Source organism: Lacerta agilis, chromosome 6, assembly GCF_009819535.1.
Source record: "Lacerta agilis isolate rLacAgi1 chromosome 6, rLacAgi1.pri, whole genome shotgun sequence".
NCBI classification, from domain to species: domain Eukaryota; kingdom Metazoa; phylum Chordata; class Lepidosauria; order Squamata; family Lacertidae; genus Lacerta; species Lacerta agilis.
Window position 1 is genome coordinate 87,573,390 of NC_046317.1, and position 272,494 is coordinate 87,845,883.

Below are 272,494 nucleotides of genomic sequence, written 5' to 3' on the forward strand. Positions count from 1 at the left end.
TTGAATGAGAAACTACCCATACGGGAACCAAAACTGGATTATCCATTGAAATCTGCAGGTCTCCCAACTTTGCAGGGCAGTTCTCGAACCAAGCAATATGTACAACAATGCATACTTTAGGGGAAAGTGTGCAGAGAAAATGCCTGATTGGTGAAATCAACATGGAACAATGCATGCTATTAGAGGAAATTGCTTGCAAAAATAAATGTGTGTACTTGTCAAAACTGGATACATAGATGTGTATATTAGGATAAATTTGTACTAAAATGCTGATGAATTTTCCTGAGTCCCCCCCCCCTTTAAAAATGCAAATTGCTGCAGAAATGTGGGAAACTGAAAACAGGGCTGAAAAACTGACACATTTAAATTGACAGATCCACCCATCCCTCTTTGGGGGAGGGGAGATTGAACCCTTTGTCTCCACTGTGGTTCCGATCCAAGGACGGACCATCTGTCAACACTTAGCCTATTTTTTTTTCCTCCTTCAAGAAGAAAAAGTCAAGCCTCTGCTTTGGGTCCACCTCTAGCGGGCATGTGCAGAGTGCATTTCACTTTCTCAACTACCAATACCAGATAATGTAGGATAGATTCATGGGAATTGGTCGAATCACAGAACTGGGAGGGGTCCCCAGTGGTCATCTAGCCCAACCCCCTGCAATGCGGGGAAACTCAACACACACCTGAAACCGCATCGGATGCTTGGCTTAGCTTTGCAAAAAGTGCCGGCAGTTTTATCGCTGCACCGCTAAGGAGGGGATGAAGGATGCAAGGCTTATCCGGGTTTAAGGTGGAGATGGACTTCCAGTCAGGCATCCCGTTTGCCAACTTCTGAATTGGGCTCTTCAGCTATGTCTTTTCCAGCTGCGTGATCTGGAGCAGCACCGACAAGGAATTCTGATTTAGCCGAAAAGTGAAAAGTTCCACTCGCTGATTTCCGCAAACAACCGCCCTTTGCACCGCCTGTCTTGCACGGGAGGGGCCGACACCTGAAAGCGGCGGGGACCTCATTTACATTTCCTGCGACCATGATGCATTGCGGGGAGATAGGGCGCGATTTCTCCGTGTTTAACGTGGGAGTCCGGTTCCGTAATCGCGGGGCAGAGTTAGGGACCCTCCTTCACCTTATTTTTTTGCTCGCCGCAGAGCGCTTTCGGGGAAATCCTAGGTGGCACCATAACCTCTTGGTCAGGCTCTGATCCTGTGCCCTGGATTACTGCATCCCACAAAATTATACTCTGGCTTCTCCTCAGATCGTATAAATCTTTCGCCTTTTACTAAAGATTTCCGTGGGGAGGAGCATTTATGAGTTCATAAATAATTTTTTGAGGTCCTGCTTCGGCAGGGCTGCTATGCTATGGTTTAAAAATAGAAAAAAATAACTACTATATTGTATTTTGTCCTTTTACGGTGCTGCTTTGCTCAATGTAAAAGGCATGCGTGTGAATCCATTACTCGACCATTTCGGCTTTATACGACGACTTTCCATTCAGGTTTCTCATACCTGCTTTTAAAGCAACACACGGGGTTGTTTTCCCCTGAGCAATTTCCTTGTTTGCTTTCAGCAAAAGCGGCTCCTAGGGTTCCCCCCCCCCTGATGCTCAGCCTAACAGCCTGTGGCAACACCTGAGCGTCTGGGCATGTGAAGAGTGCCTGCGCTACATTGGTTGAGGATCCCTATCCCATCCATTTCTAGTCTTTTTTATCCCCTTCCCAACCCCATCTATGTTGCCATTTTTGTTCCACCCTCCCTGTGAAACGCCCCCCTCCTTTCAGATGTCAAGGAGATACTTAAAAGATTTGCACAACCTTTAGAAGACATCTGAAGGCTGCCCTCTATCGGGAGGGTTTTTTTTAACACTTGGTGTTTTATGTTTTTAGATAGAGTGAAAGCATAAAGGTTAAAAGAAATAAGGTGTGTTTTATGATTGTGAAACTTGTAAAACCAATAAAGATCATTAAAAATAATAATAATAACGTGGTGACGGCCAAGACCCCTGGCCCTGGAACAGTCGGTGCCCTTTGTGTGCTGGATTCGGCCGTATCATAGACAGCAGCAGAAACAGCTGAGTTTTCATGTGCTTCAGGCCTTCCTTCCTTCCTGCGGGAGAACAGTACCACACCTGGGCTCACTCGGTCACGCTTGATTTTAAATTACTGCCTCTCAGCTATCAGGAGGCAATAAGCACAACACAGCTTGCTTATAATGCATGCATATCTGGTGTTTCAAGCGCCTAAGTAGTCAACCTGTTGCTGTCATCTAGTGATTTAAAACATGTGTCTTGGGTCTCTCCTTCAGTCAGTTCTTAATGCAGAGCCGGCCCTTTCATTAGGCAGAGTGAGGTGGAAGATAAGGGGTGGGCGCAGGGCCGGATTTAGGTCCAATTAGGTCCATAAATCACAGCATAAATTCAACACACAAAAAACAGCGACAATTTGTTGTTGACAAAGGACAGCTGAACATATGAACCGTCAACAACAAATTGTCGCTGTTTTTTGTGTGTTGAATTTATGCTGTGATTTATGGACCTAATAGGTATCTAAAGCTATTTGCACATAACAAAATATGTATTTTATCAAAGTAATTGTTGAACTGAAATACAATTAAGAAGAAGCATGTTAATAGTGAAATACAATTAAGAAGTAGTATATTAATAGTGAAATAATTATTAAGCTCTAACTTAAAATGATTTTTTTATTCACAACAAACTTAATAATGCAAACACATTGGCATTTGGCAATAACGAAACTTCCTTTAGAAGCACAATTTACAAAGACTCTCTAGAAACTTGCTATAACATGAAATAATAATAGGTGTAAATATGTGGTGCAAACTACTAATAATTATAATATTTTTTATTTTAATAAAAATAAAAAAATAATTAAAGCTATTGCTTTACTAATTTGAAATTAAGTGTTATAACCTGTACAAGGTTAGCAGGCAGGGCACATGACTTACATCATTGGAACCTACACAACACAAACCACTGTTGCTGTATGTAGGTTTTATTTTATTTTATTTATCTTATATTTTACATCCAGGTTGTTGTTGTTTTTGTTTAATTTTTGGGGCCTCCAAGAGAGTTGGGCCCTAAGCTGTAGCTTGTTTAGCTTATATGTAAATCCATCACTAGGTGGACGGGGAGTAAAGACAGCAGCAAGATCAGGGGTCAGCAAACTTTTTCAGCTGTGGGCCAGTCCACTGTCCCTCAGACCTTGTGGGGGGGGGGGCGGACTATATTTTGAAAAAAATATATGAATGAATTCCTATGCCCCACAAATAACCCAGGGAGATGCATTTTAAATAAAAGCACACATTCTACTCGTGTCAAAACACCAGGCAGGCCCCACAAATAACCCAGAGATGCATTTTAAATAAAAGGACAAATTCTACTCATGTAAAAACATGCTGATTCCCGGACCGTCCGCAGGCCGGATTTAGAAGGTGTTAAGTTGTGGGTGGACACAGCAGACGACACAGTGATTTCCAAGCAGCTCTTGTTTATTCTCAGGCTGGAACAGAAGTGAGCTGAAGGGCTCAGCAGCCTGCTTATATAGAACTCAGCTACAATGCAACAGTAACAACTTTCTGTAGTTTGTTGTTGTTGTTCAGTCGTTCAGTCGTGTCCGACTCTTCGTGACCCCATGGACCAGAGTACGCCAGGCACGCCTATCCTTCACTGCCTCTCGCAGTTTGGCCAAACTCATGTTTGTAGCTTCGAGAACACTGTCCAACCATCTCATCCTCTGTCGTCCCCTTCTCCTTGTGCCCTCCATCTTTCCCAACATCAGGGTCTTTTCTAGGGATTCTTCTCTTCTCATGAGGTGGCCAAAGTACTGGAGCCTCAACTTCAGGATCTGTCCTTCTAGTGAGTACTCAGGGCTGATTTCTTTGAGAATGGATAGGTTTGATCTTCTTGCAGTCCACGGGACTCTCAAGAGTCTCCTCCAGCACCATAATTCAAAAGCATCAATTCTACGGCGATCAGCCTTCTTTATGGTCCAGCTCTCACTTCCGTACATTACTACTGGGAAAACCATAGCTTTAACTATACGGACTTTGGTCGGCAAGGTGATGTCTTTGCTTTTTAAGATGCTGTCTAGGTTTGTCATTGCTTTTCTCCCAAGAAGCAGGCGTCTTCTGATTTCGTGACTGCTGTCACCATCTGCAGTGATCATGGAACCCAAGAAAGTGAAATCTCTCACTGCCTCCATTTCTTCCCCTTCTATTTGCCAGGAGGTGATGGGACCAGTGGCCATGATCTTAGTTTTTTTGATGTTGAGCTTCAGACCATATTTTGCGCTCTCTTCTTTCACCCTCATTAAAAGGTTCTTCAATTCTTCCTCACTTTCTGCCATCAAGGTAGTATCATCAGCATATCTGAGGTTGTTGATATTTTTTCCGGCAATCTTAATTCCGGTTGGGGATTCATCCAGTCCAGCCTTTCGCATGATGTATTCTGCATATAAGTTAAATAAGCAGGGAGACAATATACAGCCTTGTCGTACTCCTTTCCCAATTTTGAACCAATCAGTTGTTCCATATCCAGTTCTAACTGTAGCTTCTTGTCCCACATAGAGATTTCTCAGGAGGCAAATGAGGTGATCCGGCACTCCCATTTCTTTAAGAACTTGCCATAGTTTGCTGTGGTCGACACAGTCAAATGCTTTTGCATAATCAATGAAGCAGAAGTAGATGTTTTTCTGGAACTCTCTGGCTTTCTCCATAATCCAGCGCATGTTTGCAATTTGGTCTCTGGTTCCTCTACCCCTTCGAAATCCAGCTTGCACTTCTGGGAGTTCTCGGTCCACATACTGCTTAAGCCTGCCTTGTAGAATTTTAAGCATAACCTTGCTAGCGTGTGAAATGAGTGCAATTTCTGTAGTTACCCAATCCCTGAACGTCACTTTGCAATCCTTCATTTGCATGTGCGGACCTGAGTGAAAACTGCAGCAGAATGAACTATATACACACACCTCTAGTGGCCTAGGGTGAGAACCTCAATACATAACAGAAGGCGATTGGGCCACATCCAGCCCCCGGGCCTTAGTTTGGGGACCGCTGAGCAAGATACTGGGGGACAGAGCTGTGAGCGATACATGGCTTCCCCTGGAACTCCTAAGCCCACCTGCTGCCTTTGGGTGTTGTGGAAGGCACAGGATCCCACCATCAATGCTGAAGGAAGGTTCAGTAGCTAGACCAGGCTTCCTCAAACTCAGCCCTCCAGATGTTTTTGGCCTACAACTCCCATGATCCCTAGCTAGCAGGACCAGTGGTCAGGGATGATGGGAATTGTAGTCTCAAAAGAGCTAGACCGATTTCCCCCCCCTACACTGAAGGTGGGCATCTGCAGGGATTTTCCCGGGGGGTGGTAGTAAACTCAAACACTGAAAGCTGGCTATCCCCCCCCCCCCCAAAAAAAACTACAAGAAGAAATGTGCCAGGACATTTTGCTTCATAAAGTCTACAAATACTAGACACATTCTTTAAGAAAAAAAGAAAGCTGGAAATCAGGGGATTATTTATTTCTACAAATTAGACACTGCTTGATTGTAAAAAAACAAAACAAAAAACAACAACCCAAAAAACCCTCAAGTTGGTTTTTTAAAAAAGAATTTACAACAATAAAACATTAAAAAAAATCAGCAATAAACTTAAAACAGATTAAAACGTGCATCAGTATTCTAAATATCTGGATAGGCTTGTCGAAACAGAAATGTTTTTAGTAGGCAATGAAGAGAGTACAGTGAAGGCAGCTGTCTGATATCAATAGGCAGGGAGTTCTGGAGTGCTGGTGCTGCCATGCTGAAAATTTGAGTTCTTGCAAATGTGGAATGGTTTATGTTGTGATTAATCCAGAGAGGCAACTGTGGTCAGAGCCACACATCGCATCTCTTTAACGGTCAGGGAGAATCGTGGCAAGTTGTTTGTTAATGTCGATGGCAAATAGAACTCTGTAAAACCAGCACCCTTAAACTATAGTTTAGAGAGGGTAATCTATGACTGTTAGGGAGGGATGAATGGATGGTTTGGATGTGACCTGCCTTTTTTGCAAACCCACCCCCATGGTGGGTACATGGAAAGGGAGGGGGCCACCATATTGTCCTTGCGTTACTGGTTTGTTTTTGTATGTTTTCTATGTATTTTGTGTTCTCATTTTGTATATTGTAAGATCCGTAGGTAGTTGCTCATGAGTAAACAGGCAGGACTCCAACCTTTCCTTTGGTTCTTTTATTGTGCATACTATGTACAGTGCAGAGCTTAAAAGTTCATGTCTGTATCAACCGACGGCAGAATCCGGGAGTGGCCCCTTCCGGTTCTGACCCCAAGATAAGAAGAAGTGTCTGAAGAAGTGTGCATGCACACGAAAGCTCATACCAAGGAAAAACTTAGTTGGTCTCTAAGGTGCTACTGGAAAGAATTTTTTATTTTGTCCCAACATAAGAGTTTCGGTATACGAAATCTCCGCCCCCCCTTTTTGTTTCACCCTTCTGCATACTTGGGGCGACGGAAATAGCGTGTCACCCGCTGAGCAAGAGGAGTGCAGGGTCTCTCCAACATCCCCAGAGCCTCAACTCTCCAGCTCCTGAGCTGCCTGCCCCTCCCCACTGGAGACCTTGCTGCTCCCTCCGCTGGACGAGGAGGGGCTACTGGTCAGGTGGCGCTGAGTCTCTCTGTAGCATCCCGAGAGGCCTTCCACCACCCTGCGCTGAGCCGGGGACAGTTCCCTACCTGACATATATTTATGCTGCGAACCACCCTCTGATCTTTGAACGGATACAATTTTTAACAACAACGATTGTTACTATTTCTGGGGCTGGTTCTGCTTAATGCTGGACCTTGGTATTGATTAGCCACATCCATCACTTGATGTCCAGGTTCACCCCAGAGATGCACTTTATGTTATGATATTATTACAAGCCGAGCTGCAAAAGCCTCAGCAGCGAGGCTCACATGACTGTGTCTGTTTCTATCCTGTGGGAAGGCCACTAGTCCTTACAGCTTTCCCACACACGTGATATTTTGTACTTTACTATTGTACTTTACTTTTGTTTCTGGCTCAGAGATGCCGGACACGCTAAAGGACAGCTCTGACTTCATGAGCTGGCAAGCAGAGGTATACTCTGCATTTTATCTGCAATAAAGTAGTTTTAGCCTTAATGGCTTGTGTGAGTTGTTCTTCACGCTGGAGAGCAATCGCATATTATCTGCGTGCCCCTGGACTCGAGTAGCTAGGAGGGCACGCAGGCTTCGTCCCTACCTGGGGGTCAGTCTCACAACTTGCCCCCGCGGGACGCATCATAACACTTTATCCCGTTAAACACTTGGGCTGAGGGTCTTCGTCTAGGCAACAGGTATTTTGCCTTCATGATGCTCTCCTTTGTACAGGTCGTCGTCATGCTCGCCCCTGACTATTACTGGATTTCCTGCATAATGCTGGCAACTCACATCACCTTGCAGGCGTGTGGTCAAGGTAAGGAGAGAACCTGGACTTTTCTTCTTCTTCAAATCATGTGCTGGAAGTGACCAAAAACGGGGTAAGAAAAAATAATCTCTCTCTTGAATTGCATGGTTCAAGGGTGTCTTAAAGGCGACAAGTGATCCTGTGCATAGCTGTCAACTTTTCCCTTTTCTTGCGAGGAATCCTATCCGGAATAAGGGAATTTCCCTTAAAAAAAGGGGAAAGTTGACAGCTATGATCCTGTGAGCAAGGGCTGGATTTGCTTCATGACCTAGGCCTACTTCCCACCTGTTCCATGGAGATGGACCATTGATCAGCATTGGAAGATCTCAGGTTCTATCATGGCATCTACCATGGTAGCACAGAGATGGGGAACCTGCGGTCCTTCAGAAGTTGGTGGGCTTCCACGGCACAACCTAAAAGAAGATTTACAGGATCTCAAAGGGCTGCCGCCCATTTACAAGCTGGTCACCAGGAAACACTGGAAAAATATCTTCGTTTTCATAATCGGCATCCAACATTCCTGCCTCTTCGTTTTGGGGATCCCAGAGTGACAGCTTGGAGGCTGGTCAGAGCAAGCTGAGCAAAAATAGCCTCTCCTTTGATCAGGAAATGAATCCCCTCTTTGTCTGGCTTCCTGTCCCTGTTTTTGCTCCAGTGTGGTGATGCCAAATGGGCCCCTCTGAAGTCGCCCCCCATTCTTTAAGGGGGAGGGGGGAGAATGGAATGCCCTTCATTTCTGCTTTGGCCCAGGCGGCCTGTGAATCTCAGCTTTGTCCCCCCCCCAAATAATTTCCTTGCATGAAGCTGGCAGTGTGTCTCAAAAAGCACACAGATGCGAGGCTGAGTTGTTATGTCCCGTTGGACCACTGATGGTCTATTCAGGTGGCACCAAGATGGTAACTTTTCTGAATCCTGGGGGCTTCATTGCAGAACTGCAATACACCTGGCCATTTCTTGCATGGAGAGATTTTTCAAATGAGGTGTGGCTGCAGCACACATGGGGAGAATGTGCTTGCATGCCAAATGCCCCATGTTGCCTAGTCTTTGGCATCTCCAGTAAAATAATTTTCAGTAGCAGAGTTGGAGAAGACCCAAATGCTCTTTTTTCATAGATATTTTCATTAATTTTTTGCATATATTTTCCAAACACCACATAACATCTCTTCTTGTCTTATTCCAGGGGTGGCCAACTCCCAAGAGACTGCGATCTACTCACAGAGTTAAAAACTGGCAGTGATCTACCCCCTTTTTGGGGGTTCAGGTCAAAGTTATTGAGCTTCTTTTAGGAAGGAGGAAGGCCCATTTTGGGGGGTTCGGGTCAAAGTTGTCGAGTTTTTTCAGGGAGGAGGTAAAATGTTTTTTAGGGGAGTCACAGTTGTTCAGCTTCTTTGGGGGCACCCAATGATCTACCGGTGATCTACCGCAGATGTCCAATGATCTACTGGTAGACCATGATCTACCTGTTGGACATGCCTGTCTTATACAATATTTTGGATATAAGCCTAGGACTTCCATCAACTCCGTCTAATGATTTTCAGTCTCATCACTTACTCTTGCATTTCATTATTTTCACTATTACTTTTAATAGTCCATAACTAATAGTCCTTTTCATAACTTTTCTTGGCAATATTTCATACAGCCCTCCTTACAAAACTTCTTGCAATCCTACAAGCGTCCTCAATTGTTTACAGTTGATTTTCAAATACTCCACATGTTTTCTCCAATATTCTAAGAACTTCTGGTCCCACCGGTTTTGAATTCTCCCTGTCATTTTATCCAGTTCTGCATAGTCCATTAATTTCATCTGCCGCTCCTCTTTCGTCGGTAATTCTTCTTGCTTCCATTTCTGTGCCGATAATATTCTTTCAGCCGTTATCGCATATAAAAACTATTTATTATCTTGTCCACTAATATCCTCACCTACAATACCAAGTAAAAATGCTTCTGTTTTTTTAATAAATGTATATTTCAACATCTTTTTCATCTCATATATCATTTCCCAGAAGCTTTTTACTTTCTTACATTCCCACCACAAATGATAAAAAGTTCCTTCTTTTTCCTTACATTTCCAAGAGACCCGAATGCTCTTAAACATATGTAGGTGTGCATTTCAGTGTTCCTGTGTGTGCTTGCGTGTCTTCAAGCACATGATTCCTGCACCCTCCCACCTCTTGCACTCTCAAGAGGTACAGTATGGTGTAGTGGTTAAGAGTGGCAGACTCGTAATCTGGTGAACCAGGTTTGCTTCCCCACTCCTCCATATGCAGCTGCTGGGTGACCTTGGGCTAGTCACACTTCTTTGAAGTCTCTCAGCCCCACTCACCTCACAGAGTGTTTGTTGTAGGGGAGGAAGGGAAAGGAGAATGTTAGCCGCTTTGAGACTCCTTAGGGTAGTGATAAAGGAAGGATATCAAACTCCTCCTCCTCCTCCTCCTCCTCCTCCTCTTCTTCTTCTTCTTCTTCTTCTTCTTCTTCTACCTTTCATCAGCTGGCAATGTGTGACATCCTGTCTGCTTCCTACCACAACCATGTGCTACAGTTGACTATAAAGAAATCCTAGTGGATCAGATCCTACTCATGAACTTTTTTTAGGAAGGAAAGCCATCCATGTTTTTTGGGGTTTGGGTCAAAGTTGAGCTTTTTTTTTTAAGGAGGGAAAGCCCTGTTTTGGGGGCTTCAGAGCAAAGATGTAGAGCTTTTTTTTTAGGGGAGCCAAAGCTGCTGAGCTTCTTTGGGGGGAGCCAGTCTGGTGTAGGCTAGTGGTTAAGAGCCGTAGACTTGTAATCTGGTGAACCGGGTTCGCTTCCCCGCTCCTCCACATGCAGCTGCTGGGTGACCTTGGGCTAGTCACACTTCTCTGAAGTCTCTCAGCCCCACTCACCTCACTGAGTGTTTGTTGTGGGGGAGGAAGGGAAAGGAGAATGTGAGCCACTTTGGGACTCCTTCGGGTAGTGATAAAGCGGGATATCAAATCCAAACTACTACTACTACTACTACTACTACTACTACTACTACTACTCTTCTTCTTCTTCTTCTTCTTCTTCTTCTTCTTCTTCTTCTTCTTCTTCTTCTTCTACGGAATATGTGACAAATACATTAATTTTAAGAAAGGAGTGTTCAAGAGAACTCAATAAAATCCTGCAGTGTAATTTAGAGTGAAATATTGAAGCAGATACCCCCCTCTTCCTCCCCTCCCCCTGGTTCCCCCCTCTCCAACCCCATTCCTATTGCCTTGTAAGACCTTGCAGGAACAGGTGAAAAGGCCCAACCCATTGCACCTGTGATGGTGCTGGACCCCAGTGAGGCTCTCTCATTTGATTAGGACCCCCCCCCCCCAAGCTGCTAGCATGGATGTGAGGAAAGGGGAACCCTTATTCACATGTGGTGGAGATGCACCAGAGTTAACCAATTGTGGGTTTGGGTGCTTGAATTAGTCTCTGGTATAAGCAGCAGGCTTTTGGTCCCAGACGCCACGTTGGCATTGCTCTTTGACTGAAGATGAGCAGAACTTGTTGGTGCACAATGAAGAACTAGTGTTGCTATTGTCAGAGGCGTAGGAAGCGTCTCGATTTTGAGATGTTTTTAGGAGGCAATTTAATTATACATAAACCAATGTTATGTATCTGATGTTAGCCACCCTGAGCCTGACTTCGGCTGGGGAGGGCGGGATATAAATAAAAGTTTTTTATTATTATTACTTATTATTCCTTTGTAAGAAAATATGAAATAACGTAAAACCATTTTTTCGCGGTGGGGGGGGGGAGATCAATGGGGGGTTGACAAGAAATTTTCCACACCGGGTACCACCTGACCTTCCTACGCCTCGGGGGTGTTTGTGTGTGACAATTTTTTTTTGCCCCTTGGTACCAGTTGACCTTGCTACGACCCTGGTGGCACCTGCCCTATGGAATGCCCTCTCACCAGATGTCAAAGAGAACAACAACTACCAGAGTTTTAGTAGACATCTGAAGGCAGCCCTGTTTAGGGAAGCTTTTAATGTTTGATGGATTATTGTATTTTAATATTTTCTTGGAAGCCGCCCAGAGTGGCTGGGGAGGCCCGACCAGATACGCGGGCTATAAATAATAGTAATAATAATAATAATAATAATAATAATAATAATATTCTTTCTCTTTTCGTAATCCTGCATTTCTGGATTCAGCAGCTTTCCTCCCTGCAACGAAGTTTAAGGGAGTTTGTGCACAGTCACGCACCCTGCTGCTCTTCCTGAGCCTGTCGAGTGCTGTTACTTACACTTTCTCTAGTTTCGCATTTTTCCAAACAGGTGGCCTCAAAGCTGCCAGCTAAAGTTGCATGCTCAGCAGGATAACTGGAAGTGCTGCATCTCTCCAAAATGTTTAATTTAACAGGAGATTTTGGAATTCCTAGCATGATGCTGGTTCACCTCTTTTTCCAGGCACGTGATGCCTCTGGCCTTTTTCCTCACTCAGGTGGCAAACCTGCTGTGTCTGGGGGCTCTTGGAGCTGCAGGTGGAGGCTTCTGCGATGGAATACTCCCCCCTTGCATAAATATTTCCTCCCTATCAAACCAGGAAGTCTGGGAGCCTGAGGACGATGCTCTAACAATTCTTATACAAGCTTTCCCCAGGTTTTTCAAATTTTGAATTATTGCAGTTCCACACACCTGCCTCAATATTTTGATATATTTTTGTATAGAGTGCTCTACTCACACATGTCTTGCTGGATATTTCAGCTGCTTCATGTTTTTGAAAAGCAATCTTGATGTGAGCCTCGGCCCAGTATATCTAAAGGAGCATCTCCACCCCCATCGTTCAGCCCGGACACTGAGGTCCAGCTCCGAGGACCTTCTGGCAGTTTCCTCACTGCAGGAAGTGAGGCTACAGGGAACCAGGCAGAGGGCCTACTTGGTGGTGGTGCCCGCCCTGTGGAACACCGTCCCACCAGATGTCAAGGAAATAAACAACTATCTGACTTTCGGATATATCTGAAGGCAGCCCTGTTTAGGGAAGTTTTTAATGTTTGATGTTTTATTCTGTTTTTAGTGTTTTGTTGGGAGCTGCTCAGAGTTACTGAGGAAACACAGCCAGATGGGTGGGGTATAAATAATAATTATTATTATTATTGGTGTTACATGCTGATGGGGTCTCACTCCTGCCAGCAACCGTGCTGCAGCACTTTCAGATGAAGTGCAAGGGAAGCCCAGCATAGAATGCATTGCGTAAATCCAAATGGCTTGGTGTCTGTTAGAGCTGGCTGCAGAGAATGCCATATGCCCCCAAACTGGATTGAGCATATTGCAGATATTAATATTGCACAGCATGAAACAACTGGATATATAAAAACCGACTCCTTTTTTGGAATAAAAATTATCTAGAACAGGGGTCGGCAACCTGGGGCCCATGGGCCACAAGCGGCCCTTGGGGTCGTTTAAATGACCCACGAGCCGCCCATGAACTTAGCCACCTGCTCGATGACTCCCTGCATGCTGTGCTAAACCGACGCAGCGTGGAGTGGGGACTCGCTTTCGCAGTGCCAGAAGCAATCTCCATGGGAGTGAACCGGCCCAGGCAAGGTAAACCTTCCTGACCCCTGGTCTAGACCCATTATTGTTGTTGTTGTTTAGTCGTTTAGTCATGTCCGACTCTTCGTGAGCCCATGGACCAGAGCACGCCAGGCACTCCTGTCTTCCACTGCCTCCCGCAGTTTGGTCAGACTCATGTTGGTCACTTCGAGAATACTGTCCAACCATCTCATCCTCTGTCGTCCCCTTCTCCTTGTGCCCTCCATCTTTCCCAACATCAGGTTCTTTTCCAGGGAGTCTTATTAGATTGATTTAAAAGTTTACTTGCAGAACTTCCTTCGAAACAGAACAAAAAAACAGTTGTTCAATATCTTGCGCATGTCAAGCAGAGGCTCAGCATCTTATAAGAAGTAAAATAACTTCTAATCAGAGCTGACAAACATACCGTAGCTCTGTCTCTCTCGGGCTCCATTAGCCTGCATTCCAACCCCTAAGGCTGTTGAGGTCTTGAATAATCATTTCCCTCTCACAGAGCCTGAACAAAGGCTAAAGGCAATTCCCTTCAAAATGGCAAATTGAAATTCAATACATTTGTATCCTGATCTAAGGTTAAACACTCACATGTTAGCTAGCAGAGAACAACAACTGTTAATTATCAACCCACGAGGGAGCTGAGAGAGCACTTGGTATACTCCAGTGGCGTTTCCCCAATTAAACGACAAAACACCTCAAGGACTAAAAGAGCACATGGAATGGGACCCGATTCCATGCATGTGCACGCTCACTTGCACGAGCTTCACCTTTAAAGGCAAGCAGCCAGCCAGCAAACTCACCCCAGACCAAGCACACACATACAAGCCTGCCTGATCTGTACCTTTGGCTCCCGGGCCGAGTTCAAGGCGTTACTTTCAATATATAACCTTGAGACCAGTTTACCTGCAGGATCGCCTTACCCCATGCTTCTCCAGCGTATGAAAGAAAGCACCTTGCTGTCTCCAGTTTAAAAGGCGTTGATGCTTTCCTCCCCAGGCTCAAACCGGTTGAAACTGACTGTCCTCTCAGAAGACAGGTTGCAGATGAAATGGAAAGAAACGGAAGGAAACGCCAACGGATACAAAGTTCGCGTGAAGCCCATGGCAGGTACATGGTGAGGAGGTCAGGGTGCGTTTCGTCCCAGAAAGATACAGGTCGTGAACAGGGCTCTTTCACAACAAAGATGGTTGAGATTTCCAAACGAACAAAAAAACCCTTTCTTGAACTTCCTGCAGCCAATCTGAAGCCATGCCAGCCTCGCCACCTGCCCAGAGCCATCCATGGCTTCGGATTGGCTGCAGGAGCTTTCTGCAGGCAATCAAACGCCATGCCAGTGTCACCGCCAACCCAGAAGTGTCTGCACACCGAGCAGATGGCAGTGTCCTGGGGGCCCCCAGGCTATAGTTTGCTGACCCCTGGTATAGTGCATACACAGTTGTAGTCAATGGTAGAACGGCCCTGTGTTTTCAAAGTTTTCCCCTACCCACTTGGATCGTTACCCCTCCTGTTTTTAATTCCGACAAGTCTGGAAAATATGCAGGCTTGTCACTCCAGCCCCTTGAGCTAATAATAATAGGTTTGCAATATCAGATACAAACTTCCTTTGGGTGCATTCCAAGACTTTCGTGGGTGCTACCGCATTCCTGATCCGTTGAGCACATTATCTGTGATGTAATTAACTCAGTTGCTTAACTGTGCTTGCCTATAGGGAAAAAAAAGATACTCACAAGACAGTGAGAAGTGTTCATAGTTTATATCCGTCATGTTTGCTGTGAAATGAGAAAGCTAATGTGCTTAAGAACATAAGCATTGCAGCCTTAGGAGTGGTATGCCTCTGAGTAACATCTGCTCCGAACCACACGTGGTTCTATGTCAGGCTTCCTCAACCTCGGCCCCCCAGATGTTTTTGGCCTACAACTCCCATGATCCCTAGCTAGCAGGACCAGTGGTCAGGGATGATGGGAATTGTAGTCTCAAAACATCTGGAGGGCCGAGGTTGAGGAAGCCTGTTCTAAGTCCTCCTTGTGGGCTTCTCGTAGGCACCTGGTTAGACGCTGCAAGATTTCCTCTTCTGTTCGTACATGCATAATCTAAGGAGGTAGGGTCTGTATTTGTGGGATAACTCTTCTCCTTCTGATGCTTTGGAATATAGGAAGGGATGACCCAAAGAAGAGTTAATTATACTGACCAGGCTTGCAAAGGTTGGTTTATTCTCTTTGCCTGGGGTTTCTCCCAAAGCCAACTTCCAGAGTTCCAGGATCTTTATGAAAAAGCATGTAGACTTGCAGACAGAAGCTTCAGGTTCTGTGTACGTACTGCAGCCTTCAAAGCTCTGCTGTTTGGGTTTTTTTTTAAAGCGCTTTTGTAGACATACCTGCAAGCTCTGCAGCAGGTTGAGCAGCTGTTAAATCATTGCCTTCTTGACACAAGGGGTAAGTGTCCTCTGCAGGTTTCACTGTTCCCTCCCCTTTCAGTACCCACTGCACTCTTGTTTTACATTTCCCCCGTCCTCCGAGAGTTTATTGATATACCTGAAATCTGGTAACTCAGGCTCCTCAGATTACCTTGCACTCAGCATATGCCCAGAGGCTCCCTTCCCTTGTACCATGACTACATTCCTCCTTTGTTTTTGTGTTTTTTTGCAAGGCTCTCTGTGTATGCTCCTTCCCCTTTCAACACCCATCACATTTTAAAAATAAAAAATACTCCATGTTGACTGATCCATCCGAAGTCCAATAGAACATACCGCGCAGCTTCATGATTGAACATCTCTTTTCTTTTGGCAAGGCACTCTGAGTATGCTCATAGGCTGCCTGGTCAGGCTTTTGCTCCAGGGCCGGCGCGTCCATTTAGGTGAACTAGGCAGTTGCCTAGGGTGCCAAAATGGAGGGGGCGCTGACCAGCCTGCCCCCGCCCCCCGCTGCTGCCCGGTGCTGCTCCACCAGCGGCAGAGTGGCGGGTAGGGGGGAGCAGCCCGAAATCGGGCTTCTCCGCAGGGCCAGTGCTAGGGATTGGCGGGGGGTGGGTGGGGGTGGGGGCCAGAATCTGATCTCACCTAGGGCGCAAAAAACCCTAGCACCAGCCCTGGTTATACCAATTAATTTTATGGGAATTGTTGTCGTTTATTAAAGGGCAACATTCACCTTTCTTTCGCTAAAGTGCAACACGCAAAGTGGATGTGCCTCAAATCTCCCACCATAAAGAGTCAGACAGTATGTTATAAAGAATTGTAATATGTTCCTTGTTGAAAAAAAGTTCCCGGTCCTCTCTTCCGGCTGCTCCAGGTGACTCTGAGCAGGAAGTCATGCTGAAAACCAAGACCGCCAAAGCGACGGTGGGAGGGTTGAGTCCCACGAAAGAGTATACCTTGCAGATCTACATCCTCAACGGTTCTCAGGAGGCCCTCTTTGTCAAGAGGAAATTTGTGAGTAAGTGTGGCTTCCGCTCTCTTGATCTCTCGGTGCTGCGGACTGCGATGCTCAAGTCTCAGCTAGGGGGAATTTCAGGTCCAGAGCAGAAGGAAGGCTGACCTAGCAGCACAGGGACAGAGTGGGGATCCTTGGAGCAAACATACAGAGTCACTGCTTGAGAACTGGCCAGTGGAGGCAAAGCTCAGAGAGGAAAATTGGAAACTGTAGTTTCTGGCACCCACTGGGACTGGTAGGGTGGAAGCAGGGAGATAAGCCGTAGATGGGACCACAAGAAATGGCGGGTGGAGCCAATTAATTCTAGTTCGCCCCCATCCACCTCCCTGCTGGATTCTACAAGGGCAGCACTGGGACTGAGGAAGCTGTTAGGCAGCACTGCCTCCTTGTTGTTATGTTAGCCGCTTTGAGACTCCTTCGGGTAATGATAAAGCAGGATATCAAATCCAAACTCTTCTTCTTCTTCTTCTTCTTCTTCTTCTTCTTCTTCTTCTTCTTCTTCTTCTTCTTCTTCTTCTTCTTCTTCCCTGCCCATCTGGCTGGGTTTCCCCTGGCACACTGGGGAATATTAGAAACATGATAAAACACCAAACATTAAAAACTTCCCTAAACAGGGGTGCCTTCAGATGTCTTCTAAAACTCAGATACTTGTTTATTTCCTTGACATCTGATGGGAGGGAGTTCAACAGGGAGGGCGCCACAACCGAAAAGGCCCTTTCCCTACTTCCCTAAACTCATTTTTTCACAGGGAGGGAAATGCCAGAAGGCCCCTAGAGATGGACCTCAGTGTCTCAGCTGAACGATGGGGCTGGAGGTGCTCCTTCGGGTATAAACAAGGAGGCAGGCAGGTTGGGGCTGGCTGAGGTTTGCAAGGCAGTGTCCCATTCTGTGAACTGTCCTGAGCGCCCCCCCCCCGGATATAGGGCAGTATATAAATTCAATTAATAATAATAATAATTGCCCATAATGCACCAGGCTCCACTAGGTGGAAGCAGAATCCAGGTGTGAGGAATGGTCTGGAACCCCACCACCATCTCAAGCAAAGAATGTGTGAGGAGCACCTTCAAAATAGGGTGCTGGTCAGACCATGCCTGAGAGCTGCTTTTTGGGGAGTATGATGGCTGGGCTTCAGCAGAAGTGGGGCCAGTGGAGGGGAAACACTGGGGACCGCAGCTCTGGCCCTTTTGTCAGAGTGAGCCACCCCCCAAAAAATGAGCCAGCAAGTTTTTGTTTTCCAATGCCGCTGCCACTGCTTTTGCCATTGCAGTTGAGGAGCTGAAGAACCTTTCTCAAGCCAGAAGTAACAGAAGGCACCCAACAGGCGGCCCAGAAAAGGCGGAGGCGCCTTTAGAGACCCCAGCAGCTGAATACACCCTGGAGACTGAAGCCACTTCACCGCCCGCCCGCAGTGACACGCCAACCGTGATAAGTATGTGGAGAGGTCAAAGAGGAAAGCAGGTTTGAACTACATCTGGCCTGAAGGTTCAAGAATTGGACATTCGGCTGACATTTGGGGGAGAGGGTGAAAGGGAGGGGAGTCACATTCTCCTTGCTTTCTTGCATTTTGGGGAGGCAGGCAGCATAGCTGTCAACTTTCCCTTTTTTGGCGGGAAATTCCCTTATTCCCATTGCAGCAAAAGGGAAAGTTGACAGCTATGGCCGTTTCCCAATGCAAAAAAATGGAAGGTTGACAGCTCTGGCAGGCAGGCGTATCTTAGAGGGATGAGGCAAAACTCACCATTACCCTTTTTGCCGCATGGATGCTGGTGGCCATTTTGTTTCCCCCTTGGATTTTTGTTTTGTTTTGTTATTATTATTGTTATTATTATTCATTACTTTATGTCATGGCACAGCATTGTTGAGAGGTATCCCAGGACATGGGTGGCGCTGTGGGTTAAACCACAGAGCCTAGGGCTTGCCGATCAGAAGGTCGGCGGTTCGAATCCCCGCGACGGGGTGAACTCCCATTGCTCGGTCCCAGCTCCTGCCAGCCTAGCAGTTCGAAAGCACATCAAAGTGCAAGTAGATAAATAGGTACCGCTCCGGCAGGAAGGTAAACGGCATTTTCGTGTGCTGCTCTGGTTCGCCAGAAGCGGCTTAGTCATGCTGGCTACGTGACCTGGAAGCTGTACGCTGGCTCCCTCGGCCAGTAAAGCGAGATGAGCGCCGCAACCCCAGAGTCGTCCGTGACTGGACCTAATGGTCAGGGGTTCCCTTTACCCCTTTACTTTTATTCCAGGAAAACAAAATGCCAGCGGCCAAGAGGCGTTTTACTTCCATAATGTGCCCCAACTCTCCCTGAAAATCACTTCAGAACTGGCACTGTTATAGGCATGCCGTCCAAAGATTGCCTGTTCCTGTGTGGGATAACTCTTCTTCTTTTGATGCTTTGGGAAACAGGAAGGGAAGAGCCAGAGAAGAGGCGGCAAAAGGCCATTTCCAAAGGGGCGAGTGAATATTTGCCAAATGCCGAGCCGACTGTGATGTCAACAGCACCAACAACCATGAAGACGACTCTGTCAAGCCTAGTAGAATTTGAAATGGACTATCTGGCCCAAGAGAAAACATCCAGAGAAAGCTCACGGAGAGGTGAGGTTTGATTCTTAGGCTCCTTGACAATGGCTGTTTTTTCAAGTGTAACTCTTTCGTGTCTAGAGAGCATCCAGCTCTAAAGGTCCCCATATGAGCTTTTGACATAAAATTGATGAGTAGTATGGGAGCTCAGGGGTCACTTAGTCAACCTTCTGGCAATGCCAGAAATCTACTCCTACAGAATCCCTCCAAAGTGGTATCATCCTGCATTGATGTTCTCCTATCGTCCCCCTTACTGCATCCTGGGTAGCTGCAGTTTTAGTGAGCCCTGGGGTAGCTCAGCCAGTAGAGCACAAGGCTTTTAATCTCAGGGTCATGGGTTTGAGCCCCACGTTGGGCAAAGATTCCTGAATTGCAGGGGGTTGGATATTTCACCCAAAGGCAGTTTGAAGTCCATATTGTGATACCAGGGACCCTGTGGTCCCTTGCAGTTCTAGGATCTATACTTTCAGCTCTTTTAGTAAGTGCACCTGGTTTCCAGGGATATGCGTTAATCCCTTATCACCTGCCATACCTGGAAGAAAAAGCAAACCTGCCAACGTGCAGGCTAGAGGGTGGGTTAACACACGTGATTGGGAAGGCGCAATCTGGAAAGAGACAGGATCTGATAAAGAGAAATCACCGGAATAATTTCAGCCCAAGGGGCTAAATGGTAGTTAACACTGGGCTAGGCAATCACGCAAGCCTTGCTGGGATAAAGAAACAAAGAGCTGGATTAGAGCCGTGACGGAATTGACCTGACAGCAAAAATCACATCACGGCAGATTCCCTAAGAGGTCTTTGTTTCAGGAGGTTGCCACATTGCCCCCGGCGCGCTGGTGGTCTACGCGCAATGCGAGCTGGTGCTTGACTAAGAGCAATCTGTCATCATCATTTGATTCTAAATTTCTGCTCTCCATTTGGGGGGGGGAGTTGCATTTCCACCTGCGACAAGCCGTTTCACGATTGTCCCAGTCAAAGCCCCATGCCTAATCCCTAACTCCTCTTCCACATACCTGAAAGGCCGTACAGGGGGATGGCCAACTAGATGTTGGTGGACTTCAGCTGGGCAATACCTGGGCGTACCTGTGGCCATCTAGATGTTGGTGGGCTTCAGCTGGGCAATACCTGGGCGTACCTGTGGCCAACTAGATGTTGGTTGACTTCAGCTGGGCGATACCTGGGCGTACCTGTGGCCATCTAGATGTTGGTGGGCTTCAGCTGGGCGATACCTGGTTTTCAACATCATGATGTATCGCCAGCTAAACTTCTGAACGTCTGAAATAAGGATGGAGCTATGTAGAAGCATTGAGTGCCTTCACGGTTTCCCCCACATTGTGATTTTTTGCATAGCACCCCCCCCCCATGATGCACGATATATTGCCAGGTTATGAAACTGATATAACAATATGGACTTCAAACTGCCTTTGGATGATATATCGAGATATCACCCAGGTCTAATTCAGATCCTAACATGGATCTTGGTCACACTGGGGTGGAGCCAGGGCTGGATTTAGGTTCGATCAGGCCCTAAGGTATTGAAGGTAATGGGGCCCTTTATATGTCCAGCTGTCCTTTGTCAACGACAAATTGTTGCTGGTTTTTTGTTGTTGAATATATGCTATATGGTAATTTATGGACCTAATAGGTATCTAAAGCCATTTGCACGTAACAAAATATGTATTTTATCAAAGTAATTGTTGAACTGAAATACAATTAAGAAGAAATATATTAATAGTGAAATACAATTAAGAAGTATATTAATAGTGAAATACAATTAAGAAGTAGTGAAATAATTATTAAGCTCTAACTTAAAATGTTAGAATCTAGAATCTTGCTATAACATGAAATAAGAATAGGTGTAAATATATGATGCAAACTACTAATAATTATAAATAGCAGAATGTAGGCACCCTATATATAGAAATGAGCAAACCAGTGATACTTTAGGGAGAAGGCTAGCAGGTGGGGCCCATTACTTACATCATAGGAGCCTACACAACTGTATGTTGCTGTATGTAGGTTTTATTTTATTTGTTTTTTTTATCTTATATTTTGGAAATGTACAACCTAATATTTTTATCTTATATTTTGGAAATGTACAACCTGTTTTCCCCTTTACATTTTTGGGGGCCCCCAAGAATGTGTGGCCCTAAGCTATAGCTTGTTTAGCTTATACGTAAATCCGGCACTAGGTGGAACTAATGGGAGTTGAAGTCCAACAACATATAATGGGAGTTGAAGTCCAACAACATCTAGAAACCTACATGTTCCCTATTCATGCTCTAAGCAAAGGTTGGTGTGTCAGAGATCACAGCACCTCTGTAAGCTTTTCCAGAGAAGGCGAGTGCCCGTCTTATCCGGTGGATAGGTTTTGGGTTGCTACTCTTCCTGCGAAGGTTAACTACACATGGAGTTGCAGTTACAACTAATCCAGAATGCGGCAGCTAGACTGGCGACTGGGAGCGGCCACTGAGACCACATAACACCAATCTCGAAAGACCTACATTGGCTCCCAGTATGTTTCTGAGCACAATTCGAAGTGTTGGTGCTGACCTTTAAAGCCATAAACAGCCTTGGTCCTGTATACTTGAAGGAGCGTCTCCACCCCCATTGTTCTGCCTGGACACTGAGGTCCAGCTCCGAGGGCCTTCTGGCAGGTCCCTCGCTGCGAGAAGCCAAGTTACAGGGAACCAGGCAGAGGGCCTTCTGGGTAGTGGCACCCGCCCTGTGGAACGCCCTCCCACCAGATGTCAAAGAGAAAAACAACTACAGTGGTGCCCCGCTAGACGAATGCCTCGCTAGACGAATGCCTCGCTAGACGAAGGCATTCGTCTAGCGGAAGGCAGCCCCGCAAGATGAAAAAGTCTATGGGGCTGCCTCGCAAGCCGAAAATTTTTCGTCTTTTTTTTTCGTCTAGCGAAAGCGCGGCTTGCATTGCCGCTTCGCTAGACGAAAAACCCGCTAGACGAAAATTTTCGCAGGACGAATTATTTTCGTCTAGTGGGGCACCACTGTACCAGACTTTTAGAAGACATCTGAAGGCAGCCCTGTTTAGGGAAGCTTTTAATGTTTAACAGACCATTGTATTTTAATATTTTGTTGGAAGCCGCCCAGAGTAGCTGGGGAAACCCAGCCAGATGGGTGGCGAATGAATAAATGAATAAATAAATTATTATTTTCGTTCTCGTATTTAAATGAGGAGCACACCTATGCACCCCCTTTCTCAACCCGCCCTGTCGCCACAGTTTCTCACTTTCATTGTGACACCACTGCAATGACCGACATCGTCCTGCTCGTTGACGGATCCTGGAGCATCGGGAGAAACAACTTTGGGCTCATCAGAGGATTCCTGGCTGGTTTGGTTGCACCTTTCAACATCGCTCAGGACAAGATAAGAGTAGGTGAGGAGCAGCCGTGTGCGGGAAAAGTTTTTATAGCAGAACAGTTAGGGCCAGAGGTGCCATCTTGCGAGGGCGATGGGAGGGGCGACATGCAAGTGAGCATCTCACCTCCCTCCCTATGCTGGGCAGAAGCTTCCTGGGCCTTGGGAAGGAGGCATCAAGGAAACATTTAGGGTTCTCACCTAGTTTCCCTAGTCAACTCATCACACGCCACTGGTGAGGAGCTTTTACTCTGCCAAGTACAGTCAGACCTCGGTTTGCACTCGCTGCGGGTTGCGCTCGCTGTGGGATACGAATGTGCCAAACCCGAAGTACCGGAACGGGTTACTTCCGGGTTTCAGTGCTCGCACATGTGCAGAAGTGCTAAATCCTGCTTTGCGCATGTGCAGAACCCCCAAATTGCATCATGCGCGTGCGCAGACGCAGCGGCGCGGGTTGCGAATGCGCCTCCCGCACGGATCGCATTCACACCCTGAGCATCCACTGTATCCCAGTTCAGAGACAATGCAATACATTGCATCCTTTTTCTATGGGAATCAGGGCTACCTAATGGTTAGCTGACCCAAAGTCTTCTTCCACTTTTTCATTTCCCAAAAAATGTTATTGCAGAAAATATGGTCATAATCAAATATAGACCATAGCCGCAAAATTAAAAGTTAGATAAAATATTGCTAATAAAAGCCATAGTAGGGAAACCTGTCCATTTCAATGTCTCGTTTTTCAAGCTTTAGATTCACTTCCTACATTTTTGCATCTGTTTGGTTTTTAAAGTTTTAATTCTCAGCATTTCAGTGCATATTGCTCCTGGCAAGCAACTCTACCAATATAATGTATTTTTGTATGCTGTTTTCACTAATAAATGTATTTTTGTACACATTTTTTTGTGGGGGAGGCTTGGAAAACTCCATCACAAAATTTTGAGAGGTGCAAATTTTGAAGGATGGAATTTTGGTTTACTGAAGTTCAAATTAAATAGGTTCACATTGAAATGCAAAACTGAACCGAACTCCTTCCTCGTTCCCAAGTCACAGCGTGTTAAAAATACATAGAAATATCAAAGGGAAGGGGAAAGGACAAAAAATGAAGGCCTACAGACTTAATTTGTAGTGCGATCTGATGCATGTCAACTTAAAATAAGACCCATTGAGCTCAACAGGGCTATTGAGAATACATTTGAGGATAAACTGATACGAAACATCTGGCATCTGAAATATAAAATTGAACAGCAACTTCTAGATACAGATAGCTTGTTATAATGTCTTATTGGAAACGAACTTGCAAACAGCTACTCTAGCTGATTTTAATTTTTTAAAAATGTTTTAAATATCTGATTCTATCTGTTTTTACCAATAATTTTATCGTTTTATTATTTTTGTAAACCACGTTGAGGGGTTTGTTTTTTTTAACAATTAGGGAGTATATAAATTTTTTATGAAATAATAAATGAATAAAATAATAGTGTTCTGTGCAAAAAAAATAAAAAACTGAGAACTCAGCCTGCTCATCAAACTACAATTACAAGAATTCTATGAATGCAGACATGGCATTTGTTCATATAATAGAGATGGAGACACTTCAGTCTATACTAGGCTTTAAACCTGAGAAACTTCACATACTTTTTGCTTGTTCCTCTCTGTAATACCTCTATGAGATAGGTCCATGTTGCTCCTGTCTTGCAAATGATGAGCTAGAAGTCACAGACGGTGGCCTCCCAAGGCCACCTGGAGAAACCCCAACAATTTCCCAACTTTTACAACCCAAGCCAGAATCCTGTCTCCACTGCGCCCCCTGCAGGCTTGTCCTCTGACCACTTCCTGTTGGCTTCCTTGTCCCCTTCCAGCCTTATCCCAGTACAGCAGTGACCCGCGTACAGAATGGGACCTGAATACATACTCCACCCGGGACGAGGTTTTAGAGGCCCTGAGGAGCTTGCAGTATAAAGGAGGCAACACATTCACAGGTAAACCCCGCTGCCTCTCTGGGTTAGGTGGAGCGGCCGGTTAGGCATCGCCAGAAAAAGAAAAGAGGATTTGCATCACACCCTCCCCACCCTAAAAAAGGATTTGCATAATATTTGCATATGCAATTTATGTGTATTGACACAGATTTGGAAATGATTATTGTAGCATAAACAGATATTGCTCCATAGGGGGCAAGATGCCACCCACAGCTCCATGATAAGATGGAGAACAAATGAAGTGAGAAATGGAGTGTTGCGCTGTGGGTTAAACCACAGAGCCTAGGGCTTGCCTATCGGAATGTCGGCGGTTCAAATCCCCGCGACGGAGTGAGCTCCTGTGGCTCGGTCCCTGCTCCTGCCAACCTAGCACATCAAAGTGCAAGTAGATAAATAGGTACTGCTCCAGCAGGAAGGTAAACGCCGTTTCTGTGCGCTGCTCTTTTCGCCAGAAGTGGCTTAGTCATGCTGGCCACATGGCCTGGAAGCTGTACGCCAGCTCCCTCAGCCAGTAAAGCAAGAGGAGCGCTGCAACCCCAGAGTCGTCTGCCACTGGACCTAACGGTCAGGGGTCCCTTTACCTTTTTACCATACATCGCTTCCAGTTCTTGCTTGCCTCCCCCAAGCTTTTGTTTAACCATGTCAGCCCCCCAACCCAACCCTTCTGCCTTTCATCTTTTCTCTTTCCAAGGACTGGCGCTGACGCATGTCCTGGAACAGAACCTGAAGCCCGAAGCTGGTGCGCGGCCAGAAGCCCCCAAGCTGATCATTCTCTTGACTGATGGCAAATCTCAGGATGATGCCAGTCCGTCTGCCCAGACCTTGAAGGATATGGGAATAGAGATATTTGCTGTTGGTGAGTTCATGTCTCCGTGGACTTCTGATTTGTTTTATTCAAAGTGTTGGTGCTGACCTTTGAAGCCCTAAACGGCCTCAGCCCAGTAAACTTGAAGGAGCGTACACTGGTGACTGGGAGTGACCACCAAGACAACATAACACCGGTCCTGGAAGACCTACATTGGCTCCCAGTACATTTCTGAGCTCAATTCAAAGTCTTGGTGCTGACCTTTAAAGCCCTAAATGGCCTCAGCCCAGTATACCTGAAAGAGCATCTCCACCCCCATCGTTCAGCCCGGACACCAAGGTGCAGCTCTGAGGGCCTTCTGGCAGTCCCTCACTACGAGAAGTGAAGTTATAGGGAACCAGGCAGAGGGTCTTCTCAGTAGTGGTGCCCGCCCTGTGGAACACCCTCCTATCAGATGTCAAGGAAATAAACAACTCTCTGACTTTTAGAAGACACCTGAAGAAGGCAGCCCTCTTTAGGGATGTTTTTGCATGTTTGATGTTATATTGTGTTTTTAACATTCTGTTGGGAGCTGCCCAGAGTGGCTGGGGAAACCCAGCCAGATGGGTGGGGTATAAATAAATTATTATTACAGTGGTACCTCGTATTACGAACGCTGCGTGTTGCGTTTGTCATGGGTTACGAACCCACCGGACCCGGAAGTACCGGAACGGGTTACTTCCGGGTTCGGCAGTTCGTGTATGCACAGAAATGCCGAATCGTGCTTTGCGCATGCGCAGAAGTGCCGAATCATGTTGCACACATGCGCAGACATGGCGATTCAGGTTGCGTGCTGCTCATGTTGCGAACAGGGCTCCCGTTCGCAACCAGAGGTATAACTGTATTATTATTATTAGTAGTAGTATTTGTTGCTATTTGCAATAAAAAAAGAACGAGTGTTTTGCTGGCATGGGAAATGTCAAGAACCGGAGACTTTTAATTATTTCTGAATGCTTTAGAATTCTAGTACCAAAATGACCCTTCGCCAGACCCTCTGTTGCCATCTGATACTGACAGCCCCTTAGTTTCAACCCGAAGTCCAGAAGGCCTGGTCATGATTTGCTATGCCTGCTCACCATTAGCCATTGCATTACAGGGCCCTGTGCATGTAAGGGAAACACACACACAAGGAGGGAGCCCGCTGCAATACAGCTTCCTGCCCAACAGCTGTTGAGCGGGGTAGCGCAGCAGCAGTGAGAGCTCCCAGTTTGGAGGGTACCATTTGGAGCCCTTAGAGCAGGCACCCCCAAACTCAGCCCTCTAGTTTTGGGACTACAATTCTCATCATCCCTGACCACTGGTCCTGTTAGCTAGGGATGATGGGAGTTGTAGTCCCAAAACATCTGGAGGGCCGAGTTTGGGGATGCCTTCCTTAGAGTATTCTTTTCTAGACTTTTCTCACCCTCTTTGGGCTCTGGAGAGGGTCTCCTCACGAACCATGAGGACTTTCGAGCTCTCTTCCACCATTTCAGGTTAGAAAAAATTGAATTATTTATTTCCTAGCACTGCAGATATACACAGTCATGTGCAAGTCAGTTGTGCGTAAGTGGGGGGAATGCCTGTATACATTTTTGGGTGTTCCAGGCACTTTCATACAGTGTATTCTTATACTCACAATGGCCCTGTGAGTATTATCAGTCGCATATTGTAGATCAGGGTTTCCTGATCACTGGTCCTGCTATCGAAACAAAATAGAAAATTCTTTCCAGTAGCACCTTAGAGACCAACTGAGTTTGTTCTTGGTATGAGCTTTCGTGTGCATGCACACTTCTTCAGATACACTGAAACAGAAGTCACCAGATCCTTAAATATATATATCTGAAGAAGTGTGCATGCACACGAAAGCTCATACCAAGAACAAACTCAGTTGGTCTCTAAGGTGCTACTGGAAAGAATTTTCTATTTTGTTTCGACTATGGCAGACCAGCAAGGCTACCCACCTGTAACTGGTCCTGCTAGCTAGGGATGATGGAAGTTGTAGACCAGCAACAGCTGGAAACCCAAGTTTAGGAAACCCTGTTGTAAATGGAGGGGAGGCTCAGAGAGAGTGTTGTGCCCAAGGTCGTCTAGGTGACTTTGTGGCAGAGAAACCATTCGATCCAGGATGTCCCAGTTCACAACTCTTACTGCTCAGCTGTCAAGTCATTTGTCCACCTGGTACCTACTTAATTTGCACATGGGACTCAGTGGTTTACTTCGATTTTCTAGGGGTGAAAAATGCAGACGAGGCAGAGTTGCGCCATGTGGCCTCCGAACCTTTGGAACTGACGGTGTACAATGTGCTGGATTTCCCTCTGCTCAGCTCTCTGGCCGGCCGGCTCACCCGGGTCTTGTGTTCCCGGATCAAAGAGATGAATAAGGAAGAGAACACAGGTGATGTGAATGCCACTTCCTTGTTGGGTTTCACGTCTTCTAAGGGAGACTCCACACTGTCAGTGTTTTGTGGAACGGATTCAAGCACATATCCGAAAATCTAGTTTTGTGCAATTAAAACAGATTCATGGGCTCTGTAGCCTTAGCACAGAAACTCCGCTTTAAAAAGGGAGCAGTCTTTTCAAAGGAAATTTAAATCAGACAGGGATATGCATTGAAAAGTGTGGGGGTGGACACATGGCTAATAGAAAGACATGTAAACGCCTTGCAAGCAAACAAGGGTGAATGCAGGATGAATGTTCATTCACTCTTCAAACAAAACAGAACAAATGCTCAGTATTGACTGGTTGGTTGATTGAGTGCTTAGATTTCTGACTTGCCCTTTGCCATAAGGTCCTAGGGTGGGTTGCAACAGTAAAATATGCCATTATAAAACAAATGAAGACCAGTTATAATTTAATTTGGTGGGAACAAATTGGGATGAATGCTTAATTGTCTGGAGGAACCCTTAGACAATTCTCTCTTCAAAACATTCTCTGTTTGAAGTTCCTGTATGAGAGTCTACCACCCTTCTAGGCCATTGCCTCCATTGTCAAACTGCTTTCACTGTCTGGAAGTTCCTTCTAGTTTTCAACCAGAACCTACCCTCTAGTAACTTCAAATCAAGTCCTCTGCTCTGGGACAGCAAATAATCCTTGACCTTGTCTATGTGGTGACTCCTTCAGGTATCTGAAGAGTGTTGCTATGTCTTCTGTCCTCCAGGTGAAACATGAATCTATCTTACACCTCCAATCTGCTTATGACACTGCACAACCATGATGGAAACCTATAGCTTTCCAGATGTTGCTGGACTCCATCTCCCATCAGCCCCATCCAGCAAGGGCCATGGTCAAGGATGATGTGATTTGTAGTCCAGCAACATCTGGAGGGCCAAAGGTTCTCCTCCTTTGCAATTATAAGGTCCCCTCTCCCTTTTTAATCTTGAGTTACATTAGGTTGAGAGGTATTTACTGGCCCACAGTTTTGGACAACAACCTTCATGTCCACGTGAGGACTTCAGATCAGATCTCTCTACTCCAAATCCAGAGCTCTTTCTGCTACATCACACAATAAGAAATGGTTGCCAAATTTGCAGGTGATGACCCTCTCAAAGCCATTCTGGTGAATACTGGAGCCCACCTGAGCCCAACCAATCTTGCTATAAAGGAGGTAACATCCAGAAGTATACGCCTCATCTGGAACCCCCCTGTGATACCACCTAAAAAATATAGGGTGGTCTACTACCCCTCTAGAGGTGGGATTCCCAAAGAGGTAAGTGGTCCTGTCTTTGATATCTTAAACTTAGTTGGATCAACCAGGTGGGCACTAGCCAGGCCCGTCTTAGAGGGATCAGCCGCCCTGGCGCAGCGATCCCTCGGCGCCCCCAGCCTGCCGCCTCTCCGCCCGCCTCCCTCCCGCGCTGGCCGCCCCTCGGGAGGGGGGTGGTGGGCGAGCGGGGGATGAGGGGCGTGGCGTTGGAGCAGGCGCTCGCGCGCCGGCAGGCGGAGAGGCGCTCGCGCACCGGCGGACGGGCGGGCGGCAAGCCGGCCGCCCTCGCCTCCCAGAGCCCCAGCTGGAGTGCTGGAAGGTCGCGCAAAGCCCCGCGCCGCTCCAGCGCTCCAGCTGGGGCTCTGGGAGGCGAGGGCGGGCGGCTTACAGCCCGCCCGCCGGCGCGCGAGTGCCCGCCTACCCATGGGGGCGGGGGCGGGTTGGGGAGGGGGAGCCCGGTATGCCGGCGGGCTCGCGGGGGCGCCCCTGGGGCGCCCAGCGCCCTGGCGCGCCGCGCCACCGGCTTCTATGGATGAGACGGCTCTGGCACTAGCAATGGCACATTCCTAACAGCCCAAATCAGAGAAGAACTCCTGGGACTGTACTGCTTGCCTCTGATTGAAGGCAAGCAGTATGAGTTGCTAAGAATCGGCAAATATGCCAGTTTGGTTTGCTTTCAGTTTCTCATCTTTCTGATCTTATGTTGACTTCCACATTTCCACATAATAAAAAAATTCCTTCCAGTAGCACCTTAGAGACCAACTAAGTTTGTTATTGGTATGAGCTTTCGTGTGCATGCACACTTCTTCAGATGAGAAGAAGAGGTATCTGAAGAAGTGTGCATGCACTTGAAAGCTCATACCAATAACAAACTTAGTTGGTCTCTAAGGTGCTACTGGAAGGAATTTTTTTTCTTTTGTTTCGACTACGGCAGACAAACACGGCTACCTACCTGCATCTATTTCCACATCAGTTAGTGATTTCAGGGGGTGTGGAATCCTGGTGAAAGTTTGTGTGCGTGAATTTCATTTTTGTGTGAATTTCTTCTGCTGTGCACATTTTTATAGGGAATTTTTTTGCCAGATATGCACATTTCCCCAATGCAATTTCCGCAAATATAATTCATTTTTGGTACGTGATTTTCACTAATATTTGTATTCTTAACTTAGCATACGCATTTTTGTACATGTTACTTGACTGGAGAATTGTACTACAAATTCAGAGTCACACAGATTTCTGAGGATTGCTGTGTTTTTGTGCTCATATTGCTCTGTTAAGTGTGAACTAGATAAGCTGGTCTTTAAATGTGAATGGAATTGAGTTTTGGGTATAGGGAGGTATAGAAATAATAATAATAATAATAATAATAATAATAATAATAATAATAATAATAATAATAATAATAATAATAATTCTCCTCCTCCATCCTTATGAGCTGCTGAGGTTTGTATGCCAAACCAGGCTCTGGCAATATCAGTAGTGGAGACCACCCTATGATCCATTTGTGTATGCTATTTTCACTTATGTGCATATTTGGGGACATTCTCCTCTAACATATGCATTTTTGTAAACACTGCTTAGAGAACTGCATCACAAAATTAAGAGGCATGTGATTTTCAAAGGACAGTTGCATTTTGGTTCATGTATTGATTTGAAATGTACAAATTACCATACTTTTTGCTCCATAAGATGCACTTTTCCCCTCCTAAAAAGGAAGGGGAAATATTGGTGCGTCTTATGGGGTGAAGGCTTCGCTCCCCGCTGCCACCCCCGCCTCCTGCCGAATGCCAAAACAGGCTTGTTTTGTGAACAGAGGCTGTGGGGTGGATCCAGAAGTTCCTTCTCTGTACTGCCCGCCGATCCCAAAAGCAGGCTTTTGGGATTGGTGGCGGGGCGCGGAGTGGTGGAGAAAGCAGGGATGCTGCTTTCTCCACCGCCCAGATCCCAATAGCCTGCTCTTTGCTCCTCCCTGCCGCCACCCCCGCTCCCAAAATCAGGCTTTTGCGAGCGGGAAGTGGCGGGGAGGAAGGAGCAGCATCCCCTCCGCTGACCCCCGCTGATTGCGGTGAGAGGCGGCGGCGGCGGAGATGCTGTGTGTGGCACTAGCGGCTCATCCCCACTTGCTTTAAAGGGAGCTGGGGACGAGGGGAGAACCGGAGCATTCTTCCCTCGTCCCCAGCTCCCTTTAAAGCAAGCGGGGATGAGCTGCTCCGAAGGGGCGTGTGGCGCTACCGGGCTTCCCCTTTCTCCACCCCCCTTTCACTGGTGTCGGCAGGACCTGGGGAGGCAGGGGAAGCCTGGTAGCCTGCCTCCTCCGCTCCCACTCCAGCGCCCCCTCCCAGACTTTTAGAAAAGGAAAACCAGAATTTTTTTTCTGGTTTTCCCCCTTTAAAAATAGGTGTGTCTTATGGTCCGGTGCGTCTTATGGTCCAAAATACGGTGGGTGCTTTCTCATTGAAATGCAAACAAAATCAGATTTAAAAAATAAATAAATTTATTTATTTGGTTTTTAGATTAAAAATTTACACATATCCAACATACAACATAGAAACAAGATTCCAAAGAATCTCCTGGACTTCCCTCCTCCCCTTTGTGGGTCCTATTGTTAATCATTTCATCCTGCATCTTTTATAATAATCCATATCTTATGCCTCTCCGTTGTGTCCAAAATTCACCATTAAGCTACAAGTGGTGTTACAATCCTACTAACGATTTTGACTGTTTACAATGGTTTTTAAGATAAATTCCCCCCATTCCTTATTAAAAATTTTGCCTTCCTGATTTCCGATTCTTCCGGTCATTTTAGCCATTTCAGCATAATCCATCAATTTGATCTGCCATTCTTCTCTGGTAGGGACTTCATCTTCTTTCCAACAAAATCGGGTTCCTTCCTCATCCCTAGACCATCCTCAGTGCAACTTCTGCGTATATTTTCAGGTTGTTTTAGATGGGGAAGCCTCGGCTGTGCAGCTCCTCAACTTGACACCCCACACAGAATATCTGGTTTCAGTGTTTCCTATTTATGAGAACGCGGTTGGAGATGGACTCAGAGGCATCACCTCAACGTGTAAGACAGGAATTGATTGACTGGTCTTCGGTTTAATTGTGTCCCAGGTGCTAGTTTCATAGCCATGACCCTTATACGAGCCAGAAGGTCTTTCTCTGAGATCATGGCTCAGATTATCTCTCTCCTATCTTTGAAGCAGACATTCATGGCTAATAAAAGACCTCTATCTAATAAAGACAAGGTTTAATTAAAAAAAAAATTGCTTAATATTCTTAAGCCTTGAAATATTTTAAGCCTGTTATTTGCTTAATGGTTAATAGATATTTAATCTGTATAATTTGTACACTGTGCAGATAAGTGTATCTATTTTCAGAGCAAAGTAACATGTCGTTTTGCCTGGCAAACATTCGCATTGGGCAGCTGGTTTGGGTGAGGAAATGTACTTCCCTTTGATAATTTCTCTTTTTAATGTTTTGGCCCCATAGTGCCTCTCTCTGCCCCTGGGTCCCTCAGAGTTTCTGAAATCAGCCACAACAGCATACGACTGAGCTGGGAGCCAGCAGATGGAGCTAGCCAGTATCTGGTTCTTTGCTCCTCAGCACCCAATGGAGCAGAAGATGATACTAAAGAGGTAGAGGATATTGGTTTCGACAGTAATCACAATGGTTGGGGTTTTTTGTGGGGGAGGTATTTAAATGCTTGGAGGAAAGATTGCATCCCCTATACCAGGCACGTCCAACTCCCAAGAGACTGCGATCTACTCCCAGTATATAAAAAAACTGGCAGTGATCTGCCCATTGTCATTGGAGGGAGGAGGAGTGTGCATTTTTTAGGGGGGAGTGCCAAGAGTTGTTGAGCTTCTTTGGGGGGGGGGAATGGCAAAAACCGCTCACCCGAAAATCCAGAGCTGACAATCGCATTCAGCACTAAAGCCAACATTACTTCTGCTTGCCACATTCCCCACCTTTCACTGTTGCTATGGCGCCAGCGGATGGTCCTAGCGATGGGGGGGGGCACAATCGACCACGATCCTGCAATCTACCAGGAACACCAAGGCGGTCTACCTGTCGATCGCGGTCGACTGCTTGGACACGTCTGCCCTATTGAATGAATGAATTAATTCTGGGCTGCATCAATAGGAGTATAGCATCTAGATCAAGGGAAGTAATAGTACCACTGTATTCCGCTCTGGTCAGACCTCACCTGGAATACTGTGTCCAGTTCTGGGCACCACAGTTCAAGAAGGATACTGACAAGCTGGAACATGTCCAGAGGAGGGCAACCAAAATGGTCCAAGGCCTGGAAATGATGCCTTATGAGGAACGGCTTAGGGAGCTGGGTATGTTTAGCCTGGAGAAGAGAAGGTTAAGGGGTGATATGATAGCCATGTTCAAATATATCAAAGGATGTCATATAGAGGAGGGTGAAAGGTTGTTTTCTGCTGCTCCAGAGAAGCGGACATGGGGCAATGGATTCAAACTACAAGAAAGAAGATTCCACCTAGACATTAGGAAGAACTTCCTGACAGTAAGAGCTGTTTGACAGTGGAATTTGCTGCCAAAGAGTGTGGTGGAGTCTCCTTCTTTGGAGGTCTTTAAGCGGAGGCTTGACAGCCATCTGTCAGGAATGCTTTGATGGTGATGGTGTTTCCTGCTTGGCAGGGGGTTGGACTGGATGGCCCTTGTGGTCTCTTCCAACTCTATGATTCTATGATTCTATGAAAGCAAAATGAGATTTTGATGTTCGGATCAACCCTGAGTGGACAGGTGAGTTTTACTCAGGCGCCTGGATGCGAGTGCTGTTAGTGCCTGCCTGATGTTCACTGGGAGCACATTCCAGAGGGGAGATGCCATCACACTAAAAGCCCTGGCCTTAGTGGGCATAAGACAAACCGTGGGAGCATGCAGAACTCCTAGGAGTGTCTCTCCCAAGGATCAAAGTGACCAGGCAGGGTGTGTGCGATGCAATAGGGAAAGGTAGAATCTGATCCTCAAACTCCAGTTAGCAAAAACAAAACAAAACAAAACAAAAACCAACAAGAAGAGCAAAGAGTCACAGAACTGTAGAGCTGGATGGGACCAATTGGCTGGAGTGTGGTGCTCATAATGCCAAGGTTACATAAGAAGGTAAAGGACGACTCTGGGGTTGTGGCGCTCATCTTGCTTTTCTGGCCGAGGGAGCTGCCGTTTGTCCGCAGACAGTTTTTCCAGGTCATGTGGCCAGCATGACTAAGCCGCTTCTGGCGAACCAGAGCAGCACACGGAAACGCCATTTACCTTCCCGCCGGAGCGGTATCTATTTATCTACTTGCACTTTGACATGCTTTCGAACTGCTAGGTTGGCAGGAGCAGGGACCGAGCCACGGGAGCTCACCCCGTCACGGGGATTTGAACCGCTGACCTTCCGATCGGCAAGCCCTAGGCTCTGTGGTTTAACCCACAGCGCAACACTCAATTTCTCACTTCATTTGCTCTCCATCTTATCATGGAGCTGTGGGTGACATCTTGCCCACTATGCTTTCGAACTGCTAGGTTGGCAGGAGCTGGGCCCGAGGTTACATAGAATCATAGAATGGTAGAGTTGGAAAGGACCTTAAGGGTCATCTAGTCCAACCCCCTGCAAATGCAGGAATCTTTTGCCCAAGGTAGGGCTCCTTCCCACGACCCTGAGATTAAGAGTCTCATGCTCTACTTGCTGAGCTATCCCAGGTTATGGGTTTGATCTCCATACGGGACAGCTGCGTATTCCTGCATTGCAGGGGGCTGGACTCAATGATCCTCAGGGTCCCTTCCAAATGTACAATTCTATGATTGTATCATAGAATTGCGGGGCTAGAACCCATGACCTTGAGATTCAGAATCTCATGCTGCAGCGACTGAGCTACTTCACCAGCTGCGTGAGACTCTTAATCACAGGGCTGCATGTTCGAGCCACGTTGGGCGAAAGATCCCTGCCTTGCAGCGGGCTGCACTAGATGACCCTCGTGGTCCTTTCCAACCCTACAATTATATGATTCTAACCCCCCCAAAAGTTTGGGAATCCACTGGCAGAAATCATGTGCGGTGCTCATGTAGTTCTGCCAGATGGGCGGAAGGTGGCAGCAGACACGCTGTAATGAACATTTGGGAGAGTTAAAATGCAGAAAGGAAAGAAAGGTTTTCATCCATACTCCAGTTTGCAGACAGATGTGCCCAGGTGAGCAGGGACCCTCCTGCATCCCTTGTTTAAGGGCTCTCCTTTGTTAACACTCTCAAACCCTCCTCTCCTCCTGTTTGTTCCTCACAGTGTGAAATGTTTTGCATCGCAAAGGCAGGGAGCGCTCTCTCTGGCCAGCTGTTCCCCTTTCCTGTGACTCTTTGTTCTTCTGTTGGGGCCTTGTTCGCTTGAGGCTGAGAACTGCTCTGGTGAATGCTCCTGGGAGAGCTCTTCCGTATGTTTCGCACTCGGCTCGGGAGCTTTGAAAAGCTTTCCCCTGCCCATTGCAAGGGTCAAATGCCCGCAAATATGTTTCCGGTGCTTGTTAACGACCCACAACCATTGCGATTGTCAGCGGGAGGCATTGTGAAGCTCATTGCAAAGTACAAGGAATGCTGTCAATGGCTGGAAATATCCTGGCACCAAGGATCAGTTGAATTTAGGTGTGGGGATGGCATGAGTAAACTGCTCTCCCATTTAGAAGCTAAGGAGGTCGGGTTAGATTTTTTTGTTGGTTTGTTTTTGCTTTCACTTTTCTCCCCACATGTGACTCCCAGCATCTGGAAATCAGGCAAACTGCCTTGACAACGTAGGTAAAAGAAAAAAAAAGCCCTTGTGGCTAATAGCTACCAGTAGTAATGTACGGAATAATAGCTACCAGTAGTAATGTATGGAAGTGAGAGCTGGACCATAAAGAAGGCTGATCGCCAAAGAATTGATGCTTTTGAATTATGGTGCTGTTGGAGACTCTTGAGAGTCCCATGGACTGCAAGAAGATCAAACCTATCCATTCTCAAAGAAATCAGCCCTGAGTGCTCACTAGAAGGACAGATCCTGAAGTTGAGGCTCCAGTACTTTGGCCACCTCATGAGAAGAGAAGACTCCCTAGAAAAGACCCTGATGTTGGGAAAGATGGAGGGCACAAGGAGAAGGGGACGACAGAGGATGAGATGGTTGGACAGTGTTCTCGAAGCGACTAACATGAGTTTGGCCAAACTGCGAGAGGCAGTGAAGGATAGGGGTGCCTGGCGTGCTCTGGTCCATGGGGTCACAAAGAGTTGGACACAACTGAACGACTGAACAACAACAACAAAAGTCTTATACTCTGTAAATTTGCCTGGTTCAAAGCCATCTAAGTGTGGTGTAGTGGTTAAGAGCGGTAGTTTCGTAATCTGGTGAACCGGGTTCGATTCCCCGCTCCTCCCCATGCAGCTGCTGGGCGACCTTGGGCTACTCACACTACATTGAAGTCTCTCAGCCCTACTCACCTCACAGAGTGTTTGTTATGGGGGAGGAAGGGAAAGGAGATTGTTAGCTGCTTTGAGACTCCTTTGGGTAGTGAAAAGCGGGATAGCAAATCCAAACTCTTCTTCTTCTTCTTGTTGGTGAATATCATCATCTCCCGCACAAGCCAATTCCGTAGTTTAACTGTGTACAGCTGAAGAGGCATTTTATTTTGCCTGTCCTGAATATTTTAACATTCAGCTCCTTTGCCTTTTTAAATGTGTCTGACAGTGGTGCTCAGTGCGGCAAATAGCTACTAATGGTAAGCAATGTTGTCCCGTCCTGTGGTTGTCATGACAAAATGGCAATCAAAATGGACATCGGAGACTGTCAGGAGAAAATAGTCTTGTGCAAGGGGCATCCCCCCCCGACTGCTTTAATTTCCAAATTTTATCAGCAAACACTTGGAATATATGTGGGCTAAGCTTTTCTGTCATGCCTTGGTTGATTTACGCTTCCTTAGCTTTTATTTCCCCCTGATCTGCTGTTGGTCTTTTTCTGTGTGCCCTGAAATTAAAACATAGGAAAGGGAGCTACCAACAGTTGTCTAAGAATATTTCAGTCCTTGTACTTACCTGAATGAATCCCTAGTTGAGGAAGCCCAGAGTCAATATTGTTTGATTTTATTAGTATTATCATTGCGTCGTTTTAACTATTACCTGTAATCAGGGGCGTAGCAAGCCTCTGTGCTGCCCGGGGCGGCAGCGGCGGCGCAGAGGCACCCCCCGGGGGAGGGGCGCGACGTATGCGCCGTGACATCGTCGTGACGTCACGACGCACGTGGATGCCGCTGAAAGGGGGGAAAGGGGAAGCTTTCCCTTTTCCGCGGCTTTTTTTTGGCGCAAGGGACAGGCTAGCGAGGAGGGGAAGTCACGCTTGTCCCTGGCATGATGCCCCCTCCTCGCTGACCCACCCCCCGCCGAAAAAAACCGCTGGGAGGGGAGGAAAGGGAAGCAGAGCAGGCGTGTTCAAGCGCCTGCTTTGCCTCCCCCTTTCCTCCTTCCAGCGGCTTTTTTTCTGTGCGATGGGCGGGCCAGCGAGGAGGGGGTGTCATGCCAGCGACAAGCATGGCGCCCCCTCCTCGCTGGCCTGCCCCTCACGCCGAAAAATAGCCACTGGAAGGAGCAAAAGGCGACATGCCCCCATTCAGGGCCCGGCCGGCAGGGCGGGGTGGTGTGGTGGCCAAAGTGTCACCCCCTCTCCCCTGGAACACGGGGCGGGCCGACCCCGCCCCCTTGTTACGCCCCTGCCTGTAATACATAAATTGTGCTGTGTTTTTTGTACAGAAAACCCAATACAATTCATTAAAAAAAACAACGGAAGGAAGGAAGTGGGTAGACAACAGTGAGGTCAATGTGGTAAGCAAACACCAGCAGGAGTGCCAGATTGACTCTGCCAGAGAGTTAGCACCACACTGACCTAGTGAGAAACAGCGACCCACCACCTCACCTGGTCAGCTGCTTCAGTCTTATTTGTTGGGGTTTAAAATCACCCACGTCTCTCTCTCTCTCTCTCCAGGTTAAAGTAGAACAGCCTGACGTTCTTCTCGAGGGCTTGTCCCCCAACACTGAATACTCGCTGGCCGTTTACGCAATGTACGGAGAAGATGCTAGCGACCCGGCGAGTGTGCAGGAAACCACTTGTAAGTCCCAGCTGTGTGATTTAACGTCGGCATGGCTTGGATAGGGTTCTCTGGAGGCTGGGGAGAAGTTCTGACTAAGACCCCCCCCCCAATTCAAACAATATGTTTAAAGCACTGTGATGCCACTTCAAACAGCTGTGGTTTCCCCCAAAGAATTCTGGGAAGTGGCTTCACAATAAATCCTTCTTCACAAGGGGACTCTGGAAATTGTAGCACTGTGAGGGAAATAGGGGTCTTCTCACTACAGCTCCCAGAATTCTTTGGGTGAAGCCATGTCTGTTCAAAGTGGCATAATAAACTAAATCTAGCAGTCCAACAGAGTAGAAACTGATCATCGTTTGGTAGTCCATATCTGGATCTGTAGGAAGAAGGAGCAAACTTTGCGGCACTTTAAGGAAAACACCCTTACGAAAAACAGGAAAGCTGTTAATCTTGAAAGTGGATTAACAGCCATGGAGGAATTATGGGAAATGGGAATATTTTTTCCAGGCTTCTGAGAATGGTCTAAGTCAGTGTTTTTCAACCACTGTTCCGCGGCACACTAGTGTGCCGCGAGATGTTGCCTGGTGTGCCGTGGGAAAAATTACTTTAGATATAGTCAATATAGGCACAGAGTTAAATTTTTTAACATTTTCTAATGGTGGTGTGCCTCGTGATTTTTTTCATGAAACAAGTGTGCCTTTGACCAAAAAAGGTTGAAAAACACTGGTCTAAGTCCTAGGAGATGTCCCTAGCCTCTCTAGTGAACAGGAATTTCCTGGTCTTTTGGGGAGAGATGCCTTGAAATTAAACTGGCCTTCTGTCTCTAGTGTGGACACCCCATAAGTCCCCATGGTTATGTCTTGCAGTGGCCCTGAGCCCTCCACAGTTCTTGCATTTCTCCAACATCAGCCACGCCTCGGTCAGGGTCAACTGGGAAGCGGCTTCACATGCCGTGAAAAAGCACCGCGTAACGTACATCTCCAGCAGGGGGAGCAACACAGGAGAGGTGAGTAAGCCTGTAAGAGCCGCTTGGCAGTATCCGAACGAGGTCCGTTGTTCCGCATCAACAACAGCTAGCTAGACATGTTGAAGGAGACAAAAAGAGACAATTATTCAGCGGTGCAGGCAATGCCTAAGACTTTCCTTACAGAGCAGTTATTATATCATCTTCCAGTTATTATATCATCTTCAAGTTATTATATCATCTTCCAGACAGCGAGGGCAATTAATGGCCTCTGCAGCTAGCGTCACACAGCAAGGGAAGAAGCCCAGGATAAAATTTAAGTAGTTAACTGATAGAAGAGAAAGAGGCAGAGTCTCCCTACCTGACCTCAAACTCTATTATGAAGCTGCTTGTATAACATGGTTGAGGGAATGGATGGAACTTGATAACACCAATGTTCTAGACCTGGAAGGGTTCGCAAACAGGTTTGGGTGGCACGCATACCTATGGTATCGGGATTTCTTAAATCATATTATAAAAAGACCATTATATGAAGTATGATAATAATAATAATAATAATTTATTATTTATACCCCGCCCATATGGATGAGATATAAAGCAAAACCCTACTAGAAGACACTCTGCAACCCTAACACTTTCTACATTTCAGGTGGACGTTCCTGGCAATGCATCCTTTGCTGCGCTGAAGCCTCTCTCGTCGTTGACGCAGTATTTTGTCAGCGTGATTTCTGTATATGACGAAGGCGATTCCTTCCCTGTAACAGCCAACGTCACCACATGTAAGCAAGGGTTGGTCAGCTTGGGGAAAATGCAGCCGTTGAGGTGGTCCACCAAGCTGCGGTTGGATACTGAAGTTCTATATAATGTTGAACCACGTATTACTGAAAATTGGGCAGCTGGAACACCATCAGAGGTGTTGCGTTCTTTCAGGTTGCTGGTAGGATGAAAATTGACCATATTAACCACAGTCGATACCCCAGTGTTAACCACGGCCTCAAACCAAAGTGACCCAAAGATTCTCCAGCTGAAAATGTCTACCTTGCCACAGACTTTTCTAAGCCTTTAAGGCAGAGATGTGAAACCTCTTGGTTCTTCTGGTGTTGCTAGACGAAAACTCCCATTAGCTTCACCCTCAAGCTCTGGGGCAGCAGTTCAGGCAGCGAGAGAGGCAGAGTCCTCAAGCCCTGAGAGGAAATATTTCCACTTTGTGGAGCAAGGCTTTCGTTTGCGTAGTCGCTGAAGTACTAAGGATGCTGAGCGTCTTGCGAGAGGAAGGGCTGTAGCTCAGTGGTAGAACACATACTTTGCAGGTCCAAGGTTCCGGGTTCAACCCCCAGGGATTGCTGGAAGAGATCCCCACCTGGCACCCTGGGGAGGCACTGCCAGCCAGTGTTGACAGCACTGAGCTGGTTAGCCAAATGGTAGATGTGATTTCAAACGTTCCTAATTGGAAGCTGAGGTCAAACCTCCGCCTTGGAAGACATTTAGAAGGCGAGTCTGGAAACCCATTGCAGCACAGAAGGAAATCAAGAATAACAGTTAGGTTACTATCAGGCCCTGCTGATAAGTTTTAACTTGTACAACCAGAGACCAAAACAGTAGTTTATATAGGTATATGCACTTCATTAGCATAATGTCATTTTGTACAAAAATTACTTGTCAAATACAAAGGTTTTTTTTTATATAAAAAAAACCAAAAACAAAATATTGCAAGGTAAGTTTATACAATTCCATATAAACGCCACTAAACTAAATGCTGACATGTATTAGTACGTGCATACAAAGCCTAATAGAGATATGTAAATATTTTCATTTAAATATTAACTTCAGAGCAAGAGCGAGTACGTCTTCTGCTTGCCTTTCTTTCTGTTTTAATTATACAGACAATCTATTCCTTGTCCTGATTTTCTAAATTTAAAAAAATCCTCTGCGATTCCATTTGGAAATTGGGAACAAGGCTTCTCTGGAACTCTGAGCACAGTTCAGCTTGTAAAATTCCTGAGTCTCCAGCACATCCATGAGAAACAATCTCTCTCTCTCTCCCCCTCCCCCCCCCTTTCCTTTTTTAATAATATATAATTATTTTCTCCTTGAATGCCCTTCCTGACTGAGTTTTCTTTGCCGTTGCAAATGCCAAGTGGAACCTCTCTTCTTGCTCAAATGAAATAACAAGGCTTTAATTAATGGCTGCAGAAATGTGACTTACCAGCCCTTCAGGATGGGCCTTTGTCATTTGGGGTCTGGAGAAGCGAAATACGTGGTGCTAAAAGGCAGCTGCCCGGTTGCCGCTCCGCTCCCTTGCCATCTGCTCTGCTAGCTTGGTGGCAAGATGGCTTTGGCTCCTTGTGGCTGGGACAGAGCGGACAGAAGCTGAACTTCAGTTTGTTCCTTCCCCTCAGTGAAGGTGCCCCCACCAAGCCACCTGAAGGTCACCGAGCTCTTGCAAGGGGAGGTCCAGCTCGAATGGGAAGCGTCTGCAGCGTCCGACGTGGTTGTCTACCAGATCAAATGGAACGTGGTTGGGGAAAAGAGGGCGCAGGAGGTATGTCGCCACTCTGGGGAAGCCGGAGTTAAGGTTGAATCGGGTGAAGTCAGTTCGGTAGAGCACGAGACTCTTAATCCCAGGGTTGTGGGTTCGAGCCCCACGTTGGGCAAAAGATTCCACCTGGTTGGAATAGATGACCCGGCTAAACACCAGGAAGAACTTCCTGACAGTAAGAGCTGTTGGACGGTGGAACGGACTCCCTCGGGAGGTGGTGGACTCTCCTTCCTTGGAGATTGGATGGCCCTCTGTCATGAATGCTTTAGCTGACATTCCTGCATTGCAGGGGGTTGGACTAGATGATCCTTGGGGGTCCCTTCCAATGCTACAATTCTATGATTCTAAGTATCTTTGCATGCTACCATTTGGTAACAATGCCAAATTGCCCAATATGGCGGCCTTTGCCACTGTGTTGAATCTTTGTATATGTCACATGGGGAGGTCTGATTTTGATTGGCAAAGTAGACCTGGGAGAATAGGTGTATAGATCTCCCCTTTCTAAATGGACCCACTATTAGGAAAAAGGAAATAAAAGCACTATACAGGTACTATATTCTATCCCTTCCCACTGTGGGGCCAACAGGGGGCAATTTAGATCTTGATGATGCCATGGCGGAAAGGGTTAAGCACTGGCAGTCTCACCCAACTTGGAAGCTTCTTGCGGAAGATTTTTAAGTGGCCAGAAGAACCCATCAGGAAATGGATCTTTTGCACCACTTGTGGTGGTTCGACTCCCAGAAGGCATTATGCACCCACAGCCTCCTCTTCATAAAAACATCGGCCAACTATGCAGATGCCTACAATTCGTGTTGCCTTTGTTCCTCTCTCCCATAGCTGTCTGTTGCTGGAAATTTGGCGTCTTCTATTCTTCCTGGCCTGAAAAGGAACACCGAGTACCAGATCTCAATATGGGCGTATTACAGAGATGGGGCTCGGAGCGATACCATCTCTGTCCGGCACAAGATCAGTAAGTGAGCGGGAACAAGCAGTCTCTGTAATCACGGGAGCCGGGACCTGATAGTGCTGGATAGCATACAACTAAGCCATGAATGTGCCATTGAAATGGAAAGCCATGATAATCGGGAGTCAGGTGCTGCAGCAGAAAGCCTGGGGGGCTGAGGGGGACTGGCTCTCTCGCAGCCTGTGTCTCTGGCAATTTGAAGCAGTGGCAGAAAAATGTCTTTGAGTCGCCATGACTGTAACCATGGAGGGAAATGCTGTCGTGCTGGGCATGGAAACAGAACCGTCACCCGCTAACTCACATACGCACACATTTTGAGGGGGCTTCCAGCCGACCTGTTTATTGAGGTGTTCATCCCGATTGGTTCGCAGGCAGTGTCGTTGGCTATTTAACAGGCAATCATTCTGATCTGTTTTGTGGGGAGCTGTTGCATCAAAGCAAGGGTTATCTCACTATTTCTCTGCGAAGCGGTTGCCCCAGATCTTATTTATGCTGTTGGAACAGCCAGGGCTGATTGCTGCAAAGTGTTGATATGTGGGGCTACCCTTGAAGACGGTGTGAAAGTTGCAATTAGTTCGAAATGTACTCAGTGGGAGCAGGTGTTGGGATTTTGCTACACCAGGGCTTAAAGAGCATTGCTATACCTGAAGGAGCGTCTCCACCCCCATTGTTCTGCCTGGAGACTGAGGTCCAGTGCCGAGGGCCTTCTGGCGGTTCCCTCGCTACGAGAAGCCAAGTTACAGGGAACCAGGCAGAGGGCCTTCTCGGTAGTGGCACCCGCCCTGTGGAACACCCTCCCACCAGATGTCAAAGAGAAAACCAACTACCAAACTTTTAGGAGACATCTGAAAGCAGCAGCACTGTTTAGGGAGCTTTTAGTGTTTAATAGATTATTGTATTTTAACATTCTGTTGGAAGCCGCCAGATGGGCGGGGTATAATTTTATTATTATTATTATTATTATTATTATTATTATTATTATTATTATTATTATTATTATTTGCTTGTCCATTTCTGATCATAATGAAAAGTTTCAGTGGAGATTTCTTTTTCTTAAACCCCTGCACTAGCTTTCCCCCACCTAGATCGCAACCTGGAGTATATAGGGCTACCAGTATGTTTTCCGCTGTTGACTGAAGTGGTCAGGCATGTCTGTGCAAGGGAACTTGGTCTTTCAGATAATCTGTTCCTGGGTCATTCAGGACTTTATTTTCCAGGAACAAGACCTTGAACACGGCCTGGTAGCTATTTGGCAGCTGGTGAGCAATTGGCAGAATTAGTAAATACGAGAATGGAATAGGAGAAGGGGCTGGGGTGAGGGCCTGTGCCACTTATTTCAGATTAATGAAATGATAGCACAAGTGTAGAATCATTTGCTGGCAGTTCAAGGGCAAAAGAAAAAAAGAGGGATACAATTTAATACATTTTCTTTGAGCTGCTAAAGTCAAATAATACAGAGGGATAATCGTGTTACAGTAACCCCCAAAAGGAGTCTTTTAAAAATAAATTATTTCATTATTGTTATGCAGAATATACAAAACATACAAAATGCATTGCATACAGTTCATGCACATTTCTCGATCCAATGAAAGCACGATAACAGAGAGAGAGAAATGCAGATGGTTGTACATTTGTTGTTCCAAAATGCCGCAGGACAAAATCCACTTTCTCCTGAAACAACCAGCGTTTGCCTCCCCTTGATTTCTCAGACATAGCAGCAGTGTGCCAAATCTGCAGAAAATCGCTGGTTCAGTCCTGGCATCCCAGTGTTGGACTGGAAATGTACCAAGTGTACTGAGCTAGGTGGACCAATGGCCTGACTTGGCATCAGGCAGCTTCCTACATCTGCCTATTCATACTTGTAAACCATTTAGTAGCCATTCTGGTATCTAACGTGGTGCCTTCCAGAGTTGGACTCCAGCTCCCATCATCCCTGACCACTGACCATGTTGACTTGGGGCTGATGGGAGTTGGAGTCCCAAAACCTTTGGAGGGCCAAGTTTGGCCATGCCTGCTCTAGGGGATCCACCCTCCTCCACTCCTCTCTCCCAATTAACCTCCGTCTCCAGGGGTTGCCCCTAAGTCTCAGGTTTGGGCCTCGAAATCTCAGCATCTGGGATACCCTTGGCCTGGCATCTCTACTTCTCTCTCCTCTCTTCTAGGCAGCCCTTTGCTCCCAGAAACTATTTGCCTGCCTCATCTCACTCAGGGCACCTCCAGAAAGTCTGTTCGTTGTTCATTCACAATTATTTGTGCTCATGATGGTATTGGCGTGGTTATACGTGATCCCACTTTCAATACCATTTGCACCTCCAAAAGTTGCAAGCTGGATTGAATTGCTTCACTTGCGGTTGGTGTTATGTAATCCCATTTTCAATATTGTTTGCCCCTGCAAAAGTTTTTTTTTTGGGGGGGGGGTGGTGGTCACACTGCTTCGCTTCCAATCAGTGCATATCCCAAAACTTCCTGTAACTTTTTATACCGCAATTATTCCGCTATATATATATTTGTCCCGCTTTTGTTGCTCTGTAGTGCAAGACTGCCCCTGCAGGTGGCAATAGCCTGATAATGTTGTTGTAGCATCACAGAACAACTTAAAGTGGAAGGAAGGACGGGTGGCCCAGTATAATTCCTCCACCAATGCACTATAATTGCATCAGCGGCATGTTGCAGAATACTAGGGTTGCCAGATCTCCAGGTTTGCTGGCCAGGTGGCAGGTGAGGGGATTGAAGCTCCAGGTGGGCAAGAGTACCTTTAATTTAAAATAAATAAATAAATGAATGAATGAATGAATGAATGAATGAATGAATGAAGACTGGGTACATGTAGCTTGCAAGCTTCAGCCTGGCAGGAGCTAGCTGCAAAATATACCCTGGCTACAACTGCACTCCTCTGTTCCCCTCTCCCAATTAACCTCCATCACCAGGAACCTCCTCTCATGAAATCACCAGCTGCTACCCCTAACTCTCAGCTTTGGGCCCTGAAATCTCAGGATGTACCCTGGCTACATCTGCACTCCTCTGTTCCCCTCTCCCAATTAACCTCCATCACCAGGAACCTCCTCTCATGAAATCACCAGCTGCCACCCCTAACTCTCAGCTTTGGGCCCTGAAATCTCAGGATGTACCCTGGCTACATCTGCACTCCTCTGTTCCCCTCTCCCAATTAACCTCCATCACCAGGAACCTCCTCTCATGAAATCACCAGCTGCCACCCCTAACTCTCAGCTTTGGGCCCTGAAATCTCAGGATGTACCCTGGCTACATCTGCACTCCTCTGTTCCCCTCTCCCAATTAACCTCCATCACCAGGAACCTCCTCTCATGAAATCACCAGCTGCCACCCCTAACTCTCAGCTTTGGGCCCTGAAATCTCAGGATGTACCCTGGCTACATCTGCACTCCTCTGTTCCCCTCTCCCAATTAACCTCCATCACCAGGAACCTCCTCTCATGAAATCACCAGCTGCCACCCCTAACTCTCCGCTTTGGGCCCTGAAATCTCAGGCTCTGGGATACTCCTGACCTAGCAACCTATTCACTACCCCTACCTTAGATCATGCAGCCATAAACTCCGCTTGCTCGCCACTTGCTGCAAGGCTCAATGTTGCATTTGCACCGACAGATTAGTCTTTGGACAGAGGGGACATCTTGTTTGCAATGATGCAGCAGTCTTTCAAGGCAGGGGAGTACACACACACACACACACACACACACACACACACATGAGCGCCTATCCGGAGTGCTGAATCACCCTTCACAAGCAGCACTCTGAGAAATGAAAGAGAAGTTGCCAGCCAGACTGTGTGTCAAGGCGGAGGCTGCTCCTTGCTTGGTACAAAAGGATGAGAGGTTAGAAAGGGTCCTCCCTTAATTAATACTTCCTGACTAATGGCTTTGCTGGCAGTGAGCAGAACACAATTAACTTAATAGCCACCCTCTATTTCTCTCATTTAGCCAGGTTTTTACGTTTTGGGGAGTTAGCTGAGACTCAGATTACCAGCTATCCTGGCAACAGCAAGGGACGTGGGTGGTGCTGTGGGTTAAACCACAGAGCCTAGGGCTTGCCGATCAGAAGGTCAGCGGTTCGAATCCCCGTGACGGGATGAGCTCCCGTTGCTCGGTCCCTGCTCCTGCCAACCTAGCAGTTCGAAAGCACGTCAAAGTACAAGTAGATAAATAGGCACCACTCTGGCGGGAAGGTAAATGGTGTTTCCGTGTGCTGCTCTGGTTCACCAGAAGCGGCTTAGTCATGCTGGCCACATGACCCAGAAGCTGTACGCCGGCTCCCTCGGCCAGTAAAGCGAGCTGAGCGCCGCAACCCCAGAGTCGTCCGCGACTGGACCTAATGGTCAGGGGTCCCTTTACCTTTTACCTGGCAACAGCAAACTTTGCTTTGAGTCATATTTACTTATCTAGATTCTGCTCTTTTGACTCCAGTTCTCAAAATGGATCACGACTGCTGAAAGTGTCTTTTTAATACATATTAAAGAAGAATGAACTTTGCACCAGATCTTCAGAATAGCATAATGTAGGAGGAAACACTCAAGTGAAACACCTTTGCCAATCGCTAGCAATGCCGAAGGGTTTTCTGTAGAACAAAGTGTTCAGAGCACTCGCCAAGTATATCAGATGGGAGGGAAATCTCAGCAAGCTCTTTTACCGGTAGGTTATTTCTGATTAGGACGGCTGCTTGCGCACTGCCAGAACAAGAGGAAATGCACCATTGAAGAAGCGGACAAAAGGAGACACCGATTTGCATGAAATTTGCACATTTTAATTAGGTGTGCCACAGAATTCTGTCAGAAGTGGGGGTGGGAATTGCTGGTTATCTGCCCCATGTCTAGGAAATCAGCCCAGTGAATATGATCGAGAGCAGAGCAGATTTTGGGGAGGTGTAGTGTGGTTAGATGGGGATAAAATTTCACCGTGCAAGGATAAATCCTTGCACTAACTAAACAAGCACCCGGAATGCTTCCCTCAAGTTCCTACAAGAAGTTTTCTGTGCTTCTAACTCACTTACCAACTGCTATAAAAAATATTCCTAAAGAGTCTTTTACTCTTAGTTGTGCAGCTTGCTTCTGTTAAATGAGAACTTTCGACAAAAGATTCTTTGCTTCTCTGAACTAATTACAGGTAGGTAGCCGTGTTGGTCTGCCATAGTCAAAACAAAATAAAAAATAAAAAATAAATTCCTTCCAGTAGCACCTTAGAGACGAACTAAGTTTGTTCTTGGTATGAGCTTTCGTGTGCTTCTGAAGAAGTGTGCATGCACACGAAAGCTCATACGAAGAACAAACTTAGCTGGTCTCTAAGGTGCTACTGGAATGAATTTTATTTATTTATTATTTTGTTTTGTCTCTGAACTAAGTTTCTCATTCTTCCCCCACCCCCCTGCCAGGCGCTAAAAGAGGTTTTTTTTTTCTTTTTCTTTCCAAAAGCTCCAAGCATCTTGCATTATTCTATATGTTTCTGTTTTGCACCCATTGTTCAATTTACTCTTCCTTGACCTTATAATTTCGGGCTCTCCGTAAGGTTCTGGGTTGTGTCCTTCTGAAAAGGATAATAAAAAAAAAGAATAGAAAAGGAAAAGAAAATGTCATAGAATCCTAGAGTTGGAAGAGACCCCAAGGGCCATCCAGTCCAACCCCCTGCCAAGCAGGAAACACCATCAAAGCATTCCTGACAGATGGCTGTCAAGCCTCCGCTTAAAGACCTCCAAAGAAGGAGACTCCACCACACTCCTTGGCAGCAAATTCCACTGTCGAACAGCTCTTACTGTCAGGAAGTTCTTCCTAATGTTTAGGTGGAATCTTCTTTCTTGTAGTTTGAATCCATTGCCCCGTGTCCGCTTCTCTGGAGCAGCAGAAAACAACCTTTCTCCCTCCTCTATATGACATCCTTTGATATATTTGAACATGGCTATCATATCACCCCTTAACCTTCTCTTCTCCAGGCTAAACATACCCAGCTCCCTAAGCCGTTCCTCATAAGGCATAGTTTCCAGGCCTTTGACCATTTTGGTTGCCCTCCTCTGGACACGTTCCAGCTTGTCAGTATCCTTCTTGAACTGTGGTGCCCAGAACTGGACACAGTATTCCAGTATATCAACTTCAGTTTGAGAGGCACTTGAAAGCAGGCAAAGAGATTCTCTCAAGAATTGGTGAACTTCAAAGGTCATTGTTGAAGTGTTCCAGAAGTTGTAAGCTCAGCAGGAGGCAAGACAGTGGCAGGCTTTCCCTCCTTGGTTGTCCCAGGAGAAAACATGTCTCACTGAAGTTTCTGAATAAAAGTGAGGCTTGTCCAAAGCCTGGCTTTCTGATGTGGAACAGAATAGCTGCTCTTCGAATCTGAAGCTAAATTCTTTGCAGGGGGCTGTGGAAGAGAAAGGATGAATCCTTGGCAACGGATAAGGCATTTTATTTATGTAACAATATTAACATGACGCTTACTTGACTGAAGATCACTTAATGGTTTACAAAGGGCAATCTGAAACATGCATTAAAAATAAAAATCCCACATGCTTTGCGGGGCGGGGCGGGAGAGTCAGGACTGTTTAAAGTGGTAAGATAATAATTTTAATGTATGTGCAGTTGGGGGTCTTTTGTTGTTGTTCAGTCGTTCAGTCGTGTCCGACTCTTCGTGACCCCATGGACCAGAGCACGCCAGGCACGCCTATCCTTCACTGCCTCCCGCAGTTTGGCCAAACTCATGTTAGTAGCTTCGAGAATACTGTCCAACCATCTCATCCTCTGTCGTCCCCTTCTCCTTGTGCCCTCCATCTTTCCCAACATCAGGGTCTTTTCTAGGGAGTCTTCTCTTCTCATGAGGTGGCCAAAGTACTGGAGCCTCAACTTCAGGATCTGTCCTTCTAGTGAGCACTCAGGGCCGATTTCCTTGAGAATGGATAGGTTTGATCTTCTTGCAGTCCATGGGACTCTCAAGAGTCTCCTCCAGCACCATAATTCAAAAGCATCAATTCTTCGGCGATCAGCCTTCTTGATGGTCCAGCTCTCACTTCCGTACATTACTACTGGGAAAACCATAGCTTTAACTATACGGACCTTTGTTGGCAAGGTGATGTCTTTGCTTTTTAAGATGCTGTCTAGGTTTGTCATTGCTTAGCATCACTTTTAAAGTTTTTTTATGATAATTAAGCAGAAATGTTGCCCTTTTGAGTAGAAAGATGGGATATGAATGCATTAAAACTAGCAAGCAAATAAATTATCAAGGTATGGGAGGCTATATCCTGGGTGCATTTCTTGGTATTGTCAATTATTCATTGACTAGCAAAAATAATGCCCAGCATATATGTGCCCGTGTGTTTTGTGTGTGCAAAAAGGGCCTAAATACTGCAGAGGCTTTGCTCCGTGCATGTGTGTTGTAAAGTATTTCTGTGTAAGGCACATTAACCTCCATAGGGTTTCTATCAGAGGTGGAGAAACATGCTTTGTCCCCCCCCCCCACTGCTGCCCCGGATCTTCAGGTAGGGTGGGAAAAGATCTCTTTGGAAACCAAGGAGGGCTGCTGCCAACCAGTGTTTTCTTCATCCTTGAGTCCCCTGATCTTGTTGGACTACAACTCCCATCATCCTTACCCAGTGGTTACCAACGATGGGAGTGGTAGTCTAACTAACTCTGGGAACACAAGGGTGGAGAAGGCTGGTGCAGACCATTCCATCTAGAGAAAGGTAGATGGATTCAATGGTCTGCCTTGGTATAAGGCAGCTTCCTGTGTTTCTAGGTTGTGAGTGAATGGCAGGAATGAATGGCAGTCTTCTGTTATATGGGAGAAACTAAAGGGATATATTTGGGGGTGAACTGGGTGGACCTGAACTAAGGATGGATGGATCTGTCAATTTCGGCCTCTCTATTTCTTCTAGACATAAGTTCAGTTCTCCATATTTCTTCATTGCTTAGCTTTTTTAAAAAAACAACAACAACACACAACTCATGAGAATTTTACTGCAAATCTCTCCCAATATACCCACTTTTGTATGCAATCTTTCCTAATACGTATTTTCTTTTGCAAGCAATTCCCTGTAATGCAATGCATTTCAGCGCATGCTTTCTTGTAAGAGGTGCATTTTACACACATAGCTCAATTTGAGAACCGCACTGCAAAAATTCTGGGCAGTGTGAATTTCAAGGGAATTGTTCCCGCTTGCATGAAAAGTTCAAATTCAGTAGTTTTGCTTTAAAATCTGAACCCGAATCTGTGCTTCAGATTGCCTCTTGTTTGCTTTGTCCCATAATATTCAGAAAGAGCCATTGAACTAGCCTTCCATCTGCCTAGGTAAAGGGACCCCTGACCATTAGGTCCAGTCGTGTCCAACTCTGGGGTTGTGGCGCTCATCTTGCTTTACTGGCCGAGGGAGCCAGCATACAGCTTCCCGGTCATGTGGCCAGCATGACAAAGCCGCTTCTGGCGAACCAGAGCAGCGCACGGAAACACCGTTTACCTTCCCACCGGAGTGGTATCTATTGATCTACTTGCACTTCGACGTGCTTTCAAACTGCTAGGTGGGCAGGAGCTGGGACCGAGCAACGGGGGCTCACCCCATCGCGGGGATTTGAACTGCCAACCTTATGATCAGTAAGCCCTAGGCTCTGTGGTTTAACCCACAGCGCCACCTGCGTCCCTTTCATCTGCCTAGTTCTGGCCTTATTCTGTATCTCATAACAATGAATTAAAAAAAAAAAACACCCTACAGTACTAGATAGAACAATAAAATCTCCCCAGTCAAGAACCTATCAGTGCATTCTGAAAAACCTTAATAATATTGAAAGACCCAGTGACCTGGCTACAAAGTACCTGTAAGGTGGATGGAAGATTGAAGAGCGAGAAGGATGATAATCACCCAGAAACATTCTCCAACCATATCTTCTCCCTTTTATTGCTCACCGTACTGTCTACTCCACTTGAGGACTTGTGATTCTTCTGTTTGGCTCGTGAATTTGGATGCTGTGTTCTGCCAGTGAATCCAAGGGAGAAAGTTGCTTAGTCCTCCTGAAAAGAGAAGGAGGGAGAGGGAGGGTTTGTTTGCTTTTTTAATCAAGGCAGATTCAATACGGCTGGCACAGATGGCACCCCTTGTGCTGAGGAACATTTGTTCCCTTCTGGGCAGCCTCAAACCCCTGACCTTTCTTTCCACCTGTCAAAATCATGTTGTCAAGATTCTGTAGGGCCTGCGGGACCTTTCAGAGCAAATCCCTTCTCCAAGAGCTCCGCTTACTTTCCCTCAGCTTGTTAGGATTTCCTGGGATGTGTCTCGAGGGCTGCTGCAGATTGGGCCAGATGTCAGTTGCTGCCAAATGATCGATTTGTTCATCTCCTCCTTGACGCATTCACAGGAGATGAGTGTCTCCACAAAAGTGGAAGCCACATTGTCTTGCAATCTGTATGTCAAGCTATCGTTTTTAAATCTTTAGGATTAATGCATCTACCATTTTGAAGACTAGGATTTCCAGATATTTGATACCTACCCATGATGCTGGAGGCTGGCACAGAGGTAGGATGGCGAAACTCAACAGAAATCATAACCTCTGAACAGTATGCCTTTGAATGCCAGTTTCTGGGAATCACAAGAAGAAGAAGAAGAAGAAGAAGAAGAAGAAGAAGAAGAAGAAGAAGAGTTTGGATTTGATATCCCGCTTTATCACTACCCAAAGGAGTCTCAAAGCGGCTAACAATCTCCTTTCCCTTCCTCCCCCACAACAAACACTCTGTGAGGTGAGTAGGGCTGAGAGACTTCAGAGAAGTGTGACTAGCCCAAGGTCGCCCAGCAGCTGCATGTGGAAGAGCGGAGACGCGAACCCGGTTCACCAGATTATGAGTCTACCACTCTTAACCACTACACCACGCTGGCTCACACAAGAGGGGAGATTGTCCTTAGTTCCTGCTTTCAGGCTTCCCATAGGCATCTGGTTGCCCAGTGCGATGTTGGGATACATGGTTCTTTGGTCTGATTCATCAAGGCTTGTCTTATGTCCTCATGTGAGGGTTGAGGACTATGGCATCATATATTCAGGCTGTCTGTAAAACTGGTCGGGGACAATAGAGCTCTTCAGCTGAAGACTCCATAGATCACCCTTACCCAGCCAGATGTTTTGAGCTACAATTCCTATCAGCCCAAGCCAGTATGACCAATGGTCAAGAATGCCAGGAATTGTAGGCCAAGACACCTGGAAGGCACCAGGTGGGGGGAGTCCAAAACATCTGGTGGACACCAGGCTGGAGAAGACCTGCTCTAAGCTACTGGTTTGGGGATAGAAAATAACCTCAGCCCCTCTCACCATTCCTTTTCCTGAATGGGAGAAGGTTAGCCACAAAGGAGCTTGGTGATCTTACCATATTCCTCTGTGCAGATGGTGCTGTGGTCTAAAACACTGAGCCTCTTGGGATGGTTGATCAGAAGGTTAGCAGTTTGAATCCCCACGATGGGGTGAGATCCTGTTGCTCTGTCCCAGCTCCTGCCAGCTTAGCCATTTGAAAGCACGCCAGTGCAAGTAGATAAATAGGTACCACTGTGGCTGGAAGGTAAACAGTTTTCCCGTGCGCTCTGGCTTCCATCACAGTGTCCCATTGTGCCAGAAGCGGTTTAGTCCTGCTGGCCACATGACCCGGAAAGTGGTCTGTGGACAAACGGCGGCTCCCTCGGCCTGAAAGCGAGATGAGCGTTGCAACCCACCCCATAGTCGCCTTTGACTGGACATAACCATCTAGGGGTCGAAACAAAATAGAAAATTCTTTCCAGTAGCACCTTAGAGACCAACTGAGTTTGTTCTTTGTATGAGCTTTCATGTGCATGCACACTTCTTCAGATACACTGAAACAGAAGTCACCAGATCCTTAAATATAGTGAGGGAGTGGGGAGGGGTATTACTCAGAAGGGTGGTGGGAATGGGTGATCAGCTGATTGGTGTGGAAAACCTGTTGACGACTTGAATTAGTCTTGCAGGGAAAGGCAAGGGGTAAGATGGCTAAAGATAGCTTTGTTATGTATAATGAGATAAGAATCCAATGTCTTTGTTCAGACCAGTTTTCTCCATGGTTTTAAGTTTGGTGATTAGTTGCAATTCAGCCACTTCTCTTTCCAGTCTATTTCTGAAATTTCTTTGTATTAAGACAGCTACTTTGAGATCTTGTATAGAATGTCCTGGGAGATTGAAGTCTTCTCCTACTGGTTTCTCTGTCTTGTGATTCCTGATATCAGATTTATGTCCATTTATCCTTTGGCGTAGGGTTTGGCCTGTTTGTCCAAACCCTTCTGTTTCAGTGTATCTGAAGAAGTGTGCATGCACACGAAAGCTCATACCAAGAACAAACTCAGTTGGTCTCTAAGGTGCTACTGGAAAGAATTTTCTATTTTGTTTCGACTATGGGAGACCAACACGTCTACCCACCTGCATCTAGGGGTCCTTTACCTTTTATTTTTTAAACTTATTCCTCTGTAGGAAAGGTTGCAATTTGGGGCTGGTAGCATGCATCCCATAAGATTGCTTCTGTTCAGAAGAACCGGAAGCTTAGGCACCTATCTTTTCCTTTGAATGAAATATTTTTGCTTGGATTCCACATTTTTATGACTACTCATTTTTTTTTTAAAAAAACCCGCTCTCCGTTATTTTTTTGTGCCCCCTAACTTGAAACAAACAGAAGAAAGGGGATGCCCCAGTTTTTAATACCTAGCAAAGAGGATGATCTTCTACCTCCCCAGAAAAGGGATAAGATTATGAGAAGTTCTCCTGGAAAAGTGGGGCACTTGCAGAATACCTTTCCAGAGGATTGTGGCATACATCTTGTGAGTTTATGTATATATTAGAATTTTGGGGAATTCAGGAGTTTGAACTATCTACTCCAGGGCTGAGCTTATCCCATTTGGTCTGCTTCACATCACAGAGAGAGAGAGAGAGAGAGAGAGAGAGAGAGAGAGAGAGAGAGGTCAACTTCTCCAGTCATAAAGCTCTTCTGCCTCTCCTTGGCTGCTTGGAGAGCAGCCATAGCCCAGAGCAAAATATAGTCGATAATCCTTTGGTTTGGCTTCAGTGAAACAGAGAACTAGCAAACAAAAGGAGGGGAATCAATGAGGTTCCACGTGAGGTATAGAAAGCTTCAGTATAACATTCAAAGATGACCCCAGGCTCCGCTGGAAGCGGGAAAGGAACACTTATATTTTCTATTTCCATTATAGGCAAAGGTTTAGCAAGGAAAATGCTGCACCCTGGTCAGAAACAAGGATGACCTTGTTTGTCTCTGCATTATGGAGAAGGACGAGTGGATCTATTAACTCAAAACTTCTCTCTTTCTCTCTCTCTTTCTCTCTCTCTCTCTCTCAAAAAAAACCCCTCATAAGTTCAACATATTTCTTTACCAGTTTGCAATTTAAAAAATACACACCAAAGTCCCTGTGAAGATTTGTTAGCATTTTTCAAGCTATTTCATCTAATATAATGCATTTGTTTGTAAGTGTGCATAAAAGCACACATTTTCACTGAAATGTGTGCTTTTATGCACACTTCCCCCTGATATACACACTTTTATGCACGTTTCTCAACTGGGGTGCTAGAACAACAACAACAGCAGCAGCAGCAGCAGCAGCAGCAGCAGCAGCAGCAGCAGCCTTTGCCATAGAGAGCTTGAAGATACAACTGGTTATGGAGCCAACTTTGATGCAGCCTCTAGGATTACTGGGATTACTATATCTATTTCTCATAGCTCAAGAAAAAGGGTGGTATTCACGAATATTTTTGCATTACTGCAAGGAATAGCACTAGAGCAAAGGGATTTCTCACCATGCAAACCCCGTACCATCACCAAATCTGCTCTGAAGGAAACCCAGAACAGATTTGGAGTATGTGCAGGGGTAAGAGAAGTGTGCACAGTTCCATTTCATAAGGAGAAAACCCACCACTGATGGAGAAATCTGCTTAGTGCTGTGTTGAATGCAACCCAGTGCTGCTGCTGCTGCTGTTGTTTAGTCATTCAGTCGTGTCCGACTCTTCGTGACCCCATGGACCAGAGCACGCCAGGCACACCTATCTTTCACTGCCTCCTGCAGTTTGGCCAAACTCATGCTAGTCGCTTCGAGAACACTGTCCAACCATCTCATCCTCTGTCGTCCCCTTCTCCTTGTGTCCTCCATCTTTCCCAACATCAGGGTCTTTTCCAGGGAGTCTTCTCTTCTCATGAGGTGGCCAAAGTATTGGAGCCTCAGCTTTGGGATCTGTCCTTCCAGTAAGCACTCAGGGCTGATGTCCTTCAGAATTGATAGGTTTGATCTTTGTTGCAGTCCATGGGACTCTCAAGAGTCTCCTCCAGCACCAGTGCTGTTAGGGAGAAACAAATTTTCCCAGTTTTGTTCCTTTCTTGTTCCTCTGGTTTCCACTGTCCCATATTCTAATCATCCAAAGTCCTGGTTTAATCAAGATAACTTCCAAATTTAACTCCAGATTTGGAACACTCAAAATTCTTATTCAGCCTGAAAGCACGAGGAGCCAAGCCAAAGTCAGCACCTTGGAGAGAGATCAAAGTATGGTTTCATGACCACAAATGATGCTCCTGCAGCTAAGGCCAAGCATCCAAGATGCCCCAGCAAGGTGCTAGACGGCTGCAACTATTTGAGGGCTAGGTAGTGATTGACAGGAGGCTCCACCCTCTGAAGGCTGTGTCCTGGCCTGTTAAAAGGGCCATTGCAGCTGTTGGCTCCTTTGAGGTAATGGGACTTCCACCTGTGGAGATCTCTCCTTGGGGACTCTCTTGGTTCCCCAAGGAGACTATGGATCAAACCTCAGATTGCAGTAGCAGGAGGTGTCTCCTCAGGGTTCAGGAGAAGAGAGACATGCTCTGGTACCTGTGGACCCCTACAGGATGGACCAGGATATGGTTCCATCTTCTCCAAGTAGTTGAAATTGATGGAGGACTATTATTATTATTATTATTATTATTATTATTATTATTATTATTATTATTTTGAATATTTTTATTAAAGATTTCTTGATTTAAGAGGACTCTTATTTTGAGGAATTCTGGTCTAGGGTCAGGACATATGTGCTCTGGGTGCTTTTACCCCATTTGAACTCCAGCGCTCCTTTTCTAGAAAGTAAACACCGGAATGTAAAACAAGATAAGAAGGCTGGCTCTTCCCCCTTTGCTCAAGAGGCTGGCGCTGCTGCACAGAACCCCGTGTTGTTTACTAAGCTCCTCTCCTTTGTCTTTGATCAAATATACATGCCGCCTTAGGACACACTCTGTACAGTTTTGCACTCGTCTTTTGGGACTCCCGCCTCATCTTTGCAGTTCCTTTTCAGAGAGACTGTGCTGAAGCTTTCCTTCATTCACCTAAACAATCAAGCTCCTCAAAGATCTTGTTCTCTCCTGTACTCCCAGCCTCAGAGGTAACTTTTGCCTTCCCCCCCCCAACCCCCTGTCTCAATTTGCTATGTTCTCTCTTCTTTCTGGCAGCTGAAAAGCAACAGCTCTCTAATGAGCTACACAGCAAGCAACTTTTTGGCATATTGAGGCACTACAGAAGCCTTTCCCGATAGCTTCATTCAGTTAGGCCAGAAGTGTCCAGATTTGCCCCCCCCAAAAGCCCCCACAGATCATGAGACTGGATGACAACACTACAATCGTCTGCAGAATCCAAAGACCAGTCAATAACATTTTTTTAAAAAAAGCAATAATTTCTCAGACAAGGCTATGCAGCAAAGCGGAACCGATTCTAACTGATCATCCTTTGTTCACATTCAGAAATGATTGGTGAAGAAGTTCTCTTGCAGTTTATCATAATCATGGTAATGTGCCTTGATGGCTGGAGAATCTCACTCCCTGCCTTTGGAAAGTGACACCCTTTAGGCACCAGAGGAAAAATTTGAAAGAAGTTTGCAATTTGAACTGATAATTGAGTGTTAAAGAGTGATTTTCTTCAGGGCTCTAGCCGGCTAGCCATGCTTTTAGCAAAATTTATATGCCGCTTGATTGTAATAAAATGTTGGCAGTCCGAATCCACGTGATGGGGTGAGCTCCTGTTGCTCTGTCCCAGCTCCTGCCAAACTAGCAGTTTGAAAGCACACCAGTGCAAGTAGATAAATAGGTACCGCTGTGGCGGGAAGGTAAACGGCGTTTCCGTGCACTGTGGCACTCGTCGCGGTGTCCTGTTGCACCAGAAGCGGTTTAGTCATGCTGGCCACATGACCCAGAAAGCTGTCTGCAGACAAACACTGGCTCCCTCGTCCTGAAAGCAAGATGAGCACTGCAACCCCATAGTCACCTTTGACTGGACTTAACTGTGCAGGTGTCCTTTATCTCTAACCTTAATAAAACGGCAAAGTGGTTTACGAGAAACATTAAAACCACCAACAAAAAACGGTTAAAAACAAGTAATTAAAAACATTCAGAAGGCAATTGAAATCGACAGTGGACGAAAAAGAAATTAAACATGGCAACAACTTTTCTTTTTCGCACAGCTGCCAAGAATCCACCCAGCAACCTATTTGTGGACTCAGAAACACCCAGCAGCTTCCAGGTCCACTGGGATCCTCCCGAGGGCTCTGTGCAGCACTACAGACTCAGCTATGCTCCAGAGAGTGATAGCAAGCACCAGGAAATGGTAAGTTTTTTTTTGCAGGGGGTGGAGCTTGGGGGGATGGGGTGTGGCTTCCTTGTTGGACACTTCCGTACTTGATTGATGTGACCCTCAACCACACACGACTCAGAGTTGCCTCTGCTAAAACGCACAAGCAGTTCAGCAGTGAATAGCATGCAAAGATAACACAAATTAAAAAATGTTAACAATTTTTATTGTTTCGGAAAATAATTTTTTTTTTATTGAAAACAAAAAAACCCCAAATATGTGAAGTTTCAGAGCCAAAAGCCTAAGATGAGTCATGGAAAGATTTTGCTTCCTTTCACTTTAATTCATCTTATAGGGTTGCTGTGAGGAAAAAAACAGGTGAGGGGAAACTCATTTTCTCCTCTCAACCCAATCAGGTAGCGGCTGATCCAAAGTCACCCAGAAAGTTTCATGGCTGAGAGGACATTTGGACCTGGGTCCCCTCATTCCTAGTCTGGCTTCCTAAGTGCTAAGCTATGCTAGCTCACCTTGGATAGAGTAGCTAATTATGCTAAATTATTACACCCGCTGGGTGACTTTGTGTCGGCCACTTGAACTACCTCTCAGGATTGTTGTGTGACAAGGTTATGCATCGTCCTGAGCTCTTCTGAAAACTGGTGAGGGAAATAACAGCAGTTAGGGTGTGTGTGTGTGTGTGTGTGTGTGTGTGTGTGTGCGTGTGTGCATGTGTGTGTGTGTAGGGACCCCTGACCATCCCCCCCCCCGCACTCCTCTTCCTCCGCCAGTGAGTATAAATGTCCCGTTGCAATGATACAAATATTTTGTAATCCTTGAGTCCAATCACTGAATAATTTGCTGGATGCAAAAATAAAAATTGCACAAAGGATGTTTCCTTGCATTGACTTTTGAATCACCCAAAATGGAGTATTTTGTTAGGGTTGCAAAAATCACAGCTTCTGCTTTCCACAGATAACTGTTTCTGGGAGGAGCAGGTCAATCACTCTTCACTCACTGCTTCCTAATCGATTGTACATGGTGACGGTTTCTGCAGTCTATCTCACAGGAGAAAGTGACCCTGTATCGACCATAGGCCAGACAGGTAGGCAAAACAGTGGGCTCAGCCCTAGGTTTGGGAGGGCCTTGCAGCGCTGTTGTCATGGGGGCCCCAGCTGCAGTGTGGACATCTGGGATTACAGGTACTTCACGCTCTTTTCCCTAAAGGGAATCCTTTCCCCAGCTGACGAAATCACCCCTCCCCTGTGCTCCTCCGGTGCGTAGCTGAACTATGGGAGCGGAGAAGTTTTCGGCCCCCTCCTCTACGTTTGCTGGCAGGGGCCGATGCTGAGTGGATGGAGGAAGCCAAGTGTGGTGCCGTTCGATGGCTTGCTCCTCCAGAGTGCGAGGGAGTAAACCGCAATGTGCTGTGCTAGTAATGGGTGCAAAAGCGGGCAGACCAACAAATGCAAATTTGTCCTTTGACTTTTATCCCCCTATAGTAGGACTGCTGAGGGGTGTGGCCTGGAGAGAGGGGGTGCGGCCTGTGGAGATTTCTGAGGGCTAGACAGAAATAATAATAATAATAATAATAATAATAATAATAATGTGTTTCTCCTAAAATAAGACACCGTCTTATATTTTTTTCCCCTCAACGAAACACAGTATGGCTTATTTTCAGGGGATGTCTTATTTTAACCACGTCGCATCGGTACGCTGCATAGCCACGCCTCTCCAGGCTGTTTTAATGAGAGGTGCCGCATCACTATGTCTTATTTTCGGGGAACGGCTTATATTTCGCAAATGCATAGAAATCCTGCTATGGCTTATTTTATGGCTATGTCTTATTTTAGGAGAAACATGGTAATAATAGTAATTTATTATATATACCCCGCCCATCTGGCTGGGTTTCCCCAACCACTCTGGGCAGCTCCCAACAGAATATTAAAAACACTATAAAACTTCAAACATTAAAAACTTTCCTAAACAGGGCTTCCTTCATATGTCTTCTAAAAGTCAGTTGTTTATTTCCTTGACATACGACGGAAGGGCGTTCCGCAGGGCAGGTGCCATCACTGAGAAGGCCCTGTAACCTTACTTCTCGCAGTGAGGGAACTGCCAGAAGGCCCTCGGCACTGGACCTCAGTGTCCGGGCTGAATGATGGGAGTGGAGATGCTCCTTCAGGTATACTGGGCTAAGGCCGTTTAGGGCTTTAAAGGTCAGCACCAACACTTTGAACTGTGCTCGGAAACGTACTGGGCGCCAAAGTAGGTCTTTCAGGACCGGTGTTATATGGTCTCAGCGGCCGCTCCCAATCACCAGTGTAGCTGCCGCATTCTGGATTAGTTGTAGTTTCTGAGTCACCTTCAAAGGCAGCCCCACATAGAGCGCATTGCACAGAGAGCCACATTTACCTAGGCTTGACCTTCCCCATCCTTGAGCTACTTAAGCACCTATTCTTATCTTTCCCGTAGCTTCTATTTTGGCCAGACAGCCCACAATAAGAGGATCTTTCCCTTTCAAAGCTGAGGGTAAGACAATTTATTTTTGCTACTTTACCAGTTTTACCTGTATTGTGGTGATTTCCCCTCTTTCTTGTGCCTTTCGAGTTTTATTTTTGCTTGGTATAGACATCAAGCAACTTTTACAGGAGATTGAAGGGTACCTTCCAAATCCAGTATCAATGTTTTGACGATTGCTGGATTTTCATATTCTTTCTAGCCCCCCCACCCCTTTCCTGGCATCATTCGCACAATTTTCCTGGAGCTCTTTAAGTCACAAATGGGTCCCTCCCTCCTTCTCCCCCAACGCATATCCAAGGTGAAACAAATGCAAATTCACAAGGTGTAGAGTTATTTTCAACAAATGTCTGGCATTATTCAGCGAGAGGATATTTATTTCTGTGCCCTTGGCAGAATAGGAAAGCTATGAATGTGCTTCAGAAACGCTTTCAATTAATTCAGCTCCTCTGTAAATTGTGTTATTAATGTACGTGAGTTTCTCACGGGTGTCTCCTCAAATGACTGGCTATAAAACACGATAGCAAGAGGATTTGTAGCAAGTGTTGAGAAAACAGGGCTATTTTTTTATATAAAAAAACACCCCACCAACAATAATCTGCCAAGGAGTAAATTGTAAAATACAAATGTTGTGGAAATGGGTTTTTGCAACTCTTTTGGAGACTGCAAAGGTTTCGGTTGGGTGTTTATCAGGGAACTGCAGCAAAGAATGGAAATGGAATACAGCAGCAAATTGGGGCCAAGCAATGTCATAGAAAGGGTGGGTTTTTGCTTTGCCGCTCCTCAGAATTAGATTCCTTGGGTGGCAGGCAGGTGCATGCTGAACACATCTTCACAGACTTCTCCAGCATCTCCCCACTTCCCCAGATTGGCTTGGGAGAATCCCCAGAACCCATAGATGGCACGGGGAGTAGGAGGGAAATTGTTCTGCCCAGAAAGCTGAAATGCTTGCATGGATGAAATGATGCAATGCAGTGCCCAGCACCTCCATGTAGACCAGGGAAAAGATCCCTGCCTGAAACTGTGAGCAGCTGCTTGCCAGTCAGTGTAGACCAGACAGAGCCAGTGTGGTGTAGTGGTTAAGAGTGGTAGACACATAATCTGGGGAACCGGGTTCGTGTCTCCGCTCCTCCACGTGCAGCTGCTGGGTGACCTTGGGCTAGTCACACTTCTCTGAAGTCTCTCAGCCCCACTCACCTCACAGAGTGTTTGTTGCGGGGGAGGAAGGGAAAGGAGAATGTTAGCCGCTTTGAGACTCCTTTGGGTAGTGATAAAGTGGGATATCAAATCCAAACTCTTCTTCTTCTTCTGAATTCTGGTCAATCACCATCCACCCTCCTCTGGAGACGTGCCTGAGCAGCCACCACCTTGTCCTGAGCTCTTCTCGCGGGAGGGACTGTATTGACTCTGCATGCGTGTGCGCCCCTGCCCTGTAGGTGTGTGCCCGCCCACCCTGCACCCACCCCTGCCATGTTGGGGGAAGCAGCCAGCGCCTGCCCCCTGGGGGGAAGCCCCCATCCCTGCCTCCCACCTTGGACCCATCCCTGCCCCTTCGGGGGAAGCAGCCAGCGACCACCCGACCGCCTGCCCTGCACCCATCTCTGCCACCCACCCTGGACCCACCCCTGGGTAGTAGATCACTGCCAGTTTTTATATTGGGTCATAGATCACAGCCAACTTGAAGTTGGACATGCCTGGTGTAGACAATACTGAACTTGATGCACCAATGCTCTGACCAGAATAATAGAATCATAAAGGTAAAGGGACCCCTGATCATTAAGTCCAGTCGCGGATTACTCTGGGGTTGTGGTGCTCATCTCGCTTTACAGGCAGAGGGAACCGGCCTACAGCTTCCAGGTCATGTGGCCAGCATGACTAAGCCACTTCTGGAGAACCAGAGCAGCGCACAGAAATGCCGCTTACCTTCCCGCCGGAGTGGTACCTATTTATCTACTTGCACTTTGATGTGCTTTCGAGCTGCTAGGTTGGCAGGAGCAGGGACTTAGCAACGGGAGCTCACCCCATCGTGGGGATTCGATCCACCGACCTTCTGATCGGCAAGCCCTAGGCTCTATGATTCAGGCAGCTTCCCATAATCCATTGCTCCTGTTATATAAAGCTCTGGATACATTGATTGATGGTGCTATGTAAGTAAGAAAGACTTTTCATAATAATGATCATATGCCCTAAGCAGATGCTCAGAAAGACAACCACGGAATGCGACACCCTCTCGAGTGTCCTTGCTTTTCAGGGGGCACCTCTCATTTTACCATCAAATGCTCCATTTTCTCGGCTTCCAGCTTGCCCCCTTTGTCTGGGGCTGTTACAGAAGCAAATAACTGCAGCGCTTGGTTCTTTCTGAAGGCCTCTCCCCCCGCCCCACTCAACCCATTTAGATGGAGAGCACTTTCTAACTCTTCACCAAAGAGCCTTTGATTCTTCCTCTCTTATCTCTGATTTGTATGAGCTGCGGTTCCCAGTTTTTGATTCCTTGGCTCAAAGGATGAGAGGGGATTTAGCAGGGGATTTCCTGTAAAAGGTGAACTGCAGACGTATGCCAAAGTGTTTGTATTATTTTCTGCAAAACAACTCACTTTGCCTCCTGAAACGCAGCTGGCTGAACGGGCATCAAAAGGAGAAAAGTGCTCACTCCTTTTCACCACGTACAATTAATATACTGTAATGCAATGGCCCACTTGCTCCCGAATTCATTGTTATGGCAGCGGTTTTTAGTCTGTATGGGTAAACAACTGCAAGGTGAAAGCTGCACTTTACAGAATACGGTCTGGAAAAACAACAACAGAAAACGGTAAATAAGAAATGAAATGAAAACCCCCCAACTTGCATGGCTGGAATTGAGTGCAACATTTTACTGTGATTGCAGTAATTCACCTTTCATGAAAATGAAAAGGTTTTCACAAGCAAGGGGGAGGGGAAAGAAAAGGACCCTCATGGCGGGGAGAACAGCAGGCATGGGATAATAAGGATTAGAAATCCCCGTTCTCCAAGGCAGCTGGAAGTCAAGACAATTTTGCAGCCAGCCCTAGCAAAGTGATGAGTGGACTTGAATGATTCAGGCATTTCCAAACCTGTTTGTCCCATTCAAGTGTTCTATTTAACAACGGGGGGTTATGTTTTTTTTTTTAAAAAAAATTAATGTGCAGTGGATTGGCTCCCAGTTTGAAGACTAGGATGTTGGACATTGAGGCCACAGAGCAACATAATCAACAACAAAATGCTGTCTCACACTTTACAGCAGGGTTGGGGCCTTGCTTTCTGTCCGAAGGCCACACTCCTTTCTGAACAAACCTTCTGAGGTTCACATGCCTGTTGGCAGAACATCATATGCAAATTTTACCTTATATTTTCTGGGCTCCACACCAGCTGGAGAGCCTCTGCCAGTCAGGCGAACCTTGGCACTCCAGATGTTTTGGGACTACAACCCCCATCATCCCTGACTGCTGGTCCTGTTAGCTAGGGATGATGGGAGTTGTAGTTCAAAACATCAGGAGTGCCACCACTGGAGTAGACCATAACAACAACAACAACAACAAAATCCTTCAAGTTATGGGCACCACAGTTCAAGAAGGATACTGACAACCTGGAACGTGTCCAGAAGAGGGCAACCAAAATGGTCAAAGGCCTGGAAACAATGCCTCATGAGGAACGGCTTAGGGAGCTGGGTATGTTTAGCCTGGAGAAGAGAAGGTTGAGGGGTGATATGATAGCCATGTTCAAATATATCAAAGGATGTCATATAGAGGAGGGTGAAAGGTTGTTTTCTGCTGCTCCAGAGAAGCAGACACGGGGCAATGGATTCAAACTACAAGAAAGAAGATTCCACCTAAACATTAGGAAGAACTTCCTGACAGTGAGAGCTGTTCGGCAGTGGAATTTGCTACCAAGGAGTGTGGTGGAGTCTCCTTCTTTGGAGGTCTTTAAGCAGAGGCTTGACAGCCATCTGTCAGGAATGCTTTGATGGTGTTTCCTGCTTGGCAGGGGGTTGGACTGGATGGCCCTTGTGGTCTCTTCCAACTCTATGATTCTATGATTCAAGTACCACCTTAGAGACCAACTAAGTTTGTTATTGGTATGAACTTTTGTGTGCATGCACACTTCTTCAGAACTTCTTTGGAAGAGAACTTCTCCAGAAGAATAGACCGTATTAGGCTGCATCAGCCTTCCGCAGAGTGGTTCCTTCCAGCTGTTGTTGAACTCCATCAGACACAGCCAGCATCGTCAATTGGGGGGGGGGGGCAGAGATGGCAGATCATCAACATCCGGAAGACAGGAAGTTGGGGAAGGCTGGGCTGTAGAAGCCAATGACCTGGATCACCGTAAGGCAAGTTTGAATGTACAGTGGTACCTCAGGTTACATACGCCTCAGGTTACATACGCTTCAGGTTACATACTCCACTAACCCAGAAATAACGCTTCAGGTTAAGAACTTTGCTTCAGGATGAGAACAGAAATCGTGCTCTGGCAGCGCAGCAGCAGCAGGAGGTCCCATTAGCTAAAGTGGTGCTTCAGGTTAAGAACAGTTTCAGGTTAAGAATGGACCTCCGGAACGAATTAAGTTCTTAACCCGAGGTACCCCTGTATGCACATTCAAAGCCAGGTTGGTCCTTTGAAATGTGTGAAATTATTCATCCAGTGCAGAAGGATGCTGGAAGTTTTGGGGCAGTGAAAGGAAATGACTTCTCCATGCAACATATAATGAAACCGCAGAACTCACTCCCACAAGAGACAGGGGTAGCAATCAACTTGGATGGCCTTAAAAAGGAGATTGGGCAAATGGGTGAAGGAGAAGATTATCAAGGACTGCTGGCCATGATAGTGGCTATACTCCACCTCCACAATTCAGGGCATTAATGCCTCCAGTTGCTGGAAACCACAAAAGGAGAGGGTGCTCTTCTGCTCAGGTCTTGCTTGCAGGCTTTTGATAATCATCTGGTTGGCTATTGTGAGAATAGCATGCTGGAACAAATGGGCCACTGGCCTGATCTCCTTCAGGTAACTAATATATCCATGCTTCCTTTCATGTCCCTTCCTTTCCACCTGCTCCATGTCATTCTGAAGACTGCCCTGTCCTGGACTCCATGGAAGGTTCTCTGCAAGGTAGGCTGCCAGCTTCTTCCTTGTTTTTGCAAAAAGAGAGAGAGCCCTCCTCTCTTGGTTATGCAGTGTCTCAAAGATCTAGGTGCTGTATAACAGATACAAGGGGGTGCTGGAAACATAATCCAACCCCCTACAATGCCTGGATCCTACCCACAGCCATTCCTGGGTGGGCTCAAACCACCAACCTTCTGGTTAATAGCCACTGAGGGACATTAGGCCCTGCCCACAAGCTTACAACCTGATTGGATTTCTCTATAATAGACAATGAGGTCCTAATTAATGGCCTTTGCTTAAGCCTTAGAATTGGGGTTCAGTACTGTTGGCCAGTGGCCTGAGTTCTGCCCCACTTCTCAGAGAAGTGGTGGGTTTGCTCCCGCCACCAAGGGCAGGACTTTGCAGGTGGCCCATTCAGGGTGGCATCAACCCTACTTTTGATAGCTGGAGGTTACACCCAAGCCCTAGCAGCATGAGTGGAAAAGCAGGGCCTTGCCTGCTATCTGCCAGGAGCCCAGGCTGCCGTCTTGATAACACTGCACGCAAGTCGTAATTAGCTGGGAGATTTATTTCAATACAAACAATGAGTCTCAGACACCTAACCGCACATCCGATGCTTATGAATCAGTTGACCCTTCTGAGGAGTGCTTCCGGTTATGGCAGAATATCCTGAACCCATGACCCTTCCATTTCTGGCTTTGTTTTCTATCTAAGACCTTTCCCATACGTCTGCTTTTTGGTCTAACTAACTCCCCTTCCGGTGAGGAACTGCTCTCCCTCCCGCCTTCCAAAACTGCCTGTGCTTCCAGAGACAGTTGGTTTCTCTCTGGCACACTCTCTGCATCCCTGTCATTTTCAAAGTGAGGGAGAGTTGAGATATGACTGTTTGCAGCTGCCTGGGAAGAATGTGAGTCTCTCTCTTGTTGGCTGCTTCTTAACTCATATCGTGCTCTTATACCTTGGGCAGAAGTGTTCATGACACTATCCTTGCCTAGTCACCATGTTCCATGCTGACCTCACCCTCTTTTGCCCATGCAGTGGAGAGATCTAAACACATGCAATTGGCTCCCTGCTTCATACTGGGGCGGCATGCAACACATACTTTCTCCTCCAACACACTGGGGCTGGCAGTGACAAAATGGAGGGGGCAGGACCGCTGAGCACAGCTCCACTCTTCCCCTCACACGGCTACCACTGGACCACCATATTTCCACGGAGGACTCAGATATAGGGCTCTTTGGCATTAACGTCACTCCCCATTTGGGTGCGGATTTGTGGAGGCAGGTTTAGCTAGAGAGAAAGAGAGTGAGTTGCCCTTGCTCAGCATTGGCTTTATCTGCCTGCTGTGACATCATTCCGTAGCCCAAACTGATTGGCTATGTGACAACGTTGCCGTTATTAGGGAGAATAAGCGCTGTTTTGCAAGCTGCAACTAATTGGGAGCTACGAAGAGCAGCAAACTGGAATGGAAAAGGATACCCTTGTGGGGTGGGGGGTTATTTCTGGAAATGTTTTGCCATCCGTTGTCCCTCCCTGTCCTGATGACACCAAAAACGTTTGCTTGAAAACGATTGGCTCAGCCCTTGCACTAACGCCTATTGCTGAGCATGTGATCCCGCCAGAGAAACCCGAGGGAGAGTTTCTTTTACGAATATTCCTCTGCAACTGAAAGGATTTCACAAACAGAATTGCTTAGTGCCTCAGCTGTGCTCCTTTGACCTATATCCCTCTTGATACCAACCGTATATAGCTATATGTGGTCTACAGCTGTGGCTTCAACTTCCCCTTGATAACATTATTAACATTTAGTGCAAACTTTAATTGAGATGAGAAGATTTCGACGCCGGGGTCTTTTTGCAAATTTTAATCCCCCTACAACATACTGCCATCTTGATAGATAAAACTTAGAACTGGGTTATGGGGAGATGAACCTGGTGGGGGCAGGATATTGATTAAAAGCCCCCCTTCCCTTCTTTTTATGCGTCCCCTTTACTATTTATATAATTATCTCCTTTCCAGTTGTTCCTTCCTCCTGCCCGCACCCTGGCCTCAGCTTTCCATAAATTCAGATAAGCGAATGGGCAGCGGCAGGGGGAATTGCTGATTGCAAAGTCTGCTTTAAAGACTTTAGAAAATGACTCATAGAGCTTTAATGAGAAGTTGCCGAAGAGGGAGGAAGCTCTGAGGGCCCAGGGATGAGGTCCCCCCCCCCCACCATTTCTCTTTTTTTGTGGGAGAATATGTATTCGCCATGCAACTCAGGTCAACCCTCACTTATCAGTTTAAAGTGTGTGGGGAGAGACATGAAAATGGGAAGAGAGCAGTTTAATTTTCTGCCAGGATTTTGCTTGCCTGTTTGCTACAAAGCGCAAGCTGATGCGATTTGGGAGCGACTGGGCAAATCTTTATGGCTGATTCACCCAAACTTCACACATACACACCCATTGGAACAACCCACCTTGCCCAAGAGCTGATGGAATCCCGTATTCTAAGAACTGGGGTTGCATCTGGGAGCCTTGGGTTCAAATCCCACATTTGCTATGGTCTTCTCACCTGATCTTCAGTCCCTCGCTCCTCCCATCCTTTGTGGCGCTTGCTGCTTTTAGCACAGAAAAGGCATTCCACTATATCCCTGTTCTCTGTTTTCTCCAGGTTATGATATGATGGAGGTGTTTGGACTGATGGAAAAGGAGTATGCCTCCATCAAAGGAGTTGCTATGGAACCCTACATCTTCCTAGGAATCCACACTTACACTCTTTTCAGGGATATCCAGCTGACCCGGAAGACAAGGTAATGTGTATGGCTCCCAGTACATTTCCGAGCACAATTCAAAGTGTTGGTGCTGACCTTAAAAGCCCTGAATGGCCTTGGCCCTGTATACTTGAAGGAGCATCTCTAGCCCCATAGCTTAGCCTGGACACTTGTTTCCAGCTCCAAGAACCTTCTGGCAGTTCCCTCACTGCAAGAAGTGAAGTTATAGGGAACGGGGCAGAGGGCCTTCTCGGTAGTGGCACCTGCCCTGTGGAACGCCCTCCCACCAGATGTCAAGGAGATAAAAAATTATTTGACTTTTAAAGACACCTGAAGGCATCCCTGTACAGGGAAGTGTTTAATGGCTGGTGTTTTGTTGTGTTTTTAATGTTTTGTTGGCCAGAGTGGATTAGGAAGTGGTTGCAAGGTTTATGGCGCACAAAGGTTTCAATTTTAGCAGCATGGGGTGACAGAACCACTTGCTACTGCTGCTTCTTAAACCTGTTTTATGGGTGATTGCACGGTCTATATTGTAATGGGTTGTTCCTTTTCTGATTTTGTGTTATGCCCGACACTCTTGAATTTTGCAGGTCACTTGGGGACTTTGGGTGGAATTCCGCTAAAGAGCCCCGTCAGCAGAAACCCTGCAGAAGGACTTCCACTTGCACAACAGGGCTTTCTCCCCCTTGTGCTCTCCCTTGTGCTCTCCCTTGAAATTGGCTCTGGCAGGGGTCAGGAGGACGCCCCCCCCCCGGAACAACATGCGAGGGGAGGAGAGGGGAGGTAATTCTGTCTGGGCAAGCTGAAAACCTTTCACGGACAGAGCGATTGGAAGGGGCCAGGGAAGGAAAACAGTGAAAAGAAGTTTTTAAAAAATATATCGAGTGGCACTGAACCACCTTGTAAATGGGCAAATGTTCAGTAAGGTGACTGCCGATTTGGGTAATTTGTTCGGCTCTGTCAAATGTGCTAATTTCAAAGTGAAGTCCGCCATTAAAGACGATTCAGGGCAGTCCTAACACAAGGTTAATGAAAGAGTTGTTAAGAAGAATTGCTTTACTTAGGAACATAGGAGGCTGCCTGATATTGAACCAGGCCAATGGTCTATGTCACTCAGAACTGTCTGTAACCAGGGTTTCAGACAGGAATCTTACCTACCCCTGCTTGCAGATCCCAGGGGTTGAATCCGAAACCTTCTGCATGCCAATCAGGTGCTCTACCACTGAGCTACAGAAATGATCTCCGCTGCACAGAAAAACAACAACAACAACAGGAGTTTGAGGCTCCCGTGCTGGTGGATTTGGGTGGAAGTTCAGAGTTTCTGAGGCACCTCTTTCAGAGGACAAAGGAGGTTGTTGCTTTTCATGGAATCGTCTCTGTGCAGAGGCCCATAAATTGATTGCTCAAACGCCTTGGGGTAAATTGAGGAAGCCGCTTAGCTATGCCGCCAGAGCTAGCTGAGGTACTGGAAATGTTTCATCAGCATATATCTCATCTCACTGCTTCTGCTTTCGCTATCTCACACTCGCGGTAACATTAAGCAGCCATCTATCCGGCCATCAGATAAGGCAAATGGATCTCTGCCACGTGCAGTTTTCTGATGACATGCCTATGAATTCCCCTTCTCCTGGTAGTCACTTTTGGGTGGAGCAAACAAACTTTCAACCCACTTTTGGAGGACAACAGTGCTGAGAGAGCACTGTGGCTTCCTCCTTGACACGGAACCAAACTACCTTGTGACTTTCATTGCACAGTCAAAATTAAGGGTGTCTAATTTTCTAAGTTTAACCAGCAGCCATGGAGAGGGGGCAATCAGGATTGGGGCCATGGCACATGAGGAGGGAGTTAACCCTTACCACAACCACATGAAACGCCACCCTCCAGCCTTAATATGTCATTCACCAGGGTATTCTCTTACATTGCATGCCCAGATGCAGATCCCCTCCCCTTCGGGAGTCAATCCAAGAGCAATGATTACCGTATTTTTTCATGTATAAGACTAGGTATTTTAACCCAAAAATTAGGTTTGAAATTGGGCCTCATCTTATACACGGGTAGTGCTGAGGGATGTTTTCTTAATTTGGAGTCCCCCCAAAATAGAGGGCATCTTATACACGGAAAAATACGGTACACACGACAACGTATTTTGGGATTAAAATGGCCACAACTTTATTAACAATTTCAGATGTAGGAAACCTTGGCTTAGGCACTGGGCGTGTATCCCTCTCAGTCCCCCATGCTGGGGCACTGAGGCACAGCAGGGTTAATCGGAACAAAGGGGGGCACTGAAAAACGTGTGTTTACACAGCTGCCCCCCCCTTTCCGCGCAGCTGAGGGGAGATCACCGACCGCCTTTTCAGTGTTTGGCCCGTGACTCCCCTCGCAGCTCCCCCTTTACCGGGGAACCCTGGTTATGCCACTGCAGGAGGGCGTTACTTCACACACCCCTTATTCAATTGATAGACGAAAGGATTCCATCTGTAAGGCTTTTCAGTGGTTGCTCATGAGAAATCAGGCTGACGCAGAAGTTCTAAAAACTAAGTTATTTATTGTGCAGCTATTTACAGTGGAGCTAAAATAAAGACATGCAGCTCATCCCTCTGCAGAGTCCGGGAATGTCTGTTTCCGGTTCTTTGCCAAACATAAGAGGCGCGGGATCCTGAACCCCCGCCTCCCCCCTCTACGTCCTTCCTCTCTGCCAAAACGGGGCGACGGAAAGTGTTCCTCTCCCCCTCTACCCGCTTGGTGCAGAGGCTCTCCATCCCTGCCACAGCCCCTGCTCCGACTTCCTGCCTCCATCTCCCCCTCCCCACTGGAAGAGCGATTGCTTCCTCCACTCGAGGAGGATGACGAACTGCTCAAAGGAGACGGGGGTTCCCTGTACTGCAAACGCCCCGGGATTGCTTCCCACTGCGGTGAGGGGGGTTTCCTGACACCACCCAAGGCCTAAAACAGCCACCCAAGACCACAGAAACCGCGGTCTTGCCACCAAGACTACCTATAGCTGAAAGAACCCACTAGAGGCTTGCCAACCAATCCTCCAGGCCATGCTTAACATCGCCAAACCAGTGTTCATTCCCCCATGGGGTCACGTGCACCCTGTCAGGTCTGGAAACTTGGATTGGTATTATCTTACACTAGCTGTCAGGGACTATTCAGGGTTTTAGACTAGGATCTATCCTAGACCTACCAGGAGATACCAATGGGCCATCTGCATGGAAAGCAAATGCCGTACCCGTGAGCTATGCTCTTTCCCCACAAGCCTGGTATGCTTGTCTGTGATCATTGTGTAAGCTGGCCATCCGATTACCCTGAGGACATCTGCACCTGTTCATAAATACTGGGTCAACTTTGCCACAGTTTTATGGCCTTCTGCAAGTTGTGCAGGTCTCCATTAATCGATGACTTTGGAGCATGACTTTGCTTGCCTCCCAGAGCCTTCTCCGTAATCTGGGGTTTATAATGGCCCGGCATGTATCCCATTTGATTCTATTATTGACTACAGCTTTGCAAAAGCAAGACAGACTGGATTATGAAGAGGCAGGCTGTAGCTTCCTTTTTAAGTTTAATTGCTGAAACACAGGGATAATTTTAATCTTGTTTAAAGAAGCAAAGCTTCTTAACATCAAATTGTGAGATTCCGCAGAGTACCCTTAGTCAAAATGTTCAGAGACTCCAGTTGGTTTGTTCATGTAGCCAGAATATGTGAAGACAAAGAAGAAGAAGGCTTGCCCTTTCAAGGGCATGATGCCATTTTTAAAGATGGAGGGAAAGCATGAGCGTAAGACCTGACCTTTGAGTTGCGTCCATACATTGTTAATTGAACATGGGTCCCAAAAACACCCACGGGACAAGTTAGTCACAATTTAAGCCCCACTGATTTAAGTGGAACTAAGATCCACTTACTTAGTCTGGATTGAACTCATTGCCATGAAGTTAAGAACTAGCAACAATCACACCAAGGAGGCCGATACATGATGCTCATCATATTGATAATTTTTATTTATTAAATTTGTATACCATAGATGTCAGGGTGGTTCACAACATAAAACCACAATTTATATGGTATATATAAACAAAACAAAACAAAACAAAACAAAACAAAACAAAACAAAACAAAACAAAACACCGCACCCCAGTTCTCACCACAATTCTTTGATTTGATGTAGTCATAGAATCATAGAATTGTGGAGTTCAGTTCAACCAGAGCAAAGGCTGTATAAATTCAGCAAAAGAGGCGGGTCCCACAGAACAAAATACCTTGACGGCCAAGGGCTGGGGTAAAGAGGTGTGTCTTCATCATCATCATCAACAACAACAACAACAACAACAATGTTATTATTTATACCCCTCCCATCTGGCTGTATTGCCCCAGCCACTCTGGGCGGCTTCCAACACATATAAAACCACAAAATCATGCGGCAAAAGTTGTACAGTGAAGATGCAGCTCTGTGGGGAGGGAGTTTCACAGTTTATGGGCTGCCCCAGAGAAAGCCCTCTCCCGGGCCATTGCCACCCCACGCTTCTGAAGGCTATGGGAGCACCAAGAGAACGCCCCCTGATGACCTTGGCGTGCAAGATGGTCTGTGAGGATGGATATTTTGGGCCTATGTCATTTAGGGCCTTCTCCAAATCTGGCAGCCAATTTGGTTTCTTTTGGGTCACTAAAACCTCAGGTAGGTTTTAATTGTGTTCAGTCTGTTGCCATGGCACCAGGGATTAACTCTCGGAGGCCATTCCAATGTTCTCTGCTTTTTGTGTCTTCGCTTATTTCCACAGCGAAGTGTTTCCTTCTGGGATGCCAACCGAATACACTATCACTTTCCTCCTCCGGCTCCTGCCAGAAAGCCCCCGGGAAGCCTTCGCTGTGTGGCAGATAACAGATGAGGACTTCCAGCCTGTACTTGGCATCATACTTGACCGTAAGGAGGCCCATCGATCATTCGGCAGGGAGATCTGGTTGCTACCAGGGGTTTGGGGTGGGGGAGCTGAGCCAGAATTTCCCGGAAGACAATTTTCCGAGAAAATTCCAGCCGTTTTTCTTTTCCTTGTGTCTCCTAGACAAAGCAGCCGCTTGGCAGAATCCTCTCTGAGTATCCTGCACTATTTGTGTGCCTGTTATGAACAGGCAATGCATGAACAGGCATCAAATCAGCACCAGACATCGAAAGCATGTTTAATACAGTACACCTTTAAAGCAAAACAAAACAAAACAAAAACAAAAACAAAAACAAAACAAAACAAAACAAAACAAAACAAAACAAAACAAAAAACTGGGAGCTGTAGTTTGTGAAGGTGCTGGGAATTGAAAGCTCTGTGAAGCGGTTCCCAGGATATTTTTCGGGGGGGGGGGGAAGCAACATGCTTTAAATCTGCATTCAACTTGCTTTAAATGTATGGTGCGGATGTGAGCCTAAACTGCCCCAGAGTGATGGCTGGTTCAAGATGCAAAATGGCAGCCGGCTGCACACACGACTGCTCTTTGCTGGCACTGGCACCAGGATCAATGCCCTGCTGTCAGGAGCAGTTCGGTAATAATGGCATCAGTGAATTCTTTATTCAATGAAACAAACAGCTCAGGAGGCCAGGCTTAGTGAGCACAGCAACTCTTCCCAGTTGCAAGTACTGAAGGCCCACAGCTCTCTTCGTTCCCTGGGTCCTTCCCAAGCAATCTGAGAATTCATTGGAGTGGCTGTCTCTGCTCTGCCCTCTTCATACCTCTTCTGGTCCTGGGAAACCAAGGCGGAGGGGAGCTGGTTGCAGCAGGAGCAGGAGACCCCCTGGCTTCTTCAGCAGCCTGCCTGATCTCTGCCTCTTGGCCCCATTCCCTCCAGCCTCCACTTCTGTCTCTGATTCTGGATTGCTCCCTGCTACAGCCTCTTCCTGCTCACTAAACCCTGTTACCTCTTAACTTCTGACATCCCTTCCTCTCAGTCATCTCCCAATCTTCTCCCTCGGACCACTCATCGTCGTCCCACTACCAGTCCCCAGGCTCTGAGCCTTCATCCTTTGGGGGTTCCCCAGCTGGTGCTCAAAAGCAGGTAGCAACATATTTTTATTCATTTTAAAAAATATGTGCCACCTAACTACAATGGTCTTTAAGCAGCGTACAAGAAATACTATAAAAAATGGTAAAAATGGGTTAAAACTATCAAGGTAAAGGTAAAGGGACCCCTGACCATCAGGTCCAGTCATGTCCGACTCTGGGGTTGCGGTGCTCATCTCGCTCTATAGGCCGAGGGAGCTGGTGTTTGTCCGCAGACAGCTTCCGGGTCATGTGGCCAGCATGACTAAACCGCTTCTGGCGAACCAGAGCAGCGCACGGAAACGCCGTTTACCTTCCCGCCGGAGCGGTCCCTATTTATCTACTTGCACTTTGATGTGCTTTCGAACTGCTAGGTGGGCAGGAGCTGGGACCGAGCAACGGGAGCTCACCCCATGGCAGGGATTCGAACCGCCGACCTTCTGATCGGCTAGCCCTAGACTCTGTGGTTTAACCCACAGCGCCACCTGGGTCCCTAAAACTATCAAATCAGTCTTCAATTAAAATGCCTCCTGGAATTTTTAAGAAGAATTCAGTATGCACTGGAGGTTCAATAGGACAGATTCAGATGACTGGTGTACATGATTCATATATTTTCACACATACAGTATGATTCCCGTAGACCAGGGGTGCCCAGACTTTTTTTCCGAAGAGGGCCAGATTTGATATGTGAGGGCCGACCAAGGTTGTTGAGGTTTCTTTCTTTTTTTAGGATTTTACCCCCAGCGGGCCGGATTAGGCCCCCAAAACGGACTTTGGACATGCCTGCCATAGACAATCTCTTGAGATGTTGTTCCATTCACTCAGATTTTCGGTTCTCAAAAGTGTGTTTTACTATTTTCCTGTTTTTACTTCAGCATGTGCAAAGACTATACTGTCTACTGTCCTCTGTGGTTTTCTTTATAACCCCTGGTTTATTTGTGAACTTCCTCCCTCTATAGCCAACAAGAAATCCTTGATATATTTCCACCGTGACTATGAAGCTGATGTCGAGGAAGTCACTTTTGACCAGCAGGAAGTGAAGAAGATATTCTACGGCAGTTTTCACAAGGTCCTTTATCCAAAGAAGAAACCCATTCAGGATGATTAAAAAAAAAAATTAATGTCTTCCTTTCCTCTCTAAATGATGATTCTAGAAATATACTTGGGACATTTGCTAACCTGTTGGTGTTTGTACGTGCCGAGATACTAATGAATGATGGGGTGTGCGCCAGCATAATAATGAATTACTAAATCACTTCCTGTCTGCATGCATTAATCTAGGTAAATGTACGCAATGAGTTTCCAAGAAGATATGCAGTAAGGACACGGGCACAATCTGCAAAAAGGAAAATAATAATAATAAGGATCCAGTGACTCAGGGATTTAAAAATGATCTGAAAATTAAACTGACGCAATTAGCTGGACCTATAAAGTGACCTTATACTGAGTCAGACCATTGGTCCTCTGAAGCTAGAATTGTTTGTTCTAATTGGCAGCAGATTTGCAAGGTTTCGAGCCAAAATGTTTCCTAGCCTTGCTATTTGAGATCCGTTTCAACTGGGGGTGCCGTAGCATGAATCTGGGGCCGGCTGGAAGCATAGCATGTACAAAACACTGCTGAACCTTTCGTTACGTAAATACAATACCGGTAGCGACGTAACAGGCTTTATGTAACAGTATAACTTCTATATTTTTTTTAAAAAAATCAACCTATCATGTCACAACATGTAATTCCATAGACCAAATTATCATATGAGCGGACCGTATCCTGAGAGATTAAAGTCCAGCGGATAGATCAGGAGATGCAGACTATTCATTTCTTATATTAGCAATAACCACGATGTGGAACGCTTACATCAATCTTGTAGTGTTCCACGTGTCTATGGAATTACATATTGTGACATGATATGCTGAATTGTTTTTTGAAATACAGTGGTACCTCAGGTTACATACGCTTCAGGTTACATACGCTTCAGGTAACAGACTCCGCTAACCCAGAAATAACGCTTCAGGTTAAGAACTTTGCTTCAGGATAAGAACAGAAATCGTGGTCTGGCGGCACAGTGGCAGCAGGAGGCCCCATTAGCTAAAGTGGTGCTTCAGGTTAAGAACAGTTTCTGGTTAAGAATGGACCTCCGGAACGAATTAAGTACATAACCAGAGGTACCGCTGTAGAAGTTATACTGTTACATACAGCCTGCTACGTCACGTGTGTCGTTACCAGTAAGCATAGCATGTGCGCGACCAGTGAGCTGTAACTACTCAATATCACATGTTGTGCATGCACTGTGATTTTGTTTTTGCTTGTAAATACATGCAGGTCCTGCTATCCAAACACTCCTTTTACGAAAACTCACTTATTCAAGCACCAAGCATTAGTACCCAAACCTCGCCATACGCACAGATATCCAAACAGTCGGACCTGCGTGTAGTACTCTAAACATATGAGCAGTCTTAAACAAGCCTCCCTTCTTTGTGTTTTGCTGGTGGGGGACGGGGAGGAAGGGGGAGAGTTTGGTCAAATAAGAGAGCATTTTTGACTTCATTGTTTGCCTTCTGCAAGGTTTGAGAGAGTTTTCCTGCTTTTAAAAAATCATTTTGGGTACAAACGTCTATGGTTGGGAACGCATTAAAAATTTCCCCATAGGCATCAGTGGAAATGGTTGGCTCGTTATGTGAACATCCGCCTAACAAATGATTTCCTGAGAACACACTATGTTTGGGTAGCAAGATCTGTGTGTATATACATATATACACACACTATATTTGTTGTTGTTGTTGTTCAGTCGTTCAGTCGTGTCCGACTCTTCGTGACCCCATGGACCAGAGCACGCCAGGCACGCCTATCCTTCACTGCCTCCTGCAGTTTGGCCAAACTCATGTTAGTAGCTTCGAGAACACTGTCCAACCATCTCATCCTCTGTTGTCCCCTTCTCCTTGTGCCCTCCATCTTTCCCAACATCAGGGTCTTTTCCAGGGAGTCTTCTCTTCTCATGAGGTGGCCAAAGTACTGGAGCCTCAACTTCAGGATCTGTCCTTCTAGTGAGCACTCAGGGCTGATTTCTTTGAGAATGGATAGGTTTGATCTTCTTGCAGTCCATGGGACTCTCAAGAATCTTTGTCCATGGAGTTTTCTTGGCAGGGATACTGGAGTGGCTTGCCAGTTCCTTCTCCAGGTGGATCACGTTTGGTCCAAACTCTCCACTATGACCTGTCCATCTTGACCTGTCCATAGCTTCCCTGAGTAATTCAAGCCCCTTCCCACGACATGGCAGTGATCCATGAAGGGGCACTATATTTGTGGCATGCATCAAATGCAAACTTTCATAGGTCTTTGATTGGATAACCTGGGCCATAAACCTCTGCCTTCTTATCCCCTTTATATTATTTGCTCCTGGAGTGTCATAGCACCTCTTTTGATTCCTGGCTCTTAGCCTTTTTTCTTTGGCAAATCAATGACCTTCGCAAGGAATATCATCTGTGAGTCCACTTTGGTCAACAGCCATGATTTAAAGAGGCAGGGCCCAGTATTTCTGGGTGCTTCTCAAGCTTAGCTGGGTTTCAACTGTGAATTATTTAATGCCTTACTGAAGCCAATTGTTTCTCATCTTACTTGTGCCTTTGACAACGCCTGCTTTACAGAATTGGCAGGCTCTTACTGAAAGGAGGGGACGATGGCAATGCTCTCTCTGTTCCCTTCTCCTGTTTCCAACGTGTTCCTCTCTCTGCCCGGAACAGGCACTTCCTCTGTCTCCAGTCGTCCACATTCCTCTTCTACTTCCAACTTCTCCACTAAGGCATTTCCTTTTGAAAAAACCTTTCCTGTGTTGCGCTTTCAGCTTAGGTGAGACCCACATCTTGCTTGCTCATCCGGAGGTTGCAGACCACCTCTGCACATTTTCTTCTTCACGCATTACACCAAAAGCACCAAAAGATGAAAGCATAATTCAGTTCCTCCTGCCTATTATACATGGTTTCATTTTTGCGGCTTGTTACATAAACTTGGGATCAGATGAGCCGAGATTTCTGATACACATCCTGAAGATGTTGTTTTTTGCCCTTCCTTAAGAAGCTTTTGCAAAATAATAATAATAATAATAATAATAATAATAATAATTCTTCCAGTAGCACCTTAAAGACCAACTAAGTTTGTTCTTGGTATGAGCTTTCGTGTGCATGCACACTTCTTCAGATACACTGAAACGGAAGTCACCAGACCCTTATATATACTGAGACCCTTCTGAGTAATACCCCTCCCCACTCTCTCACTGTATATAAGGGTCTGGTGACTTCTGTTTCAGTGTATCTGAAGAAGTGTGCATGCACACGAAAGCTCATACCAATAACAAACTTAGCTGGTCTCTAAGGTGCTACTGGAATAAAAAAAATTAATTTTTATTTTGTTTTGACTATGGCAGACCAACACGGCTACCTACCTGCAACTTTTGCAAAACGATCTCTCAAAATTATGGATTTCGTTGCCCTTCGATAGGGCAGAAAATTCTGGGTGCAACTGTGGATACTGATTTAATATTTGCTAATATTATTTTAACAGAATGGCAGGAAATGGTGTTTTGAACCCTACTTCCTCTAGTTTCTCTCTTAGCCCATCATTTCCAGTATGAAGTTAAAAAAAATTACAGATTCATGCAGCATCAGCTGAGACAAACTTTTATTAGAATTTTCTTCCCTCCCACCCCCACCCCCCAAGAAAAAAATCAGGAAAATACTGCCTCCATTTTTACACCCATAAATAGCACAGATAATTTTGGGAGGTGGTTTTTGGCCATAAGCTATGAGTGGACTCTCTTCTCAAAACACACATCCTTTCAGGATAGAAACTCTCTACTTTTCCCATTGGTTTGGACTGTGGCCCATTTGTCGGAGCATAGCATTCGTCTCCAAAACAGAGGCCATTTACATTTTTCTCCGCGACAGAGAAAATCACAGTTTCCTCCTCTCCCAGTTTGTTTGCTTCCCACCGAGTGCCAGTGACCAGATTGCAGGAAGAAAAAGTCTTTCGGAAATACACTGAAATTTTCTGTTTTAAGAGCCCATTTGACACAAAATGCAATTGGCTACCTTTTCCTAAAATTACTTCTACTGCAACTGGTAGCCACTAGGGTTTAAAATAATAATACCATGGTACAAATGGTACCAGTGTGGTGTAGTGGTTAAAAGCGGTAGACTCGTTATCTGGGGAACCGGGTTCGCGTCTCCTCTCCTCCACATGCAGCTGCTGGGTGACCTTGGGCTAGTCACACTTCTCTGAAGTCTCTCAGCCCCACTCACCTCACAGAGTGTTTGTTGTGGGGGAGGAAGGGAAAGGAGAATGTTAGCCGCTTTGAGACTCCTTCGGGTAGTGAAAAGCAGGATATCAAATCCAAACTACTCCTCCTCCTCCTCCTCCTCCTCCTCCTCCTCCTCCTCCTCTTCTTCTTCTTCTTCTTCTTCTTCTTCTTCTTCTTCTTCTTCTTCTTCTTCTTCTTCTTCTTCCCTGCAAAAAATAACTCCATTGGAAATGGCTTAGACTGAAGTCTAGTTCACACACTAGGTCAACCATTTCATGGACTGGTAGGTAGCCGTGTTGGTCTGCCATAGTCAAAACAAAATAAAATAAAAAATTCCTTCCAGTAGCACCTTAGAGACCAACTAAGTTTGTTCTTGGTATGAGCTTTTGTGTGCATGCACGCTTCTTCATGGACTGTAAGACTCTTGATTGCAGCAAGGAAACCTTACAAGTGGTTGCTCTGTCATAGATCATTAGATGTTAGCGATAGGAGTTCTAGCCTAGCCTTCCTGGTATGCTGCTTTTCTATGTGCAGGGAAAGTTTGTTTTTAATAGGGAAACACTCCACAGTACACACACACACACACACTGTCTGGTATATTCCACAAAGAGCTTCCCCACCTGATCTGCTGATTGTGTGAACTAAGCCTGCGTACTCGAGAGTTCCCCAGGTCTCTCTCCCACAGCAAGCTCCCTGGGTCAGCAGAGCTTTGACCTTAATCTAAGCCCAAAATGCTACCCTGGGACCACATTCATTTGAAACATAGGACACATTGAAAGTGCTATGACTGCCAGAGTTTCCTGTGAAGAGGGACCGATGGTTAAGCCACTCTGAGAATTGTACCTCTCTCTTAGCACCCAAAACGAACTACAGCTCCCAGAATTCCTTGGAGCAAAGCAAGCCACGAGTGTTTAAAGTGGCATTGTAGTGCTTTAAATGCATGCTGTGTGTGTGGACTGGTGCCGTTCTACCCCAGGGAAGGGCAGACTCCTGATGTGAAAGATCTCGTATGACTTTTACTAGAACCCTAAGATCCACCAACCAGAGTCTGGTGCAAGAAACATACAAATTAGAATTAAAGAATTCTGGGCCGCAGAATTTGTTTGGAGTCTGAGAACTAAACAGGACACACAGTCCGTGCAAAAATCTTCCCATGGTGACTGTCATCCGGCTTTCTTCATTTCAGCAGGATGGTTTGGGAGGCAGAGAGTAATTAAACCATTAGCAGAAATCTTTGCTGATCTGCCAAAAAAATTACCTAGGCACCTGCTTTCTGCCACCCCCTTGCTCTAAACCGTGTCGTGCCCATTATTTTGCCAGGTTGCGTTGCGGTGCATCGAGCTCTCCAGCCCCCGTGGTGCAGCTCAATGAAACTATTCTTGTCTGCTGAGCAGGTGCACGTATCCGTGAGCCGTTCCAGGGTCAGGCTCTATATCGACTGCAAGAAGACATCGGAGAAATTGCTTGGAACTTCGGAGAGCATTTCGACGGCTGGCTTTGTAATGCTCGGGAAGCTGACCAGGACGCGAGGGCCACGGAGCGGGTCAGCAGCGGTGAGTCCCGCTTCATGTGAGGGGCCCCTTCCTTGGTCCAGGTCAACATGTGCTCTTGGGTGAAAGATGTAGAAGCACTGGGCAGAAAAGCTCAGGGTGATGCCCATTCATCCTTGTGGATTCGACCAAGAATTATTCTGGCACCCCTGTAGACTGACTGAGTTGGGGCTCTTCATTCCAGAAGGGGGACCAGTGTCCCCAGTGAGATGTCTCTAAGGCTTGTGGGGTCCTTTCTGATGCTCTGGGTTGTGTTTTGGTTGCATTCTGCTGTAGTAGAACCCTTGTTTCCTACTAGGTTTTACTCAGAGTATACCCGCGGGAGTTACCGTATTTTTCTGGGCATAAGCCTAGGTTTTTTTTAAAAAATATTAAGCTTAAAAATTGGGGTCATCTTATACATGGATAAGGGACGCGGGTGGCGCTGTGGGTTAAACCACAGAGCCTAGGGTTTGCCGATCAGAAGGTCGGCAGTTCAAATATCCGCGACAGGGTGAGCTCCTGTTGCTTGGTCTCTGTTCCTGCCAACCTAGCAGTTCAAAAGCACATCAAAGTGCAAGTAGATAAATAGGTACCGCTCCAGCGGGAAGGTAAACGGTGTTTTCATGCGCCGCTCCGGTTCGCCAGAAGCGGCTTAGTCATGCTGGTCACATGACCCGGAAGCTGTATGCCAGCTCTCTCAGCCAGTAACGCGAGATGAGCGCCACAACCCCAGAGTCGTTTGCGACTGGACCTAACGGTCAGGGGTCCCTTTACCTTTTATACATGGATAGTGGTGAGGTTTGACAGGTGATTGGTGGCTGCCACAAGCCGGAGATTGTCAGTGGCGTTCCACAGTGTGGCGAGTTCCACAGGCTATTGGCTGCTGCGACAATTGGGCAGGTGATTGGTGTTTGCTGTCAGCGAGCGATCAAACGATTTGTCGATTTGTCGGAGTGTGTGCGATTGGCTGTGTTGGTCCTGCGGGTGAGCGATTTTTGACAACCCCCCCCCCAAAAAAAAGCTCAACAAGTCTGGGCAATCCCCCCCAAAAGCTCAAGAACTCTGGGCAACCCCCCCCCCCAATTTTCTCAATTTGTAGTCCCAAAAAGGGTGGGGCGTCTTATACATGGGGGTGTCTTATACACAGAAAAGTACGGTAATTGACCTAAGTCAGAGTCTCCCACCAGCATGTGGATATCTGCTTGCACAACAGAACTTTCCCCACTCTTCTCCCCCAATGTACACCTTGTGCCCTCCCCTCCCTGAATCTGCTCTGGAGGGTTGGGGGCACCTGTAGAACAGCTTTTGGTGATGTGTGGAGGGTGGAGAGGGTGGAAAGTTCTGTTGCACAAGCAACCACTGAAAAGGCCCTGTTACGCCCTTCACTCTCCGACAGTGACTAATAGGAGGCGGGGCAGTAATCCAGAGAAGAGTCGCAGTTCCCCACTAAATACATCAGTTGTGGGATGCGACTGATTTTTGTAAAAAGATTTCTTTGATTCAAGTGTGCTCTTAGGTTTATCTTGCAAAAGAATATTATTCCCAAAAATTGCTATGTGATGCTGATTGACAGCCGTCTTGTTGGATTTGCGGTGGGGGGAGGGAGGGGAGCCTCAATCATTTTTTTCTTTTTCTTTTGCATCTGTTAAATACATATGCAGCATATTACTTTTTGGCTTCTTTAACGGATCTTGAATCACTGAAATGTAGCTAAGGAACAGCTTTCCTCAGAACTGCTGCCCTCAGATAGCCAGAGTGCCTGCCTCATTATTAGTTAAAAAAAAACACCCCCCAAAAACCTAGATGTAACTATTAAAATACCCTTTTGAGCTGTAGAGCTTGTTTTAAGTCCATTTGCTACTCAATACTTACCCTCTGTCCACTCAGTCAGTCTACTGACTCGTAGTGAGATGCACAATTTTAATAATAAAATTTAAAAAACCTTGATTTAATAGGGATGGCAAAGCTGCCCTCAACTTGATTCACCCTCAATATTTCTTGGCAAATCGGGTGGTGTGGAGAAAGCTCATTTAATTTCTGCGAGTTCTCATAATGCTAGTGGTACGTGTTGTAACGTGGGGATCGTGATTCAGCAAGTGATTTCAGCTCTGACATAGCAGGCAGGAGACAGCTTCTTCATGTACCGGCAACACTCTTTATTCAGACAAACAAGACTGGGTAACTGAGGAGAGGGATGCTACATTTATAGGGACAGAAAGACTGGCTAGAAAGGATACATTTTGGAGGGAAATCTCAAGCAATCACAAAGCTGCCTTTTGGTGGAAACCAATAAGACTGAGGATCCAAATGCAGCAACTTGAATGAACCAATAGTAGCTGTTCCTTCTGGAACAGGAAGGCAGTTACTTTCCCCTAATGTGAATACAGACAATAGTAATGCAGATATGATAACCCTTGAATCAATACACAACAGTACGCATTCTTGCATGATGCACATTCTTGCCTCACCCTCTGGGAAATGTAGTCTAGTTATAGCATCCACCACACATCACCAGCAGTGGTGGAAAGATGCTTGCAAACTCAACCACAATACACAGATCAAGTATAGCTAGCCAGGAGGAAGGGAGGTCTCAGTCAGGAGGATGGGATGGGATGGACCACAACTGTGGAACAACCTTTGTAATGTGTGGCCAAGATTCAATGGAGGGCGGTCGAGATTCAGCGGTGGGGGGGGGTCTCTTCCAGATGAATTGCAACAACGGAACTAACTCCTGCTATTGCCACCTCCATATCTCACTTTGGAGGGTTTGAGGAAACCCCAGACCAGTTTTGGGGACACAAGGGGTGGGGGGCATGTGTGTGAGATGCAGGTTTGGGACACAGGTGGCATTGTAGTCTAAACCACCGAGCCTCTTGGGCTTGCAGATCAGAAGGTCAGTGGTTCGAACCCCCATGGTGGGGTGAGCTCCCATTGCTCTGTCCCAGCTTCTGCCAACCTAGCAGTTTGAAAGCATGCCAGTGCAAGTAGATAAATAGGTACCACTGTGGCAGGAAGGTAAACGGCGTTTCCGTGCGCTCTGGTTTCCGTCACGGTGTCTTGTTGTGCCAGAAGCAGTTTAGTCATGCTGGCCACATGACCTGGAAAGCTGTCTGTGGACAAACGCCGGCCCCTTCGGCCTGAAAGTGAAATGAGCGCTGCACCCCATAGTCGTCTTTGACTGGACTTAACCATCCAGGGTACCTTTACCTATGTGTGTGAGAGGAGAGGAGAGCGGATTCCATTGCACTTCTGAAAGTTCTTCTGTATGCGCAAGGATTAAACTATGCAAACCAGAGTATTTCCCAAAAGCTGTCTCCTTTCTGGTACCTATTTTTTGCCAGAACTGTGTGGTTTCAGCACACCTCTATTCTCTACACGTAACTGGGAACCCAATAAAGGCAGGGCTCCTGAGAGCCCCCTGCACATGCAGCTGTGTACTTGGAGTTCCTCTACACCAGCCTTCACTGCCCTGCTGGCCTGCTGGCTGGGCCTGAAGATAGCTGTAGTCTAAAACATCTGCAGGGCCCAGGTTGGTGAAGGCTGTTCAATGCTAGAGAAGGTGTGGGAAACCTTTGACCCTCTTGTTGTTGTTGTTGTTGTTCAGTCGTTCAGTCGTGTCCGACTCTTCGTGACCCCATGGACCAGAGCACGCCAGGCACCCCTATCCTCCACAGCCTCCCGCAGTTTGGCCAAACTCATGTTAGTAGCTTCGAGAACACTGTCCAACCATCTCATCCTCTGTCGTCCCCTTCTCCTTGTGCCCTCCATCTTTCCTAACATCAGGGTCTTTTCTAGGGAGTCTTCTCTTCTCATGAGGTGGCCAAAGTATTGGAGCCTCAACTTCAGGATCTGCCCTTCCAATGAGCACTCAGGGCTGATTTCTTTAAGGATGGATATGTTTGATCTTTTTGCAGTCCATGGGACTCTCAAGAGTCTCCTCCAGCACCATAATTCAAAAGCATCAATTCTTCGGCGATCAGCCTTCTTTATGGTCCAGCTCTAGTTGTCACTAAACTACAATTCCCATCATCTCTTGTCATTGACCATCCTTACTATGAGTGATTGGAGTTGTAGTTCAGCAACATCTGGGTGGTCAAAGATTTCACACTCCAGCTGTAGAGCATAGACATTCCAATGAATGCACATCTGTTTGGCATGGAGCCAGCATCCTTCTTTCGTATATAGATTCTCTTCCACTGGGCTTGAATGCCTGCAAAGGGCTAATGTCTCCAGCTGTTATTGGGTGGATAGTATGATGGGTGGATCTCTTCCTAGACAGGCTGGCTTATTTATTTCAGGTAGTTCCTTATCTTACCTGCCACCTCCTTTGAACGGCAACAGAGTAAAACTTTCGTTGTGTCTCTGAAACCAATTACTGAGCCACCAGGAGAAGGTGTTGAGAGAATGAGAACTCCAACATTGCTGTTCCCAAGAATTTAAGTGGGAAGGGTCTACCAGCTTGGTCTCTCTGAAACCACTGGCCATTTTTGCCATTTGACCTACACAGCTCACAGACATCGGGATTTATTTATTTATTTATTAATAATAATAATCATTATTTTTTCTAAAAAAAATATTAAGGCTTTCAAAATTGAACAACAAACAAACAAACAAACCTCAGAGTTCTGGCTTGGGGAAAACAAAGATGCTAATGATGTTTTCTGCCTCTGTGCAAACAAGCTGGAGTTTCACAGCAGACAGAAAAATCTTGGCAGATACACATCCGTGGGTTGGAGGAAGAGGAGATGTTATTCTCAGAGGTGCCTCGCTGAGGCTCGGTAGGAGGTGATTAGAGTTTTTTTTTGCTTCCGTTTCCATATTTGGAAAGATTTGAGGCGCTATTTCAGGAAACTGAAAGTTTAGTTATCTGTAGCTCTGTCCTTCCTTAACCTTGTTGTTGGTCCATTATAATCTCTATTAATATTATTATTAATAACAGAGGTGGGCCAAATGAAGCCATCAAACCTCGCTATGTAACCTCAGGGCTCTCCCCAGCTGCTCCCCTCACCGCTACTGATTTGCACCCTTCTTGGGGTTTTTAATTTTTTTTTGCCAGGCTGGAATGTGTCCTTGGACTCTGATAATGTGTCTTGCCTAATATTATCATCATGCCCTGCCTTTGCCCCTGATGGCACTTAAGGTGGCTTACAGATAAAATTAGGACCTGCTGAAAACACAGGAAAAAAGACTAAAAACAAAACAAAACACATTGATAATTGCAAATATATACATATATAAAATCTGTTTAAACCATACCAAATAATTACCGTAAAACAGCGCAGCCCCAGCCCCTTCATTAAAAGCAGTCAGTTCCCCAAAGCCTGTTGCAACAAGAAAGTCTTCACCTGCTGGCCGAAGGACAGCAAGGAGGGAGAGACTTCCAAAGTTGGAGCCACCACCAAGAAGGCCCTCTCCTTGCTTGTCCAGATGGAGAATAGAGAGGAGTGTGTGACTGTGTAAAAATAAGAACACAGTACAAAAGTAAAAGTAGCATTATTTGCTTCACTCACTTTTACTTCTTGCCCTGCCCACTGCTGCTGTGTGGCCCCCAGAAGGTTGCACAGAAGGGAATGTGGCCCTCGGTCTGAAAATGACTCCCAGCTTCTGCTATAAGAGAGACCACAGCACATATGGGCTTTGCTGCAACTTTAATTTCCTTCTGTTTTGTTCTTCCATTTATTTATTTTTGCCCCACCCCACCCTCTGGGTTACTGATACTCACGAGAGATGGTGAGCATGGATGGAAATGAGCTGCCAAGGAGTGTGGTGGAGTCTCTTTCTTTGGAGGTCTTTAAGCGGAGTCTTGACAGCCATCTGTCAGGAATGCTTTGACGGTGTTTCCTGCTTGGCAGGGGGTTGGACTGGATGGCCCTTGTGGTCTCTTCCAACTCTATGATTCTATGATTCTATGAAATGCAGTGCAAAGAGGAACCTTGATTCACCAGGAGTTCATATGAATGAGCTGGTACATGCTACGGTTTTTCCATGCACACAATCACTTGTGCGCATTGGTAATTCAGAAGGGAGGTATCAGGAAGGAAGAACTGTAAATTGCAGCAGCACTCTTCAGTTCTGGATTTAATTTTAGACATTCTCGATGCTAAATGGCATTGGTGACACATGCCTTCATTCCGGGGTGGGGAACCTGTGCCAGTGGCACAGATTTCTATCTCCCTCTACCCCACTGGCCAACTGGGGCAGGTGGGCAGAGTCCAATCAGCACCAAGCACGATTGCATTTTCCACTCATCGAGAGACGAGCAGAGACTTCATGCATGGCATGGGGTTGGTCTGGATGACACTCAGGATCCCTTCCAACTCTTTGATTCTATTATGATTTTATGACTCCATGATTCCATCCTGCTCTCTGCAGGGATTTTTTCGACAGCATGTTCCACATAGGGGACACACTGGCAATGCAGCACCGGGCAGGATTGGTGTCACTCAGCACCAACAGGTGGATGAATTTCCATAAGGGTTTTTTTTTTAAAAAAAAGTAACATAAACTGTTGTGGAAATGTGGAGAAAGGAACTTAAGGCCAGGAAAATGTAAACTTGAGATGAACCAAAACTGAAACTATCCCTTGCGCTATGCAATAAAACTAGGAAGGATCAGTAAATACAGTTAAACCTCACCCTTCTTCACTGCCCTTCTCCCTGCCCCCCCCCAAAATCCCAACTGTGAAGATAAAATGGGAAGGAGGAGAACTATACGTCACCTGGAGTTCCTTGGAGGAAACGTGCAATACAAATGCAACCATCACCATTATCTACCGTATATACTCGAGTATAAGTCGACCTAAATATAAGCCGAGGCACCTAATTTCCCTACAAAAATGTGGGAAAGCTTATTGACTCAAGTATAAGCCGGTTCACCTTTGCCACTGTGGTAGAGGAGGAACGAGCAGCCCAAAGCAGCCCTTTGGGCTGCTCCTTCCTCTTCCTCCTTTGCCGCTGTGGAGCTCACCCCGTCGCAGGGTTTCGAACCGCCATTCTTCTGATCAGGAAGCCCTAGGGCTCTGTGGTTTAACTCACAGCACAATGTTCCCTTGTGTTATACAGAGAAGGCTGGGATCCTGTCCTGTTTAAGCAGGAGCCAGGGAAAGTGAGCACCTGTGGTGTTTTAATACTTCCTTAACTGATAGGCTTTCTGCCTTCTGGGGTCTAAAGTTTGCATTTATGTGAGCAGTTCAGGAATGGAACAAGCTGCCTGGGGAGAGTAAAGAACCACCATTCTTGTACACTTCTTAAGGAATGGTTGACTTGAGTATAAGCCGAGGGCAGCTTTTAAAGCACAAAAAGTGTGCTGAAAAACTAGGCTTATACTCAAGTATATATGGTAACTCTGTTGTATTTATAGTTCCAGCTGCAGTCACTGCAGATTGTGTGCAGCAGTTTGTGGCCCGAAGAGGACAGATGTTGTGATGTTCCAGCAATGGTAAGTATGGAGGCTCCACATCTTCCTAGCATGGGGATTTATGATGCACCTGCGCTACAACTGCACAATGGTTTTATACCAGTTTCCTTGTGATTGCTGCCTCCACCAAAGAATGTTGAGAGAACAGCAAGTTGGTAAGGCAAATGAGAGAATCATAACTGCCCCTGCAAGAAAGGGGTTTGTTTTCGCCTGTTTAGAGTTCCACTCGTGAGTCCCATCTCTTTTGCTGCTGTTTCAGAGAGATGAAGAGGTCTGCCCTAGCTTCCTCCCGTCCTGCAGCTGCACTTCTGATATCCAGGGCCTCCCAGGGCCTCCAGGGCCTCCGGTGAGTTGAGCTTTCGTTCCCAGGAAAATGGCATTGCGCATAACCACCCAGGGAACAGAATCGCACCTGCGACTTCCACCCACTTCTCTTTCCCATTTCGGAAAGCAGGGGTGTTTTAAGAGGGTACATGGCTATGTTCTCTTTCCTCTGTCAAAGGCCTCTGGGTACCAGCTGGTGGAAACCCCAGGAGGATGAGCATTGTTGCACTCAAGTCCTGCTTGCAGGTTTGCAAGAGGGATCTGCTTGGCCACCGTCAGAACATGATGCTGGACAAGGTGGGCCTTTGCTCTCACCCAAAATGGCTCTTCGTATGTAGCATCTGTGGCGGAATAATGCCTGCTGATGATTCAGGTTCATCATGGGCTAACCTATCACTCCCATGTTAGGTAGGTGTTCCCTGGGAGGCGGAGCTAGTTGGCATTCTAAAAGGAGGGGGAACAACCTTAAAAGGCAGTTGGGGGTTTGGCAGTTGGGGGGTGGAGGATTAGAGAGAGAAAATGTGAGGTTGGGCTTTGGGGAATGTGAGGAAAGGTCATTACCATTGCTAACGGGATGCAGGAAATATTATAACTAAGCTGAATTACATGAGAAGAAGATTTGTACCAGTAATAACCCGAGACATCCATGTTTTCAAGTTACCTAATAAAGTTAAATGTGCTTAAACGTTCGTTGACTCTGGCAGTGTATCAGTACCTTAAGAGGTGCGACTAAGAGGAGAGAACAAAGCTTTCCTGGGGAAGAGGAAACTGTTTGCTTATTCTCCTGTCATACAGAGGGCTGGACAGTGAAGCCAAGTGTGCCACTTATTTGCCTAAAGGGGAGAGGCAAACTGCAGTAGTTGGGAATCCTGGTAGGGAGATCAACCGTAGAGCCCTGAGGTACCCCAGAGACAACTCCCATATGAACACTGAAGGATTCATCCTAGTTGTCAGTGAAACTTGGGGAGAGTCACTGTTGGGGAAGTATTGAAGGGGAGGGAATAGGATCCCTCACAGCATCCTCTTTAGGGAATGCTCTCCCCAAAGGGCCATGCCTGGTGCCTATGCTGTGGTCTCTTAGTTGCTAGGTAAAATACATTCCTGTTCACCCAAGCTTGCTTATTACAACATATCCGGTGCTTCGGTTTTTGCACCTTGATGAATTTATGCTGGCTTTTCATGGCTTTAGCTGCCGCGTTGTCGTTTTGCCGATTTTAGTTGCTTTCGTTCCCTTGCGATTTAATTCCGAGTTTTAAGGGCTTTTATCTTAAATTGTATTTTGTTTTGTTCCCCCCGTGTAAAAACCACCCAGATGGTCAGTATGTAAATGCAACGTTCGTAAGTCCTGTTTGGAATTTGTTGCCGTGCAGGAAACATTCAATCTGCACCCAAAGCCTTCTCTGTTTGGTACTGCCTAATCCAAAACAGTAATCCAACGGATTAAAAAAAAAAAGGAAGAAAAATGGGCGGAGGGGGGGGGAGCAGAGCACTGTTTAATCTGTCAATAGTTCATGCATCACCTGGGCGTGCTTGCAGTTTAGTATGTTTCTAGATCCACTGGTGATGTGGTCAAGTCCGGATGAATTCATAACGACCATCCTGCTCCCCATCAAACGTCTGTTCTCCGTCACAGCCAGAATGCCCATGTGGAATTTCTACAAGGACAAACCTCTTTTTCCCAGTTGCTTTTTCATGCAAGTGCCTGGAATACAGATTAGCCTGCCTGGCAAAGTCGGAAGCACTTGGAGAAAAAAAAGGCTGTGGCTCCCATCACTGTAATAAGATGTTTCCCCTTGTAGAGAAGTGTTTGCCTTTAACAAGGTTTTCTGCTGTTAACCTACACAGATATCTGTTCTCCATCTGTGGGCAAAGTGGGTTGGGTGACTGGCAGGTGAAGCTTGGCTCTCGAGCTGCAGGACCGCTTGGTGGCTGCTTTTCACCTGTTTTGAACATCAGATCTAGGGCTAGCCCCAGATTTCAGGAGGCCTTGAGATGGTCTCACCCCACCCCACTGGACCCCTCATCCTCCTCTTTGCAGTGGCACTGCTATCTCTTTCCCTCCTGCCAGTGTGGTGTAGTGGTTAAGAGCGGTAGACTCATAATCTGGGGAATCGGGTTCACGTCTCCTCTCCTCCACATGCAGCTGCTGGTTGACCTTGGGCTAGTCACACTTCTTTGAAGTCTCTCAGCCCCATGTTTGTTGTGGGGGAGGAAGGGAAAGGAGAATGTTAGCCGCTTTGAGACTCCATCGGGTAGTGATAAAGCGGGATATCAAATCCAAACTCTTCTGCTACCCCAGTTATTCCCGCTCTCTCCCCTCCCCCATCTCTTATTGTTAGGAACAAAATCTTTGTTGCCGCCTGGTGACAGTGCTGACATCTACACTTCCACTTTCCGAGAAAGGGCCGAAAAGGGGTCCGTCTTCTTCAGAGAATGCCTTTGCCACCACTGCTGTTTGCTGTGGTGGAAAGGAAAGCATTTAGGAATTGGTTTTGTTGTTTTGTCGCTTGTTCTTCAGGGTAGTCCTGGAAGGAGAGGACCTCAGGGGGAACAAGGCGAGCCAGGCCCCCAGGTAAGTGGTGCTGCATCTAAACCAGCTGGTGACTAGAGGGTCAGACATATTCATGGAGAGTAAAGCTATCAGTGGCTAAAGGTAAAGGTAAAGGGACCCCTGACCATCAGGTCCAGTCGTGTCCGACTCTGGGGTTGCCGCACTCATCTCGCATTAATGGCCGAGGGAGCCGGCGTACAGCTTCCGGGTCATGTGGCCAGCATGACTAAGCCGCTTCTGGCGAACCAGAGCAGCACACGGAAACACCGTTTACCTTCCCGCTGGAGTGGTCCCTATTTATCTACTTGCACTTTGACGTGCTTTCGAACTGCTAGGTGGGCAGGAGCTGGGACCAAGCAACGGGAGCTCACTCCATCGCGGGGATTCGAACTGCTGACCTTCTGATCAACAAGCCCTAGGCTCAGTGGTTTGACCCACAGCGCCAACTGGGTCCCTCTATCAGTGGCTACTATCCATAATTGCTAGGTTCTCCCTCCACTGTCGGAGGCAGTATAGTGGGGGGCGGGGGGACTGTGATTATCATGCTCACTGCTCATCGCTGCCAGCATTTTTTTTTGTATTCTGCCTCTACATAGTTAAAACCATGCTCAAGGCAGCTTACAACATGACAAGGTTGACATAATTACGAATACAGCAAGAGTAGTCACAAACAATAAATGTAAGGCACACAACCAAACTGGACCATTTCCACATAAATCGCAATAAGATCTAAAAAATAAAGGTACAAATAAATTAATAATAATAGCAGCTATAGCCCCTCACCACAAAACCCCCCAAAACAATATCCTGACCTAAGAGTCTAGTGCTGTTTCTGCTATCCTTTGCATTTCAAACTGCTCTGAATTTTGCGATTTAGCTCTCGGCTCCAAGAAGCAAAGAGCGTGTGAGTCTCCTGCTGGGTGATATATGATCCCTCCCTATAGCAGTGAGATGTGACCAGCCAAAGGGATCAGGGGACTTCCTCCTCACCAGCGCCTTGAAGTTTTGCACAGGGTGCTTGTTCATTCACCACGACAATAAACAGTTGATTTTGCAGCGGCATGAAGATAACTGCTCTCTGCCCCCCCCCCACCTTGCATTCCCCACCGTACCTAAATAGCTTATTGTCAGGGCAGTTGAGAAAAAGACAATTAAAAGCAAATCACCCCACAGTGGCCATTTCTGCATTGAACCCAGAAAAGTGAATTGCCAAAGGGGATAGGCCAGGCATAGGCAAACTCGGCCCTCCAGATGTTTTGAGACTACAATTCCCATCATCCCTGACCACTGGTCCCATTAGCTAGGGATGATGGGAGTTGTAGTCCCAAAACATCTGGAGGGCTGAGTTTGCCTATGCCTGGGATAGGCAATATAACTGAGCATGGGGTCAGAGAGCTGCCATACTAGGGACTGGAAACCTGAGGCTGATGTTACTTGTGTTTCTTGAACTTCAAATGCTTGCCCACAAATTCCAACATGATCCCTTTCCCGTCTTTGAACCCACCCACCCCCTTTTAGTTTTTGCTCTGGATTTTATTTTTAATGCAATGAAAAGTAAACTGACGAAGGTAAATGATTAAAAATTGCAATAAGAAAGTAAACAACTGCAATGGGTTCGTATACCGTATTTTTTCGTGTATAACATGTCCCCATGTATAAGACATGGACTCCAAATTAAGAAAATGGGGAGGGGGAGAGAGATTGCCCAGAGTTGCTGAGCTTTTTTAGAGGCAGTGTGGCCCAGAGTTGTTGGGCTTCTTTTGTAGAACTCATCCGCCTGACCTACGCTGCCACTCGCTGTTACAGAAAGCCACCTATCGACTGTCCCCTCACCGGCAGAAGCTGCCAATCACCTGCCAAATTACCGCAGTGGCAGCCGATCAACACCAGCTCTTGCCGCAGCCACCAATAACACACCCAATAGCTGCTGACAATCTCCGGCTCGCGGCAGCAACCAATCCCACGTCCCCCCTTATGCACTATCCATGTATAAGACAACCCACAATTTTAAACACAATTTTAAAGTAATGAAATCTCATCTTATACACAGAAAACTACGGTACAGTCACACCTCATGTTTCGAACGCTGCGGGTTACTTTTTTTTGGGTTGCTCTCGCGCTGAACCTGGAAGTACCGGAACGGGTTACTTCCGGGTTTCGGCGCTCACGCATGCGCAGAACCACTAAATCTCGCTTCGCGCATGCACAGAAGAGGCGCTGCGGGTTGCAAACGTGCCTCCCGCACGGATCACGTTCGCAACCCGAGCGTCCATTGTATATCACTCTGTAGGAGGGTTCTGAAGCACAGGCCTGCAGCAGGATTTCTCCTTCTCCAAGGGATGAGATTGAGGAAGGAGGCTGGGCTGCATTTAAGGGGGCAGCGAGCAATGTATTGGCGATGCCTGAATGCAAAATATTGTGATCATATCAGAGAGCAGGTGCCTCTATCTTAAAAGGCCTAATAACACTTTGCTGTCCAGAATGATAAGGTCTTTCCCCTACTTTGTGTTAGATTTTGCACTGCTGTTTATTATGGCCATGGCAGATTTCTCTCCCCCCAACCCCACCCCAGCCATCCCAAATCACAGTGACAGCCGCAGAAATGAGCTACCTTTCCGCTATAGATCGACAGACGAAAAGAGACGACAGCTTTGATGTGCAATGCGGAAAGCTTTGGGAAATGTTAAAACCCACCAATGTGGTTCTGGCTGGTTTGTTTGTTCCCTTCGCCTGCTGCAGAGTGACTAACACAGTCAAGCAGAGATGCAGCGAAATGTAGATTTGGACTTCTCGTCCAAAACAGAGTAAACAATTTGCAGCAGCGGCAAACTTTTAAACAGAGCCCCTTAAAATAGGGGGAGGAGACATCAACCCAAATGTTTCAAATATTTAGCTGTGGTTCCTGCATTGCAGGGGGTTGGCTTTGATGACCCTTGGGTGAGATGACCCAAGCTATGACTCTGTGAAATAGAGACCCATATGAATGGGTATGGGGTGGAGAGAGAGATTTGGTTCACATTTTAATGCAAACCTACCCCTTCTGCACTTCCCGAAAAAATACAGGAGCCAAACCACAGCAACCCTTCAAAATTCAGATTTCTTTGCATTTTGCAGTGCAGTTCTCCAACCCAAATGTGCATTAAAAATGTATATATTTGTGGATATGACATACAAAAATGCATCGCTTGGGAGCAAAGTAGGCTAAAATGCTGATTTTTTAAAAAGTACATATATTTGATTTGTGTTTTTAGTGGTATCTAATTTATGTTGCCTCAAGCTGCCTCAAGTCCTCCTCTGGCAGAAAGGCAACATGAGAATGAATGAATGAATGAATGAATGTTTTCATTCCTTGCTCTGACTTTCATTCCTCGCTTTGACTTTGGTTTTTGCAAAGGAAGATTGTTGTGCTGGGAATCTGAGTACCTGCAAGATACTGATGTGTGAATGCATTTCCTTGTTTCCTTGGCACCTGATGGCTTTAGGGTGAGCCAGGCCCACCTGGGCAAGTTGGGCCAGAAGGTCCGGGAGGACACCAAGGGACACCAGGCACCCAAGGGATGACTGTGCAGGGCCCCATAGTAAGTCGCTTTCTTCTTCTTTTTCTTTGCCCATGTGGGTTTTGCTAACACACACCACAAACACACACACACACCCCTTCAGAAATTGGCCCAAGACAACATGTATTAAATTGAGGTGGGCTGCAAAGATTAGAACAGGACGAACACCATTGCTTAATAAAAAAAAAATTCCTTCCAGTAGCACCTTAGAGACCAACTAAGTTTGTTATTGGTATGAGCTTTCGTTCATTTGGAGCAGATTTGAGTGGGCACGGAGGGCACAGGGGAGAAGAGATGGAGAGGAAGTCTCCTATCAGTACTACTACTACTACTACTAGTACTACTACTACTACTAGTGCATTTATTGCCTGCCCATCACCAGCAGTTAAAGCTGGTCTTGATCACAGGCATAGAGTGGGCTCTGAAAACACATTGCACAGGAAGAAGTCCTCGGACTAACAGGATGACATAGCGGGACGCAACATGTTTTGTTGTTGTTGCTGCATTCAAAATCTTGATTCGTTTTGGGGACAATGGAAGGGCAATGGGCTGTGCCCACCCCTAAATCAAATACAATGAACAGCAAGCAGAGAATAGCCTTCAGGAGGGTAGCCACTACATCCCCAAGGTTTCGTTCTCGGGACATGATGTCAGGGACTGGGCAGAGCAGGAATGGTGGAGACTGCTTCCCCAGCTTGACCCTTCCAGAGAAGAAGGAGACAGTTCATAATTACATCAGGGGTTTGAGGGAGGTTACAGCTCAGAGGCAGATGAGGGGGAAAGCTGGGAAATAATGGGAGAGGAGGAGGAAGAAGAAGCACCAGAGGAGAGGCAGCTGACGGACTTAGAAAGCATTCCAGACCCCCCCCCCCCTTTCCCAGAACCTAGCGGGCATTGAAAGTAGGAGAGCAGAGAGCTCAAAGGCGAAAGGCCCTTTCCAGCACCCGTAGCGATGACTCACGAGGATGTAGGAGAGACGGAGGGGGTGAGGTTTCATGCGGAGCAACACCATTACTCCAAGTGGCTGCATTTCTAAGCCTCTCTCTGTGAATATTGAATAAAAGGCATTGGTAAGAACTTCCCTCGTCTTATCCCTTCCTGGCAGTCTACTGTGGAGGGATTGTGATCCTCTGACGCCTGACACATGAGCACACATGCACAAATCCAAAGTGTACAAATTCCCTCTTTTTCCAACCAGCAACTTTGATGCCTTTAAAAGACAAAATAGACAGATCCGCGGAGGACTCGATGCATGTGTGCTACCTCCACTGTTGGAAGGAGTATGCTTCTGAATGACATTTGCTGGGAATTGCAATTGGGGAAGAGTGTTATTGCATTTAGGTTCCGCCTGCGGGCTTTGCGTGGGCACGTGGTTGGCCCCTGTGAAAATAAGATCTGAACTAGATGGGCCTTGGGCCTGATCCAGGAGGGCCTTCTTACACACGTATGTGAGTAAGCCTACATCAGGGGTCAGCAGATTTTTCAGCAGGGGGCCGGTCCACTGTCCCTCAGACCTTGCGGGGGACTGGACGGACTATATTTTGAAGGGGGAAAAATGAACGAATTCAATAGGAGTATAGCATCTAGATCAAGGGAAGTAATAGTACCACTGTATTCCGCTCTGGTCAGACCTCACCTGGAATACTGTGTCCAGTTCTGGGCACCACAGTTCAAGAAGGATACTGACAAGCTGGAACGTGTCCAGAAGAGGGCAACCAAAATGGTCAAAGGCCTGGAAACGATGCCTTATGACGAATGGCTTAGGGAGCTGGGTATGTTTAGCCTGGAGAAGAGAAGGTTGAGGGGTGATATGATAGCCATGTTCAAATATATAAAAGGATGTCATGATAGAGGAGGGAGAAAGTTTGTTTTCTGCTGCTCCAGAGAAGCGGACACGGAGCAATGGATTCAAACTACAAGAAAGAAGATTCCACCTAAACATTAGGAAGAACTTCCTGACAGTAAGAGCTGTTTGACAGTGGAATTTGCTGCCAAGGAGTGTGGTGGAGTCTCCTTCTTTGGAGGTCTTTAAGCAGAGGCTTGACAGCCATCTGTCAGGAATGCTTTGATGGTGTTTCCTGCTTGGCAGGGGGTTGGACTGGATGGCCCTTGTGGTCTCTTCCAACTCTGTGATTCTATGATTCGACTCATGTAAAAACACCAGGCAGGCCCCACAAATAACCAAGATGCATTTTAAATAAAAGCACACATGCTGATTCCCGGACCGTACGTGGGCCAGATTGAGAAGGCGATTGGGCCTGATCCTACCCCCGGGCCTTAGATAGATAGATTTATTGTTATGGTTCTCAACCAGCACACACATATTCATAAAAAACAATCCAAAATACATGCTAAAATCTGAACTATAAATATAAACTTTAAGCTTTCAAATTTTTAGATAAAAGAAGATATCACTACTTTAAAAGGTGGGCTACAGCCAGTTATAGCACTGGTTCGTCTTTAGCTCTGTCCTGAAGCTGTGTGGGTACTGCGGACTAGTTCGGGTCGAATTTTATGGCTCTAGCACAGAACCTGGATACCTTTGCTGTCACATTAGCGTTAGCATCTGAGAGAAGCCACTCTATATAGAAATTGTCCGAGCGTCCTGGGCCTTAGTTTGCCTACCCATGACCTACATTTACAGTACCTCTTGGTGTGAGAAAAGGAGTGTTACAAATACATAAGTGTTCCTTTTTATATCTGCGAAATGCCCGAGGATATAAAGATATATGCTAGCTCTGGAACGGCGCAGAGAATATACATTAAGTCATTTTTTCCCCCTGCATTCAAATTCTAGGGACCACCAGGTATTAAAGGAGACAAAGGAGACAGCGGAAGTCCAGGGATGCAGGTAATTATGACACACACTTTTCTCTCTCTCACTCTCTCTTTGTAATTTCCACCCATCTGTTATAATGATCTGGCAGCTTTCCCAAGCAGGATTGCAGGCAGTTCTCCTGTTGCTTACGAACCTTGCTTTGAAACCGCGCTTCTTCTGAGGTGGGAATCCCATACCGGTGCTTCCCCCCCCCGCTAGCTAGCTCTGTATTCCCTTTTCTTGGGGCCTGCAGTTTGGCAAACATTAATTATCTGAAGTCTCAGAGCCGCTTTAGGAGGTCAGCAAAAGAATTATGGAGATTTTGCAGATGGATAAGCTAGTTTAAAGAGAGAAGCTTACATGACCTTGGCCAAGGATGAACAGGCTATAAGTGGGAGCAAGAACAACGGAACCTGACAGCTCAATTTCCAAATGCCCAGCTCTCCAACAGTCTCCTGGATGGAAAAGATCAGGAGTGGAGAAAGCTGTACGCTTGTACTTGGAAGAAAGGGAAAGGGATTACTTTAATGTGTTCTTATTGGAAATGATGGCAACTTCTTTAAACTAAATTGAACTGCATTATGACATCATAAGTCTGAAAATAACCAGAATTTGGGGACAAAGCTATGCCTTGACTTAATGTCTTGCAAGGGCTGCCCCTCCCACCTGCCCTGATGAAAATGCTTATTACTTTACTTACTGAAAAAAGGGGGGAGGCAAGCCTGTTCCCTTTGGGGGTCCTCCGTCTCATCCAGCTGGCTGCTCCCCAAACTGATGGCACCCCTGTTGTTGTGGGTCATGCCATCAAGGGATGTGCATCTTCTGAATAGCCGTCATTGCACTGTACCAATAACAGAGGGTCGCATGCATATTTAGCAACCCCTGCAGTGCCACTGAAATCTTTCCAGACTGCTGAAACCATCCAAATGCATAGGATTGCAGTAAGTCTTGAGTGATGGAAATATGTTTTCAGGTCCAGAATTGGCTGGAGGGAAAGCGAGGGTGTGTGTGTGTGTGTGTGTGTGTGTGTGTGTGTGTGCAAACACTGCATTAAACTATAAACACTCGCAAATATACCTATTCCACACCAACATAGTGACACTATATTGGCTCAGGTTCCCTTTCTTCCAACAGGGCTGGCTGCCCTCCAGTTTGGGGCTTGCAGGCTCGCTCCCTCACCCACTAGCGGCACATGGGATCTGGGAAATGTCATTTCCCTTTCCCCCAATGCTCTGGAGTGGCATTAGATCAGCCACTTCAGGGCATTGTGGTGTGTGGCTTCTCAGAGAAACCCACAGCCGGGGCCTTGGCATTTGCCCAACTCTGCTGCATGCTGGTGCCAGGCCTGAATAGATCCACAGGTAGGGAGTGTGTAGGCCTCCCGTTACAGGTACATTGCTATGTGCATGGCACTCCTTGACTTCAGGTTGGTTCAGGAGAGATAGAGAGGGGACTATGTCTGCAGGAGGTGAGGCATAAATAAATCGAGTTCTTTTCAAAGCCGTTGTTCTTAGCTTTATCAGAAAATGATTCTGGATTAATCATGAAGTGCTCTTCATTGGTCTGACAAAGGATATGCTTCCTGAATAACAGTTCTGTTTGTCTTCAGGGTATGATGGGACCCCAAGGAGCTCCAGGGAAAGATGGGATTCAAGGATCAAAGGTAAAAGCACTGGGCAGTCTGGCAACCATTAAATGTGAGCTCTCAAATGACCTAAATCGTAAGTTGTTGTTGTTGTTGTTGTTGTTGTTGTTTAGTCGTTTAGTCATGTCCGACTCTTCATGACCCCATGGACCAGAGCATGCCTGTCTTCCACTGCCTCCCGCAGTTTGGTCAGACTCATGTTAGTAGCTTCGAGAACACTGTCCAGCCATCTCGTCCTCTGTCGTCCCCTTCTCCTTGTGCCCTCCATCTTTCCCAACATCAGGGTCTTTTCCAGGGAGTCTTCTCTTCTCATGAGGTGGCCAAAGTATTGGAGCCTCAGTTGAAGAGAGAGTGCAATTCTCCATGAACATCAGAGCAAGCCCAAGTGAAAGAGATGTTGTGTCACTCCCGGGAATTTCTTCCCCACTGCTCCATGTTTCTTTACAGCACCTGACATGATGTTTCTGAAGACAGATGCTTCATTTAGCTATCAAGGATAATATCACAATTAGGATAGAACAATCCTCAGCTGGTGCAGCACGGATAATTTGATCGCAAGCAATGATGCAAGGCACTGTCCCAAAGGAAACTCCCAGAGTCCCTTGCAGGATGCTGAGAGAAGGCCAGAGCGTAATTCTTGTGGGATCGTAGGGAGGGAAATGCCTCACCTGAACATCATTTTAAGCTTTCTCATTGAGAAATAAGGTTGCCCCTTCAAATGCTGCAAGACTGCAGAATATTGGCCGCGGCTGCTGTGACTCCTATCTTCTCCTACCACCCTTGCTAACTGAGAGGCAGAACAGTTTGACTGTTTCCTTTCCAACTTTTCTCTCTCTTTGCAAGCATTATTTTGGGAGCATTCGTGAAGGGCTCGATTTTTTTGGGAATGCTTAAAAAAATCTTTATTGAAGTGTTCAGCAGAAAGAGAACAACTAAAAACAACCAGGGATAGCCAAACAAGAAATATATCCTGTGATACTGGAGCTCATCTACCATTCTGAAACTCAGGGTTGCAGCCTGTGCTGCAATTCTGCTCAAGCATCAGATTTCTGCTTGTGTGCCAGAACTTTCCTTTCCTTTTTTTAAAAGATTTTATTATTTTTCAACATAAGGAACAAAAAACACTACATACACACGAATACACAATAAAGAAAACATAATAAACACCTCAAACAAAAAAAAATCACAATAAACAAAAGAAAAAACATATACCTACCTAAATAAACAAGAACATAAATTTATCCTTATTTCTTTCTAGTTTCAATCTTCTTCAATCAGGGACCTCCCCCGCCCACTCGGCTGCATTCAATATCAATATACTTTGGTAACTTTGTATCTTTTTCCATAAACATTAACCACACTTCTTACTAATCTTCAGGACATTATTTAGTCAGATTATAATTCATCACTTAAACTACACATCCTAAAAGTTCTTAAACAATTAAATCATTCATAACAATACTTTCCTTTCCACCCCACTTCCCTGAAATGTTCCCCACACCCTCAAAATCTGCTCTAGAAAACTGAGGAACACCTCCAGGGCAGATTTGGGTGGGGAACCCGGGAGAAGAAGTCCTACTATGCAAGCAGAACTCTGTTAGCACAGCACTGGATGCAATATGCAGGGTGGAACTGATTCATATATTTAATTCAATATTTGAAGACGGAGATTTGACAGAAATACAAAGGGAGGGGGAAAGGGGGAGATAATTCTTTTTGTAAACTCTTCGATGGTTTTTTTACATTTATAAATTTTGCAAAATAAATATTGTTAATTGAATTTGCTCAAAAGCATTTATAAACTGCTTAATATTTTTTAAAAGAACCCCTGAGCAGTGCGCAATGTGAAATCCACATTGTTAAGATGAAAACACAGCCAAGAAAAGCATCGAAAAACAGGAATTCAGGGAATTCAAATGCATAAAGCCTCAATCAGCTCCCAGTCCGTACCAGGAAATGCATTCATATTTTCGGGGAACTGGTACATGGGCTCCCCACAGAAGCCTTGATCAGTTCTGAGATGATGATGATGATGGAGATGTTTGTGCATCCATGATAGGGCAACCAAAAGTGATCAAAGGGATGGAGCATCAACCCTATGAAGAATGGCATTTGGGACGTTTTTAGTTTAGTGACACGGCAAGTAAGAGACAACATGTCAGAAGCTTATAATATTATGCATCGTATAGAGGAAGTGGGTAGAGATGAGTTCTCCCCTCCATCTCTGTTACCACAGGAACTCAGGGGCACCCAATGAACCAAATGCTAGAATCTGGCCCCTACAGGATGTAGAGGTGGCCACCCAAAAGAGGATTAGACACAATGCAACTGTGGTGACTGTCCCGGATGGCTATTTATTTATTTAATAACAGGTATGCACCACTTGGTTAAAGCTAGTAGTAATGTATGGAAGTGAGAGTTGGACCATAAAGAAGGCTGATCGCCGAAGAATTGATGCTTTTGAATTATGGTGCTGGAGGAGACTCTTGAGAGTCCCATGGACTGCAAGAAGATCCAACATATCCATCCTTAAAGAAATCAGCCCTGAGTGCTCTCTGGAAGGGCAGATCCTGAAGTTGAGGCTCCAGTACTTTGGCCACCTCATGAGAAGAGAAGACTCCCTAGAAAAGACCCTGATGTTGGGAAAGATGGAGGGCACAAGGAGAAGGGGGCGACAGAGGATGAGATGGTTGGACAGTGTTCTCGAAGCGACTGGCATCAGTTTGGCCAAACTGCGAGAGGCAGTGAAGGATTGGCATGCCTGGCGTGCTCTGGTCCATGGGGTCATGAAGAGTCGGACACGACTGAACGACTGAACAACAACAACATGCACCACTTGATTGTAAAAGAAACCTCAAAGCGGTTTGCAAAGAATGTTGGAGGCAGCAATGCTTCTGAATGCCCGTTGCTGGAAACCACAGAATGGGGAAATGCCTCTTTCGCACCCAGATCCCACCTACAGGCTTTCCCAGAAGAGGCAATCTGGATGGCCACTGTGAGAACAGGACTAGAGGGGCCACTGGCCTGATCCAGCAGCAGGACTCTTCTTACGTCTTTATCCCTAAAAGCAGCGCACACACCCTGAGCTCTCCCTCCCTGTTTTAGCCTTAGCCTTTCACTCGCTGTTCTGACTTGATTTGCAGGGTGTTCGAGGCCTGGAAGGCACGGCTGGACCTCCTGGACCACCAGGACCAAGGGTAAGAGATGCCAGTCATGTGGAAGGGAACTTTTTTCCACTCCAAAGGTCTTGCTACCAGGAATAGGCTGAGCTCGACTTCCCTCGGGTTAGCAGGGACGGCAGGCGAAAGGAGCGACGTGTCTTCATTACTGTTGCATCTTTCCTCCAGCTACTGTTCAGCAAGAGCTGGAGAGCCACCTGGTTCCAAGTCCTGGAGCATCTCCTCTCAGCCACGTTCTGTGGTACCCAAGTAGCAGCAGAGTGTCAGACGTTGACTTCTTAGTAGCCTCTTCTCCTTTCATCAGAAAAGGCAGTGGTGCCGTTTCAGATTTGCGGGAAGAGAAAGGGAAGCTATTGCAACAGCAAAAGGCAAGAATCTCAGCCAGATTTTTAAAAATCTACTCCTGGCTAAGTTCTAGATTTAAAATGTTTCGGCGGTGTATTTCAAGACCATTTGTTTTGGTTGCTTTTCAACTCCTCCTTTTGTGGTTGTTAACATTTTATCGACAAGGATAAACAAAGCATTTCCAGCCATTTCACCCCCCACTGCCCCTTGCTTCCTAAAGCAGAGTCACTCTGGATTCACTGTAACACAACATACATTTTGTTTTTAATTGGACTTGTTAACTGCTTTTTACCCAAAGATACCCAGGTGACTTGCGTTTAGAAACATAAAAATAGATACATTCATTATACCATTAATAAAAATCACACACACACTTTCATCATAGGAGAAAAACATCAGCTTGTTTATTATTAAATTTGTATCTTATTTTTCCTCAAAGGGGCATACATGGTTCTCTCTTCCCAAGGTCACTTACTAAGCTTCATGGCTGAGCGGGGATTTGAACCCTGGTCTCCCAGGTTCTCGACTGATACTCTTAGCTACACCATTCTGACGCAGGACATCTTTATTCTGCCCATCTGCAATTGCCCAGCAGAGTGATTTCCCTACCCATTTTGTCCTCACAACAACCCAGTGGGGCAGCTTAGGCTGTGAAGAAAGAATGGGAAGGGGGGTGGGGACAGGAGGGAAAAGTCAGAAGGAGGCAAGAAAGTGCAAGAGGACAGGAAAAAAGGCAGGGGATTGGAAGGGGGGGTAGGATAAAGTAACAGAGTGTGTGAGAGGGAAGTAGGAAGAGAGAGCGCCAAGATTCTGTCTGCATAATAAAGCTATTAAAAACTGAAGGGAGAAAATAACACCGTTCTGGGACTTGCTGTTCTGACCTACTATTGTGCCCATAAATTGTGACATTAATTGGAAACGAAGAGAGCATCAGCCATGCACAGCACAGCCTTCACATTTTGTTCCCCCGACTGGGTGGGGCACCAACTTCAACCTGAAGGCCGTAATTCCCGCCCTGGGCCTTTTGCAAGTTCGTTTTTGCTGGTCTCCCTCAAGCCTCAAGTCGCAATAGTTTTCCGTCATCCGACATCTCCAGTCATTGTGGCTTTCCCTGGCTCTCTGCAGGGTTTCCAAGGCATAGCAGGCGCCCGAGGCAGCAGTGGGGAGAAGGGTCCCCCAGGAGAAGTTGGCCCAACGGTAAGTCTTCCCCATTTCACTCCCACAAGTGCACCCCAGCCCAGGAGTATGTAAAACTTGCCCCTTCCTTCCTTCCTTCTTTCCTCCCTCCCTTCCTTCCATTTTCTTTCTTTCTTTCTTTCTTTCTTTCTTTCTTTCTTTCTTTCTTTCCTTCCTTCCTTCCTTCCTTCCTTCCTTCCTTCCTTCCTTCCTTCCTCTTTCTTTCTTTCTTTCTTTCTTTCTTTCTTTCTTTCTTTCTTTCTTTCTTTCTTTCTTTCTTTCTTTCTTTCTTTCCTTCCTTCCATTTTCTTCCTTCCTTCCTTCCTTCCTTCCTTCCTTCCTTCCTTCCTTCCTTCCTTCCTTCCTTCCTCTTTCTTTCTTTCTTTCTTTCTTTCTTTCTTTCTTTCTTTCTTTCTTTCTTTCTTTCTTTCTTTCTTTCACTGGCATTCCATGCCCAGGACAACAAACATCTTGCTGCCTGCCCCCAGCCATTGGAACAGGGCAGTCTGAATAACCTAACGAATAAATAACCAGCATCTGCAAAACTGGATCTGTCCTTTTTCACAAAACGCTATTTCCCCAAATTGTTATTTCACGGCCTCGCTGCCCTTGGAAATCTGTAATTGGCTTAATAGCGCCCCATTCTTCACTTATAGGCACATATTTTAATTATGCATCGTTCCTCATTTGCAAGCGCAGACGTCTGCCTTATTGTTTCAAAAAGTTTTGAGATGCGTTCCGCGAGAAAAGCACTCGGTGCAGTGCGCCAAACTGTAAAACCTGTACAAATCCAATAAAATGAAAAGCACACAGACGCATTCATTCAAGGGCAGAGTAAGTAGCATCATGCTTTAACAGAAGACCAATTAATAATCAGTACCTTGAGTACCACCCCTGTGAAGAATCAATTGGATTCATTGCTAAACCCAACAAGGTGTTACGGAAAGGTCATCACGTTTTTGCAGATGCAGCTATTTATGACATTTTTATCTCACCTTCCTTCCATCCTAGAACCCAAGTTGACATTCTGAACATTTCAAGGTGGTCTTCCATCCAGGTATGGACCAGACCAGATTTCCCTTAGTAACCAGTATCCTGCAAAGTATCACCTACCCAGATTATGCTATGCAAGGGGATGAGGTATGCTTTTGGCCAAGCATTCCTGCTGTGGAAGGTCTTTATCCACTCTCTGCAGGAAGGTGCTTTCGCTCGAGAGATGGAACCAAGCCGTAAAGGAGACTTATTGAATGTATAATATCCTTGCAGGTTTTGCTGGAGAATGACAAGACTAGGCTGCTGTAACTGTCGGTTCTCAGAGTGGCCTTTTCATTTACAGCCTCCAAAGAGAAGATAGATTTATAACTTTTGCTTTGTTTTCTCCACCAGGGGCTACCTGGTCCAAAAGGAGAAAGGGGAGAGAAGGTGAGTCTCTTTGGCTTCTATTTTCTTTGGAACCCACCCTTGGGTGGCCAACAGTCAGCTCGATGGACCAGTGACCTGACTCGTTGCGGAGCATCTTTCCATGTCTCTCTGCTAAACTGGTACTTGAGCCTGCACAACATTATCAGCAGTGATGGCACCAGAGTGTGCAATTGTCTAGTTTGGTATACAAATTCCTTTCACTTGTGAAACATGAGAAACAGAAATATCCCAGGAACCAAGGGTGCCAGAATCCCTGCTGTGCAATCCTAAATGGGGAAGGCGGGGTGTTGTATTTGAAAAAGCCCTTCCCCTTTGATTGTCACCGGTATGTCATTGTCTTGTTTTAAAGTGCTTTGAAATGAACGGTAGAGAAATTATGCTGGGATGGGTAATGAGTCAGATCCTTGGGACTCTCAAGGATCCAGTAGATCCAAAACCACCTTTGACCCCCACCTCCTCCTCACACACACACCCCAGAACGACCCATTTCAAGTTCCAGTGTTGGTGGTAGACTTTTTTATTTAGTTAGTTAGTTAACTTTCTATCTAATCTCTTACTTGCTCTTTCCCACTACAATTATACAATCATATAATTGTTTACAAAAAGTGAAACCATTCCAAATGTCACAGAACAATACAGTATAAACTCAGCAGAAGTCCCATGAAACAAAAGATACCTTAGCAGTTTAAGGCCGGGGTAAAAATAAAGACCACATTTTCCCTGGATATATTGTGGACCCTCACTTCCCACGGTGGATTCCCCTTCCCCCAGTGGCAGAGCTGTTCTCCAGTAGTGTGGAGGGATCTCCTCTCCAACCCATTCCCACTCCCCAAATAAACTGCAGATTAAGATTGTTTTGCCCATTCTCAAAAGAAAACCCAGCTTTCTTCCAGGGCTAACACAGGCATCCTGTTGGCTAGTTTTCTTCACAAGAGTTAGGGGCAAGTTTTGACAGCACCAAAGTTGGATCTGGGACAAGATCTTGGATTTTACAAAACTATGTCAGATTTGGGGAAGTGGCCAGTGTGGTGTAGTGGTTAAGAGTGGTGGACTTGTAATCTGGTGAACCGGGTTTGATTCCCTGCTCCTCCACATGCAGCTGCTGGGTGACCTTGGGCTAGTCACACTTCTTTGAAGTCTCTCAGCCCCACTCACCTCACAGAGTGTTTGTTGTAGGGGAGGAAGGGAAAAGGGGATGGTTAGCCGCTTTGAGACTCCTTAGGGTAGTGATAAAGCGGGATAACAAATCCAAACTCTTTTCTTCTTCCTCTTCTTCTTCTTCTTCTTCTTCTTCTTCTTCTTCTTCTTCTTCTTCTTCTTCTTCATCATCATGGGTTGTCATAGAAGTTCACAGACGCTGGGTACTAAATAGGAAAGAGGACAAGGGGCAGATACCCACCTCTGATACAGATGGACCAATGCTCTGAACTGATATAAAGGCCACTTTCTGTGTTCCTTCTTCTCTGCTTTAATTTTCCCTTCCTGAAGTGGCTTAACTTCAGAAGCAAAAAAACAAAACAAAACATGTAGTTAGCCCCATAGAGAAGCCCACCCCGATTGAAACATTCTGGGGAAATCAAACTACTAGGAATAATGATTAGCAAACAGCATGGGATCTATTCCTCAGCTTCAGTTTTCCCAACTGCACTAAGGTGTGCTAAACTTCCTGTGAGGTTTGTTTGCTTTTTTAAAAAAAACGGACTGGTTGATGGGTTTTAAACTTTTGCTAGATTCCCTCTGCAGCTATCAACAGGACCCAGGTGCATGACTTTCTATCATTTCCCTCTGCCATCTGACTTTTCAATTTTATTTTATTTTTAAACCCACTCTATTGTGCTCCTGCTAGGCTTTCCTCTCTTATTTTTTTTTTAAATGTGGTAGCATTTTTCACTTTTATTTCCTGGGCACCCTGCCCAGTTCTTGCTTAATTTTGGGTAAAGACTGCACATTGATCCAGACGGTGTCATCAAAAATCTCGCTGTTTGATGCAGGGCTCAATTTTCATTTCGTTATGAGCTTTTATGGATAATGGCAGTGACTATTTTCAAGTTGTTTTCTGCATTTTGATTGCTTTATTACCTGTTGCAAGGAAGATATATCTATATCCAAAAATGTGTGTGTGTGTGTGTGTGTGTGTGTGTGTGTGTGTAGATAAATAAATGGAGAGGTGCCGTTTCAAATAGAGTTTGGTTATTCAATCACAAAGGAATGGTCAGGCTTCTTTAAATATTCAGAAATGAATGCATTTTAATAGTGTCCACATTAATTTTCAGCTTCAGAACTCTCTGCTTGACAGTCTCTTCAGGATCTGTGCGTGGATGTGATTGTGTTTATATTTAATGTTCCTTTGCAGAGCAGTTTAATAATACAGAATTCTTGCAGCAGTTTGGGAAGGCCACTTACAGCCATAAGTGGAAGGCTTTGTTCATGTTTTAAAATGAATATGTTCCAGAGCACAAAGAAGAAAGAGAAATGGTGATTCCTATGTTGCAGGAGGTTGGACAATTGCCTCCATCTCCACAATTCTTTGATTTCATTGTTAATTGCTAATGTCCGGCCTGCCTGCTCTGACTCTCACCTGCTATTTTATTTATTTATTACATTTTATCCCACCTTTCTTGCATTGAGATTGCAGGGGGTTGGACTAGATGACCTTTGAGGTTCCTTCGAACTCTAGAATTCTATAATTCCTCCAAGGAGCGTGCATCCTCCTCCTCCTCCCCCATTTTGTCCTCACAACCAGCCTGCGAGGTAGGCTAGTTTGAGAGCGAGTGACTGGCCCAGAGTCACCCAGTCCAGCTTCATGGCCAAGTGGGGATTTGAACCCAAGTCTGTGGGTTAAACCACAGAGCCTAGGGCTTGCTGATCAGAAGGTTGGCGGTTCGAATCCCTGCCACGGGGTGAGCTCCCGTTGCTCAGTCCCAGCTCCTGCCCACCTAGCAGTTCGAAAGCACGACAAAGTGCAAGTAGATAAATAGGGACCACTCCGGCGGGAAGGTAAACGGCATTTCCGTGCGCTGCTCTGGTTCGCCAGAAGCGGCTTAGTCATGCTGGCCACATGACCCGGAAGCTGTACGCCGGCTCCCTCGGCCAGTAACGCGAGATGAGCGCCACAACCCCAGAGTCGGACACGACTGGACCTATTTATCTACTTGCACTTGGATGTGCTTTCAAACTGTTAGGTTGGCAGGAGCAGGGACCGAGCAACGGGAGCTCACCCTGTCATGGGGATTCAAACCGCCGAGCTTCTGATCGGCAAGCCTTAGGCTCTGTGGTTTAACCCACAGCGCCACCCACGTCCCTTCGGTGAGAAGGTAGCGAACTGCAATATATCAGATGGTTTTGAATGGCATGCTCCAAAGAACGAGAGATGTGCAAAACCTGACTGACTGTTTTTACTTTTCTCATATGCTGGCATTGATTTCCCCACCCACTTTCTCCCCCCCCCCCCCCTTAGGGTGAAGCCCAGTCCTTAGCCACAATCTATCATCTGGTTAATCAGGCTTGTGAGCGCCTAATTCAGTGTAAGTACATCTCTGTCCAACAGCCTGAACAACTAACCAGCTTCCCGTTTCTGTGTCTCTCTCCTCTGAACAATTTATCTTGTAAAGTTGGCTGATAGTACCAAAATCCACCCCTTAATTCAGATTATAAAGAGTTCCATTGCTTAATCTGTGGATAAGGGTGGAAGGAATTCAATTCAGTTTGCATTTAAAAGTGCATCTACTTAATTTGCACTTCTGGAAACAAACAGGAACGTGCAAACTGATACCCAGCCTTCCTTCAAAATGTTCACTTTTCTGGATTTTGCAATGTAGCTATCCAACCTAAACAATTATTCAAAAAACAAAAAAACCACATACGTTAATGAACATAAGATACAAGAACGCACTGTAAAATATAAATATTAGGCAAAATTACCTGCAAGAGAAGGGGTATATTAGGAGACATTTGCACCTGAAATTTCACGAGGACTTTTTTTAAAAAAACTGCAAACTGATCTAGAAATCAGTTGGGGGAAATGGGAAAGTGGGAGAAATGAGAAAGTGGGAGAAACAAGAAGAGGCAGATGTGCCCATCCCTATCTCTGGATAATTCAGCTACAGAGCAGAGCTGTAAATAATACTCCGACCCTGCTCTGTTTTGAAGTAATCTGATCAAATTCAGGATTAACACATTATGTGATTATGTTTCTGTAGCACATTCCCACCTCCAGATAAATAGTTACAGCTTGGGGCAGGTAGGAGCGGAGCATTCCTCAAATGTGTAAAAAGTGATGCACAGTTCCCCATGTGTAGCTAGTGACACATTGGATGTGTGCATATTTCACGACAGGTCCCTGTATAGAAAAAAGAGAGAGAGAATAAAATGCTTATCCCTTTAAAAATGCAATGTACCTGTGTTGATGCCCCTGTTATTTATCTGTCATATTTCAAGCATCCTCCATGCACACAGATTCGAAATACCATACTTTTCTGTGTATAGGACTATGTGTACAAGACTACATCCGTGTATAAGACTACATCATGCTAAAAAGAGGGGGTCCTGTTATATATTGGTAGAGCATAGGGTGGACGTTTGATTGATTGCTGCCGAGGCAATCCCCCCCCCAAAAGCTCAACAATAGGGGACGTCTTATACATGGGGGTGCCTTATACACGGAAACATGCGGTATCCCCCACCCCATCTCTGATGGTTCTTTTACAAGAACGAAGTTGGAAATATTTCTCAGATCTTACTTTCCAGTTCCTGAGTTGTGCCAGTGGAGCAGTCTCTCTCTCTCTCTCTCTCTCTCTCTCCTCCACATGTTGGGCATGTCATGTCCCAAGTGCCAAAACTCTACCCTTAGAGCATGCCCAAACCCACATAGTCACACCTAATAGAGCAGAGCTTTCCAGAGCTTTCAAAACTTTCCATATTGGTGACACACGTTTCAGACATGCATCAGTTTTACTAACAAACCAGAGGTTAAACTAACCCCTTTCCAGCCCCGGGAGGAGTGTGGGGAGCGTTTGCACGACACACCTAAGCTCTGTAATAGAGGATCCAACTTCTCCATCGATAGCCTCCCCTGATCCTGCAGGATTAAAATATGGGAATTGTCCTTGGTCATCTGCTAGACATCATGACTGACCTTTGTCCCATGCAAGCAAGCCTGAGATTCCTTCTTAAGGTTGTGAAGCTTAGTTTACTGCGACTGCTGGATAGTGAAACTAATGGAGTATGCGGAATTGGACAAAATGACGGGAAGAATCTGAGAACAGCGGGACCAGAAATTCATCAAAGACTGGAATAAATTTATGAATTATTTGAAAGATGACAAAATAGGAAAATTCTTTCCAGTAGCACCTTAGAGACCAACTGAGAACTCAGTTGGTCTCTAAGGTGCTACTGGAAAGAATTTTCTATTTTGTTTCGACTATGGCAGACCAACACGGCTACCCACCTGTAACTTGAAAGATGACAGTATTCAATCAAACACGTTAATAGGACTGCAAGAAGCTTTGTAGATTAAGGAAGAAATATTGTTGTAAATATGAATTATATGGTGATTAAGTTGAATATGATGGCTTAAAGCAATGATAGATTTAAGAAGTATAGATTAAAACGATAGAGGTTTGAAAACCATATGGAGGGTTTGAGGGAAGTCATGGCCCTAAAAGGCCAAAATGTTAAAAGAATGGAAATAAATGTGAATTTTTTTCTATTTTGTAGGTATGTATATAAAACTAATAAAAATGATTTTATTTTATTTTTAAAAAAGCTTACATTGAAAGTGCTTGGCTTTCCCCAAAGAACCTTGGGGGATGTAGTGTATCTTTTACAGAGCTACAGTTCCCAGGATTCTCTGGGGGAAGTCAGGTGCTTTCAATGTGCTTTAAATGCAAGGTGTGCATGCAGCCCTTGAAAGTAAGCCATTTTATTTCTTTTCTATGCTGTATATCAGCTCCCCCATCCCCGATCTCAATCAGGCTTCTTAATTTAGAACCAGGTTTCTGTGTATGCTTCTGATAATTCAAGGATATTTTCCCTGCATGCCAGACCTCACTTGTTCTTTATTTATTTGTGTATTAAATTCGTATACCACCCTTCATCTGAAGATTTATAAAAATATATATTTATATGTCACAAAATCATAAACTTATATCAAAACAGTTTACATTAAACATTTAAAAATTGTAAACGATGCACTAAAAATGTGTAGTCACGCTACATGCCAGACCACAAGAGTGTTCACATGATGTCCAGCAAGTGAACAATCTGTGTATATAATTCACACGTGAGATTTTACGGGACGTAGCATCTGTATCTGCAATAAAATATGAGCTGTACAGAGCGGCAAGAGTATACCCTTTCACAAAAACACAGGTACAAAAAGCACAGGCAGATGTGTCTATACCGTAATTGCGCTGTGTGAATGTGTGTCCAGGAAAAACCCTGACATGCAAGAAGCAGGGTGCATCATGGGAAATAATGGAGATGGTAAATCAGAGACTCCACTTTCCCCCCCTCTCCTTTCCTTTTCCTTCTTCAGCTCACGTGTTGAAGTTTGACTCATTCATCCATGAACATTCACAGAAGCCAGTTCCCATTTGGGAGGATAAGCTGAAGGCTGGAGAACCTGGTCCACCTGGTCTTCCAGGGCCTCCTGGCATGAAAGGAGAGAGAGGAGAAGCTGGGATGCCTGGACAGCCCGGCAGAGATGGATATCCAGGAGAAAGAGGTATTGAAATATGTGCTTTTAGACCAACCTTCTTGTAACCTGTGGTGTCCATATGTTGTTGGACTACAACTCCCATCATCCCTGACCATTGGCTGGAGCTGGTGGGAGCAGTTGTTGTTGTTCAGTCGTTCAGTCGTGTCCGACTCTTCGTGACCCCATGGACCAGAGCACGCCAGGCACCCCTATCCTCCACTGCCTCCCGCAGTTTGGCCAAACTCAGGCTAGTCACTTCGAGAACACTGTCCAACCATCTCATCCCCTGTCGTCCCCTTCTCCTTCTCCATCTTTCCCAACATCAGGGTCTTTTCTAGGGAGTCTTCTCTTCTCATGAGGTGGCCAAAGTACTGGAGCCTCAACTTCAGGATCTGTCTTTCCAGTGAGCACTCAGGGCTGGTTTCTTTAAGGATGGATAAGTTTGATCTTTTTGGATAAGTTTAGGAGCAGTAGTGCAGTTATAATGTCTGGAAGGCACCAGGTTGGGGGAAAAGCTGACTTATACCACAGTTTCTGCATGCCTTCGTACATGATCTCTTGAAGGACACAACACTCTTCCCTTCCGCTCAATGCACACCTGTGCAGCTGCATACCACAATTCAGCAGAAATGTCCACAAGGGTCTTCTTTCCAGGCTTTGAGAAGCAAACCTCACTGGGCTCGTAGTGCTTGCCTCAAAAAGAGAAGGGAACAGTATAGCCTTGAAATTCTTCTCCGTCTCGGATTTTAACCGGAGCCGGTGAAGAATTCCCCTCCAGCCCTGCTGCCATCTGTCCAGCTCCCAGACCCCTTCGCTTGCCACTTACCGGCAGCAACAATAACAATGATCCATTCGTTGTAAGTTATTGGCGAGAGGGAAAAGAGGGGATGAGCAACAGCTGATATTTCATTAACTTTATGTGCACATAGAAATGATCATCAAAAGTAGGCTCCATATTTTTAATCAGCAGGGCAGACCGCTAAGCCCATTTTTAATAGCTTTCTTCATTCAAGGCATAGAAAGAAAGTTACCGTGTTTTTCATTTTATAAGACTAGGGTTTTTTTTTAACCAAAAAATTAGGTTTAAAATTGGGGCTCGTCTTATACATGGGTAATGCTGAGGGCTGTTTTCTTAATTTGGACTCCCCAAAAATAGGGGGCATCTTATACACGGGGGCGTCTTATACACGGAAAAATACGGGCTCTCACATGTGGGGGGAGAGGAGGGGTGGCCGTAGCTCAGAGGTTATTGCATCTGCTTTGGGTGCAGAATCAGCGGTGGATTAAGACCTTTAGAGGCCCTAAGCACTTAAAAGATTTTGGTGCCCCTAAACATATCTAATTAAAAATAGGAACAATAATAAACCATATTTTTTTTTTGGTTGTTGTTGAAATGAAACAAAACCTAGAGTAAGATGGAAAGTGTAAACTTTTGTATACTTTATTTGCATATGAAAAACTTTCTCCTACTTTTTCTAATTGCAAAGTCTTTGATCCTCAAAACTAATCTTACGCTTCGCATCAGTTTCTATACTTAGAAGAGATAAGGCATCCAGCCTTCCTTGTTGCACAGTTGTTCTGTTGGGATTTTTAATATACTTCTACTGAGAAAACTTATGCTCAGCTGAGCAATTTGTGACCATGAATGTTAAAAATCCGGCAATGGAAAATTTATGTGATTCCCCCTCCCCCTTCGCTCGATGCCCTAATCACATGCTTATTTTGCTTCATGGTTCATTCAGCTTTGTGCCGAAGGCAACAGCTTCACTCTCCAGTTTCTCCAGGTAGACCTTGGGAACACTCCTTCCTGGAACAATGGGGAGTTTCACTGGTGTTTGTCAGGCATTGTAGACAGTACTAGATGGACCAGAGGTCTGTCTTGAGTTCCCTTTGTTTCTGTGAGAATTAACATCTCCCACAGAAGTGGGCTACTTCTCCATGTGGGATGCTGCAGACCAGGTGCAGCCAACATGATAACCTCCAGATATTGTTGAGGCACTTATCTAATCAATGCTGACCATTGGCCATGTTGTCTGTAGTTGATGGGAGCTGGAGGTCGCTGAAATCTGAAGGGCACCACATTGGGTACCCTTGGGTACCCTGTCCTGGGGAGAACAGGGGGGAAAGGCAGGACTTTGTGTTCTTTCCACTGGTCTCCACATTCTACAATTCTGTCAGGCCTATGCAAAGACGGTTGTAATCTTGGCCAGTAGTTTTCCCCACCCAATGCAGCGAGGAGCGACACGAGAAGAAGCTTATCGCGCCGCTCAGCAGGCAAACGCACACTCCTTGGTTTTATTTTTGGCCAGGCTCTCTTCTGGGCTTTAGAAAAAGCACAGGCTTATCTCCCTGCCCTCTTGGCCCGGAGCTAAAAGCTGCCTTGTTTTGAGGAAAGGCGGCATTATGGCAACTCTTTGTTTTGTGGTGAATGCCGAGTCATCCTGGCAGCTCCCTTGGTTTTAATGCAAGGATTAAGCCTCCATCTGTTCAAGGACCCTCCTTTAGATACTGTTCCAGAGTGGCGCAAGCAGCATTATCATTAGAAATGGAGAGGGAGGGAGGGAAGAGAAGAGAAGAGGGAAGCTATCTGAGTGGATATTTAAGCCCTCTCCTTCGGTGATGGTTTCCTTTCCGTTTACAGCCAAGAGTCAAAGTTCTTGGTTTAATTGGCAGGCTTCAGAAAGTAGATTGCACACCAACCTGAATCTGTCAACCTGCTTTCCCCCCTCTCCCTCCGGAGCCCAATCTGATATTTGAGTAGCTCCTGAAGCTGCTTGCAGATCCAACTGATTATATTGTGCCCCAGCAGGAAACATCCAGCTGAGCTCAGAGAGGGAAAATTAGGTAGCATGTAGTTGGCCTCTTGTGGTCTTGCAAACCGATGGCAGAGAAGAGGATGGAGAAATGGGCCTGACAGCTTGTCAGATTAGAACTTAATAAACCATTGCTGATCTTGGAGATGGTTTGCCCCCCTTAGCGAGTTAGATGTCTAGCTGTGGATCTCTACCCAGCAGGAAAGAAACGGGGACCCGGCATTTCTCAATTTAAGTATAGGGGTTAGCTGACTTTTAAAGGTAATTTGTGAAATGTTGCACATAAGCAGAAGAATAAAGGCCATGGGTTGCACCCTAGAAAATAAATTGGCCAAGATGGCTCACAGATGAGAAGAATTTAAGAATGATAAGATGAAAGGAGTCAAAAGGGAAGATGGTACAATACAAAAGTCTGGCGCCACTTTAGGATGCGTTAAGAGGAGCATTCAGCTTCACCCGTGCCGCAGGAAGCTGCATATATAAGTGGCCTTCTGCAAGTATCGCCAAAGCAAAGGGCATATCAGGTTGCCTATGGGCTGCTGTATTGCAGTAGCTCAATGGAGTCACATTTAAATCCCTTGTGAAGAAAGGCTGCGGTGTTTTGGACTTTTAATTTGGAGAAAGGGCAACTAAGAGGTGGCAGTGTAGAATAGATTATGTCTGGCATGGAGAAAGTGGATAGAGAAAAGTTTCCCACGCCTATTTTGTAGCACTAAAACTCATGGGCATCCAGTGAAGCCAGATGTTGGAAGGTTCAGGACAGTTCAAACGAACTTTTTTATACAGCACAAACTGTGGAACTCCCTGCCACAGGAGGCGGCGATGGCCACCAACTTGGATGGCTTGAAAAGAGGATTGGATAAATTCATGGAGGATATGGCTGCCAGTGGCTACTGGCCATGGCTATGAACTGCCTCCACCCTCCTCGAAAACAAACCTCTGTGCTGCTATTAGCATTGAGGAAAGCTCTATGTTGGCTACAAGAAAAGATTTTTTCAAGACTTTCATAGAGGGGGTGCTGTGGGCCACATTAAAAAAACGCATGGGCCACATCCAGCTCACAGGCTGGTGGCTCCTCATCCCTGGCACCCCCCCCCAAACTGGTTTTTTTGACTACAGAACTCCCACCAGCCCCAGTCATGCTGGCTAGCAATGATGGGATTTGTAGTCCAAAACAACTGGAATGCACCAGGTTGGGGAAGATTACTTTGTGCTGTAGCCTTGGTGGTTCACCACAAATAGAGGCTGTTTCCAGATCTGTGGGTTCCCAATTTCAGCCCAATATTGCCCGATAGTCTGTGCATTGTGGCCAAGGTTCTGGTGCTTTTAATAGCGTTTTGCTAAACACTGGTCTGGCTTCCCTTTGCGTGAAAGAGGATTCAAGAGGAGCTCTATGTTCACACTCACAACCATGAAAAGAAAGAAGCTGCTAATCGCTTGAGCTGTCTATTATCTTGATGCATATTAGCAGCTGTTATGTTTTCTTGTTTGCTGTCACTTCACCTGGAGTGCTATTTTCGGGTTTGATTGCCACATTTGAAGAATAGTACTAAAGACGGTAGATAAAAAGCAGTGTTTGCCACTAGGTTTTGCCTAAAGCAAGATCCGAGGCAGAATTGGGCTGGTCTGCTCAGGCGAAAACAAATGCAGGAATTTTGAGCGAAGCCAAAACAGCTTCATTGACGTGAAATTTGTTGGGTTTGTGTGTGTGTTGAGGAAGAGTTTTGTGGGTCTGTATTTCACCTAAAGCAAAATTGGGAGGCTCCGTGTCAGGAAAAGCAGCTGCAAGTGTATAGATGTCAAAAAACATTTTGGTAAAATTAGGGGAATTGGGTCATCTAGCCCAACTCCCTGATAGATGCCCATCCAACCTCTGTTTAAAAACCTCCAAAGACTGCCAGGAATCCAGTAGGAAATTAGCAACTGAGCATTGGTAAGAGACTCATTCCCAAACCTAGGAATCCTTACTCAACAGGTGCCTCTGGACCCAAAGGGGAGAAAGGTTCTCCTGGAACAAATGAGGAAGGTTCTCAAGGACCTAGAGGTCGAACAGGTACAGTACATTTTATTGAATTTATTTTATGTACCACCTCTCAGGATGTTATTACCCATAAATGCATCACTGGTGAAGAGAAAGAAGGAAGCATTCCTGTCCTGTCTCAAGAAAGGGACCTTGCCTTCTTCTGCAGCCTTTGTCCCCTATGGGTCTTGGGTGGCAAGGCTGCCTTGGAGCATCCAACCCATGTATCAGAGGAGGGCAGCAAAGTTGTGCCCTGCAGTAAGGAGAGTCCTGAAGGCAGTCCTGGCAGTTCTTCCTCTAAGGACAGAGCCAGAGCCTCATCCTCCTTGGAGTCTGTCACACAGGGCATGGTCCTAGGTCATGACACTGACATGCTAAAACGCCCTTAGTACTCTAGTACTAAGTGTTGGGTGTACATTCAGACAGCCATGGCACTAGAGTCAGGTGGTAGAGAAGCAGCATGAGCTCCTCCTGCTCTTCACTGTGCAAAGAGCCTCCATTGAAAATTGAACCCTCCACATGAAGCATCTGAAGCCATGACTGCCTTGCTTGTGTGATGCTCCCCATTAAAAAAAGCACCGGGGGGGGGAGTTAAATGAGTCGCCTTCTGCTTGGCAACTCACATTGGTTGACACCATGAACTATCTGTATGGTAGAGGGCATTCGGTTCTAATCTAACGCTGGATCCCATGGGACAAGCTGGGCCAGGATTTCCAGGACCATGGACAGCTCTGCAATGAGCAACTTGCTCAAACAAAGGCTCAGAGCAGACGGAACCTCTTTAAGTCCTTGTCCCCAGACTACCTCTCCCAGTTTCAAGAGGTTCACCTCCATGGGCCAATTTGGACAAGTGAGCAGGACTCTGAATAGTAGCAGGGCCAATGCTGGTCCTCTCCCATGCTGCAACAAAGCTGTTAGTTCTGTGTGTGTCTTTTCTTCCTCCTGATGGTTCAAAATTCAGCAGCAATCTGGACTGAGGGTCTGGTACTTCTGGTGTCCCTCCCCCCCACAGGTCCAGCAGGAGAAGAGATGCTTGGCAAGCAAGGCTCAAAGGGATCCCCTGGCAGCACCGGTCCCCCTGGGTTTCCTGGAGCAAGAGGTCAACCAGGAGAGCCTGGCCATGGAGGCGGTTGTGTCCTTTCAGGGTGCTATGAAGAGAGTACAATAGGTAAATGCTTTTTTGAATCCAAGAAAGATCCAGAGAGCAGGGTTCCCCTTCTGCCACAAGGCTTTCTTGAATTCTCCTTCCCACTTCGGCTTCTCCAAAAAGTTGTGCTTGCAAGGGGTGTGACAGGAGACCTTCCATAATTCTGGGTTATGGGTGGGAATTCTTCAGCTGGAGAGGAAATGGATAGACACCGGAGACCCTCTGCACTTGCAAGAGAGGATGCGTCTTCTGCTTACGCAAGGGATTCTCCCACAGTGTTAGCAGCAGAAGCAGCAAAAAGAGCAGGCTTCCTCAACCTTGCCCCTCCAGATGTTTTGAGACTACAACTCCCATCATCCCTGACCACCGGTCCTGCTAGCTAGGGATCATGGGAGTTGTAGGCAAAAAAACATCTGGAGAGCCGAGCTTGAGGATGCCTGAAATAGAGACGTTACAGCAGGCATAGGCAAACTTGGCCCTCCAGATGTTTTGGGACTACAACTCCCATCATCCCTAGCTAACAGGACCAGTGGTCAGGGATGATGGGAGTTGTAGCCCCAAAACATCTGGAGGGCTGTGTTTGCCTATGCCTGCTTTACAGTGTGGGTTGAAACAAAATTTCCCAGTGACAAGCCTATAACAGGTGACTGGAGGGCCGTAAGTACAGCAAGGGTAGGAAGGTGGGGAAAGAAGAACAGGGGGAGGAGTCCAGTGATGAAATCTGAGCTCTGTGGTAACAGCCCCAACAGTATACCCTGAAGTAAGAATTTATTGGCACTCTGAGCATCATCTGGAATGTGGGGCAGGGTGGATGAACGTAGAATGAGTATAACAGGCACATTATAGAGGCTACCTTAGCCACATATAAGGAAGAGATGCACACACCTCGGGGATTTCCACTCTCTGCTCTTTTGTATTTCTTAAGCACTTTGTCCTCATTTTGTCTCCAGATGCAGGGTTGATCCCCTAATGGCTGGTATACAGGATGCTGCAGACTGACCTTTGGTGTCCCAGGCCCCTCTGCTGTAAACTTCTATTTACCTATAGGACAGCTGTGACTTGAAGATTCACATTTTCCCTTCCCCCCCCCACCATAAAATGGCACTGTTTTTGTCTAATTGTTTTGTCTCTTCCTTGGCAAAATTGCCAAGATGCTCTACGTATAATACCCAGACCTGCATCTCTGTAGCTTTTAATTAGCCACCAGCTAATTAACCACAAAGTGGTTAAAGCAATGCTCTCACGGAGTGGTCCTAAACTCCTGAGAAGGGTGGCTGGATGGTGGTTGGATGCTGTGGTCCTCCCTCTCTGCAGCCAGAGAGGGACGCTTGCAGTTGAAGGGAGGGGGCTGATGTCAGAGGTCTCCCCAATGTGGTGGTGGACAGTTCCAAGGGTGATAAAGTAGAAAGTTGGGGTGGGTGCATGTTGAAACAGATCAAGCAATGCAGTGGCAGGCTGAGAGTTGGATCTGCCGGATCTAAGGTGCCCCCCCCCCCCACTGATACACTGAGCATTTTAATTAATTTTTACTTGACAAGATCTGCATACTGCTTAATTGATTATTTTTTTCAAAAGCCCTCCAACCGTTTTACACGGCAATAGAGAAAATCTTCATGAAAAACTGCTTTGAAAACAAATTGATGCAACATTCGTCATCATTACAACCAGCAGTTTAAAAACGGATATAAATAACAAAATTGTGTGTTAGAATCGCACATTGAAACATGTCTCCTGAATTGGGGGAGGGGGGAAACCAATGGGTGGGGGAGAAATACTCCTCCCCCTGCTTCAAAAGAATTTAATAATGCACAAGCACACTCCTTCCAGCTTGGCCAGAAGAGGCCTAGCAGGGCTGTGGAAGAAGAGGAAGAAGAAGAAGAAGAAGAAGAAGAAGAAGAAGAAGAAGAAGAAGAAGAAGAAGAAGAAGAAGAAGAAGAAGAAGAAGAGGAGGAGGAGGAGGAGGAGGAGGAGGAGGAGGAGGAGTTTGGATTTGATATCCCGCTTTATCACTACCCGAAGGAGTCTCAAAGCGGCTAACATTCTCCTTTCCCTTCCTCCCCCACAACAAACACTCTGTGAGGTGAGTGGGGCTGAGAGACTTCAAAGAAGTGTGACTAGCCCAAGGTCACCCAGCAACTGTATGTGGAGGAGTGGAGACACGAACCCGGTTCACCAGATTACGAGACTACCGCTCTTAACCACTACACCACACTGGCTCTCAGTCCGTTCTTCCTGCAGCCCTCATAGGATTCCTCTACCTGGAAACCCAGTTTGTAGCATTGCAGTAGATCACTTGGTGCGATCCAGCCTTCTTAAATTCAGTTGGCTTCGTTCCATTGGCTATCTCAGGGAATGGAGTACAGGTACTGTATGCACTCTAACACTCTTGCGGCCAAAGAGGAAAACCAGTTGTGCAGATTGCCTAATGGTTCCCCTGTTCAGTACACACACACACCCGGCAATTACAGTTTCTAGAAAAGCTCCCATTGACACTAATGGAAGTTTTAAAAAGTCTACTTAAGGCATGGGGTGGTTTCCAGGGAAGTCACAACATATAGGGAAGAAAGGTTTAGCCCTCCCAACTTCCCCTTTTCCAACACCAGGTCTCAATAAGGTTTCCATTGTCCCCGCTGTGTGGACTATGGGGCAGAGTTGAGAAACCAAGGGATGGATGGTGAGCCCCCCCCCCCAATGGGTCAGAGGTTCCCCCATCCCATTGTGGCCCAAACGAGATTGCTGCCCTTTCTGAGGACCACATGCAATGTTGTATCTTTCAGACAAGAAGTGGGAAGGGGTGGGGAAGTGTTCCTAAATATAGGTAACAAGAAGTCGCAGGAACCCAAGTGACTGAAATGGTATCATTTTTTTATTACTATTATTATGCATCTTGACATATGTAAGTATATGAGTGCAGAATGCAATTTATGAAATAACCATTTACAAAAGCTAATTCTCCATTATATAAGAAGCAATGAAGTTCTCCCCCATGCCTTTTAACATCTATATGAAACCGCTGGGAGAGATCACCAGGGGGTTTGGGCTGGGTGTTCATCAGTATGTGGATGATGCCCAGCTCTAACTCTCTTTTAAATCAGAACCAGCGAAGGCGGCGAAGGTCCTGGAGGCGGTTGGAGGTTGGATGGCGGCTAACAGATTGAGGTTAAATCCTGACAAGATAGAAGTACTATTTTGGGGGGACAGGGGGCGAGTGTGTGTGAGGGACTCCCAGGTCCTGAAGCCTGGGAGTCATTTTGGACTCACAGCTGTCCATGGAGGTGCAGGTCAATTCTGTGTCCAGGGCGGCTGTCTACCAGCTCCATCTGGTACACAGGCTGAGACCCTACCTGCCTGCAGACTGTTTCGCCAGAGTGGTGCATGCTGTAGTTATCTCCCGCTTAGACTACTGCAATGTGCTCTATGTGGGGCTACCTTTGAAGGTGACCCAGAAACTACAACTAATCCAGAATGCGACAGCCAGACTGGTGACTGGGAGTGGCCGCCGAGACCATATAAAACTGGTCTTGAAAGACCTACATTGGCTCCCAGTACGTTTCTGAGCACAATTCAAAGTGCTGGTGTTGACCTTTAAAGCCCTAAACCGCCTTGGCCCAGTATACCTGAAGGAGTGTCTCCACCCCCATCATTCAACCCTGAGGTCCAGCTCCGAGGGCCTTCTAGTGGTTCCCTCCCTGCGAGAAGTGAGCTTACAGGGAACCATGCAGAGGACCTTCTCGGTAGTGGCGCCCGCCCTGTGGAACGCCCTCCCATCAGATGTCAAGGAAATAAACAACTATTGGACTTTTAGAAGACATCTGAAGGCAGCTCTGTTTAGGGGACTTTTTAACGTTTGAAGTTTTATTCTGTTTTTAGTGTTCTGTTGGAAGCCGCCCAGAGTGACTGGGGAAACAGAGCCAGATGGGCGGGGTACAATAATAAAATTATTATTATTATTATTAAGGTAATAATTGATGATATCTGGGATAGTTGGAATATTCTCCCCAGGGAGGCTTGCCTGGACCCATCATTGCATATCCGGGGGGGGGGGGGGTCATCAGGCCATTGGCTTTTATCTATATGGCCTTTTTGTGTGGGTGGGGTGTTTTTATGTGATTTTTTTAAAAAATAAAAAATACTGGTTTCAAAGTATCAATTTTGTTTGAATATATTTTTCTTAAAATATTTTCAGTTGCTTTGAGTTGCCATGGCAGAAAAAAGCAACTAATAAATTTGATAAATAATAGTGTCTATAACTAGTTCCGTGCTTCTTCAGAAACAAATTGGAGAACTACTCCCGGCTGACAATGAAATTGAGGAACTTCATTGTTTCTTATATAGTCTGGAGAATTTGTTCTTGTAAAAATAATTGCTGTATTTACTCGAATCTAATGCTCACCTTTTTTGGCCAAACTGGGTTGTGAAAATTAAGGTGCACATTAGATTTAATGGCACATTTACATTTGCCGGCAAATACTTTTTTTGTTGTTGTTTCAAGGTTCTGAAAATTGAGGTGCGCATTAGATTCGATGGTGCATTAAACTCGAGTAAATATGTTGACATGTATAGCAATAATAATTATTTTTGTACCATTTAATTGTCCTTTGAATTCCTGTGGCATTGGCTTGCATGCATCCATGGGTCAGGGCCCCTTAGTGAATTGCACATGTTTTTTTAACCTTTTTAAAACCTCCCTCCCTGACCCGATGCGCCAGTTTTGTTTTAAAAAATACACCACTGGGGCTTCACTCTTGGAATCCGATCTTTTATAAGCCGATAATTCCAAAGCAATTACTGGCGAGCGCTTAGAGTATAAACACAAGGCTGGACCAGTGCAAGTTGGCCGAGCTGAAAATAACTGCCCATGATTACTGTAAAAGGTGCTGAGCTGTCTGTGCTAATAGCTTGGCAATCTGGTGCTGATAGAGACAGGGGATTCCAGCCAATACAATTAAATTATCATGTGATAACAGAGGCTTGCTTATCGGAGAGTTAAAATTGCGGAGAATCGTGCTACTCTCTTGAAGGCAGGAAAGGAAAGTGCTGGTGTCCTCACAAAAGATAAAGATGAGGAGGAGGAGGAGGGCAGGGCGGTTATCTGGCTCATCACCTGTCAATGCAAGGGCAAATTATAATTTTTAGCATTATGACACGTTTTAGATCTACATAGTTCAAGCAAGTTCTAAGACTGGAAGAAGGCGAAATTTCACAGGAGTGTTCAGTATGTTACTTCTAGAACGAGTGAATCTCTGTTTCAGTTTCTCATTTTTCCAATTTTAAGTTTTGGACTCCACGTTTCCAAATAACTTTGCACTATCTATCTATCTATCTATCTATCTATCATCTATCTATCATCTCTATCTATCTAATCATCATTATTATTATTATCTATCTATCTATCTATCATCTCTATCTAATCATCATTATCTATCTATCTATCTATCTAATCATCATCATTATTATTATCTATCTATCTATCTATCTATCATCATCATCTATCTATCATCTATCTATCTATCTATCCTCATGAATATTCATCAGCATCTTAATGCCTATTTCTCCCTTTATACACTTTTTAATGCAACTTTGCCTAATACACACATATTTGCAAGCAATTTCCCCCAAAATAATGATTTTTTTGTGTGTGATATTGTCACCAATATATGCATTTTAGCCTAGTTTAAAAAAAAAATATTTTTTTTCCACGTTACTTGGCTGGAGAACTGCATTGCAAAATTCAGAGAAGTGTGAATTTGGCAGGACCGCTGTGTTTCAGTTCACATATTGTTTCAGGAAATGTGAACTGAACTGGATTCCTCTCCATCCCTCAGTACTTCATGGTATTAATTTTACAATTGACTGTAATGTGCCTCTTCCTACTTGTTATGCTGCACCACTTCTTAGTAATGAGAGCTTGCCAAGTATAAAATATCCAGAGGCAAAAGTAGAACAGGATTTTGAATAGCACAAACCTTGTCTTATTACTGCCTAACATGAAGAGTGGCCCTTTGTTCTTCCTAGACATTTCTCCACCAAGTTGCATCCCATAGTAATAGGGAGTCACTCTACAAAGCATGTCACTGGTCAAGGAACGAGAGCGATTTGAAGCTTTATCTATTTCTGATAACACAAAGAATAGTGGTTGGAATTGAGGGTGGGGGAGAAAATGGGTTCAGTTTGCCTTCTAAAGCAAACCTACCTAATTTGCAACCCCTGATCCAATAAGCAAATTGAAAAACTAACTAACTAACTAACTAACTAACTAAATTTTCGAATTCACACATCTTTGTCAGGTCCATAGCATTCATTGGAGCTTGCTTCCTAGAAGGTGCGCAGAGGCTTGTAGCCTTATTTCTGGAGTGGGGAATCTATGGGTCCAATCCTTATCAGGATCAGTCTTGTGGGCCAGATCTGACAGGTGAGCGGGGCTGCCCCCCGTCAATCATGTGCCATGACAGTGACATCATGTGCAAACTGCTCTGAAGTCCTGAAGTTGGGACTTTGCCCTAGAGCATATTAATAAGGCACTCACCCATTCCCACATAACCACAACCTGTCTCTACTCACTCAGAATTAAAGAACAGCTTGCTAGCTATCTATATCTATCATCTATATATCATCTCTCTCTCTCTATCATCTATATCTATCTATCTATCTATCTATCTATCTATCTATCTATCTATCTATCTATCTATCATCTATCTATCTATCATCTATCATCTATCTATCTATCTATCTATCTATCTATCCATCCATCTATCAGCTCTATCATCTATCTATCATCTATCTATCTATCTATCTATCTATCTATCTATCTATCTATCTATCTATCATCTATCATCTCTTTACATCAAGCACTGTCCAAGTTCATGCCTCTGCCACAAAAGCAGCAAAAGTAGTCAAAATTTCTTCCAACACCCTGACAAGTTTTCAAAAGCTTCTCAGAATGGAAGACACCCTTGTCCTTGCGATAATAAGTTTCATCGGTTTCTCATGTCATCATCTTCACTTTGTTGCCATCGTGGTCTCAAGCTGACAATTTGCCCGGGACGTGAATCAGTCCCCATTCTCTGAAAAGTCGATGGAAGAATGTGCAGGTATTTTGTGAACTGTTCCCCCCCCCCACCGACTGTTACATCTTTGGCCTCACAGGACCCGAGAACAAGGTTAATTGCATTCCTGTGTTTAGAGCTACTCCAAGTTCCCTGGAATGTATCGTACCAATTTGTAGTCACTGCACTGGTGGTTTCTGGGCCACGTTACAATTTTCCGGGATGACTCTGTTTCATATGAAGTAGAGCAAGTGGAGATTCCTGCATTGCAGGGGGGTTGGACTAGATGACCCTTGGGTTACCTTCCAGCTCTGAGATTTTACGATTCTACCTCACTGCTAGAGGCATATTGACTCAGAATGCCAGTTGCTGGAAATCACAGGTGGGCAGAGTGCTCTTGTGCTCGAATCCTGCTTGCGGGTTTCCCACAGGCCACTGTGAGGACAGGCTGTTGGACTAGATGGGCCATTGGCCTGATCCAGCACACTCTTTTTATGGAGGGCAGCCTGCCAGGTGCTTGCGAGAACCAGGAAGCTTTATTGAGCTGCTAGTGGGACACCTTCTGTGGTTAGTGGGCTGAGTTTAGTTTGGTGGGGTGGTGATTTGTACAGAGTTGCCTTACAGCAATACCATGAACTACATGAGTGTTGTTATTCCCATTTTGCAGGTGGAAAGTTGAGGACGGGAACATAGTAGCATGCCTGAGATTGCTGAATGAGACTGGCAGAGGTTTTTAGCCAACGGCCAGATGGGCAGGGTACAAATAATATTATTATTCCCAGCTCTCAGTCTTGGCCTCTACTGTAATGTCCTCTCCTACCCCATCATCATTCATCCTGGAATTATTTTAGAGCTGGTTGTTAATCTAAAACCTTCTCCTTTCAACTATAGATCCACACCATGCATTTAAATGCAAATCCCATGCACATTTAAAGCACATGCTTTCCCCCCAAAGAACCCTGAGAATTGTAGTTAATAATAATTAATAATAATAATTTTATTATTTACACCCTGACCATCTGACTATAAAACGTAGTAAAACATCAAATATTAAAAAACTTCCCAATACAGGGCTGCCTTCAGATGTATTCTAAAAGTTATGTATCTAAAAGTTCCTTATCTCCTTGGCAACTGAAGGGAGGGTGCCACTACCGAGAAGTCCTTCTGCCTGGTTCCCTGTAACTTCGCTTCTCGCAGTGAAGGAACCGGCAGAAGACCCTCAGAAGAGGACCTCAGTATCTGGAGTGAACGATAGGGGTGGAGATACTCTTTCACAGAACTACAGTTCCCTCCCTCCCTCCCACCCACCCCAAATCCGGGATTCTCTGGAGGGAGTCATGTGCTGCAAATGTGCATTCTCTCTGTGTTATAGGAATCAATCATAGAATCATAGTGTTGGAAGAGACCACAAGGGCCATCCAGTCCAACCCCCTGCCAAGCAGGAAACAATGTTGTAGATCTGCGACAGCTCAGTTGAACTGTTAGGTGCTGGTGCCAGTTTTATCCAGAATCCCGAGCAGCGACACTCAGCCTTTGCTGTCGCCACCCCCTGCATGTGTTCTGGAAGAAGGGACAGAGGGGGACCCCTAAGAACTTTGCTGCTCAAACGACACATTTATTTTCATTCGATGGCACATAAGCCATCAAGCCTGTCTCTTCTCTCTTATGAAGAACTGGTGTCCCTGACCCCATTTGCATGAGTCCTTTGTACCACGAGGTGGAGTTCCCTCTCCTCTTTCATGCATATTTCATCCGGGGGCTCGAGAGGTTCGAAACCACAGGAGGAGCAAGTATGGCAGAGGGGAGTCGCTGTTTGCTTTTGATGTCGGCTTTTCCTGGCGGGAATGCAAACCAACAACCTCTGATCCAACCGTGTTGGGGCTTTCTTGTGGAGTTCAGCAGCGTGCCAAAGCAAGCATTAAGCACACACACAAAACACAGCTCTCCACATAAATATATTCATACAGCTGTGCAGGCATGAGGCAACAGTCACAGAATATGAGCAGACTCTGGCTCCTGTTCACAAAATGCTGCTTCGTGGCTGAGCCAGCCAGTATCACCCAGCCAGACCTACCTTATAGGACTATTGTGAATGTTAAAGGGAGGCAAGGAATGCATGTGTAACTCAACAGTTACTACACATTCTAGTGCAACTCCCAGCACCAGGAATTTGACAGACTTGGTTCATGTCGAGGCAGATTGGACAAAGTAGAATAGAGCAATTCTCTCTAGGTGGGCTGGGTATTGCCGGCAATTTCCAGAGCAGCATGTGGGGTGGGGGGAGGACACCGGATGGTGGCCCTGCTGCTCCCAACCCATCACACTGATGGAACTATAAAGAGTTTTGCAGGAGTCCTCTTGGTATAGCTCTGTGACCTCTTTTTACTGGCAGGCCTTACATCTGTTCGCACAGCAATGCGATGCTGGCATGGTGTGTGTGTGTGTGTGTGTGCTCAGCAGAGCAATGCTCTGGCTGCAGAATAACATCAAGCTCTCCTGCTGCTGCCCTTGTATTTTACTCCTGTAGTCTCTCCGAGCCCCCAGAGATGCCTGTATTTTTAGATTTTCCTCTTTTTGCTCACACGCTACAGCAGCTGTTTATGCTCGCTGAATCTAGGAGATTTCTTTGGATAATGGAGAGCTCAACACTCAGCGGTGGATGCCAGAAATATCTGGGGGAGACAGAGGCAGAATCCCAGTTTCCCTGTGTCAAAGTTCTTTTTTTTCACTCCTCCGATCGGAGACGGCAGGACACAAGCTTGAGGTAGTCTTGTCAATTAGTTCACAGAAAGTTAGATAAATAAAGGTAAAGGGACCCCTGACCATTAGGTCCAGTCGCAGATGACTCTGGGGTTGCGACGCTAATCTCGCTTTACTGGCCAAGGGAGCCGGCGTACAGCTTCCGGGTCATATGACCGTTTTCCTTCCCGCTGGAGTGCTACCTATTTATCTACTTGCACTTTGACGTGCTTTGGCAGGAGCAGAGACCGAGCAATGGGAGCTCACTCTGCTGTGGAGATTTGAACTGCCGACCTTCCGATCGGCAAGCCCTAGGCTCTGTGGTTTAGATCACAGCCACACCCACGTCACCCACGCCGCAGAAAGTTATTAGGCTGCAGTAATATCGCAGCCTGCAATAATATCACAATATAGCCTGCAACAATATCACAGCAGCACCAGGGACCTCCATCCTCTTGCCGAGGCCCACGGCACTTCTGTGCTGGGTGCAAATGAGGTAGCTTTTCTGGGTTTCTCTGTACTGGGTGTGGAGGAGGGATGGAGAACTCTGCCCCTACTCCACCAACATACTCACTGGTCACATAAGAAGAACCTGCTGGATCGGGTCAATGGTCCATCAAGTCCAGCATCCTGCTCTCGTGGTGGCCAACCAGATGCCCATTATGGGAAGCCCACAAGCAGTACCCAAGCGCAAGAGCACTCTCTCCTCCTGCAATTTCCAGCAACTGTGGGGGCAGAGCATAGCTAGTAGCCATCGACAGCCCCTTCCTCCATGAATTTGTCTAATCCTCTTTCAAAGGCATCCAAGTAGGTAGCCACCACCACCTCCTGTGAGAACCAAGTGTTATAGTTGAACTATGAGCTGTGTGAAAAGGTGCTTTCTTTTATCTCCCTCCTATCACTACTAGGGATGAGAGGGGGTGGACAATTGGGTCCCATTTGCATTTTAATGGGGAGCTATCTGATCTAAACTTCCCTAAACAACGTGTGAACTGGAACAGCTAGATGTCCAAATGCACACATGTCTGAATTTTGCAATGCAGTTCTCCAGCTGAGAAACATGTATGGAGTTGCATAGATTTGGGGGGAACGTGTGCACAAAAGCCCATATAGTCACGAAAAGAAAACGTTTCTATTGCATTAGGTGAAATTGCTTGCAAAATCTACATATTAGGAGAAGGTTAGACTAAAATTAGGACTTTTCCCTGCCTTGTCGTACTTTCCCATTTTAGTTATATTGATATTGTGTTTGTGATCATGAACACTGTGTGTGTATTTGTTTTTCTTTATTAATGTAAATCATTTGTCAATGGTGCATTTTTACCTCTGGAAAACTCTTCAAGACCTCCAGATAAGAAGCAGTCTATAAAAGGAAATAAATAACACACACGAAACTGTTGTGGAAATGTGTGGAACTGAACTTAGGATTTCAGACATGAAAAACAGAGGGAAGCCAAAACTTGCAGGTTCACCAATCCATCATCAGTTCCAGGCAAGAGCTGAAATTCAGCCAGAGCCACCACTGACATCCTCAGAAAGGGAGAAGATCGGATGCATCAAGGTGGGATGGCCTTGATCTGAATTGGGACCCTGGTATGGGGACAAGAGAGACTTTAAGCCTTTCCCATCCCCCCACTGTGGTCTGGATTCAGGTGCCCCTCCTCTGGTGCCTGCAATCTGCTTTGTGGGGAGGAAGAAACTCCCACTTGCTTGGGTGAGAGCTTTCCTTGCCCCACCATGGAAACTGGGGCATGCAGACTCCAAATCAGGACCAGACCGTCACCATCCCACACCTGCAATTAGTCTCCATACGGCGTGAACTCGAAGCCACAACTAACAAACATAATGCTCCATTAGCTAGGACCTAAGAAGGGATTCATTTCTTCCCAATTGCAATTTTCATTTCAGGTTGAGTTCCTGAGCCGAGCTCATCCATATTCATCAGGTTCCTTTCTGCTGCTCTTCCACTGCCTTTGCTGGCAGGAACCGCTGGCTCAGCATTGTCACACTTTTGCTGGGTTTGTCTCTTATGTGACTCTGAGCTAATATTTGCAATTTCCCCTGGCCACTTTGAACAAGCTCATAAAAACGGGGGGGGGGGTGCACTCTAAAAAATCCCAGTAGATCCCCAGGAAAGCCTCACCACACAGGTAGCCTGCAAGCCCTGCTTAGCAGATCTTTGTCCTCTCTGCTTCCAAACTGCTGTGGTCCCAGGTTGTGACTGATGCCGTTGCTGCACCAGTCAAGCACCCCAGGTGAGACTCCTGCCATGAGTGTGAATTACTCAAAATGAGCAAGGGCCAAACTAAACTAGAGAGTTAATATAGTGCTGTGCAGGTGTGGGGGACCTCAGGTCTGGGGAGCAAATGTAGCCCTCCGTGTCTCTCTAATCTGGACCTTGGGACTTTTCCTAGGCCACACCTTTGCACCGTCTGCCAGTGTTCTTGCCTGGCTGGAAGGTGCCCTTGAACTCTGGTGTACTTTCCAGAGGAAAACTGGGATGCACGTCTTTCGGGGCCTTGCTCCTGCATGAGTCACATGACCTGTGCAATAGCACACACACAAACACCCAGCACACATCTTTTAGTTCCATGATCTCACGGGAGCCAGGTGATTCACACAAGAGCATGGCCCCTCAAAAAAGGCATATCCCAATTAAATCAGGACAGTTGAAGGGTACGCTCTAATAATGCTTCTTAGTTACCTAGATGAAAGAGAGAGAGAGGAGTTGGTGAGTCTCCCTAGGCCACTGCACAAAAGCAAACATTTGCATTTAATGCTCTGCCCAGTTTTACCTCTGGCCTCGCCCACCAGAACGGCAACTCACACAGAAGCACATAGGGTGGACTCCTCTGAGGTGAGCAGGGTTTTTTGTTGTTGTTTTTTTTCCAGGGGCCAGAGTTGCAAGTGTTTCCCATTTTAATTTAGGAACAAAAACACATTCCCCAGCTATCAGGCTTGCAATTCTTTGGTGTAAGCTGGTGCAGTCTTTCTTCAGCAGTGATTATTCATGCTCTGTTTCTTGACCCGCAAGCTTTATTCTGAAACTTGGAGCTTGCCGTTATGCGCTTGTGACAGCCTCTCATCCCCTGGTAGATTTAAAATTTGGGGCTTCATTATCTTCCCTCAAATGAATGCAGCAGCTTCAAGAGGACGCATGTTTTTCCATCCAAAGAGACACCCAGGTTAAAGGGTCTGTTTTAATTAGTCACTAATGACTCCAATCTTATCATCTAATGGAAGAACAACTGGGTGTAGGTCCGAGACTTGAAGCCATGTATAGATGTCTGTCCAACCTTCAGATGCAGCTTGAAACAACAACAACAAAAAGTTGCAAAGGATAACACGGGGGAGGGAGGAATACAACTAATGAGTGCCAAGCAAAGCTGGTCATCTTGGCTTGAGCAAAATCTTGACACAGAAGTAAACTTTTGGGCAGACTTGCACAGCACACCTTTCGACCATAAAGCACGTCAATCGTATATTTTCACCCACTCAGATTTTTCCAGTTGCATGAAGGCACCAAACCCAAGCTGGACATGCAGAACTTTGTCAAAGAAGTCTGCTGACCATTTAATTGGCAGTATAGCACTGTGGCATGGAGACACCCCGCTGCCTCCCTGCTGGGTCCTCAGCTGCCAGGAGATGCAACAGCCTCTCCCACCACCTGGGGAGCATTTGGATTTGGTCTGGCTGTGAAATTGGCTAGTGACATCTGGCCCAAGGGGTGGGCATGCTCAGTCCCTTACCCGGCACTTCAGGTTTTTGCTGGGTCTCCCACCCCCACCCCACTCCTACCCATCACAGAGGTATGTTGTGTTCCTGGCCTTGCTATGGATTACAATTGGCCACCAATCGTCACAACTTTGGCACGAAAGGCATTGGGTAAAAGCCTTAGTCTTGGTTGGAGGGGAGGTTTGGATATCCTGTTAAAGGGATGCTGCGGGGGCTAGGGCCATAGCACCCCTCAAGGTGATCTGTGTGGGGTCGTTCCTATGTAATGTATGTCATAGGACTATCTTAACATGGGTTTGGCCCCTGGATAATCGGACCACAAATTGACTGGTCAATACAGGTTATACCCAAAGCCTCATCTTGGGTTATGGTGGGGCAGGGGAAGCAACCGTACATGGCACCTGGGCCCCCAACTGCTGGTTGCACCAACTAGATGTGCCCTAGGGAACGGGAGCACAGGACTAAATCCATGTCCCCTAAGCTGATCAGCTGGTCTGTACTATTACCATTTTATCAGATAAGGGCCGGGTGCACAATGTCCCGACTGCTTGACTTGGCTGGGACATTGCATTGCAAACCATCTGTGCATTGATTTACTTGCAAAGATATGTGTACCGGGCAAAATTGCGTACAAACGTGTTAGGAGAGATGTGCCGGTGAATTTCTGTTACCCAGAATGAGTAGCTGACGTGGGTGTGAGGATTTTATGTGGCCTGCCGTATCTCGGCTGACACAAGGCTCAAACTGTTGGGGCAGTTGATGGTATTCTGGCTAGAACTGCAACCTAGAGGGTGCCCCTGACCTGTATCAGCTCACCCACCAGGTTTGATGAGGCAGCAGAGTGTTGGCACTGAGAACTGGAAGTCCTGGTTTTGAGACATGCTCTGCTGTGTACCTTCCAACAGGCCTGGCCTGGCCTAGCACATGGAAGAAGTATCCATTTGGGGCCCCCATTCCTGTGCCTGACAACCCTCGGGCTAGGACCAGCTCATCCTGGGTAGTCAAGGTGAGCACATGGAGCTGAACATCCTAAGATCCAAATGGCAGAAGAACTTCTGTGTCCAGGATGCAATTTCCATTTGTTTCAGCCCAGAAAATGTTTTGATCGTTCTCTCTGTCAATCAGAAGGCAACATAATATGGAATTGTGGAAGGGAACAGAAAGAATGAGCCATTTCCCAAGCTCAAAACTAAGGCCTCTTGTCTTCTGGAAACTGATATATCGAAACGCTCCTTTTTTAAGTAGTAAATTTAAAGGTCAAATGGTGATGGTCAGATTTACAAGTAATTTCTCCTAAAGCAATTCTGAAAAGAGTTTTACAAGGCAGATGATTTCATCCTGAGGTGTGAGAGAGTAGTATATTGCATGTAATTTATCATTCCCTCTTATCCCATTTATGTCAAACACCCCTTCTCAAAATCTACCTTCTGTCACCTTCTTTTCCTCCAGATCTCCCAATTTTTAGGAAAAGTGGGAGCAGAGGTTGGATGGCCATCTGCCATGGATGCTCTAGCTGAGATTCTTGCATTGCAGGGAGTTGGACAGGATGACCCTTCCAACTCGACAATTCTGCGATTCTATGGTTCCTTATACTGAGGCAGGACATTGGTCTGCCTAACTAAATATTGTCAACACTGACTGGCAGTGGCTCTCCAGGATTTCAGGCAGAAGGCCTTCACAGCCCTCTCTAGAGATGCTCGGTACCTTCTGCGTCCAAAGCTCTACTTCTGAGCTATGCTCTCCCCACCAGTTCCTGAAAGTCCAGTGCTTTGACAGAAGCCTTGCTGGGGCTCCCAGTTTGAGTAAGACAACTCAAAGAACAACACAAGGCTACAGTTAATCAGAAATCCTTTTATGTTCATGAAGCATCAACAATTGCTTCTCTTAACCGAGAAAGATTTGGCCCAGAATCACAGGGAAAAGTCTGGAGGAGTCACCCTCGTATTCTTATCTCCCTTCCGAGGATTCTCTTTTCCGTCTTGCTTTTGTCATCTGAAAAGTTTAAGTGTTAACCTGAGTTCACACCGCCAGACAAAGACCAAGCAGGAATGGACTGAGCTTTGTTTGGGCAGGAAGTGTGTAGGACCCACACGATGCTCTGTCACAGAAGATCAAGCCACAGGTGTCAGCAGTGGAAATCCATCCCCCTTTCCCATCACTATAACCAGTGGCGTGGGAAGGTGGGGGCGATGGGTTCTTTCCGCCACCAGTGCCACCCTGGAGGGGGCGACACTCAGGGCGCCTCTCCCCCCGCCGCTGCCGAAGCCGCCACCAGCACGTTCCGCTCACAAAAGCAGAGCGCGCTGGCGGTGGCTTCAGCGGTGGCAGGGGAGAGGAAGAGCAGCCCGGGCTGCTCTCCCCACCACCACCACCAGCGCACTCCGCTTACAAAACCGGAGCGCACTGGCACCGGCTTCGGTGGAGGCAGGGGAGAGGAAGAGCGGGGAGCAGGTATGTGAGCAAGCTGCGGAGCGAGGCTACCTCACTTTGTGGCTTGCTCACAGGGTTTGCTGGCAGCAGGGGGGAGGTGACAAAAACAATTCCGCACCGGGTACCACCTGGGCTTGCTACGCCTCTGGCTATAACCATACTCATGTGCCAAGAGCGGTGAACAATGGATTATGTGGATGCATGTGCCCCTTCCCCCAGACCCACCCATCAAATATGGCTTTGACCCAAGAGTTTAAGCTGCATCTTCATTAGGGCTGGGCAATCGATATATCATCCAAAACCGGTTTGGAGAGCATATCGTGATATTGGTTCCATAGTTTTTGACCTGGCAATATATCACGAATCATGGGGCGTGTGTTATGCAAAAATCACAATGTGGGTAAAATCGTGAAGCCAGCCAATGCCTCTACATAGCTCCATCCTTATTTCAGATATTGCGATACTGCGTATCATTATATCACAATGTTTGGCTGGTGATATATCACGATGTGGAAACCCAGATATCACCCAGCCCTAATCTTCACAGCGAAATGGGCTCTTAATAGATAGGTTTCCATTTCAATTCCTGATTGCATTTATTCTGCACTGGGGGCGGAGAGTGGAAATCCACATTGTGCACCTAGGAAATGTGATTTGTACTGGTGAAATGCATTATGCAAATTACACCTGACACTTTGGAAACAAATGGAAGGAACGGGGAGGAAAAGATTAGATGCAATCTGTGGCACCTGGTGCCTTTGCTCCACTGTGTTGGCACAGTACAATGGTTTCTTGTCAAGCAGGATTCCTTGCTGCCTACGAAGAGGGGATCTTAGCAATTCTAGTGCCTGCTCCTGCTCAAAGGTATTGTCAGTACCATTTTGGATCCCCCAAGTCTTTCTATGGAAGCCACACAGCAAAGTTATGGGATGCTGCTTCTAACTACTTTAGCTGCTCTCCCACAGAGCAGCCCGTACTGTTTAAGGAAGAAGGGGCTTCCCCGTTCTTGGCACAACAGAGGAAAGCGCTCTGTGAACTTGTATAACTCCAGCTGACACTGCCAGAAACGGGGACCCTGTAGCTTTGTGGGCCTCTCAGCTTCAGCTTCCTCTCCCATTGACTTTATCTTTCCTTTGCTTCAGAGCCGCAAAGCTATTGCTCCTGATCTCAAGAGCTGCACACTGCAGCTTTTGCTTGTCTGTTCCTTTTCAGACTGCCAGCAGAGGATCCGAACATTCCTACAGTGCAAACAAAGCTCCTGGCAAATACAAAAACTAAAAAGGCAGGAAGAAGAGTTCGAGCCAACCCTTCTTCCAGGCATGGTAGTTTAATAAGTGTGCAAAGATGGGATTCCCCCCACCTGCAGCCTAATGTATTTTGGCCCAGCAAAAGCTGTACCAGGTGTCTCTTCCAATAATATGGACCATCCTAATGTCCAGTGGTGGCCAGATGTGGTATGTCTTTTCTCCAGTTTGCTCAGTTTCATTACGAAACTGAACTCTGAAGATCAGGAGAACTTGAATTCGTATTTTTCATTTCCACCAAGGCGTGGCTCCGACAAAAATCTATCCTCTTCACCTCCACCGCTCCTTGCCGGTTGTTCAAACACACCTCAACAAGACCCTTCACTCGGCCCTGTTTTGTTCTGAAGAGCTTCAGCTCAATACCCAGCCAGTGCTAAACTTCTCCATTGACTTGCCAGGAGGGACTGAGTCCATTATGTTAAGTGCCTCTATTTGCACTTGCTTTAAAGGAACACAGCTGTGTTCTCAGGAGTATATATGACAACAGATGCCGCCATGCTATGGATAAACTTTAATTGACCAGCCCCTCCCCTCCCACCCACCCCAAAGAGATATAGAAGATGAAGATGGCTTAGGCAAGTGATGCAACCTTGGAAGGCATCCTTGGAACTCCCCGGGAATGGTTCATGCACAGACATTACAGTAAATCGTTCGTAGCAGCCGTCTCCAGCGTTCAGCTTTGCCCCTTCCAGGTGGATTGGAATCGGTTGAATGGGATGCGACGGATTCCTTTCCAGAGTTGTTTGGATCCTAGATCATTCCTGCCAGCCAAGGAGGTAGGAAAAGGCCCACAGTCCCCAGCAAGCAAACAATGATGAACATCCAGAGGAAAATTCTGTCAATGACCATTGCCACGTACTTCCAGTCCTCCTTCACCTGGATTGAGAGAGGGGAGAAGGAAGGACACTTACTGTACATTCAGAAAGCAGGAAGAAAGGCTGTAGGTGTTTGCCAATTACTGGTTGGCCAAGAGGCAGATAGACTTTTCTATGTCTGTGATGATGAGGTCATCTAAGGCAGAGCTGCCACCAGAGTTGGCAATGTGGGTAGACAACCCCAAGGTTGGTTGGTTTTGGCCATGGGGAGCCTTGCCTTATATGACATCCTATTGATTGATTGATTGATTGATTGATTGTGTTTCGAAACCACAGTTCATTCAAAAGAATCCAGGGATGGTTATCAATAAAAAGCAACTCATTGAAAACCTTTGGACAAAAAAAGTATCAAATACAGTTCATTTTGTCTGTAAGTTGCCCAGAGTGGCTGGAAAAACCCAGCCAGATGGGCAGGGTACAAATAATAAAACCATATCATCATCATCATCATCATCATCATCATCAATTGGAATGACAGTGCAGGGTTTGAAGACTGTCAGACATCGTCCCAGATCTTTGCTGATACTTAGCCTGCTTCTGTATTTCGTCTTCATAGCAGATGTTGCTGAAGAACCTAACTAACCCTAATGGTAGATCTGATGATGGTTCACCACAGGGATTTGTTCTGGGTGACTATGACATCTTGTCTCCTATGAATCAGAGACAAGCCATAAGTGTCACTCAAAACAACTCCCTGTATTTGATCATTTGTTGAATGATCGCTGGATCTGCTGGCAGCCACCAAAGAGCAGCTCCCAAGTGTTGAAATATAAGACTCGAGCCTTTATGAGATTTGGTTGCAAGTATCAACGCAGTAGTATAATACGCTAACAAAACAATGAAGTTGTAAGAGGTATTCATCATACCACTTAAGGATTAAAAGCAATAATTATCTGGAACTTACTTATAAAGCCTGCTACCTGCCTGGCACAGGGCTTTGTGAGCCACTGGTGGATCACCACCCACAACTTGGGAAAACTGTGGTCTCTATGCTCATCTCCAGGCCTTCAAAAAGTTTTTTCCAGGCCTACCTAGAGATGCTCGGGATTGAACCTGGGACCCTCTGCACGCCAAGCAGGTGCTCTGCTCCTGAGATACCTCAATTCGCAGACGTTGACATGCTAGTCGCCAACATTGGTGAACCTTCTGTCATTCACAGTGGAAAAAGTCGAGCTAGTATAGAACATATGTAATATATAATTGAATCATAGGATTATAGACTTGGAAAGGACCATGAGGGTTTTGTAATCCAACCCTCTGCAATGCAGGAGTCTTGAACCCACAACCCTGTCTCAAGCTCTACTGACTGAGATAGATAGATGATAGATAGGTAGATAGATAGATATTCCAACCATGAAAAAGTCAAAGCATTTTTAAAAAAGAAAGAATAGTTTTACCTAGGGATATCCTGTCAGTTACATATTTCCCAGCTGTCCTTCTATACACTTAAGGAAATGCAAAAAGTTTGCTACCTCACTGTCAATCATTCAGTTCTATTGACCAAAAGTTTCTTCCCATATTTGACTGAAGATGTTTGGCACCCCCTGGAGAACCGCCACTTCTTCCAAGCCTTCCTTACTCAAAATTGCTCAGATGTTTGGCCCAAGGAGGAACCTCAGTTCATCATCATCATTATTATTTTTTTTTTAAAAAAATATTGTTTACTCATTACATTTTTTTTTAAAAAAAAGATTAAAATAAAAAGCATACAGTTTAGATAGTGCTTGAAGTAATGTGAAACTATGGCCAATACTTCTTAACGACCATTTCTCTTCGGCGATTCAAAAAGAAAGCAGGTGGTTGCTATTAGCACAATAAACCACAGGTTCTGCCTATCATCGTTCAATATTGGGAGCTGTCTTTGCTTCCTAAAATCTTTCTAATGGAATTTGGGAAGAGATCAGCAAGTTACTGGCTGAAATGCCTGTGTTCTGTTTTTACGCACACCAAACGGAAGAAGCATGGGGCTTAATGGGATATCATATCCGACAATGTTCTCAACTGCGGTTACAACATTGCTCCAATAATAATGGGGGCAGGTGGGGGGTAAGCACTCAATGCCTTTTAACATTAACAATAAATATTGGGAATATTCCCGTACGTTCTCTATAATGTCACTGAACTAGGATGCTATCGACCAAGATTTTCTTTCCAGCTAATGTATTGCGGGCTTTGAGGAAACTCTCAGCAGATTTTAACATTTTATGTGGTTTTTATGGTATGGTTATATGTGAAATAGTTGTAAATGGCTGTGATAATTTTTGTGAATAGTGATACACACACATATCACCTGGGATATCTCAGTTGGTAGAGCATGAGACTCTTAATTTCAGGGTCGTAAATTGGGCAAAATATTCCTGCATTGCAGTAGGTTGAACTAGATGACCCTCATGGCTCCTTCCAACAAACAAACAAAAAACCAGTCAATATATCTATCGATAAATTGCCTTTGACCTTTGGCACTGACCTCTGTCCTGTTGGTGCAGAACAAGACTTGGAATGGACAAACCTGTAATAGCTTCAGGCTTTGTGGAGTCCTGGCTAGGCCCATGGGATGGAGCCATCATTTGAACTTGGATGAGGGCTGAGGTCAACTGCACTGGCTCCGTCTACTATCAGAAGGACACAAAGGACAGGGCCTTCTCTGTGGTGGCTTCAATGTGATGAAATGTCCTCCCAAGGGCAATCCACCAGGCTTCACCTCAGCTCTCTTTTCCAGTGAGCAATTAAAACCTTTTTTGTTTCCAGCATGCCTTTGAGGGTGCCACATTTTAACAACAGTTTTCTGATGCTGCTTTTAAAAACTTTGATAACCAGTCGATGCTGTCAATTGCCTATCCAAGGAGGGTAAGGGCACCCATGGCTACAATTGATGATAGCTATATGCAACCTCCAGATTCAGGGGCAGTATAGCACTGACTAGCAGCTGCTGGAGAATAACTGGGAGAGGGTTATTGACTTCATGACCTGATTTTGGGCACGTCAAATTGAGTATCTGCTGGCCACTGTAGGGAACAGGACATTGGACTAAATAGATCACTGGTTTGATTGGTCAGGACTCTCTTTATATTAGTCTTCTTCTCAGTTTATTTTTAAAGTTTAGAAGCATTATGGTTTATTTGTATTTTCTTCACCTCTTTAGAGTACGCCTTTGAAACCCAAAAGGGCTACAGCTCAGTGGTAGAGCATCTGTTTGGCATGCAGAATGTCCTAGCTTCAATCCCTTGCATCTTCAGGTAAGGCTGAGAGAGACCCCTGTCTGAATCCCTGGAGAGTCACTGCCAGCCAGAGCTTGATGAACCAGCTAAGCTTGGGATAAGGAAGTTTCCTATGTTCCCATGTGACACAGTAAAGGATGCCCAAATAAACTGGAAAGAGGGTTCAAAATTTACTTGAAACAGCTACCTGAATTGAACCACTACGGCACTCTGGGAAGAGAGCACAAGCTATTTGTCCTGCTCTCACCCTTTAAGAAGCCCCCTCCCAAACATCAGCCCCTGCCGTCCACATAGCCGGTCTTCTGATCTGTCATTCTGTCCACTTTGACAGTTACCACAAAAGCGGCTGTGCAAAATCATCCGTCACCCTCACTTCCTACATTAATTATTACCATGCCACAGCGTTGCTGCTTCTTCAAATCTCAAAACGCCGGGGAAAAATCATGTCACATCAAGATGGTGCTAACTTCCGAGCGAAGCATGCTGTGATTCCGCTATCAGCTCTTGGAATTATTTATGGCGCTTAAGTTATCTGGCAAATTCCCCTCTTTGCTCTGCTTGCAAATCGTTACCAAAAAAACGTGCTCTGGTTTCTTATTAGGGCAGCTGCTTAAGAACTGCCCCCTCCACAAAGGACACAGATGAGCATAAACCCCATTTTCCAATACGCAAGTTTAGAAGTGTATAATTCAAATGAAACGCAACAGCTCTCACCATAGTGAGGAAGACTGTGAGCAGGTGAGATTTGTGCCGGGCTCCTGTCCAGGTTCTAACTATGGATGGGCAACTTCACAGCTCTTCCAACCCTCTCTACTTGAGCTGGATAGCCCTTCTGATAAAGGTCTGCCATCTATAAAGCAGGACAAAGGGTCACCCTAGTTCAAAACAATGGATTTCAGTAAGACCATGAAAGCCATTGCATTCAAAGGCTCCATCACCATCACTAATACTAAGAGATCTTCAGTGGGTACTAGTTTGTTTCAGAGTACACTTCAAGGTCAGAACATAAGAATAAGCCAACGAGGATATGATACCCATCTTCAAATATCTCAAGGGCTGTCACATGGAAGAGGGAACAAGCTTGTTTTTTCCTTCTCTGGAGGGTAGGACTCGAACCAATGGCTGCAGGTTACAAGAAAGGAGATTCGGACTAAACACCAGGAAGATATTGCTGTGGGCCATCGATTGATAAAACTGAAGTGGTGGACTTGGCATGTCTATGAGTCTAATGAGACCCGACTCAAATTTTGGCAGAATTTGGTTTCAGCTTCTTACATCCATGCTTATTTAACTTCATCAATGTCTGCATGTTTCCCCTAAGAGTCAAATTAAATTAATATCAAGCCTACTAGAAATGTTCTCTGGGGGGCAATTAAACCCCCCAAGTACTTTTCAGGATGGAGAAATCAGATCACAGAGGAGGAGAAAAAGAGCTACTTACATTTCAAAAGAACAGCTTACAATTTGACTTGATTTGGAGGACTGGAATTTGGTCCTTCACTTATTGTAATGAGACTTGGAGGAGGAGGGGGGGATTGACTGGGACAAAAGTCTCTGCTTAGAAGGCTTTTTGAAAGAGGAAAGTCTTCAACAGGTGCCAAAAAGACAATAGAGATGGTGTTTGCCAGGTATGTAATAGGAAGGAGTTTCAAAGGGTAAAGGTAAAGGGACCCCTGACCATCAGGTCCAGTCATGTCCGACTCTGGGGTTGTGGCACTCATCTTGCGTTTATGGCCGAGGGAGCCAGCGTACAGCTTCCGGGTCATGTGGCCAGCATGACAAAGCCGCTTCTGGCGAACCAGAGCAGCGCATGGAAACGCCATTTACCTTCCTACTGGAGTGGTACCTATTCATCTACTTGCACTTTGATGTGCTTTCGAACTGCTAGGTGGGCAGGAGCTGGGACCGAGCAACGGGAGCTCACCCCGTCACGGGGATTCGAACCGCCGACCTTCTGATCAGCAAGCCCTAGGCTCTGTGGTTTAACCCACAGCGCCACCCGCGTCCCTTTCCCTTTCAAAGGGTAGGTGCCACCATATTAAAGGCCTGTGAGTTTGGAATGCACCTCCTGATAAGATGGTGCCTGGAGGATGCCCTCTCTGGCAGAGTGCAGTGATCAGTTGGGTATTTAAAGGGTGAGATAATCTTGGTCCCAGATTGTATAGGGCTTTGCATATCAGTTCCAGCACTCTGAACATAGCTCAGTACCCAATTTGCAGCCAGTGTATCTCAGCCATCCTTTGGAAACCAGTTTTCCAGCAAACACTAGAACAAAAATACCTCCCTCATGGGCTTCTACATAGCGTGTTGTCCCCCCCCCCCATTGATGTCCATTTCTCTCCTTTCTGCAGTTCTTTGTATAAGCAGCTTTGCACAAAATCCAGCCTTCAGGAAGACTCCCCAACAAAATGGCAGATGAACAGTCTTGGTGGGCCATGGTCAGACATGCTAACAGGGGACCTGTCTTCTAAATCTCAGGGGACCCCATGTTAGTTGGCATACAGAGCAGAGGGAAAGCATTTACTGATTTATTCACAAGCCATTTCCTCCAAAGAAAACTCTCAATGCTATTGGGAACATAATGATGGGAGTGAGGACGGATGAACTTGCCAGTTTCACTTTCTCATTTTTTCCAGTCTTCAAGTTTAATTCTCCACATTTCTACATCAGCTTGCTTTTAAAAAAATAATCGCCAGCATTTTAGTGCAAAATTCCCCTAATCTACACATTTTTGTAAGTGACGTTACTCAACAAACCCATTTTTGCAAGGCAAAGTTTTCTAATATGACTTATTTTACTATGTATTTTTCACCAGTATATGCATTTATTTACACATTTTACTGAAGCATGTGATTTTTTTTTGTACACTTGGCCAGAGAATTGCAAAATTCATAAAAGTGCTGTTTTCAAAGTGTGGCTGATTTTCACTTTGTGCGTTGTTTTGGAAAGCGTGACATACACATGTGCGGCTTTAAATGTGAACTGAATCACTTTTCTCACCCATCCCTAGTTGAGAGTCACCAGGACGAGAACCAAATGCCTTTGGGCCTGCACTCTCCTGCAGTGAGACACAAGACTACTGGCACAGCGATTTCCATCCATTCAGGCAACCCATTGGCCTTCCCCCACCTGGTAAGGCTATACAAGCATCCAGGCCAAATGCGAGCTTTGGGATGCTTGGGTAGAGGCCATTTTGCTTGGGAGACCAGAGGACCTTTATGGGACACCAATCAAAGTGCCAATTTATTCAGCCCAATGCGTTTTTATTACAGACTTCGTCAGGGGCAAAGCAACTCTCTATTTTCTATGTGCTCTATCACAAAGTGATTCAGCAGAGCAAATAGAAAATAAACACTGACAAATGTTGCAATCCAAATGCAGTGGGATGAATAAATGAGATTTTTATGGTGAAACTCAGAGGTCCTTTCCTGAATTGTTGCCGTTCCCACCCTGCTCTTTCTCTGTCGTATGGATTTCTCTCAAGCCCGTAGGCTAGGGAAGATGTTCCCCACATGTGGTTGGACTAAATCAGGATTAAGGGGTTTTCCCAGGACAGCGGAGGGTGTGTGTGCTGTGTCCCATTGGTGAAGCGGTGGTGACACTTTTTTTCTGATAGGAAATGCTCTGGGGATGGGGACAAAAAATGGGGAGGGGGTCAAGGAGGGTCAGTTCCAGGGAGGGGGTGAGAAATGTCCCTATTTTCATCCAAGGAATGTTGGAGGGTATGCAGGAACAGACCCAAACAAACCCAGGTGACTAGTGCCTAGCAAATCTCAATCGCACAAGGCCATTTTTGGAACACCCTATTGCTTCCTGTCTTCTGGCTTTGTTTTTTCTTTTTAAAAACAAAAACAAAACACCCAACAACAACAACAACATCAACAACAAAAAACCTCAAGCACTTAATTAGAAGAACCACTTACTTTTAATACAACCACATTCCCCCTGTGGCAGTGAAGCTTCTGCGGAATACTGATCAGGAACTTAAAGACAGGCACATCCTGATAAGTGATGGCTTGTTAAATCCCCCCTTTTCAGACCAGTCCTTCCTATGCATATTTATGTGAAAGTAAATCCCACCGGATTCATGGGGATTGAGAGTTAAATGAGATGAGATGATGGGAGATACATGACTGTATTTCCCATTTTTAAATGGAAGCTAAATGCAAGAGGGAGGGGCAGGAATTGGCTTGGATGATCACTTAACGCCTGCACATTTCCTCTCGCAGGGCAAATAGCAGTTTTCAGGCTCATTTTCTAAGGGGAAAGGGGAAACTTTCTAGGTTAAAGAAAAAAACGTTAAAAACCAAGGGGAGTCCTGGTCCATGTTCACCCCATACATTCAGAGCACTATGATACCACTTTGAACAGTCATGGCTTACCCAAAATAATTTTGCGAGCTTAAAAGTTGTTAGGCGACACCCATTAGTTGTCAGGGCTAAAAGGACGGCTAGTCCTTTAATTACACATGCCAGTAATTAAAACAGATGTGGACAGTGACATTTATCTTGGCTCTGGCATTGTTTTCTGGTTCTGACTGCAGACCAGCATCAAGGACACCTAGGAAACGTTGGGTTGCAGCCAACTGAGTCCTACTCAAAGTAGACCTATAAAAAGGAATGGAACTAGGCCAGTCATTAATGGGTCTGTTCTGAGTACAACTAATATTGGAGGCTGCCTTTTTTGTCCAAATAGCCTTTTGTACACAGGCCTCCTCCTCCTCCTCCTCCTCCTCCTCCTCCTCCTCCTCCTCCTCCTCCTCCTCCTCCTCCTCCTCCTTCTTCTTCTTCTTCTTCTTCTTCTTCTTCTTCTTCTTCCCAGTAACCTTGCCTTTAAAGAGTCAGATGCCATCAGGCTGTTTTATAAGGACAACATCATTTCCTATAATGTGGGAGAAAAGCCATTCTGCAGCCAGTTAATTCTGGTGCTCGAGCATAATGGCTGCAAAGGTGCACAGGATGAATAAGCCAACTATCCTATTTCCAGTTCAGACAAGAACATTTCATTTCCTCTCCAAATGATGGATTGCTTCCATTTATTATGCAGGACAAGACTAAATCCCCAACATTTCCAAGGGAGTTGGGAACTCAGGCTTAATGTCTGCCACTCAGATATTAGACAGGCGACAGGCTATGTGTCCTCTCTGGTCCCAGTGAGCAAACGCAGAGTTCAGCATCCCAATAATCTTAGTTTTCCTTTTTTTAAGATAGAGAGAGAAAGTTGCTTGTCCTTAAGATTGGGTCAGGAACTTGTGACCCTGCCTGTGTTGATAGACTAGAACCTACATCGTTCTAGATCACTGGCCATGCCAACTGGGGTTGATGGGCCACACACACCCATGCCCCATGAAAAAATGAACGTGAAATTAAATGGTAAGTTTCATAAGCCATTCTTGTCTTGGTGGGTGGTTACATGGTTTATTTATTCCTAAGAGCAGTTATGGTGCTGGAGGAGACTCTTGAGAGTCTCGTGGACTGCAAGAAGATCAAACCTATCCATTCTTAAGGAAATCAGACCTGAGTGCTCACCGGTAGGACAGATCCTGAAGCTGAGGCTCTAATACTTTGGCCACCTCATAAGAAGAGAAGCCTCCCTGGAAAAGACCCTGATGTTGGGAAAGATTGAGGGCACAAGGAGAAGGGGACGACAGAGGACGAGATGGTGGGACAGTGTTCTCGAAGCTACCAACATGAGTTTGATCAAACTGCAGGAGGCAGTGGAAGACAGGAGTGCCTGGCGTGCTCTGGTCCATGGGGTCATGAAGAGTCAGACACGACTGAACGACTAAACAACAACAAGAGCAGTTTATACTGCCTTCTCATAAAATACCACAGCAGTGTGAAGCAATACAAACCCATGGAAAATACATTCTGCAAAAAAATTGTCAAATATATTCAACATGATTTGCATGCTACATGTTCCTGGTTCAATCCCCAGCGTCTCCAGGCAGAACTGAGAGTGTCCACTCCCTAAAATGCTGACGAACTGCTTCCAGTCAGGTGTCAAAAATCCTGAGTTAGGTGGACAAGTGGTCTCAACTGAAGGCCACCTCCTGTGTTCCTATTTAAACCAGCTTTTAATTCAGAACCATGAGGACTATGCTTTATTTGCAGAAGAAGGGATGCAGCTCAGCAGCTGAACACATGCTATAGGTTCTAGGTTCAATTCACGGCATCTCTAGGTAAAGTGGAGAAAGACACCTGTCTGCAGGTAAAGGTAAAGGTAAAGGAAGCCTGGACAGTTAAGTCCAATCAAAGGCGACTATGGGGTTGGGGCACTCATCTCGCTTTCAGGCCAAGGGAGTCAGCGTTTGTCTACAGACAGCTTTCCAGGTCATGTGGCCAGCATGACTAAACCACTACTGGTGCAACAGAACACCATGACGGAAACCAAAGCACACGGAAATGCTGTTTACCTTTCCACCACAGTGGTACCTATTTATCTACTTGCACTGGTGTGCTTTTGAACTGCTAGGTTGCCAGGAGCTGGGACAGAGCAATGGGAGCTCACCCCCATTGCGGGGATTCAAACCGCCAACCTTCCAATCGGCAAGCCCAAGAGGCTGGGTGGTTTAGACCACAGCACCACCTACATCCTTACACCTGTCTGCAACACTGGACAGCCACTGCAGATCAGAGCACAAAACACTGAACAGTATAAACCGGCTCCTTGTGTGCTTCCTAATTTGCACAATCCATACAAATTTCAGAATGTAGTTTTCTTGGGGTAAAATTTGAGTTGCTTTGGTGCAAAGGGTTGATATTTGGGGGGAGGGGGAAAGCATTGAGTTAATTCTGATGCAAAACATTTATACAGCCAGCGCAGGCTTACCCAACAGAGTTCAAGACGTTTTTCTGGGGAAATTACTTTAGTCCCTGTGGCGTTGGAAGCTAGAGAAGCAATTTTCCCTTTTCAGAAGCATCCCAAGAACAAAACAAGCATTCTAATATCTCTCTCTTTCCCCAAATAAAGTTGACGGAAACTCAAGGCCACCGGTGGTATGTTATTTCGCTCCAATTTGAGTCCTCAATCGCACAATGGATTGTTTGTTTGTTTGTTTGTTGTTTATTCCGGTGTATTAATCGTGCAACACACAAAAACATGTTGACATTTGCAGCGGGGGGCAGATTCCCACCAAGCGCCACACAAGGGATAGGCATCGACAGGCTAGAAAAACAAGCACCTGAAATACTGCATTTTTCATCACCCAGCCTTATGTTGCCAATGAAAGGCAGTGAAAAGAAGAAGAAAGCGTGGGATCAGGGATACAATAACAGCATAATGATTTCTTCAATAACGTTATGAAAGCTATTTATGAGAAATGCGTGGCAAGATTTCCCCCAGCAAGCAAAAAATAAAATAATTTAAAAAACGGAAAAAGAAGAAAAATAAAAGATTGCTTCTTTTATGAGTAATCAGGGGGGGGGGGAAGCAACACAGAACAAATTCTATTGTGTGACTTCCAATGAATGGGACTAGTTCTATTATGATGGTGACTGCAAAGTGAGAACGCCAGTTGATGGGTTTTCTGTTTCTTGGGTAGGAGGCTACTACTTGTGTTCAGATCAAATCTGACTGGGAAGGTGGCGACTGGGCAGTTCAGGATTTCCTTAGATGAAGGGGAGCTAAAGTTTTTCGTCTGAGGGTGGCACAGGTCTTATCCCTGTGGTGAGGGTTGGCAAAAGTGGTGGAGGGCCACACGCTTGCAGGCACACACACCTCACAGGGATCTGCAAGCCACAAAGGCCCCAATCCTCACTCCCACTCATCTGATGATGGGGGAAGGGGAACTTTGCATCCCCATCAGAATAACTGGGCCGATCAAGGAAACCTCAGTCCCATGTCTACTTTTTTTCTTCTACAGCCACTAAAATCAGTGGGGCCTTGGGGGACCAGGGGAAAAAATCAACAGGGGAGACCAGATCTGGTGGTTGGCCAGCCTTACCTTAAACGAAATTATTATTCAGATGTCTGGTCAGTAAGTAGATTTCCGGTCAGTAAGTAGATTTCCTAGAGGGCTACTTTGAGAGGTGTTGCCCTCTGTCTTAAGGTCAAGATGCCACAGAAGTCACTTTTGCCAAGCCTGTTGCTGCTGCTTCTTGACTGGCAAATGGAATGGAGCTAATAAGCATCTTTTAGTGGCCCGGATTTGGCCCAGGGTCTTTCAGTTGCTAACCTGCAGTCCATTTTGGCTTTTGGCCTTGTTTAGATGATGGACTCTGCTTTCGTCATGCTAGTGAACATACATGGATTGGAGGTGCAACTCTGTCAAATCTCTGTGACCCCACTATTTTAAAGGACGAAAAAGTGTGAGGTTTTAACGATTCGTTTTCTCAGTTTTGCCGAATGCTATAGCACGCTTTGATTGTCTCGGAGTGGGGCTTACTTGCAAGTTGCTTCAAAAAAGCTGAGACACAAGAAAGAAAGAAAGAAAAAGAAAGAAAGAAAGAAAGAAAGAAAGAAAGAAAAGTAAAGTAAAGAAAAAAACTCCTGCTTTGTGGCTGGCTGCACAACAGTGCACAGGACTGAACTCTCATAGCCTTTAAAAGTTTGGTCCTTTGCTATTTGTGGCAGCAACGAACCGCAACTCACAGGGCCACATCATTCAACGTCCACAAGGCATAGCTTTCTTCCAATTTCATTTACTGCAATCTTTGCAGCCTTCAGTGCAGTTCCAAGCAGCTCCTCACCACAGTGCTGGAAATTGTCCCAGAGTATGGTTTGAAGAGGAAATGAGGCCACCACCTTGGGTTCTGGTCAGTTCCAGGATGGGTGACCACTTGGGAAACACATGTATGACTCCTTGATTTCCACGGAGGGAGAAATGTAGGATATAAATATAGGAAGATAAAAATAGCTGGCTATATATATATATACTTCGTGGTCCTATCACTCACGAGGGAAGTTCAATTATTGATAGGTATACAACGGAGTCCAATTTCAGTCCATATCACTTCTGCAAAAGAAAAATATCTGTGCTGCCCTGTTTTTGCATTGATCTGTGATTGATTTTTTTTAATTGGCACAAAAATATGCATTTGACTATGTATTTGAAAATGCTTTCTCTCAAAATGTGCACTTCTGAATGTGTTTTCCCTCAAAACACAAATTCCACACAGCCTTCTCTCTCCCTCTCTCTTCCTGTATTCCTCCCTGCCTGGCAGGCTGCTTGAGGAGGGGAAAGTCACTCATGCCATCAATCTGGACTTACAGGAGGCTTTTTGAAATCAGGCCAGGGTCCCCATGCATCTCTGGGGCCAAAGGTTGCCATCTCCACCCAAGCTCTGTTCTAAGTGGCAGAAGCTCTCCTCAATCTCTGCCAGAAGTTCTTCCCCCAGTCTCTCTGAAACCCTTTTAACTGGAGACCGAGCCAGTTAATTGTCTCCATACAAAGCATTTCCCCTTGCAGGGAGATCAGGGGTGGGGGAATCTCAGGTCCAGGTACTCTTCCCACACTGACTCTGCTCCACACTCACCTTGAGTGCTTTTGCCAGCCTGAGATGTATCCTTGCATTGTGATAAGGCCTCTTCTTTGCCTGGGTAGAGGATGGAGAGAGGTCTGTGTGTGTAGAACCCTCTGACTTTTCTGCAGTTACAACATAGCCTGGCGTACAAAGGTCAGAGTCTCATCTTAGCTCCATTTGCTTCCCCCTCCGGCCCTGCTGACCACTGTGCTCTAAAGACAACCCGTCCTCTGAAGGACAGCTACTGTACATCCAAGCATGGGGGAAATCCACCAGCAACCACCTTCTTCTGCCAGCCAAAGTCAGCTGTTTCTGATTAAGTCTGGAAATGTCCCACTCCAGCTCTACCACCTCAGTGCAGAGGATGGTTTTGGTAGGGCTGTGCCACTCACCTGACATTCCTTGGGCTGGAGAGGGCTGGAGAGGGGAAGGGGTTAGGCAGAAACAAGGTAGGCATGGTGCAAACACATCAGCAGGATTACCAGCCTACAACCCTTGGCAATGGCAGACCTCAGCATATATATATTATAAACCCAAGCAACATAGGACTTTACCTCTCCTTGATGAACGTCTATCAAGGAGAACTGGGCAGTGTCAGTCATTAGCTGCTAGCCAGATTTTTGGTGGCAGTGAATGTAGCATTAAGCAGATTGCACAATCAGTGCTGGTGTTTCTGCTGTCCCGATGGAGCAATCTCCCCTCTCTTCCTCCTTGCACACTCTCCCAGGGGTGGCCCCAACCCTCCAAAGCAGAGGTGTGGGAGGCATACGGGGAGAAAGCCCCATTGCACTAGCAAGGGAACAGGGCAGCTGAATCTAGCCCTCTATTTCTTCTTGTTGACATGGGGTGGGAATCCTACATTGACATTCCCAATTTGGACCACCCCAACCAGGCAGAGAAACAAGCAAGCTCAGCACAGTGTCTCAACCATCAATGCTAAGCGAGTCTTGGCATGCACAAGGTGATGGGAGGGGGGCAGTACAGAAAGGCGGTGAAGCCCAAACTGAAACGTCATGCTCTGATTATAACTCTGTTTTGTTGTTTTGTTAAAGGAGGAGGGTTATCTTGCCATGAAGAGTGAAGATGGATTATGGAGAAGAAACCTGTACCAGTAGTAGCCTATAGAGCAGATGTTATGGCTGACAGTGGTTATCACAGAGGTGGCGGTAGGAGGAGGCGTGAAGCAGCCCATAACCTTATTTAATTCCAGCATTTCCTTAAAGAATCTCTGACATGTTTCATGTTTGCTGTTACTGGTATTTTAAAATTAATATTTTTGTTAGCTTCTTAGAGGTTTGCTGTCGAGAAGGCAATATATAACATTGGTTAAATAGATACGATAAATAACATTTTGAATAAAATTCCCAAAATGGGTCACTGTTCTGACCCCACTGGTACTCCTTTAAACAACAACAACAACAACTATGTGGGGCATGGATTTGGCTAAAATTGGATTTGGCTAGACATGGGGTAGAATCTATGAATCTCATTAACTTTCCCCACCTTATAATCCAAAGCCTGGTCTGATGTATTTAAGGATGGGGGAGGGGATTAGAGGAATGTGTCTGCTGGAAGATCTGAAGGCTTCCTGGAAAATCCAAGTGATCACCCAATTCTAATATAGTACTTCCAGCAATGGGACCATAAAGAAGACTGATCGCCGAAGAATTGATGCTTTTGAATTATGGTGCTGGAGGAGACTCTTGAGAGCCCCATGGACTGCAAAAAGATCAAACTTATCCATCCTTAAAGAAATGAGCCCTGAGTGCGCACTGGAAGGGCAGATCCTGAAGTTGAGGCTCCAGTACTTTGGCCACCTCATGAGAAGAGAAGACTCCCTGGAAAAGACCCTGATGTTGGGAAAGATGGAGGGCACAAAGAGAAGGGGTCATGAAGAGTCGGACATGACTGAACGACTGAACAACAACAACAAAGCAATGGACAGGCAAACAAGTACTCTGAGGACACCAAGGCATTGTTCCAGATCCCCCTGGCTCTACTGTTCACATGTCTCTAGATCTCAACATGCCCCTGTTGATGTCATCAATGGTATGATGAGATTCTTGGAGAACTTGAAGTGTGCTCCACTCTTCTTACTGGGAAACTGAAGCTTAGTTTCCACCACAAAATAACTTAGCCCAGCCACTTAACTTTCTCCTAAGAACTGGCCTTTGCTGCACGGTGTTCCTTCCAAGCTCAGTTGCCAGAGACACTTTTGTAAATAGTAGACAGGGGTGATAATAACTCCCTGTCTTGTTGGTGGCTTATCTATGAAGGCAAATACAGTCGAACTCAGCCTTTTTAGTTCTCGCTTTTGCCTTTTTTGGGGTTTATCTGTTTCTTGCAAGGTGCAGGCTTTCTGTTCCCAGATAATAGCTTTAGGGATAATAGCTTTAGGGATGGCTTGTTATGCTCGGCCATATTTTGGTGCTCAGACCTCTGAAAGGGTTGGGCGCCACCGATGGCCTTTGACAGCTGCTGCGTGCGGCCATTTCCAGTCATGGTGCTCAGCACTCGATGGGGCGTTCCAGGCGAGCACCTGAGAACTGAGGTAATCTCTCCTCCCCCACCCAATCTGATTTGCTTTCAATGAGTATTGTAGTTCTGGCATCACAGTCCGTTTTCCTCCTGGCCTTCTTAAAACAAAACAAAACAAAACTCACGACAGCCACTGAAGCGATCACGACTAACTGCAGTGTGCTAAACATAGACATAAAGAAGCACATGAGGCAAGACCCAGCACCAGTGGCTCTGAAGGGTCAGGATCCAGCAGCTGGAAAGGCTGCAAATGATATGAAGCAGAAGAGGCAGGCAAGAGTAGAGTTTGTGTGCCTGACAGGGAGCAAGAAGTCAGAGCTAGGGGTCATACGACTCAGGGCTGAGCAGGATACAGATGGGCTGGGCTGAGCTAGGCTGGGCAGGACAGGTGTGGGGGCAAAGCTGTCTGAGGAAGAATCTGGCCATGCAGGGGGGCACCCCAGTCATTTTGTCAGTGGCAAGTGTCCCAGAGCGAGAGAGTTCTGCAGGCCTTGGCTTGTAGCATACCCCCCAACATTTCTCACATGAAAATAGGGCCGCCCCATTCCATAAGGATAATTTTACTATTTATACCCCACTATTTATGGTTTTCCCAGTAGTAATGTATGGAAGTGAGAGCTGGACCATAAAGAAGACTGATCGCCGAAGAATTGATGCTTTTGAATTTTGGTGCTGGAGGAGACTCTTGAGAGTCCCATGGACTGCAAAAAGATCAAACTTATCCATCCTTAAAGAAATCAGCCCTGAGTGCTCACTGGAAGGACAGATCCTGAAGTTGAGGCTCCAGTACTTTGGCCACCTCATGAGAAGAGAAGACTCCCTAGAAAAGACCCTGATGTTGGGAAAGATGGAGGGCAGAAGGAGAAGGGGACAACAGAGGATGAGATGGTTGGACAGTGTTCTCAAAGCGACTAGCATGAGTTTGGCCAAACTGCGGGAGGCAGTGAAAGATAGGCATGCCTGGCGTGCTCTGGTCCATGGGGTCACGAAGAGTCGGACACGACTGAATGACTGAACAACAACTGGGTTTCCCCAGCTACTCTAGGTGGCTTCTAACATATATAAAACATAATAAAACATTAAACATTTAAAAAAAACAACTTCTCTACACAGGATTGCCTTTAGACGACTCAGGGGTCAGATAACTTCATTCCCCCCAACATTTCTTCAATGAAAATAGTGACATCCTAAGGAAAAGTGGGACATTCTGGGATCAAATCAGAAACCAGGATGGCTTCCCTAAATCAGGGATGTCCCTGGAAAATAGGGACACTTGGAGGGTTTGCTGTAGCTATGTGGCAGGTTACAGAATAGGATTGGCTCTTGTGAATCACCTGACCCAGTCCAGCCCCACATGAGGCGACATGAGGCAGCAGCCTCAGGGAGCAGATTTTGGCCATCATGAAAGGGCAGCAAATTGTTCATTATTTAATTTTGTTCTTGTATTTTACTGATGGGGAGAGGAGCTCGTTAAGATTTTCTGCCTCAGGTGCCAAAACAACCTGGCCATCCTTGAGCGTCATGTGCCTTAACTTGGGAGTGGGGTGATAAGGCAGCATATGCTACTGTGCCTCAGGCAGCCAAATATCTTGAGCCAGCGCTGAACGTGCCTTTGAAGCCCAGGAAGATCCAGGTCTCCACAGTGTCTCATGCCTGCCCCCAAATGCTTGCAGACCTCTCCTTTTCACCAGCATTCCTGCTGGTGCACAAGGAGTGGGTCTCTATATCTAATCTAAGGGGCTCCCTGTTTGAGTTCAGTGGTACTCAACACCACTGAGTACTGGGTATCAGTACTCAGTGAACAGCACACTGCATTGCCAAGTTGAAAAAATCCAGTTGGTTTGAGCCTCAACTGAGCTACCAAAGTGAAAATGTAACTTATTATGGAGGTTGGGTATGAAGAGGTGAGTTTGAAGACATTCCTTTGAGATATTTATTTTATCCCTTTTCAGGGACCTTATGAAAAGAAGACCCACATGACCGATAATAAAACCCATGAATTACCCAAACTATAAAAACCAGCCAAAGGGTAAGTGAACCATTCACGGTTGATGCACACCAAGAATAAGCAAATTTTATGTTTTCCTTTTGAAGGATGCAGACCCTCTGACCACTGGACATCCTATTCAGAATTGAACTGACCCAAAATCTCCCCATGTCAGCATGCATGGGACTTTCGTCCCACATGAAAGTATGCAGGGAGAGAATTTCTGCAGCTTTCAGGTAGCCTCTGCGAAACTTGTAACCATTTCCCCTCAAAAGCTTTTTTCTTACTTGCATTATTGTGAAATGATGAGTTCCCACAGAGCATTCCGGCCACTGGGAACACCAGCCCAGTTGCCACACTTCAACTGCAGTGGCAACTTGATGCCATTTTTTAAGTGGAAGGAAAAGAAGAGGAAACCCCAATGGCCTTCATTAAAAAAAAAAAAAAACTTTTATATTCCCCCAACTGAATGTTTGGACATCCCTCCTCATTCTTCCACAACTACTGGAATTCTGAGGGGGCAAAAAATTGGATCACAATTGGCTCAGATCTCTCCCACCAAACCCTGAGCTTTTGGAGTCCTACCAGACATTGCCCACATACTTTTAAGCACTTTCAAGTAGAAAGGCAAATGAGATTGGATTAGAGAAGGTTGAACTTCTGTATATGAAACAGCCTGATGAAGGACCTGATCGATTTAAGCACCTTGGATATTAAACTTTCCCCCTTAATCCTTGCTTCCCCTCTCCCGCTACTCATAAGTTCAAGCAGGAAATAAGAACTGGTTGCAATTTTTAAGCTATCCAATTAAGACCAAGGGAAGTGCACAGTATGAATGAATGGGCCCATGTTATCATACAAATGTACTTGCAAGGGAGCCACAACTGACTCCATGTGTAAAGATTATGTGGTGCGAAGCCTCGGATGTTAATGATAGGAATTAGCTCTGTGCTGAAATGAAGGGGTGAGATTCCACAAAGAGCTTTGTCAGAAGCGGAAAGGGGCCCTTCAATGATTTTCCTGGGACCACTGCAAAATAAACTGTTCAACTGAGAGGCTACAATCCAGCATGTGACCACTACAGGACACGCTCCCCCCAATAGGTTTTGTTTACTTGTAGAGACATCATACATATCAAACAGTGATCAGCTATGCGCTGCTGTGACGTCGTATTCTATAGTGCCTAATCCCTGATTCCACTTGAGGAGGAAACAAAATAGAGGGGGAGGGGAATGATGTTGAAGAGGCAGCAAAAGAGGAAAATAATTGAGGAAAGTTTGGTTGCGAACAGCTACAAAATAATAATAATAATAATTGAATGAATGCTGCAGGAGTGGGGACACAGATAATCTAACATTGCTACGATTAATGAAGGTGGAAAACATTCAGCTGCACACTAGTGGTACCAATAAATTGGATCCCGGGTCGCATAACTTTGCAGCGAAAAGGTGCTGATGCAGAAAAGTTATTATTATTCTTTTACTTACTGAAAAATCTGCATCTTCTGCTCTCAAGTGGTCTGCAATATAATGGACCCCCTCCACAGCCAACTTCAAGGCCGGCGACATCAGCAAAAGCTGCTGGTCTTTCGTGCCAAGAGTCTTGTTCCCTTGCCCTGAGGTGCTGGCTGACTCGGGTTTTTTACATTTGCATTTACAGTGAGTGGGTTTGGCTTTGGGCTGCTCCTCGTTGAGATGGCAGCGCTGGGAGGCTGGGGACCCGCTGGATTGCCCATTGGTCTGGGACGACTCCTCTTGCAAGTAGCAATATTGGATGCTCCTCGACCGGCAACGTATGGTCCCTTCTTCTGCTTTCACTGGGCTGCTGTACATCTGCTGGACACTGAGTGACCTGCCTTTGGAGATTGAGCTGGACTGAGAGTCTCCCAGAGGGTGACAGGGAGGTTGGAGGGATGTACAACTGGCCCGAATCAGCTCCGGGTGCAACATGGAATACTGCCCAGATGGTGACTTGCACACCGGAGGTGGTTTTGCTTGGTCATCGAGATGGGCACAAAAAGAGGAGGTGGGAGATTGCTCGTTGCTCTGAGGGCTGTTGGATGACGAGGTAGTGAAGTTGGGTTCTACTTCCGTCTCGGACCAAAAGCGTTGAGAGTTGGCTATCTTGTGCATGGACTCGATGAGCTTCTTGCAGTTGTCCTTCACTGTTGAAGGACGCTTCATGAAGAGAAGGCGTGGGACGACATCGAGGAAGACCTTCCTCACCCAATCCGGCATGGTGTGAGTGCGAGGGGAGCGGTGGTGGACGTTGAGCACGAAGACGGTGATGATGATGGACAAGGTGACAAAGATCATAGTGAAGAGCAAGTACTCTCCAATCAAGGGGATGACCAATGAGGTGGAGGGGATGATCTCGGTGATAAGGAGGAGAAAGACAGTTAAAGACAGAAGGACTGAGATGCAAAGAGTGATCTTCTCCCCGCATTCTGAAGGCAAATAGAAGACTAAGACAGTCAAGCAAGAGATCAGAAGGCAGGGGATGATCAAGTTGATGGTGTAGAAGAGAGGAAGGCGTCTGATGATGAAGGAATAGGTGATGTCAGGGTAGATCTCCGAGCAGCACTCATACTTCTTGATGTTATAGTTGCCCACAGCATTGATGATCACCCATTCTCCACTCTCCCAGTAGTCCAACTGGTCTACATGGCGGTGCATGCTCTCCAGATCTATCTTGGCCTTGTCGTAAGTCCACGAGCCAAACTTCATGGTGCAGTTTTGCTGGTCGAAGGGAAAGAAAGTGACGTCGATGCTGCAGGAGCTTTTGTAGATTGCCGGAGGCATCCATTTGATCCGCCCGTCGTAGAACAGGTGGGCTTTGGTGAGGTGGGTGACTGCGAAATCCCCATCTGCACTGTGTTGGGAAAGGAGAATAAAACACAGGAAAGAAAAGGATAATCAGTAGAAGGCCTTCTCATGTATTTGTGTTAGCTCAGCAGCAGAGCAGTTGCTTCGCACGCAAAAGGTCTCATGTACAATCCCTGACATTCCCAGGTAGGATAGAGGAAGATTCCTGCCTGAAACCCTGGAAAACCACTTTCATTCAGCTTAGACTTCTATTTAGGTGGACTCGGTGCAAAGGGAGCTACAGAAGAGGTAAGTGTCTTCTGCAATGCTAACCTCTAGGGTTGCCGTATTTTGAAGAGCAAAAAGAGGACGCTGTGACGACTCTCATTTTAAATACCCCTACTATATGTAGACTATTGAAGCTGTGATATATTGGTGAGGGGGGGGCAGGAGAAGAGAGAGTCTTCAGCCACCATTTATGTCTATGCGTCATCCAGAAAATGTAGCCAGAGACATTTTGGCAAATTTTAAAAATCCACCTGGACAAATATTTTACCCCTGAAAAAGAGGACGCGTCCTGGAAAAAGAGGACACATGGCAACTCTAAAATTGTTAGATCCTCAGGCACAGAATCCTGGATAACATTTTGTTAAAATATAGATTTCCAGAATCTGTTAAATAGCAATTTCATGATGTAGGGTGGGTTGGTGTGTTCACAAGGCTACATCACCCTCTGCCCAAAATACTGGTGAAGTCACCTTATGATGACTGGTTGTGTGAGCCAGACATAAAGAGCAAATAGTAGTAGTAATGATTACTACAAGGAGTACGACAAGGCTGTATATTGTCTCCCTGCTTATTTAACTTATATGCAGAATTCATCATGCGAAAGGCTGGACTGGATGAATCCCCAACCGGAATTAAGATTGCCGGAAAAAATATCAACAACCTCAGATATGCTGATGATACTACCTTGATGGCAGAAAGTGAGGAAGAATTGAAGAACCTTTTAATGAGGGTGAAAGAGGAGAGCGCAAAATATGGTCTGAAGCTCAACATCAAAAAAACTAAGATCATGGCCACTGGTCCCATCACCTCCTGGCAAATAGAAGGGGAAGAAATGGAGGCAGTGAGAGATTTCACTTTCTTGGGTTCCATGATCACTGCAGATGGTGACAGCAGTCACGAAATTAGAAGACGCCTGCTTCTTGGGAGAAAAGCAATGACAAACCTAGACAGCATCTTAAAAAGCAAAGACATCACCTTGCCGACAAAGGTCCGTATAGTTAAAGCTATGGTTTTCCCAGTAGTAATGTACGGAAGTGAGAGCTGGACCATAAAGAAGGCTGATCGCCGTAGAATTGATGCTTTTGAATTATGGTGCTGGAGGAGACTCTTGAGAGTCCCATGGACTGCAAGAAGATCAAACCTATCCATTCTCAAAGAAATCAGCCCTGAGTACTCACTAGAAGGACAGATCCTGAAGCTGAGGCTCCAGTACTTTGGCCACCTCATGAGAAGAGAAGACTCCCTGGAAAAGACCCTGATGCTGGGAAAGATGGAGGGCACAAGGAGAAGGGGACGACAGAGGATGAGATGGTTGGACAGTGTTCTCGAAGCTACTAACATGAGTTTGGCCAAACTGCGAGAGGCAGTGAAGGATAGGCGTGCCTGGCGTGCTCTGGTCCATGGGGTCACGAAGAGTCGGACACGACTGAACGACTGAACAACAACAACAACAATGATTACTACTACCCCGTGTTTCTCCTAAAATAAGACACCGTCTTATATATTTCCCCCCCTCAACAAAACACAGTATGGCTTATTTTCAGGGGATGTCTTATTTTAACCACGTTGCATCAGTACACTGCATAGCCACGCCTTTCCAGGCTGTTTTAATGGGAGGTGCTGCGTCACTATGGCTTATTTTCGGGGTATGGCTTATTTTCAGGGAACGGCATATATTTTGCAAATGCAGAGAAATCCTGCTATGGCTTATTTTATGGCTATGTCTTATTTTAGGAGAAACACGGTACTACTACTACTACTTCTTCTTCTTCTACTACTACTACTACTACTACTACTAATAATAATAATTGCATAAAGCATTTCACAGTTTTCAAAACATACATACACTACCAAACATACATTATCTCAAAAATTTCCCCAACTGCCCAGTAAGGAAAGTCAATATACATTATACAAGGGAGAGCTCAGAAACTCAGCAATAGTGGCTGCCCTAATGCCAACTTGCAAAGGGTGAGATGTAAATGGGGATTTACTGATTCAGAGTCCATCCTCTCAGCTGCCACCATGCTGTACTACCATCAGAGTCCCCCCAGGAATTGCTGGGTTGGGGAGCAAAATTTGTGCATGTCAAATGACGTCTTATTGATCGAAAGATTGCGATAGAATCTTAATGACCTCACAATGTCACACATTATGTCTGCACGCTGTGCAAGTTAATTATTCAGTCTGCTTGCAAGTAAATGAAATGTCTGTCTGGTCTCTTGTCTGGAAAAAATACCACGTCCCATTCATAATTATAACAGCCAAACCCAAGCCCAGCTGCAAAGTCCCAACCACCATTCCCTTCTTAGTTGACCATGTGCCTATTTTCATCTAACTCTTTGAACTTTTGTGCACATTGCCTAGCACAAAATCATTGCGCACTTCATTTGGAGAAAGCTGATCCTCCATTTGTGCCAAGTTCCCAACTCTGCCTTCAGATACCCAGAGAAATATTGCGAAGCATCTCTGATACTATTCCCCCACCTGGAAAAATCACACAACCGTAAGAATATCCTTGCTGGACCAGGCCAAAGCATCATCTCCCCCAGTATCCTGTCTTCATAGTGGCCAACCAGATGCCCTTGGGAAGCTAGAAAGCTGGACCTGAGGTCAACAGCACTCTCCCCATTTGTGATGCCCAGCGAGTGGTACACACCAGCATCCTGCCTGTGACACTGGAATCAGAGCATAGCCATCATGACTGCTACTCATCGATAGCCTCATCCTCCATGAAATTGTCAAATTATCTTTTGAAACTATTCAAGCTGGCGGCCACCACTCTCTCCTGTGGGAGGGGGTTCCATAGGTAAACTCTATGCCTCATGAAGAAGTATCATACTTTTCCGTGTATAAGACGAGATTTCTTTCTTTAAAAATTATGTTTAAAATTGGGGGGGGGTCTTATACACGGATAGTGCATGGGGGGGCGTGTGATTGGTTGCTGCCACGAGCCGGAGATTGTCAGTGGCTATCGGGTGTGTGATTGGTTGCTTCGGCAAGGGCTTGTGTTGATTGGCTGTCACTGCATCAATCTGGCGGGCGATGGGCGGCTTCTGCCAGTGAGGGGACAAATGTTGGACAGCACGTGCGAGTGGCAGCGTAGTTCAAGCAGGTGAGCACTTTTTGGCAACCCTCCCCACCCCAAAAGCTCAACAACTATGGGCAATCTCCCCTCCCCCCCATTTTCTTAATTTAGGGTCCCCCAAAATAGTGGGCATTTTATACATGGGGACGTCTTATACACTGAAAAATACAGTGCTTTATTTAATCTACCCTGAATATTTCAACATTCCGCTTCATTTGGTGCCCATGAGTTCTGGTGTTTCTTTATCCACTTTCTCCATTCATAATTTTATAACCTCTGTCATGTTACCTCTAACTTGCCTTTTCTCTAAACCAAAAAGTCCCCAATGCTTCAAACTTTATTCTTGGTCTCCTTGATTATTCGCATTGCCCTAACAGATGGACTCCTTTGTTGTTCTCTTGGTAAGTGGTTGGGGTCATAGCAGCCAACTCCTAGGGACTGAGGGCTCTTTGCCCCCCCCCAAAGTCGATAGGCATTGCACCGTTTCAGGTGATTGATGATTCTGTAGGGTGGGGCTTACCTGCTCCCCACAATATTCATGTAGGGACATAGGTGGCGCTGTGGTCTGAACCACTGAGCCTCTTGGGCTTGCTGATCAGAAGGTCGGCGGTTCAAATCCGCACAATGGGGTGAGCTCCCATTGCTCTGTCAACCTAGCAGTTCGAAAGCACGCCAGTGCAAGTAGATAAATAGGTACTGCTGTGGCAGGAAGGTAAACGACATTTCTGTGCGCTTTGGTTTCCGTCATGGTGTTCTGTTGCGCCAGAAGAGGTTTAGTCATGCTGGCCACATGACCCGGAAAGCTGTCTGTGGACAAACACAGGCTCCCTCGGCCTGCAAGAGAGATGAGCGCCACAACCTCATAGTCGCCTTTGACTGGACTTAACCGTCCAGGGGTCCTTTACCTTTTTAAAATTCATGTTGGCACCCCTGGTTGGAATCGAGGACTAAACTAGATGATACGTGAGCTACTGAACCATCAAACAACATTAACATTCACCCTTTATCAGCCATGTCACTCTGCAGGCAGACAGTCAGGTTGTGCATTCATAGCAGTGACCAGAGGAGAAATGATGGCTGGGAGGAACACAAAGAGAAGAAACACCATCGTGCATCTGCAGCAGCACAACTGAACACCTTCATCTGCCCCAGCTGCAACAAAACATGTCTCTCCTGTATCAGTCTCTGCAGCCACAGCAGGCACTGCAACCTTCCAACAGCTTGACCTCACCCCCAAAGGTGCCCCCCTCCGTTGGCTCCTGAGACGGACAGATGCCAACAACATAATGATGATTCTGCCTACAGGAAGGGCTAACCCTCACGGAGCCCACACTGAAGGGTGCCAGCCTGTAGCAAATGTATCCTGTAATCTGGTCCTCAGAATTGACCGCTCACCTACAGTGAAGGAAAGGAGACCATCTAATAGAACGAACATGGATCAGGGCCCATCTCAGTTTCTCAGAAACCTTCCATTCTCATCATCTTCTCCTGCTGCACCTCTCGTGAATGCACCACCTCTCGTCTGCCTCTCCTCATTTTCTCTGTACCGAGAAGCCACCCCACCCCACCAAAGGGACGTAAAAGCAATCTAATCCTCGTGTTGTCGCTGTCGCATTACATCTGTGCATTGAAGCAACCTGGCAGAGTTGGAAGGGAGGGCGGGGAGGCGGGAATCTGTACTTTTCACAAATGTAACATGGTTTCCCCTTGATGAGTTCTGTCTGGGGAGACGGTGGCTGGGAAGACGCGTGGCTTCTATGTGGGGCAGATTTAATAATTTATTTCAAGTTGAAGGCAGAACCTCTCTTTTCTGCAGGCCTTTGCTTTCTGATGAGAGCTATTGCTTCTGCAAAAGTCTACCGGGGGTGGGGGGAGTTCTTTCCACACTTTCAGTTCTGTTCTGCTGCCTTCCCCTGTTCCACTGTGGGTTTAAGCAGGAAATCCAGTAATCAAACAACATTAACATCTTTTCTTCTTATTTGGCGATCACTCATAGCCGAGTAAGATCACTCATAGCCGAGTAAGATTGTCTTCCATAAACACAGTTTTAACAATGAGTCCATAGGTGACTGTGGAGGCCAATTCTGGATCCACACGTTCTTCCACAGTGGGGACATTGGTTTCTGGGCGGGAGTTGATCAGCAGGAAATCCAGTCATCAAACAACATTGACATCCCTACCTGAATCTAATCCTTTTATTCAGTTCGGATGCTTAGTTTGCTACAGCTTTAAATTTCTTGAGTTCCTCCCATCTCCTCCTGGGGTGTTGTCCTCTGCTCTTAAAATGTGGTATAAATATTCATGTTGGGCAAAAGATTCCTGCATTGCAGGGGGTTGGACTAAATGACCCCCATGGTACCTTACAGTTCTATGATTCTAAGAAGTACAAAGTTTGGTGTTTATCTAATTCCCAATCCACACACTCGTCTGAGAAAGGTGGACCAGGTATCTCATAAAGGAATTTGCAAGACACCAGGTTCAACCCGCAGCATACAAAAATAAGGAGAGAAGGAATTAAAACATCTATCAAGAACATTGTAGTGCTAGATTTCCTGCAGCTGCTAGCAACAGGGGTGAGGGATGTGGTCATTCAGCTTTTTGCAGGAGACCTGCTGCAGGGCTCCCAAACTCACTTGTAGATCTGACTGCAACTCCCAGATGGATTGCATCTTTCTCAAGATTTGGTGTGTGTTTTCTATGTGCAAAAAGCATGCGTGAAAAAAATTGGTATTTCATATAAGCAAAGGGCGCATTTATGTAAGAAGTGTGTGGCTTATATATTAGAAGCATGTGCGCAATGTGTACAATGAAATGGCATGCAATGGGATGGCGCACATAATGTAAAGGTAAAGGGACCCCTGACCATTAGGTCCAGTCGCGGATGACTCTGGGGTTGTGGCTCTCATCTCGCGCTACTGGCCAAGGGAGCCAGTGTACAGCTTCTGGGTCATGTGGACAGCATGACAAAGCTGCTTCTGGTGAACCAGAGCAGCGCACAGAAATGCCATTTACCTTCCCGCTGGAGCGGTATCTATTTATCTACTTGCACTTTGACGTGCTTTCGAACTGCTAGGGGGGCAGGAGCTGGGATCGAGCAATGGGAGCTCACCCCATCGCGGGGATTCGAACCGCCGACCTTCTGATCAGCAAGTCCTAGGGTCTGTGGTTTAACCCACAGCACCACCTGTGTCCCTGCACATAATGTACTGGCATACAATAGGATGAAACAGACCTATCATTTGCCCGTGAAACTGAAATGGGACAGAATTAGTGGCTCGAAACATCCCTGCCACATCAACACGGGGTTGGACTTGATGACCTTTGAGGTCACCCCAGCTTTATGATTCTGTGATCATATCTTCCATGTCAGAGGTTCAGGGAGGGGATGGAGGTGGAGGGAAGCAAATGAATGGAAGAAAGTGGCAGCTGCGGCAAACCGTGTTGCTCCAATTTTCTAATACTGGAAGTCATTATTGCAAGGTTTGTGGATTTCCTTGCTTTAATCTAATTTAATTTTTTACATGTGGGGGAAAGCATGGAACTGTGAAAGCACAATGTGAGCAGGAGTGTGAGAGGAGAAACAGGGGGACGAAGGAAGCTTTTACTTTTCATGATCCAAATGAAAAATGACTGTTCCGGAGAACTTTACATAATTGCTTCCCAGTGTCTCACCACAGGAGGATAAAGGAATTCCTAAAGCAGGTCATTGCCTCCCTTCCATGTTCCCCAGCTGTCTTTTTCTGCTATTAATATCAGACCAGTACACAGAAGCCAGCATTAGAGGTGGTGTTGTCAAAAGCGATCTCCAATGTGCTTCTGGATTTCCACCAGGAGTGGAAAACAACCCTCTGCACCTCCATGGTTTGTGTCAGCAAGGCAGAATGTGCAAGTGAAAGAGAAGAGAGGGAGAGAGGGGAAATGAGATGTTTGACAGGCAACCAGTCACACTGTAAGATGAAGGAAGAAAAGAGCAAGTGTGGGCCTGTGGTTGGACTAGGAAGACCCAGGTTCAAATCCTGCCTCAGTACAGATGGGTGAATCCATCATTTTCAGTTTCTCCTGGGTTCCCCTTTTTCCATTCTTAAGTTCAATTCGTCACATTTCCACGCCAGTGTGCGATCCCTCAGCGCTTCAGTGTGCATTTCTCTTGATATCCTTGTGTGTGTGTGCAATTAAGTACAGCACTTAAAAAATAGGACGGTCTTAGGTTGCTGACCCCTGCTATACAGGGCTGCTTTCAGATGTCTCCTGAAGGTTGTAGAGTTAATTATCTCCTTGGCTCAAGGGTCACATAACTCCATACCCTCCAGCATTTCTCCGATGAAAATAGGGATGCCCTAAGGAAACACAGGAAATTCCAGGATCATATCAGAAACTAGGATGGCTTCTGTAAATCCGGGACTGTCCCTTGAAAACAGGGACACTTGGAGGGTCTGTGCACTCCATTGTCTTTGGGACAGACAGGTGCCAACATCCTTCCTGGTTATTATGCCCTGCTTTCTAATGTTCCCATTACACAGCATTATCTGTGACGTTCTAGAACTGCGGCTGTTTGATCTATACACTGCCATGTCCCACCAGATTTCAATCACCCCATGAGTGCTTCTGCTCCCCATGAGAGTGACAGGCTGTATGACACCCTTGAGAGGGGAAAGTGCTCTTGCTGGATCTATAGCTATTGCAAGAGCAGACTCTTTGCATCGTTGTACTATCTCAGCCTTGGAGTTTTCGGGTCCCCTCGAGAGTGGCCTCAAATCTGTTCCTCAGCGTTAAGTTGGGAATGCTTCTCCCCACTAAACTTATTAATTTGTAGCTCTAATTTCCTCCATACCCAATATTTGCTGAACAAAGGGTTTCTTTAATTGGAGGATATTGCAATTCGAATGTTAACAGTTGTGCCTCTTTAATGTTTAGCCAGGGGCTAGATGATGGGGGAAGTTGTATTTGACTAACCTAGTTCTGCTTCGGTTTGTATGCATGCAGGAGGAGCACATTAGCAAAGTGATATTTCTGCCCTGGTGTGGACACTGCGAGGCATTTTAACAGGAGAACTTCCCCATGGATTGTGCCATGAAACTATATTGCCAGATGACAGTCAAAGAATTAGACTTGTGATCTGCAATCCTTGATTCACTCACCTGGGAGCTACTCCCATTAAAATCAGCTGGGCTTGCTTGTCTTAGCAGACATCTATGGGATTGCACTGCAGCAAACAAATTTGAACCCTGATCCCTCTGGTCTGTCCAGTAATCTATTAGTCTCAGTGCACCGGCTCGACCGTATTTTTTCACTCCATAGGACGCACCGGACCATAGGGCGCACCTCATTTTTAGAGGAGGAAACAAGAAAAAAAAATATTTTTCTGGTTTTTCTCCTCTAAAAGCTCTGGATTTTTTTTTTTTTTTTTTTTTGCTTTTTTGAGGATCAGCTAAGTTTTGCAGCTTTTTTGCAAAGGGAAAAGCCCTGTTTTTTTGAGGATCAGCTAAATTTTTGCAGCTTTTTTGCAAAGGGAAAAGCCCTGGTTTTTTGAGGATCAGCTAAAAGTTTTGCAGCTTTGTGCAAAGGGAAAAGCCCTGTTTTTTTGAGGATCAGCTAAAAGTTTTGCAGTTTTTTGCAAAGGGGGAAAGGCAAAGAGGAAAAGCCCCATTTTTATGGGGTTCAACTCACATTTCTGAAAAATCTTAAGGAAAGGGAGCCGTTTCTAGTTTCCAGACAGATAATCTAATCAGCCAGTCACATGTCGCTGAGGAAACAAACAACCTCCCCCTGCAGCACATTCAACAATGGAGTCCTAGGCAAGGGGGAGGGGCCAAAAGGGAGCCGGGACCTCTCTCCCGATCTCTTGCTGATCAGCTGCTAAGCGGGGTCCTTTCAACACCCCCTTTTCTCTTTGAAAGAAAAAAAGCATGATCTGCTTTTGGCACCTGGGCAATTCAGCTCCAGGGACCACCATTCGCTCCACAAGACGCACAGATATTTCTCCTTACTTTTTAGGAGGAAAAAAGTGCATCTTATGGAGCGAAAAATACGGTAATTATTATTCAATGTGTGTCCCAAGGTGCATAGCTTTCAACCCTCCCTGCTGTTTCCCAAAGCTATAATAAGGGAATTTCCCGCAAAAAAAGGAAAAGGTTGACAGCTATGTCAAGGTGGTGCAGGTGGTTCTTCACCCCCCCCCCCATTTCATCTTCACAATAGCCCAGCGAGGTTTGCTTGAGAGATGGTGACTGGTCCAAGGTCACCCAGGGAGCTTCGTGGCTGAGTGGGGATTTGAACCTTGATCTCCCAGGTCATAGTCCAGCACGCTAACCATTGCACTACAAAGGTAATGGGTTGTGTTTATTAGCTCAGTCCTGCATGTTTACATGGTAATCCTCCAGGCAAGCTCCCTGAAAGACCTCTGCCCCTCAAGCCTTGCAGAAGACACAAAGGTAGCAGAACAAAAGGAGGGATTTCTAGCCAACCAGTCAACTGTCCAGCTAACCTCTCTAGGAAGACAGAGTCTATGACACTCCAGGTCTGGTAGCCTGCAAAAGTTTTCTGTCGGCTCTAGAAACAGCACCATTTGTTTCTAAATGTGTATATATAAAAACCTGTGCAAATGTTATGCAGATCAGTGCCCTCTTTTCTATGATAATGATTATGTGTAAGGAGCCACCCAATTAAAGGTGCCAGAGCCTGAACTCAAGACCTTCTGCATGCAGGGGTATCTTCCACTGAGCTATGGCTCTTCACCAAGTGGATCCTGCCTTGGACCGGTTCCTCCTCCACGTCCTGCTTCACTGAGATTTCTTGGCAGTGCGTTGTTAATCTGCAGTAAATACCTCGGTGTAAATGCCTGCCAAGTCCCCCAGCCGTTCCTACAAATGGAATTGTCTTAATAAACCAAAATACAATGACTTTCGCCTGCTGACTCTGCAGTTGTCTGTAAGGGATGGTTTGGCTGCTGTTTCATAAAGCAAAAAAACACTCCCTGTTGACGGCATCGAGCAATTTCGGCTGAAGCAGAGGGTGTTCTAGGTGGAGAAAGAGTTGGCGGGAGGAGAGAGGGGTGGGGCAAAGAGAGCACAGGGCATAGGTGTCCCTTCTTGTAATTGAGATCAGCGTGTTGGCACAGGGCAGAGCCAGCAGGAAGAGAGGCCACGGGAAGAACGGACCAAAAGTGTATTCCTTTTCCCAGAATGAGCTTCTAACAGTGTTCAGTGAATATGCATTGTGCTGCTATCATAAAAACAGCCCTGCTGGACCATGCCAGTAGCCCATCTCATCCAATGACCAAACAGATGCACACAGGAAGCCTGCAATGGGCAAGAGAAAGAGAAGGAGAAGGAAGGGAGAGAGGGGAAAATGGGACATTTGATAGGCACTTGACGCTCGGTCGGCTCCTGTGCGCCGCGCTAAACCGGCGTGGAGCTGAGCGAGGACCACCTACCACGAAGCTGGCTGGTTTCCCGTTGGCTGCAGGAAGCTCCTGCAGCTAATGGGAAGCTGCGCATGCCTCCTCTGCACCAGAAGGAACGCCAGAAATAGTGTTTGCGCATGCATGCACATGCACTCCGGCCCACCGCGGCGTCTGTGGGACCATGAACCGGCCCAAGCCACAAAAACTTTGCCGACCCCTGCTGTATCAGGTCTCCAGCTGTTGTTGGACTACATCTCCCATCATTCCCTAGCTAGTAGGACCAGTGATGGGAATTGTAGCCCCAAAACAGCTGGAGACCCAAGTTTGGGAAACCCTGTGCAAGACCTTGTTCGCCTTCTGGAATAAAGCTGAAGACTGCTTTATTCCAGCAGACTTTGGGGAATAGACTGCTTTTAAGGAAAAGGCTCTTAATGGTGTGTTGTACTTAATGGTGTGTTGTACCCATTCGCCATCTGCATTTTAATTGATATGGACTTTCTTTTACATAGTTCAGTTAGTTTTTGACCATGATGTTTGATATGGTTTCAGCCATGTGTGTTTCATCTCTTTTTCTTTTAATTTCTCTCAGCTGCCTTGAGTTCTGATTCTGAGAGAAAGGCAGGGTATAAAGAAATAAATAATAAAGATGCAACAATGGAAGCCTCATTGGCAAAGGCCTCCATTGGCACACGCCTTTGCCAAGGTCTAGGGCAGGGTTTGTGTGTGCTGCTATTCGCTGAGCCTTCGAACTAATCTAACAGAGCCTGCCGAAGAGAAATCCTACCGCATACTAATTCCCCCTTAGGATATTAATTTGGCTTTAGATTCTTCATGAATCTTGACAAGTATATATACTCCCTGGAACAAGCTTCGCCAGTTACTGATTTAATTTGGTCCTCTAGAGGACGGCAGTAGAAGCTTTTGACAATAATGAGCCAAGATGAGAGGATAACTGAACAAGTATGGGGATGCGTCCCTGGAAGATACAAATCTCAAATCTCAGTTTCACTTCCCCTCGTCTTTAATTCTCCCCAGCGGAAGAAACACAAAAGGCTTTGAGTAGACGCTTCAAAGCTTGTGTTGTTATATTTTCATTGTTGTTGTTGTTGTTGTTGTTGTTGTTTAGTCGTTTAGTTGTGTCCGACTCTTCGTGACCCCATGGATCAGAGCACGCCAGGCACTCCTGTCTTCCACTGCCTCCCGCAGTTTGGTCAGACTCATGTTGGTAGCTTTGAGAACACTGTCCAACCATCTCTGTCGTCCCCTTCTCCTTGTGCCCTCCATCTTTCCCAACATCAGGGTCTTTTCCAGGGAGTCTTCTCTTCTCATGAGGTGGCCAAAGTGCTGCAGACTCAGCTTCAGGATCTGTCCTTCCAGTGAGCACTCAGGGCTGATTTCCTTCAGAATGGATAGGTTTGATCTTCTTGCAGTCCATGGGACTCTCAAGAGTCTCCTCCAGCACCAGAATTCAAAAGCATCAATTCTTTGGCGATCAACCTTCTTTATGGTCCAGCTCTCACTTCCATACATCACTACTGGGAAAACCATAGCTTTAACTATACGGACCTTTGTCGGCAAGGTGATGTCTGTGCTTTTTAAGATGCTGTCTAGGTTTGTCATTGCTTTTCTCCCAAGAAGCAGGCGTCTTCTAATTTCGTGACTGCTGTCACCATCTGCAGTGATCATGGAGCCCAAGAAAGTAAAATCTCTCACTGCCTCCATTTCTTCCCCTTCTATTTGCCAGGAGGTGATGGGACCAGTAGCCATGATCTTAGTTTTTTTGATGTTGAAAACTAGATGTGACCCAGAAGATCCTGTTGTTACTGTTGTGACTGGGTGAAGAGGAGTGGTAGGAGGCACCAGCTGGGGAACCCCCGAGGGAACTCCCGGGGAAGAAGACTCAGAGCCAGGGGATTGGTGGTAGGACGATGATGAGTTGTCAGAGGGAGAAGAGGGAGCAGACTGGGAGGAGGAGGTGTTGCAAGCTGGAGAGGTAACAGGGTTTAGGGAGAAAGAAGAGGCTGTGGCAGAGAGCAGTCCAGACTCAGAAGCAAGAGCGGATGAGTGGGGTCAGGAGACAGAGATGGGGCAGGCTGCTGAATAATCTAGGGAGTCTCCACTAGGGAGACCAGCTCCACCCCCATCCTCCAAGAACACGCAGAGGAATGAAGAGAGCGGAGCAATGAGAGGCAAGACGAAGGAACCTTAGACTGATGGGAAAGGAACTTTAGAGAGCTGTGGGAAGGCAGGGACCTTTAGTCCTCACAACTGCCTCAATGGGAAAAGACCTACTGGGAAAGGTTGCTGTGACCAGACGTCCCAGTTTCCTGGGGACAGTCCCCGGATTTACAAATCTGTCCCCAAACAAAATCCATCCCCGGAATGTCCCAGAATATCATTTAATGTCCCCGGATTTATATTTTAAGTGTTGTAGATTTATTAGTAGGGAATGAATGTTGCATGATTGGTTCAACGGCACAAGACATATCATATGGGGACTTCCGGCAGGCATCACGGCAGCGAGCATCTCCTGAAGCCAGCCAGAGCCAAGTTTGCCTATGCCTGCACTAGTGAGTGCCTGAGACTGGTATGTATGGCTGCTGCTTTTGTTTTTAAGGAAAGTCCTCCCTTTTGCCTTAAAATAGGCATAGGCAAACTCTGTCCCTCCAGATGTTTGGGACTACAGCCACTGAAATTCTAACATGCCCTCAGAAAGAGGCAGAAGAATGGAAGCCTCTTTCGGAGGAGAAAGGAAACATTTGAAAAATTAGAGGTTTGGGCACAGCAGTAATTTAAAAAACAGGCTGCAGAGAAAGAGTTAAGCACCCTTACTGCTGCTCTGCACACATTTTCAGCCTCCCCCCCCCTTATTCCTCACAGATGCATTTCAGTTTTAAAAGTCAGGGAACTGTTCACAGGCCTCCCATATCAGAACTAGCTTGCCCTTGACATTTCTGGCTTGCTTCACCCTGGATCTTAGAGCAGGCAGCCCACATCAAACCACGTACAAAAATCCCCATTTAAGAAGGAAGGTTGAAATATCAAATGTGTAAACAAAGAGAACACCTTCCTTTCCAGCTAAGTTGTGGATATTATGAGACCAGCTCAAATATAAGGTTTTGCAATGGTTTTCCACACACCATCCCATGAACAGCAGTTGGAAAGGAGGGCAGATTTGGCATTTTCAAAAAGAAATTAAAAAAAAAAGTTCCTTGATAATTTGTCACCCCCTCCATTATGGAACATGGGGTGGACCGCCCCCCCTTGCTACGCCCCTGGAAACCTACAAGTCACGTTTCCTTAACTTTTTGGGGTCAAAATACTATACAGGTGGTAAGGGAGCAAGCCTTTAACTATAAGGTTAGTGGAGTTTAGGTGGAACAATGGGAGGTTTAGCTATGGTTAAATTGTAGTCAATTTTAACCTTGCATGCTTTGATCATTGCATGTAATAGCTACTTTAAATGATGCTTTAATAGAAGACTTTACACTTTATTTCCCCATGTAATCATTTCATCGTAATCCTCCCCCCACTGTGCCACATGAACTACTCCTTATATTTTCCCTTCCTCAAGATTCATTTAGGTATATTGTGCTTCTGTGTTCCCTTTGAAATTCTTTATGGATTATGCCTATGTCTCCCATAAAGTGATAGGCGTCCACTGGTTTCCTACAGTGAATTTTAAAATATATTTTCCAAACTGACTGTAGGGCAACCAGCCTTGTATAACCAACATGCTTAAATCTGAAGAAGTGTGCATGCACACGAAAGCTCATACCTAGAACAAACTTACTTGGTCTCTAATGTGCTACTGGAAGGGAGGGAAATTATTTTTAATTTTGTTTTGACTATGGCAGACCAACAAGGCTACCTACCTGTAACTATGCTTAAATCTAATTAAGGCATGAAGGGGTTAAGAACATAGAGAAAGCTCTCCTGCCAGGCTTATCTAGGTCAGAAGGAAGAAGGTTTATCAAGCCCTTGTTCTTTCCATTCCAGCATGTGAACCCTACCAAGAAGGAAATCTGGGCTGGTTGCTCCAAGCCCAGACCACGTGGCTTAAGCTAGCCACCTTTGTGTTTCTATACAAATTAAACATCTACCACTCTGGAACCTAAGTTTTACTGCCTGTTTTCTTAATAGAAAAGCACATGCACGTGACCTTTGATGAATTTGTAAGTAAACTCTTTTAACTTAACAAATATGTGAATTCTTTCTATGCTAAGGGAAGAGGGGAACTTTGAAAGCAACCTAGAAGGGGATTTTTAAAGGTCTTACAGTCTATGTTCTCTCACCCAAGAGTACTTGCCCCTAAACGTGGATCTGAGGCAGCCAGGGAATTTGCTCCTTTTTTTTGCAGAGCAAAACGATCTACATTTCACCTTCGTACAGAAGTGTAGTTTCGACATGCAAACACCACTCTCTATCCTCCATCCAGGCAATCTAGAACCATGATGATCGTTGGAAGACACTTTCCAGCAAGCCAAAAACTCTCAAGGAGGACATGAAAGAGGGCCAATAAGGGGTGTGGCTAAGGAGGGTGTGTGGCCTGAGGAGCATCCCAGTGGTCAGATAGAGACCCCCAGATTTGGCCTCCAGCTCTCAAACCCTTGATGCATAGGACTGCAAGGTTAGTTACATTAAGCTCAAGTCTGCTATGCATTTTCCCTACAATGTTTTGACCCAGATTCATAGTATCCAAATACACATTTGTTCTGCTATACTGAGCTACTGATTCCACACTGACCGGAATCATAATGCTAAATCTGAAACAAATCAGCTGGTCCCAACTCCTTTTTAGACTGAAGCTCCATGACATTGAAATGCAATAGTTCGATACGTGCGAAGATTACAGAAACAAACAACTTCCCTTTCTTTGGCTCTGAAACAAATCATATAATATTAAAATGCTGCTGTTTCATTTAGCATAAGGTATTCTCGTGTACTCATGGATTATTAATTACATAGACCCTGCAAGGGCTATCAGAAGTAAATCTTGAGCAAGAGATGGCCGACTTAAAAAAGGAATGATTTGTTCTCGTTTTGGCATGCTTTCATTCCAAAGTGGCTGTTTTTGAACAGATATTCAGGATTTAATATTTATGCATTGGCTATAGTGTAGTGGTTTTGGTACTTCTAAGAGGCAGGTGATCTATGAACAAAAAGTGGGAGAATGCAGCTTTTTTAGTTTGTTAAACCTTACATCTCACGGCAACTCTGATGGGAAGGGGGCGGCCTTATGCAGTCTCCAACACATCTAAATCTATTACTCACCCCCCCCCATATCATCACCTTGATTTCCTCAGATTTAAACAACATTGTAGGGAGGTCAGGAACATGGGACTCAGGGCCGTCTTATCCATAGGGGCTAGTGGCATGGCACGCCAGGGCACTGCCTCCCCCAGGGGCGCCCCCATGAGCCCGCCGGCATACCGGGCACTCCCTCCCCAACCCGCCCCCGCCCCCACAGGCGGGCTGGCGGCTGGGCGCTCGTGTGCCGGCAGCGCAGCCGCTGCCGCCCATGCCGCTCCCGTTCGGGCTGCGAGCTGGCCGCCCTCACCTCCCGTCCCAGGAGCACTGGAAGGGCGCGCAGAGCCCCGCGATGCTCTAGCGCCACGCCCCTCATCCCCCGCTCGCCCACCCCTCCTCCCAAGGGGCGGCAAGCGCGGGAGGTGGCGGAGAGGGGGCATGGGAGGGATCGCCGCGCCACGGCAGCCAATCTCCCTAAGACGGCCCTGATGGGACTTATAGTTTAGCTAGAGTTTACAGGCAAGAGGCTTCCACGGTCCACCGAGAGGCTCAGTGCACTGGGCTCGAATCTCGGCCTCCTCCCAATGCTGCGCATCGTACACATGATGTCACAGATGGGGCATGATGCTGAGCATTCCCCAATGTTCCCCAAGCCAGCACCTCTGACTGAGAGCCCAACCAGACTATATCCAACAGGCCCTTCTGAGGGAAGATGGCCCCACAGATGAGCTGCTTTTAATGGAAACTCGTTGATCAACACTTCTCTCACTAAAAAAAACAACAAAAAACATCCCAAAATGTTTCTGATGAGACTCTGGGTTTCTGGAAAGCTTTCAAAGCCACTTTTCCAAAGCAAATTTGTGCAGAATGTCACCTTACTTGTTGTAGAGAACAATGTCCGGTCTCCAAATGAGCTCAGAAGGAATTCGTATAGAAGTCACGTTTTCGTACTCCTCGGGATCCCAGCGCAGCTTATAATCATGCCACTCCTGCAAACCCAAACAAAAGTTTATACATACACACACACACACACACACACACACACACACACATACATATCGGCATAGTTAATTGGACTAAAAAGTGAAAATGAAGCTAATTAGCATCTTGAGAAAATGGATCATCGTCCAGCAATTTGCAATATTAAGCGTGGGTATGAAACACTGCATGCTAATTTGTGTAACACAAATGTAGCCAGCCACCAGCCAGCTCTGTTCCAGCCCCATTATTCAGGGAGACAAACCCCATTCTGTGTGAAAGGCAGGGCTCTGAGAGACTTCAAATGAAACCCGCCCAGAAGAAACAGTGCCAGACACCAAAGTTGAGATTGTTAATTTGGGGTTCTCATCAGCTGTACGCCATAATCATCACAATTATAACAAACAAAGGCTTGAAATATCTCCCTTTGCATGTCATGAGTCTATCTCATATATTAAACTGCAGTAGCTAATGAAAACAATTGCTTACATAAATGGACTTTTCCACGATATTCTAATTTTTCAAGTTTCACCTGTATGCGTTTTTGTTGGGAGAACTGCATTGCATAGTCACCCATGTATAGACTTTGCACCTGAAATATGTCAGCTGGTAGCTAGATATGAAATCTTTGCTCTTTCATCAATGGTGCAACTTCCCTTCCATTTTTGGTTGCCTCCTTTCCCCTCTTAATTCCACATTGTTTTTTCACTGAAGAAACACATCAGTTGGCCAGTTGAAGACAAATATCTGAATGCATTCCAGTGCTGAGGTCCTGAGCACCAGTGAAATGGAGCTGTGCAACTGCATTCGTATTTGCCCTTGAAAACGTCCCACTGGATTACACCCTCTATTTTCTCAGGGGACAGAAAGTGAGACGTTTGTACTATGTAGCGGGGAAACGGAGAAATATGGGATAAAACATCTTGGTTGACTCACTTGTTTCACCCACACGTTCGTGGTCATCATTTGGTTTTTTTCATCCTGGAAGGGGGAAAAAAGAAGGGGAACGCCTGAGTTTCAAGAAGAACAGCCACTGTCCACAAACAGTTCCTGAAATAACAGCTTTCGTTGCTGCCGTCCACTTTTTTTTGCAAGTCGCCAATAATTGCAGTAATAAATCTCGAAACAAAATAGAAAATTCTTTCCAGTAGCACCTTAGAGACCAACTGAGTTTGTTCTTGGTATGAGCTTTCGTGTGCATGCACACGAAAGCTCATACCAAGAACAAACTCAGTTGGTCTCTAAGGTGCTACTGGAAAGAATTTTCTATTTTGTTTCAACTATGGCAGATCAACACAGCTACCCACCTGTAACCAGTAATAAATGTATTTAAGCATCAGCTAAAACAATGAGATGTTTCCAAACGTCTTAGCTTAGTGTGAAACAGAACGCATCTGCTTCTCTGCTGCTCAGCAAGCAAACCTAACAGCCTGATCCAGAGGTGGAGCTAGCTAGTGTGGCTTCCGGAGCGGCACACATGCTATGCACCCGGGGGCGGGGGTAGCTGCCCAGGGTGAGCGGCGAGCATCCCAAGGGGTGGTGCGGTGATGTCACCCCCCTCAGAGATGACACCCAGGGCATGCTCCCCCCACCACACCCCCTTCCTCTGCCAGTGGCCTGATCTCATGCAGTTTCTCTAACAGCTTGCGCTATTGGGGCTATGGTTCTGTTAGCCACCGAAGGCTCCACTTTAGCCTGGCATCCATCCACCCACTTATTGGTCATGAGGCTGAGCAAACAGGACCCAAGCACAAGAGCATTCTCCTCTCCTGCGGTTTCCAGCAACCCGTATTCAGAAGCATTGCTACCTCCAAGTGCATAGTCATTGTGCTTGGTATTCATCGATAGCCCTCTCCTCTTGCATTTCTGCATTGCAGGGGGTTGAAACAGACGACCCTTCAGGTCCCTTCCAACTCCGCATTTCTACGATTCCATGCATTTGCCCGGTCTTCTTTTAAAGCCACCCACGTTGGTGGCTATCGCCGTCTCTTGTGGAAGTGAGTTCCACAGTTTAACTGTGTGCTGCCTCCCTCCCTCTGGCCCTAGCCTGCAAATCTCCCCGTCGAGAGGGCAGAAGGTGGCTGTTCCCTTCTCTCCCCTTGTAACGAATCGGATCTAAGTTAAGGGATTTTCAGAAACCCACAGTGTTTTATGAGTTAATGGGCACCCTAGTTTGAGTGGCAGATATCCCTTGGGAGGTGGGACATTCTGCTCTTTAAATAATAATAATAATAATAATAATATTTATTATTTGTACCCCGCCCATCTGGCTGGATTTCCCCAGCCACTCTGGGCGGCTTCCAACAGAAATCAAATACAAAAATACAAAATACAAAAAGGAGGGAGCAGCCGTTAGAGGGGGGAGTGGTGACTGGAAGAAGGAGGGCGTGGGGCCAGGATAGTGGTGGGTAGGTTAGGATAGGTTAGGATACGTTGAAGATGTGTATATGATGCTGAAAGAAAGAGTTTACTCTGTTATGAAACTAAGCTTATAAACCATTACTGAAACCGTTATGTTCTGAAAGAAATAAAGACTTCTTATTGTTGAGCTAAGAAAATACCGTCGTGAACTCAGGGAAAGGACAAAACTGACCTGCAGGGTGATAGTTTGTGTCTTGGAGTTCCCTCAGGAGGGGCTAGCAGGTGGAAACCCTGGTATTGCCACAGAGTTGCTAAAAGGGCTTAGCTAACTGATATAGTGAGGGATCTAATGAAAGAGAGACCCCAAACTGTAGGCAAAGAAGAGTTTAACCCCTGAAGCCCAGAGCAGAGGATATAACCGGCCACAGCCGCTGGACAGGAAAACTCCCGTTACTAAGAGATCCCCAGATTGTTAATAAAAGGGAATTGAAATGACAGACGAACCTCAGAGGGACAGGTGGGGTGGATTGAAATTTGACCCAGAACACCTGATTAGAAATCCACTTAGTAACAAGGGGGGGGGAATGTGAAGTGGAGGCTCGTCGCACCCCTCTTGTCACTGCTGCTCAAGGACGAGGGCTCAGTGACTTGGGGTCAGCAGTGGGGTCCCTTCTGGGGTGCGGGCCTGGACAAGTGCCAGATGTTGCTGACTTATGACACCATCCCTGCTTGAAGCCCCCCCCCCGCATGTATTAGGAGGGAAGGGTCTGTAACTCAGTGGTTAGGCTCCTGCTTTGCATGCAGAGAATAACCCTGCCTGAAACCCTAGAGAGTCACTGCCAATCAGTGTAGACCAGGCACGTCCAATAGGTAGATCGTGATCTACCGGTTGATCACTGGACGTCTGAGGTAGATCACTGGCTCCCCTCAAAGAAGGTCAACAACTTTGACTCCCCTAAAAAAGATCAACAAGTTTGACCCGAACCCCTAAAAACACTTCAAACCCGGAAGTAAGTAAGTCAACATCAACTTTGTTGGACTGGTCATGTTGATCACATGCCTGATTATTATCTTCCAAAGCAACTACTCTATTCCGAAAATGGAAAGCGTAGTTCTGGTAGCCAACAAAAGAGATTTAAAGACTCTCTCAAGGCAAATCTTTAAAAATGTAGTATAAACACTGATAACTGGGAAACACTGGCCTGCAAGCACTCCGACTGGAGAACAGCCTTTACCAAAGGTGTCGTGGGTTTTGAAGACACTTGAACTCAGGACGCAAGGGAGAAATGTGCTAAGAGGAAGGCACGCTTGGCAAACCCTCACCATGATCAACTCCCACCCGGAAACCTATGTCCCCACTGTGGAAGAACGTGTGGATCCAGAATTGGCCTCCACAGTCACTTACGGACTCATTGTTAAAACTGTTTATGGAAGACAGTCTTAGTCGGCTATGAGTGATAGAAGAAGAAGAAAAAGAAGAAGAAGAAGAAGAGACAATACAGTGGTACCTTGGTACTCAAACAACTTGGAACCCAAACACTGCAAACCCAGAACTAAGTGTGTCGGTTTGCAAAATTTTCTTGGAAGCCGAACGTGCTCCGTTTTGAGTGTTACGCTTCCGATTTGAGTGCCACACTTCTGTTTTGAGTGTTACACTGAGGTCTGCCTGTTTTTGCTATTTACTTTGCATTTTTGTTTTTGCAGCTCTTTTTGTTTTGTTTTTGTGACTGTGCGGAAACCAGTTCAGTTACTGATTGATTGATTGATTGATTGATTGTGTGACTGCAGTACATTGTTTATTGCTTTCATTTTATGGATCAATGGTCTCGTTAGATAGCAAAATTCGTGTAAAATTGCTGTATTAGGGGTTGTTTTTAAAAGTCTGGCAGGGATTAATCCATTTTGCATTACTTTCTATGGGAAAGTGTGCCTTGGTTTTGGAACGCTTTGGTTTTGGAACGGACTTCCGGAGTGGATTAAGTCTGAGAACTAAGGTACCACTGTACTGAGCTAGATGGACTAATCATCTGGCTCTGCATGAGGCAGCTGCCTTTCTTTCAGTTCGGGTCCTCACCTCCTTTATTTGTTTAAGTACACATTCAAAACGAAGAAATAACATTTCCTGTTATCTTCCCCCCCCCACCACCCCCCGGGCAGGATAGCTGCATAAGGTGCTAAGCAAGTATACTGTGCTTTTATTTTCACCCCAATAAATTTATCTTGATTGGTATTGGAATAGTGTGATCTTTATCCTGTATCCAAATGGTCCATTAACTCCCTATAAAGAGGCAGATTAATTCTTTACTCTTGGCATTTCGCTCGTCTCCTGACAATGCTCTCTTCCCCATTTCCTTCCATTTGTTTTAAGTGGGGAAGATACTTTGGGAGGGGGCCAAATCAGCTATACAAAATCCGGCTTGATTTGTTTTAAAAAGAACGGGGTGGGGGGGATTAGCCAGGAAGGGATGGTTGAAGGTATGATTAGGAGATGAGGTTTGGGCGGAGGCAGACCAAAGTTATTCATCCGAGGATTTTAAAAAGGGACTTGGAGGACAAAAATTGGCAGCTCTTTAAAAAAAAAAAATAGAGTCTCTCAAAGGACTGGAAGGGATAGGTGTATAGAGTGTGAAGAATAGAGTCAAATAAACCAAAGGATATGCAAATATTAAAATGTTTAGATAAAGCACAGCATAGAGATGGATGGATCTGTCAAAATTTCACGTTCTCTCGGTTTCTCATTTTTCCCAATTTTCAGTTTCATTTGATGCATTTCCTCATCAGTTTGATTTTTTTAAAAGACAAACAAACAAAAAGACCTCATGAAAATTCAGCAGCATTTCTCCTGGCAGGTATTTTTGCAAGTGATTTCCACTGACTGCTGGGGGGGGGGGTTGGGGGGGAGGGAGGAGCAGGGAACTAGATCTGAAATGAATGTTCACAAATGTTTAAAATGCAACATTTCTTTTTCCTGATGTAGCCATTCTGCATTATCCATTTTTAAAAGCAAAACCAAAATTTGCATCTGGATGTGAAAAACGCAACTCAGCGTTTGAAATCTGTGTACATTAGATGGGTTAGCAAATCTTGATCCTGTTTGATGTTGGCAGGCATTAAATATAGAATTACATAGGGTGCAAAATACTAATTACCATCAGCGGTCACTACCAAATATTGTCAGATGTAGAGAGAAATTCAGTGTAGTGCTATGGCAATAGTGCCAGATGGAACATTTTCCCTCTCTCCACCTCTACATGCTGTTCTGAGGGTTTTTCTGACCCCCCCCCTACCAATTTGGGGAGCATGGGGGGATATGAGGGAGGAAACTCCCATTGTGCCGGCAGAAGTCAGTGTAAATAAACAAAACAGAAAGCTTGAAAATCACCATAATCTATCACTCCATATTTTTTAAAAATATTTTCTTTTCAAATTTTATAATCACAATATTTTATAAATTGAATACCTTCCCAAAAATACAATATAAACTCCCTACCCCACCCCACCCCACCCCTGGATTCCAATTTTCTCCCCGCGGATTTATTGCATCTTATTTCATTTCTAAAAAAAAAAAACACCTTTGTTTCCCCTCTAATTTATCCTAATTTCCAATTATATACTTTCATAAATGTTCTATCAAACCTGCTAACATTTTAATATATTTACAGTGGTCTAATCCACCACTCCAGATTGTCATACATTAACTATGGCTTGGCAACCATCAAATCCTTCAAGGTATCAGATTAATAATTAAATTGCGTTGGGGGGGGGCGGTCCAATATAGATGTTCAAACTTTGGAGAATATTTGACCATTGAAAGAACATCTTGAGAATGTTCCACACCCAAAGGTTTGCAGAGGAGATGTTGGCAGTGAATTCATTTCAACACCAGTTCAAACTGCAGGCTAAGCACCATGTCCAATGCCCCTTGAGGTATAACTCTGTGGGTGAGCACACAATTATCTCTCTAGCCTTGTCTAGAATTAATAAGAGAGAAAATTGGGCTGACAAGTCCAAAGAAGCAGTCCCGGGGGTCAGCAGTTAGTACTCAGGCTATATTATTGTGGCTGCAGAATGCAAGTTTTTATGGGACAATCATAAATTGAGATCCAAGGCGCTAGAGGGGACTCTCAAATAGGGGACTATGACAGCTGGACTCTGGTGCATTAATCCCCGAACAACCAGGGACATCTGCCAAACTGAAAGCCACAGATACCTTCCAGTAGGAAGTATTGCAGCCTTGTTATCCGATAAGCATGGCTGGCGTTGTCAGGTGACACAAGAGCCCAGTGGGAGTTGACGCTGGAGGCTAAATCTCCAGGATCCACTGAGGCTTTTTAGACTGAACCACTAGCTTCCATTGTAACCAATGACACATACCCTTGAACATGCCATAGAGTAGGGGTTGGCAAAGTTTTTGTGGCTTGGGCCAGTTTAGGGTCCCGCAGACGCTGCGGTGGGCTGGAGTGTGTGTGTGCATGCACACATGCACAAACAGTATTTCTGGCAATCCTTCCGGCACGGAGGAGGTGTGCGCAGCTTCCCATTGGCTGCAGGAGCTTCCTGCAGCTAATGGGAAGCCGGCTAGTGTTGCAGAAGGCGGTCTCCGCTCTTCTCCATGCCGGTTTAGTGCAGCACACAGGAGCCGACCGAGCGGGTAGCAGGGGTCCATGGGCCAGTTAAATGACCCCCATGGGCTGCTTGTGCCCCATGGGCCTTAGGTTGCCGACCCCTGCCATAGAGGAAAATAGGGGCATGCTATTTTAACATCAAGGATGATGTTAGAAGCCAACCCACCCATTCCCCGGACAAACACCATGCTATTGTTGAGGTTTTCACTCTACCTGTAATACCCTCCAACATTTCTCCGATGAAAATAGGGATATCCTATTCAATAATGATAATGATAATATTTTATTTATACCCCACCCATCTGAATGGGTTGCCCCAGCATAACTCCATGCCATCCAACATTTTTACAATGAAAATAGGGGACATTCTACCACACACTCCAAACATTTCTCCGATGAAGTAGGGACGTCCTAAGGGAAAGTGGGATGTTCTGGGATCAAATCAGAAACCGGGACAGCTTTTGTAAACCCAGGACTGTCCCTGGAAAATAGGGACACTTGGAGGGTTTGCCTGTATTCATTCACCCTGCCTTCCACTATTTTATTTTGTTTTATTTTAAATCTTGACAGATTTATACTATGAAAACATTGTAGTCCCACAATGCGATGATGTCAACAATTCAAAATATGCCCCGGCAGCTGAGATCTATGAACTGACAAGTTGTGGACTCCAGACTGCACCTTGGCTGTCCCTTAACCTGACATCTCCAGTCATGCTTTTGCAGAGGGCATCTAACGTCACCCCTACCGCCATGCAGTAGTTCACACATGCAGAGAACCGCTTCCTTGCTTGACACAGGGTGGCTGACGGGTGTGCCCACTGCTCTGAAAAGCCATCCCTTTTCTGAGGGTATGAGAAAGCCCTCTGAGTGTGGTTATACTCATGACAGCGCCTTCGCTGAACACACAAATGCCTGTGAAGGAGCCCCACGACTGAGAAGAGTGACATCGTCTCCCCCTTTCATCTTCAGTTGCACACTCTAAATCGATTCTCTTTCTCTACCCTTTCCCTTCTGACCAGGGCCAGTCTGCCCATGAGGCAGAGTGAAGCAGCCCACCTCGGGCTGCAGAATCCTGCGGGATGGTACCTCTGAGGTTGCCCTGGCTGCCCACCACTGCCAGGGTCATGTGGCAGGGGCAGCTGTAGTGGTGGCTTCTGGTGAGATGTCTCTGGAAGCCACCACAGCTGCATGACCCTGATAAGTGAGGCCTTGCCTCAGGCGGCAAAAGGGGACAGGCCGTCCCTGCTTCTAACACTTGCTTCTTAGACCCTGTGTGCTTAACGGCAGCTTTTCTCTGCAGCTTTCCCCATTCTTTTCTCCCTAAGTCAGAACTTCCCTGAAATGAGGGACATCTCCTGAGGTCACTGATACTTCTTCTTTAAGACTCAGATACCACAGCATCCTTCTTAATAAAGCCTATACAGATGGTCAACTCTGTCCATTTCAGTTTCTGTTTTTCCCATCTGAAGTTCAGTTCTTAAATCATTTCCACATCAGTGTGTGATTTTTTTTAAAAAATAATAATTAAAAGTTCGTCGTGAAAATTCACCTGCATTTTAGTGCAAAATTCTCCTGATACGCACAGGTTTACATTCAATTTTGCCTAAGGCACACATTATTATTATTTTGCAAAGCAATTTCCCCTACTATAATGCATTTGTCATGAATGCTTTAGTTTAGACTCTACAATTCTATGATTCTATTATTTTGGTCTGCCATTTTCACTGTTACTGTGCACACTTTGCCTCACTATATGTCTATTTGTACCCATTACTTCACTGGAGAACTACACTGCAGAAGTCAGGGAATTTCCAATTTTCAAAGGACAGCTGAGTTTCACTTCTCGTATTGTTTCAGAAAGTGCAAATTTGGTAGGTTTGCCTTTGAACGTGAACTAAATCAGATTTCTCCCCCATCTCTATATGGCTGTGAGCCTTTATTATATGCCTGCTGGACGCAAGTATATTTCTGCAGCCAGACCAAAGACAGGATCACAACCCAGCAGTCCACAGACAAACATAATGTCTGCTGCTTATTTGTTTAGCCACAATCACACTTCCCTCCCAGAGGAAACCTATGGTGTGAAATGGTTCTAAGTAGTAATATTTTCACTTCCAGGCTCTCAGACAAATCTTGGATAAAAGCATGTGCTGAACGTTTGGGGAGAAACCATTATCACCCCTACCTCCTTTTTTATTAAAAAAAAATGCTTGCTTCTCATCACAGACATTGAAGGGCAACGGGGTACACACACAGTCTCCATATTTTCATCTCATTCTCTCTCTCTCTCTCTCTCTCTCTCTCTTTTCTCCAAAACAAAATAAAATAAAAAATTCTTTCCAGTAGCACCTTAGAGACCAACTAAGTTTGTTCTTGGTATGAGCTTTCGTGTGCATGCACACTTCTTCAGTCACTTCAGAAACAGTCTGCTACACTCATCCCATACCTTCCAACATTGCTCCGATGAAAATAGGGACGTCTTATTCAATAATGATAATAATAATAATTTTATTATTTATACCCTGCCCATCTGACTGGGTTGCCCCAGCCACTCTTGGCGGCTTCCAACATATATAAAAACATGATAAAACATTTTAAAATAACTTTCCTATATAGGGCTGCCTTCAGGTGGCTCAGAAGTCAGATAACTCCATACCCTCCAGCATCTCTCTGATGAAAATAGGGACCTCCTAAGGAGGAGACTCTTGAGAGTCCCATGGACTGCAAAAAGATCAAACTTATCCATTCTTAAGGAAATCAGCCCTGAGTGCTCACTGGAAGGACAGATCCTGAAGTTGAGGCTCCAGTACTTTGGCCACCTCATGAGAAGAGAAGACTCCCTGGAAAAGACCCTGATGTTGGGAAAGATGGAGGGCACAAGGAGAAGGGGACGACAGAGGATGAGATGGTTGGACAGTGTTCTCGAAGCGACTGGCATGAGTTTGGCCAAACTGCGGGAGGCAGTGAAAGATAGGCGAGCCTGGTGTGCTCTGGTCCATGGGGTCACGAAGAGTCGGACACGACTGAACGACTGAACAACAGCAACAACAACAAGGAAAAGCAGGACATTTCTGGATCAAATCAGAAACAGGGGTGGCTTCTGTCAATCTGGGACTGTCCCTGAAAAATAAGGACACTTGGAGGGTCTGTCATCCACCTCTTTCAATATCTCTTCCTTCCCTTTGTTCCTGATTTCCACCACTTTGCCAGGCAAGTGCTTAAGCCGCCCACTGGGAAAGTGTAATTCAAAGGTGGGGGGAAGTGATTGCCCAGCAGAGATGGGCAAGCTTGGAAATGATTCCTTTTTTTAGGCTCACATTTTGTCCAAGCTGGAGAAGCATATGGGGCTTGCAGTATTAGCCTCGTAGGAGATGGGGAAACCTGTCAATTTCAGCTTCTTGTACTTTCTCATACTCCCACTCTTGAAATTCACTTCTCCATATTTCCACATCAGCTTCCAGATTGTTCAAAACAAAGCAAGTCCCCACGAGAATTTAGCAGCCTTTTTAGAGCAAATTTCTCCTAATATACACATTCTTGTATGCAGTTTTGCTTATTGTCGGGGTTCGGTGCTGGAGCTCCTCGTGCTCAAGCTTAGGCTGCCCATGCACGAGGTACCAGTAGCGGGGAAAAAGCGGCCAGCGTTCCGCATGCTTATGAGCACGGGCGCGGGCCAAGTCTCACAATCTGAAGGAAGCTGAGTAAGACGGAAAATGACTCCGAAGGTGCATGAGTTCTTAAATGCCTTCTAACTAAAATAATGCCTCGAGAATTAGCGGATACCCTGAATCTGAACTGGATAAACCAAACCAAGGACGTTAAAAAATTTCTTAAAACCTATTACCCTTTTCCCCAAAGGACGACAGACACCGGTTATATCTTTAGTGGCTTTGGCAAAACCCGCGTAGGCTCGTCTTCTTGCCCTAAGCTAAGTTTCCCTAAGCTCTCAGTCCCTGCGCGCCCAATCTTCCACGATGTTAACTAAATAATACTAAACCGAAATATCTTCCGCAAATCTAGCCCTAGGCTAAACCTAAAAGCCTAACTAAAACTAAACCGAATAGATCTTCCGCGAGCTAACTCTAACTAAAAGAAAAACCCATCCAACCCATCCAGCCCGCTCCCAAAACCCTTAAACTAAACTTGACCTAACTGAAAGAACTAAGGAAAAACGTAAATGAACGTGCCTAAGCGGGGAGCCTCAGCCTTTTATTTGGGAACCAATATGACATCACGATCAATACTTTAACCAATAAAACCACTGTTGCTGCCCTCCAAAAAGGCGGGAAGCAGGTTTAACGTTCATAGATAACTTCAAATATTACCGGAACTACAAATTAAAGGCGGATTAATCTTATTGGTAAACCAACTATTCATTCTTACTTTCACTTTTGCTTTCACGCGTAAGGATACCAAAAGTAGTTCTCAAAACCCATTAAAATAAATGAATGACCGCGGATCTTTTAACGGATCCACGCAGCGTATTCCGACAGCTTATCGTAATGCATTTATTGTATATTATTTTCTTTTGCATAAGCATTCTTACACACACTATCTTTGTACTCATTGCTTGTCTGGAGAATTCTGAGGAGTGAGAATTTTGAAACTTCGCAGTGTTTCAGTTCGAACACTGTTTCAGAAAGTGCAAATTATGCAGATATTCCTTTAAATGAAAGCGGACTTAAATTGATTCCCCTCTCCCAGTGTTGAGGGGGGTAGTGTGAGCCCCCCCTCCCCCCGCCCTGTGCCCTTCTGATCCCAGGAGAAAGAGCTGCAGAGCATCTCTGCCTTGAGGTCATCTCACTTTAAAAGCCTGCATGTGTAACGAAGATTTTATATTTTCTGTCTTTCTCTTTTTTCAGCCAACCTGCAAAAGAGGTCATGTACAAACAACTCTTTCAGAACTAGGCTGCTCCCCCCATTAACTTGAGCACCGAATTAATTCAGACTGCTAAAGGCCGGCACTTTCTCAGCTAAGGGCACCCCTCTGTCCTTTGCTGGCTCCCGCTGTGTCAAACAACCACTGCTGTGATCCCTAACATCCAAACACAGCCAGAGGTGTCCTAATATGCTTGGATCGAACAAGGATTTAGAATGAGGACTAATCCCAGCACTATTTCGCACAGCCCAAAATGCCTCTAAGCCAGAGCCCAACGATGGGTTGCAAAAGAGATCTGTGAACAGAGGGACGAAGGTCTTTGACTAGTACGGCTCCACGGGGCGCTGGAAATGGGGATTGTTAACCCTGCTCCAACAGGCACCATCTGGCAAGTTTATAGCAATCGGTGAAGAACTTTTAGACTAATTTTGGGTGAGTTCAAAGCAAAAGAGGAGGGTGAAACTTGCACTACCCTTCTGCAACATTGAAGTGTGGTGAATTTGGAGGGCAGGGGCAAAAACCTATCGGTGCTTTCTCTGGGCTAGTGGCCAAGATTTTGTCTTTCTCAGAATTCCCTGGAATGACGCTCCATCTGGGGTCCCTATTGTAGTGTCATGGGCAGCAGGGTGCTATCAGACCACCCCCCATGGTGTCCATTAAGATCCCTTCTCCTTTTTTACAAAAATGAAGGTGTTTCTTTTGGCTTTTCTGTTGCCTAAGGGACTGTCGCTTTTGATGTGAGGGGTGTTATGTATTCAGTGGTCTGTGTTTGCCTGAGCTTGAGTCTGGACTAAGGATTCTGAGCTCCTGTGTTCTGATTCGATACATGATATCCAATCACAGAACATTTCAGGATTTGGACCTCTGCCATTGGCCCTTAAACTCTGAGTCATGATTCGCAGCTTGGAAGTTTAGACAGCCAATCACGTTGGGAGTGGGAGTGGCCCAGGCCTTCAGAAATGTATATAAGCAGTTGCTTTGCCCCTGTTATCCAGTTATGTAAAGGCTCTTGCTGTAATCACTGTGTTTTCCCTCATGAGAACCCACCTACACTTCAAGGGGTGTGTGTGAGTGTTGCCTGTTTCCTTTGTTTGTAGGAAACCTCTTCTTCTCACAGAGCTATGGTTCCTTGGAAAGACTATTCAACCATTCTGAATATTGTAGCTCTGTGGGTTTCCCAGCAACTCTCAGCCCCCTTAACAAACTAAACTTCCCAGGATACTTTGGGGGAAGAAGCCATGGCTATTTCAAGGGTTATGACACTGCTTCAAAATAGGCAGTGCAGATAAAGCCTAACTTGCTTTCTAAGGGGTGTAGTCGCGTTGAACTTTAGCTGAATCGGGGCCATTGTCTCTGATCGCAGACATTGCCACTTCTGCTGTTTATTGATTCATTTATTTTTTCAAGCCCAGCATTTGCTGTGTGTCCAAGGCAATTTACTAAAACAATTAAATTAGTTCATCCAGAGTGAATTTCTTATTGTGAGCCAGAGTGCTCTTTGGAATGTCAATGGCTCACAAATTACATTTCTACATGGTTAGCATGTGAAACACACAGCAAGACGGGGGGAGATGAGAGAAAAGAACAACCTTTCTAGCTAGAACTTGGTGGTACTGGAGGACTGAAACACGATGCATTCAATTTCCTGTGAAATTCAGCACACTGTTAAGAGCTGCTGTAGAACAGTGGCTTGCAATATAATCCTCCATGCCTCCACCCACTCAGTTCAATGGGGTGTGTAGGTGCATAGATGTGTGCGTTTTGTTTTAATCATAGAATTGTAGAGTTGGAAGGGACCACAAGTCTCATCTAGTCCAACCTTCTGCAAACAAGGAATCCTTCACCCAATGTGGAGCTCAAGCCTACGACCCTGAGGTTAAGAGTCTCCTGCTCTACCAACTAAGCTATCCCAAGAGAACAATAGCAGCCTTAGAGACTGCTGAAAGACCCTGGTTCAAATCCTGTCTCTGCCTCATGCAAGTTACCAGCCCTCTGCAGGCAGCTGATTTGAACCCATAGTGGGGAAATCTAGATCTTGCTGGTTTACTCTGTTCCCCTCCTGCAGGCTCTGCCATGTAGGGGTCTTTGTGTAGGGGTCTGAACCTATGAGGGCTGAACCTTGTGAACAGGGCATATAAGTGGGCTTAGCTTGGAGAATCCTGATCTGCCAAGCATTGAAATTTGATCGACCATCTGCACAGGATTCTTGTCTGTCAGCCTCGGTCTCCCAACCCAGCTGCAATGAGGATTATGCAAACAAACAAAAATCAAGGCCACATTCCACTACGATATTTAAACAGTTATGGCTTCCTCCAATGAATTTTGGAAAGTGTAGTTTGTTAAGGGGGTTGAGAGTTGTTAGGAGACCCCCTGCTCCACCCACAGAGCTACAATTTCCAGAGTGGTTTAACAGTTAACTCAGCTTCCCAGGAAACTCTGGGAATTAGCTCTGTGAGGTGAATAGGGGTCTCTTAACAGCTTGCAGAACTGAACTGAATTTCTGCCCCATCCCCAGGGAGAGGAAAAGGAGGTGTGATCACTGCCCTCCACAATCTCCACCCAAGATCATTTTCTCTGGTTCAGTCATTTTGCGGAACCCTCCACCGTATGCACTTTGCATGTCTGATATATATTTGCATCTTTTCCCCTTCTTGGGAGGTTAAGCTGGGACAGCACTTCAAAGCATATGTATCGATCAAGGCCCTTCTTCATAATTTAGGAAAGTCTATCTTGGTTAATGTACCACCACCATGCAACCCGCTGAATTATTCAGCAGCAGCTTAAACTCTGGCAACCGCAGATGGGTCTGGACTTTCCACTGTGATTTCCCAGACATGAGGAAATGGGAGATGGGCATTTCCCTCAAAACTCAGACTCGGCTTTAAGATGATGACGGTTTATTAAATGTCTTTCCTGCCCTTTCTCACAAAGGAGCCCAGGGTGAAAAACAGCAAAGGTATGCAAATAAAAAAAAGCATGTTTAAAAGAATATTTTGAAATGGTTGGTACAATTTGCATCAAAAGACAGCACATCTCACCATAGTAGGGAAGACTGTGAGCAGGTGACCAAGGTTCCTGCTCAGTCTACTTTCCAGGTGATAAGTGTTGATGGGCGTCTTTAAGGCCCCTCCTGCTCTCCCTTCTTATTTTTATGGACCAAGCTTCCCTTCCAAAAGACAGCCCCTGTGAACTGCACCATTTTCTGTGAAGCGGGACACATGGGTGAGTCTAGGGTGGGACGCCCAGATTGTATCAGGAAAGAGCAGACCTCCAAGGCTGTGTGATGAATACCCAGAGGAGGTACATCAATGAAATTCCTTGCCCGTGTCCTGTTTTAGTTCTAAAATCTATACCCCCACCTTCCAGCCAAGAAACAGAGGTTCTGACGGAAATGTCCTGGAGAGGCTGGTCAGACCAGGATGAAGGATGGGAGGAGATCAAGGAGTTAGAGGCTGTTGACCCCAGGGAGGGACCCAGCAGGATGGGATGGACCACGTTGGGGTCCCATAGGATACCAGACTTGTCTGGGAAGGACATGGCAGGTGGAGAGTCTGATCCTGGGAAAGTTGACCAATGACGGCCCCACCCGAAGCCCCTGCTGTGGGTTGGCTGAGCCCTCCTCATCCACCTGCTTCTACTGGCAAAACTCCACCTTCTGCTGGTGAGCCACCACATGCAGAAGAGATGCTTGGTGACAAGAAAGACTAGATCCAAGTTGGCACTGCCTCTGTAGAGACATGGAGACACCAGCGCTGGTATGAGCAGAAGGAGTTCCCATCGGCGTACCCAGTCCAAAGATGCAACCCACTTGCCATACTAATTTGCTTGCGTCAATTATGTCCTACCTTTCCCCCCTCCAAGGATCTCAAGGTGGCTAATGTGGTTGACCCCTTCCTTTAATCCCCACAACAACCCTGTGAAGCTAAGACTCCATGATTGGCCAAAGGTCACCCATTGACCTTCATGATCAAGTATTGTTTCAAACCCTGGTCTCCCAGGTCCTATTCCAATACAGTAGTACCTTGGTTCTCAAACACACTGGCACTCAAAGAACTTGGAACACAAACACTGCAAAACTGGAAGTAAGTGTTCCATTTTGCAAACTTTTTTTGGAAGCCGAATGTGCTCCGTCTTGAGTGTTATCCTTCTGATTTGAGTGCCACACTTCCGTTTTGAGTGTTACACTGATGTCTGTCTGTTTTTGCTATTTATTTTACGTTTTTGTTTTTGCAGCTCTTTTTGTTTTGTTTTTGTGACTGTGTGGAACCCAGTTCAGCTACTGGTTGATTGATAGTACAGTACATTGATTATTGCTTTCATTTTATGGATCAATGGTCTCGTTAGATACTAAAATTCATGTTAAATTGCTATTTTACGGGTTGTTTTTAAAAGTCTGGAATGGATTAATCCACTTTGCATAACTTTCTATGGGAAAGCACGCCTTGGTTTTAGAACGCTTTGGTTTTGGAACGGATTAAGTTTGAGAACCAAGATACCACTGTACTCTAACAACTAGAGGAAGGCACATTTGGCAAATTATCACCATGATCAACTCCTGCACGGAAACCTATGTCTCCATTGTGGAAGGATGTGTGGATCCAGAATTGGCCTCCACAGTCACAGTCAAGACCATACTCATGGAAGACAATCTTACTCAGCTACGAGTGATCACCAAAGAAGAAAGAAGAAGAAGAATTCCAATACTCTAACCATTATATCACACTGGCTCTCAATAAAACCAGTAAGCATGTCAACTGCTTATTTTGAATCAACTTCTTTGTTTGCTTAGCCATGTCTAATGCCTGGTGCACCACACTGAGTTGAGCTTTTCACATAAAATATCTTCCAATTGGAGTTTTTCACCAGAGGGAACCAGGACATAAATATAAACAGAAGATTTATATGAAATTTGTTTTCAAGTAGCCTGCAGTTACCTGCTGCTGTTAGTTTGCTTTGGAAGTGGTTCTTAGTTTGGACTGCATTTCAGTACATTCAGGCTCACCATCAGTAGAAACAACTGCCAAGTATGTAAATCACAACACGCTCACTAGTGACATCGCTGCATCAGGTATTTCCTTATCCCATTCTCAATCACTGCCGCTACTAGAGATCCAGGGGAAATATGCGACATGATAACATTGTGGTATATCACAGCGGTGTTCACATGTTACATTCAATGGAGGTAGTTGAGCTTCACACTCGTAGCATGTGTGGCAGAGCTGTAGATGTGAAAATGGCCCGGTCACTGCATACACACATGCTGGGCTAGTGTGTCTTATGTGTTGGGTTGCTACCCAAGCCTGATAAGGATATATTTAGGGGGGTTATCTAATCCACTCTTCAGCACAGAGGTGAAACGCCCATCTCTCCTCCTTCCTGCATAGTTCCCAAGGAACGAGCTCGTGTAAGAAGACACACCCTACAATTAAGCAGCGTGGGGTTGAGCTACTACAGAGCAGCCTTGCTTCAGCTGGGGGAGGGAAAGCTTTTGCGTGGCTGCCATCGTGGCTGTTGGCACGGTGAGCTTCCTTTAAAAAGCTTGTTCTGAAACTATTATCTGAACAGTCTGCCCGTCGAGTGATGAATCATCCCTTGCACATATATAAAGGTCATTATAATCATAGGACAAATCGACGCGAAGGTACATAAATTTGCCTTTATCATTCCCGCCTTTGCCTGGGAATATCTGGGTGTAAGGCAACATAACCTAAAAGGCCAGCCATCCTTGGGCAACCATCAGTCACTGAAGTTAAGGGGGGGATATTCCAGCTGTGTAGGCTATGGACTAGTCCTCCAATCTAAGCTAGACCACACACTGGAAGTAAAGGCTCATGTGATGGAATGCACCTATATAGTGGTATCTTGGCTCTCAAACTTAATCCGTTCCAGAAGTCCGTTCCAAAACAAAAGCGTTCCAAAACCAAGCTGCACTTTCCCATAGAAAGTAATGCAAAACAGATTAATCTGATCCAGACTTTTAAAAACAACCCCTAAAACAGCAATTCAACATGAATTTTACTATCTAACGAGGCCATTGATCCATAAAATCAAAGCAATAAACAATGTACTGCAGTCACACACACAATCAATCAATCAATCAATCAGTAGCTGAACTGGGTTCCACACAGTCTGACAAAAAAGAGCTGCAAAAGCAACGCAATATAAATAGCAAAAACAGACAGACCTTAGCGTAGCACTCAAAACGGAAGTGTGGCACTCAAATCGGAAGTGTAAAACTCAAAACGGAGCGCATTTGGCTTCCGAGGGATGTATAGCTGTGCATTTGCTAATGATAATAGTTTATGGGCACTGGTCGCCTCTGGCTTTTAAGAGAACAACAATGTCACTTCCCCTCCACCACCCACCCCACCTTTGAGTCCATTCCCAATGAACTCCCAACTTATTCCACATCCTGTACATAATATATGACAGAGCAGTTTGGTGCAAAGATCAAATGAACAATCCTCTCCGATGAGCTCATTAACTGTCTCAAGGCATCTCCCCTTGTGTGCCATCAAAAAGGCAATGTCAATAAAACGCAGCTCCTGTGACACCAAATCATCTCTGCTATTGTCTTGGCCTGCTTCCCTATACTCAGCAAATCTCATGAGGAAGCCTGCTTTGGTCGGGGTCTATCAGTAAATAGTTCAAATCAAATCCATTATGCAAATCTTATGAAAGCTAAGTTTGCTCAAAGCGATGTATTGGATCATTCATAATTTCAACTGCACTCTTTTTGGGGGGGGGGGGATAGAGTCCTTTGTAGCCTTTGCAACCAATTTACAGGAAGCCTATGATCGTTGTTCATAGGAAGCTACCTTATTGCGGGTCAAACTATTTGTCCTTCTAGCCCAGGGGTCAGCAAACTTTTTCAGCCGGGGGCTGGTCCACTGTCCCTCAGACAATGTGGTGGGCCAGACCATTTTTTTTGGGGGGGGGGGATGAATGAATTCCTATGCCCGACAAATAACCCAGAGATGCATTTTAAATTAAAGCACACATTCTACTCATGTAAAAACACCAGGCAAGCCCTACAAATAACCCAGAGATACATTTTAAATAAAAGGACACATTCTAATCATGTAAAAACACTCTGATTCCCAGACCATCCAGGGGCCAGATTTAGAAGGCAATTGGGCCAGATCCATCCCCCTGGGTCTTAGTTTGCCTACCCATGTTCTAACCTGTGGTGGTGGTGCCTATTGAGTGCTGGGGCAGAAAGCAAGAAGCCCAATGGTAGATGAAGCCAGAGCTGCCACCACTGCTTCCATCACATAATTTTTCTACTCTGACTACCAACAACTCTTTGGGATCACAGGCAGGGAACGGTCATTCCCATCCCCTGTCCCGTCCCCTGTTCCCAGATGAAGAACTCGAGTTCAGGTTTCAGTTTTTGCCAAAGTCTTTGAGGCATCCATCTGAGCAGCACCTGGACAAGGCAAGGGCTGAAGGCACTGGAGGTGAATTACTGGGCTAAGTCTGAGCTGAGATCTTGATCCGACAATTGACACACACCCTATCGCTTCCTTTTGAAGAGCAGGGTGGGCACAAGACAAAGCACAGCCAATGACAAGCAAAGAAGAAGAAGAAGAAGAAGAGTTTGGATTTGATATCCCGCTTTATCACTACTCGAAGGAGTCTCAAAGCTGCTCACATTCTCCTTTCCCTTCCTCCCCCACAACAAACACTCTGTGAGGTGAGTTGGGCTGAGAGACTTCAGAGAAGTGTGACTAGCCCAAGGTCACCCAGCAGTTGCATGTGGAGGAGCGGAGACGCGAACCCGGTTCACCAGATTACGAGTCTATCACTCTTAACCACTACACCACACTGGTTGGGAAAGCAAGCTAGAACTCCTGCAAGTGTGTTGGGCCTTGTTCACGTCCATGCTGGTGACTCCATATTCTTGGAGATGGAGATGGAGTCAGCATTAGCTCAGAATCTGGCTTACTATCAGCACCTCCACAGGAGGAGGAGGCACCTTCCTGGCAGGAGGAAAGATTGGTGGCTCCAATTTAGGAGATGTCCCATAACACAAAGGCAACCCCTGTCCTCTGTCAACCTACTTGTAGCCTCCCTGGGATCCACCTCCTGACTCCCTGAAGCACTGGTCCCCTCCTCCAGCTCACTCATTTCCTGATTTCACCTCTATCATCCCGCCAGGACCCTCTCCCTGATCTCCTCCTACTGCTCCTCGGGATCTGACTGTCCTCTCCACATGGGCGTAGCTAGAGGGGTAGCGGGCAAGTGCTCTGCCTGAATCAGGTAAATAAACAAAATACTCAACTGAAGGCAGAACTAATCAGAATATTTGAAATCAAAATGCTCGCTGAGGTCACTTGGATGATGTTGCGTCGCATTCTAGCGGCACAACTGGCAATCCAGCTGATCGATAGGTGCGGCTTCCACAAACTGACCAATCGCATTTCAGGTAGCTCGGTTTGGCCCCCCTCCAACATAAATCCTGGCTACACCCAATACCCGTCCATGGCAATCCCATGGGGCTCATGACATCACCTGCTAATCGGAGATAACACAGAAAAAACCCAGAATCTTCTGCGTGCAAAACAGATCTGTCGAATCCATGCTGTTCTGTTTGGTTGCAATGGTTTTACTAGGCTTTCCCCCACCCCCATAATCACAACTTTTAAGCTTGCTTTTAGAACCGGGAGCTTGTGGAGAAAAGTGGTTAAGAAATCTTATAGATAAATAGATGTTCTACTACTGAGCTACTGTCCCTGTTGCATAGTAAGATGAAGAGGCAATGCCTTGATTGGTTGATTGGTGCCCAATAAGGCCACGACTCGGGGTCGGATTCAGACTCTGACATCTGTCGTCCACATTGGATTCAGACACAGACTCTGTCATTTTAGGTCTCGATAATAAATCAAAACTAATTCCTTATAAAGAAAACGTATTAAGGACTAGCAGAAGAGATAATAGGCTGTGTTAAAAGAAGACCAGCTGTGCCTAGTTACATATTCTCCAAGCTACTATAATAGGAAGGGAATTTGTGGGAAACTGCTGTGTTGCAGCTGTTAGGGCTGGAGGTTTTCTCAGCACTTTAAAAAGGATGAAGTATGTCCTGTCCATTTGTAACCGATAACAAGGTCCTCAACATGTCCTCCCACCTACTCAGTTTTCTCCTCACATCAATCATCGGCCACCTACTCAGAGAGTTTCATGGATGAGGGAGGATTTGCATCTGAGTCTCCCAAATCAGACCATTGCACCACACTGATTCACTTTTTAACACACTTCGTTTGAATGCTCTGGATTTGCAGGGAGCTGCAAGCAGTGGCATAGTGTGGGTTGCTGATGCCCGGGGCTAGCAAGTTGCCACTGGAGCACCTCCCCACATGAACCAAGCAGGGCCCTGCTGCACCACCTGCCTGCCCACGCAGGGGGGAACCCAGCTGGCCAATGTGGTCCTTGGCGGGTGAATCCCCCCCACACACACACCCAAGGAGAAGGAGTGCCAGGCCGGGCGGCATTGGGGTCGCCCCTTGCCCACCTCCCTCCATGCATGCCCAGACTGCTCTGCCACCTTTGCAGGGGTGGTACAGGGGTCCCTGTGAAAGCTGGCGCCTGGGGGAGCACTTGATTGCACCCCCTCAGAATTTTGCACCCAGGGCCATGACCCCCCCCAGTCGCCCCACGCTACGCCACTGGCCACATGGAAATTTGGAAGGGCAGAGCATAAATGTCCAAATGTAAATTCACATCTGGGAGACCCCAAGCGATCGGTTCTTCCATGTCCCTCTCCACCTGCACATTATTAATCCGTTAGTTAATTAACACGTTCCTTAACTGCCAACGCAGCTTCCAGATTGTGCATGCACACACAGCCGCTTCCCATTTGTACTTACGACATCTATAAGCTGTGCAATGGACAATCCAAAGCGCACAATGACCACGTCCGAAATATTGGCCACTGGCCGGGACCACTTGTTGTACCCAGAGAAGAGTTTCTTCAGGAGGCGTTCCTCTGCGTGGGCTCGAGTTTCAACGTGGCTGCATGCTGCAGAGAGAGCAGAAAATGTGTGTGCATGTGTGACTAAATCATTTATTCAAAAAATGGGATAGGTCTAAGAGATATTTACAGAATAATAACAACGGTACAATATCTATGGCAGCGTTTGAATGACCCATGTCTGAACAAACTGTTTAGAAACAAGCGAAAAGTTACAAGTTGTTGTAAGAAAGTATTAGAAATTACAGAAAGAGTAAGGTAATAATGATAAGTACATTCATCACCAGAAAGGTTATATGCATCCAGAAATGATAGGAAGAATATTCTATGTTAGTTAACAGATAGGGAAAAAGAGATTGCATAAATTTAATTTAAAATTAATTTATGTAAACATATGTAAGATTATTAAGGGATGCGGGTGGCACTGTGGGTTAAACCACAGAGCCTAGGGCTTGCCAATCAGAAAGTCGGCGGTTCAAATCCCCGCGATGGGGTGACCTCCCGTTGCTCGGTCCCTGCTCCTGCCAACCTAGCAGTTCGAAAGCACGTCAAAGTGCAAGTAGATAAATAGGTACCACACCGACGGAAAGGTAAACGGTGTTTCCATGCGCAGCTCGGGTTCGCCAGAAGCGGCTTAGTCATGCTGGCCACATGTCCCGGAAGCTGTACACTGGCTCCCTCGGCCAATAAATGAGATGTGCGCCGCAACCCCAGAGTCATCCGTGACTGGACCTAATGGTCAGGGGTCCCTTTACCTTTATGTAAGATTATTAGTACACGATTGTTTTCATCTTGGTATATTGTGTATGTTACCTATGAATTTCAATAAAGTATTTAAAAGGGGGGGGGGACAAAACAAAAAAAGTGTACCTAAAGTTATAAAGCTAGTTAAAGCTATTATTTTCCCAGCAGTAATGTATGGGAGTGAGAGCTGGACCAAAAAGAAGGCTGATCGCCGAAGAATTGATGCTTTTGAATTATGGTGCTGGAGGAGACTCTTGAGAGTCCCATGGACTGCAAGAAGATCAAACTTATCAATTCTTAAGGAATTCAGCCCTGAGTGCTCACTAGAAGAACAGATCCTGAAGCTGAGGCTCCAACACTTTGGCCACCTCATGAGAAGAGAAGACTCCCTAGAAAAGACCCTGATGTTGGGAAAGATGGAGGGCAAAAAAAGAGACGGGGACGACAGAGGATGAGATGGTTGGGCAGTGTTCTCGAAGCTACCAAGATGAGTTTGACCAAACTGCGGGAGGCAGTGGAAGACAGGAGTGCCTGTCGTGCTCTGGTCCATGGGGTCACGAAGAGTTGGACACGACTAAACAACTAAACAACAACAAAAAAGTTATAAAATGAATAAGGGAAAGCATAGGTTTCTCTAAACTACTTTTTGCATGCTCAGCTGACTCTCCTGCCCTGGAGCTCAGTGTGATATACAGTGGTGCCCCGCTAGACGAAAATAATTCGTTCTGCGAAAATTTTCGTCTAGCGGGTTTTTCGTCTTGCGGAGCGGCAATGACAGCCGCGCTCTGCAAAACGAAAAAAAAAAAAGACGAAAATTTTTCGTCTTGCGAGGCAGCCCCATAGACTTTTTCGTCTTGCGGGGCAGCCTTCCGCTAGACGAATGCCTTCGTCTAGCGAGTTTTTCGTCTTGCGAGGCATTCGTCTAGCGGGGTACCACTGTACAGACCTTATTAGGCTGACAACAACCCTGGGAGGGACAAGGTGAGAATGGCAGCTGCCCCATCCTCTTGTCTGCTACAGCCTGTTGGTCTTGTATGCTGGACTGCGAAACTCAACTTGGCCATGAGCTCTTGGCTGGCTCACAGGTGTAGCTGAATGTGTGAATGGGCTCCACTGAAAAGCACCACATGCCATGGCATGAATGGATGTGGTACAGAATTAGGGATGTGTTGGGAAATGCCTTCTTCGCAAATGTCAGTACCAATGGACCTGATCCACAGCACATGTGGATCCTTCGAATTTCACATCTCTGGGTTTTGCCCTGCATTTCTCAGCTCAAAAGAATACTGCAAAATGCTTTTTAAAATGCATGTTTTAGAATAAAATGCCTGGCTTTGAGAGCAAATACATTCAGAAATGCATATTTTGTGAGGGAAATGTAATCAGAAATACCACATGAATAGGAATTTGTGTGTGTTTCTTTTTAAAAATCACCACATTAATGCATGTAAAATTGATGCAGATCAGGAAAAGGCTGATCCACCCATCCCTATGCAGAAGTTATTTGTCTGAGGATGTCACTAGGAGAGTTCATTCGCCCAGGCAAACCAATGCTTGATCATGTATGCTCACCACTCATTGACTGTATCACCAAGTATTGACTCGCATGTGTGAACCTGTCCTTCACTGGAGGGCTGTGCACCAAATTATGCCAAGGCCTGAATTGGGTCGATTTTGGGGATCTGGGCATCATTCGAGTCAGACAGAGACAGTCCCAGGTTACTGCAGGTCGGGTCTCATGACCCAGAGTGATATGGGGCTGTCGGGGGGGGGACAGGCAGGAGGAAAATGGTGGAAGGGCTGAGAGTAGAATGGACCTACCTCACCAGGTATGTCTTCTTGGGGAAACATTGGAGTGGGGAGGTGGAAGACTTTGGGTGCCGGGCGTGGGCTTTCAGGCTTGGATGTGGGGTGTGGACTTTCTTGCCTGACCTGTCCTCCCAATGCCCTGCTCCCCCCAGAAGCAGCACTGCTCAGAATGGCATCCTCCCCATAGCAGCTGATAATTGGAGGATTCTACCTTGCAAGGCGCTGGTTGTTGCTCCTTCCCAAGGCACCTCCCCCCTCTACTCCTAATGTTTAATTTGGGTTCTACCTCCGAATTGATCTGGGGCTGGGTATAGGGTAGAGTGGGTGAACCCCAGGTTGGATTGGCCAGATCAGGACCACAGGGATGATCTGGGGAGAGGGCTTGTTCACAGCCCTAGGGTTTAGGGCAGAGTCCAGTCACACGCCTCAAAAAAAGACGACACATTTATCCGAGTGGTTCTGGTTATACAGTAAACGGTGATTCAGGCGTTCACAAATAGTAAGTGGTACAGCTCTTCCCATGAAGGACTGTACCACCTCAAGTTCCAGAGTGGAGGAATGTTTGAATGCTCTGCCACTACAAAAGCATTTTCTGCATGAGGAAAGCTAGCAGGTCGGCGTGGTGGTGGAGCTATGCTGAAACCCTTCTTCCTGACCTGCTCGCTCTCCACAGGCAGGGAATGTTTCCCTGTATGGAAGCTTCAAAGGTGGGATCCCACATCTGAGCCAGCAATCAGAAAGGGCTATGATCCAACACCAGAAACAAAACCATCTTAACTGCCAGGTGCCATCACATGGCCAACACTGGCAGACAAACAACCGCCTACAGCACTCTGGACAGATCCAGGGACTAATAGATGCCAAAAGCAAGCTTGAGAACTGGTGGCTAGTTCACACAGCTTGTGAGTAGTCACAGAATCAGAATTGTAGAGTTGAGAGGGACCCCGAGGATCATCTAGTCCAACCCCCTGCAATGCAGGAATATGCAGCTGTCCCATGCGGGCATCGAACTTGCAACCTTGGCATCATCAACACCATGCTTTCACCTGCTGAAGGCAAACATGTCTAGGATTCACCTCCCTTTTATGAATACACACATACAATGGTTGTTTCGTGTTCTATGTTCTGTACCCTTTCCTGGTATCTGTCTCGATGCAGGGCGAGTTATAACTATTTTTTAATAAATGGAATAAATTTTAGCTGAAAGCCAGTTGTGAATCACAACATCCTTGACTATTAAAGTCTTTCAAGGAAGTGGTAAGTTGAGCTCCAGGTATGTGCCAGATTTGCTTATCCTGAACAAAATTACTAGGAAGCAAGCCCCATTAAACTCTCTGGAACATTTGCTATTTGTCTTGTTCTGGCTGTTACAAATGGCTAAGAAATAATGGGAAGAGAAGTGGAGGAAAGGCAGGGACAGAGACCAGCAGGGTGTGTGTGTGTTGCCTTTTGTTCCAGTGTGTCCATTTTGCTACATATCCAGGAAAGCTCCCCTTTGCCTATCAGGTGGAAAAGTAGATGTTGTGTTTTACATGTAAGTAAACGTGTAAGAGTAGGCTGTAAAAAGGCTCACAGGTTTTTCTTTATGACCATAGGGAATTCCTTTTCTCCCAGTTTCAGTTCCCCATTGGTAAAATAATCTAGCTAGCCTACCTCACAATTTTGTTTTTCTTTGTTTGCTTTGGTGGGGACAAATACATGCAAGTGAGCATTTTGCAAATGTAAACATGCCTCATAAATGATAAATATTCATAGGAAAATTGACCAATTTAAGATAGGGAGCTGGGACAAGGTTTCCAAGAATACGGATAACAAATGTTGGAAATGTAAAGAAAAAGAAGGGACCTTTTACCACATGTGGTGGACGTGCCCCAAGGTAAAAGACTTCTGGGAAAAGAGTTATAATGAAATGAAAAAAGTGTTGAAAGACACTTTCATTAAGAAACCAGAAGCCTTTTTACTGGGAACGGTAGGAGAGGAAATCCATTAAAAAGACTTAACATTCTTTCTGTATCCCACAACTGCTGTGAGGCTACTACTTGCTAAGAACTGGAAAAGCCAAGAACTACCACAATAGACAAATGGCAAATGAAGATGATGGACTTTATGGAACTTGCCGAACTGACTGGGAGACTCCGCGATCAAGGAGGAAGATTGGAAGAAATTTAAAATTTATTTGAAAAAGTATTATAATATTTACTATTGCCTAAGGAAGTAGTTATAGGTTTTTCGCAATATTTTTAGGAAATAGGTCAAGTATAGATGTGTTAGAAGAAAATATTGGATAAGATGTTAGCCCCTAGCAACTGCCAAAGAAAATTAGAAAATGAAATTCAGATGGGGGGGATTGGGGGAAGTCATTTAAGGTGAAATTATGTGATTGTAAGAACTATATATTGTTTTATTTTTTCTCTTTTTTGTTTTCCTTTTTTTCTAAGTGTCTGTTTTTTATGTATGTTTATGTTATCTTTTTGTATCTTACAAAATGATTTTTTTTAAAGGTTTCCAAGAATTCCTTTGATTTGGCCACCCCTCCCCCAGTTCTTCTCCCCGAGCATTTATATCTGAATCAGATAATCAGCTCTCTTGGGTGAGATTTAAGTTAAGGCCAAGGCCATCACTGGCTTGAAAAGTTTAAGGCTGCTGCAGAACCATTAAGGGAACTCTCTGAAGTGCATCTTGGTTTGTTTTGGGAAGTGAGCAAACAAATGAATAGAATCCAGCTTGACTCAGAAACTGCCAAGAAAAAAAAAAAAAGCTTTTGCAATCTTTACAGCCACCTTCCCAAGGCAAGGATGCAGTGGAGGGGGGGGAAAGCCAAGATGTTTGGCACAGAGAGCCACTAAACCACTTCCATTTACATGGGGAAAGTGAACTCCTTAAAGCCAATAAAACTACTCCAGAGTAAGTAAGCAGGCAGCGGATTGCACAGCCACCGTTTCCACTAGTGCTCTCAGCAAAGCTTTTCATGCTTTAGCCTGTCCTGGATTATATTATATTTTCTTTCTTTTTGAAGTGGAATGGGAAGGCTATATCTGGGGGATAATAAGATGCCCTAGAAGGAGAGAGGGAGAGAAAACAGGTGCTGAGAGCAGGGAGGGAAGGGAGGAAAAGAGAAACCAGACAATTAAAAAAGGGAATGACTTTTCACCAAAAGCAGACTTTGCAACTAGGAGCGTAAATCAAATGATGCATTTAGCAAGCAATGTGTTTACTATTTAGATGCTAGGTGGTATGTTTCTCCTTTTATTTTGTTTATTTAACGTATTGCAACCTGCCTTTGGGGGATACCTCCCCACCCCAAGGTGGCTAACGAACTTGCCACTCCTTCTAGTGCTTTTCTGAATGTATTGAGATTGTTATTATGGTGCAAACAATCTTTTCAACAGTCGTGCAAAAGTAGGACAGTATCCCTGCCACAAACATATTGCAGACTGGAGGGAAAGTTGAGGCGAAAGGCTACAATAGAGGCATTTGTTGTTGTTTATTGTTCCTAGTAAGTTCCTTGCTGAGTTAAGACTTCTCAGTTTATTCTCTAAGGTGTGGTTTTGAGGACCCTGCTCACACAGGCAAGGGCTCTGTCCTGCCTTCATGGCATCCTCTCTGACATCTAAACCCCGATACCTACTCCCAAAGTCACAGCGGCTGGCTGTGGTTGTTTAGCAGCAAGCCAATGCGCTCTGCACATGCTCCTGGGAGCCCATTCTCCAACCATTCATCAGGTACCAAGTAAATAAATAAATGAAAACATTCCAAAGCAGCAGTGATTGAAAAAGGCTAAACACTCTGTAACGCTCCCCAGACAGAGGGGCAAGTTAGCTCTCATCTACCCCCTTCAAATTCAGAGGGACCTGAAAAGGGACAATATCAGCCGCTTCCAAATCTTGCTTTGCATGTGTCTCTCTTCGCCTAGAGCTTGACTGAAGCCCAGGCATCCTAGATCTCTGTTTCAACATGTGGTGTAAACCTCAAACAAGTGTCGGTGTGTGCTGGTGAGGTGTAGTAGCCTTCCGTAGTCTGATGCTCCCCGGTTGTTTTTTGGACTACAAATCCCACCAATGCTGACCATTGGGGCTGGTGGGAGTTAAGTCCAGGGAAAGGAGCAGACGTCCTCTGTACGCTGAAGGTCCTATGTTCAGTCTCTGACACCTACAGTTGAAGAGAGCAGGTAGGAAGTGATGGGAGAGGCTCCTCTCTGCCTTCATCCTGGAAAGATGGTGCTGTTCAGCCCTATATTGGGTTGATGAGCAAACCACCTGAGCTGAGATCAGGCAGTAGAAGGGGGAATGAATCTCTCTGTCCCACAACTTCTGCCTGCCTGCTTTCTTCCTTACAACCGGTCCAAGAGGGTGACACTGGCTGCCAGCTTCCTCCTCGGCCTCAGTGTTAGAATCATGGGGTTTTAGAGTTGGAAGGGACCACAACAATCATCTAGTCTGATCTCCTGCAATGCAGGAATATTTTTGCCCAATGTGGGTGTGATGGCCTGGGAGTCAGACTCTGATGCTGAACCTGAGGGATCCCAGCCTGCACAGGATTCCCCGCCTCCAGAACCAGCAGAGCCGGGGCCAGGGCTTGAGCCTGAAGGATCCCCACCTGTGCTGGATCCCCAGGTGCAGGCATCAGCAGAGTCTGCTCTGGCTCCTGATGGGAGGGAGGACCCATTGCCTGCAGGTGCTCCACTCCCAGCCTCTTCAGAGGAAGCTGAGGCATCCCCTGGGTCCAGTAACCCACCAGCCTCTCCTGAGCTACAGAGGCTCAGGGCAGAGAGGCGAAGGGAGTTAAGTGTCTGCAGGAGGAGTGCTCGCCTCCAGGCCCGGAGGAGAGGCGAGTCTCCAGAGGATCGGGGCGGCCCTAAGCATAGGGCCAGATAAAAGCCAGCCAGACCCAGCCCAAGTTGCGTGAGCAACTTAGTTGCAAGCGTGTGCTCAACCTGCCACCTTGTGCCTGAACCTGCCTTGACCTGCTCCCTGCCTCGCTCCCCGCCAGACTGACCTCCTTTGGACCCCTAGACCCAGGACTGGACTTGGACCTCGCTTCATGGACAAACCCTTGGGGCCAGCACAGTGGGGCTCAGACCCACAACCCTGTGATTAAGATTCTCATGCTTTTGCCGACTGAGCTGTCCTCCCTTCTTTATGCAGAAGCTCCCAGATTCAACCCTCAACATCTCCTGGTAGGGCAAGGAACTATTCCTTGCCTGAAACCTTGGAGAGTCACGGAACAGCATCAAAGTCTGGACTGGGCTGGATGGACTAATGGTCTCACACAATATAAGGCAACTTCCTGTGTTCCTGACCTTGTACAACTCTGCAGGGAGGCCAAACTAACATTAATTGGCTTTATCAGTGGCTGGTCCTGGATTGCACCCCCTCCTCGTCTGCTGGTCTCCCTGCCTTCTGCTCAGCAGTCATAAAGGGCACCTGCTGCCCCACCTCACCTGGTTCCTATGGAGCTTTCTTTCTGGAACTCACAGGATGACCTTGACCCCTGTTGCTGCGTCCCAGCCTAATCTACCTCACAGGGTTGTTGTACGGATACAATGGGAAAAGGTTTGTGCGTTTGCTTGTGGGCTTCCTCATCCAGATGAGGCAAGCTATATTCTGAGAGTCACTGTGTTTGAGGGGGCTGGGTTCTAATCTCCGCTCTGCCACAAGGCTGATGTGCTGACCTTGGACCAGTTTCGCCACATAGCCTACCTCAGAGGGTTGGTGCTGCTGCTGTTGGGAAAAACTGCCCTGAGTTTTGTTTTGTTTTTAAAACGAACGGGAAAGGATTTAAGGCAACATGAGAGCCACCAAGCATGTGCAAAGTGCAATCTTTTCCATACTGCTGACTAGCCCTGATCTACCCTTGCAAAATAAAAATAATAATAATAAAAATTAAGGGTTGTATCTGAGTTCTACTCAGAGTAAAGGTAAAGATAAGGTAAAGGGTCCCTGGACGGTTAAGTCCAGTCAATGGGGACTAAACCGTCTACTCAGAGTAGAGCCTTGAGAATTAACCAGCCGAAGCCCATTAATTTCAATGGGTCTACTCTGAGTAGCACTGAATACACCCCCCCCCCAGCACATTTACTGTATATGCCTCCAGCAAGAGGCAAACAATTCCCTTCAAGCAGTTATCCCAAGGCGTTTAAAAGAAAGCAGGGAGGAGGAGACGGAGGGGATAATTTTAGGAGAATTTCTGTTGCTGCAGAGCGACAGGCGCACGGGGCATCTGGCCGGGGTGTGGGAGAGAAATCGGCACACGCAAAAAGGCGTGAAACTTACCAGGGAAGAAGTTTGCGCAGAGCAGTAAGAGGAGATGCTCTTGAAACGCGAGAAATCCCATTCTGGAGCGCCCTCGCCGACGCAAAGCCATCCCCCTCGCTCCGCTTTTGGTCAACGCACCCATTCCTTTCGCGTCAACTTCGGCCCCCTCGCCATCCTCGCCTGGTCCTGATCCATGGCTCCCCCGCTCGCCCGACCGCTCTGCCTTGAGCAAGAACCGGCGTCTGGGTACGGGTCCCCCGCCTGCTTCACAGTACGCCCTCTCCTAACAAAAACAGAACCTCTCCCGGCAAACAAACAAAAAAACAAAACAGCGTGTGCTGCTAGTCCTCTTGATCCTCGGGGTGGCCCCTCTCCGCCCGGATTCTTGGCACTGCGCTGAGCAGCAGCAGCCCCGAGCTCGGCGAGGTCGGTCTGCAACTGTTGGTCCCTTCCGCGGGATCCTTCGCCTCTTGCCTTCGCTGTCCCGCCTCTGCTGGGCTGGGCTGAGTTTTAGAGAGCCGACTGATGTGCTTCTCTCTCTCGCCACATCGAGATTGCCTCTCCCTTTTGACTTCTCTGCGCTCAGATTGGGCGGCGAAGGCGGAGGGGAGCCAGTGGCATCTCTCCCCTCCCCGGTCCGTTGTGGGCTTCACCAGGCGGGACCGACCCTCATCCTCTTCTGAAGAGGCTGGGGAGGGGAGGGAGGGAGGAGATCCCACGATTCCCACCACAAGCCACGCGCAATAGCCCAGGAGAGAAGACCAGGGATTGTGTTGTTAAAGAACCGGGCGGGGAGGGGGCGCTCCCAGAGCTGGGGGTGGAAAGATTCTTCCTCTCCAGATTTACACCTCACATACATAATTTCACACTCCCCGCATCTTCTTTAAAGCTGCTTCCTGCCCCATTCCACCGATTCAGAGAGAGAGAGAGAGAGAGAGAGAGAGAGAGAGAGAGAGAGAGAGAGAGAGAGAGAGAGAGAGAGAGAAATCTTGCAGTCTCAGGTTTTGTTTGTTTGGCACTGGATGAGATGCGATCCTATGCACATTTACTCAGAAGCAAATCCCGTCTGCTGACCTCGATGGGCCTTACTCCCCGGTAAGCGTGTACAGGATTGCAGCCTTCCCGGATTCATCTTTTAACTCTGAATATTTGTTTATAGCAATCCCATGGGGCGGGGGGGGGGGGAAGCATATGATTTGAGTTCCTGGTCGAAGCAGGCATTGTTTTAAGAGGACTTTTGTGAGTGATCCGCTCGTCGCTGGCTGTTTGCTTGCCCGTTTACTCAGCATCCAGTGCGCTCTGCTGCCGGTTTGGGGAGCAGTAGTGTGTCCACAGGATGTTAGCCACATTTCCATTCTAACCTGCCATTCCAGATGAAACAGTCCGCTTGAGTGCTTTTATGAATCGAGGTTGTGCAAACCTTACCAGCTTTTAAAGCGCAGCCAGGTCCTTTTGTTTCTCAATTCGGATCGAACCTGGCTTGGCAGGTAGGGAGGAGACTCATCAAAACACTCTATATAACAAACAAACAAACAAACAAACAAACAAACAAACTGTGGGATGTAAAGCACAGGACAGGAGCAGTCAAACACAACATTGCTAGAGTGGACATAGAAGGGGAACACTAGGCCAGCCAGTCGGAACTTGCTGTTTCTCCTGGGCTGGGATGGACTTCCTCTGTGTAACTGGAGATGGGTGGGGTCTCACCTGGGCAGGTTAACACAAAACCACAGGGACCAGACTCCATCTTCCTCTTTTGGATCTGCTACTCAACAGAGCAGCATCTAGGACAAAGGGGATTTCTCCCATATGGAGATAGTCTCCGCATGTATACTATTTACTAAGTTAAACGTCTGCCTTCTGGGATCCTTTTGTGAACAGATGTGTACCGGTAAGTAAACTCTTTTTATGCTTTTATAGAAGACTGTGTAGTGTCTTATTTTGAGAGGGATTAAAAGGAGAAAATACCAGGACATTATTAAAAGAGACTCTAGCAAGTCTGAGCAGGCTATCCGCTGTGTGTGTTTAAAAAGGGAATGTTAACTCTGCTGATATTGTTGAACTTGTAAACACAAGTTGGAATAGCATATCATAAACAATATATCCTCCCCTGCATCCCAAAACATTCACACACACACAAACAAAAAAACAAAAAAACAGGCTAGATGAAAGATAGATTGTGGCTCACACCGTGTGTACACTGCTTTCCAAACCAGTGGTGGGAGCAGGCTGGATGCAGAGTAAACAGGAGTGTGTACACAGCTGGATAAATGGCCAAGCTGCCTTTTAAGCTGGCACTGTGTATACAGCCTTAGTCACTGGCAGCTGCATGGAACCTGTATGGATCCTAATTGCTGGGTTGGACAACCATAGTGAATGAGGGCAACTGGTAGGTTTCCTGCAAGCGCCTGATTGGCTGCTGTGGCTGCTGTGCTTGCAGGATGCAAGGCTAGGTATACCTCTTTGATGATGGCTGCATACTATCTCCAATATTGAAGGTGGCGTGCACCTGGATTCCAGGTGCTGGGAGTCACAAGTGTGGAGAGTTGCTGCTGTACTCTGGTCCTGCTTGAGGAATTTCCACAGGCGTCTCATTGGCTGCTGTAAGAACGGGATGCTGGACTAGATGAGCCTTGGGTCTGATCCTGCAAAGCTCTTCTTAGGTCTTGAAGATGCATTCCCTCCTATAAGAGAAAGGGGGATTAATAATGCCTCTTCTAAGGCTGTTTGCAGACACAGACTTTGAAAACATATGGGGTCTCCGCCCCCCACTGTGTGCTTTTGTACATAGTGGTTTATAGCTGTGCCCACCTTTGTGTGATAACTTCATCTAATGTGGCAGCTGTTGACCATGTCATCTGCACACACGTTTCAAACAAGTGTCCAACAGTGCTATTCTGGGCTGCATCAACAGAAGTCTAGTGTGCAGATCAAGAGAAGTAATAGTCCCACTCTGTTCTGCCTTGGTCAGACCCCCCCCCCCGGAATACACCTCCACAATACAAGAAGGGTGTTTGCAAGCTGGAACGTATGCAGAGGAGGGCAACCAAGATAATCAGGGGCCTGGAAACCAAGCCTTATGAGGAAAAGTTGAGGGAGCTGGGTATGTTTAGCCTGGAAAAGAAGAGACTGAGAGGAGATAAGATAGCCGTCTTAAAATATCTGAAGGGCTGTGACATGGAACAGGGAACAAGTTTGTTTTCTCCTGCTTGGGGTATGTGGGGGTGGGGGTGGGAGTATGACTCCAACCAATGGCTTCAAGTTACAAGAAAGGAGATTCCAACTAAACATCAGGAAGAACTTTCTGGCAGTAAGAGCTGTTTTTAAGCAGAGTTTGGATGGCCACCTATCATGGATGCTTTAGCTGAGAGTTCTGCATTGCAGGGGTTTGGACTAGATGACCCTCTGGGTCCCTTTCAACTCTACAATTCTATGGATGTTCCTTATTCCCCTCTACTCAATTAGCATTTCCACAGACTTTTTAAAAATCCTCTCTTTCTCTCTGCGTCTCTCTGTCTCTCTCTCTTGCAGTCTTCAGCTGGAAACGAGAGTGTTGGTCTACTGATATACAGAGGACATATATTGGTGTTAAGAGTTACAGTACTGCTTCATAGAATCATAGAATCCTAGAGTTGGAAGAGACCACAAGGGCCATCCAGTCCAACCCCCTGCCAAGCAGGAAACACCATCAAAGCATTCCTGACAGATGGCTGTCAAGCCTCCGCTTAAAGACCTCCAAAGAAGGAGACTCCACCACACTCCTTGGTAGCAAATTCCACTGCCGAACAGCTCTCACTGTCAGGAAGTTCTTCCTAATGTTTAGGTGGAATCTTCTTTCTTGTAGTTTGAATCCATTGCCCCGTGTCCGCTTCTCTTTCACCCTCCTCTATATGACATCCTTTTATATATTTGAACATGGCTATCATATCACCCCCTAACCTTCTCTTCTCCAGGCTAAACATACCCAGCTCCCTAAGCCGTTCCTTATAAGGCATCGTTTCCAGGCCTTTGACCATTTTGGTTGCCCTCTTCTGGACACGTTCCAGCTTGTCAGTATCCTTCTTGAACTGTGGTGCCCAGAACTGGACACAGTATTCCAGGTGAGGTCTGACCAGAGCAGAATATAGTGGTACTATTACCTCCCTTGATCTAGACGCTATACTCCTATTCATGTTTTGCCTGTTTCATCCATAGGCAAGTTAAATATGATGCAGGGGAGTAAAACAGCCCTGCAATGTCAGTAGGTCTGCCCCAATAGGAGATGAGCTGAGAAAGCTCTCTCTGTCTGCACATGTAGGTAACAAGTGTTTGAGAAGCAGCTGCTCAGCACAAGGCAGATTGTAACAGTTCCAGCAGAATGTGCTCTAGATTGACAAATAAGTGTATGTTATAGGAATGATGTCAAGTGTACAGCATCCCTCAAAAAAGTGCCTCCATCCAGCACTGGGATCCACATTATCATCCAGTGTGCAAACAAAAACTTACCAAATTTACTCTTTCCAGAACGATACAACAGCTGACGACCAAAATTCGCAATTATCTGAATTTTGCCATGAAGTTCTCCAGCCAAGTAATCTGTATGAACATATTGCCTATAAATGGATACATTCGTGGAAATAACTTACAAAAATGCATTCTATTAGGAGAAAGTGCTTTGTAAAAATAAAATGCGTACAGTGGGAAAAATTGCATGCAGGGATGTGTATACTAAGATAAACTGACAGTAAAATGCTGATGAATTGTTGAGTGCTGTATTTCCTGGTGCAGATTGAACTCTCGAGATTTCAAGCCACTTCAAGATTCTAGATCTCCACAAACAGAGATGAGAAGTTAAAAAAAAACCAGACAGAAGAAAACAGCTGCATGGGTTTGGTTTTAAAGAACTATGCCTACAACAGAGCCCCACTCCGCCTTTCCTGCTGCAGACCCCCCATCCTCTTGTGTTCTTAAGTTAAATGTGTTAGATTATTCCCCATGGACCTCTGCTATATCATCTCCAGCTTCCTCTAAAAGGATTGCCTGAAATCCAGGCTAAGTGATTGCCAACAATGAAATGGGGTTGGGTACTAAGCATCCACGACAAAGGGACGCATCTATTTACTTAACAAAGTGGTAGAGGCAGCTCTTTGTCATGTCTTGGTAACAGCACTGTGCAAGATATAAAAAGAAACACAGTGGAGTGGTCTTTCATATACACTACACTTTTCATTTCCTTTCTTTTCCGTTCCTCCCCACACCCTGCAATTTAATCTTGGACCTATCATCACCATCATCATCATCATTATTTTAAAAAATACACTAGTAAAAGCAAAACATTATAAACGTGTTATAACATCGCGACACCCAATGGTGCGGTAGAGCTGAAATTGGAACTCTGTGAAATTTCCTATTGTTAGCTTTAAAATGGGTTTTTCCATAGCATTTTCAGAGTGTTTTTTTATAGCTATGTAGATGCAGACTAAGAGCGGGCCTTGGGATAGCTTGAGAATCCCTTACACCTTCAGAGAAAGCAGAGCAAGGGGACAGAGATTTGACCTAATGCACCGTGTAGGATTTGCATGCTTTAAAGTCCCATTGGAATGACTCAGCATTCTAATTAGCAACTAGTGCTGAGCCAAACATGACTTCCATTATTATTTTTTGCACCATTCTCCATAAATTATTAAGGGAAAAAATGCCTTCAAAAATTATCTAAGGGGCAGAAAACGTAGGTGAAATTCTCATGGTGGGGGTACAGGGCATTTTGATGCACTTGCCTCACCTTTGAGATGGCAGAGTTGTGTTTCTGAACAGGGCCGTCTTAAGTAAATCTGGCGCCCTGGCGCGAAGATCCCTCGGGCGCTCCTTGTGCTCCACCAGGCAGCTGGAGGGGGCGTCACGGTGGGCGGGGACACCAAACTCGCGCTCTGCTGGGCAGGGCCAGGCGTGGCAGGAAGCCGGAGGGCACGGAGGGGCAGGTGGGGACACTGCCAGCTGTGCTCCACTGCCACCGCCGCCGAAGTGGCAGCATGGTGCTGCTGTCCAGGGAGCCCAGGCTGCCACGCCAATGGGAGGCTCACCGGCAGCCTCCCCGCATCCGCAGCCTGAGAAGAGGTAGGTGAGAGTGGCACTGCCGGCGAGGCTGGAGGGCGCAGGCACCCTCCTCAGGCCGTGGCACCGTGCGCCTTGCACCAGTAGCCTCAATGGCTAAGACGTCCCTGTTTCTGAATGTCATTTCCTTTGTTCTGCAAAGTGCCCTGTGTTTTGCAGCCTTCCTGGGTGCTTGCTTTTCAACTAAAGCCCAGGGGAATACATGAATGAAACCAGGAAGCATAGGCAGCCAGGGAGGCTGCAGGATACTGGAGGATTAATGTATGAAAAGAAAGACAATACACACCACTGACAACCACCCTGCAAGGATAAAATGAGCTCAAAACGCTGCACACACACACACACACACACACACACATACATTCTCAAAAAATCCTAAAACTCCCCGATAATTGGGCAGTAAAATGGGAGCCTTTTGCACAGAGGAAGAAAATGCTTGATTTTGGCACAACCCTGTGAACAGCTTCCTGATCCTGCCTTATAACAGACCAAGCCAGCACTCACTCGTTGCCCAACGCAGAGCTGTAACCAGCAATTATTCTCAACTCATCCAAAATAAGCTGTTCGACAAACATTGCTCAAAGCTGAAATGCCAATATTCCTTTAATAAATAACCGAGCCAGGCTTGATTAAATACTGAAAATTCCAAATCGTCGTTATCCAAAGTAGACTCTATTCTTGAAGGAGAAAGGATCTTCTTCCTTACCCACCTGGCCAAACTGGTGATGAATGCCTCTGTCCTAAATTCATTACTTTGAAGCAAATCCCAGTGAAATCAGTGGTACCCAAAGCAATGTCATAAGCCACATGTAGAGTATCTTTGGCTCTTTGCTGAACTACATCTCCCACCAGCCCCAGCAAGCATAGCCAGTGGCCCGGCACATGGGGAGTTGTAGTTCAGTAACACCTGGTCCCAGGGCGGGTTGTAACAATTAAAACACAAGGTTAAAAGCTGTTGTTATTGGCATCCATCTGTGTTGAGAGACAATGGAGTGCGCCTCCAGGGGTGAAGTCAAACTGCTGGTGACCTCCCTGGGGTGCAAGCCTGGGCAGTGTGTGTGCAACTTAAATTTTGTTGTTGTTGTTGTTCAGTCATTCAGTCGTGCCCGACTCTTCGTGACCCCATGGACCAGAGCACACCAGGCACACCTATCCTCCACTGCCTGCCGCAGTTTGGCCAAGCTGGAACGTGTCCAGAAGAGGGCAACCAAAATGGTCAAAGGCCTGGAAACAATGCCTTATGAGGAACGCCTTAGGGAGCTGGGTATGTTTAGCCTGGAGAAGAGAAGGTAAAGGAGTGATATGATAGCCATGTTCAAATATATAAAAGGATGTCATATAGAGGAGGGTGAAAGGTTGTTTTCTGCTGCTCCAGAGAAGCGGACACGGGGCAATGGATTCAAACTACAAGAAAGAAGATTCCACCTAAACATTAGGAAGAACTTCCTGACAGTAAGAGCTGTTCGGCAGTGGAATTTGCTGCCAAGGAGTGTGGTGGAGTCTCCTTCTTTGGAGGTCTTTAAGCAGAGGCTTGACAGCCATCTGTCAGGAATGCTTTGATGGTGTTTCCTGCTTGGCGGGGGTTGGACTGGATGGCCCTTGTGGTCTCTTCCAACTCTATGATTCTATGATTCTATGATTCATGCTAGTCGCTTCTAGAACACTGTCCAACCATCTCATCCTCTGTCGTCCCCTTCTCCTTGTGCCCTCCATCTTTCCCAACATCAGGCACACACACACACACACACACACACACACACACACATACAGTGGTACCTTGGTTTAATAACAGCTTAGTTTATGAACAACTTGGATTAAGAACGCTGCAAACCTGGAAGTAGGTGTTTTGGTTTGTGAACTTTGCCTTGGAAGCAGAACATGTTCTGCTTCCCATTGAGTGTGTTCCATTTGTAAATTGAGTTCCCCGCTGCTATGGGAAAGCACGCCTTGGTTTAAGGACTCTTTGGTTTAAGAACGGACTTCTGGAACGGATTAAGTTCATAAACCAAGGTACCACTGTATCTCAGGTGTCAAAAGCCAGGGTAAATCTCTGTATCTTCAGCGTTCAATGAAAGCTGTCTAATGAAAGTGCCAGGTGTGCATTTAAGGGGAGGTTGCTCCACAAGAAATGCCCTCTCCCAGGCCACAACTTTTATTATTTAGTTATTGCATATTTCTCCCATGTTTCCTCCGAGGAGCTCAACATGGTGCATACATTTCTCTCCCCCTCCCCACGACAACCCTGTGGAGTAGGTTTGGCTGAGAAGCGATGGCCGGCCTGAAGTCACCCAGTGACCTTCATGACCGAGTCGGGATTTGAACCCTAGTCTTCCAGCATCTAGTCTGACCCTCTAACCACTATATCCCATATCTGGATTCTTGCAACTGACTCTATGTGGGACTCCCTCTGGAAGAGAATTTGAAACTTCAGCTGGCCCAGAACGCAGCAGGAAGAACGTTGGTGGTGGTTGGGCCCCCGTGGGGCCATTTTGCACCTATCTTGCAATGCCTGCACTGGTTACCAACCTGCTTCCAGGCAGAACCCAAATGAGTAGCGATTACCTTTTAAGATCTAGATGGCTGGAGTTGCTGATACCTGAGGGTCTACCTCCTCCTATAACAGACATTCACTTTCATGGAGATCATGAAGGATGGTCATTCTCTGAGCCTCATCCCTCCTGGAAGCATAACTGTCCCACCACTCCCTACCCCCCCCCTCGAAAACCCGCTGTTTACAGCTGAATCAGAGCAAACGTCACTCCAGAACAACCCCAATCAACATTTGCTCTGGTTCAGTGGTAAACAGTGGGTTTTCCCAGGGGGAAACTGCAGGACAAACAGAAATGCAGACAGGCCCAGTGTCTGCATCAGTATTGTGGAGAAGCATGCTCAATGGGGTTTGCATGGCTTCAGGCGCAGGAAGAGCCTTCTGTCTGCTTGTGAAAACTTCTTCCTTTAAACAAATAACGCAGCCGGCTTTTAATTTGCCACGTCGAAGTGATTTTATTGAGTAACGTGTTTTTTATCTGTTATGTTTTTAGGATTGCATTTTTTACTATTGCATTTTTAATTACCGCAAGCCTCTAGGGGCGATAGCCTATGGATTAGAATTAATTAAATAAGTAAACGCGTTAGGTATGTGGAATAAATAGAGTGACTACGGAGAGAGAGAACCCAGAGTGATGTGTGAATGCCCTGGCGCATGCTTAAGGGCCTGTTAAATTCTTCATGGTTTTCTTTTTGGTTTCACATTTATTTATTTAAAGGTGTTGGTGGTTGCTGTTTTTTATCCCAGCCAAAAGAAGGCTCCCGGAGCAGCTTTAAAAAAAAAAAATCACTTTAAAAAGAGAGAGAGAAAGACAACCCCTGCCTTTAGGCTTACAATCTAAAGAGGACATGAAAAAACAAATGGAACATCAATTGTGTGTGGTGGCGGAGAAGTAAATAAGCAAACCCAGGTTCAACGTCTTAGTTGCATGCTCAGATAATCAGCTGGGATGACGATAATGATGATGATGATGATGAAGAAGAAGAAGAAGATACTGCCCATCTGACTTGGTTACTCTAGCCACTCTGGTTGGCTTCCAACAAATTAAAAACGCAGTGCGGGTGGCGCTGTGGGTTAAACCACAGAGACTAGGCGGGCTTGCCGATCAGAAGGTCGGTGGTTCAAATCCCCATGACGGGGTGAGCTCCTGTTGCTCGGTCCCTGCTCCTGCCCACCTAGCAGTTCGAAAGCACGTCAAAGTGCAAGTAGATAAATAGGTACCGCTCCAGCGGGAAGGAAAACGGCATTTCCGTGCGCTGCTCTGGTTCGCCAGAAGCGGGTTAAGTCATGCTGGCCACATGATCCGGAAGCTGTACGCCGGCTCCCTCGGCCAGTAACGCGAGATGAGCGCCGCAACCCCAGAGTCGGACACAACTGGACCTAATGGTCGGGGGTCCCTTTACCTTTAAGACATCAAACATAAAATTTTTCCCTACACAGATGGATGGGAAAGTTTCAAGGAATGGATGCACTCGAAAGAATACACCAACTTATTATGCATGAGCAGGGTCGTGGCAATTGGGTGAAGTATATCGGCTTCTCCTTTGTGACACAGTGCAAGGAGACCGTGCAGCCCCCTCTCCAACATTTCTCTTTCTTCTGGCGGTTCCCTCACTGCGAGAAGCAAAGCTACAGGGAACCAGGCAGAGGGCCTTCTCAGTAGTGGTGGAGGTCAAACAGATAAACAACTACCTGACATTTAGAAAATACCTGAAGGCAGCCCTGTTTAGGGATGTTTTTAATATGTGACTTTTTAATGTATTTTAATATTTGTTGGAATCCGCCCAGAGTGGCAGGGGAAACCCAGCCAGATGGGCGGGGTACAAATAAATTATTATTATTATTATTATTATTATTATTATTATTATTATTATTTTATTAATTTATTTATTATTCTGTTAGGTAAGCTGTTTCGGATGCTCTTGTAAAGCAAGATCATAGTTTGCGAGTTTCCACACGACTTCAGCAGAGAGCAGGAGAAGCCAAGATGCACCAAGGTCAAAGATGTCTGCAAGGCAAGGAATGTGTTTCGGGGCTTTTCATATCCATATGGTGCAAGAAAGTGAGAGTAGTACTACTGGCTCAAAGCTGCAGGTGCACCGAGATAGACGGCAATACCAATATAGGAAGCTCTGACACAGCCTTCCCCAGCCTGGTGCCCTCCCTATGTTTTGGACTACAACCCATGAGAAAGAGGGCCCTGATGTTGTTGCATGACCTCCTAGCAGTGGGACATGGGCAAATTTATGGCACGACCAAACCCCCCACTGTACAGCCAGTTCGTTTTGAGTTGCCATTCAGGGATCGAACCCACAACTTTGGCACCATGCTCTAACTACCGGACCGTCTCTCCTGGTATACCCGTGGAGGACCTTAGGGTCCACAAATAGCAACACTTTGGAGGTCCCAAGCCACAAGGTGGTTAGATTGGTCTCAACTAGGGCCAGGGCCTTTTCAGTACTGGCCCCGACTTGGTGGAACGTTCTGTCACAAGAGACCAGAGCCCTGCGGGATTTGACATCTTTCCACAAGGCCTGCAAGACGGAGCTGTTCTGCCTGGCCTTTGGGTTGGACTCAGTCTGACCCTTAGGTTTCCCTCCCCTTATGGTTTTGATTTATGGGCTACTACTAAACCACAGAGCCTAGGGCTTGCCAATTGGAAGGTTGGCGGTTTGAATCCCCACGACGGGGTGAGCTCCTGTTTGCTCAGTCCCAGCTCCTTCCCATCTAGCAGTTTGAAAGCATGCCAGTGCAAGTAGATAAATAGCATTTCCGTGCGCTGCTCTGGTTTGCCAGAAGCGGTTTAATCATGCTAGCCACATGACCCAGAAGCTATCTGTGGACAAACGCCGGCTCCCTCGGCCTATAGAGCGAGATGAGTGCCACAACCCCAGAGTCGTCTGCAACTGGACCTAACGATCAGGGGTACCTTGAGCTTTACTAAAATGAAGCTGCATTTTTAATTGTATTTTAACCCATATTTTAATTAACTGTTTTTTCTTTCTTTTATGTTTTATTGTAATTTTATTGGTGTTAGCCGCCCTGAGCCCGGTTCTGGCTGGGAAGGGTGGGGTGTGTGTGTGTGTATATATATATATATATATATATATATATATATATATATATATATATATATATATATATATATATATATATATATATATATAATTAACTGTCTAATAATACTAGACAGCAATGCACACGGTAGTGAGAACCACTATGGTGTAGTGGTTACAGTGTTGGACTAGGACCTGGTAGACCAGGGTTCAATTCCCCACTCGGTCACGACGTTCACTGGGTGATCTTGGGCTAGTCACTTTCTCTCAGGCTAACCTACCTCACAGGGTTGTTGTGAGGATCAAATTTGGGGGAGCGGGCGGGGTGGAGATCTATATACGCCACCTTGAGCTCCTTGGAGGAAAGGTGGGGTATAAATGAAATAAATATATAAATATTCACACAAAACTCTCAGTGCTCCCATTAGCCCTGAACATTGGGACATAATTCCAGGAGCTCCGTAGACCAAATACCTTGACCCAGGTGGCAGTGGCCATGGGCTAGTGTACTGTGCCCAGCAGCCAAAATCACAGCTGTTCTTTTAATTCAATTTAGTCACATCCCCAAAATGAGCATAATGAGGCTGGCAGTGAGCTCAGCTATTCGTATGCCACCTTTGAGCTTGGGGGCCAATGGGGAAACTCCTTTTGAACCTTGGCGAGAAGGAGAATTTCTGGTACCAATTGTAGAATGAAAGCGGTCAGGCCGGACCTGGCCAGACCTCTTCCCCCTTTGCCACACTTCTGCAACGAGGGAAGAAAATTTTTAATGAGACTCAGTTGAGTGGTGCTCCTGCTTGATATGTACAGATCACAGCTGACTTTCACGCCGTCTCTAGCTAAGTGAAATGATGTTCCGGAGGTGAGGGGGGAGAATGATTTCCTTCATGAGTAACAAAGGTGCCCCCCACCCCATCCCCGCTCGTTCCAGAGAGGTGAGAAATGACATCTGAAGGTCTTCTCATTATGTGCATTGTGTATAGTTTGCACTAATATGTGAGATTTTGCACAGCATGTTCTATGGATATTCAGGGTCTCTAATAGGCTTCCACCTCAATGAAATCAGGTTCAGTGCTTCCTGAGCTGGTTACCTAGGGAACAGGTAGTGGATGCAACTGTAGCCCCCAACAGGGCTATCAAGAGTGCCGCTAATGGCAGATGTTGGCATTTGGCGTCCTTCAGAGAAAACACATATTAATTCAGGCCATAGGGAGATTAAAAAGGTTTTTTGTTTTTTTTGCTTCTTTTAAGAAAGGGATTATATACATAGGGAGTTAGATTTGGCTTGAGGAAGTGGAAAAGCCCACCCGACAGCTTCACATCATCAAAAGAATGGGTTGTCTCCAACACTGGTATTGCTCAGAGTCATAGAAATGAACAAACATAAGAACAGCCGGCTGGATCAGACCAATGGCCCATCTAGTCCAGCATCCTGTTCAGTGGCGGAGCTTCATGCTCCGGCACCAACCAGGGGGACGGGAAGCAGGTGGGGGCGGGGCTGACGCGCATTCTGGGGGCATGGCACGCGTTTTGGGGGCGGGGCGTGCAGCGCGGTGGGGGGACAGCCGAGATGGAACCCTACCGGGATCGCGCTGCCCGGGGCGCCCCGCCCCCTACGCCCCACCCTTCCTACGCCAGTGATCCTGTTCTCACAGTGGCCAACCAGATGCCTGTGGGAAACCAGGGAGCAGAACATGAGCACAAGACCCCTCTCCCTTCCCGTGGTTTCCAGCAACTGGCATTCAGAAGCATTACGGCCTCGGTCCTGTATACCTGAAGGAGCGTCTCCACCCCCATCATTCAGCCCGGACACTGAGAACCAGCGCCGAGGGCCTTCTGTCGGTTCCCTCACTGCAAGAAGCAAAACTACAGGGAACCAGGCAGAGGGCCTTCTCAGTAGTGGCGCCCGCCCTGTGGAACGCCCTCCCATCAGAAGTCAAGGGAATAAACAACTACCTGACATTCAGAAAATACCTGAAGGCAGCCCTGTTTAGGGAAGTTTTTAAACTGGGTTATTTTAAATGTATTTTAATGTTTGGTGGAAGCTGCCCAGAGTGGCTGGGGAGACCCAGCCAGATGGGCGGGGTACAAATAAATTATTATTATTATTATTATTATTATTATTATTATTATTATTATTATTATTATCATCATCATCATCATCATCATCATCATCAGTGTTTGTGACAATGGAGGCAGAGCATTGCCATCATGGCTGGTAGGCACTGATAGGCTTATCCTCCATGAATCGATCCAATTGGTCTTTCGGGTCCCTTCCAACTCTAAAAGTTGGTGGCCATCACTGCCTCCTGGGAGAGCGAGTTCCATACCGGTAGTCAGACTATGTGCTGCACAAAGAAGTACCGGTACTTTATTTTATCTGTTCTAAACATGACTAACTTAGGTCCATTCCCTTCAGCAGGGCACAACCCAATGCATGCATGAAGAGGTGCTAGGCGGGAGAATTACAGGAACATGAGAAGATCTCTGCTTGAGCAAAGGCTCTTCTGATCCAGCATCCTGCTCTTAGAGTGGCCAACCAGATGCAGGACCTGAGCACATCAGCTCTCTTCTTCCTCGAGATTCCCAGCAACTAGCATCCAGAGGCATACTGCCTCTGACACCGGGACTGGAACATAGCCCTTGTTGCTAGGAGCCATTGATAGCCTTCCTTTTCATTCATGTGTTTCATTCCCTTTTCAAGCCTTTGAAGGTCATAAGCTGCAAATCCCAGCTCATTGGCTATGTCGGCAGGGTCTGATGGGAGATGGAATCCAACAACATCTGGAAGACTACTCTGCAACAGGATGAAATGATGGCCAGTTCGACATGCTGTACCGCCAGTAAGCTGATGCCATCATGTATGAGCAATTTCCACTCCAGTTTTGGTAGCATATGCTCAGTTTTTCATGATCCTTACAACTCTTTAGGAGCGACTGTAAGTATTCTTCTCCAATGCTTATTTATTTATTCCCCACCACCACCACCTAGCCAGCCTTGTCAGGGTGCTGAAGTTACATGGTGCTCCTAGTCCTGATTGTCGCTCTTTTCACGTGGGATTTGTGGGGTGTGAAACACAGAGCAGTCAAATACAACATTCCTAGAGTGGACATAAAAAGGGGGTGTCTGAAACAACCAGTCGGAACTTCCTGTTTCCTCCTGGGCTGGGACAAACTTTCTCTACATGTGACCAGAGGTTGGTGTGATCTCACCTGTGCAGATAACAAAAGCGCAGGACTCGCCACCACATCTCTCTCTTCTCCATTTTGCTTTCGTCGAAGAAGCATCAGCCTGAGATGCTCTCTTGGCTTCCAGCAAAGAGAGGACAAAGGAGCTTATGGGATAGATTCCAGGTGTATATATTTTGTAACTTAAGTCTGCCTTCTGGGATCCATCTGTGAACAGGATGTGTGAGTAAACTATTTTATACTTTTATACAAGACTGTGTTGTGTCTATCTTTTCGGGGGGAATAAAAGGGGAATTACCAGGAAACTCATTTTAGAGGCTTAAGCTAGCCTGGCAAAAATGTTATCCGCTGTGTAAGTTTAAAAAGGGGAATGTTACTCTGCTAAATTATGGAACTTGTTAACGCAAGTTGGAAAGGATATACCGGTAATTAAAAAATATATCCTCTCCTGCCTCCCTGAACATTTCCACAGGATTCAATCCCATGCCGACAAATTCAGGTTGCCCTGTTGCAATTCATTGGGAGGTTCTGCACAAAAAAACCTGCTTGCCCCAACAAACTGGGATTTTCACGATTCTAGAATTGTACAGTTGGAAGGGACCCTGAGGAGCATCCAGTCCAGTCCCCTGAAATGCAGGAATATGCAGCTGTCCCAAAAAGGGATCAAACCCGTAACCTTGGCATTATCAGCACCACGCTCTAACCAACTGAGCTATCCAGGGCGTTAATAAGGAAAGTGAACAGCAATAATGCCCTGGAAAGTGTGGGATAACACTTCCTTCAATGTAACGCCATCTAACTTCCCTGCAAACAAACCAGGATGAATACTTAATGAGCAAGTTGACTGGAAGCAGCTATGGAAGCACTATGTTATTATTATATTTATTTATTTGTTGTCTGTTTATTTGTTTATTTGTTCAATTCCTTTGTCACCCTTGGCCGCACAGCAGCCCCTCAGAAGGTTACGTGATTTAAAAACAAAGCACCAAAACAAACAACATCCGTCAAATGAAACAAAGCCAAGAAAACACATCTAAGACAAACCGGTTGATAGTAATGAATTTTAATGTATTTGATTTTTGTTGGAAGCTGCCCAGAGTGGCTGGGGAAATCCAGCCAGATGGGCGGGGTACAAATAATAATAATAATAATAATAATAATAATAATAATAATAATAATAATAATAATAAGGCCTGAGACTGATATGGCAGCTAGCCTAAGCAAGCTACTGCGTCTACGGCAGAGCTAAGATGGGAATTTGAGCTCAAGCTCTGAAAAACTACACCACACCAGCTCCAATCTTTGCAAAATACCATTGTTGCTGTCATGCTCCATCTCCTTCCAGCCCACACTAAACGGCCGCACTGGTTCTCAATAAATCTGGCGTGCAAGGGTTGGCTTGGGGTTAATCCTATAAATAATTTTGATTAAAAAATGGAATCCCCTCTGGGAGATATTCATCATGGGGTTGTCATTCCATGGAAGAGAAAAGGTTTAATCTCTCCCACCGACCCCCACCGGCTCCAGAAGATAGCGCTGGGGGGAGGTGAAGGAATACACTTTACAATGCCTGGTTCTACCTTGAACTGACCTTGCTAAATCTCACTGCCGGCTCTTTTCCCGCATCACTGCTCCTGGAAGAATTTCCCATCACTTCCCATCTATGCATTGAACGCCAGCTGTAGTTCAAGGTTTCCTTGGGGGTCAGGACCCATGGCACACCTCTTTAAAACTTAACCCATCTCGCTCGCTTCACCTCCTTTGAACGGAAGTTTTGCTTTTCACAAGCATTTAGGTTTCTTCAAATATTGGGGAGGGCGAGTAGGTTGGCCAGGTGAAATATGTAATGTAATGTAATGTAATGTAATGTAATGTAATGTAATGTAATGTAATGTAATGTAGCAATGCATTACATTACATTACTCTATCATCTATCTATCTATCTATCTATCATCTATCTATATCTATCATCTATCTATATCTATATCTATCTATCTATCTATCTATCTATCTATCTATCTATCATCTATCTAGCTATCATCTATAACCTATCATCTATATATCTCTCTCCTGAATTTAGTGAAGAACAGCTTTCAGTGTATTCTCATATTTATTGGTTCTGCCAGAAGACTAAGCAAGAGTGCATGTGTGCGTACAAACCAAATATCATCTTACTTTTCAGCAAAAATTTCCAAGCTTGGAGAAAAGCCCGAACATTTCCTTGCAAGATTCAGTGCCCTCAGTCCACACCGACCCCCCTTCGCCATGTGGATTCTTGCAAACCTTTATTTTAAAAGCATAGATTCTCCAAGCACCACCCCGTCCCTTTATTAAAGGCATGCATGTGCCGCAACAAACTCAATATATGAACATAGGAATGTGCCTCATACTGAATGATGCCATTGGTCCATCTAGCTGAGTATTGTCCACACTGGCTGGCAGCAGCTCTCCATGGTTTCAGGCAGAGATCTCTCCCATCCATACCTAGAGATGCCAGGGATTGAACCTGAAACCTTCTACATGCAAAGCAGATGTCCTTCCACTGAGCTACACTTCTTCATTGTCTGGCACAATGAGAGCATAATCCTACACCTATCTACTCGGAAATAAAGCCCATTGAGTTCAGTGGGGTTACTCTCATGTAAGTGTGTAAAACACGGCATCCTAGGAGTATTGTTTGTTTACTATTTTTCTTAGGCTCGCTCTAGATTCTAATCTTGGGAGAAATCCCCATTCCTCTTCATGGGTCTTACTTCTGAGTAGACTTGTATAGGCCTGTGAATGCGTTATTGGTATTTCAGGCAGGAGTAGCCAACATGGTGGGCTCCAGATGTTGTTGGGGTCCAACTCTCATCAACCCCAGTCTGCGTGTGAACTTGAGATAAATGGGAACAGAATGAAGGATTGAGAGAGGCAAAGATGTGGACTTTGTAGAAGTGCAGTTCCATATAATTGGGGTTCGTTTTAATTGGAGATAGGAATTGCAGAGTTGCGCCAAAGGCATAACGCAGAATTGGGCGGACGTTTTTCAGCTTGGAGGCCACATTTCCAGGGCTGTGTATCCATGGCAAAAGTGGGCCGATCAATAGATGTCACTCTTAGCTTTGCACAGTTGGCTCACTGCAGCCACAGTAAGGCCAGAGCTTTTCACACACACACACACACCCATCCAGGTAAGCAAGAGGCATTATCACACACAGTTCAAGGACACATTGTTGTTTTTAAGGGCGTGAGAAAGGGTGGAGCTATGCTGGAGAGAGGTGTGGCCTAGGAGGGAGGAGGGGCCTAGTGAGAATCCTGAGAGCCAGATAGAGAGTCCTGGAGGGCCACATTCAGACACTCCCCCCACTTAGAAAATTTAAACAATGCTTATAGAGGAGGAATTTGGCAAGAGGAGTGGCTAGGGGAGAGAGGGTGAAGATAAGAGTTAATGGTTCAAAACATGCTATTCTCTGTTTTAATTATTTTTCTTTCTCTAAGCATGCTTTAATGTATGTAGTGCACATATCTGGCAGCAGGAGGAGGAGAAAGTCACTAGACTAATTATAGCTGATCAGTGACCAAATGAGCACAACAAATCCTGCTTTCCTCTAAGCAAAGCTGGCCACACAAGTAACATCACCGATATATTTTCGTGTGAGAAATGGCAGTTTCCAATGACCCTCCAACGCGTCCTGGACAATCAATGAGAAGCCCAGTAAATCAGCAATGGTTAGCTCCTGGTGAAGATTAATCACATTGCTAAGTGTGAAGGTCAAAGGTTGACTCAGCCAAGGATCTTGAAAAGCTAAAGGAGGACACGATATTTTGCACAGTCTCTGGCTCCTTATTGGTGCAATGCTCAGATCCAGCCACCCACAGATTTGCCAAGGCATGTCTATCTGTTTGATGTTCCGAGGTCTTCCCAGGCTCATCAAAACATTATTAACCTGAAACACATCCTCACTACCCAGCTATAAACATCTATTGATTTCTTTGGGGGAGCTGAGTAAACCAGAGTCTTTATTTAAAAGCCGAAGGAGATATATTTAATACAATTTCTGATCCTGCAGAGGTTTGAGGTTCAAGCCGTGCATCACGGCACTATGCTAAGAAAAGCTACGCTCTGGGGCTAGTGGAGGTGGGTGACCGGGCCCCCGGTAAATCCTGGTTCTGTGTGACACACAGGAGCCCCATGCCATTAAAGCTGGTCAGTGCAGCTGCAGTAGGTTCATGAGATCACAAGTAGAGGCCACTGAACCAGGCCAATGGCCCATCCAGCCCAGCATCCCATTCTCACAGTGATCAGCCCAAGACATTTTGCCGCCTGAGGCAAAACAGAAAATGGCACCTCCTGCTCTGCCACCCAAGGCAACTGGAGGTGGCTTGAGGAAACCCCGGAGCACTGAATGCAGAGGGAGAAAAAAGGAGTCCAGAGAGGAGTAGGTGCTGGCTGCATGTCAGGTTTTCTGGGCATCTTAGAGTTAATGATGCAAGAGGCGTTCTGATCCTGGGAGTTTAGCCTTGCCCACTGTAATACGGGCACTTTTCCTTTGTCTAGAAAAGGGGAGGTTTGGTTTCACTTTCCCCTTCTCTGCATTCTTCTGCCTTATTGCTGTGTGTTACTGCTGAATGTTAGTTTGCTGCAAGCATGCAGCTCAAGTCTGGAGGACTTGTGTGTGTGTGCTACTAAATAAAGTCTAGTTTAGTTTAGTAGCACTGGCGTCTGTCAAGTTATTTCACGACGCCACGGAGAAGCAGACCTAAAAAGCCATCGTGACGCTGTGCTTAACTCTGCAATTGGAGAACGCTCGGGACGCAGCAGAAGTGTGCCTGGGCGCCATTGATGTCGGAGACGATCGTAAAGGTGATTGATTGCAGTGCCGGCCAGCAGCACTACTTGGGTCAAAGGTTTTATGACCCAATATCAACACTATCTAAAACAGGTTATGGCTTAATGGCTTAATTGCTTTATTGCCAAGAAGCTACGCTTTGATGGCGAGGCGTCCTGAGGAGATTGATTGCCAGGACGGGAGGTCTGCATGTCTGCGGGGCCGGCAGCCGATAGCCCAGCTGGAGGACTGTTTTGTGCCATGCTTTTGAGGCACAAAGCAGGGAAACCTCGCTGGTGAAGAGAAGCCGTTTTCCGGAGCTGGGAGCTGAGAGGCGAGTGCTGAGTTTGCAGCCACGTGAGTTACCTCAAGCCCCAGGGGGGAGATGGCGCAGTCCCATGATAGTTTCGTGCCACCCTTTCCAAGGTTGGATGGGAGAAACTGGCAAGATTGGGCCAAGAAAATGGAGATATTTCTGATTGCTAAAGATCTTTGGACTTGTACTCAGAGCCCACCAGTTCAAGCCCCTGCTGCTGAAGCTGCTGCAGCACTTAAGAAAGACCAGAGGGCTACTGCTCACATAGTCATGGGCATAGAGGAAGAGCTGATGGTGCACATAGACGCTGCCACTAATGCCCACCAAATTTGGGAGTGTCTTAAGCGTGTGTTTCAAAGAACGTCAGCTGGTGCCAAACTTCATACAACTAGACAGCTGTTTGAGTTACGTTTGCAAGAAGGAGGCTGTGTGCGTCAACATGTGGCCAAAATGCTGGCACTCTTCAACAAGTTGAGACAGCTGAATGTTCCTTTTTCAGAGGAACAAAAGGTCTATATCCTTCTGAGCTCACTAGACCCCAGTTATGAGACTCTTTCCCTAACGCTGGAGTCCATGCCTGCAAGCCAGTTGAATCTGGACTATGTTACTGGGAGGCTGCAGGACGAACAGGACCGGAGGCAGAGAGAGAAAGGGAAAGCTGTTAAGGGGGGTTGCTTTTTGCCTAAGCCCAGGAGTGGAGAAAACGCTGAGAGCTCTGTTAAAGCTTTTGCAGCTAAGCGCTGTTATCTGTGCCATTCTGATAAACATCTTCAGGCAGACTGCGATCAGGCTGACTTCAAAGATGGTTTCCATGGCAACCGGGAGATGAAAGGAAGACCACGTCGTGGGAGAAGAGGACCTTCCAGAGCAAGCAGAGGAGGGGCTGGAGCCCACTGCAAAGCAGCTGCATATGCCTTGGTCGGAAAGACAGTTGCTAACCCCAAGCTGCGTTGGCTTATAGACAGTGGTGCGGGGAGACATCTGGCGCCACCTAGCAGCCAGTTGCGGAACTGCAGGCCGATCCAAGATGCAACTGCAGTCACTCTGGCTGATTCAACCACAAGACCTGTTACAAAAACTGGTGTTATGTTCATGCCTTGTCTTAATGATGACATTGATGTGTATGTTTTAGATGGTATGAAATTTGGTTTACTTTCTGTTTCAGCTTTAGACAATGCAGGTTATCTGGTCAGTTTTGGGAACCAGGTATGCACCATCTCCAAAGATGGGAAACAATTGGTCCAGGTGAAAGGCCATGATGGGGTGTATATGCTGGAAACTGACAACAGCGCCACAGAGAGGGCGCAGGGTGCTGAAACAAGTAATGGCATCTCTGAGGAGACTCAAGCTCAGTATGCCAACTTACCCACGCATGATCAGTGTTTGCATTTATGGCATCGCAGATTCTCGCACGTGAATTGGAAATACGTGCGCAAGCAGGTAGAGTGCACTGATGGTTGTAAAATGAAGGAGTGCTCCAAGTTTCTAGACTGTAGAGCTTGTAAAAGAGCCAAAGTGCATTCTTGCAGCTACCCATCATCTGATAGGGTGACCAAGCAAGCTTTCGAGCTTGTGCATGCGGATCTCTGTGGTCCGATGGGGGTGCCAAGCATGGGTAATTCTCGTTATGTTCTTTGTCTCACTGATGATTTTAGTCGAGCAGGTTGGATTTTCACGCTCAAAGACAAGGGGCAAACAGCGAAGGAGATTATAGAATGGGTGAAAGCAGTAGAGGTGGAGTTTGGAACCCGCGTGAAAGCGTTTCAGACAGACCGAGGCACAGAATTTACTGCATCTAAGCTGCAGGATTTCTTTCGTGCCAAAGGTATCAAGCATAGAAAAACTGCTCCTTATTCTCCTCAAGAGAATGGTGTTTCTGAGAGGCGGAATAGAACAATGCAGGAGGCAGTAGATGCTCTCTTGTTTGACTCAGGCTTGCCAAGATGCTATTGGGCTGAAGCCTGGAGAACTGTCTGCCACACTCTTAACAGGACATACAGTTCCGTGATAGGGACCACGCCCTACTTTCTACTTTATGGAAAGAAGCCCAAGGTCCACTATTTTCGGACTTTCGGGGCAGAAGCTTGGGTTCTTATCCCCAAACATTTACGTAGAAAGGGCAGTCCAAGGTCACAAAAGTTGATTTTCTGTGGCTACGAGACAGGTTCGAAAGCATGGAGATTTGCTTTCCCAAATGGCGATCGTTCACGAGTCATAATCAGTAGGAGCGCTGAGTTTTGTGAGCAGCAAGGCTGGAAAAGGATTCACGGAAATCCTGAGGTGCTCACAGATCCGTTCAGCGATCTTGACTATGAAGATCAGCCAGTTACACCTGCCAGTGGTGCAGAAGGTGGTCAACCTGCTGGTGTTTCGGGCCGCATTCCCGAACACGACCAGGGTGCAGTGTCAGAGGGGGCAATCCCAAAGAGACAAGTGAAGACAGAACCCAGGAGTGCACCCACATCTCCAGAAGCAGCTAGGAGAGGCAAGCGAGGTAGGTCTCCAAGGTCTCCAACTGGGAAGCCCAGTCCAGGGGGACATAGCAAGCGCAGTAGGTCGCTTGGTGGTTCACCAGACGCCAGGGACTCCCAGGCTGAGTCTAGCACGTCTGGGTCAGGGGGCGAGTCACCGGTGGTGCCACGGCGTTCCAAGCGCACTACAAAGGGGAAACCTCCTGACAAGTTCCAAGCCACTAATGTTTGGGCCGGTTTTGCTCACTGCGAACCGGAAAGCTTCGCTGAGGTGCAGAGATTACCTCAGGCAGAATCCAGCAAGTGGCAACAAGCAATGGAGAAAGAACTTAGTGCCATGAAATCTCTTGGAGTTTTCACGCTGACAACTCTGCCAGCTGGACAGCAAGCTGTGAGCTGTCGCTGGGTCTATAGATTGAAACCCACTGCAAGTGGAGAGCCACAATATAAGGCTAGATTGGTGGCAAGAGGTTTCAGTCAGAGGCCAGGAGTGCATTACTCACAAGTCTATGCACCCACGTCCCGTAGTGAAACAATGAGATTGCTTCTTGCTGTAGCAGCGCAGAGAGGCGCAGAAGCTGCTCATTTTGACATTGATGTCGCCTACTTAAATGCACCGCTGCAGGAGGAAATCTATATGCTACCTCCTCCGGGTTTTGAGGGCGACAGGCCAGGTCTAGTATGGAGGCTACACCGCTCCATTTATGGTCTCAAACAGTCCGCGAGAAACTGGAATCAGTGTCTCGACCAAGCGCTGGAGAAGCTAGGCTTCAGGAAAAGCCATGCGGACAACTGTTTGTACATAAAAGGGAAAGGTCAGCAACAAGAATTGGCCCTGATCTTTGTCGACGACATTGTTCTAGTGGCCAACACAAACAAACAGGTGCAGGAGTTTGCAAGTAAGCTGAGGCAGCACTTCAAACTCAAGGAGTTGGGTCCTGTGAACATGTATCTAGGGGTTCAGATTCACAGAGACCAAGATGGCAGTTTTGTGTTGAACCAGAGCGCAAAGATTGATCAGTTACTCAGGAAATTTAATATGGCAGACTGCAAAGGTGCAAGGACACCAATGGAGACGAGTTTTGTAACTGACAACCAATCTGTTGAAAAAAGAGAGTTTGAGAACCAAGAGGTGTATCAATCTGCTCTTGGAAGCCTGCTCTATCTCTCACAGTGGAGCAGGCCCGATATTGCATTTGCAGTTAATCTGCTGAGCCAAGAGGCAGCAAAGCCCAGTGTGATGGCATGGAATGGGGTCAAAAGAGTCCTTAGATATTTGCAAGAGACCAAAGAGTTTAGCCTCACACTGACAGCCCAAGGTGATGAACAGCTCCAATGTTGGGTGGATGCTGATTGGGCTTGCGGCTCAGACAGAAAGTCAATTTCTGGAATAGTGGTAAAATTTGGAGGTTCTGTAATTGGCTGGAGATCAAAAAAGCAGAGTTTAATTGCTCTATCATCAACTGAGGCAGAGTTCAGTGCTCTTTCAGAAATGTGTCGAGAGCTTGAATTCTACAGGTGCCTAGTGCAAGAAGTGTGTGAGAAGTGTTACCTACCCATCACCATATGGGAGGATAACCAGCCATGCCTGAAGCTGGCTGAATCCGGCCAATTCAACGCTCGAACCAAACACCTGGATATTCGGTTCAAAAATGTGCATGAGAGCGTTAGGACAAATGTGGTCAAGCTGAAATATTGTCCTAGCGAAATGAATCTTGCCGATGGATTCACAAAGCCCTTGAGTTTCCAGAAACACGAAGTTTTCTGTGATGGGTTAAATGTTAAATGAAATGTATATATGTCTACCCAGGATTGCGAACGAGAGGGGGTGTCAGGTTTTCTGGGCATCTTAGAGTTAATGATGCAAGAGGCGTTCTGATCCTGGGAGTTTAGCCTTGCCCACTGTAATACGGGCACTTTTCCTTTGTCTAGAAAAGGGGAGGTTTGGTTTCACTTTCCCCTTCTCTGCATTCTTCTGCCTTATTGCTGTGTGTTACTGCTGAATGTTAGTTTGCTGCAAGCATGCAGCTCAAGTCTGGAGGACTTGTGTGTGTGTGCTACTAAATAAAGTCTAGTTTAGTTTAGTAGCACTGGCGTCTGTCAAGTTATTTCACGACGCCACGGAGAAGCAGACCTAAAAAGCCATCGTGACGCTGTGCTTAACTCTGCAATTGGAGAACGCTCGGGACGCAGCAGAAGTGTGCCTGGGCGCCATTGATGTCGGAGACGATCGTAAAGGTGATTGATTGCAGTGCCGGCCAGCAGCACTACTTGGGTCAAAGGTTTTATGACCCAATATCAACACTATACAAAACACTGCAGGTGACAAAGGGCCCCACTCAGGGGCCCCAAGAGTCACAGAGAATGAGGAGGAGGCAAGTTTGGGGGACAGATAGCTGTTGAGGTTCTTCAGTGGTAGGATCACACAGGGAAACAGCTCTGGTTCCAAGAAGAAGAAGAAGAAGAAGAAGAAGAAGAAGAAGAAGAAGAAGAAGAAGAAGAAGAAGAAGAAGAGGAGGAGGAGGAGGAGGAGGAGGAGGAGGAGGAGGAGGAGTTTGGATTTGATATCCCGCTTGATCACTACCCGAAGGAGTCTCAAAGCGGCTAACATTCTCCTTTCCCTTCCTCCCCCATGTGAGGTGAGTGGGGCTGAGAGACTTCAGAGAAGTGTGACTAGCCCAAGGTCACCCAGCGGCTGCATGTGGAGGAGCGGAGACGCGAACCCGGTTCACCAGATTACGAGTCTACCGCTCTTAACCACTACACCACACTGGCTCCAAGGCAGCAGTGGCGATGGAGAGGCCTTTCCTTACACGGGGGAACCGGGATGGTGGTGCCACCTATGCTGCCCCAGCCTGCCTGCCGCCTGAGGCAACTGCATCACCGAGTCTAATGGGTGGGCCGGCCCTGCCAACCAGATGCCTGTAGGAAGTCAGCAAGCAAGATGTTAGTGCAGCAGCACTCTTCCAGCCAGCGGCAGCAGGTGAGGTGGAGCTGCCACATCATCGCTGCTTACCCATACAGAAGCCATGCGGCTGCACTGCTGGGAGATCCACCCTGATCAGAGCTGTCAACCTTCCTTTTTTTTGAATTGGGAAACGGCCATAGCTGTCAACTTTCCCTTTTTAGCAATGGGAAATGCCGCTGGAATAAGGGAATTTCCCGCAAAAAAGGGAAAGTTGACAGCTATGACCCCGATGGCAACCAGATCAGACCCGCACTGAAAAAAATTCCCATGCAGCCAATGCAGCAGGAAATAAATTTCTTTAAAAAAAAAAATACAGGGAGAAGGGGGGACACATTTTTAAATGCATATAGGTAGGCAAAAAATAAATAAAACCTGAGAACTGCATCAGAACGTTCAGGAAATGCAAAAGCTCGTGGATAGTGAACCTCTGAGAAATGTGGGATCAGGTTGATTGATATCGGAATTTGGAAAGATGGAATTCCTCAGCCATCCCTGACCTTTGTCAGGTTGTGACACTCGTCCCATGGGTTTAAACAGCCTAGCATCAGCAGGCAAACCCTGCTGAGTGGGAGCTCCTTTTGTAAATTTGTTTTGCAAGGAGCCATTCGCATATGTGGCAAATTATACTGAATCAATAATAACTGCATCCCAGTATTATTTACTCTGGCCTTCACGGCAAATTCTATTTACCGCTCCTCTGAGATATTAGTAGCAAACAACTCCTGAGAGGAATTGGATCAGTATTTTGCAAAAGGTCAAAACCAATCAACCCCGCACCCTATCCTTTCCCACATTAGGTCCACCCCCACCCCACCCCGCTGCATTACAGTCCTTGATTCCCTGTAGCTGAGGTTTCTGAATACATGTGGTGAATAGAAGCCAGGCTAAATGAGACGATGTAGATCCTGTCTTTTTAATAGTTAAAGAAAACAGCTAAAGAATGAGGGGTTCTGGACCACAGCCGTGGGGGAGAGGGAGTTAGCCCTCCCCGCAAATCATTTTGCCAATATAGATTTCTCTAATACTGCTGTTTGTCCCTTATTGACTTTTTTGGGGAAATGAATTCCCACCAGGAAAACAGCATGGAGTAAACTGTTAATCCCTCTCCTGCGAGACCACAGTCCTGACCGAAATCAGCCCCACCCCCTAGTGCTTTGCAATGTGGTTTTCTTTTTCTGCTCGGGATTTAATTGGCTCAGCAAGGCCAAGGTAAGGCTCTTTGACCATCACATGCTGGCAACAGAATAATCACACTTCACGCCCCTTTTGCAGAGGCTCACAGTGGTGGAGGAAGCCTCCGCGCCGCCCAGGGCGGCGGCGCGGAGGCACCCCCCTGGGGGCAGGGCATCGCCACATCATGACGCACGTCAGGGCGCAGTTCATCCCCGGCCCAGTGCCACTGCTCCCGCGGTGACTGGGCGGGCCGCTGGGTGGGCGGCGGTTTGTGGGCTGCCCTGGCCATCCGTGCAACACCACGGACGGGGTGCCGGGTGGCAGGGGGGCGCCAAGTGTCACCCCCTTCCCCTCGAACCCAGGGCGCACCGCCCCCATCGCCCCTCCCTTGCTACACCACTGGAGGCTCATATAGTGCCTGAACTGCATTGAAACCTCCAACACCAAGTCCCAGGGATTCTTGTCCCACAGGGCAGCTCCCACAGACAAACTTCTAAGACCCAAACGGAAAACCTATGCTCACTCTTAAAAACAAATCACTTAAATCAACATTCAGTCCGAATTCTTAGATTTCTGCTGCTTTGATCCAACAGATGCACAATGGACTTGGGGGTTCATTCAGCACATTGCATTCTTTCCAAAGCGTGATATTTTTAAATTATTTTCCCCTCCCCTCCTCTGAATAAGCAGTTTTTGAGAGACTGGAACACAAATCCATTTCACTTTCTTTTATGCCTCATTATTTATTGAAACATTTTCATTACGGCAGACTTTTTAAAGAAGAAAGGGAGAAAGCAATTGCCGGGGTGCAGAACATTAGATTACTGCATCTGAACTGAAAAATTAATTTTTCACCCTGTGAGTAATGACTAGATATCTTGCCGTTGGGTGTTTGGCACAGATCCCCCTTCAGACATAATTTATAGCAAACTAATACGGGCAATAGATCTGCTTCTCACAATCTTCCATCATGCCCATGTCCCATCCATAGATCATCATATTATTGTTCCCCCTTTAATAATTGCCCAGATTGTGTTTTTCTCTCACTCTCACATTCTGCTTTCAAAAGAAACAGTCAGTGCCCTTCAGATTTACAAAACGAGTGAGGAAAAGCTTTGTCTGAATTGGATACCGTGACCTTTAATCTAAAAACGTGAATTCCTCTATTAGTTTTTGCCTATTTTTATGGATGCCAAGATGGAAGAGAAAACAAAATCAAAAATTCTTTCCAGTAGCACCTTAGAGACCAACTGAGTTTGTTCTTGGTATGAGCTTTCGTGTGCATGCACACTTCTTCAGATATGTGCATGCACACGAAAGCTCATACCAAGAACAAACTCAGTTGGTCTCTAAGGTGCTACTGGAAAGAATTTTTGATTTTGTTTTGACTATGGCAGACCAACACGGCTACCCACCTGTAAGATGGAAGAGATAAGGGAGTGAACCATAATTCCTGTGAGCATAAAGATCTATTGCAGCACGAGAGATCAGGACCTGGGCACTGCTAGTTTGCTGGGTGCAGGACCACAACCCTTTATGGGGAGGAAGGTAGAGGGCGAAATAGGCAGTGCCAGATTGACGCATAAGCTAAACAAGCTGTAGCTTAGGGCCTCACTCTCTTGGAGGCCCCCCAAAAAATTAAAGGGGAAAAAACTGGATGTACATTTCCAAAATATAAGATAAAAAACAAACAAAATAAAATCTACATACAGCAAAAGTGTTTTGTGTTGTGTAGGCTCCTATGATGTAAGTAATGGGCCCCGCCTGCTAGCCTGCTCCCTAAAATATCACTGGTAATTATTTCACTATTAATATACTTCTTCTTAATTGTATTTCACTATTAATATACTTCTTCTTAACTGTATTTCAGTTCAGTTCAGTTACTTTGATAAAATGCATATTTTGTTATGTGCAAATGGTTTTAGAAACCTATTAGGTCCATATAGCATATATTCAACACAAAAAAACAGCAACAATTTATTGTTAACAAAGGACAGCTGGACATATAAAGGGCCCCATTACCTTCAGTAACTTAGGGCCTTATCAAACCTAAATCCGGCCCTGGAAATAGGGAAGGGCATTATTGCAGAATCCACAACTGAAGCTTTCTCACTGTGTCTTCATGTACAGTGGTACCTTGGTTCTCCAACTTAATCCGTTCCGGAAGTCCGTTCCAAAACCAAAGCGTTCCAAAACCAAGGCACACTTTCCCATAGAACGTAATGCAAAGTGGACCCATCTGTTCCAGACTTTTAAAAACAACCCCTAAAACAGCAATTTAATATGAATTTTCCTATCTAACAAGACCATTGATCCATAAAATGAAAGCAATAATCAATGTACTGTACTATAAAATAAATAAGACAGTGTTGTAGATGATAAAAATTAACATTAATTTTTTTTCCTTGCCTGCGCTGATGATAGTCATTGTTTGGATGGGTTTTTTTTCCCATCTCTACAGTCACACAATCAGTAGCTGAACTGGGTTCCACACAGTCTCAAAAACAAATTAACCGAAAAAGCTTCAAAATCAAAAATGCAAAATAGATAGCAAAAACAAAAACGCCAAACTTAATCTGTTCCAGAAGTCCATTTGAGTTCTGAAATGTTCGAAAACCAAAGCACAGCTTCTAATTGGTGCAGGTGCTCCAGAAACAATAGCCAACAGCTGCATCGAATGTTCAGCTTCCAAAAAATGTTTGAAAACCGGAACACTTACTTCTGCGTTTTCGGCGTTTGAGAACCAAGGCGTTTGATTAGCAAGGCGTTTGAGAACCAAGGTACCACTGTGTTTCAGGATGAACCGCCAGTATTAAAGCAAAAACTGCAATCCCATGTGTACTTTAAGCTGCATGCACACGAAAGCTCATACCAAGAACAAACTCAGTTGGTCTCTAAGGTGCTACTGGAAAGAATTTTCTATTCTGTTTCGACTATGACAGACCAACACGGCTATCCACCTGTAACTAATTAGAGGAGACATCTCATCACCAGTGTTGAAGTAAGAGTCAAACTCCAGCCCAGTTGGATTCTGTACATGGAATTAGGAATGGAGGAATCTGTCCATTTCAGTGTCTCACAATTTCTCATTTTTCCAACCTTACATTCAGTTTTTCACATTTCCAGAGCAATACAGTGGTACCTCAGGTTAAAAACACTTCAGGTTACAAACTCTGCTGACCCGGAAGTAGTACCTCGGGTTAAGAACTTTGCCCCAGGATGAGAACAGAAATCATGCTGCGGTGGCATGGCGGCAGTGGGAGGCCCCATTAGCTAAAGTGGTACCTCAGGTTAAGAACAGTTTCAGGTTAAGAACGGACCTCCAGAATGAATTAAGTTTGTAAGCAGAGGTACCACTGTATGTGATTTTTAAAAGGTCCACGTGAAAATTCACCAGCATCTTAGTGTGACTGTATCCATGAAGCTGCATATTTGAAGCTTTGAGTAATATACTGTACACATTTTTGCAAGCAATTTCTCCCCAATTATAATGCATTTTGTGATGCATGCATGATCTTTTAATGCACACTCTCCCCTAATATTGCATCTTTGTACGGACAGTTTGGTTGTACAACTGCACTGCAAAATTCAGAGAACTGCAAATTTCAAAGAAGAGTAGTGCTTTGGATCATCTACTGATTGAGTCAGGAAGTGCAAATCGGGTAGTTTCTCATTAAGGCACAAAATAAATCACATTTCTCCTCCATCCCACCATGCAACAGAGGCAGTCGTCAACTCATCCTTTGCCCCAGGCAGCGGAAGACCTGCCCTGCTCATATTACAGTGATGCATCTCCATAAAAGCACCAGCTTTACACCAAATGCAAAGTAGCACAGTGGTACCTCGGGTTACAGACGCTTCAGGTTACAGATGCTTCAGGTTACAGATGCTTCAGGTTACAGACGCTTCAGGTTACAGACTCCGCTAACCCAGAAATAGTACCTCGGGTTAAGAACTTTGCTTCAGGATGAGAACAGAAATCATGCAGTGGGGTGACCTTCCACAAGCCTGGGCAGTGTGTATGGAGGTCCTGAGCTGCCCAGATGACAAGACCCCCACCACCCAGCTTCGCTGGTGTGGTCCAAAGGAAAGGAGGTGATGTGGTCTGCAGAAATCATCTGGTGATAGGATTGGTGCCCTGGTCAATTTCAGTTTCTCTCAGTTTCTCATTTCCACTCAATCAGAAGTTCAGTTCCCTACTTATCCAGGTGTGTGTGTGTGTGTGTGTGTGTTTCAATGTCCTCAGGAGAATTCACCAGCTTTTTACTGTGAATTTCTCCTAATACGTACATTTTTGTATGCAGTTTTGCCTACCATAGACATTTTTTGCAAAGCAGTTACAATGGTACCTCGGGTTACAGAAGCTTCAGGTTACAGACGCTTCAGGTTACAGACTCCGCTAACCCAGAAATAGTACCTCGGGTTAAGATGAGATGAGATGTTCTGGATGAGAACAGAAATTGTGCGGCGGTGGTGCGGCGGCAGCGTAAGCCCCATTAGCTAAAGTGGTACCTCAGGATAAGAACAGTTTCAGGTTAAAAATGGACCTCCAGAAAGAATAAAGTTCTTAACCTGAGATACCACTGTACACAGTAATCTTTTTTCAGATAGGGAGGCATGTAATATTTGGTTTGTTGTTGTTTAGTCATTTAGTCGTGTCTGACTCTTCGTGACCCCATGGACCAGAGCACGCCAGGCACTCCTGTCTTCCACTGCCTCCCACATTTTGGTCAGACTCATGTTGGTAGCTTCGAGAACACTGTCCAACCATCTCATCCTCTGTCGTCCCCTTCTCCTTGTGCCCTCCATCCTTCCCAACATCTTTTCTAGGGAGTCTTCTCTTCTCACGAGGTGGCCAAAGTATTGGAGCCTCAGCTTCAGGACCTGTCCTTCCAGTGAGCACTCAGGCCTGATTTCCTTAAGAATGGATAGGTTTGATCTTCTTGCAGTCCATGGGACTCTCAAGAGTCTCCTCCAGTACCATAATTCAAAAGCATCAATTCTTTGGCAATCAGCCTTCTTTATGGTCCAGCTCTCACTTCCACATATCACTACTGGGAAAACTATAGCTTTAACTATACGGACCTTTGTCGGCAAGGTGATGTGTCTGCTTTTTAAGATGCTGTCTAGGTTTGTCATTGCTTTCCTCCCAAGAAGCAGGCATCTTTTAATTTTGTGACTGCTGTCACCATCTGCAGTGATCATGGAACCCAAGAAAGTGAAATCTCTCACTGCCTCCATTTCTTCCCCTTCTATTTGCTAGGAGATGATGGGACCGGTGGCCATGATCTTAGGGTTGTTGTTTTTTTATGTTGAGCTTCTGACCATATTTTGTGCTCTCCTCTTTCACCCTCTCCACTATGACCTGTCCATCTTGGGTGGCCCTGCACGGCATAGCTCATAGATTCTCTGAATTATTCAAGCCTCTTCGCCATGACAAGGTAGTGAACCATGAAGTAGGTAATATTTGGTAGGATGCTGGAATTTCAATTAGTGGTAAAATTATTGATGTGGTTAACTCTGAGAAATGTAGACATTGATTTTAGCCAGAATTTGCTATGCTTGGTGATCTAAGTGAGAGAAAGGGAGTTTTAAAAGGGATGGACAAATCTGTCATTTTCAATCTTTCTCTTTTCCTCATCTTTCCATGCTTAAGTTCAGTTCTCCACATTTCCAAATCAGTTTGCAAAAAATCAAATAAATAAGAAAAAAACCCTCATGAAAATTAATCAGCATTTCAGTGCATATTTCTTCTAACAAATATGTCGTTATGCACACTTTCACCTAATACGCACATTTTTGAAAAGCAATTTCTCCTTTCACAGTGCATTTTTGTATGCTATTTTCACAAATGTGCACATTTTTATCTACACTTTTATTTGAGAGATGCATTTTTGTACGTATCATTTGGCCGGAGAAATGCATTGCGAAATTCAGAGATGTGATTCGGTTCACATATTGTTTGGGAAAGTATGAATGGGGTAGTTTCACCCATAAATGTGAAATAGTTAAAATTTATCCTCTATCTCTATTTGCCCAGGCCACAGAGACGTCCTTAGCTCAGTGGTAGCCTGGTCTCGTATAAAATATTCTCCTTTGTTCCCGTTATAGAGATCAGCTGCAAGGAAGGAGAAGAGGGTTTCCATGCTCCTATACAGAGCTGGTGGGCTGGAATGGCTAAAGGATTTGTAAGAATTGCAAGACCATGTGTATGAATCACTTTGAACACACTGTACAAAACAAATATAGTGGTTGTTGTTGTTGTTGTTGTTGTTGTTGTTGTTGTTGTTGTTGTTGTTGTTCAGTCGTGTCCGACTATTCGTGACGCCATGGACCAGAGCATGCCAGGCACCCCTATCCTCCACTGCCTCCTGCAGTTTGGCCAAACTCATGCTAGTCGCTTCAAGAACACTGTCCAACCATCTCATCCTCTGTCTTCCCCTTCCAAGGTAGTGGTACCTTGGGTTAAAAACTTAATTCGTTCTGGAGGTCCGTTCTTAACCTGAAACTGTTCTTAACCTGAGGTACCACTTTAGCTAATGGGGCGTCCCGCTGCCGCTGCACTGCCACTGCACGATTTCTATTCTCATCCTGAAGCAAAGTTCTTAACCCAAGGTACTATTTCTGGGTTAGCGGAGTCTGTAACCTGAAGCGTCTGTAACCTCAAGCGGCTGTAACCCGAGGTACCATGGTATTTAGTCTAAAAGTTGTGCAGAAAAGGGGTCTTCCCCATCCAAGAGATGTAATTTCTAACCCTTGTTAGAATTCCATATTCTACCAAACTCTTTAATAGTACAATAGGCTCCTCCTCCTCTGCATCAGATTTCTCCATTGCTTCCCATTGCAGCAGCTCTTCCTTAGGAAAAGGCCCCTGCTTCACTTTAACTCCCCATAGTGTCTTGCTGGCCTCATGTGAACTAGCTGAGAAAATCTGCTTTGCATATGGGGTCAGGAACAAGCAGAAGGCAGAAACTCTAATGCGCATTGTGCAATGCAAACCCAAACGTAGGCATGATTAAGCGAGACATGTTCTGCCTATGCCGTTTGAATTTCTTCCCTAGCTGCATTTCAAAATCATGATCAGCAGACAGATGCTGGAGGGGTAAAATATCCCATTCAGTAAAGCAAAGGATAGCTTTTACTCTTGCAGTCATTTACTTTGAGCTGGCTCAGGGTTATCCCCAGGACTGCTGAGGTACAGCAAGTGCTTCAATACATCCTGTTCCTTCTTTCTTAGCAGTCCAAATCTGAGAGATAGGCTTTGGAACTTGAGAGAAAGAGAGGGAACTCAAGCTCTCTTGGGCAGATGCTCCAGCAGCACAGATGTAGCAGGCAGATAGTAGGCCAGGAACAGAGAGTGATCACTTAGGCATCATCAAAAAAGAGAACAGATGGGAGGGCCAGAGTTCAGTGGGAGAGCAGCTGCTTTGCATGCCGAAGGTCCCAAGTTCAACCTCTAGCATGTCCAGGTAGGGATGGGAATATCTCTTGTCTGAAATTCTGGAGAGCTTCTGCCTGTCAGTTTAGATCAGGCATGGCAGAACTTTCTCAGCCTGAGGACCACATTACTTCATGGATAAGGGTTGTAGACCAAGCTTGAACCACGGGGAAATGGAGGCATTGTTGGTAGGTGGCTCCTGTGTCTGGGAGACTGGCTTGTTGCCTGCTTTGGATGGGTTGCATTTCCTCTAAAATAACAGGTTTGGGTGCTCCTGGATCCATCTTTGTCACTGGAGCTTCAGGAAGCTTCAAGAGCTACCTGTGTCTTTACAGCAGGTACGCCAACTATAGGCATTCTTGGACAGGGACAGTCTGGCCATGCTGATTCATGCAACTGGTAACCTTTGGACTTGATTCTCGCAATGTGCTGGATGTGGGGCCACCTTTGGGCCTGATTCAGAGGCTCCAGCTGCTACAAAACACCATGGCTAAGTTGTTGATGGGGACAAACAAGTGCCAGCACAAAACTCCAGTACTGTACTCAAAAGCTTGCACAGGTTGCCTGTAGACTAGCAGGTCAGGTTCAAGGTTCTTGTATTAATGTTCAAGGCCCTTTCTAAGGTACTTCAGACTGGATAGCTCAATTGGTTAGAGCCTGGTGCTGATAATGCCAGTGTCAGAGGTTCTATCCCCGTATGGGATAGCTGCATATTCCTACCACCAGAAACCATGTGTTCAGCATTGTGAGCCCACAATTATGAAACTCCATTCCAGGTAAGGACAAAAAGGCCTTCTCCCTGTTGAACTTCCAATTCCCATTGAAGACTATTAGTATTAGTTCCAGTTACAGGTGGGTAGCCGTGTTGGTCTGCCATAGTCGAAACAAAATAGAAAATTCTTTTCAGTAGCACCTTAGAGACCAACTGTGTCTCTAAGGTGCTACTGAAAAGAATTTTCAACAGTTGGTCTCTAAGTTGCCACTGGAAAAAATTTTCTATTAGTATTAGTATTAGCATTAGCATTAGTATTAGTATTCCAGCAGGCATTTGAACTGCATTCTCATTTTATAATTTTAATTGATTTTTATCTTTGCCACTTAGGGCCCATTGCAATTAATGGGTGCATGAATGGTCGGAGTCAATAATACAGTGGGAATATGCCAGCCATGGGAAAAACCAGAGGTTACACACAGGGACAAATATATATCCATCTTCTATCCAGGCAAGCAAGAGGCATTATTATAGTTCAAGGACACATTCAGGTCAGGCAAAAGCAATCGTGGAGGGTGCAAAGCAGGGCTGTGGTCTGGGGAGAGGGGGTGTCACTGAGGAGGTAGTGTGGCATAGGGAGAGTCCCAAGGACCACAGAGCGAGGACTGGAGGATCACATTTGCTGTTCCCACACCCCCAGCCTGAGGTTCCCCACCTCGTTTTAGACAATGCTGAATTAGATGGACCAGTGAGTGGTGCAACATGGTACAACAGCAGCTTCCTGTGTGCCCAGATTTACTTTTAGAAAGAATGTTCTGCAAGGGGCTGGACAATATGACTCTTTGGGTCCCTTCTGTCTCTACAGTTCTATGAGTCTATTACTGTAGAGAAGGCTGAGGCCAGGTGAGCTGTGTGGCTGCTCAGTGTGCTGTCCATCTGCTCACTGTTGATGGGCATCTTCAAGGTCCTTCCTGCTCTTCCTTCTGATGACTCTTTATCCTTAAACCAGACTTGGGCTGGGCAGCCCTTTGAAAAAGAGAGTGTCTTCAAACAGAGGACTGTCATCTGTAAAGTAGGACACATGGCCACTGTGCAGGAGGTTAGGAAGCTCTTTAGGTGAATGAAAGTTCAATGGTTAAAGGGACTCTTTAGGAGGAGGAGGCCAGCAGATGTGGAGAACATGATGCCAGGACTATGTGGGCCTTTGGTCTGATCCAGCCAGTCTCTTCTTCTGTTCTTTTCAGTAAATATTTTAAAACAACCTCCCACAACCCTCCTGGCTATAACTGAGCCTGCTTCCCATGGAGATTGTCATATGCATGCTGAGAGTCTTCATGCCTCTGGTGAACGTTCTTGGCTCCCAGGACATTTGAAGGACATTTTGCAGGTTCTGGTGTGATGCTGGCAAGCCTGTGCCAAAGAGAAGACCAGAGGTCCAAAGTGAAGATCATAAGTAAGAGGCCAAGGCAGGATGGAGCAGGTCAAGGCACAGCAAAGGTGCAGAAAGCCAGGAGTGAAGCAGTCTAGCAAAATATGGGGAGCAGCTTACAGCAGGGTTTGCAGCTATGGGCACCATCAATACCTTCTATGGCATCCCTTAAATACCTCCTTTAAAATTTGCAGTTTGTTCAAGACTGCTTGCTTTTCCTGATCCCATTTCCCCTGGCTCAGCCTCTCCTACTTTGAACGTGCCGCCTTAAAAATGCCCACATTTCTTTGGATGCCAGAACTGAACACCTGCCTTTCCTGCTATCCTGAATAGAGGAGAGGAGAGCAGCAAAGTTTTCTCTGAGCAGGTCCAGCAGTAGTTGATGAAGGTGGATTGTTCTTTCTTCCTCATTGGTGGAGGGCCCGTGCTTATGCCATTTTTGTGGTCCAGTCTCTTTTCGTTCTCTTTTAGATGTGACGACCATTTAATGTTCTGCCACACCCTCGCAGCAGCCATTCTGCAACTGCTACCTATAAGCACTTTCTCAAAATGCCAAATGTTCCCCGGAACAGACTCTAAATTATAAGCTGTACCACTACAGAGCCAATCACCATGATCACAGAGGCAGATGACCAGAGCAAATGAATGACGTGCAGCCTGAGAGTATTTCAGAACAGGGCTGAACGTTGACCACTGATAATTCCACTCATCCTGCAGTCATGGAAGTCCAATGCAGACATGGCACAGCTGTGCCCAGAAAATGAATTTCTCTGCATGCCAGGGGTGGAATTATGTGTGATGTCCAGGTGCTCCATTTCCTTTTACAGACTGAGGTCTGGAAAGTTGGAACTTGCAGCACAGAAGCTTTGGGTGGGAGGAGAGCGCTTAACCCTTCCTTGCCCAGTGGGTTTCTCCCAACTGCTACTTGCTTTTTACTCCCTATTGAACTTCCAGGATTGTGTTTTCATCACAAACATGGGGCTGGAAGCAGAATTGGGTTGGAAAGCAGCTTATCTAGGAGGAGTTGCAGGGGTAAACTAGAAGGAAGGGAATGAGCTACGGCCACTTCCTCTGCCCATAATGTTTCCATAGCAAATTGTACCCTCTTGTTCCCAAGAGGCTGGTCCTTCAGAAGGAGCCAGTTGTGGCAGGAAGGAGTCGAATGGCAGCTGGTCTCCACACCAGCAGAGAGGACCCTGATAATCTTGTGTTTCCCTCTGAAGACTGCTGGTGATGCACCTCTTGTTGGGATGTGAATAGATGGTAGGAGGTGATATATTTATTAGACATTATCCTTTCCTTCCTCTCTCATGTCTGTGAGTTCAGCAGAGTGCCATCCCTTTGCAGCTTAAAAGGGAAGCTTAGATCAGCTAGTTTTAGCTTTTTAGTTTGAGTAATCCAAGATGCTTTAAGGCAGACTGGATTTTCCTGATATCTCCCCCTTTAAACAATAATCAAACAAACACTCTTGTAAAAGGTAAAAAAGTAACATTTAATCACTTGGAATAACTGTTGAAGAGTAGGTTTAAAATGGCATTTCAGTTACAAAGACATGCTTAAAATGGATTCTGAGCATGTAGATGTCCTTCACATTTCTGGCTTGGTGATAAGATGAAGAAGAAGAGAAGAAAGAGAGGAGAAAGAGGGTGTGCCCAGGCAGGGAGTGCCTCTCACAGAGTTCTTTCTAACAAGTTTAGTCAGCTTCAGCTCCCATCATGTGCCTATCTAGCAAAACATGAATTGTTGGTTTGACTGCACTTTAAATACCCCACACCTCTCACTTTTACAAAACATGTGAAGCAGTGCTTAAATAAGATGAGGCTTTGCAGAGTGCATCTTCTCGTAAGGCATGTTTTCCTTTTGAGCATTTTCAGCCACGCCCCACAGATGTGGGAATGAGAGGGAAGGGTTTCCCCTTCTGGAGCAGTTTTACATCTTACATTTTAAAAACACTCTTCTTCGTCCCACACTTCCCATTGCAACGCAGGTGTTAACTTAATTGATCTGGGTGCCGGTAAAACTGCGAATGTCACAGTAGCCGAGCCAGGCACGATGGCTTACTGCAATACTGGCATCAGATGAGCTTCCTCTCCCAGGTAGCTCTGCCAATGCACCAAACAGGACCTGCTTGGTGCAGCAAACCCACTGGAGGGAAGAGTGCTAATAATGAAAGATTAGACAGATCTGCTGGCTGAATAAAAATGTGTTCCAGTGTAAGGCGCAATTGCTCACTAGCCTATCTACTTGGGGGTCACTTCCAAGCAAAATCGCTGGTAATGAATTTCTGTGCATAAACCGCCGTGGTGCAGTGAACTCTGTTGCCTAGTTGTGCGCTTCGGAAGCTATTGCAGCAAATGAAACATCAACAAAACAACAATTTAGAAGATCCTAGAGGTTCCCGGGTGTGTATTTCAAGAATTTGCCAGTCTTGGGACAAGCACATGAGAGCAGCCTACTGGATGAGGTCAATGGCTCATCTAGTCCAGAGTTGGGAAGGACCTCGAGGGTCATCTAGTCCAACCCCCTGCAATGTGGGAATCTCAACTAAAGCATCAATGGCAGATAGCCATCCAACCTCTGCTTAAAAACCTCCAGGTAAGGAAAGTGTGCTGCCTCCAGGGAGTCTGTTCTGCTGTGGAACAGCTCTTACCATTAGCAAGTTCTTCCTGATGTTTAGTCAGAATCATCTTTCTTTTAACTTGAAGCCATTGGTTCAAGTCCTATTCTCCAAAGCAGGAGAAAACAAGCTTGCTCCATCTTCCAAGTGACAGCCCTTGAAATATTTGAAGATGGGCATTACATCTCATTTCCATCTCCTCTTGTCCAGGTTAAACATACCCTCAATTGTTCCTCATAAGGTTTGGTTTTCAGACCCTTGATGATCTTGGTTGTCCTCCTCTCCACCCATTCCAGCTTGTCAATATCCTTCTCAAACTGTGGTGCCCAGAACTGGACATGGTACTCCAGCCATGCTCTGACCAAGGCAGAATAGAGCAAAACTATTACTTCCCTTGATCCTATATTTTTCAGTTTGCATTGGGTCCTGCATATCTCTGCAAACCCTAACGACCTACTGCCATCACATCAGTCACAAGAAAGGAGATTCCAACTTAACATCAGGAAGCACTTTTTGATGGGAAGAGCTGTTTGACAGTGGAACGAACTCCCTCGGGTAGTGGTGGGCTCTCTTTCATTGGAGGTTTTTAAGCAGAGGTTGGATGGCCATCAGCCATGGATGCTTTACTTAAGATGCCTACAATGCAGGGGGTTGGACTACATGACCTTTGGGTCAATTCCAACTCTACAGTTCTATGATTCTATGATGTCAGGTATAAGGGAGGGAGATGTAGCTTGGCCCAAATGGGCTCACCAAGTGGCCCACAGGCCAGAGATTCCCCATCACTGCTCTTCTCCATCATGAGATCCAACCGACACACAGCAACACAACCCTGGACTCCAGCTGCCATCTCAAGGGCAACCAAAATGGTCAAAGGCCTGGAAACGATGCCTTATGAGGAACGGCTTAGGGAGCTGGGTATGTTTAGCCTTGAGAAGAGAAGGTTAAGGGGTGATATGATAGCCATGTTCAAATATATAAAAGGATGTCATATAGAGGAGGGTGAAAGGTTGTTTTCTGCTGCTCCAGAGAAGCGGACACGGAGCAATGGATTCAAACTACAAGAAAGAAGATTCCACCTAAACATTAGGAAGAACTTCCTGACAGTAAGAGCTGTTCGACAGTGGAATTTGCTGCCAAGGAGTGTGGTGGTGTCTCCTTCTTTGGAGGTCTTTAAGCGGAGGCTTGACAGCCATCTGTCAGGAATGCTTTGATGGTGTTTCCTGCTTGGCAGGGGGTTGGACTGGATGGCCCTTGTGGTCTCTTCCAACTCTATGATTCTATGATTCTATGATTCTATGATTCTATGATTCAAGAGCTGCAGCAGCATGTACACAGCATCTCATAGGATCTGGCCACGCTGTATTTCAGAACGTCTGCATTTCTCCTCTCCTTCATTCCTTCCCTTGTCACGTTTGTTCGTTTTGCGTTTGCCTTGCTAAAGCATCTGAAACCAAGTGACAGATAAGGTCATATGCGAGTTGGTGGCTACAATGACCACATTTGGAAACAAGGCACTAATGGGGCGGGGGCCGTTGCAGAGAGAAAGATGTCAAGAAGGCAAAATGACAGCTTAATTAAAGGACCCCATTTCCCCAGGCAATTAGGGACTTAATATTACAAATGATCCAAACTTCTGTTTTGTAAATGCCGGCTATTACAAAAGGATGGGGAGGAAACCAGAGAGACGCAGGCAGGCTCCCTTCCCCGGAGATCCAAGCAGATGGATTTTAAATTAGAGAACAGAAACATGTCTCTTTAGACAAGTTTGTTCTCCAAGGAGATCTTCGGTTTCATTGCACAGCTTTGGAGAGCTAAATTCGGCTTCTGCCCTTTCTTTACCAAAAGGACAAATGTATCCCAGGTTGCGCACGATAGGAATCTGGGAAGGATTGACTGACAAAAGATTGTCTCCATGCTCAGAGGCAAGAGTTTGGGATCCTTTTTGGTAGGCATCGGCCGCAGCTTGGAACTAAAATGCACAGCCGGAATGCAACTTGCACCCGCCCTGTGAGGAGGAACGGGACAGAAATTCGATGCAGTTTACCCAGTTCAGTCATCCTACAAAATTCTCTGAATTTTGCAGGGCGGTTCTCCATCCAAGCAACATGTACAAAAATGCATATATTAGGGCAAAGTGTCCATAAAAATGCAGATATGAACATACAAAAATGCATTACATTGGGGAAAATATTAGGTGAAATCAACTTAGGGGGAGCATACAAAAAAACAACAACCACAAACTGGTGTGAAAATGTGGGGAACTAATAATAATAATAATAATAATAATAATAATAATAATAATATATTTATACCCTGCCCATCTGGCTGGGTTTTCCCCAGCCACTCTGGGTGGCTTCCAACAAAAGATTAAAAATACATTAAAAGCCTCCCTAAACAGGGCTGTTTTCAGATGTCTTCTAAACGTCAGGTAGTTGTTTATTTGTTTGACATCTGGTGGGAGGGCGTTCCACAGGGCAGGCACCACCACCGAGAAGGCCCTCTGCCTGGTTCCCTGTAACTTTGCTTCTTGCAGTGAAGGAACCGCCAGAAGGCCCTCGGTGCTGGACCTCAGTGTCCGAGCAGAACGATGGGGGGTGGAGACACTCCTGGAAGCATGAGAAACAGAGAGAAACCAAAATGGACCAATTTGCCCATCACTGCCTATTAGAGCAGCAATGCTTTCTCAGAGGAATCTAGGAGAAATCCCATTGCTTTTCCATAGGTCTATTGCATACTGGTGATGTTGCACCCATGTTCATTATTGTATCACTGTCCTTCTAAGAGTATAGTTTGGTGCCAGCTGCCCAGCACTGAGGGAAGGGGGAGAAATTTGTCCAATTTGCATTGCATGCCTGATTATTTTTCACTTCCTGAAACGATGCACACACCACCACAACACAGATATTCTTCAAAAGCCTTCCCTGAAATTTGCAGTGTAGTTCTCAAACCCAAAAAGAGCATACAAGGAGGTGGAAGTTTGCCCAAAGGTGGGAGTATTAGTGAAAATGAGGCACAAAAATGTATATATGGGGAAATTGCTAGCATACAGGTAAATGTGCAGATTGAGAGAAATGCACACACACAAAATTGTACAATTTTTCAGAGGATTTTTGAAAATAAAGTTTGCAGATGGATGCGGAAATGGGCAGACTCAACTTAAGATTGGAAAAGTGAGGAACTGAAATTGGCCAGTTTGTCTTTCCTTATGTGTACCTACTCCATAGCACCAGCCCTGTTGGACTCACCTGTGAATAATAGTGGGTTTTACACTGCGGGCAGCAAACGCATTAAATGTTGCAATCCAGAGAATCGAATAACCCAAATAGAGTAGATATGCTCCTCAAACAAAATGATGCTTGCATGTGAGTTCCGTTCAAGTGCTTCATAGCAATCAATGCTAATGTTGTTGGGAGCATAGGCATAATATTAGCTAACTTCTGGGTGTCTGCCTAAAGCTGCTGACTTTGTAGTTCATTTAGTTTTACACTGATCAATAAGAGTTTCATAGAAATAAGGAGCTAATATTAAAGAAACGCCATGCAACTACAAAAACAAGCTGATCAGCATGGATAATGCACCCAGCACATGCAAAATAAATAAATAATAATAATAATAATAATAATAATAATAATAATAATAATAATTTTGTTTGTTTGTTTGTTTGTTTGTTTGTTTATGCCCTGCCCATCTGGCTGGGTTTCCCCAGCCACTCTGTGTGTGTGTAATGGTTAAGAGTGGTAGACTCGTAATCTGGGGAACCGGGTTCGTGTCTCCACTCCTCCACATGCAGCTGCTTAGTGACCTTGGGCTAGTCACACTTCTTTGAAGTCTCTCAGCCCCACTCACCTCACAGAGTGTTTGTTGTGGGGGAGGAAGGGAAAGGAGAATGTTAGCCGCTTTGAGACTCCTTTGGGTAGTGAAAAGCGGGATATCAAATCCAAACTCTTCTTCTTCTTCTTCTTCCAACAAAAGATTAAAAATACATTAAAGCATCAGCCATTAAAAACTTCCCTAAACAGGGCTGCCTTCAGATGTCTTCTATATGTCAGGTAGTTGTTTATTTCTTTGACATCTGATGGGAAGGCGTTCCACAGGGCGGGCGCCACCACCGAGAAGGCCCCCTGCCTGGTTCCCTGCAAAAAAAAAAAATTGTTTCAAAGGGAAATTCTGGGAGAAGATGATACTCAATTCATAGCACATCTGGGCATCACAAGCTGGGCAACTTTGCACAAACTCTGATAATTATGAACACCAGTGACATCTCCAGTATATATGAATCACTGTGGTGAATGTGGTTGGGGGATGTGCACCCCCATGTTCTTCCTGTGATTCTGCAGTGCCTCAAAAAAACAACAATTCCTTAGTTCCTTCTAACAAGCATGTTACATCCCCAAGTTTAGGAGAAGAAATATTATTGAGAGAGAAAGGAAAGGTAGCATCTGGTGTTTCCCATTTAGGATGTTTTTGCTTGTCTGTGTTATTGAAATCCTGCGGCTTAAATCATCTTCCCACTGGTTCATGTACTGGCTGCTATTAAATAATTAGCACTAGGGGACTATTCGCCATATGTCCCACCCACACGCCTCGGATGATATAATTGTCTTACTGAGCCTTCCCACCCATTGAGCAAGAGGTACATGGTGTTGCCAATTTAACGGGGTGGAAGTTGGTTCCTGGTTCCCTATTTGCTGTTTGCTATTTGGGAGGGCTAGCATGCAGCCAGACACCCAATGTTTTCCCTTCATTTCTCAGACAGCCATTTTGCCACTTCTAGAAGAGAATTACAAGCCTTCGCGGACAACAACCGGTGCAGCTGGGATTAAATTTGGGTGGGTAAGTAGAATTCTCAAGAAAAAGTTTGCCAGTCAAATTTGCTTATAATCCCCTGAATAGATTTGTCCCCCAATGTCTTGGTTTTATAATATTTCCAGTTGTGGATGCTGTTGGATTTGGATTATTGGCTTTTTTTGTTTTCAGAGAAGGATTTAAAAGCAAAGCTAGAGCAGCAGTTGGGAACCTTTTTCCACTCAAGGGCCATTATTCCTCGTGGGCAACTTTCTGGGGGCCACATACCAATGGTGGGTGGGGGCAGAGGTCAAAAGTGGGTGGAGCTACAGATGTGACTCCTCACCTCTGAACAGTGGCTAATTTAATCCAGGCAGAACTCAGATATCTTAGTGCATACTTTCCCCATCCAGGAAAACAAGGGGCACCATCATAGACCAAGGGGCACATTTCAGGCACAAACTTAGGCAAAGGTTCAGAAAGGGTTTGTGAGGGGTGTAGTCTGGGCACAGAAGCATATTTGTGGGAGTGTGACCAGTTTGCCCGCACCAGGTGCTGAGGCAAGAGAGTACCACAAGGGGATGCTGATGATGATGAGTGACAGAAGGCAAGAGTTGGAGAGGTGCCAAATTTTGACATCACATAGGGCACTGCTGAAATTTTAAAACCCAAAGTCTGCCAGTTGAGTAGAGTCCCAAAGGCTAGGCCAACAGGCCAGGAAAGCTGATGTCAAGGACTGGGCAGGGGAGGAACAGTGGAGACAGCCTCCCCAGCCTGACCCTTCCTTCCAGAGAAGAAGAAGACAGTTCAGAATTACAACAGGGGTTTGAGAGAGATCACAGTTCAGAGGCAGAAGAGGGGGAAAGCTGGGAAATAATGGAAGATGAGGAGGAGGAGGAAGAACCGCCAGAGGGGCAACAGCTGATGGAAACAGTGTCTTTAGAAAGCATTCCAGATCCCCCCCCTCTCCCAGAACCTGGAGAGCATTGAAAGTAGGAGAGCAAAAAGCTCAAACGCAGAGGGCACTTTTCAGCACCCATAGCTGTGGCTCATGAGAGAGGGAGAGGGTGGAGACTCACCCGGGGCAACACCATTATTCCAAGAGGCTGAATTTCCAAGCCTCTCTCTGTGAATATTGAAAAAAAAAACAGTTGGTAAGAACTTTTCCTTGTCTTATCCGTTCCTGGCAACCTGCCATGGGGGTTGGATCCTCTTCCACCTGACAGCTGAAATCAGTCCCAGGCCTGAGGTTCCCCCACCCCTGGCATAAAACCACTGAATTTAGGAAGTTGGTAACATTATGCAGCTGCTTGAAAATTCGTCAACAATGCTTCATAAGATGTGTTTCTTTCTATTGCAGCACTCTTGCAGGACAAATTTCAAAAGGAAGATTTTGAAAATGCCACATCTATGGTTATCATCTGTATTCAGACTAGAAGAGAACAGATCAGAAGAGTCTTGGTTCCACAGCTCACACATGTTGCTTTGATCTCATCTGCAATGACGCTACTTCTGATCGTCTCACAAGAACTCATTGGCTTATAATATCTTGACACTCCATATAAGTCAAAAGAAACAGGGATACAGCCTGACGACTATCTTTAGACATTATCTAAGAGCCGATCTCCTTGTAATGGGCATGTTGCCTGAGTCATGTCCCCCTGGACATCCAGACTCCTGTAAAGTTTACCCTCGGCCACCCCATGCTTGAGTCCTGCACCCAACTCAAACCCTATTATGGTTCTATTATCTTCAACTTCTCTTAATGCACTGTTGAGCTGTTCAACAGTGGAATGGGAGGTGGTGGACTCTCCTTCCTTGTAGGATTTTAAGCAGAGATAGGGTGGCCACCTGTCACGAATGCTTTAGTTGAGATTCCTCCATTGCAAGGGGTTGGAACTGGATGGCCCTTTGGGGACCCTTCCAACTCTACAATTCTATGATTCTAAAACCAATAGCATTAGCAGTGTATGAATTTTCCTATTTCTTTTTTAGGCAATGGCCTCTGTTAGTTGTACAGGTAGGGAACCTCAGATCTGGGGTCCAAATGCGGCCCTGTAGGACCCTCTACATAGTCTACATAGACCTCCCCATAGTCGCCTTTGACTGGGGTCCTTTATTTTACCTTTTTACCTATCTGCCTCCTGGGACTCCCCCCAGGCCCTTCCCCACTCTCCAATCACCACCCCCCTCTCCCCAGGTCACAACTCTATCTACTCCTGCTTTACGCCCTCCTTGGGGGTATTTGCCTGGCTGAGATGCGCCCTTGAACTCTGATAATGCCTCTTGCTTGCCTAGACAGATGTTACAGACGTGTCTGGATGCCTACAGTTCAAAGGTCAATTTTACGTTCCTCGCTCCACCCACTTTGGCCTCTGGGCCTCCCTAAGGCAGTGTTTTTCAACCACTGTTCCGCGGCACACTAGTGTGCCGCGAGATGTTGCCTGGTGTGCCGTGGGAAAAATTGAAAAGTAATTATAAAATACTTTCTTTGTGTTTATTTGATTCCTATTCAAGAGAATTACTTTATATATAGTCAATATAGGCACAGAGTTAAATTTTTTAACATTTTCTAATGGTGGTGTGCCTCGTGATTTTTTTCATGAAACAAGTGTGCCTTTACCCAAAAAAGGTTGAAAAACACTGCCCTAAGGAGTGTGGTGGAGTCTCCTTCTTTGGAGGTCTTTAAGCGGAGGCTTGACAGCCATCTGTCAGGAATGCTTTGATGGTGTTTCCTGCTTGGCAGGGGGTTGGACTGGATGGCCCTTGTGGTCTCTTCCAACTCTAGGATTCTATGATTCTACCACTGGTTTGTGGCCCTCAGAAGGTTGCACAGAAGCGATCGAGGCCCCTAGGCTAAGAAAAAAAAGGTTTCCCTAACCCTGGTATAGAGAGCTTGTACAAACAAGGTTTTCTGTGTCAAAAGGGAAGGGAAAATGTGACTCCAGGGTTGTCTTACAGAGAATTACATGCAGATAAGAGGACCGTACCGGGGAAAAAGGAAAGGGGAAAAGACCATTGTTAGTAGCAAGGCTTATGTTAACTTTAATTATTTCTCGTGTAAGCCCAGTGGGAGCAGCTTGGCGCAATCATAAGGGAGCTGGCTGAATTACAAGATGTGCTGTTTAAGAAGCGAGAGAGGTGAATCAATGATCCTTCATTGTCTGTTTGGAAACTGCTCACAACAAAAGGCATTGCAGTCCAAAAGCTTCCTCTGTGCTGCTTTTCTCAGCAGGTAAAATGATAAGGCACTTAGCAGACAACTAGGATGCTACCTGGTATTCTTTCTTTCTCCATCTCTATCTTCTTCTTCTTCTTAAGCCTTTAAAAAGATGCACAGCATTTGGTGGATGTGTGTGTGTGTGTGTGTGTGTGTGTGTGTGTTGTGCCAGGGAAGAAAGATCTGAATCTTTAATAGAGTTCAAGTAAACTGAAGCCACTTAGGTTGCGGATTTGGAAACTGGGCAGCTGCCGAACAGCTGCAAAATAGCAGGCACGGGGGCTTTGTAATGGAGAAGGAGTGTGTGGGGGGGTGCATATGACCCTTCCTCACCTACCCATTTCCCCCTCTAGTCCCAGCCATGTTTACTGTGACACAACAATTGTGCACCAACATCCCAGGCTAAGGGGATAGTAGCTGGGATGTAAGGGGCTGCAAGCAGAAATTACAGGGAGAGGGGTTAAGGACCCCTCCCTCCTGGTACTTCTCCATTGCCTGCTACCTCTCAGTCTGTTCAGCAACACCTCCAGAGTTTTTCTTGCCTTCCTGGGGAAACAATAGAACAGGAAGGTTGTCAAGCACTCGCAAGTCTTGTGGGTTTGTATAAGGCTCGTGGGTTGTTCTCAGCTTCAAAGATCTTACAGGCCTTTTACGTATCTCAAAAATTTCTACAAGCCTGGTGGTTGGGTGTCCACACATCATGGTGCTTTCACCAACTTTCTACCAAAAGCAAAATTCCAAGATGAATTTGTAGTTTCTGATGCCTCGTTGAGGAATGCAAAGAGGAGTTTGCACAAGATTGGCAAAATCTCCCGAGTTGGGGGAATGAAGGTATACATCAGGGGTCAGCAAACCTTTTCAGCAGGGGGCAGGTCCACTGTCCCTCAGACCTTGTGGGGGGCCACACTATATTTTGAAGGGGGGGGGAAATGAATGAATTCCTATGCCCCACAAATAACCCAGAGATGCATTTTAAATAAGAGGACACATTCTACTCATGTAAAAACACGCTGATTCCCGGACCATCCGCAGGCCAGATTTAGAAGGCGATTGGGCCAGATCTGGCCCCCAGGCCTTAGTTTGCCTACCCATGGTATACATGTTCTGCAAACATCTAAACTGGTTTCCTCGGGAAATCAATTACCACTTGAAAGTAGACAGGGGGGCAGCATCATAAAGTTTAGGTGCCTACTGAAGGTATATCTGTACATGAAGGCTTTCTCTGAGGTTAAACCCTGCCATTTATGAAATATTATCTGTAGAAAATATTATAATTCTTCTTAGAATTGGTATAAATTATTTTAATTGTGGTTTTTTAGGATTTATGTTTTATTTTATGGTTTATATCATACATCACTTGCCATATATTGTATGGGCACATGCCATGAAGCGGTTTATAAATGTGTAGACTAATGTGAACTATCACCATTACTGGCCCCAACAACACCAAACATACCATCTCAGGACTATTTAATTGCTCATCTTCCAACAATGTGTATGCCATCAAATGCCAACAGTGCCCTTCAGCTCTCTATATTGGACAAACAGGCCAAACCCTATGCCAAAGGATAAATGGACATAAATCTGATACCAGGAATCACAACAAAATAAAATAAAAAATTCTTTCCAGTAGCACCTTAGAGACCAACTAAGTTTGTTCTTGGTATGAGCTTTCGTGTGCATGCACACTTCTTCAGATACACTGAAAGCTCATAACAAGAACAAACTTAGTTGGTCTCTAAGGTGCTACTGGAAAGAATTTTTTATTTTATTTTGTTTTGACTATGGCAGACCAACACGACTACCCACCTGTAACAGGAATCACAAGACAGAGAAACCAGTAGGAGAACATTTCAGTCTCCCAGGACATTCTATACAAGATCTCAAAGTAGCTGTCTTACTACAAAGGAATTTCAGAAATAGACTGGAAAGAGAAGTTCTTCTGTTTCAGTGTATCTGAAGAAATGTGCATGCACACGAAAGCTCATACCAAGAACAAACTTAGTTGGTCTCTAAGGTGCTACTGGAAGGAATTTTGTTGTTGTTGTTGTTGTTGTTGTTGTTGTTGTTGTTGTTGTTGTGAATTATCAGTGTTACTGATTTGTGGTTCCATAGGGACAGAAGGAGCTGGCTAATTCTGAGTTGGATCAACTACGGCCACATTGCCTGCACTGACTGGCAGAGGATATCCAGGGTTCCAGACTGTGGTCCCTCCCAACAGGGGGGTGGCGAGCTGCCCACAGAGTCTGCCTGGCAGATGCAAGCCCCACACTGCCGTTTCGGGCAGCGCGGGGCCCCGACCCACTGCATTACTCCCAGGAGAGACACGGTGTGCCATTTTGTCACCCCCCTCAAAGATGACACCTGGGGTGGGCCACACACCCCACACACCCCTTCCTATGCCCCTGCCTCCCAACCTCACCTGGAGAAACTCGGGGTTGAACCGAGGACCTTCTGCCGGGTTCCCACCACTGACGATCCCAGCTATCTGACAATCTGGGCTTATTGCATCTTTCCTAAAAATATATATTCCTTATGTTTCCCCATTTACACAAAGCATGTGGCTGTTTGTTAATTAAACTTGATATTTGCTGAAAAGTTAGTTGTCACTTGTGCCTCTTTGCCGATATATCCTTTCACTGGATTATTCCCTGGAAGAGAACATGAAAGAGGTTCTTACGCAGCCTCGGGGGATTCAATATTTGGTTTGGGTGAACCTTCATTGAACATATTTATGTATTGCAAAGCCAGGGCAGTCACTTATTAAAAATCCAATCATACCCAGTACCAAAAATGATGTGATTTTAATATCCTGATCATTGCGGCAAGGTGTAAATTGCTTGGTACCATGAAATGATATTCCCAGAGGCAAACCGTCAGCTGCTGGGAAGGGACGAGGGAGATCATTCAGCAGAGCAGACATTGTCTGAGCAGGAAGAAGTCTAACAAGCTCAATCTTTCTGCCAGGAAACTAGGAATGGGTGGATCTCGCAGTTTTGGTTTCTCATTTTTTCCATTTGTAAGCTCGGTTCGCTCTATTTCCACATCAGTTTGCAAGCTTCACCAATAAAATAGTCCACATGAAAATGTGTGCATTTATCCTTAAAAAAAAAAAAAAATTGAAACAGTTTTTCCCCTAAGATAATGTATTTTTGTATATCCTTTTCAGAAACATCCATATTTTTCCAATTCACTTTTTTTAAAATAAATCTTTATTGAGAATTATAGCATTCATACATTAAAAACATTACACAACAAAACAAACATCACACACACACATAACCATAATACATCAAAAAGAAAATTGAACAAAACAAATCATACATATTCATTCATTCATGCTATCTATTAATAAGATATCAATATTCACTACTTAAATAAATAAATCATAACCAATCCAAATTAATCATAAATCATAATACCTAGTTGTAAACTTGACTTAGGCTTCTGCCTGCCCTCCTCCCAGGTTGCTTAATTTACCCGTTACTGCGTTTTCCAACCATTTAACCAAATTTCATGTGAATTTATTGACTTTTTATCTTTCCTTCCCTTTTTTACCAATACAGAATGTTAGAAATGGATCCAAGTTTTTATATGGATCCAAGTTTTCGCTCTATTTCCACATCAGTTTGCAAGCTTCACAAATAAAATAGTCCACATGAAAATGTGTCCATTTATCCTAAAAATAATAATAATTGAAACAGTTTTTCCCTAAGATAATGTGATGGCCTGGGAGTCAGACTCTGATGCTGAACCTGAGGGATCCCAGCCTGCACAGGATTCCCCGCCTCCAGAACCAGCTGAGCCGGGGCCAGGGCTTGAGCCTGAAGGATCCCCACCTGTGCTGGATCCCCAGGTGCAGGCATCAGCAGAGTCTGCTCTGGCTCCTGGTGGGAGGGAGGACCCATTGCCTGCAGGTGCTCCACTCCCAGCCTCTTCAGAGGAAGCTGAGGCAGCCCCTGGGTCCTGTAACCCACCAGCCTCTCCTGAGCTACAGAGGCTCAGGGCAGAGAGGCGAAGGGAGTTAAGTGTCTGCAGGAGGAGTGCTCGCCTCCAGGCCCGGAGGAGAGGCGAGTCTCCGGAGGATCGGGACCGCCCTAAGCATAGGGCCAGATAAAAGCCAGCCAGACCCAGCCCAAGTTGCGTGAGCAACTTAGTTGCAAGCGTGTGCTCAACCTGCAACCTTGTGCCTGAACCTGCCTTGGACCTTGACCTGCTCCCTGCCTTGCTCCCTGCCGGACTGACCTCCTTTGGGAATACAGTGGTGCCTTGGGTTAAGAACTTAATTCGTTCTGGAGGTCCGTTCTTAACCTGAAACTGTTCTTAACCTGAGGTACCACTTTAGCTAATGGGGCTTCCTGCTGCCACCGCGCCGCTGATGCCGCCACACGATTTCTGTTCTCATCCTGAAGCAAAGTTCTTAACCCGAGGTACTATTTCTGGGTTAGCGGAGTTTCTGGATTAGCGGAGTCCGTAACCTGAAGCGTCTGTAACCTGAAGCTTCTGTAACCCGAGGTACCACTGTGATTGCTTTGCAAAAAATGTCTATGGTAGGCAAAACTGCATACAAAAATGTGGGAATGTTTAGGAGTGTGGATGAGTATATATTATTTATATATCTCAATCCCAGCTTGTGTGAGCAAGCTCCAAACTTAGCAGAGTTTCATTCCCTTTTAAAACACACACAGCAGATGCGCTTACACAGGCTTGCTAAAGCCTAAAATAATATATATATTCCTGGTGTATTCCCCTATATCCCTCTCAAAAGCAAAGACACAATACAGTACTGATTATTAGATATAAAAGAGTTTACTTACAGACATCCAAGAGTCACAGTACAGGCTCAAAGAGGCAGATAAAATTAGATAAATATATTTACATGTGGTGAAGCTGATTCCATAGGGGAACAGGCTTCACCTCTGCTTCTCTCGGCTGCAAGCTGAGAAAGAGCATCCTGCTAGTTCAAAAGACGAGGCAAAATGGGCAGTCTTCTATGGAATCTTGTTCCCAGATAAGACCACACCTACTTCTGGTTACTGTAACTCAGTCCAGGTAAACAGGAAGTTAAGCCTGGAGGACTGAGTTGCCTTCATGTCCTCTCTAGGAGTGTTGTGTTTGGCTGCTCTGTGTTTACATCCCACAAAAAAAATATGTATTAGGAGAAATTCACAGTAAAAAGCTGGTGAATTCTCCTGAGGACATTGAAATACACACACACAAACACTGATCTGGATAAATGGGGAACTGAACTTCTGATTGGGGAAAAATGAGAAACTTGAGAGAAACTGGAATTGACCAGTGGACCAATCCTATCACCAGATTATTTCTGCAGACTACATCACCTCCTTTCCTTTGGACCACACCAGTGAGGCTGGGTGGTGGTGGGGGTCTTGTCATCTGGGCAGCTCAGGAACTCCATATACACTGCCCAGGCTTGTGGAAGGTCACCCCTGGGACCTCACCAGTGTTGCAGTAGCACCTTAGAGACCAACTAAGTTTGTTCTTGGTATGAGCTTTCATACCAAGCTCATACCAAGAACAAACTTAGTTGGTCTCTAAGGTGCTACTGGAAAGAATTTTTTATTTTGTTTTGTTTTGACTATGGCAGACCAACACGGCTACCCACCTGTAGCTCAGTGTTTTTCAACCACTGTTCCGCGGCACACTAGTGTGCCGCGAGATGTTGCCTGGTGTGCCGTGGGAAAAATTGAAAAATTCAAGAGAATTACTTTATATATAGTCAATATAGGCACAGAGTTAATTTTTTTAGCATTTTCTAATGGTGGTGTGCCTCGTGATTTTTTTCATGAAACAAGTGTGCCTTTGCCCAAAAAAGGTTGAAAAACACTGCTGTAGCTAACACAGTGGTTTGACTTCACCCATGGAGGCACACTCCACTGTCTCTCAAGACTGATGGATGCCAATAAGAGCCATTCACAGAAGCCAGCACTAGGACTCCTGCTAATGCAGTGGAGTTCCCCCCTTATTCCCACCCCCCTGCATCCCCCCCTCTCACCTTCTCCAAATCCACTCTGGTTGGGAATACTCTCAGAACAGCATAAGGGAGGGAAAGAGGGGGGAATTGTTCCACTGGGCAAACAGAAATGTTTTCACTGATGGAACAATCTCCTTAGCGCTACCTTGGATTCCACCCCAAAACTGTTGTGGGGGGGGGGGGAAATATATTTGAGAGAGAAGAACCTGTAAAAATAAGCTCTTTGTAAGTGGAATCAGAGAAAGAGTAAACAAAGTTTTGCTCGGTGTCTGCATTACAAAGACCATTTCACATCATCAGAGCAGGATTTTTAACACTGGAGGCTGAAGAACTAAGAGCATACTGAACAGCCCAGCTCTTCAGACTCGCTTTCATCTCACATCATCATTATCTCCGCATTTCGTCTGTAAACAGCAAGACCTGCATTCTCATCATTGGTAGCGCATCCTGAACAGCTCAACAGGCCCAGGTTTGGAAGAATGTTAAGGCTTATTTTATTTTTCCCTCCAAAAGGCATGAAACATATCCTAGAGCCAAGGGTTGTTTTCAGCCACCCTAGAGTCTGGAAAAGGTGCTTGCAAGGTTGGAGAATTGAGGATGAAAGAACGTTGAAGGGTGAACTTTTACTGCTGTGTTGAAAAGCCGGCGCACTCGTGAGGAGACAAGCGAGCTGCGTCTGTTGTGATGCTACCGGATGCAAAAAAAACAACAACAAAAAACAAATAATCCACCTCGGGCTTGTCATGCATGGAATGTGGGAACAAATTTGCCATTTAAAGCCAATTACAGACAAAAGAATTCTCGTGCTCAGTTATGCACAGTCAGGACATCACTGAGGAAGTATTTCTTTGTGCATTTGATAGTTAACTATGGAACTCACTGCCACAGGATGGCCACCAACTTGAATAGCTTTAAAAGAGGATTAGTCAACGAGGCTCTCATTGGCTACTAGGCATGATGGCTATGCTCTGCCTCCACGGTCAGAGGTAGCGATGCTTCTGAAAAAACAGTTGCTGGAAACTAATGAGGGGAAAGTGTTCAGGATGCTGAACTAGATGGGCCATTGGCTGTTCTTAGGATGTTCAAGCTCTCCGATTCTCTTCCCATTTCTTACCTCGATTACTGTAATCTCCCATCAGATGCCTTTTACCTCCTTGCTTTTCAATCAAATCAGAGAACCGCAGCCAAATTAATTTTTCCCTCTCATCCTTTTGATCAGGCTTCTCTTTTTTTTTTTTTTGAAGTCTTTTCATTGGCTCCTACTTGCTATTCGCACCTCTTTGAAGGTCCTCATCTTTAAATTTTAATGTGCCATTCTTCCCCCCCCCCCGACTTTCTCTTCGTTTCCTCTCATTATTTCACCCTGCTTAAGCCAATGATCACTGGTTTGGGTGCAGTACTTGGCAGGCCAGGAAGTCTGGAAGGACTGAGTCTATAAGCTGGAGATGCCAGAATCATTACACAATGGTGGATGGCGCCCATGGGGAAGGCAAGGAGGCCAGGAGTAAGTAGAGCCACAACCAATTAGCAGGCAGAACCAGTGTGGTGTAGTGTTCAGGGTGTTGGACTAGGACCTCGGAGACCAGGGTTCGAATCCCCATGAAGCTCACAGCCAATCCCTGCCTCTCAGCCTAACCCACCTGTTGTTGTACAGATTAAATGAGGAATTAAAATTACCGGTGGATCTAAATACTGCTCAAAGACTGATCCGACAAAGATTGGATGACATCGATCTGCAGTGAAACCACATTGGCATTACATTAACTCATTGTGCTCCACCATACCTCTCCTCCCTTTCTGCTGCTTCCCATAGATTTGCCTTCACTAAAGCGAGGTTTAATGTTTTTCCCTCCAGCGTTCTGAGATATAGATTTTCAAAGGGACAAGTCTCTGCCCAATGTGACTGTGACAAGGAGTCAGTGGAATCGCTTCAGCATATTGTTTGCCTGTCCCTTGTTCAGCGTGCCATGGGCAAATCTACTGGGACCGATAATCCAGAAACTAGATGGTACCCCAGCAGAATCTCACCTTTTTGCAAGATAAGGATACTCATATGACCTTGCAAGTGGCAAGGTACCTGGTCGCTGTTCTCTCCCAAAAGCGACGTAAGGGATTACTGCAAAACTAGTTAAGGTTTATTAGGTTATCCCATTTTATTGTAAATACACATTTATTCTCATCTAGTTTTATTCTTTTAATATCATTTTGGATGACTGTGGTATGCGATATGTTATAGCGGCTGATGTACCTACCTTGCATAAGTTTGTTACCTATGTGTTTTATTTGTACGGGCCTATGGCTGTAAATAAACATCTATCTATCTATCTATCTATCTATCTATCTATCTATCTATCTATCTAAATGAAGAAGGGGTGCCACCTTGAGCTCCTTTGAGGAAGATGTGCTCCTTTGAGGAAGATGTGCAATAAATAAATGAATGCAATAAAGAACTAAATAACAAACCAATTCTAATGTCTTCATCCGCCCTGGTGTGTTCTACAAGGTTCAACACCAAGACCAAAGGGAGGAGAAAGACAGTGCCACCCCCGGATGCAAGTAAGAAGGTTGGCAGATGAGGGCTGGTTGAGGGCAGACTGAGGTTAGTGGGGCACACTGCTGGTGAGCTACTGTCAGCTGCTGTGATTTGCCATTCCTTGGGTTTCAAGTTCCTTTCCCCTGGCTCTTCAGAAGCTAGATTTCTGGAGGAAGAGGGGGAACAACCTGCATCGTGTCTCCATGGGTGTGTGAACATGGAGCACCTAATCCACTGTTTCATACCCAGTGCCCAGGGACATGTTGTCTCCTCTTGTAGGACAATGTTCAAGTTCTTTGTCCTGTGTTGATTTAAATGCAGATTGTTGCAAGATAAATCAAGGCTTTCTACGGTGTGCATGTGAAGAAGAATCCTGAGCAATGCCTAATTATGGAGGAAGACCCTAGGCAATGGCCTTCAGAGTGTTGCAAAAGTGTCCTTGTTTCCCCCCCTCCCCATATGTTAAAGAGGGAATAGGAACTCTCTCAAGGCAAACCTGACTTGTCATTGGAAAATGTGGCCTGCTTTAGGTTTAGCATTGGCCTTGCTATGCACTTCGGTTGGTCACCTTGGTTGGCCGGGGGGCCTGGTCGGACTTTTTCCCAATTGGACTAGCCAAGACGGGTTTTTTCACCTACCTCGTAGCAATCGTCACAACTCTTGGTTTGGCGGTTAGGCATTGGAAATTTCCAGATGAAGTGGCGAGGGGAGGTAGTGTCATCAACTGCCCCTCAATTGAAGGGTATTCCGGTAAAGGATTCTGGGGGCGTGGCCCAGTCCGAAGCCCGGGGACCTGAGGGCCTAAGGCACGCCCCTTACGGTGATCACAGGGGGAATTCTGGGAGATGTCCATCACTGGGGTTCCTTACTGGTGGTTAACCCTTCACTGACTTCCAACACACGGGTTGGGGTCGGATATAGCTGATAGGGTCCAATGCCTAAGCCAATGCCGCTCAACATCCGTAACCAATAAAGTTGTGGTCTTTACACCCATTAAAATTTGCATAACGTGTCTGTGTCATTACTTCTACGGGGAGGGGAGGGACATTAGCCACGCAAGCAGATTTATCCTCGAGCGCAGGACATTTCACCTCTTCACAAACTGAAGAGCATATAAAACAAGGAGGGCCACCTGTAAGGCAGTTTCTACAGAAGCAGATGAAGAGAACGAAAAGCCGGGGATCTTTTACATCTTGGCTTCCCCTCCATCAACTGAGCAGGAGCTGCAGCCAGACCGTAAAGACTTATATCTGAAATTAGCACTTAGCCGATTTCTATCCCCCTCTCCCAGGCCGCAAGTAATATAATCAATATGGCAGCCTGCCGCTTGTTTCCCACTAAGACTACTTGCTCGACAGTTGTTGATTATGGCGGAGCAACAGCCAGAACTCGGAATGAGGTTGTACACTTAAATCACTGCAGTTTGGCCCAGTAAACCTCACTGCACAGTCAGCAGTCAGGAATTTCTGGCATCGGGTAGAAGGACTGTAAACAGCAAAGAATAAGAGTAAGAATAAGAAAGTGGCCTTCTGTAGGGCTGGCTTTCCCAAAAGGAAGCTTGCTCCCTATTCCATGTTGTGACAGCCCTTCAGATATTTGAAGATGGCGATCATATCAACTCTCACTCTTCTCTTCTGCAAGCTGAACGGCACATTCCCCACAAAACCTCATACCAAGAACAAACTTAGTTGGTCTCTAAGGTACTACTGGAAGGTACTACTATGAAGAGGAATCAGTGGCGATGTAGGACCCAATCCAAAAACAAATTTGGGGGGTGGGTGGGACAGGAATAAGAAGCTGAACACATCCACTATTTACCTATTTGTCAGTTAGATACTTTGCACCTCTGGAAGCTTATTAGCCTTCTGTTTAGATTCTGAATGGGTGTGCAAAATGCCAGAAATAGAATAAATAGCATTGGATGCCTGGCACAGGAGGGGGAGGAGGAATGCTTTGGGGGGAAAAACGATTATTGTTCTCAAACCACTGTTTCCAGGACCCGAAGGCACCTGTGAGTGGTCTCTGGCTTTCTGCGGGGTTTTGATGGATTGCTTCTGAGTATTTCCAATTATCTCTAATTAGGCTTACAAAGCATCCCGTGTGTGTGTATACCTTGCTAATTCAAACTTCCAGCTTGCCATCTTCATTTAATTTCCCCCCATGTCCTTTTCCTCAAGGCCCCCAAATTGCTTTGTGTCAGTCAAAGCAACTGCCCTCAGCCAGCCGGCAAGAACAATCTCGCGGAAGGAGAGACAAGTCCAGGGAATACCAACCACTGGAGCCACGCGGAAGGAATGGATTGCATCCTCTCAGGACTCATTCAAGCCCCCGAACCCCAGCCCGCTGCTCTTCCACTTCCTCTGTGGTCTGCTTTGCATGAAGCAGCTGCAATTATTTAGAGCGGAGGTTGTCAAAATGCGGTCTGCGAGCTCTGTTCAGCTGGTCTGCAGAAAAGCTGCCAAACAACCACAGATAAATATCCGTATTTGAGTTTGCATGCAGAGTCCACCCTGTTCAAAGCAGACCCATTAAAATGCATGGATATGACTCACTTGGATCCATTCATTTCAATGGGTTTACTGTAGCGGTGCAGCAACAAAACGGCTAGCACATTTGCAAAGCTAAGCAGCATCCGGTATGGTTTCAAACTGGACGAGGGACCACGTGTTGAGATCCCTGCATTGCAGGGGGTTGGACTAGATGACCCTTGGTGCCCACCAAAGAATAGCTTTGCTGCTTTGTTCTGAAACCTGATAGAATGGTTATGGCTAGGAATGATTCATGCATTAGGAGCTCTGAATTTAGAACTAGGAGCTGGCAAATGTTTTGATGCATGATTCTAGAGTAGGGACTCATTTAAATGACCGTGAGTTGAAATTATTATCCAACTCTAGAATGCCATGATTCTACTCTGTGTGGGGCTAACAGTGGCTGCCACCCTTGGCCCTGAACAAAATATGCTTTAAAATAGGATTAGAAAAATTGTGGAGGAGAGGACTTATCAATAGCTACTAGCTATGATTTTTTTGTTCTGCAGTGATGCTTCTGAATACCAGTTGCTAGTAACCCCAGGAGGGGAGAGGGCTTTAGAGCTCAGTTTTCTGCTTGCAGGTTTTCCAAAGGAATCTGGTCTGCCACTGTGAAAAGAGGATGCTGTATTCAATGGGCCATTGGCCTGATCCAGCAGGCTCATTGGTTCCTAGGAGAAGATGAAGTCCAGTCATAGAGCTAAACACAACCATGAGGCCTCCCTGCCTGGGGGACTCTTCCAAGGCCATAAACCTTCACCCCAAGCCACGTCCCTTGTCTGCTCAGTGCCCCAGTCTCCTCAGGTGCTTTTTACCTGGTGGGGACGACGACGACACACCTTCTTGAACTGCCTATGATACTGCCTCTTACTCGACAGGATAGAGGACGAAAAGTTGCACATTGAACTGGTAGTGCAGAGCGGCCACCAATTTAAGTGTGGCTGGAATAGAGCCTAGGAGTCACAGCTGTTGCTCCACCCACTTTTGCCTGCGGCTCCACCCACCAGGCCCCGGAAGGTTGTGGATGTGGCAGTAGCAGCCCAGTAGGCATTACCTAACTCCACAACGCTGCAAGTCAAGTACTGAGTTAGTCTACTTCAAAGGGGTACTGTGAAGATCAAAGGGAACCGTCTATTCTGCCTTTAGCTCCTTGGAGAAACGAACATAAAAAGATAAAGGCTAAACAATTATGTCAACTCATTGCACAATGAGCTTTCTTTTTTATAATTTTTATTAAGTTTTTCTATTTTACATTTTAGAATATTCATTTAAACAACCTTAAAATATCAATGACTTCCCAGTGTGGTGTAGTGGTTAAGAGCAGTGGACTCGTAATCTGGTGAACCGGGTTCGTGTCTCCGCTCCTCCACATGCAGCTGCTGGGTGACCTTGGGCTAGTCACACTTCTGTGAAGTCTCTCAGCCCCACTCACCTCACAGAGTGTTTGTTGTGGGGGAGGAAGGGAAAGGAGAATGTTAGCCGCTTTGAGACTCCTTCAGGTAGTGATAAAGCGGGATATCAAATCCAAACTCCTCCTCCTCCTCCTCCTCCTCCTCCTCCTCCTCTTCTTCTTCTTCTTCTTCTTTCCATGGATCAGTTTGCATATCATAAATCCCTGCATATTTTACATAAACTAAACCATTCAGTATTCCAATATTACATCCGTCAAAACCTATTTACACTGTTGAATTTATCTCAATGCTGCCAACATTTTCAAGTGTACACAATTCCCCCCCATATATTCAGTAAACATTTTCCATTCTTCTCTAAAAGTATGTTCTTTTTGTTCTCTTATTCTATATGTTAAGTCTGCAATATTCTGCACATATTCTGCCAGCTTAAGTTGTCATTCTTCTTTAGTTGGGACCTCACTCATTTTCCATTTGGGGGCTAACAAAACACGGGCCGCAGTAGTAGAATACATAAATAACCTTTTTTGATACCTGGGAATTTCCCTCTGAATTATCCCCAACAAAAAGGACTCTGGCATTTTTGGGAAAGTACTTTTAAACATTTTTTTCCAATTCATTATAAATTATTTCCCAATGATCTTTTGCCCTTTTACAACATTGCACAATAAATAAATAAATAAATCAATAAATAAAATCCTTCCAGTAGCACCTTGTTGTTCAGTCGTTCAGTCATGTCTGACTCTTCGTGACCCCATGGTCCAGAGCACGCCAGGCACGCCTATCCTCCACTGCCTCCCGCAGTTTGGCCAAACTCATGCTAGTCGCTTTGAGAACACTGTCCAACCATTTCATCCTCTGTCGTCCCCTTCTCCTTGTGCCCTCCATCTTTCCCAACATCAGGGTCTTTTCTAGAGAGTCTTCTCATGAGGTGGCCAAAGTACTGGAGCCTCAGCTTCAGGATCTGTCCTTCCAGTGAGCACTCAGGGCTGATTTCTTTAAGGATGGATAAGTTTGATCTTTTTGCAGTCCATGGGACTCTCAAGAGTCTCCACCAGCAGCATAATTCAAAAGCATCAATTCTTCGGCGACAGTCTTTTTTATAGTCCAGCTCTCACTTCCATACATTACTACTGGGAAAACCATAGCTTTAACTATACGGACCTTTGTCTGCAAGGTGATGTCTTTGCTTTTTAAGATGCTGTCTAGGTTTGTAGCACCTTAGAGACCAACTAATTTTGTTATTAGTATGAGCTTTCGTGTGCATGCACACTTCTTCAGATACACTGAAACAGAAGTCCCCAGACCCTTATATATAGTGAGAGTGTGGGGAGGGGTATTACTCAGAAGGGTGGTGGGAACGGGTCACTGGCGGATAGGTGTAGAAAACATTGCACAATGAACTTTCTTCCCTCCCCATTCCTTTTTCCTTTTATGTCATATCTGTTCCAATGTGAGCTAGCAGACAGTGGCTTTTAATCTGTGTACAGCACTTAGAAAATGTGGGGTGCTTTAATGTCCAGGTGAAGGAACCAAATGGGAGGAAGTCCCTGTCAGGTCACTTTCTCAGCTGTCCTCTCTGATGCAGCCAGGTTGGACGGCTGAGGATGGAGACAGTTCTGGGAACTGAATTGTCAAACAATACTGGGTAGGTCCCAGCCAGGCCAATGGAGACAGTGTCTCACCTGTCCCTCTGATGCAGACAAACAGGATTTGGCAGGTGGAGGCTCTCCTGGGAAGCGAAGAGCAGAAAGGAAGTTGAAGGTCCTAGCTTGGCTTTCCTGGCAAAACTGTGACTTTCCATCTAACAAGAGGCATCAACAGTAGCTGACAGTGTTCCTTTGGAACAAAAGTATGCAATCAGTTAAAAGTCTTAGAGTTGACTAAAAATATTGTAATCAGCAGCATACATATTCATGCACTTCATTGTTGTTACTGGAAAAAAGGGAGAAAGAGCTATTTATGCCTATTTTGGAAGTTTGGTTGCTAAAAAATAATAATAGCCTGGAGATATCATAAAAATGACCGAACCCATCAAAACCAAATCAGCATTTGTTTTCTCGACGATAAAGCATGACAGCTAGACTAAGAAACAGATTAAAATAAGCAAACGTCTTAGGCTGCAATCTCACACACATATTCACCTGAGAGTAAGATGCGTCACTCTCCATGGGATTACTCCTGAGTAGACACGCATAGGTTTGCACTGTTAATGTAATGAGAAAGAGGATGCTCCCATTTCCTGAAAGTTCTTTGTGAGGTTATTGGAACCACTTTGAAGCCCAGATTTAAGCAATGCAAAATATATTTTAATTTCCTTCTTTCCCAGGGTCTGACTACACACAGTACTAGTGCAGTGCCAAAATCTATTCTACAGATTCTATTCTAAAAAATCCTCTTCTGTGAGAGAAAATTTTGGAACATTTGTAGGAGTGTTCAGCTGTGAGTTTCCACCTACGCTCAACCTGTATATTTGTAGATAAATGCAAATATTGCAAAATGCCACGAGTTTCTATTGGCTTCTTTCAAAGGAAACTGAATTCAAGTAAGCACTGGAACCCCTGGAATTACTTGAAGACTTGGGGGAGGACTATGGCTCAGTGTCAGAGAATCTACCTTTCATGCAAATGGTCCCTGTTTCAATCTCTGGCATGTCCTATCTGAAACTACAAGAAGGCATTTGTTAAACATAGGCTGATTTAATTCACTGGAAAATAAATGCTTGTATGCATTACTATGTGTTTAAATTTGATGGGTTGGTAACTGAATTCTAGAGAGGTCTCTAGTAGGTCTCATGTGACTAGCTAACATTGGTCACATGGGAGGTATCTAGTGAAGGAGAGACTCCTTTTTATGTGAAGTAAGAGTGTTTTAGAATCCACTGTGAACACTGCTAAGTAGAATTGAGTGTTGGAGTGCTTCTTCTCTGCTTGGAAGAAAGAGAGCAAAGTTGCAGGAGAAGAGGAAAGTGGAAATCTCTCCTAGGAGCTGAAAGGCATGGTCTAACTGAGATATACAAGACTGAGTGCTGAACTCTGGAAAGAGAGGGAAATACAGCTATTTGGAAGCTGGAAAAACAAGACTGTAAGCCCATGCTTGGAGAAGCATGTGATTGTAAATATTATGTTTTAATTCATCTATAAGTTTCTGGAAGTAAAGTTTTTGAATGTTAAAATCTGGACATTGGTCTAATTCCTAAAGAAGGGTACCAGTCATATATATGATTTGATCTTCCGAGCTGCATTTTCTCTACTCTTGCTTCAACACCTTTGTCACTCTGTGCAGATAATACTGAGCAAAATGGGCCGGTGGTCTCACTCAGTGCAATGCAACACCCGATGTTCCTAACTGGGGTGCACATAACAGTACAAATACAGTTCTTCAATCTGGTAGCTCAGCACATACAAATCTTCTCTCAGTTTTCCCATCTCAAACTGGTGGTGCAGTGTGTTTGCGGGGTTCAGCAAATAGCATTTCTCTTTCCTGCTCTGCGCCTCTCACTTTTGGGAGTGAAGCATCAATCAGACATTTGAAACGTATCACAAAACCCAGTCCTCCTTCCATGAGAAGATTAAACAAATGTGCATTGTTGAATGTGAGTTATTATCATCTGCAGCACAAGGGGACAGGGGTGGCCCAAGATATTTTGGCACCTGAAGGGGACCGCAAAATGTCCCCACCCTGCCAGGGAACAAGGGGTACTGAATGAAGATCTGCATTGGTGACAGGGAAGGGGGGGGATTCAAACCGATCTTACCCAACAGTTGATGTGCGAATTAAAGGCCATTGCAGGGGGGGAGAGGCTCACTCTGAATCATGCTGGATAGGTGCAGAGTCCAGGAGACCCCGGAGGACAGCCCCTGCCATTTCCACCCTAGGGGTGGGAGAAGCCTAGCATTGCTTCCTATTCACCAAGAGGCTGCTATAAAGGTGGCATTGGAGGGAGTGTTCCGACATTGCTGCAGCCATGCACCCAGGGCCGGATTTAGGTTTGATGAGGCCCTAAGCTACTGAAGGTTATGGGGCCCTTTATATGTCCAGCTGTCCTTTGTCAACAACAAAATGTCGCTTTTTTGTGTTGAATATATGCTATATGGTCATTTATGGACCTAATAGGTATCTAATAGCAGTTCGAAAGCATGTCAAAGTGCAAGTAGATGAATAGGTACCACGCCAGCAGGAAGGTAAACGGTGTTTCCGTGCACTGCTCTGATTCGCCAGAAGCAGCTTTGTCATGCTGGCCACATGACCCGGAAGCTGTATGCTGGCTCCCTCAGCCAGTAACACGAGATGAGCGCCGCAACCCCAGAGTCAGACATGACTGGACCTAATGGTCAGGGGTCCCTTTACCTTTAATAGGTATCTAAAGCCATTTGCACATGCAGAATGTAGGCACCCTATATATAGACATGAGCAAACCAGGGATATTTTAGGGAGCAGGCTAGCAGGCGCGGCCCATGACTTACATCATAGAAGCCTACACAACCAAAAACCCTGTTGCTGTATGTAGGTTTTATTTTATTTGTTTTTTATCCTCTATTTTGGAAATGTACATCCAGTTTTTTTTCCTTTAATTTTTTTTGGGGGGCCCAAGGGAGTGGGGCCCTAAGCTACAGCTTGTTCAGCTTATACGTAAATCCAGGGGTGATGCATTCCTTGGAGGCTAGACCTGCTGCCCCTGTGGATCCTGCCACCAGAGGTGATCTCCTCACCTTGCCTCATGGGTGGGCTAGCCTTGCAAGGGGATCTTTACACCCCTCAGGTAACCAGCAACAGGTCAGTCCTTCTTCGATTTGTTCTGCACAGTGAAGCTGAAAACACAATCCACGTCAGGAGAAGCGACCACAAGACAACCTGCGTGTGCATTTGTATACGGAACGAGATCTGTTCTTTCAGCTCCATCCTTGGAATCTGTGCCTAATTGGCAGGCTTCTCTGGACTCTGTTTATCAGAAGGGCTGGCAGGCTATCAGAAAGTTCGTCTTCTCTGACTACAAGTCATTCTCCATCAAGCACCTGAATCGCAGGTGTGAAGTGGAGATAAATTGGATCTTCGCTTTCTCTCCCTCTCTTTTCTGTTCTGTTTTGTGCCCCAACAACAACAACAAAAAGTCTGACATGAATTGTGCTGATAAAGCTACAACAGTGCAACAAACACCAGCATAGATTTGGGACGGTGCTTAATAAGTCCAAAGGACATTACAAATGAGCAGCAGGCCTGGTTATTGGTAGCTCTTCTGTGAACTTTTTTTTTTTTGAAACAAAATAGAAAATTCTTTCCAGTAGCACCTTAGAGACCAACTGAGTTTGTTCTTGGTATGAGCTTTCGTGTGCATGCACACTTCTTCAGTGTTGATTATGCAGCACTAAAGAACATGCAGATGGCAATGTGGCAGTCAGCCAATGGTTGGTCTCCTTCATCATTCTGCCCACTGCAATGGGCCAATCAGATGCCCTGAGAAACTTCACCAACAAGGCAAGGTAGGTAATGCCTCTGAACAAGTTGCCTGTCCAGCTCTCATTGCTAATAATGTGGGAAAAGCTGCTTCGCGAATACGATCTTTTTTGGGTTTAGGACCAGGTTCCATCCATTCTTGATACATGGGGCTTGGGAGTCCAGTAATGCATTCCCAACAGTGTTAGGTGCCCCTAATTCACTTCTATTTGCAATTGCAGCGGGAGCCCTAAGTAGGCTTGAGTCAGGAGTGTCTGGAGGTAGATTTATTTATTTAGTCAGACTGGGGGGGGGGGGGCACCAGGGAGAAGCATCCATGGAAGAGGTGCTTTCTTTGGGTGTACTCGAGGATTTGCTCTCACATCCAGAGTCACGTTTGATCTTTGTCGAACCCTCTTAGCCAGTCTCTTTAATGCCTTGTACCTTGGATTTTTTTTATTGCGGGTAAGGAGGAGGATGGTAGTAAGGTTAAAGAGTTTCTGCCACTGTTTTTTGCTAATGTGTTGGGGTCTTCTGGACCGAGAAAGCTGGTTCATGCATTGAGCTTAGTATTTGTCCATGCCAGAGGTAACCAATCAGGGGTGGCCCGGGTTCCAGGGGAGGGGGGGTGACTCTGAGCATGCCCACCCCACAACTCATAAGTTGCTCAGTGCAGCCGCTGGCTTACATAGCACACACTTTGCTTTTTCCTTCCTGCTGGGAAGAGCCACAGAAGCACAGCTCTGCCCAGCCAGGGCTCCACCCAGCAGCCTGGCACATTTCCCCAGGGCACTGCCCTCTCAGGGGGCACAAAGGTGCCATCTTCAAGGGGTGACATTTGGCACCTCCACCTAGAGCCTCAAGCACAGGCCAGAGCAAATCCAGTGGCTTTGGGCTTAGGACTCACCACAGCACTGCAAAAGTATTAGCTGTGCTTGCTTTACTCAGTCCACCTGGACCTGGGGTACAATCCACCCACACCCCTTCAAGTCACAGTGAGCGTTTTGCGTTCCCCCACAATGCTTTGCGGCACCTCATTTGTATGCAAAATGCTCACTGTGACTTGAAGGGGTGTGGGCGGATGTGGGGGGGTGTGACAAAAAAATCTGCACCGGGTACCACTTGGGCTTGCTATGCCTCTGTAACCAATATGGCACCTCCAGATGCAGTTGGACTCCAGGTCCCATCATTCCAACCAGCATGGTCAATGGTCAGGGATGATAAGAGTTGTAGGGTATTATGTTTCCTACTGAGAGTGGTTCTTAAGGTTTTCAAACTGGCGGCATCCCCAGTCCAACCTGGATAACCCTAGGCATAGTTACTCGGCAATATCTTCTGCTGCTTTCAGCAGAAAGCATTTCCAAGTAAATGTGCTTAGGATTGCAGCATCTTATCCTCCAAGTTCCGTTCTCTCCTCTTTGTGCAAACCGGCATGAAGTTAACCTTGAGTGTGGTTTCTGAGAAGGAACAGCAGACTACCTGAGCTCAGGTGGCTGAGGTTGAGACCAGACAGTGTCTGATGAGCAGTGATGGCTGCTTCCAGTGGGGCTCCTTGTTTTCAGTGCGAAGTTAGCTTCAAGATAGATTCTGTGTGTGTGTGTGTGTGTGTGTGTGTGTGTGTGTGCATGCACATAAGAGAGGAGAAAAAGGATGACTTTTTGCTACTGAATGCTCCTGCTTCCTGTTGGGGCCAAGTCTGGCAACGGAGCGGATAAATAAACCCAATCCAGGATGGGAAAGATTTGTGGTCATTGGCAGGGATGTCGCCGAGCTTCATAATTCCTTGGCTGGGAACAAGAACTTGGGCAATTTGTCAAATGCGGGGTGAGCGTTACAGCCCTTGAGTCCTTTTCTGGCTCAAATCAACAACTACAGCTGCAGCAGTAACTGCGACATAGGTCAGAACAACCCAAGAACTAGAAGCTCAGGACGGTTTCTATCACCATCTTTAACATCAGGTGTAGCCATCACAAATCCAGGGCACAGGTTGTCTCGCCCTGCTCAGTTCTGGTTGTTATTGTTGTTGTTCAGCCGTTCAGTCGTGTCCGACTCTTCGTGACCCCATGGACCAGAGCACGCCAGGCACGCCTATCCTTCACTGCCTCTCGCAGTTTGGCCAAACTCATGTTAGTAGCTTCGAGAACACTGTCCAACCATCTCATCCTCTGTCGTCCCCTTCTCCTTGTGCCCTCCATCTTTCCCAACATCAGGGTCTTTTCTAGGGAGTCTTCTCTTCTCATGAGGTGGCCAAAGTACTGGAGCCTCAACTTCAGGATCTGTCCTTCTAGTGAGCACTCAGGGCTGATTTCTTTGAGAATGGATAGGTTTGATCTTCTTGCAGTCCATGGGACTCTCAAGAGTCTCCTCCAGCACCATAATTCAAAAGCATCAATTCTTCGGCGATCAGCCTTCTTGATGGTCCAGCTCTCACTTCCGTACATTACTACTGGGAAAACCATAGCTTTAACTATACGGACCTTTGTCGGCAAGGTGATGTCTTTGCTTTTTAAGATGCTGTCTAGGTTTGTCATTGCTTTTCTCCCAAGAAGCAGGCGTCTTCTAATTTCGTGACTGCTGTCACCATCTGCAGTGATCGTGGAACCCAAAAAAGTGAAATCTCTCACTGCCTCCATTTCTTCCCCTTCTATTTGCCAGGAGGTGATGGAACCAGTGGCCATGATCTTAGTTTTTTTTGATGTTGAGCTTCAGACCATATTTTGCGCTCTCCTCTTTCACCCTCATTAAAAGGTTCTTTAATTCCTCCTCACTTTCTGCCATCAAGGTAGTGTCCAGTTCTGGTTAGGGATGGGCAAATCTGTCAATATTGATTTCTCTTAGTTTCTAATTTTTCTAGTCTTAAATTCAGTTATCCACATCTCCACATCAGTTTGCTAAAAAAAAGATTTTTCGTGAAAATTCATCCTAAAGTATCTCCTAATGTGCATATTTTGTAGCCAACCTTGCCTACTGCACACATTTTTGTAAAGCATATTTTCCCCTAGCATAGTGCATTTTTTTTTGCATTATTTTCAGCAGTATACACCTCTTAACACACACTTTATCCTAATATGTGCATTCTTTGCAACTTGTTGGAAAGCTGCATTACTTCATTGGGGGGAGTGTGAATCTTGAATGATGACTGTGTTTGGGTTCATGCATTTTTTTCTGAAAGTGAGGATTTGGCAGGTTTGGCTCTGGAGAGACTAGGGATGCTTACATGAGATCTCACAGGAGCTTGGATTGTCTCACAAAATCACATGAGAGCATCACGGAGATGGCACGCTATGTGGGCCTTGCCTCCCAAGCAAGGCAGAGAGCTCAAAAGCTCTTTTCCTACCAGGTAATAACCCAAGCAGACCTAGTGCAAAAATAACTTTTACGTTGTCCTCCTTGCTTGGCACTTGACTTGCACAAATTCAACCATTGCATATGGTTGAAATTGTGCAAGTGAAATGCGTTGCGTATTGATTCAAGGGTTATAATATCTGTATTACTATTGTCTGTATTCACATTAGGGGAAAGTGACTGCCTTCCTGTTCCACAAGGAACAGCTACTATTGGTTCATTCAAGTTGCTGCATTTGGAGCCTCAGTCTTATTGGTTCCCACCAAAAGGCAG

General features: G+C 45.9%; 2 protein-coding genes and 1 non-coding gene across 4 annotated transcripts; 2 read left to right on the top strand and 1 right to left on the bottom strand.

The window, feature by feature from the left end:
* Positions 1-1,230: 1,230 nt before the first annotated feature.
* LOC117049314 lies at positions 1,231-1,346 on the top strand. The gene has a single exon (XR_004426943.1). It is a non-coding gene; the product is annotated as a U5 spliceosomal RNA (small nuclear RNA).
* A 6,020-nt stretch (positions 1,347-7,366) lies between these two features.
* Positions 7,367-119,445, top strand: COL20A1 (collagen type XX alpha 1 chain). Its single transcript, XM_033153994.1, has 39 exons — positions 7,367-7,472; positions 13,996-14,106; positions 16,284-16,427; positions 17,692-17,853; positions 18,825-19,013; positions 22,244-22,399; positions 24,240-24,359; positions 25,048-25,212; positions 27,409-27,573; positions 28,709-28,884; positions 31,819-31,948; positions 32,374-32,519; positions 37,886-38,009; positions 38,858-38,997; positions 39,605-39,734; positions 41,355-41,497; positions 42,332-42,464; positions 57,921-58,063; positions 58,997-59,126; positions 60,497-60,553; positions 65,621-65,659; positions 68,306-68,444; positions 73,185-73,327; positions 75,390-75,499; positions 81,116-81,274; positions 88,613-88,690; positions 88,929-89,015; positions 91,512-91,565; positions 95,027-95,122; positions 97,899-97,952; positions 99,529-99,582; positions 102,708-102,761; positions 104,214-104,285; positions 105,651-105,686; positions 109,144-109,210; positions 112,222-112,410; positions 117,172-117,249; positions 118,229-118,384; positions 119,314-119,445. The coding sequence occupies exons 1-39, from the start codon at positions 7,367-7,369 to the stop codon at positions 119,331-119,333; spliced, it is 4,455 nt and encodes a 1,484-aa protein (XP_033009885.1). The 3' UTR covers positions 119,334-119,445.
* Positions 119,446-136,164: 16,719 nt separating this feature from the next.
* Positions 136,165-204,442, bottom strand: CHRNA4 (cholinergic receptor nicotinic alpha 4 subunit). 2 transcript variants are annotated; one of them, XM_033153726.1, is made up of 7 exons: positions 204,172-204,442; positions 195,243-195,394; positions 174,446-174,490; positions 173,411-173,520; positions 155,187-156,570; positions 149,187-149,246; positions 136,165-136,493 (listed from the first exon to the last, which is right to left on the bottom strand). In XM_033153726.1, the coding sequence occupies exons 1-7, from the start codon at positions 204,293-204,295 to the stop codon at positions 136,368-136,370; spliced, it is 2,001 nt and encodes a 666-aa protein (XP_033009617.1). In that variant the 5' UTR covers positions 204,296-204,442; the 3' UTR covers positions 136,165-136,367. The 2 variants fall into 2 exon arrangements, with proteins under 2 accessions (XP_033009617.1, XP_033009618.1); XM_033153727.1 differs by lacking the exon at positions 149,187-149,246 and having other exon boundaries at positions 204,172-204,440.
* Positions 204,443-272,494: the final 68,052 nt, after the last annotated feature.

Bases quoted from the DNA above. Each gene is read 5' to 3' on its own strand.
- COL20A1 (XM_033153994.1), top strand. From the start codon at position 7,367: ATGATGCTCTCCTTTGTACAGGTCGTCGTCATGCTCGCCCCTGACTAT. The intron at 38,010-38,857 runs GTAAGTCCCAGC...TATGTCTTGCAG, and splicing joins GAGTGTGCAGGAAACCACTT to TGGCCCTGAGCCCTCCACAG. The intron at 112,411-117,171 runs GTATTGAAATAT...CTTACTCAACAG, and splicing joins TGGATATCCAGGAGAAAGAG to GTGCCTCTGGACCCAAAGGG.
- CHRNA4 (XM_033153726.1), bottom strand. From the start codon at position 204,295: ATGGGTGCGTTGACCAAAAGCGGAGCGAGGGGGATGGCTTTGCGTCGG. The intron at 195,395-204,171 runs GTAAGTTTCACG...CTCTCTCTGCAG, and splicing joins CTGCGCAAACTTCTTCCCTG to CATGCAGCCACGTTGAAACT. The intron at 173,521-174,445 runs GTGAGTCAACCA...TTGGGTTTGCAG, and splicing joins CGAACGTGTGGGTGAAACAA to GAGTGGCATGATTATAAGCT.